The sequence below is a fragment of the Macaca fascicularis genome, chromosome 3, assembly GCF_037993035.2.
Source record: "Macaca fascicularis isolate 582-1 chromosome 3, T2T-MFA8v1.1".
Taxonomy (NCBI): domain Eukaryota; kingdom Metazoa; phylum Chordata; class Mammalia; order Primates; family Cercopithecidae; genus Macaca; species Macaca fascicularis.
Window position 1 is genome coordinate 3,899,756 of NC_088377.1, and position 231,126 is coordinate 4,130,881.

The 231,126-nt window shown below is 50.1% G+C and overlaps 4 protein-coding genes and 2 long non-coding RNA genes across 33 annotated transcripts; 4 read left to right on the top strand and 2 right to left on the bottom strand.

Moving 5' to 3' along the window:
• The first annotated feature begins 16,511 nt into the window (after nt 1-16,511).
• U2AF1 (U2 small nuclear RNA auxiliary factor 1) lies at nt 16,512-31,163 on the top strand. Of its 3 annotated transcripts, XM_065541347.2 has the most exons (9): nt 16,512-16,625; nt 19,705-19,792; nt 22,688-22,754; nt 23,602-23,668; nt 28,361-28,410; nt 28,567-28,665; nt 29,328-29,461; nt 29,552-29,644; nt 30,870-31,163. In XM_065541347.2, exons 5-9 carry the CDS (start codon nt 28,381-28,383, stop codon nt 31,015-31,017), a joined length of 504 nt encoding a protein of 167 aa, XP_065397419.1. In that variant the 5' UTR covers nt 16,512-16,625; nt 19,705-19,792; nt 22,688-22,754; nt 23,602-23,668; nt 28,361-28,380; the 3' UTR covers nt 31,018-31,163. The 3 variants fall into 3 exon arrangements, with proteins under 3 accessions (XP_065397419.1, XP_005548645.1, XP_005548644.1); XM_005548588.4 differs by lacking the exon at nt 23,602-23,668; XM_005548587.4 differs by lacking the exon at nt 22,688-22,754.
• An 18,775-nt stretch (nt 31,164-49,938) lies between these two features.
• CBS (cystathionine beta-synthase) lies at nt 49,939-78,340 on the top strand. 17 transcript variants are annotated; one of them, XM_074033944.1, is made up of 18 exons: nt 49,939-50,412; nt 52,972-53,047; nt 54,135-54,351; nt 58,559-58,665; nt 61,117-61,251; nt 61,797-61,876; nt 61,971-62,105; nt 62,220-62,289; nt 63,460-63,551; nt 64,378-64,503; nt 65,059-65,143; nt 67,326-67,431; nt 68,634-68,711; nt 68,918-69,052; nt 69,475-69,734; nt 74,166-74,250; nt 74,955-74,996; nt 77,537-78,340. In XM_074033944.1, exons 3-18 carry the CDS (start codon nt 54,143-54,145, stop codon nt 77,595-77,597), a joined length of 1,806 nt encoding a protein of 601 aa, XP_073890045.1. In that variant the 5' UTR covers nt 49,939-50,412; nt 52,972-53,047; nt 54,135-54,142; the 3' UTR covers nt 77,598-78,340. The 17 variants fall into 17 exon arrangements, 15 of the variants coding, with proteins under 15 accessions (XP_073890045.1, XP_065397413.1, XP_073890046.1 ...); XM_065541341.1 differs by having other exon boundaries at nt 69,626-69,734; XM_074033945.1 differs by having other exon boundaries at nt 49,939-49,998.
• A 1,293-nt stretch (nt 78,341-79,633) lies between these two features.
• Nucleotides 79,634-111,371, top strand: LOC141409790 (uncharacterized). Of its 2 annotated transcripts, XR_012431962.1 has the most exons (4): nt 79,634-80,009; nt 90,521-92,566; nt 109,727-109,924; nt 110,769-111,371. It is a non-coding gene; the product is annotated as an uncharacterized lncRNA (long non-coding RNA). The 2 variants fall into 2 exon arrangements; XR_012431961.1 differs by lacking the exons at nt 109,727-109,924; nt 110,769-111,371 and having other exon boundaries at nt 90,521-94,098.
• PKNOX1 (PBX/knotted 1 homeobox 1) lies at nt 96,737-168,520 on the bottom strand. Of its 9 annotated transcripts, none has more exons than XM_065541345.2 (12): nt 168,418-168,520; nt 139,929-140,046; nt 129,945-130,051; nt 127,370-127,497; nt 124,915-125,086; nt 121,902-122,072; nt 117,504-117,603; nt 116,291-116,388; nt 112,798-112,926; nt 109,083-109,159; nt 104,384-104,556; nt 96,737-100,373 (listed from the first exon to the last, which is right to left on the bottom strand). In XM_065541345.2, the coding sequence occupies exons 3-12, from the start codon at nt 129,993-129,995 to the stop codon at nt 100,162-100,164; spliced, it is 1,311 nt and encodes a 436-aa protein (XP_065397417.1). In that variant the 5' UTR covers nt 129,996-130,051; nt 139,929-140,046; nt 168,418-168,520; the 3' UTR covers nt 96,737-100,161. The 9 variants fall into 9 exon arrangements, 7 of the variants coding, with proteins under 7 accessions (XP_065397417.1, XP_073890054.1, XP_065397418.1 ...); XM_074033953.1 differs by lacking the exon at nt 168,418-168,520 and adding an exon at nt 144,971-145,141; XM_065541346.2 differs by lacking the exon at nt 139,929-140,046 and having other exon boundaries at nt 117,504-117,600.
• Nucleotides 168,521-199,997: 31,477 nt separating this feature from the next.
• Nucleotides 199,998-219,991, bottom strand: LOC135969996 (uncharacterized). The gene is made up of 3 exons (XR_010585336.2): nt 219,655-219,991; nt 210,202-212,097; nt 199,998-204,615 (listed from the first exon to the last, which is right to left on the bottom strand). It is a non-coding gene; the product is annotated as an uncharacterized lncRNA (long non-coding RNA).
• A 966-nt stretch (nt 219,992-220,957) lies between these two features.
• On the top strand, nt 220,958-225,567 carry ERVH48-1 (endogenous retrovirus group 48 member 1, envelope). Its single transcript, XM_015446808.3, has 6 exons — nt 220,958-220,993; nt 221,089-221,189; nt 222,675-222,741; nt 223,529-223,577; nt 224,435-224,507; nt 225,000-225,567. The coding sequence occupies exons 1-6, from the start codon at nt 220,958-220,960 to the stop codon at nt 225,565-225,567; spliced, it is 894 nt and encodes a 297-aa protein (XP_015302294.3).
• The last annotated feature ends 5,559 nt before the right edge of the window (nt 225,568-231,126 follow it).

The following is a 231,126-nucleotide window of genomic DNA, read 5'->3' on the forward strand; positions in this document are numbered from 1 at the left end:
ATCCGCTAACTGTGAATGAATGAATCCATGCATGAGGGCAGGGTCCAATCACTTCTCAAAGGCCCTGCCTCTCAATATGGCCACAGTGGGGAGAGTCTCAGCATGAGTGTTGGAGGGCACATTCAACATAGTACATATTATCCTCATTTTACAAATGGGAGGCCTTGAGAAATTAACTTTTGTGCCCAAGGTCTCAAGCTCTTCCCATGGCAGAGCCGGCATTAAGCCCAGGTCTGCAGGGTTCCAGAGCCCAGGCCCTAAGCCCTTGTTTGCCCTGATTCCTCACACATTGCCTATTGTTATCCTAGACTGGCTGAGAAATGGCAAATCCAACATGGAGCTGCTGGCCTCACACCCCTGACACCCCCGTTACTCACCACTGCTCTTCCTCTCTCCCTTATCCTGCATGTCCAACCCCCCAGCAAGGGCTGCACCTCCATCTCCTGCCCCCTTCCCTCCACCTCCAGCTTCCACCCTCGCCCAGCCTCCACCCTGGGCCAGCCCCCACTTTCTGTCCCCTTCCCTCCACCTCCAGCTTCCACCCTCGCCCAGCCCCCACTTTCTGTCCCCTTCCCTCGACCTCCAGCTTCCACCCTCGCCCAGCCTCTACCCTGGGCCAGCCCCCACCTCCTGTCACAAGGATCACCCCTTGCCTGCCTTCTCCCTGCTGCCTAGCCCCCAACACTCTAACCTCTAGTTTTTTTAACAGCTTTATTGAGAATTAATTCACATACAATAAAGCAGCCCTTTTAAGTGTATGATTAAGTGGTTTTTAGAATATTCATGAAATTGTATATCCAATACCACTATCAAATTCCATCTTCGAAAAAGAGACCCCAGGCCACTAGCAGTCCCTCTCATCCTCCCCTCCCCCAGGCTGAAGCAACCACTCATCTACTTTCTGTCTCTATAGATTTGCCTGTTCCTATATTTCACAGAAATGGAATCTTAACGATATATGGTCTTTTGTGTCTGGTTTCTTTCATGGAACATAATGTTTTTGTCGAAGTTGTAGGTACCAAAATGAATTTTTTTTTTTTTCCTACATGGAGTTTCGTTCTTGTTGCCCAGGCTAGAGTGCAAAGATGCAGTCTCGGCTCACTGCAACCTCCGCCTCCAGGTTCAAGCAATTCTCCTGCCTCAGCCTCCCAAGTAGCTGGGATTATAAGCATCCACCACCACGCCCCACTAATTTTCTTTTTTTTTTTTTTTGAGGCGGAGTCTGGCTCTCTTGCCTAGGCTGGAGTGCAGTGGCCGGATCTCAGCTCACTGCAAGCTCCGCCTTCTGGGTTCACGCCATTCTCCTGCCTCAGCTCCCGAGTACCTGGGACTACAGGCGCCCGCCACCTCGCCCAGCTAGTTTTTTGTATTTTTTAGTAGAGACGGGGTTTCACTGTGTTAGCCAAGATGGTCTCAATCTCCTGACCTCGTGATCCACCCGTCTCGGCCTCCCAAAGTGCTGGGATTACAGGCTTGAGCCACCACTGCGCCCCGCCACTAATTTTCATATTTTAGTAGAGATGGTGTTTCACCATGTTGGCCACGCTGGTCTCAAACTCCCGACCTCAAGTGATCCTCCTGCCTCGGCCTCCCAAAGTGCTGGGATGACAGGCGTGAGCCACTGTGCCTGGCCTGAATTCACTTTTGTCAGACCCAGACAAAATAGGTGTGGGAAAGTCGAAAGCAGTGGGGGCTCACACTCAGGTGTCTGAGATGACTGTTTCAAGGACTTTCCTAAAACCCTTTCGTGTTCTTCGCACATCTCCTGCTTTGATAAGATCATCACCAGACATCGTTGAGGACGGCAGTGACTCAGGTAAGATGCTCCTGGAAGAAAACCTGCCCAGGAACGGCATCTCCGCCAACGAACTGACAGCAGCTCTGGCTTTAGACCTCTGGGATCCACGGACTCTGTAAGCAGCTTACGTAAATCTCTTTTTGCCAATAAAAGCTCTCCTTACCCTTCCCTCACCAAACGCCCTGGGGGCTTGCCATTCCATGCATTCTGGATTATCATCCTTATTTCTCCTCCTGAGCAAACCCAATGTGTATGGAGGTAATTTTCTCTTGTGCCTTTTTTCGCGTTGACATGCTCAAGGTTCGCCACGTTGCCGCAAGCGTTGGCACACCATTACTTCTTAGGGCTGGAGGTTACTCGTCGTACGGACGGACCACACCTTGTTGATCCACTTATCAGGTGAGGGATTTCAGGCCGATTCCACATTTTGGCTGTTGTGACTAATGCTGCTGTGAAAATTCTTGTACAAGTTTGTAGGGACATATGTCATACTCTACTTCTGAGACTTTTAGAAACATGAACTGATCTCAATTCTCCCCTTGTTCAAATGCCTGGCAGTGTCCTTAGAATGGTTTCAGGATGACATCATGCTCCATGCCACAGCCCACCAGATCTGGGCCAGGAGCCCTCCCCAAACTCTGCCAGCCTCACCTGGCCCTGGGCCCCCACCAGCCTCCGGGCACAGTGGTCTGCTCGCTGCTCCTCCACATACAGCTCATTCTCCACCTCCCACCCCGCCCCTGCCGACCCCGGGCCTTCACTCACTCTCAACTCTACACCTTTTCAGGGCCACACCCTCAACACCACAACCGCAGTTGCTGCACCATCTGGGCTGCTCAGGGCCTCCGAGTGCCATGCATTCTCTCCACAGCTCTCAGCACCGTCTGAAATTAGTTCACTTCTTTTCCTATTTTTGGCTTCTCTCTTCTCCTTAACCTGGGGTCCCTGAGGGCAGGGGCCTGGTCTCATTTGCCCTGGTAACCCCAGTTCCTCAGGCGGCATCTGGTTTATGGGAGGTGCTCGAGAAATATGCAATGGATGAGTAAACAAAAGACTGAGCGACTGGAAGCCCCAGAACCCGGGCCCAGCAGAGCATCTTTCCATAAAGCACCGGCCTTTACAAAAGCCTGGCTGTTCACGGACTACCATGCCTGGTGCGTCTGGGTGGGGCTTCACTGGCCTGGTTGGTGGGCTGACACTGATTTTGGGGTTTTCTCTATATCATCAGAGCACATCTCTGCTCTCACAGAGGAAGACAAATTCCTCCTTAGGTCTGTAAGATTTTTAAGACTTTTTTTCTTTTTTTGAAACAGAGTCTCACTCTGTCACTCAGGCTGGAGTGTAGCGGTGTGATCTCAGCTCACTGCAACCTCAGCCTCCCGGGTTCAAGCGATTCTCCTGTCTCAGTCTCCCGAGTAGCTGGAATTACAGGCGTGCGCCGCCACGCCCAGCTAATTTTTGTAGTTTTAGCAGAGATGGGGTTTCACCATGTTGGCCAGACTGGTCTCAAACTGCTGACCTCAGTTGATCTGCCCATCTCAGCCTCCCAAAATACTGGGATTATAGGCGTAAGCCACCGTGCCCTGCCTGTAAGACTTTGTAATACTTAATACTAGGTTATGTGTGCCACCAACATGTACACATAGTCACCTTTTTCTTCTCCTTTAAGTAAAAAATGAGAAAGAACAGACACACAGTACGGGGTTTGAGATGGAAAACCGCTCTGGCCGGTAGCAGCATCGAAGGCACAAAGCAGCCGTTGGTTCCGCCAGGATCCGTGCCTCTGCCGCTGAGAGAGCCCATCCCCACATCCCAGCAGCTCCAGACGCCAGCTTCTGCCAGCTCTCAGGAGTGTTTTGCTCCTGATCCACTTCTGTGTCTACTTCCTGATGCGCTGGCTCCAGCCCAGCCGACACGCACGGCTGCAGAGAGATGGCTGTCACATCGGTTGCTCAAGCAGTCAGGGGCCAAGTGGGATCCTGGCACTGGGGAGAACTTTCACCACAGCGATGGAGCTAGTCTGTGATTCCGCTTGAAAAGCCACCTGCTGGGCGGTTTGTCTACTCTCAGTCAGGCACCTTCACGCACCTGCAGTGGAGACAGGTGGGCCTTGTTGATGTGGGCTGTCCCGATGCACTGGGCTCTGTGCTCCAGCGGGCTGGCCCAGGCACGCTGCAGCAGTTGGCAGAGCTGAGAGAGGAAGTGTGCAGTCCCCAGCAGCTTCAGCTCAGGGCTGGCCTACAGTCACGTCTGCCACACCACTGCTCAAAGCCGTTCTCCTAGATGTACCGCACTCAAACAGGGGAAACAGATGCCACCTCTTCAGGTGAAGAGCTGCAAAGTCATCGATTTAAAGAGCAGAAAACTCAGCATCATTTCTTTCTTTCTTTTTGGGACAGGGTCTTGCTCTGTGGCCCAGACTGGACTAGAACTCCTGAGCTCAAGTAATCCTCCTGTTAACAGACCAAAACGGAGGGTAAACCACCTATGCTCATGTGCCAGTAACAAGATGCAGATGAACTGGGAGAGAACGGAGTTTTTATTTCTGTAACCAGTTACAGAGAGAAGGCCTGGAAATTATCACCAGAACAACTCAAAATGACAGCGTTTTCCAGAACTGTATACCTGCTAAGCTCTATGCCTACGCGTCAGTGTGCGTTCATCTAAAGACGTAAGTGATTAACTTCTGATCTATAACTAAGGTCTGAGTCCTGAGGACCTTCCTCTGGAGCCTCAGTGAATTTAATTAATCTAGCTGGGTCCAGGTGCTGGGGTGATCACCCGGATCTGGCCTCCTGCTAAGTCATGGAGGTTTAGGGAGTTCCTTTAGTCTCCAATAAAGCTTGTTTGTGGAGGCCTGGGGAGCTTCTTCAGACCCCCCAGTAAAACTTGTTTAATCCTAAATGGGTCCTGTTGAGAATTCCTTTGTTATCTTGTCGTGCTTTAAAGCCCAGGAAAGGCCTGGGCAAACCTCTTGGTGGGCTTTTGTTACGTTCCAGCCTTTGTGTAAGGGCGCTGGCTCTTTCCGCTTTTAGTATTTAACTTAACCACTTGGTCAGTACTGAAACAGTTGTTATGGAGGCCTGCGTTAGTGAGACCTGGTCTGCCACACCCCCGCCTCAGCCTTGCAAGTAGTTGGGACTATAGGTGTGTATGACCACAACCAGCTGCGAAGTCCTATTTCTAAGGTGCATGGAAACAGTGAAGAGAAAATTAAGGCTATTTTTGCAAACAAAACATTCAAATGAACCATTTACAGCAGAATAAACAAATAAAAGCAAGTACTATAGATTGCATAGCCCCCATCAGGGGTCTGAGGTAGGACTCCAAAGGCAAATATACTGATATTCCTGCAGCCAAATTCATCATGCTAAGTGGAACAAATATCCCATAAACAGGATGACAGCTTGCTTCCAGCTGATTTATATGGTAATACGGTAGTTCATGAAATAGCAAGATAACCACATACCATAAATTTTCTAGTACTTCTTACTCCCAAGGACAATGTTCACTAAAGCTTCAAACACAGGTTCAAGTGAAGCTAAATGTCTGTTTAAAAAAAAAAAAGTCGTTTAAAAGCAAATAAAATTTCAGAACCCTCTAAATTTATTATACCAAAGGGGACGTTAAGCCCTGGAGACTGAGTCAATAGCATATTTGCAAATTCTGCTTCTTAGATTACAGCTTAACTCTATTCCCCAGGGTCCTTGTTCTGGACATGACTAGGAGAAACATGAAGAGCTGCAAGGTTAATGATGTTCTGAAAAGCTGCAAAGTCGTATTGTCATAGTTCTTTCTTTTTGAGATAGGATCTTGCTGTGTTGTCCAGGCTGGATTGGAAATCCTGAGCTCGACCAGGCATAGTGGCTCACACCTGTAATCCCAGCACTTTGGGAGACCGAGGCGGGTGGATCAATTGTGGTCAAGAGTTTGAGACCAGCCTGACCAATGTGGTGAAACCCCGTCTCTACTAAAAATACAAAAATTAGCTAGGCGTGGTGGCACGCACCTGTAATCCCAGCTACTCAGGAGGCTGAGGCAATGGAATCGCTTGAACCTGGGAAGTGGAGGTTGCATTGAGCCAAGATCGCGCCACTGCACTCCAGCCAGGGTGACAGAGCGAGACTCGTCTCAAAAAAAAAAGAACCCTTGAGCTCAAGTAATCCTCCTGCCTCAGTCTCCCAGAGACCAGATCTCCTCCTTCCCATCACTGATCGATCTCTGATCAGATCTCCTCCTTCCCATCACTGATCGATCTCTGATCAGATCTCCTCCTTCCCATCACTGATCGATCTCTGATCAGATCTCCTCCTTCCCATCACTGATCAATCTCTGTTACAGATTACCTGCCTCCTTCATTGTCCTGTACCCAGCTCAGACCAGATGGCGCAAAGACCTCATGACTGTTGCATTTTCAGTGTGGAAGATTAAATACACCTTTCTTCTTCTTTTTTTTTTTTTTTTTTTTTGAGACAGAGTCTGGCTCTGTTGCCCAGGCTGGAGTGCAGTGGCACGATCTTGGCTCACTGCAACCTCCGCCTCCCAGGTTCAAGCAATTCTCCTGCCTCAGCCTCCTGAGTAGCTGGGATTATAAGTGCTCGCCACCACACCTGGCTAATTTTTGCATTTTTAGTAGAGACTGGGTTTCACCATGTTGGCCAGGATGGTCTTGAACTCCTGACCTCAGGTGATCCACCCACCTTGGCCTCCCAAAGTGCTAGGGTTACAGGCATGAGTCACTGTGCCTGGCCAAATACACCTTTCGTGAAAGAAAAAGACCACCTCGACTAATCAGACCATTGAAACTACACATTAAAGTCTAAAGATGTTGAAATTCTGGTAAGCTTCCGTAAACTTTATCTATACACGTGGTCCCAAACTTCTACACTTCAGAACACTGACTTCCATTCTTTGGAATCTGTGCTTCCTGGGTGGCTGGACTTAAACTTTGCACTTGAATAAACTCTCCTTAAACTAGATTCTGGCCCTTTTGATTATTTTAGGTTGACACCTGTATGCATACATGCAATGAGTCAGGCTACGTCCGGCTGCTTGAGGGTCTTGGGAAAGGTGGCACAGCAGTGATGCATTGCTGAGATCATAGGGCTGGAGGCAGCATGGAGGATGGGTTGAAGAAGAGTCGCTGAAGTCCCAGGGCAGCACCATGTCAATGGGCTTCTCAGCACTTCCTCCCACATCAGCAGTGCCACACCTAAGCACCTCTCTAACTCAGGGGTCCTCCTGCTCACTGATAAATGTCCTTGAAGCCAGCAATTAGCAGGCCACAGATTATTGCCAGGTAGTCTGTGGGGGCTCCCCAGGGTCCACATCTCCCTCCCCTTTCCCCTCCCATTCTCACTGGTATTCAGCCTATTCCAGCAATTTCTCCATCATGCAAGGCAGGCACAGAGGTGCCCCATTTCAAGGTTCGGCATCTCTTCTCTGTGACGTTCTCCCCACTTCCCCTTTTGGTTGATAAACTGCGAGGGTCAATAATGCGGTTTGCTATCACCTTCTTCTGCCATAGATGGGCTTTATCTCCAGGTTCGGTTTCAAGAATTGTTTTAGGTCAAAGTGCTCGTGCAGCTGCGAAAGGAAAATCTCTTGGGCCCCCGAAATCAGGAAGCTAAAGGGAAAAGTCAAACTGGGAGCTGCTTATGGCAAACCTGCCTCCCTTTCTACTCCAAGTCCCCCCTCTGCTCGCTGAGATAAATGAGTATCTGGTTGCCTCCTTTGGAAGGGCTCATCAGAAACTCAATGCGACTACTTGTCTCTCATCTACCCATGACCTGGAAACCCCCTCCCCACTTTGAGTCCCACTTTTGCCTCCAGTTGTCCCACCTTTCCGGACCAAACCAATGCTCATCTTACATGTGTTAATGATGTTTCAGGTCTCCCCAAAATATCTAAAACCAAGCTGTGCTCTGACCACCTTGGACAAATGTCGTCAGGACCTCCTGAGGCCACGTCACCGGTGTGCGTCCTCAACCTCGGCAAAATAAACTTTCTAAAGTAACTGAGGCCTGTCTCAAATGTTTGGGGTTCACACAGTCAACCGAGTGCACGTTAGCAGAGCTGTCCATTCTGTCCGAGCATCTGTGACGGTGTGAACGGCAGCCTTGTGAGTGAACTTAGGAAGCCCTGCTTCTGTTAATGGCAGGATTCCCCCTTCCCCCCAAAAAAGCATTTACATTCACTCTTATTGGAGTGTAAAACTCCCTTCACAAATTGGTGAAAAGTCAATGTCAGAAATACTGCTTTTCAAAAGACATTCAGGAAGGGAATGTGTGGAGCAGCTGTGCAGAAATAACAAAATGTTCATTTTTCTTCCAGACCAGCTTATCTGCAGTGAATTCCTGGCACTGATGCAAAGGATTATTAAACCATGCAGAAAACATGGCTTGGGTTCCCAGTATATGTTCCCTTGCATACTAGCTAGCATACATCATTCACACCAGTGGCTTTTTCCAACCACAGCCAGCTTTGGCCAGCATCATCCCGTGCATTTCCTCCTGGACGCCTGTTGTGACATTCCTCAACCATCCTGTCTGCCTAGAAAAGAGCACAGGTGGAGCTGCCTGACTCATCAGCGCCACAGACTTGTTCTGACTAAGGTTTTGTTGTTTTTTGGTTTTCAGACAGGGTCTCTCTCTGTCACCCAGGCTGGAGTGCAGTGGCACCATCTTGGCTCACTGCAGCCTCAACCTCCCTGGGCTCAGTGATCCTCCTACCTCAGCCTCCAGAGTAGCTGGGACTACAGGCATGCACCACCATGACTGGCTAATTTCTGTATTTTTTGCAGAGATTGGGTTTGCCATGTTGGCCAGACTGGTCTCGAACTCCTGGGCTCAAGCAATCCACCTGCCTTGGCCTCCCAAAGTGCTGGGATTGCAGGCGTGAGCCATCATGCCTGGCTGAGACTAAGGTTTTCATAGGAAACGAACCCATCAATGTAATTTTCAGCTGTTTCCTGAGCAGAAAAGAAGCCTTTCCACCACAGCTATGCAGATTGTTTTACACCATGACACTTCTTGAATATTCATACTCACCTTTAAAGTTCAGTTCTTCCTGCTGTATTCCAGCTTCTTTCATAACCAACAAACCACTCCGTGGCATATGGTGACTTCTTCATTGCCAACTCCATTCCACCCATTCCTGGTTAAGATCTCCCTCCCTACACCACACACCACTGGCCTCATGTTTTCCATATTTCAATGGCTCTTGGTAATCACAATTATTGTAAATTTTCAACTGTTTGTCTTTTTTTTTAATAGAGAGGGGGTCTTGCTATGTTGGCCAGGTTGGTCTTGAACTCTTGACCTCAGCAATCCTCCCACCTCGGCCTCCCAAAGTGATAGGATTATAAGCATGAGCCACCATGCACAGCCCAGCTGCTTGTCTTTTGATGGCTTCCCAACATCACTGATGGTTTCTGCACTATGGACAAAGAGGGTGTTTCCATGTGTCCTTCCCACAGCGAGCACTGGGTACATGTAACCCTTTTTGTATGAATTCACAGTGTAATGAAACCCAAGGTCACAAAAAGACAAATGCATTTTAAAAATTAAAACATATACAATGTCAGCAACCAGCAGAGGTGCCTACAACAGAGGGAGTGTTGGGATGCTGCCAACACCTCGGGTCAGGTCAGATTTTGCAAATTTTGGCACCAAGTTTACAGGAAAAAAAAAAAAGCCTTTTCATTTTCCCAGCTTTTTGCTTTTTGGAATTGCTGATAAGGGCCTGCGGGTCTGTCCCACCATGGAATCAGGATGAAAAGACAGAACTGGATTCCTCAAAGCAACTACAGTCTAGTAGGACAGAGATGTCAACACTGCATTAGAGCATCATTCAACAAGGGCGGTTTCAGATGCCTCATGGGCGCCTACTAAGTGCCAAGCTTCGTCCACTCCTCGAAGGCAGGTTGGCTGATCCCATTAGCCAATGGAAACCCTAAGTCTAGAGAACTTCATAACAAAGGTCACGCAGGAGGAAGTGGCAAAGCAGGATATCAGATCCAGGTCTGTTCAACCTTTGCAGGTAAGGAGGGGAAGCTGTGAGAACCCAAAATGCATTGCACATCTGGGAGGGAGATGACTCCGAGGAGGCCTCAAGGGCCAAACTGGAATGCTGGGAAGGAGGGAGTGGGCATGGGCCCTGGAAGCACACACTGTGCACAGGTGGGAGGCTCCCAGGACCAGGAGCTGAAAGTTGCCCGCCGCATTCCGGGGACTGGGAGCCATGGAAGGCTCCCAGCAAGAAATAGCAGGATCAAATCTGTATTTCCCACAGATCCCTCTGGCAGAAGGACAAATGGTCACCTAGAAAAGGAGGAAACAGCATAGATACTGCTGTAGTGATCGAGGTACACTCAGGAATGGCCGAGAGGAGGAAAAGGAGCAGAGATGGTTGAGAGAAGCCAAGGAATTAGAATGGATGTGAGTCAGACAACTAAGGGCAACCCAGGTGGGCTCAGGCTGTGGATGACTGGCATTTACTAAATGCTTGAACAGAAGGTCAAGAGATGGGAGGAGGAGGATAAAATGAAGTCAGCTGGAGATATGTTGAGCTGAGGTGCCTGGCAGAATTCTAAGTGGAGATCTGTCTTCCAAATTTGTGTCTGTACACCTGCCACAGTATGACACATCAGACATGCCCCCCAAAATATAAGATGGATGGACGGATGGATGGATGGATGGATGGATGACTCAGTGGGATGGATAGATGGATGGATAGACGGATGGACGGACGGACGGACGGACGGATGGATGGACGGACGGACGGACGGACAAATAAATGGGTGAGTGAAAGGACAGATGGATGGATGGATGGATGACTGGGTGAGTGGATGGATGGATGGATGGATGGATGGATGGATGGATGGATGGATGGACTAACAGACAAATGGGTGGATGGATATACGGGTGGATAGGTGGGTGAAAGGACAGACATATGGATGAACAGATGAAGGGAGGAATGAATTCTCAACTTTAAATAATGAGATTTAGAAAATATGATTAAGTACAAAGTTTATTCAAGCCCAAAGCTTAAGGACGGCCACCTGGGAGCTAGATTCAAGTTCCCCTGAAAAGACACATGCTCCAATTAGCACCAGTGGGTTTTTTTTTTTTTTTTTTTTTTTTTTTTTTTTTTTTTTTGAGACAGGGTCTCACTCTGTCACCCAGTCAGGAGTGCAATGGTGTGATTACAGATCACAGCTTACTGCAGCCTCAACCTTCCAGATTCAAGCAATCCTCTGTCCTCAGTAGCTGGGTACCACAGGCACATGCCACTATGCCTGGATAATTTTTTTAAATTTTTTATAAAGACAGGGTCTCACTATGTTGTCTCAAACAAAAACAAAACAAAAAGTCCCACACTCCTGTCTCTCTGGGCCTGGTAACTTTGGCACACCTCACATAACTCAGATGGCTCTGTGCTATTTTTTTTTTCCCATTTCTCCCCTTTTCATCAAGACCTTTCAAAAAAAGCCTCATGGAAAAATGCAAATTATGTTGGCTCCCTTTATGTTCAGGAGCTTAGTCCTAAGTTGCTAGGAAGGTTAATTATCAGATGGCCTTGTCCCACATAGGGGAAGGGAGATGTATTAAGCCATTCTTGCGTTGCTATAAAGAAATAACCAGCTGGCTGCACTGGCTCGCGCCTGTAATCCCAACACTTTGGGAGGCCGAGGTGGGCAGATGGCTTGAGCCCAGGAGTTCAAAACCAGCCTGGGCAACATGGCGAAACCTCATTTTTACTAAAAATTCAAAAAAATTAGCCAGGCATGGTGGTGCACGCCTGTAGTCTCAGCCACTCGGGAGGCTGAGGTGGGAGAATCACCTGAGCCTTGGGAGGAGAAGGCTGCAGTGAGCCATGATCGTGCCACTGCACTCTAGCCTGGGTGACAGAGGAAGAACCTATCTTGCATGAAAATAAATAAATAAATAAATGAATAAATAAATAAATAAATAAAAATAAGAAATTCCTGAGATTGGGTAATGTATAAGAAAAGAAGCTTCATTGGCACATGGTTCCGCAGGCTTTACAGGAAGCATGGTCCCGGCACCTGTTCAGCTTCTAGGGAGGCCTGAGGAAGCTGACAATCAGGGCAAAAGGTAAAGGAGGAGAGGGCATGTCACAAAGGGAAAGCACGAGCGAGAGAGAGAGAGGGAGAGAGTGGCAGGTGAGGTGCCACACACTTTTAAACGACCAGATCTCACGAGAACTCACTCACTATCGTGAGGGCAGCACCAAAGGGAGGGTGCTAAGCCATTCACGAGAAATCCACCACCGTGAGCCAACCACCTCCCACTAGGCCCCACCTCCAATGTCGGGGATGATATTTCAATGTCAGATTTGGGTGAGGACAAATATCCAAATTATATCAGGGAAGGATACCTCTCAGTGAGGAATCTCTGTGAATTCCTTCAGTGAAGAAAGCCAAAAGCCAAATTGGGATGGCATCGCAGGGTGGCAAAAATGAGACCTCAGTCAAGTCATCAATTTATATAACTGCTGTTGCCTGTTGAATCATCTCTGGTCTTCAGAATACCATGAATTTGGTTTTCTTAGGAGAAGTAAAACAATGAGAGATACAGCTGGGCATGATGGCTCACGCCTGCAATCCCAGCACTTTGGGAGGCTGAGGCAGGTGGATCACTTGAGGTCAGGAATTCGAGACCAGCCTGGCCAACATGGTGAAACCTGGTCTCTGCTAAAAACACAAAAAATTAGCCAGGCAGGGTGGCAGGTGTCTGTAATCCCAGCTACTGGGAGGCTGAGGCAGGAGAATCGCTTGAACCCGGGAGGCAGAGGTTGCAAGGAGCTGAGATTGCGCCATTGCACTCTAGCCTTGGCAACAAGAACGAAACTCTGTGTCAAAAAAAAAAAAAGAAAAAAAAAAAAACTAGCCGGGCAAGGTGGGGGGCGCCTGTAATCCCAGCTCAGAAGAATCGTTTGAACCCAGGAGGCGGAGGTTGCAGTGAGCCAAGATGGCGCCAATGCACTCCAGCCTCGGTAACAGAGCCAGACTCTGTCTTAAAACAAACAAAAAATGAAATAGTTTCAGATAATCTTTTGTCTTCTTCTTGTGAAGAAATGACCATCAGAACTTCTTTTAGGAGCTTCTAAGTATTGTTGAAAAGTAGCTCTCTCAGTTTTTAAATTTTAGATGCAGCTTTTTCCTATTGAGTGCACAAACTAATTTAGGTATTTTAAAGGCACCACATTTTAGCTATTGTAGTCTGGGGTCTTCATGGGTTAAGTGAGACCATGTTTCTAGATATTGACAGAAGGTGGCACCATAAGTATTGTACATGAATCCAGCTGCCGTTTCTGCAGATGGATGTCTCCTTTAGAAGTACAAGTGCCCATAATTTAGATTTTCCTTCTGAATGACAAAAATGCCTAAGGGGAGGAATTCTGGTCACTAAAGAAGAAAGTGGCCAGGCACGGTGGCTCACTCCTGTAATCCCAGCACTTTGGGAGTCCAAGGTGGCTGGATCACAAGATCTGGAGTTCAAGACCAGCTTGGCCAAGATGGTGAAACCCCATCTCTACTAAAAATACAAAAAATTAGCAGGGCATGGTGGCAGGTGCCTCTAATCCCAGCTACCTGGGAGGCTGAGGCAGAGAACTGCCTGAACTCGGGAGGCAGAGGTTGCAGCGAGCCGAGATCATGCCACTGCACTCCAGCCTGGGTGACAGAGTGAGACTCAGTCTCAAAAAAAAAAAAAGAATGCTTAAATTTGTCAATTGAACTAAGTTTCAGAATGTGGCCAGTTTTAAAGATGACACTCTCTCCTTGACCACATTTCGAATGAGAGAAAAGGCTGCAAACTCTAAAGAGATAAGTAAAACCTCAGAGAGAAGTGAAAATCACAAATCTGCTGTCAACAGAATCTCTAGAGAATAAAAATGGAAACTTCTACCTTCCAGTAGAGCTTCAGTTCCAACCCTATCAAATTATTAGTGTGTAAGAAGTCTCAATCTTCAACTAAGCTGGAAGGATTCAGATCCCAAGACCGGCCTTACCAGAGACCCTGCCAGCCCCAGTGAGGTGGAGTAAATAACAGTCATTTGTGCTGGTACCAAGGCTCCAACTATTGATGAAGTAGTGGCAATCCCTGAAGGCCTGCTTCAGGTCCTATCTGGGTCACCAAAATGTCAACCTCAAATAATGAAATTCAGAAAATATGATTAAGTATAGAGTTTATTTGAGCCTAAAGCTTGAGGATGGCTACCTGGGCACATACCCCTAGGTTGCCCTGAACATATGTTCCTATTAGCAGCAGTTACAGTGGTTTTTTAAGGAAAAGGAAGAGGCAGTCCCTAAGTTGTCAGCAAGAATTTGCATTAAAATACAGAAGGTGCTGATTGGCTATGCATTGTTCTTAGTATCACTAATTCCATGTGAACATAAAGATAATGGGTGAGGCAGCCTGTCAGGAGCAAAAATTCCATCAAATAATTGCCCTGGACAGTTGCTTCTATGGTGGAAGGGGCGCTGAGTGAAGTCCCACGCTCCTGCCTCTCTGGGCCTGATCATTCTGCACACCTCAGAGCTCAGACTGCCGTATTTTTCTTTTCTCAGGAAAAATGGGTGGATGGTACTGGTGGCCCTGGTCTGATCATCTACCCTGGTTCTAGTAACCAGATTAATACCTTGTTATAGAGCTGTGGATTTCAGTTCAGTTCCCACGCATAGACTTTACCTCTGATTTCTCCGACCACTTCTCCCCCACCCCAGGGACTTCACAGCTGAGACCCTCTTGCCAGCTTCCAACTCTGCAGCAGTCTGTTCCCAGACCGTGTCCCGAGGCTGCATGCTCTGGACATGACCACCTGCTGGACTGGCATCTGTCTTATCACTTATCTGGCCTCACCTCTGCAAAAGGAACATAAAACTCAGGATCCCAGTTCCCTCTGCCAAAAGGAAAAGAAAGAGCTGAAAGCTGAGTGATGTAAGCAGCTGCCTTTCCTTTGGTTCCTAAGCAGATGGCTACAGATAAAAGGTTCAACAGCTGCTTCTCTTATGTAAAGTGCTGATTTGCTGAGTGTGAGCTGTACAGTCGACTGTTCTCGACCTGCTTCTTTTCTCTTGCAACGTGTGGATTACCACACTGTTCCGCTTTCCCCTCCAGCCCACTTTTCCCCTTTAAATACTGAAGCCCTCAAAGTCATCTTTGGAGAAAGGCACAGACTACAGACTGTTTCTGTGATACCGTGGTTTTCCTCCTAGGCATTGTCCTTAACCTTGGCAAAATAAACTTCTAAACTGATGGAGCCCTGTCTCAGATGCTTTTTGGTTTACACCTCCGAGGCCCTACTGTTTCTAACACAGGTTTCCAGTTGGCTCATCTTTCCCAGGTAGGAAGATGCTCTGTTGACAAGAGAAATGCAATTCTAACACGCAAATCCGCCCAAACACATGGGCTCAGCATTCAGCTCTAGCCGAGCTAAGAGGACCCCATGATCCTGCCCCACAGCCTGGGGCTCATCTTGTGGAGGAGGTAAGTGAAGCAGGCCCTGTCTCTGACTTCTTCCTAACCAGAGTTGATAGTTGCGTTGGAAATTAGGTAAATCGAAGGTGAGTTGATGAATGTGGGAAACCAGATGAAAATGGCTGCTTGACGGGGTTATAACGCAAGAGAGAGGAATAGAACCCTTCCAACGGAATGGTTCCAGCCCTGTGACCTGAGGGGACTGAAAGGGTATCCCAGAGGCAGGTCACTGGCCTTCCAGCTCCACCTGTGGGTGGCCTTGGCCAGGCAACTGCAAGAGTGCAGGGCCCCGGGGGGGCGTGGGGGGTCGCACCTGGCAGGCGCTCGGGGAGGGTGAAGAGCGGGGTGTGAGAAAAGAAAAGCAACACAGAGGTCCGAGCTGTGTGAGGTGTGCGAGGTTAAACCGGCTCTGAGAGACACGTCTATGGGGCTTCAATGGTCCCCACTCGTGCCTGGCAATTGTTTAAAGGCACTGTTGCTCCGGACCCGCTGCCTTCACCCATAAACTTCCTTTCCTGGAATCATTATACAAACAACAACGTACAGCCAATCAATAGCTTCTGTTATTTTCACGTAAATTCTTGGTGAGCAATTTAAGAACTGCCCCCCTCTTAAGCTTTATAAACCCACTCGTCACTTGCGAATCCTTCGAGTTCAGGGCAACTCGAAGCTATGCTCCCAGGCTGCAATGTTCAAACTCGGTCCAAATAACCTCTCTACTTATATCAAGTTTGCCTCAGCTTTTTTTTTTTCTTTTAGGTCGACGGTTCCCGCCCCACAAGGGTTCAGGGAGGGGGACGCCCGCACTTCCTAATGCTCCCTTAGCTGGGGTCGAGCGGAGCGCCCCGCGCCGAGCCCCAGGCGGCTCTGTGGAGAAGCCCCTCGGCCCCGGGTTCGGTCTGCACTGCTGGCCCCCAGTCCCCGGCGCGCAGGACCCAGCAGGGCCAGCGCCGGGCGGGAGGGCGGGCCAGCGCCGGGCGGGAGGGCGGGCCAGCGAGGAGAGGGGCGGGCGGGCCAGCGAGGAGAGGGCCGGGCAGGGAGGCAACCGGCAGAGGGCGCGGGTTCCCAAAACCAAAAAGGCGGAGCTTTCCACGCGCACTACGTGCTCCCTACGCGCATGCGTCCCGCCCCCGCTCAGGCAGCACCTCGCCTGATTGGGTAGCGCTGCCACGTCGGGGCGGGGAAGAGCGTCGTCGCGTCCGGGTGACGTCTCCCGCGGGCGTCGGCAGGGTCGGCGGCGTCGGCAGCAGTGTCGGCGGCGGCGGCGGCGGGTGGGAAATGGCGGAGTATCTGGCCTCCATCTTCGGCACCGAGAAAGACAAGTGAGTGGGACCCCCTGCCGGGGGTTGGGCGCGATCGGGACGCGGGGTGGCTGAGGCGGCGGGAGGGCGACCGGGGAGGCCCAGGCGGGCCGGCGCGGCGGCGGCGGGGGGAGGGGCCCGGCGGCGGGAAGGAGCGGCGGCCCTTCCGGCCCCTTGCGCGCCCTCCGGATCCGCGCGCCGCCGCTGCCGCCTCGTGGGCCGCGCGGCGGAAAAACGGAGCGGGGCGAATGAATGGGGCTTCTTTTCGGGGCGCCGCGGCGGAGCTCTCTCCCGCTTTGAGGCCTGGACTGGCTGATCGCCCGACGTCCGGGCCTCCGAGCCGCCGGCTCCCGGAAGCCGCCTCGAGCGACGCTGAAAGTTGCCTGGAGCATCCGGGCCTTTTCGATGTGGACACGTTTACTCCAACTTTGAGCTGTGAATGTCCTGTGTCGAACAAGCTCTGGTACCAGCCTTGCCAGTATTCAGTCACTTATCTAACTTAGGGTCCTAAGCGTTGGTGTTTTATCCACTTAGCCAGCCTCTTGCCTGTTTAAGCGACCACGGGGCCGGCAATAAGGACATATGACAAGGAAAAGTATGGTGGAGACTACTGGATTAACTGTCTAACCACAAGAGACGTGATCCGCTCTTAAAATGCAGGTGCTCCTCGATTTACGATGGGATTGCGTTCCGATAAACCCATCATGAATCGAAAATGCCTTTAATGCCCAGATAAACCCATCGTCTAAGTTGAAAACTTGTAAGTCGGTGACTTCTTGAAGACACAGTTCTGATTTAAGGAAAAAAATCTTTCGATTTTTTCCTTAAGGTTGCATGCCTTCCCTAATCAATCGTTAGGTTAAAAGCAAAACATTTAATTTCAGCTTTGTATAATTACCACCTTGGCACGTATTAATTTCCAGTGAGTTGGCTGTAGTTTAGACTAAAGGGAATGTTTTCAGACGTTTGAAGGATAATTGTTACTTTGAAAATCTAAAGACCCAGCATCTGGCTTAATCTCCTCTTCAAGTAGTTATCTTGGCATTCTTCAGTGCCATACAAAGTTAACATGACTTTATGTTTTTAATGATAAACCCCTAAATTTGTCGATGTTTTTAGAACCACTTTTTTCAAAAACTATTTAAAATGTTTCTCTTTTCCAGGATGGAGTCTATCTTGTAAAATGTCCTCTTCACACATGGTAGAATCTCCTGTGTTGTTTGGATGAGGAGGCTATATTTCTTTTCTGGCAAAGTTTTAAGCCAAAATCTACCAGTTATAGTCACTTCAGAAACATTGAGTGGGGGTCAACTATAGGCCAGTTTCTGGAGACTTAAACATGGGGAAAATTTGGATATTATCCTTAAGGAACTCACGGTATGATCTTGGTGAATGAATAGACCAGCTCTAGTGGAACAAGAGGCTCTTCTGAGTTTAGGATGAAGAACTAACACATATAGGATTGGGACATCCTTAATTTTGCCTTTTCGTATTTGCATGTGGCATGACTTCTGTCTTATAAAAGTCTGTCTCCCTATATTTCTGCTATAAGCAACCACATTTCAACCTATTGGGCTATACTGTAAAGATCATGGTTTTAATTCAGAAAAGTCGATTATTTAATCTAGGTGACTTGTGTTTTCTTTTCAGGGAGACGTGGGGTTTTAGCTTCCAGGAAACAGGATCAACTCCTAAAAAATGAAGCTGCTGGTTCCTATTAACTTTGTTTTAATTATTATTTAAGCTAAGAATAGAATATGGGTCTCTACCAGTTAAAAAATATTCAGCTTATGTTTGAAGTTATAGATGTTTTCTAGATTCAAGCATATCCTAATAGCTTGTCTGTGGTTTAATTGTATGGAATAATTGGATATTAATTGCTGAGGCCCAGGTCTTGCCCATTCTGAGGTAGTTTTTAAATAAGCTTTCTTTATTTTTAGATGACTTCCTAAAGATATGCTATTGTCTAATCAAGTTAGATAATCTCAAGACCGATAAGTTTACAAATATATATGATCACTTTCCTCTCCTGATAAATTCAGACTTTCCCATCTTTACTGCTACCTGATAAATCAGTGGCTAGTCAGTCGTCATGGTCCATCAAATGTCACTGAGGTTGAGGCCCTTCGATCTTAACTCTGGATTGACTGTTTAAAACATAATGGCACTTGGTAAAAAAGAAAAAAATTGAATTTGAATGGAGTCTGTCTAGTAAGATGTCCTAATTCATCAGAGATCAGCTTCCCTCCCTTACGTTGCTGGCACACCGGCATGATTGCTGGTTCCATTGGATATGGATCTGGATTGTCAGCGTATTTGAACAGTATTAAGGAAGGGTTTTGCAATAGAGACAGAAGGTGACGTTAGGTGATTCCTAAGGTGGGGTTTGGTCAGTCCCCTAATAGCTTGTTTTCAGTGTATTGAGACCAGGAGAATTGATTTACTTCAGACCTATTTTTTGAAACTCCCTGTTGGTCTGGTGTCATGGGTTTAGAGAGATTCTCAACTTCGTTTTCCATTTTCCTTAGATAATGATAGCACTTCATGAGCACCATATGTGAAGCACACATACGTTCTGACTCTCCCAACAGTGCCACATTGGCATTGTCATCATTTACAGATGACATCTGAGAGCTAGGGTGACTTGCTCAAGCCCAAGCAGCTGGTAGCAGAGTTGGGATCTTAACCCTCACTACACCAGTGTTTTCAAGAGAGAACTTCATCGTGGAGAACTAGAGAACATTTAGTTAAGTTTAGGCTAAAGTTACATTTAGTTTTAGACTAATTTAGTACTCGCTTTAAGAAAAAAACAGAACAGCTGTGCAGTTAGGAATGTGGAGGGGATTTGAATGAGGAGGAGGCAGGTTCCAGTTAGAACAGTCTTTGTTGAACGGGTACTGTGTTTGAAGAAGGGGAAGTTGAAGTTAAGTTATCCTAAAATACAGCAAGGAAGAGGAGGTGCTTAACACCACGGAAAAAAGTCTGTGTCATGTTTCGGAAAGGTTAAAAGTAATTTGATAGTGTGTGTCATGCTGCTGACATATTTGCATGTGTTTGATATCTTCCCAGCAAAATAATCAGCTCTTATTTTCCCTTACAGAGTCAACTGTTCATTTTATTTCAAAATTGGAGCATGTCGTCATGGAGACAGGTGCTCTCGGTTGCACAATAAACCGACGTTTAGCCAGGTTTGTTTGCCCTTTGGTTTTTTTTTTTTTTTTAATGTAAATTATAAAAACTTCATGTTCTTTTCAAAGACAGTTAATTTCTACATTTTTTCTCTAGTGGTTGCATTTTCCATTTGTGTTAATAAGTGTGTTCTTCTATTTAATGAGAGTGAGGCAGGTGAGCCACTTCCAGTGGAAGGCCTGAAGCCACCACTCCTTGTTTTTATCATTAGAGAAACTTTAAAAGTTAGTTTTTGATGTTCGTGTGTTGGCTGTGCCTGATATTTGCTGCCCTGCCATCTTCCCTACCCCCTGTAATGGACATGGGTCCAGAGGGGGTGGCCATGCCAGCCTTGGCTTAGCCTCTTCCAGGCACCAGTGGACACGGAGTGGGCTTTCTGCTCTTTGCTGTCTCCAGGCAATAGAGGTGATGGAGCCACCTTAAAAGCTGGCATGATTGTCACCAGGCCCATCTTGCTGCTCCAGTTTCCCTAGCTACGTCCTCACTTTCCCATCACTAGTTGAGGAAACAGCGAGTTGTGTCGTGTCATGGAAACATGAAAAATGAAACTGAAGGGTAGAAAGTGGGCCGTAAACTACTCACAGCAGGTCTGTTAAGTTAGTTGAGGAGTGCCTGTTATCTTGGGCTTGGATCTGCTCTGAGTTCAGTTCAATCAAAAGTTGTGATTTTTGATAGTTTTATTTTTGGTTAATTGAAGAAAAGGCAAAGGTTTGTACACTATAAAGGATCACTTATGGATTAAAGGGAGAAGGCACCTCTAATAGGAGCAGAAAACTTGTGCCCAAGTTGATGAGAAAACCTGAAATTTGAAAATCTGTGCCCACATCTTTCCAGATGGAGAGCTGGGGAGCTCCTTCTAACCCAGCCTTGAAGTCTAAATATGCAGCCTCTGAGCTGTTGAGTAGCTATAGTGTGTAGCCCCCGGGAGCTGCCAGCTCTGCCTCTGAGCTCACATCTGCCTCTGAGCTCACATCTGTCTGTATACGTGTTCCTGTCAGCATTTAAGAAAATCTGCCATGTTGTGGAAGTGAGCTGGGAGAAGGAAACGTGGGTTTTTTCTGGTTGAAGCCCATGGACGACCCCATAGCACACGGCGTTTTTAGAAGGGAAGAGGATGGTGTCTTTTCCTTCCATCATCCTAATTACCAAGTGGTTAGTACAACAGCAGTCTATGTTTTGATAGCTCTGAAAATGTGTTTCTTTTTATGAATTTCAAAATCTTGGAGAAGCAGTTTGAAATTTTTTGCGTATTGTAATTGGGTTTTCCTTAATGTTTTGATGTATGAACCGAGTCTCCCCTAACTAAACCAGTGGCTGTGGATTGTGCTATAACCAAGCATCTTAGGTGCTCACCCAGTTCTTTGATTCTGGGGAGTGTCCCAAGTGTTGGGCCGAGAGAAATCAACTGTTCCCTATTCTAAAAGTTTTCTTTAATCTGGCTGGAGGCACTTTCTTTATGTTTTTCTGGATCATAGATTACCTGAGCATGTGAAATGTAGTTAATTTAGGTGCTCCACATCAGAGGTGGGGAGAGCCCATTGGAGCTCGATGGGGTCAGTAGTATGTGTCAGCTTAAGCATCCTAGTTTGATGTGTGGGTTTGTTTGGGTTGGTTTTAGACAATCCTAGCCACCGCTGGCTTTCCCATTAGACTGCATTACCTCTTCACGTTAAGCTTCCTTTATTAAATAGCCACTGCCAGAATGCCTGAGTGAGACCAACTGAATTTTACTGTTGAATAATTGGGCTCAGTTTAGCTTTTCATCAGAGTTGTCATGCTACGGTCATTTCAATTCAAAGCTGAGTCGGGTCAGCTTTGGGAGGCTTCCCAGGCTTGAGTTCAGTTGACTCAGGGCAGTACTTGACGGCTTAGGGGAGAGATGGGGCCCTGATGCAGGTGCCTATTTGAGTCTGAGTGGTTCAGTGTGGACAGTTGGTCAGACCTCCCTCTTAGGTGGGCTTCCCAGCTGCACACCTTTGACTGAGGGACTCTTCATAACAACCACTCCCCTTTAAACAGGGCTAGAACTGGAGCTGGCTGGTTTTGCAAAACCACCACTTACAAAACTGCTTCACATGGATATTGTTGAGACTAAAAATTCATTTTTCTAAATCATGCGAGTGATTGCTTTAGCTTGTAAATCATAATTCAGGGTGGGTTTTTTTATAAGCTGCTTACAGTGATATGGACATTAAGATTCATGTAATATATTAGCCTACTAACTTAAACATGGTTTGTTTTTTCAGACAACTTGATTTTAAGAAGAACGGTACAGTGTAAGGTTTCAAGTCTGCCTGATCCAGTTTAAAGCACAAGGGCTAAAAGGATTTTTTTTCCTTAAAAGAAGGATCGGAAAAGAGCAAATGTTTTAAGCTATTGTATTATGTAAACAGAGATCCCACCAAGAAAGTGTAAATCAGAGCCGGGTGTCCATGACAGTTGACAAACCTGTTTGGTGTGCCTGTTTTGCTAGGAGACCAGAGAACTTGATGTACTGCAGACAGCTGAGTGACACATTTGGTTTTCAAAAATCTTGTGTGAGGAATATGATTATCATGTGAATTTTTCCACATATTGGTGTCTGCTAGCTTGAAGGACAAGAAAATGTTACTATTCTATTATTTATCTTGCATTAAACACTTTAACATTGAAAACGTGGGACTACTGAAAACGATACAGTTCCTTCTTGGTTGCTGGCTGACTTGACCCAAGTCACTGCTCAAACTCTGTTTTCATAATATGATGGTTTTGGTGTACTCTTCAGAAGACAAGTGTCTGACTTGCGGGAAAAAAACAAACGTTTAGCCATTTGCAAACAAATTGTCTCTTTGCAATTGTCTAATATATGCACAGCAGCCAGTAGAATTCCCCTTTTTATTTTTTTTTCCCCGCAGACCATCTTGATTCAAAACATCTATCGTAATCCCCAAAACAGTGCACAGACGGCTGACGGCTCACACTGTAAGTCCCACAGTTGGAGAAATTTTTTTAAAACAATGGTGTTAAAGAGCCCACTCTTAATTGAGACAAATAATGTTGGCTTCTGAGCTGCTGACATAGAGCTGTTGCAAACAGGACAAGGTGCTGGAACTCCTTGGCGCACACAGCAAGAACTTGATACTTGGCCACGTTCAGGAGGCTTTTCCCTTCTAGGGAAGGTCACTGGCCCGGCCACCTCCATTGATTGACATTTGTCATGAGAGCAGGTCCGTCCATGTGAAATGGATTTGAACATTTTGAGCCGTTCATTGGTCTTTACAGTGACTGAACCCCTGGCCTTTATTAAGTTCTTTCTGTAAAATTAAAACTCTTAGGAATATTAAGGAATCAATAAGGTAAGTTGCCCAATAAGTGTGGGTTTTATTTCACCATTATAATTTTTCCTCCAGGAAGTGGAGATTTCATGATATGTAACAATTGTATTTCTCTAATACAGTAATTTTTTCCATCAGTTTATGTAAGCATTATTCTTTCCGAGTTCATTAAAAATTTTCTGTCACATCTGAGAACATTTTGGTGCTAGCCTGGCGAACTATTTGTGCTTTTACCTGAATTGGAATTTTGGAAAGGAGAGTTTTCACGCTCTGTGAGCAGAAGTACAAGATTGGCATATCATGAGACCTCTGTGAGACCGCAGTGTCAGGGCTTTCAAGACAGCCGCCGACTAGGAAAACGCCCCTGCTTCTCAGGAAAATAACTTGCTCTTTTTTCAGCACCGAACCTCAACTGGAGCACTTGCCACAGGCAGCCGGTTAAGTGTTTACCTTTAATTTTCCATAATATAAAGTTGTTGCGTTTTGTATTTCAGACCATTGCCCTCTTGAACATTTACCGTAACCCTCAAAACTCTTCCCAGTCTGCTGACGGTTTGCGCTGTAAGTTCATACAAGTTCCTTCCCCGGTTCCCTGGGCTTGCGTGTCAGAGCTCAGCGTCCACTCCATCTGGTCTGCCGTGCTAGTGTCAAGGACCACGTTTCACTAGAGGTGGCGAGGAGCTTTTGTCCCACTGACCCCACGGAAACCTCTGTTGGAGATTTGAACTCCCACCGTGTGTTAAGGGAAAAAGTAACTAGAAAGGGTGCCCTTTAAAACAGTCTGGAGCTGGGCCAGGCGCGGTGGCTCACGCCTGTAATCCCAGCACTTTGGGAGGCCGAGGCGGGTGGATCATGAGGTCAGGAGTTCAAGACCATTCTGGCCAACATGGTGAAACCCCATCGCTACTAAAAATACAAAAATTAGCTGGGCATGGTGGCGGATGCCTGTAATCCCAGCTTCTAGGGAGGCTGAGGCAGAGAATTGCTTGAACCCGGGAGGCAGAGGTTGCAGTGAACTGAGATCGTGCCACTGCACTCCAGCCTGGGCAACAGAGCGAGACTCCGTCTCTAAAAAAAAGTCTGTAGCTGCTGCTCCCCACTCCTCCTTTACTTTGGCCGTCATCCTAGAGGGAACGTACCGGAATTAAACGTCGAGTCATATTCTTCCCTCTTAAGAGCAACAATATTTGAATGTTTCTCTCTCTTTCTGGAATTTTAAAAAGCAAACTTTTGAAGTTACTTTTTGAGATTTTATTTCTCATTAGCCTTTTTTCCCTGAACTCCATTTTGGAGTGCACCCTTTAGTTGTGAGGGCGTTGTTCTGAGAGCGTTCCCCAAATGAGGGTCTGCAGCTTGCGTTGACCCCTGAGTTCCTCACCCACCAGCCCCGTGCTGACCCATCTAACCCACGTGGGGGTGCTCCACTCACATAGGCCCTTGGCAGAAAAGATTGTCCGTTCTGCCCACACACTGCCTGGATACAGTCTCCAACTCTAGGAGATGGAATTGGTTTGCTCCATTTAGAAATAGATCGAAATTGGGCATTCAGTAGATTCTACCAGTTTCTTCCTGTGCTGGGAAATATTAAATTTAGGTTGTGAATGTTTACTTAATGATAATTTTTAGAGAAGGAGATACAGATGAGTATGATTGGAAAGTTCAGAAAACTAAAATTTGATTTTTACAGCCATCCAACTATAGAATCATTGGAATTCAGTCATTTATGGATAAATTAAAATGAACACCTGGACTCTTGTTAAAATCAAAAAGTCCAAACCAAAGACAGACACTTCCCATTCACCATTCTGTTTTAAAGCAGTATAAATCCAAGTACCCTTGGGTATCTACAAGCCTAAATTGTGCACACCCTGGAACCAGAGCCCCTCAGTTAATAGGGTAACCGACACAGGGTAGATGATCCCAGGGACATCCCCTCTCGAGCTGGCCCTGCACTGGGAGGCCTCGGGGTTGTGCTTCCTTGCGCACAGTGGTGCACATTTCTATGTGTGGATGAGATTTTCTCGTCAACTTTTCCTGCCAACACACTAAATGCTTTTCAGTGCTAATACTGACCTGATAGTAGAGATTTCTTTCCCTGAGTCGAATGGTAGCAGGATTTACTTGGTAACCCTTGGTTTAAAATACCTGTTTTTTTTTGTTTGTTTGTTTTCTTTTGTTTTTAAGGAAATAAGATCAGTAGGTGGAGGGAAATGTTTCTATATGCACTTATTAAATAATTTTTGTTAACAATCCTGCCCTGGGATAAAAATGAATGGAAGTAGATGACTAAGTAACAGTAATTAATTCTTTGCCCTGATCGTTTATTTGGGGACTGTGTATGCTTTATTGACAATAGAATGTTGTATTAGTTTTCTTTGTGTCTTTATTTGCAGTTCACAGCACTTTTGTTTTGCATATGCTACAAACTAAAAGTTTAGCAATTATATTCCAATTCTGGGGTCCAGATTGTACAAATTAGATGAAATTCTAATTCGTCATTTTAGGAAGAAATCAATTACCTAAAATTACTGGCTCTTTTTGACATACCCTTTAGTATGTAGAAAAATAAGCATCAAATGTATGGGTTAAAGTTAACTATCAATCCCAGTTTAAGAATGATATTTCTGTAAGAAAACTGCTTTATTTTCCAAGTTGTATTTAACATAAGCTGAGTCATAAATAAGTTTTTAATCATATCTTAATGCACTTGTCTCTGCCTTTCAAGTCACTTTTGATTGAAACATTTTAAGCAGAATAAATATAGCTAATAGTTTAAAATAATCACCACAAAACCGTTTCTCAAAGCTGCTAAAACTTTGAGCGTGTAGAGATTTTTTTCCTCTTCACTTTCTTTGTGATGTGGAAAAGGAAATGAATTTGAAATAGGAAAATCCACCCTTTGGAACAGGCTTCTTTGGCCGTTTATAACTTGATTTCTGCTCAGGGAGGAACGTACATTCCCAGTAGCTTTTCAATTGGGATATCCTGTGATGTGATTGGCAGGCTGTCCGAGTAGTTACACTTAATAAAATTTGGGTTTGAAAGCAAAGTAGTTTCCTGGAAGTTCAAAAATAACTAAAACAGCTCCAGATGGGTTAGAAAGTGGAGTTAAATCATTCTCAGAATTAGAAAATAAGAAGTTATTTTTTATCTTTAACGACAAAAAGGGGGCCGGGCACGGTGGCTCACACCTGTAATCCCAGCACTTTGGGAAGCCGAGGCGAGTGGATCACAAGGTCGAGAGATCAAGACCATCCTGGCCAACATGGTGAAACCCCGTCTCTACTAAAACTACAAAAATTAGCCAAGATCACGCCACTGCACTCCAGCCTGGAGACAGAGCGAGACTGCGTCTCAAAAAAAAAAAGATAAAAAGTTTTGAACAAGCTCAAAGACCCTGGTGCCAGCAGTCAGATGCCCACGTTGGGTGCACGGGCTAAGGGAGCCTACCCAATGTGGAAACCAGTCAGGGTTTTGCCAGCCCCTAGTCTAGCTGATTTGAACATGTTTGTTGATGAACCAGCTCTGTGATTTCTCAGGTTTAGAGAACTCTAGAATTTGAACATAGAATTTGATAGAATGGGCCAGGCACAGTGGCTCACCCCTGTAATCCCAGCACTGTGGGAGGCTGAAGTGGGCAGATCATGTGAGGTCAGGAGTTTGAGACCAGTCTGGCCAACATGGTGAAACCCTGTCTTTACTAAAAATACAAAAATTAGCCAGGCGTGGTGGTGCGTGCTTGTAGTCCCCACCTGCTTGGGAGGCTGAGGAAGAAGAATTGCTTGAACCCAGGAAGTGGAGGTTGCAGTGAGCCGAGAACACACCACTACACTCCAGCCTAGAGTGGACAGAGACTCCATCTCAAAAAAAAAAAAAAAATTAATTAAATTTGATAGAATGATGTTGGAGATAGAGTGTAAATTTGCAGAATCTACCCATGCAACAGACATGATTTTGCCTAATACATGTGAATTATGAGGAATAAACTGATGAAAATAGTTTGGGAATATAAAACATAAGAATGCTTGCGCCGGGCACGGTGGCTCACGCCTTAAATCTCAGCACTTTGGGAGGCTGAGGCAGGTGGATCACGAAGTCAGGAGAGTTCAAGACTAGCCTGGCCAAGATGGTGAAACCCCATCTCTACTAAAAATACAAAAATTAGCTGGGCATGGTGGCGGGTGCCTGTAATTCCACCTACTCGGGAGGCTGAGGCAGAGAATTGCTTGAACCTGGGAGGTGGAGGTTGCAGTGAGCCAAGATTGTGCTACTGCACTTAAGCCTGGGCGACAGTGAGACTGTCTCAAAAAGAAAAAAAAAGCTTTCATCAGCAAAACATTGTAACATTCCCTTTATTTGAGGGCATCCACAATACTGTAATGTTGAGTGGTAACTATCCTACCGAGTCTTCATGGTTGCTTGGGTTTTAATCACGTCAGGAAGAACTGGAGAGCATACCATGGCTGGCCATCCATAAAAGACTAGTTAGGAGCATCATAAGCTTTTAATCACTGACCCTGCTTTCAGGTTTCATTTTAAACTTATAGAAGAAGGGAAGACATCAGTGTGCTTACTTGGCCTTTACTTTAAATCTTAAAAGGAAGAAAGTTCTAATATTTCTTAGTTTGAGCCCAGGTGTGGTGTCTCACTCCTGTAATCACAGCACTTTGGAGGCCAAGACAGGCGGATCACTTGAGGTCAGGAGTTCCAAGACCAGCCTGCCAACATGGTGAAACCCTGTCTCCACTAAAAATAAAAATAAAAGTAAAATTAGCCGGGCCTGGTGGCAGGCACCTGTAGTCCCAGCAACTCTGGAGGCTGAGGCAGGAGAATCGCTTGAACCCGGGAGGTAGAGGTTGCAGTGAGCTGAGATGGTGCCACTGCACTCCAGCCTAGGCAACAGAGCAAGACTGCATCTTGTGGGGGGTAAAAAAAAATTGGTAGTTTGAGAGTCACCTTTTTCCTCACACTTTCTGAGAATGTGGCCCTTTTGATGCTGATTAAAGCTGGTTGTGATTTTAACATTTTAGTAGCCAGGATCGAGACTGTCACGGGGGCATTTACAATCTCACCACACTTGACACCATTCACAAGTAGCCATGTGGCTCAGTCTCCTGAGTGCTCCTGCAGAGTGCAGCTCTGCCAGGCTTTTCTCTAGATAATCTCATGTGTGTTACTGTAGCGGTTTGAGTTTAAGCACAAGAGTTCACTCAGTTAACATGTTCTAACCAGCAAGATTTCTGTTGTTTCCAGGTGCCGTGAGCGATGTTGAGATGCAGGAACACTATGATGAATTTTTTGAGGTGAGAGAATTGACCTCTGTAACTGATACACCTGTTGATCTTCTGTATCTGTCTGGAAGGATTTAAAATTTTCTCCGCTAGTAAACATACATGAGTTATATCTAATGACACTTTTTAATGTATAACGAGTCTTAAACCACTGTGATCTCCCTTCAGGAGGTTTTTACAGAAATGGAGGAGAAGTATGGGGAAGTTGAGGAGATGAACGTCTGTGACAACCTGGGAGACCACCTGGTGGGGAACGTGTACGTCAAGGTAGGAGCCAGGGCAAGACGGCGGCGTGGCTGCTTAGTGTGCCAGGGCCGAGGCCGACAGGCGAGAGCAAGATGGCGGTGTGGCCGCTTAGTGTGCAGGGCCAAGGCTGACAGGCGAGGATGAGGTGCCTGCCGCTGTGCACCTTGAGATCCTGGATGCTGGGGTGCACAGCAGGGCTTGGGTGCACTGGCTCGGCGCCTGCCCGCTGTGTCGTGTATGGCAGTGGCCGGCCTGCACATGCGCCCAGCCAGCAGAACTGAAGGACGGATGGTACACCACGGCCATCATTATTCCAGTGTAGAATATTTAGTACCTGTTGGTTAGAAGCTGTTTGGACTAAGGAAAAGTTAGGTTTACTCACATGTTTGGTTTCTTTTTCTTTTTCAGTGAATAAAACTTTGCTTACATAGCCATATTTGCTCCCTTAACCAGTTGAATTTGAAAATGAAAGCAACATTTGGCTAAATCTTAGACTATCTTGACGTTAATCTCATTGAAAATTTTACATTTTCCTATAATGCTATAATATTTTTAAATTATCCTATAATACTATTCCACCTTATCCCTGAGTGTGTACATCTCTCTGATACATACTTGGATCAGTAACTGAGAAAGTGTCATTAAAGCGTGCATGGCAAGCACTTTTGTTTTTGTCTTTTCAGTTTCGCCGTGAGGAAGATGCGGAAAAGGCTGTGATTGACTTGAATAACCGTTGGTTTAATGGACAGCCGATCCATGCCGAGCTGTCACCCGTGACGGACTTCAGAGAAGCCTGCTGCCGTCAGTATGAGATGGGGTGAGTGAGGAGTGACCAGTGACGTGGTGACTGAGGGCAGTCTGGGGCTGTGTGCACACAAGGTAGTAAGTGTCTCCTTCCAACCCACAGAGAATGCACACGAGGCGGCTTCTGCAACTTCATGCATTTGAAGCCCATTTCCAGAGAGCTGCGGCGGGAGCTGTATGGGCGCCGTCGCAAGAAGTGAGTATCCTGTGCCCATCGTTAAGCTCGGTGGCTTCTTTCTCCCCTCACACCCCCTCTTCCAAAAAAAAAAAAAAAATGTGACATAGGTGTCATTTCTGTTTTTCAAAAGGCATTTGCTTAGAACATAATACATATTTTAAAATATCCTCTTTGGAGAAGAATATTCACCTGCACACAGGTAACTTCATTATCCAGCTTCTCAAGTAGAGGACAGACCTTAGTAACCAAGCGAGAGGGCGGTTAGCTGGGAGGCCACAGACATGAGGCTCGTGGAGAAAGTGACATGCAGTTTATTCTCCCAGATATTACGAAGAAGACGACGACTAGATGTTGTAACCTCCTTTAGACCAGGGATGGCTTCCCTGGGACACATTGGAAGAAGAGTTGGCTTGGGCCACACATAAAATACAGTAATGATCCCTGATAACTTTTTTTTAAATCGCAAAAAAATCTCATAATGTTTTCAGCAAGTTGATGAATTTGTGTTGGGCCGCAGGTCGGAAAAGCTTTTGCTTTAAATATTTCATGTCCATTGGGGTTTCTTTTGGTTTTGTTGGTTGTTTTAGGGCGTTTCATTATGTCTTGGGATCGGCGGCATTCTCCCTTCGGGACACTGGTATAACCAGGCCTAGTGGTCACATTGGTCTGATCCTGCATTTAAATGCCCGACAGCCAGGTCACAGAGCAGAGAAAATCAAGATGTCAGAGTCGAACCGACTGAGTCCTGAGTCTAGAGAGGTTCTCATCCCTCTTCTGTTAAACCTGGATTAGGAAATAGATGGGTGGTGATTGTTTTATGGTCAGCATTAAAGAAGCATACAAGAAAAACAGCCCTGCTCTCCCCAACCCAAAAACCGGCCTGATGGACACAGTAGCTCTGAGCGCCTGCAGCGTGGGGTCAGTGAGGGTTGAAGATGGGATGTGTCCAGCTCATTTTCATTATGATTTCCTGTGATCCTTTGAGTCGGTTCTAGAAGAAGACAGAAGGTGGAGGGTATATACACCTGTTCGTTTCTAAGCTGCATGTTGTTTTCTCCTGAAACTTTTAACACCTGAAGTCAGGGCGCCTCTCGGTCACGACGTGCAGTCTCCTCAGCAGCGCTTTTCTTTATCAGTGCTGTTGACATGAGGAGATGCGTGGCATTTCGAAGTGTGAGTTGTGGTTGTGTGTTGCATGCTCTGGTTTGGATGGCATGGTTTTGTTTCTTTTCCTTGGTTGCAGGCATAGATCAAGATCCCGATCCCGGGAGCGTCGTTCTCGGTCTAGAGACCGTGGTCGTGGCGGTGGCGGTGGCGGTGGTGGAGGCGGCGGCGGACGGGAGCGTGACAGGAGGCGGTCGAGAGATCGCGAAAGATCTGGGCGATTCTGAGCCATGCCATTTTTACCTTATGTCTGCTAGAAAGTGTTGTAGTTGATTGACCAAACCAGTTCATAAGGGGAATTTTTTTTAAAAAACAACAAAAAAAAAAACATACAAAGATGGGTTTCTGAATAAAATTTGTAGTGATAACAGTATTCGTGGTGTAACTTATTTCTTGTGGAAGTTCTTTAAATTTCTCTTTATAAATCTGCTAGTCATCTTGGAGGTAAAGATTAATATTCATCTGCCACTTTGAGTCTGAATGAAATCGTATTTTTTATCTTAGGGCATGAACTAAAACACACACCAGGTGAGGGGAACATTCTTGTTATCCACATGTTAACAAATAATCCAGAATTTCTCGAAGCTGTCATAGAAAGCCTTGTGAGGTCTCTTTTGTAACTAGTTAATGAAGAAGTGCTTAGCTGCAGTCAGTAGGCACACTGTAGACTGCACTGATGTTGGGAAGAAGGCTGATCCTGTGATGAGACAGTGGGTGGGCCCAACCCATGTTACCTCCTCGTTCTTGCGAGTTTGTGTCAAGAACCCAGTGCGTTCCTGGGAGGCACGTGGGAGGGAGCGTGGATGCCCGTGCGGCACACCGAGGGCCGGTGGTCTGTGTCCATGTTTCCTTATGCGGATGGCTGTGGGGCACAGAAGCCTGCAGTGCAGATCTGCCGTTAGCCTTTAAACACTCTGGTGTTACTTTCCCCAAGCTACTCGGGTGGCGCGTGCTGGTGGTGTGACTGTGGTGACAGCCAGCTGACCGGTGTGGGGCTCCTGCCACAAGACAGTGCTGGGGGCTGAGCATTTCATTCCTAAGACCAAAATGTTCCAAGTGAGGCCATCGCAAACCGTGCCCAGGTGTCCACGTACCTCATCCTCAAAAACCTCCCGGCTCTGAGTGGGAATCGCCCAGGCTCTCCTGCCCTGCTCTGCTCCTCGTGGGGGCTCAGTGACAGAGATCCCGCTGGTGGGGAGTGGCTGGACCCTAACTGTACACCCAGTGAAGGCTGGCAGGACATACTACGTGACCAGTGTATCTCATGAAAGCCCATTTGTATGTGATGAAGTTCTAAACAGTGATGCTGTCGACGGACCTGGGAGGCTGAAGGGAGCTATGATCATGCCCCTGCACTGTAGCCTGGGCAACACAGTGAGACCTTGCCTCTTCGAAAAAAATAGTTTTGTATATTACAGTAGTGGGCAGATAATTTTAGATGGATTAGTGGCAGTGTTTGGCGACGTGGGCAGATGATAATTTTAGATGGGTTAGTGGCAGTGTTTGGCAATGTGGGTAGTGGGCAGATAATTTAAGATGGGTTAGTAGCAATGTTTGGTGATGTGGGTGGTGAGCAGATGATAATTTTAGATGGGTTAGCGGCAGTGTCTGGCGATGTGGGTCGTTTCGTTTGTTTCCTTATACTCCATGTTTCCAAGAAAAGTTGGTACAAACATTTTGTTTTTTGTTTTTTTACCTTAACTTTGGTCAGTTATGGCCATTTATTAATTTCCACTCAGTCTGAAGGCGGGAAGATGGCAAAAGTTGTACTTTATGTTTCTTAACTGATAAGAATCAGAAAGCCTATTTAAAATGTACACGATGTTGAGAGGCTGAGGCAGGAGGGATCACTCGAGTCTAGGAGTTCAAGACCTGCCTGAGCAACAAACCTAATGAGACCCCATTTCAGCCAAAAAGTAAAAAAATTAGCTGGGTGTGGGGACTCATGCCTGTGGTCTCAGCTACTTGGGAGGCTGAGATGGGAGGATCCACCTAAGCCGGTAAGCCGAGGCTGCAGTGAGGTGTGATTGCCACTGTACTCCAGCCTGGACAACAGAGTGAGACCCTGTCTCAAAAAAAAAAAAAAAAAAACAAGTAAAAGATAAAATGTGAATCAAAATGCTGTAAAAAGTGTCTTCAGACATTGTGGTAAGAGGAGCTCACAGCCACACAGCCTGTCAGCCCGGTCCCCCTTCGCCCGTGTGGGTCTGTGAGGCGGTTGAGGTGGGAATGTGAGCACGAGCCCGAGTGCCCAGGAGGCGCTGCTGCCCGTCTCGTGTGTGCAGATCTCGGCCAGTAAGATGAGTCCGTGGGGCCCGCCGGGGCAGATTGAGTAACAGCTTTTCCACGGGTGCGAGGGCCAGGCAGGTGGTTTTAAAGAAGGAAGAATATAAAAGCCACTTGAAATAATTTTGATTTGTAATGAATTCAGGTCCAAATACCACTGTAAATTGTTTCTTACCTGAATATCATATGACATTTGCTGAGACATAAAACCAAATGGCAAACAGCTTCCAGAATAAACGTTAAATACAGTATCAGCACGTCTGATTCAACGGTGGTGTTGAATTATCAGTCCCTGGGTGCTTCCTGCAGCTGTTTTTTTTTTTTTTCTGGAGACGGAGTCTCGCTCTGTCGCCCAGGCTGGAGTGCAGCGGCACGATCTCGGCTCACTGCAACTTCCGCCTCCCAGGTTCAAGCGATTCTATGCCTCAGCCTCCTGAGTAGCTGGGATTACAGGCCCACGCTGCCATGCCTGGCTAATTTTTTGTATTTTAGTAGAGACGGGGTTTCACCATGTTGCCCAGGCTGGTCTCGAACTCCTAATCCGCCTGCCTCGGCCTCCCAAAGTTTGGGGATTACACGTGTGAGCCACCGTGCCCGGCCTCCCTGCACCATTCTTTTGCTTGCTGTTGAGTCAGGAGGCCTAACAGGCTTACCAGATGCGTGTGTTTATAAGTAGATAAGAATCATTTTAAATATTTCTAAAAGCATGATGAATGGGGTCATTGCCCTGCTAATTGGAGACAATTTGTTGCCTTCAAATGAACTGAGTATGGGGAAGGGATTGGCGTCACACCCACGCCAGTGTCTACAGGGGTGAAGGTGGCCACTGCCTCTTTTCTAGTTCAGGATTGAACTAGAATTTACCAAAAGGGAACAGACCGGAGAATGATTTCTGGAAAAAGTCTCAATTCAAAGCACAGGGGAAGAAAAGCATTAAAATCCGATTCTCGATCCTGTGCGATGGAAGGTAAGACTTCTGAGTCTTGGAACACTAACAAGCCACGCGGGACGTGGCTATGGATGGCCCTAAAAAGCACTTTATTCCCAGACTGAATTTCACGTTCCCCGTAAATTTTACCAAAGACGTGATCAACATAAGATTTCTAACTTTTAATTTGCCAGGTGTGACTTTTTAGCTCACTCTCAAGTTTCACCATCATTTCATGAAAGAAAAGTTTTATTTTGGAAATATCTAAACATACGTGACAGTAGAGAATGCGGTAATGAAGCCCACAGACTTTACCCTGCGCACCCCAGTTTGCGTCCCTAACGCAGAGGACCCAGGAGAGGACAGCCCTTGAACGCGTTCCACGTTGTGACACTCCCTGCGTGGCTTGTTTTTCATGTTTCCCAGGCTCCAGGGGTTCGCAGGTGAGCAAGACACAGAGCCTGCCTGGCACGTGCTGTGCTGCTGCCCTGGAGAAGCGGGGCTCAGATCAAAGCAGCACTTCTAGGAACCGCCGCTCCGCTCCCAGAGCTCCCTTTGGTCCAGATGAGCAGCCTGGGAAGTGAGAGGCCCAGGGCGACGGCGGCGTAAGAATCTCAAGGGCTTTGAAAGTAGCAAAGCTGGACCAGGGCCTCGGGGCATGGAAGCTGAATTTTACCTGCCCTGAAAACCCAGACACCAGCAAGGGCAGTTGTGGTTGACAGGGGACAATGCAGGAAGAAAAGAACTCTTCAGAGTAGCTCTTTATCCCAGTCGATCCAACAAGCTCTTGAGAAATAAGAGCCTCGCTCTGCAGAAGAGGGAACCACTTCAGAGACCCTGAGTGGACCAGGCTGTCCCGGCGTGCTGTTCGCTGCAGGTCACAGACCATCTCACAAAACTAGCTCCAACAGCAAGATGTGTTGGGCCGGGCATGGTGGCTCACGCCTGTAATCCCAGCACTTTGGGAGGCCAAGGCAGGCGGATCACGAGGTCAGGAGATCGAGACCATCCTGGCCAACATGATCAAACACTGTCTCTGCTAAAACTACAAAAAAAAAAAAAATTAGCCGGGAGTGGTGGCACACGCCTGTAGTCTCAGCTACTCTGGAGGCTGAGGCAGGAGAATCACTTGAACTCAGGAGGCAGAGGTTGCAGTGAGCCAAGATCATGCCACTGTCCTCCAGCCTGGCTGATAAAGTGAGACTCCGTCTCAAAAGAAAAAGAAAGAAGATGTGTTGGCTTCTGGAATTAGAAAGGCCCAGTGGCCTTGTCCTGCTGAGCTCTGGTCTGTGCCACGTGGGTTCCACATAACATTAGGCGAATAGCGTGATGGCTGGCGTAGGCCACGACAGACGCCCAGCATCTCAGTCTCATAGGCCCAAGTTGGCGTCACTTATTTTTCCAACCTGAAAAAAAGGTCCGCTTCCAAATTCTATGAACTGGGTGAGTGTGATACTGATCAAAATGGCCCACAAAACTACAGGGGCCTCCCAGTTCTGAATATGGATGCAAAAACCCCACATCCAATATTAGCAAACAGTCCAGCAGCATGTTAAGGGAAATCTGCCACTAGTGGGTGCGATTCAGCCCAGGAACTCAAGGATGGATGCTATCAAATATTTCATCTGTTCTAAGTTTGCTTACTTTTTTATTTTATTTTTTTTATGAGGCAGAGTCTCACTTTGTCACCCAGGCTGGAGTGCAGTGGCATGATCTCAGCTCACTGCAACCTCTGCCTCTCTGGTTTAAGTGATTCTCGTGCCTTGGCCTCCTGAGTAGCTAGGACCACAGTCACACGCCACCACGCCTGACTCATTTTTGTATTTTTCGCCATGTTGGCCAGGCTGGTCTCAAACTCCTGACCTCAAGTGACCCACCCGCCTCAGCCTCCCAAAGTGCTAGGATTGCAGGCGTGAGCCACTGCGCCCAGCCAGCTTGTTTCTTATGGTTCTCCCAATTATGCTTACGTTGTATCTCTTAGCTGGCTTCCATGTCTGTTACATTTTTAATTAGATGCATGATACATACAGCAAAGTACCTAAAAGCTAAACCTGGTTTAAAGGACAGTTGCAAGGTGATCATCGTGGTCAAGAAGCTGCACGATGCCAGCATCCAGGCCAGCCCTCCCTGGCCATAAAATTATTCTTCCTCCTAAAAGAAACTATCTTGACATTTGCAATAATCGTTTTGCTTTTATTATTTTACAAACTACATATGGTTCACTAAACATTACAGTTTTGCCTGCTTTTAGAACTGGAGTCATGTATGATTTTGTCTGGCTCAGCTTGTCCGCAATATTCAACTGTGTTGGGTGTAACCAGCCTGAGATTTGCAGCTGGTGGGTGCATCAGTCTGGAAAAAAGCAAAGAATACAGCAGTAAGTCATGGCGTGGGTACAAGTGAGCAGCCGGGAGACAGGTGCGGAAAGAGGAGGAGGAGGGCATGTCCTGGCGCATGGAGCAGTGAGGGCTAATTCCCTGTGGCAGGAACCAGGAACACACTGAGGTTGTCAGGAAGGACTAGCACCAGGTCGCAACAGCTCTGAAATCCAGGACTCATGTCCCGCTCACCTGTGTGTCTGCCACCCGTCCTGCAGCCCAGCGCTGTCTTCACGGGGGCCAGGTTGACAGGGCAGCCCCCACCCAAAATGCTGCCAGCTTACAGGGAGGGAGAGGGAGAGAGAGAGAGAGAGAGAGAGAGAGACAGAGAGAGAGAGAGGAGTGATCAGAGAGAGGGACTCCTTGCTGGCGCTCTGGTCCCTGACCAGAATGACGTGCAAACTGCACACACCACTGGGTGAAACCAGGCCCACAGCCACTCAGGACTGAGTTCTGGGGGGCCCCAGAGGAGGGAACCCTGGGCATCCTCCCCTGGGTGTTGAAGACACGTGTGCTGGGAAGAGATCAGGAAAAGGTTGGGGAGGACGTCAGGGGGAGCTCTCACGGGGCCTCCTGGGCCATGGGAAGGCCCTGGAATCTTTTTTTTTTCCCCCTAGAAACAGGGTCTCATCATGTTGCCCAAGCTTCAAACTCCTGGGCTGAAGCCGTCCTCCCATCTCGGCCTCCCAAGTGCTGGGAGTACAGGTCTGAGTGACCACACGTGGCTTGTCCCTGGAATCCCTAAGCTGAGTCGTGGGAAGGGGTTTGAACAGGAGCATGAAGAGCTCTGATTCATACGCTTAAAGCAGCTTCTGGCTGCAGTGTGCGGGACAGACTGCAGCCGGGCAGGAGTGCAGGGGAGAACCATGCAGGCAGAAGGACCGTCCAGCCAAGAGCAGGGGGCAGCTTGGACTGTTACGGGCTTGGGGCGGTCCTCTCAGCTTGGTTTGTAAGCTGTTCTGGTGGGGACCAGTGATGGGTGACTGTGGTTTTAATTTTCATATTCCTGATGGCTAATGAGGCTGGCACCTTTTCCTGCTGTTACCATTTGCATGTCTCTCTGTGAAGCCCAGTTTAAGTCTTTTGCCTATTTTAAAATATTGAGGCTGGGCACAGTGGCTCACACCTGTAATCCCAGCACTTTGGGAGGCCGAGGTGGGTGGATCACCTGAGGTCAGGAGTTCGAGACCAGCCTGGCCAACATGGTGAAACCCCATCTCTACTAAAAATACAAAAGTTAGCCGGGCCTGGAATCCCAGCTACTCGGGATGCTGAAACAGGAGAATCACTGGAACCTGGGAGGCGGAGGTTGCAGTGAGCTGAGGTCGTGCCCATTGCACTCCAGCCTGGGCGACAAGAGTGAAACTCTGTCTCAAAAAAAAAAAATTTTGAGTAGTTTGTCATTTTCTTATTTATTTCTAGTTTTTTTTAATATATGGTGGAGATGAATCTTTTGTTGATGCGCATTGCAAATATTTTCTCCCAGTCTGTCGTTTGCCTTTTCTCTCTCTAAATAGTGTCTTGATGAAAGCCTGTTCTTAGAATTCATCTAAGTCAACTTACCCATCTTTCATCTGTGCACAGTGCTGTGTGTTCTGTGTAAGATATTTCTTGTCTCCCTGAGGTCTTGCTGATATTCTCTGTCTTTGTCGTAAGCCTTATATATATATTGTGTGTGTGTTTGCTTTTTTTTTTTTTTTTTTGAGATGAAGACTCGCTCTGTCGCCCAGGCTGGAGTGCAGTGGCACAATCTCAGCTCACTACAACCTCCACCTCCCGGGTTCAGGCAATTACCCTGCCTCAGCCTCCCAAGTACCACAGGCGCCTGCCACCACGCCTGGGTGATTTTTGTTTTTGTTTGTTTGTTTGTTTGTTTGTTTGTTTTTTGAGACAGAGTCTTGCTCTGTCTCCAGGCTAGAGTGCAGTGGCGCGATCTCGGCTCACTGCAAGCTCTGCCACCCGGGTTCACGCCATTCGCCTACCTCAGTCTCCCGAGTAGCTGGGACCACAGGTGCCTGCCACCACGCCCGGCTAGTTTTTTGTGTTTTTAGTAGAGATGTGGTTTCACTGTGTTAGCCAGGATGGTCTCGATCTCCTGACCTCGTGATCTGCCCACCTTAGCCTCACAAAGTGCTGGGATTACATGCGTGAGCCACCGCGCCAGGCGATTTTTGTATTTTTAGTCACGATGGGGTTTCACCATGTTGACCAGGCTGGTCTCAAACTCCTGACCTCAAGCCATCCACCTGCCTCAGCCTCCCAAAGTGCTGGGATTACAGGCGTGAGCCACCACACCCAGCTTGTTTGCTTGTTTTTTGTTTTGTTTTGTTTTCTTTTGTTTGAGACAGAGTCTCGCTCAGTCGCCCAGGCTGGAGTGCAGTGGCGCGATCTCAGCTCACTGCAATCTCCGCCTCCCGGGTTCAAGCGATTCTCCTGCCTCAGCCTCCCGAGTATCTGTGATTACAGACACACCACCACGCCTGGCTAATTTTTGTATTTTTAGTAGAGACTGAGTTTCACCATGTTGGCCAGGCTAGTCTTGAACTCCTGACCTCAGGTGATCCACCCACCTTGGCCTCCCAAAGTGCCGGGATTACAGGCGTGAGCTATGGCGCCTGGCCACTTGTTTGTGAGTATGTGTGTGTGTGTATGTTTTGTTTTGTTTTTTGAGAAGGAGTCTCGCTCTGTAGCCCAGGCTGGAGTGCAGTGGTGCGATCTCAGCTCACTGCAACCTCTGCCTCCTGAGTTCAAGCGATTCTCCTGCCTCAGCCTCCTGAGTAGCTTGAACTCCTGACCTCAAGTGATCTGTCCTCCTCGGCCCACTAAAGTGCTTGGATTACAGGTATGAGCCACCGCGCCCGGCCCGTTAGCTTGTTTCTGAGACAAGGTCTGGCTCTGTCTCCAGGCTGGAATGCAGTGGGTGTGATCTCAGCTCACTGTAACCTCCATCTCCCGGACCCAAGCGATCTTCACACCTCAGCCTTCCAAGTAATTGGAACTACAGGTGTGCACCACCATGACTGGCTAATTCTTTGATTTTTTTTTTTTTTTTTTTTTTTGTAGAAACGGGGTTTCGCCATATTGCCCAGGCTTGTCTCAAACTCCTGGGCTTAAGCCATCCTTCCACCTTGGCCTCCCAAAGTGCTGGGATTACAGGTGTGAGCTACCATGCCCAGCCCCTGTCATAAGCTTTAATATGTTCAGTTTCACACTTAACTCTAGGACTTATCTTCCTTTTCTTGTTGTTGAGACAGGATCTCACTTCGTCACCCAGGCTGAAGTGCAGTGGCGTAATTACAGCTGACTCTAGCCTCAAACTCCTGGGCTCGAGTGATTCTCCCACCTCAGCCTCCCGTGTAGCTGAGAATATAGGTGCAAGCCACCATGCACATCTAATTTTTATTATTATTATTTTTTTTAGAAACAGGGTTTTACCATGTTGCCAGGCTGGTCTCAAACTCCTGGCCTCAAGTGACCCACCAGCCTTGGCCTCCCAGAGTGCTGGGATTACAGGCGTGAGCCACGCACGCAGCCATGTTCCGTGTCGGTGTGAAATCAGCGCTTTCCTACATGGATATCCAGTTGCTCCAGCAGCAGTTACTGTAAAAACCACCACCTTTCCGCGCTGAGCGCAGCTCCCTCTGTGGCAGACCCGTTGTATGTGCAGACGGGTCTGTTCTTGGATCCCTTCTGTTCGTGGGTCTTTTGCACGTCCTTGTGCCTGGGGTACATTTTGAAAGAACAGGAGTCTACAGGGGCCGGGCACGGTGGCTCATGCCTGCAATCCCAGCACTTTGGGAGGCCAAGGCAAGTGGATCAGCCCAGGAGTTCAAGAGCAGCCTGGGCAACGTGGTGAAACCCTGTCTCTACAAAAAGTGTTTAAAAACCAGCCAGGTACAGTGGCACGTGCCTGTGGTCCCAGCTACTCGGGAGCCTGAGGTGGGAGGGTCACTTGGGCCCAGGAGGTTGAGGCTGCAGGGAGCCAGGATCGCACCACTGCACTCCAGCCTGGGCAACGGAGCAAGACCTGACTCAAAAAGAAAAAAAAGAGCCTATGGTATTCGCTGCTGGGTCCAGTGTGGGCTGTGAGAGAGAATTCAAGGATGCCTCTGAGGGTTTTCACCTGAGTAGATTTTGCCTTATCAACTTTATTTCTTATAAAGCGGATTGGAGAACATGGATCTAGGTTTCAAGGCCCAAAGAACTTGTAAGGCCATCCCTGTCCATGGTCTGACCCGGGACTGCCCACCTGCGGGTCAGCTTGGGCCCACACAGCATGCAGGGACGCTGGCCCTGTGCCCGCCTGGGGGCAGGAGGGGAGTGAGTCCCCAGGGCTCGTACCATTTAAACAGAGCAGCACCCTGCAGTCCAGGCATCTGCACAAGTCAGTGCCAGAGCCTCGGCCGGATGTGGTCAGACAGGTCACACCTCCTCTCCAGGGAAGGATAGAGGATGGGCGAGGAGAGAAGCCACGAGTGGCCCCTCATGGAAACATGACACTGTTCCCGTGTTCCCTCACCCCGAGTGGAGTGGGCTGGGCAAGGCATCGACCATGCCAAGGTCGTCCTTCCACACCCCAAGGGCCACTTCCTTAGTGCCCACTGCCACCCCTCAGGCTCCTCCTGGTTCCACGGACGGTTGGCTTCTTCCCCAGGAAGGTTTTGAACAAGTGAGATCCACGCAATAATCAGGTTAACTCAAGCGCCACCCAGCAGCCAAGGCTGACACCCCGCACCGCCTCCCCGGTCACGTGAGCTCCCAAGCGCTTTGCAAGAGATCAGCTGAGACCCATGGCGGCCTGAAGCTGCAGAGTCTGGAAAATATGGCTCCCCTCCCACTGCCAGGCTCCTAAGAAAACGTGGTCTAAAGCTGAACCCTCCTTTTCCTAATGCCCAAAGAAATTAAAGTCCAAGGTCTTTTCTTTCCAGCACGTCCTGTGTGACAGAACCTTCAACCAAACAGCCCCAAGACCGCCCAGGTGGCTGTCTCCCATGCCTGTGCTCCAGGGGCAGCAGGACAGGCCCGGAAACCGAGTCTGCAGATCGTGGAGCTTTCAGGAGAGAGCCGGGCCTGGGCCCACCAACCCGGCAAGTGAGGTCACCACCCAGCCTCGGCCATCTTGCCAGGGGTTTCAGCTGCATGCTGGCTCGTTAGATGGCATGGTGTGGCTCCCAGGGAGGAAGCCAGCCCTTCACACCTCTGGGACTCCGCCTCCACAGGGCACCTCCATCTCAGCAGCATTCCCAGGAGCAGCTAGTCCGTTCACACAGCGGGGATCCTTGGAGCCTACGTTCCACCTCACACAACCAAACTCGATTTGGAAAACGCCCGCCTGCAAATATTCAGGCACCTCCTCAAATCCCAGGTCTTTTTTTTAACTAAGTTGAATCAGCCAGGGCATGGTGGCTCACGCCTGTAATCCCAACACTGGGAGGCTGAGGTGGGCAGATCACCTGAGGTCAGGAGTTTGTCACCAGCCTGGCCAACATGGCAAAACCCCGTCTCTACTAAAAACATAACCGTTAGCCGGGTGTGGTGGGTGCCTGTAATCCCAGGGAGGCTGAGGCAGGAGAATCGCTTGAACCTAGGAGGCAAAGTTTGCAGTGAGCCGAGATTGTACCACTGCACTCCAGCCTGGGTGACAGAGTGAGATTGTATCTCAAAAAAAAAAACAAACGAACAAAAGTAAGTTGAATCAGCCGGACACATGGCTCACACCTATAATCCTAACACTTGGGGAGGCTGAGGCAGGTGGATCACCTGAGGTCAGGAGTTCAAGACCAGCCTCGCCAACATGGCAAAACCCCGTCTCTATTAAAAATACAAAGATTAGCCAGGCATGGTGGAACGCACCTGTAATCCCAGCTACTCGGGAGGCTGAGGCAGGAGAATAGCTTGAACCTGGGAGGCGGAGGTTGCAGTGAGCCAAGATTGCACCACTGCACTCCAGCCTGGGCGACAGAGTCGACTCAGTCTCAAAAAAAAAGAATCATATGAAATTGCCATTTTTTTGTGGGTCTGAAGGTCGCATTTCAGCAATTTCGCATGGTTCAAACTAAGACACCCCAAGCTGGGGCTGACTGTCGTGGGAGGACCACAAAGTCCTGTGGGTAAGAGCAGGCCCAGGAGTCCCGCCGCCTGGGCTCACCCAGCTCTACTTCCTGTTCCTGCACACTCATCTTTCCCTTCTGGAAAGGAATGGCCAGGTGGTGCCCCTCCTTCAGCGTTAGGAAGATCCCGTCAGGTAACACAGGTGAAGTTCCCAAAGCAGGACCTGGCACATCCGCAGGCAGTGCATGGCAGTCAGTTGTTGCCGTTGTTGGCAGCAATAGCATTAGTAACTGTTGCCAGGTGTGGTGGCTCACATCTGTGCTCCTAGCTACTTGGGAGGCTGAGGCAGGAGAATCACTTGAGCCCAGGAGGTTGAGGCTGCAGGGCACCATGAATGCACCACTGCACTCCAGCCTGGGAGACAGAGTGAGACCCTGTCTCTAGAAAAATAAAAGATACAGGCCGGGCGCGGTGGCTCAAGCCTGTAATCCCAGCACTTTGGGAGGCTGAGACGGGCGGATCACGAGGTCAGGAGATCGAGACCATCCTGGCTAACACGGTGAAACCCCGTCTCTACTAAAAAAAAAAAATACAAAAAACTAGCCGGGCGAGGTGGCAGGCGCCTGTAGTCCCAGCTACTCGGGAGGCTGAGGCAGGAGAATGGCGTAAACCCGGGAGGCGGAGCTTGCAGTGAGCTGAGATCCGGCCACTATGCTCCAGACTGGGGGACAGAGGGAGACTCCGTCTCAAAAAAAAAAAAAAAAAAAAGAAAAGAAAAAAGATACAGACTGGGCGCGGTGGCTCGCGCCTATAATCTCAGCACTTTGGGAGGCTGAGGTGGGTGGGTCACCTGAGGTTGGGAATTCAAGATCAGCCTGACCAACATGGAGAAACTCTGTCTCTACTAAAAAATACAAAATTAGCTGGGTGTGGTGGTGCATGCCTGTAATCCCAACTACTCAGGAGGCTGAGGCAGGAGAATCGCTTGAACCCAGGAGGTGGAGGTTGCAGTGAACCAAGATCATGTCACAGCACTCCGGCCTGGGTGATAGGGTGAGACTCTGTCTCAAAAAAAAAAAAAAGAAAAGATACAGTATTAGTAACTGAAGGTGGGATGTGGGAGTGGGGCAGACACGCAGAACGGGGAGCAGGAACTCTGCTTGCCCCATGAGGAGTGGAGAGATGGCGTGAAAGTGAGCGAGTGCGCACATTACTCTCGGAAAATGACACGGCGTTGCTGGAAGATGTGCAGCCGACCCTGAGACATGGACGGCCCGCATTCATGGGCAATCGGACTCCCTCCTCAAGTCAAAAGGAATGAATGTAACCAAAAAAGTGTGAGACTTACATATCCCCAAATCCCAAAACACCGCTGAAAGAAAGACCCATCCTCCTCCTGGACGCCTGGGCTCAGGACCCCTCGCCTCGGGACGATATTGGCCACAGTCCTACCCAAATCCTCCCCTCCTCTCATGCCCAAAGGGTATTGTTGCTATAGCGGCAGCCCCTTCAGCCCCTCGGAGGCTCCAGCTCCTTATTCTAGAACTCTCCATCGGCAGTTATTTCTCTCCGGTGACGCTGCCCGTGCATGGACCCACCAGCTTTTCACTGTCCCTGCCACCTGCTGCCCATCCTTCCCACCCCACCCGGTGCAGATCCTTGCAAACAAATGCAGCTCAGCCTCCCTTCTGTGCCGTCTCCCACCAACACACTCAGACAAAACTTCGCTCTCACACGTAACCCAACCAGCAAACAGCCCCAGTCCCAGTGGCTCCCTGCAAAGGGCATTTTGTTCTTGTCCTGCCAGGCTCCGCAGGGCTGGGCCCCAGGCTGCAGGTGGAGGTCAGGGCCTCTGTCCCCCAGGTCTCAGCTGCAAACAGGTCACTCCCTTCTGCCGTGTGTCCCAAGGAGTGAAGCAAACCACGGCTCAGCCCAAATACACGCCACTGCCGTGACTTGGGCAGGGAGAGAGAATCTCGTAAACACACACAACCATCTCCAGCGCTCTTCCCCTGCTCTGCCACGCAGGCCACTCACCACAGCCAGAGGAAAGCACAGCCGTGCTGCCAGGGGCCTGTGAAATTACTGAATGGAAATTCGCAGGGGCCCTCATAGCTGCCCACCTCTCCTTCGCTTCCTCTTCCTCCTCCTCCTCCAACCTCCTCCAGTTCTGAGGCCCCAGCCTTCTGGCCACCAGGGGATGGTGCAGGCCCAGGCCTCTCCCCTCTGCTCGCACCCCAGTGGGGTAGCAGTTTATCCACTGTCCACATCCACTCGTGACGTGTGCACTTTCTGCATACGTGTTATACTCTGAACAAAAGTAACAACAAAACCGTCCATCAGCTCGGCCTCTCTGTCCAACTGCTGCTGACCAGCTGTCGGGCCTATTCTTTGAGGAAACAGAGGTGATTAGAAGGAAGCTCTTCCACAGGACACCAGCATTCCTGCGTCTCTGGCTCTGAGCTCCTTCCCATTACAATGTGGCCGGCCAGGGCCTCCCGGGGACTCTGCTCCTGTGGTGCCTCCTCTCATGTAGGGAGGCACAGAAATGAGGCAGAGGCTACAAAATGATGAGGGCCGGAGAGACACGGGTTTTGTTGTTGTTGTTGTTGTTGTTTGTTTTTGTTTTTGAGACGGAGTTTCGCTCTTGTTACCCAGGCTGGAGTGCAATGGCACGATCTCAGCTCACCACAACCTCTGCCTCCTGAGTTCAGGCAATTCCCCTGCTTCAGCCTCCCAAGTAGCTGAGATTACAAGTGCCGGCCACCACACCCAGCTAATTTGTGTGTGTGTGTGTGTGTGTGTGTGTGTGTGTGTGTGTGTGTGTGTGTGTGTTTTCAATAGAGATGGGGTTTCACCATGTCGGCCAGGCTGGTCTCCAACTCCTGACCTCAGGCGATCCATCTGCCTTGGCCTTCCAAAGTGCTGGGATTACAGGCGTGAGCCACTGCACTGGGCCAATTTTTGTATTTTTAGTAGAGAGTAGAGACGGAGTTTTGCCATGTTGACTAGGCTGGTCTCAAACTCCTGACCTCAGGTGATCTGCCCACCTTGGCCTCCCAAAGTACTGGGATTACAGGTGTGAGCCACCCCATTTGGCCATTCGTGCACTTTCAGTGGTCAGGTGTAGCTTTTTCTTTTTAAAATAGGACCTATGGCTCACATTGATATAACTAAGTGAATAAATGAGGGAGAAGGAAAACTCTGATAATGGAATGCCAAATGGTATATACATATAGAAGGAGTGATGGGCTTAGAAAAACCATTATTCAGCAACCATTTTATTTTATTTTATTTTTTTAGACGGAGCCTCGCTCTGTCGCCAGGCTGGAGTGCAGTGGCACGATCCCAGCTCACTGCAACCTCCGAGTCCCTGGTTCAAGTGATTCTCCTGCCTCAGCCTCCCTAGTAGCTGGGAGTATAGGCACGCACCATCATGCCCAGCTAATTTTTGTATTTTTAGTAGAGACGAGGTTTCACCATGTTGACCAGGACGGTCTCAATCTCTTGACCTTGTGATATGCCCACCTCGGCCTCCCAAAGTGCTGGGATTACAGGCGTGAGCCACAGCTCAGCAACCATCTTAATAAAAATCAAATCAGACAAAATCATCAGTAAGTGTTCAAACTAGAGAATGGGCTGGGTGTGGTGGCTTACCCCTGTAATCCCAGCATTTTGGAGGCCGAGGCAGGTGGATCACCTGAGGTCAGGAGTTCGAGACCAGCCTGGCCAACATGGTGAAACCCTGTCTCTACTAAAAATACAAAAATGGCCGGGCACTGTGGCTCACACCTGTAATCCCAGCACTTTGGGAAGCTAAGATGGGCAGATCACCTGAGGTAGGGAGTTTGAGACCAGCATGGAGAAACCCCCCCCACTAAAAATACAAAATTAGCCAGGCGTGGTGGCGGGATCCTGTAATCCCAGCTACTGAGGGGCGAGCAGAGGCAGGAGAATCGCTTGAACCTGGGAGGCGGAGGTTGCAGTGAACTGAGATCGCACCATCGCACTCCAGCCTAGGCAATAAGAGCAAAACTCTATCTCAAATAAAAACAAAAACAAAAACAATGGCCGGGCGCGGTGGCTCAAGCCTGTAATCCCAGCACTTTGGGAGGCCGAGGCGGGCGGATCACGAGGTCAGGAGATCGAGACCATCCTGGCTAACACAATGAAACCCCGTCTCCACTAAAAATACAAAAAAATTAGCCGGGCGTGGTGGCGGCGCCTGTAGTCCCAGCTACTCGGGAGGCTGAGGCAGGAGAATGGCGGGAACCCGGGAGGCGGAGCTTGCAGTGAGCCGAGATCGCGCCACTGCACTCCAGCCTGTGCGACAGAGCGAGACTCCGCCTCAAAAAAAAAAAAAAAAAAAAATTAGCTGGGCGTGGTGGCGTCCCAGCTACTCTGGAGGCTGACGTGGAGGCTGCACACCTCTGCACTCCAGCCGAGGAAACAGAGTGAGACTCCGTCTCAAAAAAAAAAAAAAGCTGGGCATGGTGGCTCATGCCTGTAATCCAAGCACTTTGGGAGGCTCAGGCAGGCGGATCACAAGGTTAAGAGTTCAAGACCAGCCTGGCCAACATGGTGAAACCCCGTCTCTACTAAAAAAAAAAAAAATACAAAAAATAGCCAGGTGTGGTGGTGGGCACCTGTAATCCCAGCTACTCAGGAGGCTGAGGCAGAAGAATAGCTTGAACCCGGGAGGAGGAGGTTGCAGTGAGCTGAGATCACACCACTGCACTCCAGCCTGGGTGACAGAGCAAGACTCTGTCTCAAAAAGAAACAAAACAAAACAAAATAACATAAAAACTAGAGAGTGAAAGATTGAGAAGCAACAGGATACATAGAGATACAAAGTAGCTCCCTACAAGACACTTAGTAATTACATAGAGTAGGTTGGCCGCCTTAGATGCCTGTAATCCCAGTACTTTGGGAGGCTGAGGCAGGCGGATTACTTGAGACCAGGAGTTCAAGACCAGCCTGGCCAACATGGCAAAACCCTGTCTCTACTAAAAATAAAAATAAAAAAATAGCCAGGCATGGTGAGGGTAACTGTAATCCCAGCTACTCGGGAAGCTGAGGTAGGAGAATGGCGTGAACCAGGGATGCGGAGCTTGCAGTGAGCCGAGATCGCACCACTGCACTCCAGCCTAGGCGACAGAGCGAGACTCCGTCTCAAAACAAAACAAAACAAACAAATCTCCAAAATTATTTATTGAAAAAAATCTGTGTATAAATGGACCCATGCAGTTGAAACCCGTGATTCAGGGGCAGACTGCATTGGCAGACTCTGAGCAAGGACCAGGCATGAGATCACAGTTTTGTATCAATGTTAAGTTCTCAGCTTTGACAGTTCATTGTATTGTAGTCATGAAAAATATTTTTTTGTTTTTACCAAGTACACACTAAGGAATTCAAGGGTAAAGGGGCATCATGTCTGCAACTTGGTCTCCAAGTTACAGAAACCAGACAGATGGACTGAGTGACAGATGGATTCATACACCGCACCTGCGGGCACAGTGTGTGTAGAGACAGAGACAAAGGGAGCAAATGTAGTAAAAACTGAACATTTGAATTAAAAATGAGTTTCTGATAATAGAAGCAAAAAATTTTAACATTTGGAAAATCTGTATGAGGGAATATGACATTCTGTATGGTTCTTGCCACTTTTCTAATCTAAAATTACGTTAAAAATTTTAAAAAATTAAAAAGTGTTTGGGTTGTGTAACAAATTACTGCAAACTTGAGTGGTTTAAAACAACACACACTGGGCCGGGCGGGGTGGCTCACTGCTGTAACCCCAGCACTTTTGGGAGGCAGAGGCGGATGGATCACCTGATGTTAGGAGTTCGAGACTAGCCTGGTCAACACGGTGAAACCCCGTCTCTACTAAAAATACAAAAATTAGCCTAGCATGGTGGCGCGCGCCTGTAATCCCAGCTACTCGGGTGGCTGAGGCAGGAGAATCACTTGAGCCCGAGAGGCGGAGACCGCAGTGAGCCAAGATCCCGCCATTGCACTCCAGCCTGTAGGACAGGGACTCTGTCTCAAACAACAACAACAAAAACAACACCGTTTATCATCTTTCTCTCCTGCAGGCTGTCTGAAGGCTCTGGGGGAGGCCCTCCCCACCTTTCCCAGCCCTTTGGAGGCCGCCAGCGATCCCTGCCATTTCTAGTCTGGTGGCAGCACACCTCGTCTCTGCCCCATCTCCACATGGCCTTTTTCTCTCCGCGTGTCTGTGTCCACGTCTCTCTTCTTACAAAGGCTGGACAGGGGTTTTTTTGTTGTTGTTTTCTTTTTGTTTTTTTTTTTGAGACAGTCTCGCTCAATCGCACAGGCTGGAGGACAGCGGCGCGGTCTCGGCCTCCAGTGCCGCCTTCCAGAGCCTTCCTAATGTAACCCCATCCCCGTCCCCTCCCCACGTCGCCCGCTTTATTGTTCTTCGTGTCAGTTCCTGTCAGTGGACATTTAATTCTAATTCACGTCTCACTCCCTCCCGCACTGTGAACCCCACACGGCAGAGCCCCCGGCGGAGCCGCGCGGGCCGGAGGAGGCTGCGGAGCATCGCTCTGGACTGAGCCCGGGACGCCGCGGAGGCGCAGCGCGTTCCTCCGCCCAGAGCTGCTGGGCACCGTCCGTGTCTTTCGCTGCAGGACTCCAGGGAGACTCGGGGGCCTGGAGTCCCCCATTTAGCCATAGGGCGGGGGGATCACGTTCAGCCTCTGAAAGTCCAGAACACGATGTTTGGGAAACGGCCCCGCCCGCGGCCTCCGGGACCTGGCGAAGGAGAAGGGAAGGGCGCGGGGCGCCCCTGCTACCACCCTGCGCGGCGTCGGCCCAGTCCCCGCGAGCGCTCGGCTGCCCCTGCCCGTGGGCCGCACCGGAGCCGCGCAAGGCGACTGTTCAGCGCCTCGGCTCGGGGATCGGACCCGCTGCGCACGGCGTCCGGTGGCCACAGAGAGCGGCCATCGAGTCTCTCCCCGGCGCGGCGCCCGGGTCTCCCGGGTCCGCAACACACGCCCTTGGGGTCGGTCCTCGAGGACGCGCAATCCCCCGACCCATCAGGACGCATGTTTCGAGCTCATTAGTAAATGTTCCTTAAATTCCCGAAAGGCAAGAAGTTAACCAAGTAAAACAGCATCGGAACACCACGTAGGGGCGTTCGCACGGCCCCCGGGGTCCGCGGGTGGGAGCAGGGGCAGGGGAAGGCGGGGGAGGGGCGGCGACCCGGGTCTGCGGTTGAATCAACAGGGCGTGGAAATGGGGCGGGCGAACTGCGGTGGGGGCAAGCCGGAGTCCCGGGGAGGGCGGGAGTCTCAGGCCGGCGGGTCCCAGTCTGCGGTGGGGTTGGGGGAGGGGCCCGGGCTGAGTGGGGTGGAGGAGGGGCGGGTGCTCTGCCACGAGGCATTGGCGGGCGCCGGCCTCCGCCCCCGCCTCTCCGCCAATCGCAGCCCGCCCGCTCCCCTTGCGGTGGGTCCCAGTGAGGCTGCCACCCCGGGGTCGCCGTCTCCACCTCTCCGCAGTCGGGGCAGCAGCTCGCCCCTCTTTCCCACATATCCGTCCAGGTGAGATCCGGCCCCACCGAGACCCGCTCCCCGCTCTGGACGGAGGATCCCAACTGGGTCCGGGTCTCCCCCTCCGCGCCTCCGCCCGCTGTTGCATCATCTGGTTCCCAGGACCCCCGACGCACCCGCGCCCACGCCTGAGGTCTTGGCCGCCCAGAAGCTGGGAGTTCGGGCGTCCACGTGGCCCCGGGCTCCCACCCCAGCCCCCGCGCCGGCGGAGCGGACCCCACTGGCGGCGAGTCCCGGAGCGTGGAGCGGGGACGCGGGCTGGGAATCTGGGGGAGACGCACGCTTCGTGCCCAGCATTGAGTTTTCGCTGCATTGTGGATGGGAAATGACTGTTTGCAAATCGCCCTTTTCGGCGGACTGTGTGGGGTGGCGGTAAACGGTGTCGTTGCGCGGGCGGCACGCGAGGTGGGTGCCCGCTGGGGGAGGGACGCGGGGATCTGCCCAGGTTGCGTTGTGGGGATGGAGGATTTCCTGGGACCTCACTTCCCTGAGCCCCAGGCGAGACGACAGCCGAGCTGGAGGATGCAAGGGGGAGGCGGAGGGGGGGTGAGAGCGGAGCGCGAAACTCGGCTTCCCGAGGATCTTCTGGGCTCGCTTGTCCCCAGCTTTGTCCCAAAGTGTCGCTTCCGGGGTCGGAGTGGCCGGCGGTTTCCGGGTGTCAGTAGGGTCTGGATCTACCCCCGGGAAGCTTAGAGGAGTTTCCCGCTCTCCGTGCGCGTGGCCCTCCCCAGGCCCCTCCGGGAGTGCTGGCGCGCGCGTGCAGGGGTGTCCCAGGAGCGTCGTGACCCCAAGGGGGTCTTGCGGTTTAAGGAGCGGCCGGGGCGACGCCAAGTGAACCCCCCTCCCCGGGACGCACGTGCGACCGGCCGCCCGACACTGTCGCCTTGGGGAGCCCGCGGGTTTGGGTTCGGGTGCGGGTCTCCTGGAGAGCTTTCCGCCGAGCGCCTCTGGGTTCTTCAGAGCCCCGGCGGCTGGCGATCTGCGTTCCCGGCAGCCCCTTACCTTGCGGGAGGGTGCTCCAGGGCGAGGCGAGGCGCCAAAAGCAAGGCGCTGGGCCGCCTGCGTCTGCCAGGGCCGCGGGTCCAAGGCTTTCTGGAGGATTCCGCGGCGGAGCGTGCGCGCCCCAGGCCAGACAGGGCCTGTGCCAGACGGAGAGTCCCTTCCCGCAGGTGACTCCCGCGACCCGCGGAGGAAGGTGCTGCTCCGCTCACGGCGGCGGCTCCTTACAAGGTCGGGGTAGAAAGAAAAGCAGGGGCACGGATCACGAGGTCAGGAGATCGAGACCGTCCTGGATAACACGGTGAAACCCCGTCTCTACTAAAAAATACAAAAAACTAGCCGGGCGAGGTGGCGGGCGCCTGTAGTCCCAGCTACTCGGGAGGCTGAGGCAGGAGAATGGCGGGAACCCGGGAGGCGGAGCTTGCAGTGAGCTGAGATCCGGCCACTGTACTCCAGCCTGGGCGACAGAGCGAGACTCCGTCTCAAAAAATAAATAAATAAATAAAGAAAAGCAGGGGCACGCTTGGGTGACTTCAGGAGGGACACGAACCTCTGAAAGCGGGGTGCACTTTTCTCGGGAAGAGAAGATCCAGTGCCTTCGGATTTTCAGACAAGTCCGTGGTCCCATGACCTTGACAGCACCACCCTCCAGGGTTGTTTGAAGCCGCTTTGGCCACCGGCCTGGTGAATTGCAAAGGTGGAGGGGAGGCCAGGAAGTCCAGGAGGCCAAGCTGAGGCCTGGGTAAGGCCTGTGCGCAGAGACCACCTGAGCCGCATAATCCAAGGGCTTCCAAATGCAGCCGGCTTCAGCAACTTTTTTTTTTTTTTCTTTTGAGACGGAGTCTCACTCTGTCGCCCAGGCTGGAGTGCAGTGGCCGGATCTCAGCTCACTGCAATCTCCACCTCCCGGGTTTATGCCATTCTCCTGCCTCAGCCTCCCGAGTAGCTGGGACTACAGGCGCCCGCCATCTCGCCTGGCTAGTTTTTCGTATTTTTTTAGTAGAGACGGGGTTTCACCGTGTTAGCCAGGATGGTCTCGATCTCCTGACCTCGTGATCCGCCCATCTCGGCCTCCCAAAGTGCTGGGATTACAGGCTTGAGCCACCGCGCCCGGCCAACTTTTTCTTTTTTAATAGGCTTTTTTAAAAAGAACCGTTTTAGGCTGGTCGGGGTGGCTCACTCCTATAATCCCAGCAATTGAGAGGCCGAGGCCAGCAAATCACCTGAGGTCAGGTGTTCAAGACCAGCCTGGCCAACATGGTGAAATCTCCTCTCTACTAAAAATACAAAAATCTGCTGGGTGTGGTGGCACGCGTCTGTAATCCCAGCTACTCTGGAGGCTGAGGCAGGAGAATTGCTTGAACCCAGGAGGTGGAGCTTGCAGTGAGCTGAGATCACACCACTGCACTCCAGCCTGGGCAACAAGAGTGAGACTCCATCTCGAAAATTTTAAAAAGAGCAGTTTTAGATTTACAGAAAAATTGAGAAGATAGATAGTAAAGTTCCCACAGTTTCTCCTGTTAAGATCTTAAACTGATGTCGTATATTTGTTACTTTTTTTTTTTTTTTTTTGACAGAGTCTCGCTCTGTTGCCAGGCTGGAGTGCAGTGGCATGATCTCGGCTCACTGCAACCTCCACCTCCCGGGTTCAAGCAATTCTCCTGCCTCAGCTTCCCGAGTAGCTGGGACTACAGGCACGCACCACCACACTTGGCTAATTTTTGTATTTTTAGTAGAAACGGTGTTTCACCATGTTAGCCAGGATGGTCTCAAACTCTTGACCTCGTGATCCACCCACCTTGGCCTCCCAAAGTGCTGGGATTACAGGTGTGAGCCACCGCGCACGGCCTATTTGTTACAATTAATGAGCCAATTCCACGATCACATAACCTTTGTTAACATCAACCAAAGTCCATGCTTGAGTCAGATTTACAGTTTTCCCCTCACACCCCTTTTCTATTCCAGGATCCCACAACACAGTTTGCTGTCACCTCTCCTTACAGAGTCTGAACGGTGCCGAACTGTCAGCACCATCTGTCCGGTGAGTGACGGCTGTGGACTTAGTGTCCTGTTGAATGTGGAGAATCAAAGCAGGGTGAAAGGGACTGAGTCCAGTCCTGGGCCCTGTGTAGAGGGTGAGGTGGGGGGTGGTCATGCGTTCTTTGTCCCCCCAGAGGAAGGGCAGCAGATGGGGCCTCGCCTGGGTGCCCTGGTCTTTCTTTTTTCTCTCTCCTTTTTTTTTTTTTTTTTTTTGTCTTATCTATTTCAAGGTGCTTGTGTGTTTTTTTAATCCTGGGTAAAATACACGTGACACTGATCACTGTAACCATTTGTAAATGTGATGCAACCACTGTCACTATCTCCACCTAGAACATTTTCATCATCCCCAACACAACCTCTGCACCCATCAAACAATCACCCTCCCTTCGCCACTCACCCCAGCCCCTGGCAGCCTCTGTTCTACTTTCTCTCTCTATGAATTTGCCAGACAGAGAGGGGCGTTCGAGAGTCCCAGGTGCCTCATCGTGGAAGTGGAATCACACAGCATTTGTCCTTTTGTCTCTGGCTTGTTTCACTTGGCATCATGTCCTGAGGGTTCGTCCGTGTTGTAACGTGCCAGAATTCGTTTCTCTTATGGCTGAGTAAATATTCTAGTGTGTGTATGAGCCTATCGTGTGCGTCCATCCATCCGCAGACACATGGGCTGCCTGCCTCCACTTTTTGACTTGTGAATGGTGCAGCAGTGAGCATGGGTGTGCAAGCATCTGTTTTGTTGTTGTTGTTTTATTTTTTAAATAGAAACAGGGCTGGAGCCCAGGCTGGTCTTAACCTCCTGGACTCAATTGTCTTCCTACCTCAGCCTCCCAAAGTGCTGGGATGAGAGGCGTGAGCCACTGCACCCGGCCCAAGCAACTGTCTGTTTCCTTTTTTTTTTTTTTTGTATATGCCTATGGAGGAGACATGGCCAAACGGCTGCCCACAGGGCTGGTGCCTGTGTTTTTGTGTAATTCTTCCTGGGCTTCTCTGAGGGAGCAGAGCACCCCGCCCGAAGGGGACAGGGTCAGCAGGGTTCACTGGACCCCACAGCATCTGAGCCTGAACTGACGCCTCTCTCCTTGCTTTGCCAGGTCCCAGCATGCCTTCTGAGACCCCCCAGGCAGAAGTGGGGCCCACAGGCTGCCCCCACCTCTCAGGGCCACATTCGGCACAGGGGAGCCTGGAGAAGGGGCTCCCAGGGGATAAGGAAGCCAAGGAGCCCCTGTGGATCAGGCCCGATGCCCCGAGCAGGTGCACCTGGCAGCTGGGCCGGCCTGCCTCTGAGTCCCCGCATCACCACACTGTCCCGTAAGTCCTGCTTTTGATCACAAGAGGGTTGATCCATAACCTGCAGGGCAGGAGTTTGTTACCTGGATACCACACAGCCAGGAGGACATGAGGTGTGGCCCCCCTGTAGTCACTCTGGGTTGAGGAGCTGGGGGTGGGGGCATGCCGTGTAGATGAGGCTCTGAGGCCAAGGCCTCCTTACGCTGCAGCCGCAGCACCTAGGCCAGCGCCTGGCAAGACAGTGGATGCTCACAAGGTATTTCCGGAAAAAATAAATAAATAAATGTCCCCAGGTCACATGCTTTCCCCTGTCTGTGGCTGTGCACCTGCGTTCGCTGGAGGTGAGTGACCAGGATCCTGCCTGCACTCTCTTTTATTTTATTTTATTTTTTTGAGACACAAGCTGGAATGCAGTGGTGCAATCATGGCTTGCTGCAGCCTCAATCTCCCCCGATTAAGGGATCCTCCCACCTCAGCCCCCCAAGTAGCTGGGACTACGGGCGCCCACTGTCACGCCCAGCTAATTTTTGTATTTTTAGGAGAGACAGGGTTTCACCATGTTGACCGGGCTGGTCTTGAACTCCTGGGTTCAAGTGACCACCTGCCTTGGCCTCCCACAAGTGCTGGGATTACAGGCGTGAGCCACCGCGCCCGGCCCAGCCTGCACATTTCTGTTAACTCTACGTCATGGAGACTTCCCCTAGGCATTAAACATTTTTCCATAGTGGGCTGTTTTTCTGGTGGCACACACTGTTTGGTGAAGAAGCCGTCATTTTGTAAGCCCTCTACTGGGTAGATAAACGTTTGCAGTTATCTCATTTTAAATAACTGCAGTAGAAAATACTACACATTCATTTAGCCAACGAGTCTTTCCTGAGCGCCTTGTGCATTTGTGCCCTGCTCAAGGTGCAGAAGCTCTATCAGCAGAAAAGACAAATAAACAAAAATCCCTACCCCAGCACGAAACTGAAATCAAGCTCACTAAGCCTTAGGATTATATTTATTTCCTTAGTGTAATCTCCTTGGAGGAGAACAGATAGATCAAAGAATGTGCTTCTTAGATGTTTGATTCCTTTTTTTGTTTTGTTTTGTTTTGTTTTGTTTTGTTTTTTTGGAGACAGAGTCTCGCTGTCGCCAGGCTGGAGTGCTAGTCACACAATCTCAGCTCACTGCAACTTCTGCCTCCCGGGTTCAAGAATTCTCCTACCTCAGCCTCCCTAGTAGCTGGGATTACAGGCACATGCCAGCACGCCCAGCGGGTTTTTGTATTTTTAGTAGAGATGGGATTTCACCATGTTGTCCAGGCTGGTCTTGAACTCCTGACCTCCGGTGATCTGCCTGCCTCAGCCTCCCGAAGTGCAGGGATTATGATTCCTATTTTGTGTACACCACTACCTGCATTTATGGTTGTTGAGCTACAGTTCAGAACAGGTGGGGTGGCTGGGTGGAGCCACTCTCAGTGCAGCAATAGAAGAAGTGACAACTGACAAACCCAGAAGGTCTGAGAGTTGAACACACTCAGTGCTGGGAGCTCAGGAGGCCAAGCAGATGGGTGGGCAGCCAGGAGGATGGGCTCTTGCCCCCAAAACAAACCTGAGAGAGCAGTGGGTGAGAGGCCCGGTGAGGTCGGGAGTGGCTGCTGGGGGTAGGGTGGGCAGGGAAGACAGGCCGGATTCCTGAGGGCTCCGTGAGCTCTTAACTCTAGGGCGTGAGATGGAGACGATGCCCTCCAGGTTGTAAAATGGTGTTGCACCTGCACCTCACACAGGCCTCATTCATCCTCCGAAGACACCCCCATCCTGAGATGCAGAGCCTGCGCTGCTTGTCTCCAGTCAGAGGGCCCCCGAGAATAGCAGGGTTGCAGGGAGGTGCTGCAGAGGTGGGTGAGGCGCTGGGGCTTCATTCTAGGACAGTGTGGGGTGTCCTCCCAGGAGCCTCTTGGGCTGCGGAAGTGGGAGTCCTTGAGATAAGGGGCTCCAGAGCTATCCCTGCAAGTCGGATCTTTTATCTTCCTAAGTGCTCTGGGCCTGGCCCTGACCACCTCTAGAAACTTCTCAGGTAACTTCACAGCCACGGAGGCCCAGTGCTAAGTCAACACACCTGCTGCAGGGAGGCGGGCCTCTTCCTGCCTGGCTGGCCGGATGCCTGAACTGAGCTACTGAACTAACCCCCAGCGCTGTCACCCGGGGACTTGACTTTCCACCTGGCCCTGGCTCTCTGCACCCTGCCAAGCCTGGTTCCCTTCCGCCAAGAACTGCTTCCGGGGGAGGCTCCCTGGTCCCTGTACAATTTGGGCACCTGGCAGGACTGCCCTCTGCTCCCTGGGAAGGGCGCGATTGGACTCCTCTTGGCGCCTGTTTGGGCCTTCAGGGCGGCTCTCCCTGCAAATGTGGCACTCCCTCCATGCCACAGGACCTCCGGGAGCTGGGTGCACCCCAGGTCTGAGGATCGCTTCCGGGGGGGCAGGGCCCAAGGAGCCTGGCTGTTTCGCAGGTGCCTGTGCTGAGGAGGAGGCTCAGGGTCAGAGCCACGGGGTGTCACTGGAACTGCACGGGCAGGGAGGGGTTGCAGGTCTGGACACCGCTGTGAACCATGCGTGTTCCCAGATGAGTTCGTGGTTAGCTTGTGCTTGGCACAGATAGAAAGGGGGTGTCATCGGCCTCTCCCTGGGGGAGGATGGCAGGGGCATGAGGGCCGTTTAGGAAACCACCTGGACCAGGGTTTGAGGGTTTGCACAGCCAGATGCTGCAGGGCAGAGCATCACAAGCCCAGCTGACAGCGCCTCGGCCCGGGCTCTGTGTCCGCCACGTGCCTGACATTTTCTGTGCAGGGCTAGGCATCCTGCCTGCGCTTTGCAGCCGTTGTCCCTGGTCTAAGGAGTCTCTGCCCTGAGGTCAGCACTTCACTTTTTTGTCTCCTGTGGTCAGAAGCTGAGAGATGAAAGGAAATGAAATTCCCCAGTAAAGCCTTTCTGAAAAGATAGACCTAAATCTTTGTTTTGGAGTCAGTACTTGCTTATTTTAACTTTTTTATTTGGAAATAACTTACGACTCGCAAGAAGTTGCCAAAATAATAGGTCCTTTGTACCCTTCTCCCAGCTTCCCACTAACAACGTCTGCCACGACTGTAGGTTCATTTTCAAACCTGGGAAACTGACATTGGTACAAATAAACTACAGGCATTATTTGCTTTTTATAGGTTTTTAGGTCTAAGCATGTGTGTGTGTTTTTCAGGCATGTGTGTGTGGTGTGTGTGTTTCAGGCATGTGTGTGTGGTGTGTGTGTGTTTCAGGCGCGTGTGTGTGGTGTGTGTGTTTCAGGCGCGTGTGTGTGGTGTGTGTGTTTCAGGCATGTGTGTGTGGTGTGTGTGTGTTTCAGGCATATGTGTAGTGTGTGTTTCAGGCGTGTATGGTGTGTGTGTTTCAGGCATGTGTGTGTGGTGTGTGTGTGTTTCAGGCATATGTGTAGTGTGTGTTTCAGGCGTGTGTGTGTGGTGTGTTTCAGGCATGTGTGTGGGGTGTGTTTCAGGCGTGTGTGTGTGTTTCAGGCGTATGTGTGGTGTGTGTGTGTGTTTCAGGCATGTGTGGTGTGTGTGTGTGTTTCAGGTTTATGTGTTTCAGGCGTGTGTGTGTGGTGTATGTGTGTTTCAGGCATGTGTGTGTAGTGTGTGTGTGTTTCAGGTGTGTGTGTATTTCAGGCGTGTGTGTGGTGTGTGTGTTTCAGGCATGTGTGTGTGGTATGTGTGTTTCAGGCATGTGTGTGTGGTGTGTGTGTTTCAGGCATGTGTGTGTGGTGTGTGTGTTTCAGGCATGTGTGTGGGGTGTGTTTCAGGCATGTGTGTGTGTTTCAGGCATGTGTGGTGTGTGTGTGTTTCAGGTTTATGTGTTTCAGGCGTGTGTGTGGTGTGTGTGTTTCAGGCGTGTGTGTGTGGTGTATGTGTGTGTGTGTGGTATATGTGTGTGTGGTGTGTGTGTGTTTCAGGCGTGTGTGTGGTGTGTGTGTGTTTCAGGCGTGTGTGTGTGGTATATGTGTGTTTCTGGCATGTGTGTGTGGTGTGTGTGTGGTGTGTGTGTGTGGTGTGTTAGGGGTATCTGTGTAGATTTGTGTAACAACCATCCAGATAAAGCCAGTTCTTTGATTGTTGATTTGTGTCAGACAATGGCCTTGGGCTGCCAGGGCTGGGACTATTTTGTTCTTTTCCTGAATAAATGTGGACTCCTCTGTTTCAGGGAAAAATCTCCAAAAATCTTGCCAGATATTCTGAAGAAAATTGGGGACACCCCTATGATCAGAATCAACAAGATTGGGAAGAAGTTCGGCCTGAAGTGTGAGCTCCGTGAGTGCCCTGGCTTTTGAGAGGGGCTTCCTCCATCCACGCTGGGCTCCGTGGGCCTGGGGGGTCCTGGGATGGGTCCCTTAGGCAAGGCCCCGGGATCAGAAAACACACTGGTTAATGAGTGGCCGAGGTCATATCAGTTTAAGTTTGGGAAAAATACACAACAGGGCGTTGTGTCAGACGGTGACCAAAGTGGCTTCCCCGCTGATGGACCAGGGAACGAATAGGTGACCTTTGAACTGAGGCTGGAGTGGAAGGAGCGAGGGTGTGAAGAGCGGGGTGAGGGTCAAAGGCAGAAGCAAGCAGGTGGGGAGGTTCTGCGTCCTGCCTCCTAGAGAGACGCGGATGGGTCCTAGCACGAGCTGTGAGCCACCCACTGCCCAGGGAGCGGTTGCCTCTGTCTTGCCAGCTTCGTGGGGACAGACAGTTCAGCTCATCATTTATGAGACAGAGAATGGAAATTTGGAGGGTCTGTGGCTGGCCCCGTCCTGGGTACACGGGGGTCACCTGAGGTCCGGTGTGAGCCCTCCAGGGAGGGGCAGTTCTTTGTAGGACGCAGTTTCCAGGCTCAAGAGAGTGGAAGAAATTCGTAAGGGTCGCTCTTCACCAGGACCTCAGGGCCCTGGTAGACCTCAGCATCGTCACAGAGAAAGCTGTGGGTGCAGAGGCCTTGGGGACAAGGTGGGGACGGAATTTCATATTTCAGGTGACCGAGGCCAAGGGAGTTCGCAGGGCGGCAGCACAGGTGCTGTGGAGAACCCTGAGACAGGGCCAGATGGAGGGGGTGCGGTTTGAGTGGGAAGGAGAGGGAACCAGTAACATGGCTTGGGACTTTTTCATCCTGAAATGCTGTCATGTCACAGCCGGGGGACCTGTGAGAGCTGGGGCAGGCGCTCGGGGAAGGAAGTCAGGGGTCGGTGCATTGGGAACTGATGGCAGATTCACAGGAGGGGCCTGCTGGGAGCCTGGCCCTCCTCTGCCCCTCTAGGGAAGGAATTCTCAGAGCTGCATCAGAGCAGCCCCTTTTACAGAGACCCCCAAGGCAGCAGGGCCGGCCCTGTGCTCATTTGTCAGACAGTAAGGACCCTTGGACGCAGCAAGCATGGCTGCCCGCAGTGCTACGTACAGGACGGCATCTAAACTTGGCAGTTGCCCTCGAAGTAGGTTTGGGAACGCCTGTTTTACAGACAGACACACCGAGGGTCAGGTCGGTCACGTGGCTTGCCTGAGGCCACCCAGCTCTGATTTCTGCTTCGGAGCTGGCCCCCAGGCACTGGTGAGAAAGATCTCACTGAGGGCTTCACAGTATGGGACCCAGAGGGGTCCGGAAATGCAGACCTGCGGCGGGCCAGACCCCGGGAGTCCTCCCCACCACACAGCACCTCGGCCTGGCTCTAGGGGCAACACTTGTCTGGTGGTGGCTTTCAGAAGTTTTGAGGTGTTGCGGACTGGTCCCAGGTCCCTCAAATCACATTTCATGTAGCCCAGTCTCTCTCTCTCTCTCTCTCTCTCTCTCTCTTAAAAACTAAATATTTTTAAGAGCTGGAGAGGAAGGGAGGACCTGCAATAAGAAAAGAAGTGCAGACCGGGCACGGTGGCTCATGCCTGTAATCCCAGCACTTTGAGGGGCTGAGGCGGGCGGATCACGAGGTCAGCAGATCAAGACCATCCTGGCTAATACGGTGAAACCCCGTCTCTACTAAAAATACAAAACAAATTAGCCGGGCGTGGTGGTGGCGCCTGTAGTCCCAGCTACTGGGGAGGCTGAGGCAGGAGAATGGCGTGAACCCGGGAGGCGGAGCTTGCAGTGAGCCAAGATCGCACCACTGCACTCCAGCCTGGGCAATAGAGCAAGACTCCGTCTCAAAAAAAAAAAAAAAGAAGGAACGACGTGCAAGTGAAGGCCTTGGTCTTGTGCGGGGACCGCGCAGGGAACCCTTTCCAGGGCAGGTGACGCCCCACAGGGGAAGGAGGACAATGGGAGGCTGTAGGGAGAGTTTGCAAGTCCCCATCCGATGGGGCTGGGATGTGGCCAGTGCCGTGGCTTCAGGACATCAAGCTGCTTTGGCAGGGGCTGCTGGGTATGGCTGGGCATGGGCGTAGGGGACCCAAATCCAGGCGCCCGCCTGCCACACGCCCAGCTTGTGGGTGGGGGGATGGGGTTTTCTGTGGTGCCCCTCTGTGAGGGCTGCTTATGCCTCTCTGGTTCCCACAGAGTTGCTCTGTGCCCCGCAGGGCTGGTAGGATGGGCTGCAGGGGGAGAAGCTCTGATGGGCGAGCGCCCAGGTGCAGGTGTAGGGGAGGTGAGTGGAGAGGTGGCAATTTTTCAGAACCCACAGGCCCCCAAGCCCATCCCCCATCCTGGGGTGTATCAGGTAATGGGGGGTGAGCAGGAATCACTGGGGGGCGGTCAGGGAATCTTCTCCTCTGTGATTCATCTCTGCCTCCCAGTGGCCAAGTGTGAATTCTTCAACGCGGGCGGGAGCGTGAAGGACCGCATCAGCCTGCGGATGATTGAGGATGCTGAGCGCGCCGGGACGCTGAAGCCCGGGGACACGATTATCGAGCCGACATCTGGGAACACCGGTGGGTGCCCGGCCCAGTAGGGGTGGCCAGGCTGGCTGTCCCCTACCCATGCTGAGCCTGCCGGAACCTGGGGGGGATGGCTGAGCTACAGCTGCATGTGCTGGCCCACCCGGTCGCCTGCTCCCTGGCATCTCGCGCCCGCTGCCGGCGTGTGTCCCAGCCCAGCTACCTCTGACCAGCGGTTGGGGCCAGTGCCGATGCTGTTGGGGCGATGGCACCTGGCAGTGCCTGGCACATGGACGAGCACCCAGAGTCTGCTGTTCCTGTGCCCATGTACCCGGCCGGGCCTGGAAGAACCAGATCTCCCGTCCTGCACTGCTCCCTCCTCCTCCTTGGCGTGTACCTTTTATTCCCGCCTCTGGCAGCCTCTCTTCCCCTGCACTTGAAGGCAGAAGCAGCTATGTTGGGCAATTTTGGAATCCCACAGAACCCTCTTCCCTGGGCCCTAGGGGAGCCGGCATCAGGGTGTGCCCCTATGTCCCAGGCAGGGGTGGGGCGGGACTTGGAGGGGCACCGGGCCCCTCTCATCCTCTCTGTGCCTTCAGGGATTGGGCTGGCCCTGACTGCAGCTGTAAGGGGCTATCGCTGCATCATCGTGATGCCGGAGAAGATGAGCTCGGAGAAGGTGTGTGGGCACAGCCAGGGGCGGGGTCATAGGGCAGGGGATGAGGGTGCCTGGGCCAGGCAAAAGGTGCAGGCCACCGCCTTCCCTCCTGCAGGTGGATGTGCTGCGGGCCCTGGGGGCCGAGATTGTGAGGACGCCCACCAATGCCAGGTTTGACTCCCCAGAGTCACACGTGGGCGTGGCCTGGCGGCTGAAGAATGAAATCCCCAATTCTCACATCCTAGACCAGGTGAGGCGCCTGGGGCCTGGAGACGGGCATTCCCTAGGAGGGTCTCGATCAGGGATGTGGGGGTGACTGAGGTGTCAGGGGCCAGCTCACGGGCTCTGCTCTCTTTCTATGCAGTACCGCAACGCCAGCAACCCCCTGGCTCACTACGACACCACCGCTGATGAGATCCTGCGGCAGTGTGACGGTGCGTCCCTCTGTCCATCTTGATTGCATTTATCCCTGGCTGCCTGGGAGTGTACAAATCTCTTGCCCTCTCCTTGGTGAACTCCTATTCACCCTTCAAAACCCAGCTCAAATGTTCCCTCTGTGAAATGCTATCTAGAGCATTTCTCTAGAACAGTTTCCTCCCTCCCTTGTGCCCTCTTGGCCTCTGCCTGTGCCTTACCTGTAACAATCTCTGCAGGTCTGCAGGGGCTCCTCCCACAGAGAATGTAGGGAGTGAGTCTGTTCAGGGCCCAGGCTGGTGCTGGGCTCACAGCTGGGACTTCAGCTGGGATCATGCCCTGACTCGGCATCAAATTCCTCTGCAGAACAGGGCTGGTGACATCTGCGATGAGTTCACTCTGTTACAGGCATGAGGCCGGCTCCTTGGGCCCTTTTCCAGGGTCTCGGTGCCAAGGCCTGTGGGGGTTGGTACTGATGTTTTCCCAAGAGATTCCTTTAGAGAGAAGTTGCCAGGAGGTTGGCGCTCTGGCTTCCTGTTGGGAATCCGGTGTTGGCATGGGCTGGAGCACACCCTCAGTCCATGCCCAGGAGCCAGGCTGTACGGTCCAGGCATTTGCTTGTTTGGGCTTTATGTGTGAGAACTCTCTGGTTTGGCAAAAGCAGTCCTGTCTCAGCATGGGTGCCCGAGCGGCTCCCCCTCACTGAGTCTTTCCCTGCCGTGGCTTGTCTGCCAGATGCCTGTGCTGGCCGCCAGCAGTGTGAGTGCCCAGCGAGTTTCTGAGCTGAAGCCTGAACGACTGATTCCATTTCCTGTGCCAATTCAGTTAACTCACTCACACCATGCAAACATCCAACAGCTCATGGAGGTGATTAATTCGCAGCCTCCCTCTGCCCGCCCTCAGCGCCTGCACCCCCGGACAGGGCCCTGTCTTTCTGCATCCAGCCAAATGGGGGTTTTAGGGGCCGAGTGTCATTGAGCAAAGACTGGGCTGGGGTGCCCCAGGCTGCCTGTTTCTGAGGCTTTCACAGACCAAGGGCAGCAATGAGGGCTGCTCCAACTGGAGAAGAAGTCTTTCTTTTGAGCTTTTTGGTCACCCGCCGTGGTTTGGGCTGTGTGTGTTTTCAATGATTATTACTATGAGTGATGGGCTGGCCAGGTGAGGACCTGAGAATGTTATCCATCCACCAGGGAAGCTGGACATGCTGGTGGCTTCAGTGGGCACGGGTGGCACCATCACGGGCATTGCCAGGAAGCTGAAGGAGAAGTGTCCTGGATGCAGGGTGAGTGGTGTGACCGGGCCCGGGAGGGGCAGCGTGGAGTGGCCCCGACTTCTGAACTGAAAGCTCTCATTCCTCACCATCTGCTCAGCCCACTGTCTTCCGCGGTATTTCTACACTGCTTGGGAGGTGTTTGGAAAGACGGTGCTTGACAGATAAGGGACCAGCAGCTCGTGACCCGAAGGAGCTGGGGCTGGGTGCTCGCTCACTGGCCAGTGTCTTGGAGGGGCTTCCTGCGCTGAGTGGGGGGTTGGAGTTCCATCTAAGGGCTCTGAGAATCAGCCAGGAGCTCTAAGTCCTCTGGTCCTGAGTCTGCCCCTCGCCTGGGGTTTGAGGGAGCTGGGGGAGGGTTCCTGGACTCAGGGTTAAGAGCAGGTCTGAGGAGGGGTGCCTAGAAAGGTCCCACTGATGAGACAAGAGTGTTATCTCCCTGTTGCTTGCCCTTGAAAAAGATATCACTGCCCAGCAATGCCCTTTGTCCCCGAAGGCTCTGGTGCTTTGCCGCAGGGTGGTCTGTCTGGGCTGTCCTGGGGGCCCTGCTCCGAGAAGCCCCCGGGGAGGTCAGTTCCTCCCAGACACCCGCTTTCACTTCTGAGCGCCCTGCACTGAACGTTTAGTCCAGACGAGGTCATTATCGCTTTAATACGTGGGGCCTGGGTTCCTGGGTTTCTCGTCCTGCCTGGGAGGCCGGGAACCGGCCACCACCCATGGGCAGAGTGTTAACAGGCGCTTGTTCACGGCGGTATTGGCCACTCCGATGATAGAATAGTCAGGCATGTCCAGCGGGGGCTTTTGCTGGCCCTGAGCCCTGAAGCCACGCGCTCTGCAGATCATCGGGGTGGATCCCGAAGGGTCCATCCTCGCGGAGCCAGAGGAGCTGAACCAGACAGAGCAGACAACCTACGAGGTGGAAGGGATCGGCTATGACTTCATCCCCACGGTGCTGGACAGGACGGTAGGTCGAGTCCTGAGCCTGGCCACGGTGCAGCCTGTGACTCACCCTCACACTGGAGAGCCTGGCTGACCCTGGGCCCCAACCGGCTCCTCCGCTGAGGGGAACAGAAGGGCAAGCCCCGGCACGCATGGTGAGAAGCTGATCTCGCAGGTCGAGACAAAGTAGACTGGGGGACGATGTCTGCACATGTGGCCTGACCTCACCAAGGGATGCAGCCCGGGTGGCACAGGCAGGGAGCAGGGAAAACGTGGGAAAATTAAGGCCCCAGAAAACTCTGTTAAGAGGCAAAAAGGTGGATTTGGCCTGAGTGAGAGCGGAGACCAAAGGGCCCCTGCAGGTCACACGGATGCTCAGTGGGGCTGGCGGGCAGTTTTACTGTCTGCAAAACGTGTTAGAACTGGAAGGTCTGTAGACGTGCCGATCCCAGGGGGAGAGGCTGGGGCATGACCTCTGGGGTCCTGCTGCCTAGACACGGGCTCCACCACAAGGCTGTTCACCCCCTTGGCCACGTGGAAGCGGCTCCCACACTGACGGGCTGTGGGGGGTCCCGCTCAGGTGGTGGACAAATGGTTCAAGAGTAACGACGAGGAGGCGTTCACCTTTGCCCGCATGCTCATCGCGCAAGAGGGGCTGCTGTGTGGTGAGTGGGTGGCAGGCACGGGGGTACGGGGATGGCAGAGATGGATGGGGGCACCGGGGATGGCTGGGGGCGCACCCTCTGCCAGCCACCAGCCTGCATGTGTAAGACAGCAGTTCTGAGGAGTGTCACTGCTGCAGCCACGAACCTCAGGTGTTATCTGTCTGCCTGGGTCCTCACCTGCCCAGTGTGGTCGCCTGCTCAGGTGAGGGCAGGAGGCCACGGGGCAGAGCTTTGAGCTGCCTTCCAGAATGTGTTTCTAGAACAAGGCTGAAGCTCTCATGGGACTTCCTGTTTCTAATCAAGCCCATCAGGGCCCCTGGGGCAGTGGCTCTGCACTGACGGGGCCCATGGCCAGGACTGGGTGCTGCGAGCACCCTGGAACAGCTGGGGAGGGGCTCTGGAGCCTGAGGCTGTCCAGGATCGACCCCACTCACCTTCCTCCCACCCCGTGCCCCTCTGCCCACCTGCTTGGGGGCTGGCAATGCCACTGACCAGCCACACAGGCAGCAGAGGCTGTAGGGACCACAGTTGATCTGGACATCTGGGGACTCGGAGAGCACACACCAGCTTCTAAAACCCAGGCAGGGACATATGAGGTTTTTACTTGTGCGTTCCCTGTGTCATGTCACTTTGCAGGTGGTGACAGGGAAAGTGGAAGGAAACCAGCCCTCAGTGTGTGGGATAGCTGAGCTCCAAACTAGAGACTGGAAGCAAGTCGATTGAAAAGCCATTTCCTAGCCAGGCGCGGTGGCTCATGCCTATAATCCCAGCACTTTGGGAGGTTGAGGCGGGCAGATCACCTGAGGTCAGGAGTTCGAGACCAGCCTGGCCAACGTGGTGAAACCCCATCTCTACTAAAATACACACACACAAAATTAGCCGGGCGTGGTGGTGCATGCCTGTAATCCCAGCTACTCAGGAGGCTGAGGCAGGAGAATTGCTTGAACCTGGGAGGTGGAGGTTGCAGTGAGCCGAGATCGTGCCACTGCACTCCAGCCTGGGCAACAGAGCAAAAACTCCATCTCAAAAAAAAAAAAGAGGCCGGGCGCGGTGGCTCAAGCCTGTAATCCCAGCACATTGGGAGGCCGAGATGGGCGGATCACGAGGTCAGGAGATCGAGACCATCCTGGCTAACCCGGTGAAACCCCGTCTCTACTAAAAATACAAGAAAATTAGCCGGGTGAGGTGGCGGGCGCCTGTAGTCCCAGCTACTTGGGAGGCTGAGGCAGGAGAATGGCGTGAAACCGGCGGGGCGGAGCTTGCAGTGAGCCGAGATCGCGCCACTGCACTCCAGCCTGGGGCACAGCAAGACTCCGTCTCAAAAAAAAAAAAAAAAAAAAAGAAAAGAAAAGAAAACCATTTCCCAGATGTGTCTGTCATCTGTCATGAAAGGTGTCTTGGTGCCCATAAACGCTGCGCTCTCCCCATCTCAGTCTCCCTGTTCCCCGTGTTGGTGGAGAAACAAGCCCCTGCCTTTGGGGCTGGAAAGCAGGTCTGTGGGCCCCGTTACAGAGGAGCGCGCCTCTCTTCCTGCGGGTGCTCCTGGTGCAGACTTAGACCTTCCCGACTGCTGTGTGCACCCTCAAACTAAGCCCGGAGAAGACGCCTCAGACTCTGACTTCAGGGATCCTAGGCACAGCTGGTGTCACCGTGAGCCTTGGTCTCTTGTTTATAAAGCAGAGCCCAGTGTGCAGTCAGGCAGCCTGCAGGCGTGGTGCTGCAGGCGAGGTGCTGGGGACTCCGTCCTCAGAGCATCGCTGGCTCTCGGCTCAGGGCCAGGAGGTTTGCCAGGGGCCGCAGCCCCACCGCAGGCATTTTCCTGGCACCAGTGCCCACCCCAGCCTAGCAGGAGCCCCTTTTGCTCCCGGATCTTTTGTTTCCTGGGTGACGGTTTCGTTATGAAGCCCCGAGGGGACATGAAGACTCCATGGTGCACAAGGAGGAAGCCGATGCTCACGGAGAAGTGGGGTCCTCCCAGCCCCTCTCCCCGAGGCAGCCCCTCTTGACGGATCCTTCGGAGCGTGTCTGACATGCTCCCATGCATGCAGGTGCATGATTCATGCACCCGCGTGCACCCATGCGCACTCACCCTGGCGCGTCTGACTCGTGTGCACAATTCATGCACATGCGTGCACCCACACGCACGCACCTTGGTGCGTCCGACTCATGGCCCTCTCTGCAGGTGGCAGTGCTGGCAGCACGATGGCGGTGGCCGTGAAGGCCGCGCAGGAGCTGCAGGAGGGCCAGCGCTGCGTGGTCATTCTGCCCGACTCGGTGCGAAACTACATGTAAGACATGGCTTCCCTCCCAGGTCCCTGCTCCTCTCTGTCCTGCCACCCTTCCCTGGATGCCTCACCTGAGAGCCGGCAGCCAGAGCTGGGAGGGGAGGAAGCCAGTGGGGCCCTGTGAGCACTGCCTCCTCTCTCCTGCCCGGGTGCCCTCATGCTGTTGGGCTTCCCAGCCCCTTAATGCTGTGAAAATCAATGCACGTTCACAGGGACAGCCCTGATGGGAGGGGCATGGAAGGCTGTGGTTCCCTCTCTGTCCCTCCTGTCCGTCCCTCTCTGGTGTCTGACCCCTCACTGCTCTGGGGTGCGTGAGCTCCAAGGGGTAGCCCTGGCCACATGGACTGACGTCCTCTTGGGCCGGGCCCTGTGCCACCTCCTATCCACCCTGACTCCCTCTGCTGCTTCCCCCAAACTCCAGGCTGGGACCGAGTGCTGCCCGGGTGGCAAGAGCCCTGCTGCCCAGGTGGCAAGAGCCCTGCTGCCCTCGTGGCAAGAGCCCTGCTGCCCAGGTGGCCCCCTAGGACGTGCTGTGACTGTTTTGCCCAGAGGCCCCTCGGGCAGTAATGCCACAGACCTCGCTGGTCACCGGGCAGCCGGGCTGAGACTGGGGCTGCTCTGCACCTGCTCTCTGGGGGTGGCACCAGGGCGGGTGTCTAGAGACCCCCATGCCCTGCCCCCTGCACCTGAAGGGTTTCCTCCATGGCCTGCAAGCTGCAGGGGCTACACAGCTCCCGAGAGCTCAGCTGCCCTTGGGGGGCCCAGGCCTGGCTGGTGGGTGCCCCCGGTTGGGTTCCCCGGTGTGGGGTGATTCACATCTGGTGCCCAGGGCCAAGTTGCCCTGTTCAGGGCTCCTGCCCACCCCCGTCAGTGCAAGAACACCATCTCCCCACACGCTTGGCCAGCTTGCCATGCGTGCCTGTGCGTGTGTGAGTGTGCGAGGGGCAAGCATGAGAGGACGTGTTTGTTTGAATGCCTGAGCGATGGCTGTGTGCATGTTCACACATGCTCACACACGCTTGTTGGCCATGGGGGGCAGAAAGTCCAGCCCACAGGCTTCCCCCTGGGACCTCCAGCCAGCACCTGGGGGTCTCTGCTACACCAGTGAGGTCCAGGAGAGGGGCTGGGCAGGCAGTGCTGCCCCTCAGCATGGGTGGAGGCCCAGTGGGGCCCTGTGGGGCCCTGGTGACTCCCCCATTCCGCAGGACCAAGTTCCTGAGCGACAGGTGGATGCTGCAGAAGGGCTTTCTGAAGGAGGAGGACCTCATGGAGAAGAAGCCCTGGTAAGACTGCTTGGCCAGAGACCCACTGCCTGTGCTAGCCTGCCCAGTGTGACAGGCCAGAGAGCGGTCTCCATGGCCTGCACTGGCCCTGCCCAGTGTGACAGGCAGGAGAGCGGTCCCCGTGGCCTCCTGCTGAGGTGCTGCCCGGTGGGGGGACAGGAGCGTGTGTCCGTATCCTGACCCCCCCGCCTGCCCTCTTCCCTCAGGTGGTGGCATCTCCGTGTTCAGGAGCTGAGCCTGTCAGCCCCACTGACCGTGCTGCCGACCGTCTCCTGTGAGCACACCATTGAGATCCTCCGGGAGAAGGGCTTCGACCAGGCGCCCGTGGTGGACGAGGCGGGGTCAGTCTCAGTCCCTGCCCAGAGCTCAGTCCCGGGTTCTGTCTGTCCAGCTCCACCATGTCAGTGTCCCCGGACAGGGCAGCCGTGCAGACCCCGCAGCTCAGCCAACAGGCCTGCCTGGGCCGCCTCATGCGGATGTTCAGGGTGTTGGAGGCCCCCTGTCAGTCCCTGAGCAGCCTGGGACAGGGCTGCCGTGCTCACTCCTCAGACCTCGGCCCACCCACCCTTTGTGTGTGTGCAGCCCATCCTGGGCCCACCTCGGGGGCAAGGGAGAGATATCCTTGACATGTCTGACAGCAGAAGGCCTGGGCACACATGCCCAGTGACCACTGAGAGCCCCATGTCGTGGAAACCTGACGGCTGGTCACCCTCGACCCTGGCTGAAAGGGTCCAAGGACTCTTGGTTTCTTTCTCCCCGTCAGGGCCCGGCCTGGTTCCTGCCGTGTGTGGGCTCGTGGCAGAGACTTCCATGTGTGGCCAGAGAGTGCCCCTCCCGGGGCAGCTGAGGGTGTGCCCCGCCGTCCTGGGAGGCGTGAGGTGCCAGCGCTGACCCCTGCCTGCCCCCCCCAACAGGGTGATCCTGGGAATGGTGACGCTTGGGAACATGCTGTCGTCCCTGCTTGCCGGGAAGGTGCAGCCATCAGACCAAGTTGGCAAAGTCATCTACACGCAGTTCAAACAGGTACTCAGTCACCTACGGGCAGTTCAAACAGGCACCTACGGGCAGTTCAAACAGGCACCTACGGGCAGTTCAAACAGGTGCGCAGTCACCTACGGGCAGTTCAAACAGGTACCTACGGGCAGTTCAAACAGGTGCGCAGTCACCTACGGGCAGTTCAAACAGGTACGCAGGTGCTTCGGGACGGCAGAGGGTGCCCGAGTCCCCCCGGCCTCGAAGGCAGGATGCGGCACTTCCTGTGTGGGGGTGCTGGGTCCTCGACCCTCCACACCACTTAGGCCGAAGCTGGCTGCACCCCTCAAACCATGAAGCTGAGAAGCACCCACTTTACAGGTGCAGCAGCCGGAGAGGAGGCTCTCATCAGTGCAGGCGCATCCGTACCAGCCGTGTCTTAGGGACTTGAGGAGGTCGTTTGCTCTGAGACGCTGTCCCCGGCACCATGTGGCATCTGCCGGGATCTTTCTCATGCCCAGCCTCATTTGCCTGTGCATGCATTTGGTTATCCAACAAGAGCTAGAACATTCTGAGAGAAGCCCATGGTGGCTCCTTGCCGGGCTGGTTAGACCCCATGCTTGTCCTGAGACACCCACCCTCTGCTGTTCTGAGGGTGGCCCAGGCAAGTTCGTGTGACTTTCCACATGCATCCCCTGGGACACGGAGGTGTGGCTCTTGACACTGGAAAGGGTAAGGGTTCTGCCCAAACGTAGGAGCGAAGTTGACTTTTTTTTTTTGAGACAGAGTCTCGCTCTGTCGCCTAGGCTGGAGTGCAGTGGCACCATTTCGGCTCGCTGCAAGCTCCGCATCCCGGGTTCACACCATTCTCCTGCCTCAGCCTCCCCAGTAGCTGGCACTACAGGCGCCTGCCACCACGCCCGGCTAATTTTTTGTATTTTTTTGTTTGTTTGTTTTTTCTTGAGATGGAGTCTCTGTCACTCAGGCTGGAGTGCAGTGGCGAAATCTCGGCTCATTGCAAGCTCTGCCTCCTGGGTTCACGCCATTCTCCCGCCTCAGCCTCCTGAGTAGCTGAGACTACGGGTGCCCACCACGACGCCTGGCTAATTTTTTTTTTTTTTTTTTTTTTGTATTTTTAGTAGAGATGGGGTTTCACTGTGTTAGCCAGGATGGTCTCAATCTCCTGACCTTGTGATCCACCCGCCTCTGCCTCCCAAAGTGCTGGGATTACAGGCGTCAGCCACCGTGTCCGGCGCACATTTGACTTCTTTCCCATCTCATACACACACCTGAAACGTCACCCGAATCCACGCATTTCTCACATTCAGCTGCCACCGCCTCCCGAGTGGGCCTTGCAGGACCCCCATCACGTCTCCTCTCCACAGAAAACTTGCGGGGCCGTGACGCCCCCTGCCAAGCCCACTGGGGGCAAAGCCCCCATGCCCACCTAGAGGGTGTTCCTTCCCGGCTTCGTGCTGGCTGTCCCGGCCCCAGAGCACCTGTGCTGCGAGGGTGCTTCCTGTGCTTTCTGGAGCCGCCATCGCCTCCCGCTCTGTGGGGAGCTCCTGGAGACTGTCCAGCCCCTGGTGATCACCGAGTGGGGTCATGGTGCCCAGCACCACGTGAGAGCACTACCCACCAGTGCTAGAAGTTTCTCTCCTTCCTCCCCACTCTCCCTTCCATTCTTGACTGCGGTATTATAGGATACAATGAACATATTTAATACACACAGCTTAGTGATTTGTTTTTTTGTTTTTTGTTTTTTTTTTGAGACGGAGTCTGGCTCTGTCACCCAGGCTGGAGTGCAGTGGCGCAATCTCTGCTCACTGCAACCTCCGCCTCCCGGGTTCAAGTGATTCTCCTGCCTCAGCCTCCCGTGTAGCTGAGATTACAGGCATGTGCCACCATGCCCAGCCAATTTTTGTATTTTTAGTAGAGATAGAGTTTTACCATGTTGGCCAGGCGGGTCTTGAACTCCTGACCTCGTGATCCACCCACCTCAGGCTACCGAAGTGCTGCGATTACAGGCATGAGCCACCGTGCCTGGCCTAGCTTAGTGATTTTGACATAAATATACACCCACAATGCTGTCACCCGTGACACATCTGTTGTCCCCAAAGGCTTCTTGTGCCCCCTTGAGTCCCCACCCCACCCCCAGGCAGCCACCCCAGGCTGGGGGTCCACCTCAGCCACACCCTCCAGGGCTGTGTGGGTGAAGACGCCTAGGGGGTGCTCACCGTTTCTACCTCCTTCCCACAGACCTGGTGGTCGTCCTGCGACCCGCTGCACAATGTCGCATGCCTGTCTGCCCCTCTCCGTTCTGAGTCCTGAGTTCTATTCCATGGTGTCTGTGGCCTTTGGTATTGATTCTCGGGCTGCGCTCCGGCCCCTGCACAAATGGGACAGATTAGGTGCCCTTGCCTGGCGAGGTGCTGAGCCGGCTCTCTGGTGGTTGCATTGAGACTCTCTGGTTGGTGCTTTGGTTTTCTGACTTTGATCTTCAAGCTGGCAGGATCTGAGACAGCTAAAGGGCAGGGCTGGTGGCCGCTGGCCTCATTCCCAAGGGCGTGGGGGTTCGGAGGCTTGGTCATCATCCAGTGATGCCCGGGCACAGCTGAGCTCCCAGCCGCACTTGCCCTGCTTGCCCCACTGGGCTCTAGCAGACCTGCCGCCAAGGCCTGAGGCTCTCACCATGGCCCACACGAGGGGCCTGGCCAGCAGGGACAGAGCACCTCTGGGGCCTCCCTGTGTCCCACTCTGCTCCGGACCCCAAGGGGAAGGGATGCGGGGATAGGATGGCCTTCAGCAGGAGTAGAAGCTACCTCGTTTCAGACCCTGTCCCAACGCAAAGGCCGGGCACCACCACAGAAAACAGTGGCTCCCATCCCCTGGGCACATGTTCTACCCGGCGCTGGCCCTTCCTGTGGTCCCCAGGCCGAGGGTCTGTCCCACAGTGAGGGGGGCGGGGCAGGTCCCGGCCTTCACGGCTCCCCAGGGTGTTACTCCTGGTTCTTTTGTCCGACGGGAAAACGCTGCCTCCTTGGTCTTCCGACACATGCAGGGTCTGCCTTCGTAAGAACGCGCGCCAGGGGGTTGGGCTTTCCATAAATCACACTCTTGCTTCTGGATGCACGGGGCACCAGCGTGGGGCACATCGCGGTGCTTTGCCTCCTGAGCATTCGGTACAGGATCAGGCAGTGCCCCCTCCGAGCCCCGGGAGCTCACGGCTTACCTGGGGAGCCACCTCTACTGCCAGATCGAAACGGGAAGGACACCTGCCGCGCAGACCTGAGGGTGGTTCAGTGTGAGGTGCGCCCCACCTCTGGGTTTGCCTGCCCGTTGCTGATAAGCAAGTGTCCTCACTGTGTCCCAGGAGAGGCTTGTGCAGCCCTGGTGGCATTTCCCCAGGAAATCGATGGCAGCGAAGGCCACAGTGAGTGGAGGTTTGAGCTCCCCTCAGATGGGAGTCACAGGACCCTCCAGAGGAACGCTCGCACCCTAAAACGCCCCTGCACTCCGGCTGTTCAGCCCACCCCCAACCCCGGAGTCCACGGCTCTTTTTTACTAGTTTTGCCTTAAATAGGACATCATAGGGTTGGAATCATACAGCACAGAGCCCTCTCACACTGGCTTTTTGACGTAACAGTGCATTCGAGGCCTCTCCACGTCCCTTCCTGTTTTTTATTTCCCCTCAAGACTGAGTCTCGCTCTGCCGCCCAGGCTGGAGTTGAGTGGCGTGATCATGGCTCACTGCAGCCTTGAACTCCCAGGCTCAATCAATGCACCTGCCTCAGCCTCCAAGTGGCCGGGACTACAGGCACACGCCACCGTGCTTGGCTAGGTTTTTGTATTTTTGATGAGGTCTTGCTATGTTGTCCAGGCTGGTTTCAAACTCCTGGGCTCAAGCTATCCTCCTGCCTTGGGCTCCCAAGGTGCTGGGATTATAGGCAACAGCCACCACTCCCAGCCCCTTTCTTAATTTGATAGTTCCTCAAAGGGTATTTTTTATTTTATTTTATTTTTTTATTTTATTTTATTTTATTTTATTTTAATTTTAATTTTTTGAGACTGAGTCACCCTCTGTTGCCCAGGCTGGAGTGCAGTGGCCGGATCTCAGCTCACTGTAACCTCTGCCTCCCAGGTTCAAGCGATTCTCCTGCCTCAGCCTCCTGAGTAGCTGGGATTGCAGGCACTCACCACCACGCCCTGTTAATTTTTGTATTTTTAATAGAGACAGGGTTTCACCATGTTGGCCGGGCTGGTCTCGAACTCGTGACCTCAAGTGATCTGCCCTCCTCGGCCTCCCAAAGTGCTGGGATTACAGGTGTGAGCCGTCGTGCCTGGCCTCCTCAAAGGGTATTTCTCAGTGTGTCCTGTCACCCTCTGATTCCTAGGTCAGGATCCTTTTGCGCGATGCTTTCCTGTCACCCGTGTTCTTTTTCCTGGGACCGGTGGGGCCCACTGACCGCGCTTCCCTTGCAGATCCGCCTGACGGACACGCTGGGCAGGCTCTCGCACATCCTGGAGATGGACCACTTCGCCCTGGTGGTGCACGAGCAGATCCAGTGTGAGTGGAGACCTGCTCTGTGCACGGGATTCTCACTGGGGTCAGGCCACCAAGCCTGGCCTCTGCCATGGGCAGCAGCTGGGCCCCCGTCCCCCGCGGGGTGTTAGGGGAGTGGGTGGTGCCGACCTTCAGTGACACCCAGTCTTTATGCCCAGGCCTCCCACATGCCCCCGGCTGGTGGGCTGCACCTGTGATTCCTGCAGGGACCCCTCAGGCCACACAGGGTAGGGCCCTTTGCCTCCTGGGAGGCCAGCAGTCTTGGGGACTCTCAGGGACAAGCCCAGAAACATCTGGAAGAGTTTCAAGTCCTGACCCTGGCCATGTCCTGCAGCCCTGGAGAGGCAGGTGTTTGCCCCAACAGCCTCGTGGCCTTCGGGGGGCTGCTCTGAACGGAAACCCCCACGTGGGTCTCAGAGGAGCCACTCGTGGGCTGTCCTCGGAGCCCTGCTCCCAGCGAGCTCGTGAGGTTTGGCGACTCCTGAGCACATCCCCGGGCGTCCCCACAGGCCAGGAGAGTCGCTTGCAGGTTTTGGGTTATAGATGGCAGCCCTCGGCCCAGGGCCCACAGGAAGAGTTGGGAGGGGGCCTGGAGCCCGGAGCCTGCCCACCCACCAGGCCTGTGTGCAGTGGGTGAGCACTGGGCGGCTGAGGCTGGTCCGTGAGGGCCCTGAGTCTAACCCCATCTCCCATCCTTGGCTCTGCAGCGCGGGACCAGGCCTGGGCAGGTGTGGTGGGGGGGCCTGCAGGTAGGTAACACCCACCCCTCAGAATGGCTCTCAGGCTCAGAATCACAGCCTCCCCATGGCAAATGAAGGCTTTCCAGGGCCCTGGACCCACCCCCGAGCTTGGGTAGGAGGGTTCCCCTCTTCATCTCACATTTACTTGTGTTTGAACATCTCAGAAAAAAAAAAAAAAAAGATGCAAATGCCAATGTCAGGGTCCCCAACTCAAGTCTTCCTGGAGCATGTCCACGCTTGTCACCACTGCCTGTGGCTGCTTTCGAGCAGGTCAGGGCTGTGTGGTCACAACAGAGATGGCACAGCCCCCAAAACCTAACATACCACCACCTGGCCGTCGTCGGAAAGCCCACCGGCCAGCCCTGGTTCACTGCCTCAGGGCCACAGAAGCCTGCGGCACTCAGGGCTCCCTTCTCCAACACTGTCACTGTGCCTCAGTGTCCCCGAAACGCAAGGAGCTGATCTCATCTGGGTTCCCTGGTTTTCCTGGGGTGCTAAGTAGGGACCTCTGCCTACAGATAGGAGTGACAGCCGTGGCAGAGTGGGGATGGGCTCCGAGGGCTCTGCCTTGATGTTCCTTACCCCACCCTGCTCACCCCTCTGTGCCTCATGACAGCTGGCATAGGGTCCCGCGGAGACGGAGACGCAGGGCCGAGACGATGTGTGGGGAGGGGAGAGAGGGAGGGAATGAGATCTGTGTTAAGGAACTGGCTCATGAGATCACAGAGGCTGACAGACCCTGAGATCTGCAGGGTGAGGCGGCAAGCTGGAGACTGGAGAGCCAGCGGTTCAAGCCCCAAGGCAGGAAATTCCACCTTTGGTTCTATTCAGGCCTCAGCTGCTTGGGTGAGGCCCTCCACAGTAGCACGCGTGTTGACTCTTGTGCTAATCGAGAAATCCCCTCACACACACCCAGAATGATGTGTGACCAATGCCTGGGCTCCCCACGGCCCCGTTAATCTGTATTCAAATTAACCATCATGGGAACCTGGGCCAGCATTAACACCGAGCCCACGCTTGCCAGGAGAAGGCAGTAGGGGTGAAGACAGAATCAGGCCAGAGATGGGAGCTGTGTGCTGCCCGTGGTGGCAAGGGGTTTTTGTCTGTTTTTAGAGACAGGGTCTTGCTCTGTTGCCCAGACTGGAGTGCAGTGGTGCCATCACAGCTCGCTGCAGGCTCGACTTCCTGTGCTTAACTGATCCTTCTGCCTCAGTCTCCCAAGTAGCCGAGACCACAAGCATATGCCACCATGCTCAACTAATTTATTTTAAAAAATATTCTGGCCGGGCGCAGTGGCTCAAGCCTGTAATCCCAGCACTTTGGGAGGCCGAGGTGGGCGGATCACGAGGTCAGGAGATCGAGACCATCCTGGCTAACACAGTGAAACCCCGTCTCTACTAAAAATACAAAAAACTAGCCGGGCGAGGTGGCGGGCGCCTGTAGTCCCAGCTACTCGGGAGGCTGAGGCAGGAGAATGGCGTGAACCCGGGAGGCGGAGCTTGCAGTGAGCTGAGATCCGGCCACTGCACTCCAGCCTGGGCAACACAGTGAGACTCCGTTTCAAAAAAAAAAAAAAAAAATATTCTGTAGAGATGGGGGTCTCGATATGTTGCCTAGGCTGGTCCCAGACTTCTGGGCTTAAATGATCCTCCCACCTTGGCCTTTCACAGCGCTGGGATCACAGGTGTGAGCCACTGTGCCGGCCTTGTGAGCAGGCTTGAATTTCAGGCTCACACCAGCTCTGAAGTCCTGAGCACCTCAGGAGCCTTATGGTGGGCCGGGGAAGGGTGCGTCCTGACATGCACTGGGTGGAGCCTGGCCTGGGGCTCAGGGAACTCATGGGGTGGAGGGGCTGGGTAGAGCCTGGCCTGGGGCCTAGGGGACTCATACAGTGGGTGGAGCCTGGCCTGGAGCCCAGGGGGCTCATGCGGTGGGTGGAGCCTGGCCTGGGGCCCAGGGGACTCATGCGGTGGGTGGAGCCTGGCCTGGGGCCCATGAGACTCATGGGGTGGGTGGAGCCTGGCCTGGGGCCCATGAGACTCATGGGGTGGGGGTAGAGCCTGGCCTGGGACCCCATGGGGCTCATATCAGAAGAGGCTTGGCCAGGCCCAGTGGCTCAAGCCTGTGATCCCAGCACTTTGGGAGGCTGAGGCAGGTGGATCACTTGAGGTCAGGAGTCCGAGGCCAGCCTGGCCAGTATGGCAAAACCCCATCTCTACTAAAAATACAAAAATTAGCTGGGTGTGGTGATGTGCACCTGAAGTCCCAGCTCCTTGGGAGTCTGAGGCACGAGAATCACTTGAACCCAGGAGGTGGAGGTTGCAGTGAGCCAAGACTGCACCACTGCACTCCAGCCTGGGTGACAGTGAGGCTCTGTCTCGGGAAAAAAAAAAAAAACCACAGCCTTGGCTGCTGGGCTCCAGCAGGCCGCCCTGGGGCCCCCACGGTGCACAGGTAGGTCCCCTAGGCCCCCAGGAGCCTCCTGCCCCGCAGCAGCCCGCCCAGCCTCCCGTGGCACCTGCAGACGCGCTGCCTCGTTCTCCCCTCAGACCACAGCACCGGGAAGTCCAGTCAGCGGCAGATGGTGTTCGGGGTGGTCACCGCCATTGACTTGCTGAACTTCGTGGCCGCCCAGGAGCGGGACCAGAAGTGAAGTCTGGAGCGCTGGGCACTGTGGAGCGGCCCCACCACCCTGGCCCGCTTCTCCTTTGCTTTCCTGAGCCCTAAACACACATGGGATTGGTAACTGCCTCGCCTGGTACCCGTTATCCCTGCAGACGGCAAGGAGCATCCGTCTCCTCTCATTAACACATGGCTTCCTAAATGGCCCTATTTACGGCCTGTGAGATGAAATGCGCTTTTCTCTAATGTAACTTCCTCTTAGGATGTTTCACTAAGGAAATACTGAGAGAAGTCGGCCAGGTAGGAAGAACACGAGCAATGACTGGGCAGAGTGGATTAAAGGCAAAAGAGAGAAGAGTCCAGGACGGGCACAGGGAAGCGGGCAGGGAGAAGCCCGGGTGGCTGGGCATCCTCCACGGGTAGCGCCGTCTGCTCGGGACTGAGCTGGTGGGAGCAGTTTGTGTGTTTGGGGTTTTTTAATCGAGGTGAAATTCAACTTACCTAAAAATCAATCACCTTAAAGTAAATGATCAGCGGCATTTAGTACATCCAGAAAGTTGTGTAGACACCACCTCTGTCACGTTCCGGAACACTCTCTCATCACCGCAGGAAGCAATCATTTCCCCACCCGTCTTCCTCCTCCCCTGGCAACTGCTAATCGCCTTTCTGTCTCTATTGTCTAAAATAGGTTCTCCCTATTCTGGACGTTTCATATAAATGGAATCACACAATCGTGGCCTCGTGTCTTATTTCACTTTGCATAGTATTTTCACCCATGTCAGAACACGTGTACTTGGTTTCTTTTTGTGACGGAATAAGCAGCTATCTCGTGGATAGAGCACATTTTGGTTCCTCATTTGTCGGACTTGGGTTGTTTCTGCTTTTCAGCCCTTGTGAGTAATCTGTTGTGCACATTCAGGGCTATTTTGGACACCTCTTTTCATTTTTCTTGGGTGTGTACCCAGGAGTGGCATTACTGGGTAATGTGGTAACTCCACGTTTAATTTTTATTTTTTTATTTTTTTATTTTTGGAGACAGAGTCTGGCTCTGTCACCCAGGCTGGAGTGCAGTAGTGCAATCTCGGCTCACTGCAACTTCCGCCTCCCAGGTTCATGCCATTCTCCTGCCTCAGCCTCCGGAGTAGCTGGGACTACAGGTGCCCGCCACCACACCTGGCTAATTTTTGTATTTTGTAGATATGGGGTTTCACCATGTTGGCCAGGATGCTCTCAATCTCCTGACCTCGTGATCCACCTGCCTCGGCCTCCCAAAGTACTGGGATGACAGGCGTGAGCCACTGCACCTGGACTTTATTTATTTATTTTTTTTTTGAGATGGAGTCTCACTCTGTTGCCAGGCTGGAGTGCAATGGCACAATCTCAGCTCACTGCAACCTCCGCTTCCTGGGTTCAAGCAATTCTCCTGCCTTAGCCTCCCAAGTAGCTGGTATTACAGGCATGCACCACTCTGCCTGGCTAATTTTTATATTTTGTAGAGATGGGGGTTTCACCATGTTGGCCAAGCTGGTCTCGAACTCCTGACCTCAGGTGATCTGCCTGCCTGGGCCTCCCAAAGTGCTGGGATGACAGGCGTGCACCCCCATGCCCGGCCTCCATGTTTTGTTTTTGAGGAATCATCAAGCTGTGTTCCACAGCGGTCTCACCCATTTCCATTCTCACCAACAGTGCACGAGGGTTCCAGTTTCTCCAGGTCCTTATCAACACTTGTTATTTTCTTGTTTTAAATTATTATAGCCATGCTAGTGTGTATCAAGAGGTGTCTCACTGAGGAGAGAAGCCATTTCTCTTACTGTGTCCTGTCTCTGAGGAGGAGGAGGAAGTAAAAGTTGAAAAACAACAGGAATGAAGTCCGTGGCAAGACCAGCTGGTGCCACTGATGACCAGGCCTGAGGTTAAAAGGTTAACCCCCACTCTAACCACATGTGCTCTCAATCTAGCATCACCCTTTCACGTGGAACCTCTTAGCGCTGTAAGCCCTTAAAGGGGCCAGGAACTCTCTTCAGGGAGCTCAGTTCTTAAGTCGCGAGTCTGCTGACGCTCCCGGCCAAACGAAAAACCTCTTCCTTCTTTAATCCGGTGTCTGAGGAGTTTTGTCTGCGGCTCGTCCTGCTACATTTCTTGGTTCCCTGACCGGGAAGCGAGGTGATTAACAGACAGTCGAGGCAGCCCCTTAGGTCGCTTAGGCCTGCCCTGTGGAACATCCCTGTGGGGCCTCAGGCCAGCTGGAGCCACGCGGATCCTGAGAGCGCTCCCGGGTAGGCATTTGCCCCGGTGGAACGTCTCGTCAGAGCAGTGCACAGCAGACACCCCCGGAGAATCCACGCAGAGGCTGAACACCGGGAAGGAACTGGCACTTTAAGTCCGGACATCTGAAACTCGGTAAGACTGGTCTTGGGAACTTGCCCACTGCATTTGAGTAGAAGCGTGGCCTGATCACCCACGGCGTGCCTGTACTGGCACTTTGGTTTTTGACTTAACCTGAATTGCCTGATACTTTGGATTTGGTTTTGACCTGGCTTGGATTTCTGGATACTCTGATTTTGGTTTTTATTCTGGTTTGGGGTAAACTGAAAAAGTGCATGTGTGCCCTTCTTACCCATTCTTCGTTCTATGGTGTGTGTGTGGTGTGAGCGTGGTGTTTTATTTCGAAGAAACATGGGTCAGACACAAAGTGAGCCCACTTCGCTAGGAACTATGTTGAAAAATTTTAAGAAGGGATTTAGTGGAGACTGTGGGGTTACTGTGACACCAGGAAAACTTAGAACTTTGTGTGAAATAGATGGGCCAACATTAGAAGTGGCCTGGCCATCAGAAGGAAGCCTGGACAGGTCCCTTGTTTCTAAGGTGTGGCACAAGGTAACTGGTAAGGGATACCTAGACTAGTTCCCATACATAGACACTTGGTTACAGCTGGTGCTAGACCCTCCACAGTGGCTAAACAGGCAGGCAGCAGCAGTGCTAGTAGCAAAGGGCCAGCCAGCCAAGAATCCCGCTCCACCCGCTGAGGGAAATCAACTCCTGAAGTTCTGTTCAACCCAACACCAGAAGACCCATTGCAGGAGATGGCACCAGTGATCCCAGTGGTGCCCTCCCCTTACCAGGGAGAGAGGCTCCCCCCTCTTGAGCCCACAATGCTTGCGCCTCCGCAAACATATCCTACCCAGAGTAGACAAGAGAGGAGGTGAAGCCTCGGGAGAAACCCCTCCCTTGGCAGCTCATTTACGACCCAAAACTGGGTACAAATGCCCCTGAGAGAGCAGCGGTATCCTGGGACAGATGAGGACGGGCACATGGTGGAGAGGTGTGTTTTTGTGTACCAGCCCTTCACCTCTGCCGACCAACAATACCCCGTCCTATACGAAAAGCCACAAGCTCTAACTGATTTGCTCCAAACTTATCCGGACCCATAGCCCCACCTGGGCTGATTGCCACCAGCTGCTCATGTTCCTCTCTAACACAGACGAAAGGCGGAGAGTGCTCCATGCAGCGCCTGAGTGGCTAGAGGAACATGTACCGGCTGGTTACCAAAACCCCCAAGAGTATGTGAGGACCCAGTTCCCAGGAACCGACCCCCAGTGGGACCCAGATGAAAGAGAGGGTGTGCAAAGGCTGAACCGACACAGGGAAGCTCTCATGGAAGGATTAAAAAGGGAGCCCAGAAGGCCCCAAACGTTAACAAGGTCTCTGAGGTCATTCAGGGAAAAGAGCGTCCAGCACAATTCTACAAGAGACTGTGCGAGGCCTATCATCTGTATACTCCCTTTGATCCCCATAGCCCTGAAAATCAGCGCATGATCAACGTGGCTTTAGTTAGTCAAAGCACAGAAGACATTAGAAGAAAACCGCAGAAACACGCTGGGTCTGCAGGGATGAATACATCAGTTATTAGAAATAGCTCACCGAGTGTTTGTAAACAGGGACGCAGTAAGCCATAAGGAAAACTGCAAAGAGAGTGAACGTCAGGCCCGGCGAAACGCCGACCTGCTAGCTGCAGCCATCAGAGGAGTCCCCCCAAAGAGGCAAGGGAAGTGAAGTTGGGGGGCCCTGGGAAAGAAACTCAGCCTGGTTGTCAGAGTCTGCAGCGTAACCAGTGTGCTTATTGTAAAGAAATAGGACATTAGAAGAACAAATGCCCTCAGCTAAAAAGAAAACAAGGTGTTTTTAGCAGAGACGGGGTTTCACAATTCCAGCTACTCGGGAGGCTGAGGCAGGAGAATGGCGTGAACCCGGGAGGCGGAGCTTGCAGTGAGCCGAGATCGCGCCACTGCAGTCCAGCCTGGGTGACAGAGCAAGACCCTGTCTCAAAAAATAAAAAATAAAAAAAAATAAGGTGACTCAGAGCAGGAGGCCCCAGACAAGGAGGAAGGGGCCCTGCTCAACCTGGCAGAAGGGTTATTGGACCGAGGGGGACCGGGCTCAAGTGCCCCCAAAGAGCCTATGGTCAGGATGACAGTCGGGGGTATTTTCTTGTCGATCCTGGTGCTGAACTTTTGGTAGTAACTGCCCCAGTTGCCGGCTTATCCAAAAAGACTATTGACACATTGTTGGGGTTGCTGCCAGCTGAGGACACCTGGTTCTCCTGTTTGGACCTAAAAGACGCAGATTAGCCCCTGTTGGAAAACAGAGTATGTAACTCTAGGAGTCAGTGGAACTGAACTGGCAGGAAGACCTGGGTAGTGAAGATGAGAGTGAGAACTCCCACTGGTGAGTGAGGTTCTCAAAGTGGGGAGTGAGGAGAGAAGCCATTTCTCTTACTATCTCCTGTCTCTGAGGAGGAGGAAGTAAAAGTTGAAAAACAACAGGAATGCAGTGGCAAGACCAGCCGGTGCCACTGATGACCAGGCCTGAGGTTAAAAGATTAACCCCCCCACTCTAACCACATGTGCAGGACCCTTTCACGTGGAACCCCGTAGAGTTGTAAGCCCTTAAAAGGGCCAGGAACTCTGTCTTCGGGGAGCTCGGCTCTTAAGATGCGAGTCTGCTGACGCTCCCGGCCAAATGAAAAACCTCTTCTTTAATCCGGTGTCTGAGGAGTTTTGTCTGTGGCTTGTCCTGCTACATCATTATGGTTTTGATTTGCCTTTCTCTAATGATTGGTGATGTTAAGTGAACATCTTTTCATGTTCCCGTTGGTTATTTTTTGGGAGAAGATGTTCAAGATACTAAACCCTTATCATAAGACTTGCAAATATTTTCTCCCATTCTGTAGGTTATCTTTTATTTTATTTTATTTTTCTTTGTTTTTGAGATGGAGTCTCACTCTGTCACCCAGGCTGGAGTGCAATGGTGCGATCTTGGCTCACTGCAACCTTCACCTCCTGGGTTCAAGTGATTCTCCTGCCTCAGCTTCCCAAGTAGCTGGGATTACAGGTTCCCAACACCACGCCCAGCTAATTTTTTTTTTTAAAGACAGAGTATTGCTCTGTCTCCCAGGCTGGAATGCAGTGGCACGATCTCAGCTCACTGCAACCTCCGCCTCCCAGGTTCAAGCAGTTCTCCTGCCTCAGCCTCCCCAGGAACTGGGATTACAGGCGCACACCACCACACCCGGCTAATTTTTGTATTTTTGGCAGAGATGGGGTTTCACAGTGTTGGCCAGGCTGGTCTCAAACTGCTGACCTTGTGATCCACCTGCCTCGCCCTCCCAAAAGTGCTGGGATTACAGGTGTGAGCCACTGTGCCTGGCCTAATTTTTTATATTTTTAGGAGAGACAGGGTTTCACTATGTTGGCCAGGCTGGTCTTAAATTCCTGACCTCAAGTGATCTGCCCACCTCGGCCTCCCAAATTGCTGGGATTACAGGCATGAGCCACTGGTCCCGGTCTCTTTACTTTCTTAATGTTCTTTGATGCACAGCTGTTTCTAGTTTTGGTGGAGTCTAAATTTATTTATTTTTTTGCAGTTGCTCATGCTTTGGGTGTCATATCCATTGGCAAATCCAAGGTTCATGGAAATATACCCCTATGTTTTCTTCTGAGATCTGCATAGATTTAACTCATTGATTGATTTTTGGTCAATTTTTGTAGACGGTTTAACATGGGAGTTTGTGGATGTCTGTCTGTCTCAGCATCTTTTGTCAAACAGACAATTCTTCCCCCATGGAATGGCTTGGCACCCTTGCTCAGCCACGTGGGCTCATTTCTAGACTCAGTGTTATTCCATTGATCTGCGTGGCCTTATGGTGGTACCACACTGTTTTGATTACTGTAGTTCTGTAGTAAGTTTTGAAATTGAAAGTATGGGTCCTACAGCTTTGTTCTTTTACAACATTGTTTTGGAAATTATGATGTGCCCAGCTTCATGTTCTTGGTCTGTGGGCATCTCAGCAATGGCTTGAATTATGCCCTGGCATCGAGCCACCTAAAGGATGGAGAGAGAGTCACTGTGGACACTAATAAGGGCTTTTCTCCGCAGGTTGGTGGCATCCGTGTTGGGCTGTGGTGTTGGCCTGGGAGGTCCCCGACACTCAGGCCCCCATGGCGGCATTGTTCCTGCAGGTCTGCTGCACGAGGACACTGGCAGGGAGGCAGGTGGGAGGAGGAAGGGGCAGGGCTTCCCAGAGCGACCGGAAGGCACTCCTTCTACGGGGCCTCAGGGGAGCCTCCGGCTTTCCCTCCACCCAGCTCTCCCCAGGCACTTGATTTTCTGCCAGTCTCTGGAGAGCAGGCTCTGCTTAGGGCCGGTGGAAAAGTTCCCTTTTCCCACTATGCAGCCAAGTAAACAGGGCAGGCCAGCGGGTAGAGGAAGGGGATGGGCATGACCTCTCCTGAACGGACTTCAAAAGCGAGTCAGTCAATCATAGGCCAGAGATGTGGAAACTTCTCTTGACAGAAAATGGCACTCACTCTTCCAGGAAACGGCACTTGGTGTTCTTGGGATGCTAGGGGGCCAGCATGCTACCTGGGGCTGGGGGAGGGAGGGCTTGGAGTTGAGGTAATCACAGAGCCTTCCTGAACCAGAAGCCCCTGTGGGCCTCGGAGGCTGGCAGGGCCCTGTACATAGCACCTACAGAGGGCAGGGGTGTGCATCACGAACTGGAGAAGGGGGAGCTTGTGCGGGATGCACAGGAGAGCGCCAAGCAGGGAGCTGTGGGAGTCTCTGCGGCTCCAGGGAGTGACAATATTCGGGGAGCCTCTAGGAGCTTGTTGAGCAGGGAGGCAGGAGAGAAGCCAGGAGAGGGGCACAGTGAGTGAGCTTCGGGGAGGGCAGGGCACAGGCCTATCCACCCGTGTGGGGTGGCACACACAACTTCTCAGCTCTGGAGCTGTAGCACTGACAATCTATTTGAGGCCATACTAAAAACCCCAAACACCCAAATTCTCACAAACGATCTTCAAGAGTGACGTTAAATGCCAACTGTCCCCACTGCAGCAATCTCAAACTGCCCCCTCCCCTGGCTCTCTGCGAGGGTCTCACACAGTCACAACGGGAGTGAGCCGGGCCCTGGGCTCTACGCAAAATGCAGGGGAAGTGGCCGAGGCTAGTCATTCTCGATGCAGTCAAAATAGTCAGTTATGGAAGTGTCCTAAGAGTCACAATTCCGCACAGTCAGCAGGTGCACACCTGTGCCTGGCGCCGCGCACCCATCAGGGGCACTATAACGTCTGTCTGCTGAGCCTGGCAGGCTCTGGAGCCGCTGGTGAGCACCCAGACACAGCCCCTCTCCGGGGCAGACGCTCACAGCAGCCACAAGCGCCACCACCTCGTGGCCTGTGAGTGCTCCCCGGAGGCCAAGCTGTGGTTCAGCTGGTGCTGTCTCCTGCAGGAGAACCTGGCTGGCTCAGGACTTCCTAGCTGGGCACACATGCCCATGACATAGGGTCTCGGTCAGCCCCTGGGTCGGGGCGCTAATGCTCTTGACCCAGTGAGCCCACAGTTGTGGAGGTCTTCACTGTCTCCTGACAGGTGTTCTTACAGCAGAGGCCACAACATCGTGAGGACAGAGGAGCTTTCCAGGCCAGGAGGACTTGCTCAGAGCTGCGTCACCAAACCCTTGACCATAAGAAAGTCTGGGGGGTTTGCCGTGGATGGGACAGGGACTGCAGAGAGGCTGGCTCAGGTGTGCAGATTGGTCCCCGTTAGGGTCAAAATCGCAGGCTCCCTGGGTCCCCGCCCAGGAGTGCACACCTGGCCCTCATAAGGCCAGCATCAGTGGTCAAGATGGACCAGGAGTGGTGTGTGGGCTATCTCCTCAGGATTTTTAAAGGTTCCCTACATTTTTAAAATTTATTTAACATTATTATTATTTTCAGACAGTCTTGCTGTCACCCAGGCTGGAGTGCAGTGGCGCGATCTCAGCTCACTGCAACCTCCACCTCCTGGGTTCAGGCGATTCTCCTGCCTCAGCCTCCTGAATAGCTGGGACTACAGGCGCTCACCACCAGGCCTGGCTAATTTTGTATTTTTAGTAAAGATGGGGTTTCACCATGCTGGCCAGGCTGGTCTCGAACCCCAGACCTTGTGATCCGCCTGCCTCAGCCTCCCAAAGTGCTGGGATTACAGGCGTGAGCCACCGTGCCCAGCTACATCATTTTTTTTGGTTTAGAAATATGTAGAATGTATGTAATGTGGAATAACAACAGACATGTCAGCTAGTCTTAATTTAGTGAACACAATAGAGAATTGCATCCCACCAGACATGTATTGACTTAACTAAAGGTTTAAGACTTCACAGACACAGGAGGATGATGGGAGCGTGTGAACAGACAACAGACAGGCTCGAACAGACGCTGAGCTGCAAGCAGACATCACAGCACCAAGAGAGGGGAAGTGCTGCAAACTGGGAGAGTCGTGTTATGGGATCTTCAGGGTGTCGTTTTTCCGGCCAAAACCTCTGTGGCTGGGGGGCCTTTGCCCGAGTTTTGCTCAGGCTTGCTGGGCTCATTTCACCCACTTGGGCTGGCAGGCTGCCCTCGGCTCACACTACAGGCCTGGGTCCCATGCCTGCCAAGGGCGAGTCAGGCATGGAATGGTGAGGCGTGTGTGAGCGCGTGGGGTCTGGCCACGGTGCACTGGCAGACATGCCAGCTGCTTCAGCCAGGCGAGCAGCTCTAGGTGCTGGCTCCCTGTGAGGCGTCAGCCAGAGCGAGCACACGGCAAGCAGCTTCCACAGCGTGGCACTGGGGAACACGGTGGTGCCCAAAAGTTTAGACACACCAGGAACCACAGGGTCCCAAAGAGGGAATCACAGCCCTGGCTTGGGGAGCTCCCAGGTCTGGGTTCCCCAAAGGGCCGCAGCTCCTCTCTCCTTTGCTTCACCTGTAATGTGGCAAGCAAAGGGCACATCTCAGCCCTGTTTGTGCTACAGCTCTTTTAGCCTTGCCATTTGGCAGGTCCTGAGTTCTTGTCCTGCATCCGAGAACGAGGTACGCAGACAAGTGGAGAGTGAGCAAGATGAAGAGAAGCTTTATTGAGTGATAGATAGAACAGCTTTGAGGAAACCCACAGGGGGACAGCTGCTTTCTGCAGCCAGGGTGTCCCAGCGTCTGTTCAGCTCCGAGCAGAAAGGGTAGCTCCTCTCTGTGAGGCAAGTCATCCCAACCAGTGCTCAGCTGTCAGCAGAGAGGGCAGCTCTTCTCTGCAGCTGGTCGTCCCATCGTCTCCCTGTCATCGCTCCATCGTCTCTGCAGCTCTCAGCAAAGAGGGGGTCCTGGAGTAGGTTGCTCCTGTCTGCAGGTGGTCGTCCCAACATTTGCTCAGCTCTGGCTGAGCCTGGGGCTTTTATGGGCCTCAATGGGGAGGAAGTGCATGCTGTGCCAATTGGTCCAAGGGAGGCCATGGGCAGGCCTGAAAAAGGCACCATAAGTTCCCACTCCAGTTCACAGGACTGGCAGCCTTGCCCCCAGCCTTCAAGCCCTTCCTGGCCTGAAGGGGGTGCCTCACCAAGGACCTGCCCCCTTCCACCCAGGAACCGGTCTGCCTCCTGCTGCCATTCATGGTGCCAAGGGTGCCTTCAGGCCAGCACCAAGCTGCCCTCAGTCCCCACTTGGCTTTCCTCCTACGCTTATCAGTGCCCAAAGTCCAGAGGGGGCCGAGGTGGCAAGGGGCTGGCATATCAGCATTGCCCCAAGTGTGTGCACACCCAGTCAGGCTGTGACAGCACCTTAACTCAGCTCCAACTTTGCTCCAAAGATGGCCTGCTGCTGCCATCAGCAGGACCAATCAGTCCCCTACCCACCAGAGGCAAGGAATTAGCAGGCACCACTGTGCCAGGCCTGTGAGGCCGCAGGGTCATGAGCCCAGGCTGGATTCCGTGCAGAGTCTCTGCCATGTGGGGCCATGGGGTTTACCTGGATCCCATTCAAATCATTCAGGCCCTGACTGCTCAGCTTCAGGGAAGCCAGGCCCACTCCTCCTCCTCACATACTTGCCTAATCTTGCCAAAGCCCTCGAGGTAGGGGAAGGAGGAAACCCAGGGTCATGGATGTCAATCTATTCAGCATCCATCCCCTTCCTCATTCCTGACAGTTCAGGTCTCCTTGCCTCTTCCCACAGCCATGATGATGGGAGGGCGGGAATGGGGACTAGGGACTGGCCTCAGTAGACAGTAGCCAACGGGTACATGCCATTCCCTGCCAGTCACTAGTCTGGGTGGGCCTGTGACCTCAGCAGTCCACACAGCATGGGTCCCAGGGCTCTGCTGAGAGGGCCGGGAGCAACAGCATCCCCTGGTGGGGCCCCGATAAGCAGTGTGTGGCCCTGGCTGCTACGGTGGCACCCCATGGCCACAGAGATGCCAGAGAACCAACACCCTCCTGGGGCGGAAGCCGGGTGCTGGGGCCTCTTGTTCGCTGCCGAAAGCATCTGGGCTGATTCAAACGACCCCCTCCAATCTTGGAGAAACACACCTTGGCAAAGGGAGCAGGAAGAATCGCTGAAAAGTGGTGGAAACAGATACATTCCTGAAAGCTCAGGCAGGGGCTGGTTTCCAGAAGGGATCATTGAAAAGTACCAATGCTAGGCCGGGCGCGGTGGCTCAAGCCTGTAATCCCAGCACTTTGGGAGGCCGAGACGGGCGGATCACAAGGTCAGGAGATCGAGACCATCCTGGCTAACACGGCGAAACCCCGTCTCTACTAAAAACACAAAAAATTAGCCGGGCGAGGTGGCGGCGCCTGTGGTCCCAGCTACTCGGGAGGCTGAGGCAGGAGAATGGCGTGAACCCGGGAGGCGGAGCTTGCAGTGAGCTGAGATCTGGCCACTGCACTCCAGCCTGGGCAACAGAGCCAGACTCCGTCTCAAAAAAAAAAAAAAAAGTACCAATGCTTACAAAACCCACCAGCAAGGGAGTGACAGCAGGAGCCAGATGAAAGATGATGTCAAATAGAAGCACAGGCTGTCAGCAAGAGACTGCCGTGCCCAGTGACTTCACCCTAGTGCTGTGAGTTTCACTAAGCTCGGAACTACTGTCTTGGTCCAAGCCCAAGTTCATATTTGTGCTATTTGTTTAAAAATATAAAAAAGGATGTGAGCAAATGTCTAGCAAAAAGAGCAGTGCAAGAAGACATGCCACCCGCCTAAGACAACACATGGCTTCCAAGGCTTGGCAGGTGCCCGCACAGGGACACAGATGCAGCTAATTACCAGCCACTGTTCAAGTCCTAAAGACTGCATTTGAGGAACGCTGGGTTTATAATCCTTTTAGTACTTTAATGACAGAATCAGTCTATTAGTGTGCTTTATAATTCAGGATTTTGTGGGGTTTTGTGCGATAAAGTCTGGCTCTGTCGCCCAGGCTGGGGTACAGTGGCACCATCTTGGGTCACTGCAGCCTCCGCCTCCTGGGCTTGAGTGATCCTCCCATCTCGGCCTCCCAAGTATCTGGGACTACAGGTGTGCACCACCATGCTCAGCTAATTTCTGTATTTTTGCTAGAGATGGAGTTTTGCCATGTTGGCCAGGCTGGTGATCCACCTGCCTTGGCCTCCCAAAGTGCTGGGATTACAGGAGTGAGCCACTGCGCCCGGCCACGATTCAGTCTTATTAAATCAACCAAGTGTCTGTGATGTGGCCCAAAGGTCAGGCTTTTCCTTTCCCGTGCAGATAGCTGCCCTGTGTCTGGGCGTCTTCCTCACCAGGAGAGTGGCTCAGGCACCGCTGGGCCTTTTGCAACCTGTAGCACAGCCCTGGTGGTGCTGGGCCCTGAGTAGGTGGTGAGCCTGCTGCTTACCCACCAGGACAGGCACTGGACAGGCCCTGTGGAGTGGCAGGCACCCCTGTCCAGTATTCAGCCTCTTCCTCTGCAGGGGCTGTCCCTGCCTGGCAGGCAGTGAGTCCAGGGATGCCTTGGACCACCAAATCCTCAACAGCCCTCAGCTCAGGGGCATATCAGCTGGCTTCTCCTGCCAGTAGGGGCAATGAGGCCTCGGTGGGGCTCAGCTGGAGGTGGACCTCAAAGAGCCCAGGCCAGAACCCACTGTCAGGCGGTGGGCAGAGGTAGTATCAGTGACATTCTTTTTAACCAATGAGTGCTTAACTGAAGCAACTACTGGCACTGAAATAATATTTTAAAAGTGTTCTCTTAAGATTTAGTTTGGCCAGGAACAGTGGCTCACACCTGTAATCCCAGCACTTTGGGAGGCCGAGGCGGGCGGATCACTTGAGGTCAGGAGTTTGAGACCAGCCTGGCCAATATGGTGAAACCCCATCTCTACTAAAAATATAAAACTTAGCTGGGTGTGGTGGCACACGGGTGTAATCCCAGCTACTTGGGAGGCTGAGGCAGGAGAACTGCTTGAACCCAGGAGGCGGAGGTTGCAGTGAACTGAGATCGTGCCACTATACTTCAGCCTGGGTGACAGAGCAAGACTCTGTTTCAAAAAAAAAAAAAAAGATTTAACTTAACGTATTTGATTAAAGCATCATTTTAAAAATGTGAACCACGTGCTCAGTGTCTCCTCAGGCTGCAGCTAGCAAGGATGTGCACATGACTCAGGACAGCTCCATCAAAGCTTTGGGAAGCTGTCGGAGGGAAGTCTGAACTGGGAGAGAACGACTCAAAGGCCTCAGAGAGCCTGAGTGGGCAGCTCCTGCCCACAGTGCCACACCTGGGCACAGCCCTCTCCGCTGGCTCACACCCAGGTGGCGTCAGCATCAGGTGAAGACGCCCGGGATGGCCCACTCCCTTCCAAGCTCCCCCAAACTTTGCTGCTTTATGGATCTAACACCCCCGCTCAGTGACTGGATCCAGAGCCGGCATCACCGGCAGGCAGCGTGGGTCCACGGCAGGCCTCAGGAAGGCTGGTGCACGGCTGACATGGCCCAGCGCATGCCTGGCACACGACGGGCACGGCCCATGCCAAGGCCCCACGTGACATGACAGAGAAGCGGCCACAGAGTCCCGCCTCAGGCACTAAGCCAGTTTAACAACAACCAGAAAAGTGGCTTCAGACAGTGGCAACATTTATTTTGCTCACACATCTGTATCTGGAGCGGGGCTCACGGGCGGCTGGGCTCTGCTCTGCTCATCAGCTGGAGTGGCTTGAGGTGCCTGTAGGCTCACCTGTGTGTAGCTGGTCAGCACGGGCTGGCAGACAGGACACATGCATGGCCTGTCCCCACGGCCTGGGCTTCCTTCCAACATGGCACCCGGGCCAAGCCTGAGCCCTCTCAACCTGTCAGTCACATGGCAGTTACCTCCCCAGCAGGCCGCAGAGACCCTCCCCAGGATCAAGAGCGGGGAACTCCCTTCCAGAGGAGCACAGGGGACTGGAGATGTCATTCCTGCCATCAGACCCTGGACACTGCCTGAGAGAATCCTTCCGTACAGAGAATCAGGAATCAGAACGGCTTTACGTTGCTCAAGGTAAAAGGCAATGCCTTCAGCTCTGAGTGAAAACCATTTCCAAAGCCGAATGTTCCCCCTTCCTCATTCCCATTTCTGTTGAACTCTGACTGTGCACAGAGCTCTGGAGCGCAGGGCAAAGGCCTTCCTGCCCGCCCCGATTGGCAGCTGCCAGAGGGCAGGAAAGGAGAAAACAGTGAGGGGACGGGGAACCTGCAGCCCCTTCCCTCCTTCCACCAGGTAAAGAGCCACCGGGGAGAGGCAGGAAACATTTTCAACTCAAGGTCTCCCCTGGCTCAGACACTCTCCCGCCCAAGCCACTGTCCAGAGATAAGGCAGAGTTTGGCAGCAGAGGCAGGAGTGGGCATGAGCCCTGTACCCCAAGGGTATAGGACCCACCTGCGACGGCGGAGCCAGGAGCAGGCAGCAGCAGCCCTCTGCGAGGGAGGGCAGGAACAGACACCAGGCACAGCGCAGCATCCAAGGCCTGCTGGCACCTAAGGAGGGGCAGGGCCACTCTGGCACCCACACCATGCGCAGGGTGGCCGTGGCCACTGCTGGAAGAATTGGAAGCCTGTGGTGCCCGCAGGGACAAAGGCAGCCCCAAGCCCACAGCCAGCTCACCTGGTGACCACACCCACCCAGGTCCTGTCCCAAGGGGAGTGCCTGTTTCTGGGCGTGAGGACTATTCATCTAGGTCTCCACTGTTCTACAAAAAGACCCCCGGCATTCAGTAAACTGAGATAAACACCAGACAATCCACGGCCACGAAATAAAGCTACTGACAGAAGCAGACCCAAGAATGTCCGGCGCCAACTGTCACACAGCCACACCCCCACGACACGCCCAGCAGCGCACCCCGCTCCCCTCCATGTGGGTGTCCACGCTGCCTCTGTAACCCCTGCCGCCACAGACGAGGCTGCAGTGAGCGTCTCTGCGCAGGTCTGTGCCATCCACGATGTTTCGGCCAACAACAGACCTAGCAGACCAAGGAGGTCCCGTGAGGTTACAGCGGAGTGGAGAAGTCCCTGTCGTCAGAACGTGGAGCACAGCGTATCTCCCGTGTCTGGTGCTGCCAGCGCACATAAGTGCACACAGTAACATCCTAGGCTTCCGTGCCCACTCATACTCCCTGACGCACTGACAGCTCCTGGTAAGTGCCCTGTGCTATTTTTAACACTTTAGACTGTATTTTTACTGTATCTTTCTTTGTTTAGCACATTTTTTTTCAGACGGGGTCTGGCTCTGTCGCCCAGGCTGGCATGCAGTGGTGTCATCACAGCTCACTGAAACCTTTCCCTCCTGAGTCCGAGACATCTTCCCACCTCAGCCTCCGAGGAGCTGAGCTACAGGAGTCAGCCACCGTGCTAGGCTAATTTTTACATTTTTTTGTAGAGATGAAGTCTTACTCTATCGCCCAGGCTGCTCTCGAGCAGCTCAGTGCAAGTGATCTGCCTGCCCCAGCCTCCCAGAGTGCTGGGATTACATGCGTGAGCCACGGTACCCGGCCAATTTAGCTGTTTAGACACACAAATCCTTACGATATGTTAGGACTGCCCCGGGTATACAGCAGGGTCACGTGCCGCGCTGGTCTTTGGCCGGGAGCAACGGGCTAAGCCACACAGGGTGGATGTGTCGTGAGCTGTGTGAGCGCACTGTGGTGTTCCTACGGTGACAGAGTCCCCTAAAGAGGCGTTTCTCAGAGCACAGCCTGTTGTTACATGACATGTGACTGTACTGTCAGGTTCATTCCAAAATGGCTAGCCCTGTGATATTCCTGCTAGCACCACACAAGTGGTCCCGTTTCTGCAGATCCCCAATCCCAGCTTCCTCACTGCAGCCCGCCGACAAGGCGGCACGCCCCTGGGCTCCAGCTCACACTCCCTGGGCGTGCCGACGCCTGCAGTCTTCACGTGCTGCTTGGTCCTCTGGTCTCCTTTCAATGAACTATTAACATTCGCTGTCATGGTTCTAGAGACTTCTAGAATCCCCCTAAACACTGGCTCCTTGCTGGCTTTATGCATTGAAAAGAAGGAACAAGGAAAGTGCTGCTGTCAGTCACCACCTGTTAACAGTCCTCTGTGTCCTCCACTGCACAGAAAAACTGAATTTTGATCTGGCCAGATCACCCATGTTTTGCCCTCGGATGTATGCCTTTGGGGTCTCAAAATAAGGGCTTCTTCCCCAGCAGAGCAAAGACAAGCTCCCATATCATCTTCCAGTGGCTCACGGCCATGCCCAGAACCCACGGCGCCTGCCTCTGCCCTCCCCTCTCCTCTGCACTGCTGTCTCCCAGGCCACCAGTCCCTCCTGGCTGCCCAGCCCCCTGTCCTTCTCCCATCTACCCTCCCACAGCAACCCACACTCTCACAGCTTCTGCTGCGGGAAGCGCTCCTTCCTGGGACTCCCTGGCACAGTTCAGCTGAGCGTTTCTCCACCTTCGCTGGCTGCTCTCCTCTAGCTCCACGGTCTCTACAACTCAGTCGACACTCACACACAAGACAATGTAAACTGTCAAGGGCTTCACAACTTATTTCTGACATGGATTGCTGTGTTAAGATAATGTGAAAGAAAACAGTGAATATAAAGTGAAATATTTTTAAATATACCTTATTTTTCTACAGGCCATTTTCTAAAAATGTCTAAGCAACTAAAGCCATCATTAAAATGTTTTTTCTTTTTTTTATTTTTGGAGAAGGAGTCTCACTCTGTCGCCCAGGCTAGAGTGCAGTGGCGCAATCTCAGCTCACCGCAACCTCCCTCTCCTGGGTTCATGGAATTCTCTTGCTTCAGCCTCCCAAGTAGCTGGGACTACAGGCACACGCCACCATGCCTGGCTAATTTTTTATATTTTCAGTAGAGACAGGGTTTCACCATACTGGCCAGGCTGGTCTGGAACTCCTGACCTTGTGACCCACTCGCCTTGGCCTCCCAAAGTGCTGGGATTATAGGCATGAGCCACTGTGCCCAGCCTAAAATGTTTCTTTTGAAAGATTCTGGAATAAAAGAATTCCTGATTTTTTTGGGGGGTGAGGAGGGGGGACAGAGTCTCGCTCTGTTACACAGGCTGCACTGCAGTGGCATGGTCTCGGCTCACTACAACCTCTGCCTCCCGGGTTCAAGCGATTCTCCTGCCTCAGCTTCCCGAGTAGCTGGGATTTCAGGCACCCACCATCATGCCCGACTAATTTTTGTATTTTTAGTACAGACCAGGTTTCTCCACGTCAGCCAGGCTGGTCTCAAACTCCTGACCTCAGGTGATCCGCCCGCCTCGGCCTCCCAAAGTGCTGGGATTAAAGGTGTGAGCCACCGCGCCCGGCCTAGAATTCCTGATTTATATTAAAACCATTCTTGCTTTTTACAGGGTTGAAATCCTGATTCACATAACGAGATAAAGAATGGAAACATCTGTATAAGACGATACCTTCTAAATACTATTTTTATACAGAATATTTACAAATTATCCAAGTAAGCAACCCTAACTAGTCCTTTATAGACTACAAAAGCCAGACCTGAGGAGGCCTGGCAGAGAGGAGCCTGCAGGTGCCAACTCGAGCTGGGCCGCGTGGTGAGGATGTGGCATTGGGGAAAGCTGGCCCAGGCCCAGATGCCACACTGGGAGCAGCATTCACTGCTTTCAGTCGCACGTGCTTAGATGCTATATAGTCACTCGTCTCGCAGATTTTATGAACAACGATAGTTAAACAGTGATCCTAGGTCTTAGTGAAGGTAAAAAGATCTTACTGTACAAGGGCAAAAATAATTTGTACTAAGTTTTTTTTTTTTTTTTTTTTTTTTTGAGATAGAGTCTCGCTTTATGCCCCAGGCTGTAGAGCAGTGGGGGCAATCTCAGCTCACTGCAACCTCCGCCTCCCAGATTCAAGAGATTCTCCTGCCTCAGTTTCCTGAGTAGCTGGGATTACAGGCATGAGCCACCACGCCTGGCTAATTTTTGCGTTTTTAGTAGAGACGGGGTTTCATCATGTTGGCCAGCCAGGCTGATCTCAAACTCCTGACCTCAGGTGGTCCACCCAGCTTGGCCTCACTAAGTGCTGGGATTACAGGCGTGAGCCACCAAGCCTGGCCTTGTACTAAGAATTTCTTCTGAGAGTATATATAATAGAATGGGATGAAAGCTAAAAGTAGACATTATTTATGACATTCGTATAATTCAGAAAGTGTGCAACACTAAATATTTAATACAAATATTTCTTATTTTCTGGATTTGCTAGACCATTACTCACTTCCTCATCTCTCTTTAGATGGAGAGAGTCTATATTAGTCATAAACATCATTGTAGAGCTAGAATAAACCTTATAAGCCAGTTCTTTTTTTTTTTTTTGAGGCGGAGTCTTGCTCTGTCGCCCAGGCTGGAGTGCAGTGGCTGGATCTCAGCTCACTGCAAGCTCCGCCTCCTGGGTTTATGCCATTCTCCTGCCTCAGCCTCCCGAGTAGCTGGGACTACAGGCGCCCGCCACCTCGCCTGGATAGTTTTTTTTTTTTTTTTTTTAAAGTAGAGACGGGGTTTCACTGTGTTAGCGAGGATGGTCTCGATCTCCTGACCTCATGATCTGCCCATCTCGGCCTCCAAAAGTGCTGGGATTACAGGCTGGAGCCACCGTGCCCGGCCCAGTTCTTCCTTTTCACAAAGGAAGCCCTGAAAGTCTAGAGACGCCGGGACTGCCTGAGACCCCACACTAATCAAGCTCATGTCCGTCCTCTCACCTCCGACCTGAGGGAACTTGAGACACAACACAGTGCCTCGGTTTTCTGTAAATCAATGAAAAACATTTCCTGAAACAATGCAGTCACCTGTCACTACTAATCACCAACAAGACTCACAATTTTGGATGTGGTTTTTAAAATACATAAGTCTGCTGACTTTACCCTCTAAGCATGAACAGTTGTTGGGAGTTATAACACTTTGGATAACAAAGATTAAAAACCCTCTGAAATTGTTTTAATGTACCTTTTAAATCTTCAGGAACTTTCTTGTCATGAAAATTTATAATATGAACTATCAGAATAATTAGATTTATGGAAAACTATAAGAAAAAACCTAAAAGCTACCTGTTTCCATTTTCTGCCTGGACAACCAATGAATGAACAAAGTAAGGAATTGAAGAAAAGATTCTTGGACATGTGAATGGACCTGAAGAGTCCGATGTAGTGTGGTCCTGGTTTCCCAATATGCAGGGGTCACTACAGACCCTACATGTCACCAGAAAACCTGAAAACACTCTCAATGTTTTACCTAAAATGGAAAAGCAGCTTTCGGTGACATGAGCTTTATAAAATAAAACATTCATAAAGCAAGTTTCTATTTTTAATTTTTTTGCTTTGATAAATCAATTGCTTCACAAAAATCCTTTTTAAAGACAACAATCCAAGAAAACATATTGTTACAGTATTCACATTTCAAAGATTGTCAGTTTCAAAGACCGAACATAACTAGAACGAAAGAAGATTGCTGAGTTCTAAGTGCCAGGAATGGGCTTTCGCAGGGGGCAGAACCCCAGCTGGGCACCCTGATTCCTCACACAGGCAGGAGACGGATCACTCTCAGGTCACGCAGACACAACTCCCGGAGCACTTAGCCGTGAGGGTTTCCTTTGCATACTGGATAAACACTTCCACTCATCTTACTATCTGGAATCAAAGCGCAAAGGCCAAGCTAGTCCCTCGCAGGAGCGTGCAGGAACCCAGCACAGCCAGCCCTGCCACTCCTCAACAGGTGCAGAGCAGCAACAACAGCAACATGCTCAATTTGGGTCTCGAGACACATTCAAAGGGAGCCTTCATAGGGAAAAATTCAACAAGAATAAAACTGGGATCAAATCTGATCATTTAAAATGAAATCTTAAAGGGGTCACACTTTTACAGATTCTTTCCACTGTCCGAGGGCTGGGGAACAGGTGTTTTAAGGTGCCAACTGACCTCAAACATGCTGGGCAGTGATTTTACAAACTGAAACGGCTTGCCATGTAGAAGCTAGTTAAAAGCACCCAGTGGAGAGAGGTTAAAGGAAACTCAGGCTATGTCCATAAACACCCTCTCTCTACATGATCTTTATCCTATTCCTCTGAATTTAGTAAGAATTTAGGAAAGTTGAAAGTTTTCAGCTGGAGAATGCACACTGTACCATTCAGCATGGGTGTTTAACTCTCAGGCCAGAGCTTCCCAGTGCCACCGAGGTTCACACAGTGCCCTCTTTTTATAGATGGGTTCTCACTGTGTTGCCCAAGATGGAGTGCAGTGGCTATTCACAGGTGCAGGCACAGTGCACTGCAGCCTCAAACTCCTGGCACATGCCATCCTCTGCCTCAGACTCCCGAGTAGCTGGAACGAGAGGCACGTTCTACTGTGCTGGGCAAGGGCAGTGTTTAAATTCCATCCACTGCTCAGTGAATGTGATTTCTAATGCGGGAAAGAAACCGTGACCTATACATGAGTCTACATTCTGTGAATGGCTTCCACCAATCTACACTAAAGAGCAGGCAGCCCAAGAGACGGAGGGTGGTGAGGGAAGGAGGAAGGGCGGGCTGGCTGGCTTTCATGGGTGCTTATTTTAAAAAGTCAACAAAGTTGGAACTTAGGTTAAAATGATCTTGTAGACTTGACTTAAAATATGAGAAAACAGTTCACAAATGAGGAATGCAATGGTGGCTTCATTCTCGGCCAGGCATGGTGGCTCACGCCTGTAATCCCAGCACTTTGGGAGGCCGAGGCAGGTGGATCACCTGAGGTCGGGAGTTTGAGACCAGACTGACCAACATGGAGAAACCCATCTCTACTAAAAATACAAAATTAGCCAGGCGTGGTGGCGCATGTCTGTAATCCTAGCAACTCGGGAGGCTGAGGAAGGAGAATCGTTTGAACCAGGGAGGTAGAGGTTGCAGTGAGCTGAGATCGCACCATTGCCCTCCAGCCTGGGCAACAAGAGCAAAACTCTGCCTCAAAAAAAAAAAAAAAAAAAGTCATTCTCTCCCCAAAAGAGCTGATAATCAAGTCTTTCAGTTAAAGCTCCTGAAAGATTTTAAAATACATTTCTGTATGTTTCCCGCTGACTTCTAAGTTATCTAGAAGTACTCCCCTATGATTAACTTCAATTAATATATTCTTTTGGGAAAAATCAGTTCCAGAAAAAACACTTCACTCGCTTAAAATGTCCCTTGGCTTACAACCAATCATTACTGTTGAATCTCAAGAATTAAAGACATTCCTGACCCTATAAACAAATGAACTTGGGCCATACCATTTCAGATGATATAAAGACATTCTGTATGAAACACTGTGGCCTGTTTTCTGAGAAAAAGCACCACTCCTAAGTAAACAAATGAAAACAAATCAAAACCGAAGAAAACAGAACCCAGCCCACTCTTTCAGTTCATCTTGTTACCAGGAAACATTAGTCCTACAGTTACTCCAAATCTCATACGGTCAAGTGAGCAGGAGGGCTCTGGAAAGTCAAAAGCAACAACGTACAACAAAAGAACACTGACACCAGGAGACCAGCCACAAATGCAAACGTGGGAGCCAACCCGTGGGGGCTGCCACTGCGCCCTCGCCAGACCAACTCGCTGCTGGGACTCCAGGGATGTCAGCTAGTTAAGTAATAAAGTCTGAATATCTGCTGCTTGCCCTAGCTCTGAGCCAATGGGGTAGAGCACATTTTATATTAGTTTATAATAAACATTCTGTGCATAACATATTTTGAATTTAAAACTTCTAAAACAATACACAGCTAACATGGTAAAGCAACCATGGAACTGTGGTCAGATTTAAATTAGACTGGAGTATGTATGGTAAGAGCTCCTAACGGATCACTGGCTACCATTTCGCCTCACTTACCTGAAGTCCTACTTAGCAAATACATTTCGATACATGTTTAGATCAAGTGTAAAATGCAATCCGAGCATTACATATCAACAAAAATCTGCAGATATCAAAATTTCATTAAATAGCTGTTTCTTTTATAGTAGTAAATGCTCATCACTACCCTGGGAGAGCAAAGAACCATGGAACAGTAGCTAACTTTGGGCAGGTTCATTAAATTTGGTCAATTCAGAACATTCCAAATTGAAATATTAATAGCAAGCATGTATTGTTTCTTTCTCTAGAAATTTTATCCTCAATATAGTCATCATCCAATTCATAACGAATTTATAAAAATAGCTTTTTTATCCAATAATTCCAGCAAGGTAAAAATAGGAGTTTCTTTTTATATATAGCAAATGAAACAGGCTCACTGAACATGAGGGGACTTAGGCTTGCTAAGCTTGCCATCCATCCACTCACGATGAAACCACACTCAGTCTAGGCGTGTGCCGTTGTCACCGCACACTGGCAGTTTCGGGTGCAGCAGCTTCTTTCAAATCCATGGGCCACACAAATAAGCCAGCCCACTGAGATCTGCTGGAACCACAGAACCAAGTGAAAACTGCATCACGGTTTAGAAAATGGCAGCGCTATTTCTTAATCTAATTAGGGATTCAAGGTGGGGAGGGAGTGGTGTGTCATTCCTCACAATCTAGCGTTAAACCTTTAAAGAATTTCTTTAAAAAAACACACACACACACACACACACTCTTGAAAGAAGTCGCTGCACCGGCAAAGACGCGCTTTAAGCTTACTATGAAATACAAAAGTGCACTCTTCTATATCTACATATAAAACATATTAGAAATAAAACTGTGTAAAATGTTTGCTGTGCAAACTCTAAAAAGTCAGGTGCATCTGCTCCTGCCCCTACTGTAGGGAGTCACTGTTCTCCAAGACAAGCCCACTGATGTGGGCAGGGGCCAGAGCACCCGCGTCCTCCTCTGTGCTGTCCGCAGACTCGTCCTCGCTCTGCCCTGCCATCATGACCTGCTGCACCGCCAGGGTGGCCCCGTCCGAGGACAGAGACTGAAGGCTGTCCACGTTCATGTTCACGGGCGTGGTGATGGTGACAACAGCTCCTGCAGCAGGATGAAGGTGTGTCATTATTTAAATTAGTACTCTCAGAAAAACACTTTATTACTCAATTGGGTACTGTTTGCTTGTTTGACCTGAAGTTAAAAAAAAAAAAAAAAAAAAAACCTATATATGTTTAGGGAATGTTCAATAGGGATTTAAGAAACTTTCTGGGCTGGGCGCGGTGGCTCACGGCTGTAATTTCAGCACTTTGGGAGGCCGAGGCGGGCAGATCACGAGGTCAGGAGATCGAGACCATCCTGGCTAACACGGTGGAACCCCGTCTCTACTAAAAATACAAAAATGAACTGGGCGTGGTGGTGGCGCCTGTAGTCCCAGCTACTCGGGAGGCTGAGGCAGGAGAATGGTGTGAACCCGGGAGGCGGAGCTCACGGTGAGCGGAGATCACACCACTGCACTCCAGCCTGGGCAACAGGGCGAGACTCTGCCTCAGAAAAACAACAACCACCAAAAAGGAAACTCTTTCTGAAATCAGCCTCAGACCACGCTTAGCTCATAAGGCCTTGGCCTAAGAACAGCCTCAGTGGAGATCAGGACTATACAGAACACAGATTCATGGAGCAAAAAGTACTGTAGAAACAAAAAACCCAAAAACACCGAAGAAAGACACAAGAAGAATATAGTGGAGAAACAAAGTAAAGAGGAGAAGACAGAAAGAGGAAGGAAGATTCGTGTGAAAGAAGAGAAACCTTGTCATATGCCAGAGCCTGTTGTAAAACCTAACAGCAGAAGATGGAAACGGCCCAAATATCCACGAGCAAGGCCCAAATTAAAAACTCAACAATGGAGAGGACGGGCACAGTGGCTCACAACTGTAATCCCAGCACTGTGGGAGGCCAAGGAGGGAGGATCCCTTGAGCCCAGGAGTTCCAGACCAGCCAGCCTGGACAACATAGGCAGACCCTATCTTTTTTTTTTTTTGAGACGGAGTCTCGCTCTGTCGCCCAAGCTGGAGTGCAGTGGCGCGATCTCAGCTCACTGCAAGCTCCGCCTCCCGAGCCCACGCCATTCTCCTGCCTCAGCCTCCCAAGTAGCTGGGACCACAGGTGCCCGCCACTGCACCCGGCTAATTTTTTGTATTTTTAGTAGAGACGGGGTTTCACCGTGTTAGCCAGGATGGTCTCGATCTCCTGACCTTGTGATCCGCCCGCCTCAGCCTCCCAAAGTGCTGGGATTACAGGTGTGAGCCACTGCGCCTGGCCAGCAGACCCTATCTCTACAAAAAGTTTAAAAATTAGCTGGGCATGGTGGTGCATGCCTGTAGTCCTAGCTATTCAGGAGGCTGAGGTGGGAGGATCACTTGAGCCCAGGAGGTTCAGGCTGCAGTGAACCAAGCTTGCCCCACTGCACTCCAACCTGGGTGACAGAGCAAGACCCTGTCTCAAAAAAATAAAATAAAACAAAACACTGAACAATGGAATGCTATGGTGCTACTAAACAATACAGTGGACCAACATTTACTCATCTGTAAAACTCTGCAAGATGTATTAATAAGTAATGAAAGAAAGTAGAGACAGTGTTATGTGATATGCTAACATCTGGGTAAAATTTTAAAAGAGGCCCAGGAGCAGTGGCTCACGCCTGTAATCCCAGCACTTTGGGAGGCCAAGGTGGGTGGATCATGAGGTCAGGAGTTTGAGACCAGCCTGGCCAATATGGTGAAACCCCGTCTCTACAAAAGATACAAAAATTAGCTGGGTGTAGTGGTATGTGCCTGTAGTCCCAGCTACTCGGGAGGCTGAGGCAGGAGAATTGCTTGAACCCAGGAAGCGGAAGTTGCAGTGAGCTGAGATTGCACCACTGCACTCCAGCCTGGTGACAGCCAGAGACTCTGTCAAAAAAAAAAAAAAAATTTTTTTTAAAGATACACTTTCATTCATTCATGTCTGTGCATACAATATTATATCATGTATGCACTGGAGCTTGTACAGGAAACTGGTAACAATGGTTGTCCCTGGAGAAGTAGAAGCCAGGATGGAAGACAGATTTACTTTTCACTGAATGTTCTTGTTTGAATGTCTTTCCTCAATAGATAGGTATTGCCTTTTCTGACAGAGGGAGACAGAGAAAGAGGGAGAAAGAAACAGAGTAACTTTCTAGCTGTACATTCTTTAAAGAGAAGACCACCACACATCCAAACCTAAAGGATGCAGTCACAGCAGTACTTGAGGACGCTCTGGTTTAAATGCATATAACACAACTCAAGAAAGGCTAAATGGAGACAAAATAAGTGTGATTCACAGCCCATCCTAACCAGGGGGCCAGCACCCCCCGCGCAAAGTCACCTGCGCATTCAGTGGAGAACCCATCAGCGCCTGCCACAGGGAACTGACTTGAGGTCGAGGGAAGAACCGTCTGAAAAGACCACAGAGAACACAGCCCAGTGCTCACACAGGTAGCCTGGAAAACTCATTGTCTTCAGGCACTGGATGGAGAACTCAGGAAGGTCTGGCCTCAGCTGGGATAATCTGCGCTAGCCTGAGCACTGCTGGGGACCACCCACAAGGATCACACTGCTCCCAAGTGACCTAACTGCGCTTCAGAGCAAAGCTCAAGAAGACTTACGGGAATACAAAAACATCCAGCACCTCAAAAGGCCAAATTCCCAATGCCTGGCATCCAGTGAGATGACTAGGCATGAAAAGAGGCAGGAAAACCTGTCATAAGGAGGAAAATCAATCAGCTGAAACTGACCCAGAGCTGACAGATGTTAGAATTCGCAGAGAAGGACATCAAAACAGTGGCAGCAACTGTATTCTGTGTGTTCAAAATTTAAGTAGACTCAGGAAAGACAGGAAAGACTCAAACAGAACCTCTGGAGAGATGAAAACTACAAGGTCTCAGATGAAAACCACACTGGATGGGATGAGCGTAAGATGAACCGTACAGAAGCAAAGATTAGTGCAGCGGAAGGAGAGTCACAGAAATCACCCAAAATTAAACACAGAGAATCTAATAAACTGGAAGGAACAGCAGGAACTGTGTGAAACTTTTCACCACCTAATACACAGGCACTGAAGTCCCTAAAAAGGGCTGCAGGAGGAAGGTGAGAAAATACGGTTGAAGAAATAATGGCCCCAAACTTTCCTAACTGAATAAGGTTCTATCGCTGCCAGAAAAAAGAAAGAAGAGGAAATACCACCATTTACATATACTTAAAAACCCATGCACACAGGCCGGGCGCGGTGGCTCACGCCTGTAATCCCAGCACTTTGGGAGGCCGAGGCAGGCGGATCATGAGGTCAGGAGATCGAGACCATCCTGGCCAACATGGTGAAACCCTGTCTCTACTAAAATACAAAAAATTAGCCAGGTGTGGTGGTGGGCACCTATAATCCCAGCTACTCGGGAGGCTGAGGTAGGAGAATGGCGAGAACCTGGTAGGCAGGGGTTGCAGTGAGCCGAGATCGCGCCACTGAACTCCAGCCTGGGCGACAGAGTGAGACTCCATCTCAAAAAAAAAAAAAAAAAACGCATGCACACAAAACCATCAAAAATATGAAGACCTCACACGAACAGACAGATGCCTATAAAACACATCAGAATGGCTGCCTGTGTCAGGGGATGGAGCGCAGAGGCCACAGGGAATAAGCAAAAACAAGAGAAGGGCATGGAGGATGAAGAGAAAGAAGACACATGCTGAGAACGGGGTAAGTCCCTCCTCCGCACCTGGAGTCGGAGGGAAAAGGAGAACAAACACAGAAGCAAAGGAGCAGATCCACTGTCCGTGACCGTGTCTTGGAGGCAGAATTAATGATTTCATTATCTCTATCATGTGTTTTACATTCTCTACTACTGGTGCTCCTAACTCTCACTGAGAGCTCCCATGCACCCAGAATGCAGCTTCCTCATGTTTTAGTTGCAGAGAAAGAGAACCACATGTACTTTCGTTCACCGCATGACCTGAGGCTCACAGCTAACAGGCCCAATCCAGGCCTCTTCAAAATCCCCACCCCACGGGCCACTATGTCTGGCCTTGGCCAGCCACCTATACCTTCTGACATGGTGAGCTCGCTCGGCGGTGGCTGTGCAACTCCTGATGCAATAGAGTCAGGCCAAAACCTCTGAACTGGCCGGTTCTGAGCTGTCTTTTTCTTTGTTTTGGGGGTCTCTGAACAACTTGAATCCAACATTGGCTGAAGAATTCGTCTTCTGGCATTGATGAACCTGGGGTCGACAAAGAGAAGCTTCCATGAAAACAGACTTCATAAAGACCCTATACAGGATTAACAAATCCCAACAAACACGCTGCTCTATGAACCACGCTACAAAGAATAACTCACGTTCTCCACTATGAGAACTACTTAAGAGGACTCAACACTATTCTAAATTATCTAAATGCCCAGAAACACAGAGCCTGTTGTTTTAAAAATCATGTAAATAAGGACCAACTTGTCCATGGCACTTTTTTTTTTTGCCTTAACTCCTTTAGTGCGTGTTTGTGAACTAGACACTCATAGCAACATAAATGATACTGTTGAATTTGTGAATCTGACACTATTTTCCCTAAGGAAGAAAAATGTTAAAGAAGCAAGACTTTCTGTAGTGTCATCATGCCTGAGGCGATCGGGCAGTCTGCACTCGTCTGGACGTCACCAGATGACCAACGTGGCAGAGCCACGTTGTCTGAGCCATCAGGGAATGGGACTGCCACCTCCTCTTGTTTCACCACAAAGCACGATCTAAGGCAAGAGCTGCATCTTTTCAAAAACTATTCCCAATGATGAGCTGTTTCTTAGATGATTGAAGGCGTAAGTCATCCAGTAGCCCTAGACATGTGGCTAGCACGGCACATATGCACCAGCAGTGATGAAATCCCCAACAGACGTTAGTGGCTCTGTCAAACTAGGAACTCACACCTGTGATAAGACCCCATAGAGAACGAGACCAGCAACAATCACAGGTTGGCAAGGCAGGCTGGACACTGTTTTTGTTTTTTTGAGATGGAGTCTCTCCCTGTTGTACAGGCTGGAGTGCAGTGGCACGATCTCAGCTCACTGCAACCTCTGCCTCCCGGGTTCAAGTGATTCTCCTGCCTCAGCCTCCCGAGTAGCTGGGACTACAGGCGCCCGCCACCACGCCCAGCTAATTTTTGTACTTTTAGTAGACAGGGGGTTTCACCATGTTGGCCAGGATGGTCTCGATCTCTTGACCTTGTAATCTGACCGCCTTGGTCTCCCAAAGTGCTGGAATTACAGGCGTGGGCCACCGCATCCGGCCCAACAGTCACAGGTTGGCAAGGCAGGGTAGACATTGTTTCATATCAAATGAGTATGACAGCAATCTCAAAATACATTAAGATTAAGGGCTGCTGTCTTCAGTTCCCATTCTTATGCTCTGAGCTGTTGCCTTTAAATCTGAGCAAGTGCAAGGAGACGCAAATTCCCAGGCCGGCTCTTCCTCCTGCAGTGACTGGAGGACAAAGATAGCGACCCAGACATGCGTTCTGCTGCACCTGCCACCCTATGCCACCGACTGAGCCACTTTGCTACAAAAGAAGCTGCAATGGGAAGAAACGGAAAGAAAAACAACATCCGTCCCATGAAAGTACCTGTGAAACCAGAACCCGTCCAGATTCACGCATTACCCCAACCTAATGCAGAAGTGGCAATACCAAGCATGCTTAAGGCCTCATTTCTGCCTTCTTTGTTCAGTAACACGAGTGATAAAGTCGTTGACCTCCTATTAGAGTTACACATTGCTCGTCTAGTAAAAGCCAGACTTCTCTGTCTGGATAGCTGAGTAGCCACATTCACGGTATCAGGGAAATAAAAGCATTACTTTTAGACTCAGATTCTACTCTGGTGTGTCACTGTGACAACTTCTCTCTTTTTTTAGTGCCCCCCTCTGCAAAACAACAGAACTAGAACTGGATCAGCTCTAATGTTGCCTAATTTTAAAAGTCCACGGTTTTTAAAATATCTACAATCATATTAGGACATGGTCTTAATAATAATGAAGCAGATCGGATCCCACCATGCTTCATTTAGAGGAACCTGGTGATCCCTGCAGCACAAGCTCCATGGCTACCCACAACCCCAACAAGACCTGGGAGGGAAGGTCCCACTGCTATTGGAATGTGTTGGTTTTTTTTTTTTTTTGAGATGGAGTCTCACCCTGTCGCCCAGGCTGGAGTGCAATGGTGCGATCTTGGCTCACTGCAACCTCTGCCTCCCAGGTTCAAGCCATTCTCCTACCTCAGCCTCCTGAGTAGCTGGGATTACAGGTGCATGCCACCACACCCAGCTGATTTTTCTATTTTTAGTAGAGACAGGGTTTCACCATGTTGGTCAGGCTGGTCTCGAATTCCTTACCTCATGATGTGCCTGCCTCGGCCTCCCAAAGTGCTGGGATTATAGGTGTGAGCCACTGTGCCTGGCCTGTAATGTGTTATTTATTTATTTTTATTTATTTATTTATTTTTGAGATGGAGTCTCGCTCTGTCGCCTAGGTTGGAGTGCAGTGGTGCGATCTCAGCTCGCTGCAAGCTCCACCTCCCGGGTTCACGCCATTCTCCTGCTTCAGCCTCCCAAGTAGCTGGGACTACAGGCGCCCACTACCACGCCCGGCTAATTTTTTGTATTTTTAATAGAGACGGGGTTTCACTGTGTTAGCCAGTATGGTCTCGATCTCCTGACCTCATGATCCACCCTCGGCCTCCCAAAGTGCTGGGATTATAGGCGTGAGCCACTGCGCCCGGCCTGTAATGTGTTTTTAAATCCTTCTTATTCAAAGCTGCTACCAGCAGAGGCATGAGCTAATGATGGGTGTGTACATCTCACTCCAAGATGCAATGTTTGTAAATATAAAAGAAAAGAAAGTCAGAAAAAGTAAAAATAGCTACAAATATTACAGAGTTCAGAAATTTAGAATTTTTAAAAGTTACATTATTAAACTGTTAATAATACTAAAAATCAAAAGTTGATACTAAACCTAGATAAGACAATTTGTTAATGCAACATAGTAGCAAGTCAGGGAACACTGGGAAATCATGAACGGAGGAAAGCGGGAGGGTGCTGAGCAGTGAAGGGGCACCAGCACATCCAGAGAAGCATCCCTCCCCCTTCAGCCCACCCACCACGGGTGTGCCCCAGCCAAAGCATGTGGTTTCCACATAGACTCCAGGAAAACCACCAAGAACACGAGCAGTAGCTAACAACCATCGCAGCAACAACCTACTCAGAATCTTTAAAGTTTTGTTAATATTCTATTTAAAAGGTTTAACAGGAAATAACGCAAACAGTACAGTCTGTTGTGACTACCCAAATCTAAAAGAATGGCAAGAGTGCAGGATCGCGGAAGTGCTTACGCAACCCCGAGGCGTGCCTCCTGCACACACAACTGCACAAAGACGAAGACTTTCCTGCTGGAACTTCAACAAGTTCACATTTTAGCACAGTTAAGATAAAGATAATAATGTTTACAACTGGAAGAATTTGTGCTTTCTTCTTTTATGCATGCCAGTTTTATTAAGCTGAAATTGTTTCCTACATCTGAACAATAAGTAAATTTAAAAAATGAGACAAGTGACTAATAACCAAAATGGAAGACCACCCCCCACTTCAGTGCCACTTAGGAACACGGGCTTGTGGCCACAGTCTAAGTGTCCACAGCAACGTTTGACAGCAGGACTAGAAGGGGACGTTTTATGAAATGTCCTCCTGGGCGTTTCTCTCCTAGGAATGGCTCCCAGCCTCTGCCATGGAGCAGGACCTCCACAAGAAAAAGCAGCAGAGGGTCCCCCCATGGGGCAGGACCTCTCACTTTTGGCCTCCCACCATCCCAAGGTTCATCCACTAACAACACATCACAGTTCTGTTATACCTTTTTTTCTTCTTCTTCCTTTTTGTGGAGAATGAGGTCTCGCTATATTGCTCAGGCAGGTCTTGAACTCCTGGTCTTAAGCTATCTCCCACCTCTGCCTCCCCGAGAGCTGGGATTACAGGCGTGAGCCACCGCACCCGGCCTCACATCACCGTTTTGTATGAGTGTGGGGCTTAGGGGACAGCAGCACCCTAGAGAAATAGTTATTTTTTTTTTCTTCTTTTAAGACGGAGTCTCGCTCTGTTGCCCAGGCTGGAGTGCAGCAGCACCATCTCAGCTCACTGCAAGGTCTACCTCCTGAGTTCACGCTGTTATCCTGCCTCGGCCTCCCAAGTAACTGGGACTACAGGCGCCCATCACCACGCCCAGCTAATTTTTTGTATTTTTAGTAGAGACGGGGTTTCACTGTGTTAGCCAGGATGGTCTCGATCTCCTGACCTTGTGATCTACCTGCCTTGGCCTCCCAAAGTGCTGGGATTACAGGTGTGAGCTACCACGCCTGACCGAAAAACAGCTCTAAAGAGGCAGGCAGGATGCAGTCCATAATGAGGTATTGATATGAAAACTTAGGTTGAATCTGGTTTATTCCTAAGTCTCCTGCTCCCACTGCCCATTAAAAGAACTCATATTTTTAGTCAGGTGCAGTGACTCACACCCATGATCCCAGGACTTTGAGAGGCTAAGGTGGGAGGATCACTTGAGGCCAGGAGTTTGAGACCAGCCTGGGCAACACAGCAAGACCTGTCTCAGTTAGGAAAAAAGAAAACGAGGGATCTATTTTCAGCAAGATTTCACTATATATTGGTGCCAGCATTTCCAAGTGCTCTTCCGTGCTGACAGGCATGATTTCGGGAAGCAGGGCACCTTACCAGTTGTTGACTTGGAGTAGTGTCAAATTTGTCTGAGCAGCAATCTGTTTTTTCTCATCCTCTGTTGGGTAGGGATGCTGAAAATAAAAAGGAGGGTTACCACGGCCTTCGAGTTTACAAAGGAAATCAAGATGATCTAGGCAAAATGTGAGCATTACATAATCATCAGAAAATAATGGTAACATCAACAGTGCTTCTAGCCAAAACCTAACTGGAGTCTCACAGAACAAAGTGTTTCTCCTAGTACCAGGAACGTCCTAGTGCCTCAGTGGCTGGTTAGTGCACAGGTCAAGGTGGGCCGCCCCCATGTCTAGGTTCAGCGCTTGGCTGCCCCCATGTCTAACGGTTCAGCGGTGACAATAACAGCAGTGACATCACCAGGAGCAGCTATGCCGTCCAGCGGTGAGTCTACGTCAGGCTTGATACAATCTACAGACTTTGTATCAACTTTATTGAGCTTTAACTTACGAACAATAAACTACATCCATGTATACAGGATGGATGGATGGATGGATTCTGGCCCAGGAGCCTCTGCCACAAGCAACACGCAGCACATTTCAATTACCTTGTCCATTCTATAATAATTCACTGATTCCTCAGAAGCACCTGCTGAGATGGTCACTGTCACTGTCTTTATTTTACAGAAAAGGAGACTGAGGCATGAAGTGTTTACAAACTGCCCCCATCCCACAGCTGGTGAAACGGATGGAGTAGGAAATGGCCAGGCAGGCTGGGGGACACGTTGCCATCATGGGTACAAGAATCAACTGACACTGGGATGAGCTGATGCCATCAACGGCTTTCCTGGGATGAGATCTCTGCTGGATTCACCTGTGCTGTCAGTAAGGAACTGAACCCAGGGCTGGCACCAGGAGTGCCCGCTATGCTATTCTTTTATGTATGATTGAAACATTTCACATACAAAAAATCCAACCAGAGGGCTGGGCAGGGTGCCTCACGCTGTAATCTCAGCACTTTGGGAGGCCAAGGCAGGTGGATCACTTGAGGTCAGGAGTTTGAGACCAGCCTGACCAATATGGTGAAACCCCATCTCTACTAAAAATACAAAAAATGAGCTGGGTGTGGAGGCGGGTGCCTATATGCCCAGCTACTTGGGAGGCTGAGGCAGGAGAATTGCTTGAACCTGGGAGGCGGAGGCTGTAGTGAGCTGAGATCACCCCACTGCACTCCAGCCTGGGCAACAAGAGCAAAACTCCATCTAAAAAAAAAAAAAAATCTGGCAGGGTGCAGTGGCTCACGCCTGTAATCCCAGTATTTTGGGAGGCCAAGGTGGGTGGATCACGAAGTCAGGAGATCAAGACCATCCTGGCTAACATGGTGAAACTGCGTCTCTACTAAAAATACAAAAAATTAGCCGGGCCTGGTGGTACGCACCTGTAGTCCCAGCTACTTGGGAGGCTGAGGCAGGAGAATTGCTTGAACCCAGGAAACAGAGGTTGCAGTGAGCCGAGATCGCGCCACAGCACTCCAGCCTGGGAGTGCAGGAAAAAAAAAAAAAAATCCAACCAGAACTAAATAGCAAAACTCACAGAAGTACCAACCGTAAATGATTTCTAGCTATGCTAAATAATTTCTCCAAGACTGATGACTGTCTATATGTGGAAACCAACGCGACATTTACTCTAAAACCTGAATGCACTAAAGTCCCTGATTTTGGATCAACAGGGATGCAGGAGAATGAACGGCACCAACTGAGTCAGCAGAGGGAGTTTACTCGGCTTTGATGTGAAAGGGACGTTGAGAGTGGCGTGGAGACACCCCTGCTTATCGCAGGCGGATGGAGCAGCCTCGGATGTGCCTCAGCAGTGATGCGCTTGTTTCCTCAAACTAACTGGCAGTGTGACTCAACTTGATTCCATCAATGAGCGTGTGGCTCTGAGCTCAAAGTCATGGAAACAGAAATACTGTTCTCCCCCTTTAAAAAGCTCATAAAATCGAAACAGAGCAGGAAACACCAGCACACAAGCAGAAAACACCAAACGGCCAGAGATGCTGCCCCAGAGTGTGCGGGAAGCACGGGGGGACGGCGCTGCCAAGAAACGAGGGCAAGGAGGGACTGAGGATGCCTCACGGGAAGAAAAGCAGCATCTTCACTGGACATGATGAGCGGGTTTATTGTTTCAGAAATTATTAAAACATTCAAGGAAAGCTGAAAGGAGAGTACTCACCCAATCCCACCACTTGGTGTGGTTCTATGATTATATTATACATATACTGATTGGCTGTAATAATCACGCTGTGTGTAAATATAGCGACATGCTGCCTTGTGACTTCCTATCCTTCACTAAACCTCCCGACTGCTTAGAGCCCTCATTCCTTATGTTAACTATCCATGTGATACTCCATCAAACCGGTACGTCCTCATCTACATGCCGGCCCGCTTTCCATTATTATACTGAACAACACTAACATTCTTACACAAATCTTTCCGTTTCCTTGTGACTGATCTCTTTGGGCCAATTTCTCAGAGCGGCCCGGCTGCTCACAGGTGGCACTTCTTTCTCCTGACATGTGCTGCTCACTACCTTACGTCCGTGGAAGCAGCTCGGTGGAGACCAAGAGGCCAGGGCAGGCAAGCGGAAGAGGCACAGCCAAGGCTCCTGCCAGGCCTTCCGCCCAGGGGAGGGCCCTTCCCCTCCCGGGACCACCCAGTAACACCACCTGTCAGTTTCAAGCCCTCGGGCCAGTCACTCCCATGGACCCCTTCCTCAACCGAGGAGCCCGAGGCAGCCAGAGAAAAGTGGGCCACGAGATGGCGAGATGACCATGGGCTCAGGGTCCCATGGTCAGGGGAGGATAAGGACAGAGTGCTGAGGAGAAACAGGCCTCAGCCCCAGTGGAGGTGCCCTGGAGAGGAGACAGCAGGAGGGAAGGGCAGATGCCGCGCAGAAGGCCGAGGAGGAGGAGGCTGAGAAGACGGGCGGATATGGCCACAGTCTCACACCAATCAGCGGTGACAGCGGGAGAGAAGGGCAAACACTTAGGGCCAAGCCAAACTGGCGTCTGCCTTCCTGCCTCGGCCTCCCTGTGCTTGCCCCAGGAGAGCCCCGCCTGCTCTCTTCTGCCCTGGATCAGCAGGCCGGCAGCAATGGTGACACACAGCCTGCGGAGCAGGTCCCCCCAAGCAACTCAGCAAGCAGGCCCACCACCGCACTTCCTAAGATGTCCTGGGGACGAGGAGAACCCGCGGCCATGCCCTAGCGGAGGAAGCCGGGTGCACATGCGCTGGGTAAACCGACGCTCCCCCTGGGACAGACTCGCTTCCAGCAAAAGGCACCCACCCGGTGGCCCGCCCGTAGGTGCACCCGGCACTGAGATGTCTCTAACCGGTCTCGGCTTCCTTGTCAACCCAACACACAGAAACACAGCAACTTCCCCTGTGCGGCCCCAGAACACCCCTTCTCTGCCCACTTTTCTGGCTCACCTGATCCCATCGCCCTTCGTGGTGGGCTGTCTCGCACACACGTGCACAGCTCACATGCGCCCGGGTGCTCCTTCACGGCGGCCCTCACTGCCCTTCAAGTTTCCTGCAGCAGTGCCCCACGCTCCCCCCATTATGGACATGCCATGAAGTCCTGAAAGTCAGGCCTTTGACTTTCTGAGCCCAGAGAAGTAACCCTTTTCCATGACACATAAGCCAGACAGCAAGTGTCGCAGAGAGCTGCAAGGCAAGGGCCGGCCCAGCCGTCCTTACCCCGATGTGCTGGAAGAGCCAGGACCGCATCACGTTTGTGGCGTGCTTCGGCAGGACGCCCCTCTTGTTCTTAGATGAACCATCATCTTGATGCAAGATGCTGAGATCTTGGTTTAACTGTAACTGAAGCTTTTAAACAGTTGAAAAATAACATTAGAAAGCATAGGAAATTCTCACATATTGAAGTACTTACAACTGCAGGTGGAGAAAACAGCGAAGGATCGGACAGGGAAAGGACTAGTAGTCAAGGCCCATGCACAGGAACCCTGTGTAGACTGATGTTTCAGGACGTGGTTCCCTCCACATTACTGGGCTTTTATTTTTTTTTTTGAGACAGGATCTTGCTCTGTCGCTCAGGCTGGAGTGCAGTGGTGCAATCACGGCTCACTGCAGCCTTGAACTCCTGGGCTCAAGCGATTCTTCCAGCTCAGCCTCCTGGGTAGCTGGGACCAGACTCACATGTCACCACACCCATCTAATTTCGTCTACTTTTTGTAGAGGCAGGGTCTCGCCCTCTTGCCCAGGCTGGCACGTGATAAGTCTTTGCACTAGTGACTTGGCTCTGCAGAGGCCTCTCAGGCAGGGAGGCTCAGAGCCTATCCTCTGTAGGCAGGAATGCCGTGCTCCTCTCACCCACCACCTGTTCCCACCTGTGTCTCCTGCAGTGAGGTCAGTGAGAACATGTGACTTCCTAGCCAAAAAGGGACGTCAAGAACCAATGAGAATGAACAGGGACACCAGAAAATCCAACTCTCAAGAGTAGGATATGCCAGGGGAGCAGAGGGGAAAGAAACAGAAACAGCACAAAGGCAGAAAGAGGGGCCACAGAACAGGAGAGCACAGGCTGACTCCTTGTTCCAAATGCCTCTGCAGGCACTGGAGACATGGACCTTCCCTCCTGTCACCCAGGAAAGAGTAGGCTACTCTGCCAACTCGATTTTAAAAGAAAAAGATGTGAATGGCATTTCTTTGTTAAATTCTTTCTCACAAAACACGAGAGAAGATCTGCTCGTTACAAGGCCGTGCTCCAGGCCCTGGCACGGCCTCCCTCACATGTCATCTCCCTCCCCAGGTGCCTGCTGAGATGACGCTGCCACTGTGCACTGCACAGACCAGGGAAGGAAGAAGGCAAAATCACTCTGTAGGGTCCGCAGCATGGATAGGTCAGCCTATTTAAGAACTCACATATAGGGCCGGGCGCGGTGGCTCAAGCCTGTAATCCCAGCACTTTGGGAGGCCAAGACGGGTGGATCACTAGGTCAGGAGATCGAGACCGTCCTGGATAACACGGTGAAACCCCGTCTCTACTAAAAAATACAAAAAACTAGCCGGGCGAGGTGGCGGCGCCTGTAGTCCCAGCTACTCGGGAGGCTGAGGCAGGAGAATGGCGTAAACCCGGGGGGCGGAGCTTGCAGTGAGCTGAGATCCGGCCACTCCAGCCCGGGCGACAGAGCCAGACTCCGTCTCAAAAAAAAAAAAAAAAGAACTCACATATAAACCTAACTTCAGTCCGGGCACGGTGGCTCACACCTGTAATCCCGGCACTTTGGGAGGCCAAGGCAGGAGGACTATTTGAGCCCAAGAGTTCAAGACCAGCCTGGGCAACATAGGGAGACCTTGTCTTTACAAAAATATTTAAAAATTAACTGGGCAAGGTGGTACATGCCTGTAGTCCCAGCTACTCAGGAGGCGGAGGCGGGAGGATTGCTTGAGCCTGGGAGGTCAAGGCTGCAGGGAGCTGTGTTTGTGCCACTGTACTCCAGCCTGGGTAACAGAGCGAGACCTTGTCTCTTGGGAAAAAAAAAAAACGAAAAAAGAACAGGGAGATACCCACAAAAAAAAAAAAAAATCAGAGCACCTGCAAAAAAAGAGAAGCCTCTAAAAGATGAGAAAAACACAAAAGATTGGAAAAAACAACACCAACCTTCTTGAGACCCAGGTGCGGCAGCTCACACCTGTAATCCCAGCACTTTGGGAGGCCGAGGCAGGCGGATTGCTTGAGCCCAGGATTTCGAGACCAGACTGGCCAACATGGTGAAACCCATTTCTACTAAAAATACAAAAATTAGCTGGGCATAGTGACACACACATGAATTTGGGAGGTAGAGGTTGCAGTGAGCCGAGATCACACCACTACACCCCAGCTTGGGCGACAGAGTGAGACTTCATCTCAGAAAAACAAAACACAAAAGTAATGCTTTCTCAATGTGGGTTAGAAAGGATTTTCAACCCGGAATTCTACAAGTAAACAGAGCATATCAAATATGAGATCAAAATAAACTCATTTTTAGGTTTGCAAAGTCTAAAAAAAAATGTGGGTTTTTTGTTTATTTTATTTTACTTTATTTGAGATGGAGTTTTTCTCTTGTTGCCCAGGCTGAAGTGCAGTGGCATGATTTTGGCTCACTGCAACCTCCGCCTCCCAGGTCAAGTGATTCTCCTGCCTCAGCCTCCCGAGTAGCTGGGATTATAGACATGCACCCGACGTCCAGCTAATTTTTGCATTTTTAGTAGAGACGGGGTTTCACTACGTTGGACAAGCTAGTCTCAAACTCCTAACCTCAAGAGATACAACCATCTTGGCCTCCCAAAGTGCTGGGATTATAGGCGTGGGCCACCGTACCCGGCCAGAATCAATGTTTTTTTTTGTTTGTTTGTTTGTTTGTTTGTTTTTGAGATGGAGTCTCACTCTGTCGCCCAGGCAGGAGTGCAGTAGCACGATATCGGCTCACTGCAACCTCTGCTTCCTGGGTTCAAGCAATTCTCCTGCCTCAGCCTCCCAAGTAGCTGGGATTACAGGCATGCACCACTGCGCCCAGCTAATTTTTGTATTTTTAAGGATGGGCTTTCACCATATTGGCCAGGCTAATCTCGAACTCCTGACCTCGTGACCTGCCCACCTTGGCCTTTACTGGGAATTCAGGCGTCACCGTGCCCGGTCCAGAATCAATGTTCTTAAAGTAAGAACTGATAACACACACCAAAGACTGGCAAGGTTCGGCAGCCACAGAGATCGCGGCACTGCGCTCCAGCCTGGGTGACAGAGAGGCCTGAAAGCCCGGACCCGACGACACTGTCATGATGGAGGTGTGGGCCAGGCTCTCTGGTCTGAAAAGTTTGCCTGGCAGTTCTGCTGTGCCCTCTGTGGGGACCGCGAGGGAGTGTGTGCCTACAAGACCTCTGCCCCTGGTGGACGCACACATGATCCAACGCTAGCACTGGATAACTGTGCGGGGGGGCGGGGGCTGGGGGGTGGTGATTATGAGTGACTTTTTTCCTGTTCCTTCAGAATTTTCTGAACTTTGCAAATTCTCTACAATGAGAGAGATAAGAGTACAAAGAAACAAAACACTGACATTCAGAGAAACCAGAAATTGCTACACAAGAGAAAGGCTCTTCAGGCAGAGGGAAGAGCTCATGCTTGTTCTACCTGTGCCCCTCCCTGTGTGGGCAGCACTCGCCCCCAAAGCCTTCCATAAAATGGCGCACGCACCTGGGAGTTCTGGATCCTAATTGTCCCGGGCGACAATGTCTGTGTGACCACTTGGCCTTGGGGAGTGACGACCGTGACAGGCTGATACACTGTGCCACCTCAAAAGGGAGAATAAAAAATATGAGGCTGCTTTTAAGTCTCAATGATTTAAGCCATTCTTCTTTTTTCTGTTTCTGTAGAGACAGGGATCTTGCTTTGTTGCCCAGGATGGTCTCTAACCCCTGGTCTCAACTCATCCTCTCGCCTTGGCCTCCCAAAGTGCTAGGATTACAGATGTGAGGCACTGTAACCAGCCCTCTTCTTGATATACTTACAAAAGGAATAAAATCCCTAGTTTGATGAGCTTTTTAATCATTTCAAATGATCAACAATCCTTTGCCAGTTGACTTGTCACTATAAAGTATCACAAACTCCCTGGGTAGGCTACTTGGGCACCTGCAGCAGTGGGTGGGCAGGTGGGTGAGCACTAGGTGCCCGGCAGCCCACACAGTCCGCCTCACACACCACCAACCGACCTGGGGTGTGAGGGCTCCCTTCCTTCTGCAAGCCTCTGTTGTCTACTTTTTCCTAAAATTAGCACATGTTAAGGATTTGGGCAAGGGTACTAAATAATAACTATTTTATTCTAGTTATATTTTTGGATAAATGGTGCTTTCTTTTTCCCACTGAGGTTTCCCTTTGTGCTATTATGTGAGGTCTTTGGTGTAAATTTCTACCCCTCCCTCCCTGCCTGTCCCATTTCCATGATGCTTTGTGTTTTCAATGTTCTCTACGCACCAGGAAACTCTGGAGTCTGTCCCCTTCCTGTAACAGTTTTTGTTCTACAAGTAATACTAACGCTAAGACTGCATTTTTATTTGATTATCATCAATTAATGATAAAACTTAAGATTTTCAGGGTGCTATTAAAAGCACAACAAAAAACTATGTTATTTGAAAATGACAACTGGTTTTTGGTGTTATTTTCAACTCCTATATAAAACCTTTTTTCTTTCCAATATATTTTTGGTAGAGAAATAAAGAAACATAATCTACATAAAATATTTGTTATTGAGTATTAACAAGAAAGAGGCATTCAGAGACCTCTAGCTTCTAACATTGCTATATTAGAAAATGGCATTAACTTAAAATTATATTTATACTGTCAATCTAACACACAGGACCATTTTCTGCAAAACCTCATGGAGAGCGTGTCCATTTTTCCGTCATCGTACCTGCCACAGTCGCCATGGCTACGTTTCCCTGCTGCAGCGCAGACGCCGGCACCACAATTCCTTGAGGGCTGATGGTGCCTGTAATGGCACTTTGAATCTGCTGCAAGTCAGAACACACACGTTGAAAGAATTACTAGAAAACAGAAAACCCATGTTTAAAACTTTAAAATAAGTAGCATAATGACACCATTAAAAAGGGAAGGAGAAGCTTGAGGGAAAGAATACCCTCAGATGACGCGGCTTCGGAACGCACGCACCACCCACGGAAAGCAAGAGATGCACAACGGTGTATTAAACACAACAAGCCAGCCTGCAACGTCAGCCCGCACTGTGACTCCCAAAAGATTTCCGTCATCTCACTGCCATATTCCACGTGCCTTACAGCCCAGGAGGATGACGAGGAAGGCCCTGCATTCTGATCACACACCTTTTTCGATAGACTTGGCTTGGTGGACTCTTGAGTGTTCCATGAACCAAGCTCTCCCTGACCGATAAGAACATTCAAGAGATTATAGCACGGGCCTGGGAGGCACTGGAAGTGAGCAGGGCTGAGGTATTTCAAGTTGTGCTGAGGAGTCAGCCTCTGGCACCCACCTTGACTCTTGACCCCAACACAAGTGTGATCATGGCTTTCCCCGGTGCTCTTGCTTGTACAGTGCTTGGAACTGTGCCCGGCCCACAGCGAGCTCCATGCAAATGTTCGTCCATGCGCCATGGAGGACTCTAGGCATCTGGGGTTAGATCCACATGGGCCACTTTATCCACTGACTGTGAAGCCTGGGTGGGCAGCTGGCAGGGGAGAGGAGCCTACGGTGCCGGGCCCGGCACACTCACATGCCCCGACATGTGAGCAGTTAAATAGCATAAGGGGACACCACCCCAAAGCGTTGACTCTGTGGGCCACCACTGAGCGAAACGTGTAAGCTTAGCGGCTACGCTTCAAGCCTGCCACATTAATTTGGTTGTAATAAAAGTTAAGCTAGTCAAATCAATCATCCCAGCTCCCACCTTAAGATCTTAGAAAAACAGGAACATCACAAACCCAAAGCAGAAGAAAGGAAATAATAAAGATCAAAGTGAAATCAATGAAACTGAAAACAGAAAAACAACCAAAAAAAAAAAATCATTAAAACAAAATACTGTTCTTTGAAAATTACACAAACCTCTAGAAAGACCAAAAAAAAAAAAAAGAGAGAGACACAAAAGACCAATATCAGAAATAAAACCAGGAGAGATCACTACAGACCCTGCTAACACCAAAAGGCTATGAAGAGGCTGGGCATGGTGGCTCAAGCCTGTAATCCCAGCACTTTGGGAGGCCGAGACGGGCGGATCATGAGGTCAGGAGATCAAGACCATCCTGGCTAACACAGTGAAACCCCGTCTCTACTAAAAAATACAAAAAAATTAGCCGGGCGTGGTGGTGGGCGCCTGTAGTCCCAGCTACTTGGGAGGCCTGAGGCAGGAGAATGGCATGAACCTGGGAGGTGGAGCTTGCAGTGAGCTGAGATCCAGCCACTGCACTCCAGCCTGGGCGACAGAGCCAGACTCCATCTCAAAAAAAAAAAAAAGGCTATGAAGAGAATACTAGACCAACTCTAAACTCCTAAATTTAACATCTTAGGTGAAATAGACCAATTCTCTTTATCAAAGATTTAAGAACTAACACCAAGTCTACATAATCTCCAGAAAAAATAAGAGGAGGGAATACTTCCCAATCCATTTTATGTAAGTTTGTGTATCTTGATCCCAAAACGAAACACTGTATGAAAAATAAAACTATACACCAATATCCCTTATAAATATAGACAAAAATGCTGAACAAAATATTAGGCAAGAGAATTCAAGAATATATATGAAAAGAATTATGTGCCATGGCCAAGCAGAGTTTGTTCCAAGAATAGAAGGCTTGTTCAATATTGAAAAAATCAATCCATGTAATGTTCATTATTGACAGGCTAAAGAAGAAAAATCACATAATCATATCAATCAATGCCAGAAAGCATTTAACAAAATTGAACAAAATAAAATCTCTCAGATAAAAAGCAATATAGGAGAACCTCCTCAACTTGGTAAAGAGCATCTAGAAAAAAACCTGCACCAACATCATCAACAGTGAGTGACTGCAAGGTGTCCCCTAAGGCGGTGACAAGGCAAGAATGTCTGCTCTTGCCACTCTTATTCAAGATGGCACAGGCCAGGAAAGGAAATGCTTGGGTATAATTCTAAAAACACATGTATACAACTTATGTGTCAAAAACTACAAAACACTGATGAAAGAAATCAGAGTTGTCAATCAATGGAGAGACATGCCATAGCTGTGGATTGGAAGACTCAACACAGTAAAGATCTCAATTCTAGCTGGGCGCGGCGGCTCAAGCCTGTAATCCCAGCACTTTGGGAGGCTGAGACGGCCGGATCACAAGGTCAGGAGATCGAGACCATCCTGGCTAACACGGTGAAACCCCGTCTCTACTAAAAAATACAAAAAACTAGCCGGGAGAGGTGGCGGGCGCCTGTGGTCCCAGCTACTCGGGAGGCTGAGGCAGGAGAATGGCGTAAACCCGGGAGGTGGAGCTTGCAGTGAGCTGAGATCCGGCCACTGCACTCCAGCCTGGGCGACAGAGCCAGACTCAGTCTCAAAAAAAAAAAAAGATCTCAATTCTTCCCAGATTGATATACAGGTATAATGCAATTCCTATCAAAATCTCAGTAAGATTTTTTCGTAGCTCTAGACAAGAGCATTCTAAAATTTATGTGGACAGGCAAAGGAACCAGAATAGCTAAAACAATTTTGAAACGGAATAACAGGGTGGGAGGAAACAATCTACACAGTTTTGAGACTTATTCTATACAAAAATCAACTCAAAATGGATCATGGATTTAAATGTAAAATGTAAAACTATAAAACTTTTGAGGCCGGGCATGGTGGTTCACGCTTGAGCCCAGGAGTTTGGGACCAGCCTGGGCAACATAGAGACCTTGTCTCTAAAAACTTCTAGAAAAAAACTTAAGACAAAATCTTTGGGACCTAGGGTTAGGCAAAGAGTTCTTAGACTTGACACCAAAAGAAAGATCCATAAAAGGAAAACCTAATAAATTGAACTTTATTAATATTAAAAAGGTTGGCTCTGAAAAAGGCCTGTTGGCCGGGCGCGGTGGCTCAAGCCTGTAATCCCAGCACTTTGGGAGGCCGAGACGGGCGGATCACAAGGTCAGGAGATCGAGACCATCCTGGCTAACACGGTGAAACCCCGTCTCTACTAAAAATACAAAAAAAAAAAAAACTAGCCGGGCGAGGTGGCGGGCGCCTGTAGTCCCAGCTACTCGGGAGGCTGAGGCAGGAGAATGGCGTAAACCCGGGAGGCGGAGCTTGCAGTGAGCTGAGATCCGGCCACTGCACTCCAGCCTGGGCGACAGAGCGAGACTCCGTCTCAAAAAAAAAAAAAAAAAAAAAAGAAAAAGGCCTGTTAAGAGGTTGAAAAAAAATACTTAGCTACTATAGACTTGGAGAAAATGTTTGCAAACCATATATCCAACAGAGAACCAGTATCTACAGTAAACAAAGAACTCTAAACACTCAGAAGTTAAAAAAAAAAAAAATCCAATTAAAAAATGGGCAAAAGACATAAGCAGCAGACATTTTATCAAAGAAAATACACAGAGGGCATAATAATGTTCAACATCATTAGTCATCAGGGAAATGAAAATTAAAACCACAAAGAAATATTAATATCACTACGGATCATCAGAATGGCTAAAACACAGTAGTGCTTCCTCATGGATGAACCTTACAGGCATTCTGCACAAAGAAACAAGCAAAGGACCCAGAAGGAAAACACTGTATGATTCCGCTTAACATGAGAGACCCAGAGTAGTGGAATTCACAGAGACAGACAGCAGAATGGTGGGTGCCAGGGGCTAGGGGAGGGGGAATCCGGAATGAGTGTTTAATAGGGTCAGAGTTGGAGTTTGAGAAGATGAGAAAGTTCTGGAGATGGATGGTGTTGATGGCTGCCCAACAATGTGAATAAACACCACCATTGAACTGTACATTTTAAAATAGCTAACATGGTAAATTTTATATTATGTATATTTTACACAATTTTTTTAAAAGAAAAAATAAAATATTTTAAGAAGAAATAAAAGAAAGAAATGAAATGGAATTGTGCCTTCCATAAACATGGCACCGGTGGCCCATTATGCAGATTGAGGACTCACTTCATACCCTGAGGGAGTTCATTCCCAAACCAGGCTAGGGTCAGAGAGCTAGAGGGTCCTTCTTGTAGCAAGTCATTAAAATGACCCAGTGAATTCTGAAAGAGCTGCTGGTCTCATGACTCAAGGCAGATGTTCACAGTGGCAGAGAGGGAAAGCGAGACCCCCAAACATAAGTACCTGGGACTGCACCGGTGAGTACGGGCTTCCAGGCTCTCCACTCAATAGGGTTTCACTGTTCATTTTCGTTTTCAGACAAGCAATGTATCGACTGCAGAAGTCTTTGCAGAGTTCGTTAACCTTTTCCAGCTCAAGAAGATGAATGCGCAAAACCTGGATTGCTTTTACCATCTAGAGCAGAGAAAATGAAGACTTTCAGAGAAAAAGGTGGCATTACTGTAAGTTATCATGATCCTACATACCAGTTCTTAGTTATTAGATGGAACCATCTCTACTGCCAATAACCAAAGTGGAATGACATCAGAAATCCTCTAAACTGATGAGTTGTTCCAGTGCCACTGCCCTGGGCTTTGGTATCTGGCTGCATCTGGTGTGCAGGGAAGACAAAGGCGCACGGTGGTGACCTCGGCGCATCCCAGTGCTAGGTGTGTGCGTTGTGAGCCGAAGCCCTTCCACTGACTCGCTCTGTGGCAGGCAGGACAAGTGACTCACCCTCATCTACTTCTGTTTCTGCATCCACAAAGAGGGACACATCCATACTCACCCTAGGTGGTGCGACATTTTCATAAAGTTCCATTTTGGTGTCAAGTCTAAGAACTCTTTGCCTAGTCCTAGATCCTCAAGATTTTCTCTTGTGATTTTTCTAAAAGTTATATCATTTTTTTGTTTTTGTTTTTGTTTGGAGACAGAGTTTCACTCTTGTTGCCCAGGCTGGAGGCTGGAGTGCAATGGTGCGATCTCAGCTCACTACAACCTCCGCCTCCTGGGTTCAAGTGATTCTCCTGCCTCAGCCTCCTGAGTAGCTGGGATTACAGGCATGCACCACCACGCCTGGCTAATTTTTGTATTTTTAGTAGGGAAGGGGTTTCACCATGTTGGTCAGGCTGTTCATGAACTCCTGACCTCAGGTGATCCACCTGCCTCGGCCTCCCAAAGTGCTGGGATTACAGGTGTGAGCCGCCGAGCCTGGCCAAAGTTGTATAGTTTTATCTTAAGTAACTACATTCTGGGGTAATTTGTCCCACAGCAATAGATAACTAATACAATAATGCAGTCATTATCATAAGTACCCGTTGCCTATGAATCAGCAACTCCGAAGCCCATGTCCTTCACCAGTAAATCTGGTGGTAGTAATTCACAGGTATCTATGCAGTGAATAAATGAATCAATTAACAAAAATGATGGAGTGCCAAGCTCTGCTAGGCCCTGTGCTAAACACTCACCGGTCAGGAGAACCTTGGTCCCTGCCAGCCTGGTGAGGTGCAGAGAACACCTGTGCTCTGCTCACTGGGCCAAGCCAGGTGTGGGCCAATGGGAAGATGGATGCAGACCACAGACTCAGGGGTGGAGAGAGCATCGGATCCTCACCCCCAAAGAGCGTGCACTGTTAGTCTCATCTCAGAGAGGAGGAGACAGATCCAAGTCAGATAACTCACCCACAAAATCTATTTGGTGGTAAGCATTGAGTATATAATCAGAATTTTCTTAAAAACTAAGACCTCTGCAATTTATTCAGGAAAAATTAGTTTTCCGAAAACCTTTTCTGTTGAAGGCCCTAACCAGGGTTTTGATATGGGACCAAGATGGCTCGAAGGGAATCCAGTGAAGGTTCCCTGACGCCGGATCTTTATGTACCCAGCTCTGAGAAGCAAACACGGTGGTTACGCTCTGGCAGGAGAGCAGACCCAGAGAGTGTGGCCTGCCCAGACCAAGCTGGCAGCGCTGCACAGGTGCCTCAGGCGCAGCTCGCTCAGAGCGATCCAGTGATGACGGAACCAAGGAGTTCTCCATTGCCTCCGGAGGGCACAGAAAATGCTGGATCTTGGAGCCCTGGCCCTGGGAGGAAGGCACCACAAATCACTGTCAGCCTCTAGACAGAGCTGTCTTGGAGAATACAACTCAAGTCTGTGTCCATGTCTATGATAAACCAAGGACAGACGCAGGTCACAGACATGTTGCCCGAACACCCCAGCCCTACGGACCTTTACAAACGCTGTGCAGAGAGAACCGAATCCCCGTGTCCATCTGGCATGGCGACTCAAATTATTTGATTTGATTTTTTTTTTTTTTGAGACACGGTCTCACTCTGTCACCCAGGCTGGAGTGCAGTGGTACAATCTTGGCTCACTGCAACCTCTGCCTCCTGGGTTCAAGTGCTTCTCCTGCCTCAGCCTCCTGAGTAACTGGGACTATAGGCGTGTGCCACCACGCCCAGCTAATTTTGTATTTTTAGTAAGGACGGGGATTTGCCATGTTGGCCAAGCTGGTGTCAAACTCCTGACCTTGTGATCCACCCATTTCGGCCTCCCAAAGTGCTGGGATTACAAGAGTGAGCCACCCCACCCGGCCTGTTTTATTTGATTTTTTTTTTTTTTTTTTTTTTTTGAGATGGAGTCTCGCTCTGTCGCCCAGGATGGAGTGTAGTGGCGTGTAGTGGTGCGATCTCAGCTCACTGCAAGCTCCGCCTCCCAGGTTCATGCCATTCTCCTGCCTCAGCCTCCTGAGTAGCTGGGACTACAGGTGCCCGCCACCACGCCCGGCTAATTTTTTGAATTTTTAGTAGAGTCAGGGTTTCACCGTGTTAGCCAGGATGGTCTCAATCTCCTGACTTCGTGATCTGCCCGCCTTGGCCTCCCAAAGTGCTGGGATTACAGGCGTGAGCCACTGCACCCAGTCTTTATTTGATTTTTAAAGGAAAGGGTAGGTTTGGCCTTGGGAGGCCAAGGAGGGAGGATTGCTTGAGGCCAGGAGTTTGAGGCCATCCTGGGGAACACAGTAAGATGTGTCTACACAAATAAAATAAATTAAAAATAAAAACTAACTAAATAAAAGATACCTAGAGAAGGCTGGAAGACGGGCATATCCACATTACACACACCATAAAAATTAGTTCTTTTAGAGTTGTATGAGTCTGTCCTTTAGCAGAACTACAAGCAGTCTACAGTTCTACTTAGAAGCCTAAAATTTCATAAACATATTTCACATTTTGAAAAATAAAATTTATTTCACTTACCAAATTGTCAGTTTCTGGATCTTCACAAAAGAAAGGTTTCCCTTCCTTCTCTTGCTTCCTTACAAAATTTTCGATGTCTACATCAAAACTGGCAGAAGTTGTGCCTTCGGAGCCCTGTGTAGATTGTTCACATTTTTCAAACAACAAAGCTAATAATGGAAATAGTGGATGCCTGAGGAGAAAAGACAAAAATAATCCATTTACGTTCTACATCTCCATGAGAATGTCTTTGCACGTACGCCTGCACTATTTCACCTAACACCTCTGCTGGTTGAAAATTCACATACCACACAGTTCATCCATTTAAAGTATGCAATTCAACGGTTTTTAGAGTTGCACAGTCATTGCCACCGTCAACTTTAGAACATTTCCATCATCCCTGCAAAGAAACCCTGTATCTAATAGCAGTCATTCTCCATTGTTTCCCAAACCCCAGCCGACTAGAACCTATTTGCTATCTCTATACATTTGCCTCTTCTAGACATTTCGTATGAATGGGAATCTTATAACATGTGACCGTGGTGTCTGGCTTGTTTCCCTCAGCATAATGTGTCCAAGGCTCACCAGTGTTGTGACAGGTATCAGTCCTTTTTTTTTTTTTTTTTTTTTTTTTTAGACGGAGTCTTGCTCTGTGGCCCAAGCTGGAGTGCAGTGGCCGGATCTCGGGTCACTACAACCTCTGCCTCCCGGGTTTAAGCGATTCTTCTACTTAGCCCCTCAAGTAGCTGGGACTACAGGCACCTGCCATGACGCCTGGCTAATTTGTTTTATTTTTTGAGACAGAGTTTCGCTCTTGTTGCCCAGGCTGGAGTGCAATGGCGTGATCTCAGTTCACCGCAACTTCTGCCTCCTGGGTTCAAGTGATTCTCCTGCCACAGCCTCCCGAGTAGCTGGGACTACAGGCACGCACCACCAGGACTCAGCTAATTTTGTACTTTTAGTAGAGATGGGGTTTCTCCATGTTGGTCAGGCTGGTCTCAAACTCCTGACCTCAGATGATCTGCCCACCTCAGCCTCCCAAAGTGCCAGGATTACAGGCGTGAGCCACCGCACCTGGCCTAATTTTTGTATTTTTAGTACAGATAAGATTTCGCCATTTTTGGCCAGGCTGGTCTCGAACTCCTGACCTAAAGTGATCTGCCCAACTCGGCCTCCCAGAGTCCTGGGATTACAGGCATGAGCCACTGCACCTGCCACTTCATTCCTTTTACTGCTAAATATTATTGCATTGCATGGAGATGCCATAATATGTCTGTTCATTCATTAGTTGATGGGCACGGGCACTGTTTCCAGCTTTTGGCCATGACAGGCAGTGCTGCTATGAAGATTCATGTACACGTTTTTGTGTGGACTTTTTTCATTTGTCTTAGGTATATATATGCATAGAAGTAGAACTGCTGACTTGTATGTAATTCTACGCTGAACTTTAAAAAAAAATTTTTTATTTTTTTTTTTTGAGATAGGGTCTCACTCTCTGTCACCCAGACTGGAGTGTAGTGGCACGATCTCAGCTGACTGCAACCTCAGCCTACCAGGTTCAAGTGATTCTTCCACCTCGGCCTCCAGAGTAGCTGGGACTACAGGAATGCGCCACCACACCCGGCTAATATTTATATTTTTTGGTAAAGACAGGGTTTCGCCATGTTGGCCAGTCTGGTCTAGAACTCCTGACCTCAGGTGATCCACCCACCTCGGCCTCCCAAAGTGCTGGGATTACAGGGGTGAACCACCGCGCCCGGCCTGATCGACTTTTAAATACTAAACCAGTCTGGCGTTCCCAGGAAAAACTTGACTTGGTCGCTATGTATTATTCTTTTCACATATTGCTAGAATTGATTTGTTAATATTGCACTGATGATTTTTACATCGAAGTTCGTGAAGGATACTGGCCTGTATTTTCCTGGTATTGTCTTTGGTCTTAGTGTCAGAGTGATGTCAATAAATTTATAGATTTATTTTCTAAAACTTTTTTAGGTATTAGAAATAACATCTTTGTGTGTGTATGTGTGAGACAGAGTTTCATTCTTGTTGCCCAGGCTGGAGTGAAATGGCACGATCTCAGCTCAAAGCAATCTCCGCCTCCCCGGTTCAAGCGATTCTCCTGCCTCAGCCTCCCAAGTAGCTGAGATTACAGACATATGTCACCATGTCTGGCTAATTTTTGTATTTTTAGTAGAGACGGGGTTTCACCATGTTGGCCAGGCTGGTCTCAAACTCTTAACCTCAAGTGATCTGCCGGCCTCAGCCTCCCAAAGTGCTGGGATTACAGGCATGAGCCACCATGCCTGGCCAGAAATAACATCTTAATCTGAGACAATTTTCAGCTGAGCAGTTATCACATCATAATGGCACCTCACAACTCTGCCTCGCTACTAGTTCTAGTGTTCCTTTTAACAAACTTGTCGACGCTCCTCACTCCTCTGAGTGCCCCCACAGCCGGCACCCCCGGCACTACCTATAAATGGCCTGCTTGTCCACATCCATTGGGGTCTGAGACTCCACAGGGGGAGGGCTCACTCCTTCTGCATCGGGTTCAGAGCAGTTTGGATCTTGTTCTGTCTTTAACTCTGTCACTACTTGCATCTGTAAAAGGAGGAAAACAATTCTTATTAGCAAACACAAACCACTACTAGGTATTCCATGCTGCAACAGGAATGCAGTTGGAGTGGGGAATTGCCAGACAGTGGTATGACTGCAATCATATGTAAGGAATACTACCAACACGTTTGAATTTAACGTGCTTTAAAACAGATAAAGGTAAAATTTTCAAACTGCTTAAGAACTGAAATAACCGGCCGGGCGCGGTGGCTCAAGCCTGTAATCCCAGCACTTTGGGAGGCCGAGGCGGGCGGATCACGAGGTCAGGAGATCGAGACCATCCTGGCTAACACAATGAAACCCCGTCTCCACTAAAAATACAAAAAAATTAGCCGGGCGTGGTGGCAGCGCCTGTAGTCCCAGCTACTCGGGAGGCTGAGGCAGGAGAATGGTGGGAACCCGGGAGGCGGAGCTTGCAGTGAGCCGAGATCGCGCCACTGCACTCCAGCCTGGGCGACAGAGAGAGACTCCGTCTCAAAAAAAAAAAAAAAAAAAGAACTGAAATAACCAATGTCTGTGAAATGCTCGTGATTTTAAAATAACACTGGCGATACCCTACTGAAGAGAACAGCGCACATGCAATCTTCCTCCTCTGTCTATTGCTATATCTCCTAATATGTAGTAATATTGCAGTCAGAGAAGCAAAAACAAATAGTCCAAGGTCTTCTTACCATGTCACAGACACAACCTAACCCCATACGCTACATATTTGTGGCAGGGCTGAACTTCTCCCATATCTACCCTCAAACCTTAGCAATACATAGCCATAAAAATGTCATTGCATTCAGAAGGAAAAGGCCAGCTGTGTTTAAAGCCTTAAAAGATACTACCATTTAAACTGCTTTAAATAAGCGATGTCTTTGTCATTTAGGGAAAAAATATGTAAATCACTAAAAAAGAAATCAGTTTACAAAAACAAAATGTTGCGACAGTAAACTTCTAGTTATCCATGAGCAGATTAGACTGTCCTGACCTCAGCTTCCTCAGGACCAGGACCGGCTATCTCTCCCTCGGTGGGTTTGGCCATGCTTCTGTTCCTTGAGGAAGCAGCGTGGGGCAGCGGGGGTGGGGAGATCTCATGGGGGCGGGGCCATCCCCACTGGCCAGACAGCCTGGGGGCCAGCCATGAATGCCCACCCCCACAGGATGCCTCTCACATCCTCCAGCCCTGTGCTCTCTTCCCTCCAACGTCTTGTTTTTGGAATAAGATGACTTCTATTCTGCTGCCTTTAAATGGTACACAACATATTAGGAAAACTGTTTTTGTTTCTCTTAAAAAAAAAAAAAGCAATAAAGCCTAAGTGGACACAGTATTTCTGTAAGGCCATCTGCCAGCATGTATAAAAAGCCTTAAAAAGGCCGGGCGTGGTGGCTCATGCCTGTAATCCCAGCACAGTGACCACCTCCGACACAGCCTGGGACAGCAGTGCTTGCTACCAGCCACCTCCTCCCAGACAGCTGTGCCAGGTGCAGATGACACCTGGAGCGCTGCCCCATTCATACCTGAGTGCTTCCCAGGGCCTGGGAAGTGTTTTATCAGCTCCTAACCCCTCCTCAGACCTCACCAGCATGGCTCCAGTGAGTCATCTGGAGCCTGACCCTTGCCACCGAAGTACTCGAGGTGGGGAGGAGAGCCGAGGGGGGCCACTGCACTGCCCCTGCCTGCTGGGGAGGAAAGTAAAGGGCAGGGCCAAATCCCTTCACTGACTCCAGAGTCAGTAGGATGACGAGCCAAATGCCAGTGGGTTCAGAACACAGTGTTTAACAAGATCGCAGGCCAAGAAAGACGGCAAGGGCCTCCGCCAAGCCTCGATCCTCCTGCTCCTCAATTCATTCAGGTCACAGAACACAAAACACTCAGGTACTCAAAAGCACAAAACACCACAGCTTCCAGGAAAACAAAGTCTCATCTATGGTGGTAGGGCAATGGAGAGCTGCCCAAGTATGGCACAACTATCCAAGCACGAGCAAGGTACAAAGATGGAGCACTGGGGCCCTGCAAATTCATTACTGGGACAGCCCCTCTCATGCCTACAACTGGGGAGATGAGGCCACAAGACTCCCATTCAAAAGCTGATCCAGTGAGACACTCAGAAGAGCCACCAGTCAACATGGGAATCTGTCATCATGAAAATCAACCGGGTTTTCTTTCAAAGTAACAGTGCTAATGAACACTGACATTAAAAAGGTAAATTCCCAAGAAACTTCATATGACTTAGGAAAGTCAAGATTCCTGGCAATCTTGGTATCCGTTAAGGAAATAATATTATTCTATGGCTTATTTTTCTGAACACAAATGTACAATAAATGCATAATACACTTACATTGAGCATGCAACCTCATGGCAATTGAATTGTAAGCATACAAAGCAATGTCCATGCTTGAGTGCCAGGTTATTTGTAATTCGAATGCAGAATCAAGTTCAAGCTCACCTGTTGCCCATCTTGATAGCTGTCTATACTTAATGTCTGTGTAGCCATCATGGTTCATCAGAGTTTTATAAGACATCAAATCATCTTGAGTGAAAAGCAAATGGTGTCTGGAGAACAAAACCAGAAAAGCATCAGTTAATAGTTGTAGAGCATTTTTTTGTCTCCCTCATTCTGTAACATCCAATTTTTTTTTTTTTTTTTTTTTTTTGAGACTGAGTTTCGCTCTCATTGCCCAGGCTGGAGTGCAATGGCGCGATCTCGGCTCACTACAACCTCTGCCTCCCAGGGTTCGAGCGATTCTCCTGCCTCAGCCTCCCTAGTAGCTGGGATTACAGGCATGCACCACCACACCCAGCTAATTTTGTATTTTTAGTAGAGACGGGGTTTCTCCATGTTGGTCAGGCTGGTCTCGAACTCCCGACCTCAGGTGATCTGCCTGCCTCGGCCTCCCAAAGTGCTGGGATTACAGGCATGAGCTACCCGCACCCGGCCCATAACATCCAATTTTTAAAAATACATATTTTTACATGGAGAGAAAAAAAAATTATCCTTAATAGTATGTTATGACCCAAATCCTACTAAGAAACCCTTCACTTAAGTAGCAATCTCTTATTTTCCTGTGCTGGGCCCTGACTTGCTATTACATTTTCAGCCACTGCCACTCATTGCCCAGCTAATGTCAAGTCAATGCCTGCCCATGCCAAGCAGCGTGCTGGGCCTGGGGTACGACAGTGAGCAGGACGGGCAGGGCCTCTGCCTTCCCGGCACAAACCAGGCAAGGGGGAGACACAACACACAGGGTCAAGAATGGGCCCAGAGTGAAGTGAGAGGGGCCTGGGCTGCTCTCCCGGGCCGTGTGGCTGGAGCAGGCCTCGCTGGGAAGATGCTGTTACACCAAGCCTGGAGAGACATGCTGAGATCAGGGAGTCCGGTGTTTCAAGGAGAGGGAACGGCTAACAGAGGGGCCTAAGACGGGGCGGAAAAGAGTAGACTGAGACGTGCATGCTTGTAAACACACGCACATAAGACAGGCGCACTTGCTTCGTAACAGAAAACCGCAAAATGCCACCTCTGTGCTGGAAGGCTGGAGCAGGAACGCGACCAGCACCTGCAGTGTTGGTGTGGAAAAGCACTGCAGAGTCGGGGAGAGCAGCCGGGCTGGACCACGGCCGTCACAGCCTCGCCACTGCTGGTGCGGCTCACAGACATTCAGAGTCTGGGCTGCCCTGAGAAGGTCATGTGGAGGTCAAGGGCAGTCGTGCCACTTGTTCTGCACTAGCAAGAACACCAAAGTTCCCCAGGGAAAGCAGCACTTTAGGAGACAGTGTTAAATGGAAAGAAATCCTGTCCAGGCCTTGCAGGATGCGGAAGGACTACCATCTTGTCCTGAGCGAGACAGTTCAAAGGAACAAGGAGCCGAGCGGCGGCTCACACCTGTAATCCCAGCACTTTGGGAGGCTGAGGCAGGTGGATCACAAGGTCAAGAGTTTGAGACCAGCCTAGTCAACACTGTGAAACTCTGTCTCTGCTAAAAATACAAAAATTAGCTGGGCATGGTGGCATGCGCCTACAGTCCCAGCTACTCGGGAGGCTGAGGTAGTAGAATCACGTGAACCCGGGAGGCAGAGGTTGCAGTGAGCCAAGATCATGCCACTGCACTCCAGCATGGGTGACAGAGCGAGACTCCGTTTCAAAAAACAAACAAATGAAAGAAAAAGGAACAAGGAGTCTGGTGTTAACAGCAGCAGCAGTGGCAGCAGCCAGGTCACCTCCTGAGCACATTGAGCCATCTTAGTGCAACCTGCCCTCACAACACCCAGGGGAGGCACTGCTGTGATGCCACTTCCACCTAAGAAACCTGAGCAATGTGGCCTCAGCCACCGAGATGGCCAGAGGATGAGCTGGGACTCACCCTCAGCAGCAACATTCTGGAGCCATTAAAGGGGTATAGTCAAAGGGCACAGGAGGCACAGTCAATGGGGTAAAAGGGAGGGGGCACAGTCAATGGGTACAAGAGTGGGGCCACAGTCAACGGCAGCAGCTTCTGTGGCCTGGGAGGGGAGGGCATGTTGGGACATTTTAGGTTTGAGATGCTTCTCAGACACCCACATTAAAACTCTGAGCAAGGGAGTCTGGCCTAGAAACACAGATTTGGCCATCATCAAAGTATAGTTAGTACATGTAGTGGGTAACTGTGTCCTCCAAAAAGATATGTCTAACTGGACACAGTGGTTCACGCCTGTAATCCCAGCCCTTTGAGAGGCTGATGTGGGAAGACCGCTTGAGTCCAGGAGTTCAAGACCAGCCTGGGCAACATAGCAAGATCCTGTCCCTACAATAATAAAAATAAATTTGCCAGGGTGGGTGGCTAAAACTTTATTTTTAGATATTTAATGTGTTTAAATATCTATGAGACCATCCAGGAAGAGAGAGGATGGCCTGTGCTAGAAGCCAGTCTGGAGTTCAGGGAGACAGGAGGACACAGCACAGGATGAAGAGCTGCCATGGGACAACAAAAGAACCAGGTGGTGTCCCCAAAGCCACATGGAGAAGGAGAACCAAGGATGTAGGAGTGCTAGCCACGGCAAGGGCAGCTGAGTGCCAAGGAAGAGCAGGGCGGAGGGTGCTTCCGACGAGCAGGAGAGCCTGCAGGGAGAAGGCTGACTGAGCAATCTCACAGCCCAGGGCAAGCCTATCCACACAGGTACCAGGCACGGGAGCCACTGGTAACAGAAAAGGTTGGAAACCACTTTCAACAGAAGCCTGGTATAACGGGTAACAGCCACCCATGAAATGGAATATGTGCAATTAAATATGAGGAAAACACTTCACAAACTCTTCCCCAAGACCCCTGTTCTACAGAGACCCTACACATCTGCAAACTTGTCACTGAGCCTCTCCTAACAGGTCTCTGCCTTGACCATAACCTGGCTCTCCTTCAAATCTCTGCTTTCTCTCCAATTTCACTTCCATCTGCTCCCCTGCACCCCAGTGCAGTGGCTCCAATTCAGCGCCATCACCTCGCACCTTGATGGTGGTAGTAGGCCCCTACCTGGTTGTATGAGCCTCTAGTCTTGCCCTCTTCCAGTTCATTCTCCAAGCTTTATTTTTTTCTCCCTTTTTTAGAAACAGGGTCTTGTTCTGTCACCTAGGCTGGACTGCAGTGGTGCAATCATAGCTCACTGTGGCACCGACTTCCTGAACTCAAGAGATGCTCCCACCACAGCCCCCCAAGTAGCAGTAACTGCAGGCCCACACCACCATGCTGGCTAACTTTAATTTTTTGTAGAGATGAAGTCTTGCTATGTTGCTCAGGCTGGTCTTGAATTCCTGGGTTCAAGCAATTCTCCTGCCTCAGCCTCCCAAAATGCTGGATTACAGGCGTGATATGGTTTAGCTGTGTCCCCACCCAAATCTCATCTTGAATTCCCACGTGTTGTGGGAGGCACCCAGTGGGAGGTAATTATGGGGGCAGTTCTTTCCCATGTTGTTCTCGTGATAGTCTCACATGAGATCTGATGGTTTTAAAAAGAGGAATTCCTCTGTACGTGTGCTCCTCTCTTTGCCTGCTGCCATCCCTGTAAGACATAATTTGCTCTTCCTTGCCTTCTGCCATGATTGTGAGGCTTCCCCAGCCATATGGAACTGTAACTCCATTAAATCTCTTTCTTTTGAAAATTGCCCAGTCTTAGGTATGTCTTTATCAGCAACATGAAAATGGACTAACACTGTAAATTGATACCAGGAGTGGGGTGTTGCTGAAAAGATACCCAAAAATGTAGAAGTGACTTTGGAACTGGGTAACAGGCAGAGGGTGGAACAGTTTGGAGGGCTCAGAAGAAGACAGGAAAATGTGGGAAAGTTTGGAACTTCCTAGAGACTTGTTGAATGGCTTTGACCAAAATGCTGATAATGATAAGAGCCGTAAAGTCCAGGCTGAGGAGATCTCAGATGGAGATGAGGAACTTGTTGGGAACTGGAGCAAAGGTGACTCTTGTTATGTTTTAGCAAAGAGACTGGCAGCATTTTGCCCCTAGAGATTTGTGGAACTCTGAACTTGAGAGATGATTTAGGGTATCTGGTGGAAGAAATTTCTAAGCAGCAAAGCATTCAAGAGGTGGCTTGGGTGCTGCTGAAAGCATTCGGTTTTATAAAGGAAGCAGAGCATGAAAGTCTGGAAAATTTGCAGGCTGACAATGTGATAGAAAAGAAAGTCTCAGCTAGGAGTGGTGGCTCACGCCTGTAAATCCCATCACTTTGGGAGTCTGAGGCAGGAGGATCACGAGGTCAGGAGTTTGAGACCAGCCTGACCAACATGGAGAAACCTCAACTCTACTAAAAATACAAAAGTAGCCAGGCAAGGTGGTGTACGCCTGTAATCCCAGCTACTCAGGAGGCTGAGGCAGGAGAATTGTTTGAACCTGGGAGGCAGAGGTTGCAGTAAGCCAAGATCGTGCCACTGTACTCCAGCCTGGGCAATAAAGTGAGACTCGTTTCAAAAAAAAAGAGAAGAAAAAGAAAAGAAAATCCCATTTTCTGAGGAAAAATTCAAGCTGGCTGCAGAAATTTGCATAAGTAATGAAGAGCCTAACGTTAATCCCCAAGACAATGGAGAAAATGTCTCCAGGGCATGTCAGAAGTCCTCATGGCAGCCCCTCCCATCACAGGTCCAGAGGCCTAGAAGGAAAAACTGGGTTTGTGGGCCAGACCCAGGGTCCTGCTACTGTGTGCAGCCTAGGGACTTGGTGCCCTGCATCCCAGCCGCTCCGGCTGCGGCTGAAAGTGGCCAATGTAGAGCTTGGGCCATGGCTTCAGACGATGCAAGCCTCAAGCCTTGGCAGCTCCATGTAGTATTGGGCCTGTGAGTGCACAGAAATCAAGAATTAGGGTTTGGGAACCTCCGCCTAGATTTCAGAAAATGGACAGAAATGCCTGGATGTCCAGGCAGACATTGGCTGCAAGGGCAGGGCTCTCACGGAGAACCTCTGCTAGGACAGTATGAAAGGGAAATGTGGCACTGGAGCCCCCACACTGAGTCCCTACTGGGGCACTGCCTAGTGGAGCTGTGAGAAGAGGGTCACTCTCCTCCAGACTCCAGAATGGTAGATCCACTGACAGCTTGCACCATGCACCTGGAAAAGCTGCAGACACTAAATGTCAGCCCGTGAACAGCCGGGGGGGAGGCTGTACCCTGCAAAGCCACAGGGGCAGAGATGCCCAGGACCATGGGAACCCATCTCTTGCATCAGCGTGACCTGGATGTGAGACATGGAGCCAAAGGAAATCATTTTGGAGCTTTAAGATTTGACTGCCCTGCTGGATTTCAGACTTGCATGGGGGCTGTAGCCCCTTTGTTTTGGCCAATTTCTCTGATTTGAAATGGCTGTATTTACCCAATGCCTGTACCCCCACTGTATTTAGGAAGTAACTAGTCTGCTTTTGATTTTAGATGCTATATGTGGAAGGGGCTTGCCTAGTCTCAGATGAGACTTTGGACTGTAGACTTTTGAGTTAATGCTGAAATGAGTTAAGACTTTGGGGGACTGTTGGGAAGGCATGATTGGTTTTGAAATGTGATTGTGAGATTTGGGAGGGGGCAGGGGTGCAATGATATGGTTGGCTGTGTCCCCACCCAAATCTCATCTTGAATTCCCTCGTGTTATAGGAGGGAGCTGGTGGGAGGTAGTTGAATCATGGGGGTAAGTCTTTTCTGTGCTGTTCTCATGACAGTGAATAAGTCTCACGAGATCTGATGGTTTTAAAAAGAGGAGTTCCCCTGCACACATGCTCCTCTCTTTACCTGCTGCCATCCATGTAAGACATGACTTGCTCTTCCTTGCCTTTCACCGTGATTGTGAGGCTTCCCCAGCCATGTGGAACTGTAAGTCCAATTAAACCTCTTTCTTTTGTAAATTGCCCAGTCTTGGGTACGTCTTTATCAGCAGTGTGAAAACAGACTAACACAAGGTGTCAGCCACCCGAGTAGGCCCATTCTCCAAGCTTTCTAAAATGGAAATCTGATCATGTGACTCACATGCTTAAAACTGCCTCTGCCCAACCCTCACCCTCAGGCATCAGCATCCCCTCACTGACCCCCTTCCACACTCCAAGTTGCATAAACAAACCAATCACCACATTTAGTTTCCCCAGCATGCCAGGTTCTACCCTGCCCCTGGGTCCTCCCCAGCCTGACAGCTCTGCCCAGACACACTCCCCTCTCAGCATGGCTAGGTGGGGAACATGCATCACCCACATCACCTTCTCTAGAAAGCCTTCCTGATGAATCTCGCCCACACTGGGGTTAAGTTTGTCCCTGCTGGGTCCTCACACAGCACCCTCTGCTCAGCCCCGCTGTATCTCAGTTGTTTATTTGGACTACAGGTTCCTTAAGGGCCATGGGCCCATCGTGTTGCATCCCCAACTACCAGCACTGTCTCTGATGTCAATACACACTAAATAAAAATGCTTCCTGAAGCTAATCACTGACATGACACGTTTTTGGACATATAATTTGCTTGACTTCATTGTGCCTGTACCTCCTTGTTCCACTTAAGGCAATTTTAATTTATTTTTGTTTGGTTGATGCACAGTTGACAAAATATTTTGCAATTTTAATTTTTATGATTGTTAGTCAAGTGGTTGCTGGAACATAAGGCTCCCGAGGCCAGGCTCTGTGTCTGAGTCAACCTCCATCCCCACAGAGGTGGTGTCTGCTGGAAGACAGCACTAGTCCTGTGGAGAGATGCTGAAAATGAGTCAGCAGGGCTTTGGGAAACCATCTCTAAGTCCTAGTTTGCTTGGGAAAAATGAAATAAACAGCATATGGGGCCAGGCGTTATGACTCATGCCTGTAATCCCAGCACTTTGGGAGGCTGAGGCAGGAGGATCACTTGAGGTCAGGAATTCGAGACCAGCCTGACCAAAATGGCAAAACCCCATCTCTACTAAAAATACAAAAATTAGCTGGGCATGGTGGCGCATGCCTGTAGTCCCAGCTACTTGGGAGGCTGAGGCAAGAAAATCGCTTGAACCCAGCAGGCAATGGTTGCAGAGAGCCAAGATCACGCCACTGCACTCCAGCTGGGATGACAGAGATTCTGTCTCTTAAAAAAAAAAAAAAAAGGACCGGGTGCAGTGGCTGAAGCCTGTAATCCCAGCACTTTGGAAGGCCGAGACGGGTGGATCACGAGGTCAGGAGATCGAGACCATCCTGGCTAACACGGTGAAACCCTGTCTCTACCAAAAAACTAGCCAAGCGAGGTGGCGGGCACCTGTAGTCCCAGCTACTCTGGAGGCTGACGCAGGAGAATGGCATAAACCCGGGAGGTGAAGCTTGCAGTGAGCTGAGATCCGGCCACTGCACTCCAGCCTGGGTGACAGAGCGAGACTCCGTCTCAAAAAAAAAAAAAAAAAAAAAAAAATCAAATACAAAAACTAGCTAAATTAGCTGAGTATGGAGGCTCACACCTATAATTCTAGTACTTTGGGAGGCCGAGGTGGGAGGATCACTTGGGCCCAGAAGTTCAAGACCAGCCTGGGCAACAGAACGAGACCCCATCTCTACAAAAACATTTTTTTAAAAATTAGCTGGGCATGGTAGCTAACTTATATGGCTTTCTATGTAGTTGCACTAGCTTCCACAGAGTTCCAACTAAACAAAACTTGCAGCATACACATCTGGGAAGGGCTATAACAATATAGCCACAACATAGTCAGCCACTTTGTTGGGAGACAATTCTCCATGACAATTTTAAGTCTCACCATCTAGGCTTTCTAAGCAAACTTGGTTAAAGGATGATGGACTTTACACACACATCTGGAAAGCTGGCGCCAGTGCACTGTTCAGGAGAGATCGGGACTCCCCAAGTGTTTATGGTCCAGAGGAGGGATGCTACGGGCCTTCCCTGGCCTGCCTTCCACAAGAATCCTGTTAGGTCAGTTCAGCGGGAGCCCCCTTCAACCTGATGTTTCCTCTTAGTAATTTTCCGTCCATGGCCCCCACCCCTGCTCCTAGGTCTCCCCCACTACACAATTCCATTGCAGCAGGCCCTACACCTATCATGATCATCCTGAACAGCCTGCCCTTTGTTTTGCTTTTCTGAGACAAGGTCTTGCTCTGTCACCTAGGCTGGAGTTCAGTGGTGCAATCATGGTGCACTGACTGCAGCCTCAAACCCCTGGACTCAAGTGATCCTCCTGCCTCAGCCTCCCACGGAGCTAGGACTACAGGCTTACACCACCACACTTGGCTAATTTTTAAAATTTTCTGTAGACATGAGGTTTCGCTATGTTGCCCAGGCTGGTCTCAAGCTCCTGGCCTCAAGCTATCATCCTGCCTTCCCTTCCAAAGCACTAAGTGCCTTGACATCTTTAATAAGGTTCAGAATAAGTTTTCCTTTAAAAATATAAACACATAAATGAATAGATGGAGAGAAGAAAAAGCTCTAAAATATAAGAGTTCTCTAGTGAGTAGAGGATGACGACAGCTTTCAAACATCACCATCTGGCAACCAGCACAGTAAGCCATTTCAGACAGGAATCATCAATGGATGCTAACACTAGTTTGTGGAAGTATGAGAAACAGGAAATGTACATAATCTCAAAGTACCTGCCACAAGATACATTTCATTTTTTATTTTTTTGAGATGGATTCTTGCTCTATTTCCCAGACTGGAATGCAGTGGCAAGACTCTGGCTCACTGCAACCTCGACCTCCCGGGTTCAAGCGAACCTCATACTTCAGTCTCCTGAGTAGCTAGAACTACAGGCACACACCACCATACCTGGCTAATTTTTACATTTTTTTGTAGACAGGGGTCTCACTGTGTTGCCCAGGCTGGTCTTTAACTCCTGGGCTTAAGCCGTCCTCCCACCTCTGCCTCCCAAAGTGCTGGCATTACAGGCAAGCGCCACAGCACCAGTCTCAAGATACTTATTAATTACAAAGGGAAAACAATGATGCACTGAAAAAGATACACTGTACTGACTTCTGTGCAGTCCTTCCTGAAATGAAAGCTGTGAGTCCAATCCTCAGGACACACCCACGAACCCAAACTGAGAGGCACTCTATAAAGAAACTGTCAAAAATAAAAGTAAACGGCCAGGTGCAGTGGTTCACACCTGTAATCCCAGCACTTTGGGAGGCTGAGGCAGGTGGATGACCTGAGGTCAGGAGTTCGAGACCAGCCTGGTCAACATGATGAAACCCCGTCTCTACTAAAAATACAAAAATCAGCCGGCTGTGGTGGCAAGCACCTGTAATCCCAGCTACTGGGGAGGCTGAGGCAGAAGAATTGCTTGAACCCGGGAGGCTGAGGTTGCAGTGAGTCAAGATCGCACCACTGCACTCCAGCCTGGGCAACACAGCAAGACTCCGTCTCAAAAAAAAAAAAAAAAGAAAAGAAAAGAAAAGAAACAACAACCAAATGTGGTATGTGATCTTGGTTTCAAAAACAAATGCTGTAAAAGACAACTTAAGGAAATTTGAGATGTGAATATATAGTATTAGATATTATTAGAGATTGTTATTTTGATGGTGTGATAAAGCTATACGCTCATAGCATAAATATCATCATTTTGAGAAGTACGTGCTACAATGTTTAGTTGCATGACCATGATATCCAAAACTTAATTTCAAATGGGTCAACAAAAATACAAACCTAAATAAACCGGGTCCAGATATCAACAACTGTTTAATCTAGGTGGCAGATAATTACGATTCTACTCTTAGATTGTCTTTCAAAATGTTCATAATATGAGGAAAAAGTCAGAATTTCAAAATGTATAGATTGGTAGTCCTTCTCTCTAACAAAACTGGTTAAAATGGTCAGGTACAATGGTACACGCCTGTAATCCTAGCATTTTGGGAAGCCAATGCGGGTGGATCGCTTCAGGCCAGGAGTTCAAGACCAGTCTGGCCAACATGGTGAAACCCCGTCTCTATTAAAAATACAAAAAAAATTAGCTGGGCGAGGTGGTGTGTACCTGTAATCCCAGCTACTCAGGAGGCTGAAGCAGGAGTGTAGCTTGAACCCGGGAGGCGGGGGCTGCAGTGAGCCGAGATCACAGCACTGCACTCCAGGCTAGGCAACACAGCAAGACTCTGTCTCAAAAAAATAAATAAAATAAAAAAATAAAAACTTCTATATCTGATATATAGGTATAATCACTCTAAAGAAAAACCTTCACATTTGCCTCAAAAGCTTTGAAAACGTGTTTTCCCTTCAACAGATCAGAGAAATTCTAAGCAGGGAATTAAAAGAGAAAAAGGCAACTCTTTAGGACTAACGTATGTTGTTGAGTAAAAATAGGTGACCAGCCCTCCTACCAGACACCGGAGGCTGGAGAGGAGCTGCCATAGATGGCTCTGCCTGCTCCAGAAGGCACTGTTCACGTGGAAGAGCCATTGGTAAATTCATTACTATAATTTGTGGAGCTCCTTGCTAAATTCCACTCTCCAGCAAAAGGATAAACCACATTTTGGTAGTAAAACCAACTGGTTCCTGCAATCAGGCAAATGGTTTCCAGCAGAATTTACAAGGTTTATCCCAGCACAACGCCTGAGGCTCCGGGTGACAATCTTGTGCTGAGGGCAGGACCTCTGTCAACCAGCTCAGATACAAGCAGGCCCAGGACAGCATCTGACTAAGTGAAAACTGTCGTTCATGGGGAAAGAACTAGAAACATCCAACTGAAGGATGAGGGCTCAGCAGGTTCATCTTGATCAAAAACCGCTTCTCTCAGCATTACATAAAAACCAGAGGCTGACCTGAGATTTAGAGAAAATCGATTGATCTCTATTTCTTTCCCCACTTCCACACAAAAAATAAGTTTCTCTGATCTTCAAACTCAAACAACAGTGTCTTAACTTCTTAACATAAAATGGGATTCTAAATTCCCAAAGAATTACCAATCCAATGTACTATAATACCACAGTGTTTAAGCATCAGACACAGTTATTTTATTTCTACAGTTTATTTCAATAGTTTACTTTATTTCTACAGTTCCACCCAATTAAAAAAAGACACATTATTTATTAAAGTTCCTTGTCACCTTAAGAGCTCTGTCCATACTAAAATGAGGAAGACACAACTTTCCAACCTTCACGTACAGAAATAGAACTCGCTAGTAATTCAAGAAATTAAAAAATTAAAATAATATATCCTTTTCCATGTAGCAATTATTAAATTTAAAACAAAAGCAATGCTCTTTGCTAGCAAAGATGAAGTCAAATCTGGAACTCCACAGGAGTCAGTGCTATGAGTCACATGGCGGTGTAACAGCTTTGGAAAGCAGTCTGACCATATGTGCCTCAGCCATAAAAAAACTTATGCTCATCTCAAAACCACCCGAAGAATATAAGCTTTAGTGTTGTGACTTTAAAGGCCAACAAAAACATGAAAAATGGACAGAACTTAACAAGCTGGCATCTTAATACTTTTAAGTATTCTGGAGGAACAGGGCAAGTTTTTCGGAAAGGAAGCTGATGTTAACAGACTGGCAGAATCCCACCAGGTGGTGGTGTTTTCCTTTGCTCAGATCAGAGGGATGAGCGCGAAGGGAAGTCAGCGGCCAAGCAGTCCAGGGAGACTAAGAAAGGAGGTACAGTAGAAGGGCTGGCGGAGGCCCCAGAAAGGAACCCCTACTCATCAGAGACAATTTCATTATTGCTTTAGTGTCTTTAGCCCCTATGAATGGTTTAGGTTTTAATATTTTAGTGTTTAGCTTCAAAATAATCTATGTATTTGGCATTTAGAGGTGTTGGCAGTATTTAAGAAAATGGCCAATTAATCTTAGATTCTGACCTTGATTGCAATTTATGTGTAATTAAGTTACTAATTATTTATTTACTAAGACATTTCTTTTTTAGTTAAAAAGTACCAGAGAGAAATTTACTAAGATGGTGAATACTCCCTCATGTATTCGAGTTTACAGATTGCAAACTTCTTAGCACTCTGGGAACACAGCAGTGACAAGAACCAGGTAGTGTCCCCAGGTCTGAGAGCAAAGTCTGAGAACTTGAGATGCACTATGTAAATACTTTTTTTTGTTTTGTTTTTTTGTTTTCAGGCAGAGTCTCATTCTGTCACCCAGACTGGAGTACAGTAACATGATCTCAGCTCACTGCAACCTCCGCCTCCTGGGTTCAAGTGATTCTCCTGCCTCAGCCTCCTGAGTAGCTGGGGTTACTGGCACTCACCACTACGCCTGGCTAATTTTTGTGGGTGTTTTTTTGTTTGTTTGAGACAGTCTCACTCTGTTCCCCATGCTGGAGTGCAACGGCGTGATCTTGGCTCACTGCAACCTCCGCCTCCTGGGTTCAAGCAATTCTCCTGCCTCAGCTTCCCGAGTAGCTGGGATTACAGGCGCCTGCCACCACGCCCAGCTAATTTTTGTATTTTTAGTAGAGATGGGGTTTCACCATGCTGGCCAGGCTGGTCTTGAACTCCTGACCTCGTGACCCACCTGCCTTGGCCTCCCAAAGTGCTGGGATTACAGGTGTGAGCCACCACGCCCGGCCTAATTTTTGTGTTTTTAGTAGAGCTGGGGTTTCATCATATTGGCCAGGCTGGTCTCAAACTCCTGACCTAAAGTGATCCGCCCGCCTCAGTCTCCCAAAGTGCTAGGATGACAGGCGTGAGCCACTGCTCCTGGCCAATAATCTTAAATCATCATATTTACTTAAGAAGGTTTTATTTAGGCCGGGCGCAGTGGCTCACGCCTGTATCCCAGCACTTTGGGAGGCCAAGGTGGGCAGATCACGAGGTCAGGAAATCGAGACCATCTTGGCTGACACGGTGAAACCCCGTCTCTACTAAAAATACAAAAAGTTAGCCAGACGTGGTGGCAGGCACCTGTAGTCCCAGCTACTTGGGAGGCTGAGGCAGGAGAATGGCGGGAACCCAGGAGGCGGAGGTTGTAGTGAGCCAAGATTGTGCCACTGCACTTCAGCCTGGGAGACAGCAAGACTCCATCTTAAAAAAAAAAAAAAAAAAAGGAAGGTTTTACTTGTATGGTCAGATACATACAGTGCTTATAATGTATAAGGGTATTTAAGTTGTAAATGGAAGTATCATTAAAAATTTTATATTTGGGCTGGGCGTGGTGGCTCACGCCTGTAATCCCAGCACTTTGGGAGGCCAAGGCAGGTGGATCACTTGAGGTCAGGAGTTCAAGACCAGCCTGGCCAACATGGTGAAACTCCGTCTCTACTAAAAATACAAAAACTGGCTGGGCGCAGTGGCTCACGCCTGTAATCCCAGCACTTTGGGAAGCTGAGGTGGGCGGATCACAAGGTCAGGAGTTAGAGACCAACCTGGCCAACGTGGTGAAACCCTGTCTCTACTAAAAAAAACAAAAATACAAAAATCAGCAGGGGATGGTGGTTTGGGTCTGTAATCCCAGCTACTTAGGAGGCTGAGGCAAGAGAATTGCTTCAACCCTGGAGGCGGAGGCTGCAGTGAGCTGAGATTGCGTCACTGCACTCCAGCCTAGGCAACAGAGCAAGACTCCGTCTCAATAAAAAAAAATAAATAAATAAATAAATAAAAAGATATATTTGGTCTGATCAATTTAAGTTGTTCAAAGACTGTCTTAAGGCCGGACGCGGTGGCTCAAGCCTGTAATCCCAGCACTTTGGGAGGCCGAGGCGGGCGGATCACAAGGTCAGGAGATCGAGACCACAGTGAAACCCCGTCTCTACTAAAAATACAAAAAATTAGCCGGGCGCGGTGGCGGGCGCCTGTAGTCCTAGCTACTCAGGAGGCTGAGGCAGGAGAATGGCGTGAACCCAGGAGGCGGAGCTTGCAGTGAGCCGAGATCGCACCACTGCACTCCAGCCTGGGCAACAGCGTGAGACTCCGTCTCAAAAAAAAAAAAAAAAAAAAAAAAAAGACTGTCTTAAAGGTGAAAGTTAAAACTTACTAAATTTGGCTGGGCACGGTGGCTCACACATGTAATCCAGCATTTTGGGAGGCTGAGGCAGGCAGATCACTTGGGGCCAGGAGTTTGAGACCAGCCTGGCCACCACGGTGAGACCCCATTGCTATTAAAATACAAAAATTAGCCAGGTGTGGTATTGTGCCTGTCGTCCCAGCTACTTGGGGGGCTGAGGAGGGAGGAAGGCTTGAGCCAGGGAGGCGGAAGTTGCGGTGAGCTGAGATCAGGCCACTGCACACCAGTGTGGGTGACAGAGAAAGGCTCTGCCTCAAAAAAGCTTTTCTAAACTTTATAAAGAGAATAAAATTAGCAACTTCCATATAAAATAGAGGAAAACCAAGCCTGTAACTCTCTACATTAATAAATGTTGATTTTAAAATAACCTTAAATAATCTTTTCTGTGTCAAAGCCTCATTTTAAAGGGCATTAAAAACTTTTAGCAAGAAAATCTAGATGCTAAAGATTTTTCAAATTCACAATAACAAAAAATGGAAACAAAACTACCCATCCATCGACAGGGAACAGGGAAGTCAACTGCACTCATCCATCGTGCGATCACAAGACACGAGGCAGAGTGGGAAAGAGTCTGAGGTCACCGTCCAGTGAGAAGGCAGAGCACGCAACTCTACACATGCTTCACAGAGCCCTTCACTCATTTCACAGATATTTACTGAATGTCTTCTTTATGCCTGGCTGTTCTAACTGCTGAGGATAGAGCAGCAAACAAAACAATGTCTCTGCTATCAAGAAACAATTTATTTTATTCTGAGACAGAGTCTCACTCTGTCACCCATGCAGGAATGGAGTGGCACATTCATGGCTCACTGTGGCCACAACCTCCCAGGCTCAAGTGATCCTCCCACCTCAGCCTCCTTAGTAGCTAGGACTACAGGCATGTGTCACCAAGCCCAGCTAATTTTTGTATTTTTTACAGAGACAGTGTCTCACTATGTTGCCCAGGCTGGCCTCAAACTCCTGGGCTCAAGCGATCCTCATGCCTCGGCTTCCCAAAGTGCTGGGATCACAGGCATGAGCCGCCATGCTTGACCAACTTTATAACAACTTTTTATATGTATTTATGGACTCACCTGGGGAAAAGAGCCATCATTATAATAACAGATCATCCCTTCTATGAGCATGGATCTTCTTCATTTACTGAGACCCGTACCTTCGTCCATGATTAAATCTGATGGTCTTCTTTCTGGAGGTCTTCTTAGATTAATTCCTAAACACTTTATGGGTTTTCTGGTTACTGTCTCAAGAGCAGTTACAGTTTCTGGTGGGTTGCCAGTAGAAGTATCACTGGTTTGTGTAGACTGACCTTGTATCTGGCAACTGTTCTGGATCCTCCTGTGGTTCTAACAGTTTACGGAGATTCCACTGGTTTTCTCAGTAAACGTTATCATCTATAAATCACGCAGATATGGTCGGGCGCAGTGGCTCACACCTGTAATCCTAACACTTTGGGAGGCTGAGGCAGGTGGATCACTTGAGGTCCGGAATTTGAAACCAGCCTGGCCAACATAGCGAAACCCTATCTCTACTAAAAAATACAAAAAAATTAGCCGGGCGTGGAGGCGCATGCCTGCAATCACAGCTACTCGGGAGGCTGAGGCAGGAGAATGGCGTGAATCTGGGAGGTGGAGGTTGCAGTGAGCCAAGATCATGCCACTGCCTTCCAGTCTGGGCGACAGAACAAGACTCTGTCTCAAATAAATAAATAAATAATAAACAATGCAGATATAATTTTTTTTTTTTTTTTTTTTTTGAGACTGAGTCTGGCTCTGTCGCTCAGGCTGGAGTGCAGTGGCCGGATCTCAGCTCACTGCAAGCTCCGCCTCCCGGGTTTACGCCATTCTCCTGCCTCAGCCTCCGGAGTAGCTGGGACCACAGGCGCCCACCACCTCGCCCGGCTAGTTTTTTGTATTTTTTAGTAGAGACGGGGTTTCACCGTGTTAGCCAGGATGGTCTCGATCTCCTGACCTTGTGATCCGCCCGTCTCAGCCTCCCAAAGTGCTGGGATTACAGGCTTGAGCCACCGCGCCCGGCTGCAGATATAATCTCAATCAAACTTCCTCAAAAATAAATAAAATAAAATAAAATAAAATAAAATAAAACAAAACAAAACTGCTCTCAAATGTAAATGGAGAAATAAAGGTCTGTGAGTAGCTAGGTTACCCTTGAAAGAGCTAAGAGGCCGGATGCAGTGGCTCCCGACTGTAATCCTAGCACGGTGGGAGGATTGTTTGAGTTCAGGAGTTCAAGACCAACCTGGGCAACATAGTGAGACCTTATCTCTACTAAAAATCAAAAAATTTAGCTGGGCGTGGTGGCACGTGTCTATAGTCCCAGCTGCTTGAGAGGCTGAGGCAGGGGGATCACTTGAGTCCAGGAGGTCGAGACTGCAGTGAGCCATGATCATACCACTGTACTCCAGCCTGGGAGACAAAGGGAGACCCTGCCTTACCTTTAAAAAAAAAAAAAAAAAAAAAGGCTGGGCGCAGTGGCTCTCACCTGTAATCCCAGCACTTTGAGTGGCTGAGTTGGGCAGATCACCTGAGGTCAGGAGTCTGAGACCAGCCTGGCCAACATGGTGAAACCCCGTGTCTACTAAAAATACAAAAATTAGCCAGGCATGGTTGCGCGCACCTGTAATCCCAGCTACTCTGGAGGCTGAGGCAGGAGAATCACTTGAACCCAGGAAGCAGAGACTGCAGTGAGCCCAGATTGCACCATTGCACTCCAGCCTGGGCAACAGAACAAGACTCCGTCTCAAAAAGGAAAAAAAAAAAGAGTTAACGAATACCAAATTTTAAAATATACTACAAGGCCACAGTAACAGCAAAAAAAAAAAGTGGGTATCCACACAGGTACGGACCTACAGGCCAAGGGAGCAGGAGAATTAAGGCAGTAGACTTGCCAGGGCTTTTTAAATGCCAAAAATGCATAAAGTTTTAGAATTGTGATGTTTTTACAAAAATCTCTTTGAACACAACCACTTCCACAAACCAAAGGTGCTGGTGGAATAGTCAACAGGAGTGGGGCCAGTCTCGCTTCCTCCCGCCTAACCCCGCAGCAGGGCCGCGTGGAGGCCCGGCACAGCCACTCAAGGTGCCTGGAAGCTCGGCCTGCGAGTCCTGTTGACCAAGGCCATGCAGAGGCGAGACGCACATTCGCTCAGTCAGCGTTTTGAGTGTCAGGAGAATGGGGCTTCGTGAGGGGAGGAAAGGGGCAGTCAGGGCAGACAGAGCCGCATCCACTACACGCCAAGGCCAGTGTGTCCCCCAACTCTCTGGCATTTCTCCCATCGAGACACGAGGTCTTTGTCCCTTCCTCTGCAATCTAGGCTGACCTGAGTGACTCATCTGAGAACAAGAGAACGCAGTGGAAATGATGCTGTGCGACTCCAGGAGAGCTGGGTCAGAAAAGGCGAGGAGGCTTCCATCTTGTTCATAGTGACACTCCCTTCTGGAGCCCTGAGCACCCACGTGAGAAGTCCGACTACCAGGAAGCCCCAGGCAGTGAGGAAGCCCCCTCATGATACAAAGGAGCCCCCAACGCTGTGAGGAAGCCACTGTTATGAGAAAGTCCTGAATGCTGTGAGGAAGCCCCCAGTGCTATTCGGGAACCCCCAATACTGTGAGGGAGCCCCCCTGTGATATAAAGGAAGCCCCTCAATGCTTGAGGAAGCCCTCCCCAATGACATAAAGGAAGCCCCAGTGCTATGAGGAACCCCCCAGTGCTGTGATGAGCCCCCAGTGCTGTGAGTGACGCCCCCAGTGCTGTGAGGAACCCTCCCAGAGCTGTGAGAGACTCCCCAGTGCTGTGAGTGACCCCCCCAGTGCTGTGAGTGACCCCCCCAGTGCTGAGGGACCCCCAGTGCTGTGAGGAGCCCCCAGTGCTGTGAGGAACCCCCAGTGCTGTGAGGAACTCCCAGTGCTGTGAGTGACCCCCCCCAGTGCTGTGAGGGACCCCCCCAGTGCTGTGAGGAGCCCCCAGTGCTGAGTGACCCCCCCAGTGCTGTGAGTGACCCCCCCAGTGCTGTGAGTGACCCCCCCAGTGCTGTGAGGAGCCCCCAGTGCTGTGAGGAACTCCCAGTGCTGTGAGTGACCCCCCCAGTACTGTGAGGAACTCCCAGTGCTGTGAGGAACCCCCAGTGCTGTGAGGAGCCCCCAGTGCTGTGAGTGACCCCCCCAGTGCTGTGAGTGACCCCCCCAGTGCTGTGAGGAGCCCCCAGTGCTGTGAGGAACTCCCAGTGCTGTGAGTGACCCCCCCAGTGCTGTGAGGAACCCCCAGTGCTGTGAGGAACTCCCAGTGCTGTGAGGAACCCCCAGTGCTGTGAGGAACTCCCAGTGCTGTGAGTGACCCCCCCAGTGCTGTGAGGGACCCCCCCAGTGCTGTGAGGAGCCCCCCAGTGCTGTGAGGGACCCCCTCAGTGCTGTGAGGAACCCCCAGTGCTGTGAGGAACCCCCAGTGCTGTGAGGAACTCCCAGTGCTGTGAGTGACCCCCCCCAGTGCTGTGAGGAACCCCCAGTGCTGTGAGTGACCCCCCCAGTGCTGTGAGGAACCCCCAGTGCTGTGAGTGACCCCCCCCCAGTGCTGTGAGGGACCCCCAGTGCTGTGAAGAACTCCCAGTGCTGTGAGTGACCCCCCCAGTGCTGTGAGGAGCCCCCAGTGCTGTGAGTGACCCCCCCAGTGCTGCGAGGAACTCCCAGTGCTGTGAGTGACCCCCCCAGTGCTGTGAGGGACCCCCTCAGTGCTCTGAGGAACCCCCAGTGCTGTGAGGAACCCCCAGTGCTGTGAGTGACCCCCCCAGTGCTGTGAGGAACTCCCAGTGCTGTGAGGAACCCCCAGTGCTGTGAGTGACCCCCCAGTGCTGTGAGGAACTCCCAGTGCTGTGAGGAACCCCCAGTGCTGTGAGTGACCCCCCCAGTGCTGTGAGGAACCCCCAGTGCTGTGAGGGACCCCCTCAGTGCTCTGAGGAACCCCCAGTGCTGTGAGGGACCCCCAGTGCTGTGAGGAACCCCCAGTGCTGTGAGGAACCCCCAGTGCTGAGGGATCCCCTCAGTGCTGTGAGGAACCCCCAGTGCTGTGAAGAACCCCCAGTGCTGTGAGGAACCCCCAGTGCTGTGAAGAACCCCCAGTGCTATGAGGAACCCCCAGTGCTGTGAAGAACCCCCAGTGCTGTGAGGAACCCCCAGTGCTGTGAAGAACCCCCAGTGCTATGAGGAACCCCCAGTGCTGTGAGGAACCCCCAGTGCTGTGAGGAACCCCCAGTGCTGTGAAGACCTCCTCTATCTGTGAGGAAGCCCAGGTCCTATGATGGCTGCACACGGGTGCTCTGGTCCAACATCTCCAGCTCGTGTTCCAGCTGACAGATTTCAGAAAGCGCCTCCAGAAGACACCATTCCTCAGTCATGACATCACCCCCAGCCGCTGAGTCGTCCCAGCTGAGGACACAGACCTCCTGGAGGAGAGACGGCCACTTCCTGTTCCCTCTCCATATTCCTGGTTCACAGAATTTGTCCACATAATAAAATGGTTTTTTGCTACTAATAGTGTGACCGGGGGTTCACACTAGTCATAACCAGACTACTCCAGAAGGCGCAGATAGGTTCACTGTCCTTGTTTCGCTGGTGAGGAGACAGATGGATCACAGGCTGGAGAACTTCAGTCTGTCCAGCTCAAAGCCCTGACATTTCTTCTACACAACCTGACCTCTGATGATAAAATAATTGTGCTTCTAAGATAAGGTCGAACTCACAAGCACAGGACACTTGTCAACAATCTGTACAACTCTGGTGCCAGCAACAGTGAATTACATCAATTCAACCTATGAATTATGGCATTATTCAAAATGGGAAACACAGAGTGAGCTGAGGAAGCAGGCGGTCCATGAGGCAAGCACCAGAAAGACGCTCAGCTATGACCAGGATGCAGCTTCCAAAGCCACACATGTGTCACATGCTCTGCAAACATTAACCAGGGTCTGAAGAAAGCAACGTCCTGTGGCTTACTTGTGTAGTGCATCTCCCAGCAATAGCGACGGTTTGGAAGCTGAGTGCAGTGGCATGATCCAGCTTGGGGGACAGAGCAAGATCCCATCTCAAAAAGGAAGTGTAAGTCAGTAAATAACATAAATAAGTAAAAATGTTATTACTAACAATTCACGCACTAAAAACTGCCCAGGGTTTCTTTTTAGTTATTTTGTCTTTAGGATTTACCCTGCTAGGATGTACAATACAATTTGGTTTTTTGGGGTTTTTTTTGTGAGACGGAGTCTTGCTCTGTCGCCCAGGCTGGAGTGCAGTGGCACCATCTCGGCTCACTGCAAGCTCCGCCTCCTGCCTCAGCCTCCCGAGTAGCTGGGATTACAGGCGACTGCCACCAAGCCCGGCTAATTTTTTTTTTGTATTTTTAGTGGAGACAGGGTTTCACCGTGTTAGCCAGCATGGTCTCAATCTCCTGACCTCGTGATCCGCCTGCCTCGATCTCCCAAAAGTGCTGGGATTACAGGCTTGAGCCACCGCGCCCGGCCAATACAATTTGTTTTGAAGTCACCTGAAATAATTCCTTTCTGTATAGTTAAGCTACCAACTCAATTTGTGGTTTGATTATTTTTATTCATTTTGCTTTCAGTTTTTTGTTTTTTTCTTTTTTTGTAGAGACGGGGTCTGGCTGTTTCCCAGGCTGGTCTCGAACTCTTGGCTTCAAGCAATCCTCCCACCTTGGCCTCCCAAAATGCTGGGATTACAGGTGTGAGTCACAGAACCCGGCTGCTTTCAATTTTTAGAGACTACTTCTCCCCAACTTTTGACTTCATTTTATTTTAAAACTGTATTAAAACAGCCATATAGGTTTTTTTCTTTTGTTTTGTTTTGTTTTGTTTTTTTGAGACAGGGTCTGGCTCTGTCGCCCAGGCTGGAGTGCAGTGGCACCATCTGGCTCACTGCAGCCTCAACGTTCCTCATTCAAGCGATCCTCCCACCTCAGCCCCAGAGTAGCTGGAACCACAGGCATACACCACCACACCCAGCTTATTTTTGTATTTTTTGTAGAGACAGGGCTTTGCCATGTTGCCCAGGCTAGACTCAAACTCTTGAGCTCAAGCAATCTGCCCTCCTCAGCCTCCCAAAGTGCTAGGATTACAGGTGTGAGCCACCATGCCTACCCATGATTATTAACTATACCTGTAAATGATATGTTAATATCCCTCTATCTAATGCTTCCGCCTTGTCTAACATTTTAAATCTCCCTTTTGGCCAGGGGCAGTGGCTCACGACTATAATCCTAGCATTTTGGGAGGCTAAGGCAGGCGGATTACTTGAGTTCAGGAGTTCGAGACCAGCCTGGCCAATGTGGTGAAACCCCATCTCTACTAAAAACGCAAAAATTAGCCAGGCATCATGGCATGCGCCTGTAATCCCAGCTACTCAGGAGGCTGAGGCTTGAGAGAATCGCTTGAACCCGGGAGGTGGAGGTCACAGTGCATCAAGATCACAACACCATTGCAGTCCAGCCAGGGTGACAGAGTGAGACTGACTCAAAAAAAAAAAAAAAACTGAAACAGAAACATAAATTTAAGTAATCAAGTAAATACATCCCCAGGCAATGTTATCCTGACCAGTCAAAAGGTCCATGAGAAAACTGTCACAAAAGCACTGAAAAAAAGAGGTTGGGGATAGGCCGGGCCCAGTGGCCTACACCTGTAAGCCCAGCACTTTGGAAGCCCAAGGTGGGAATACTGCTTGAGTCCAGGAGTTCAAAACCAGCAACATAGTGAGACTCTTTATCAAAAAAAAAAACAAACCCAAAATTTGGAAATTATTCAGTCCCTTTTTTTATTCCATTTACAGAGGAAATGAGGAAAGAGACATCAAACAGAAAAAGGAAGAGATGAGGGAGATTCTACAAAGAAGTCCTGAGAAGCTAAAGACCAGTGAGGGGGTTCTCATCCAGCCCGCAGGGTCCCCAGCCTGTAGACCCTGACCAGTGTCCCAGAGACCAGGCCCCCTCTCATCAACCCACTCTGCTCCCGGGCCAGCCCTGACCAAGGAGCCTGCCCTGCTGTCCCAGCGGCCGGGGGGGCTCAGCACAATTGCTCTCAGTGAAGCACGGGAGCCACCGGAAAGAATCTGACCCTCCATGGTGACACTCAGCAAAGCGTGTCCCAGCGCTCAATGGGAACTGGTCACTGAAGCAGAGTTCTAGACTTCAGCTGTTAGAACTACTCACATAGATTCCTTTATAATTCTCATGGTGAGTTAAGAGCTATTTCTTTAGGCTCGACTTTTACACAGACAACACTGTATGCCAATCACAGCGAGGAGTGAGTCAGCTGCAGGAGAGTAGCTCACCAAATCCCCACGTGTTTTTCGTATCTCCCAACAGTTTTGCTATTTGATTCCATTTAGATCCAGACCAACTTTGATTTGGTTCAAGTAAGAACTGAGGGCTGGCCGGGCACGATGGCTCACACCTGTAATCCCAGCACTTTGGGAGGCTGAGGCGGGTGGATCACGAGGTCAGGAGATCGAGACCAGCATAGTTAACATAGTGAAACCCTGTCTCTACTAAAAATACAAAAATTAGCTGGGTGTGGTGGCAGGTGCCTGTAGTCTCAGCTACTTAAGAGGCTGAGGCAGGAGAATCACTTGAACCTGGGAGGCAAAGGTTGCAGTGAGCTGAGACTAGGCCACTGCACTCCAGCCTGGGTGACAGAGTGAGACTCCATCTCAAAAAAAAAAAAAAAAAGAACTGAAGGGGTGGGAGGTGTGACCAGCAAAAATTTTCTGTAAAGGGCCAGAAGGTAAATATTTCAGGTTTGTGGGTCACATACTGTCTGTATTACATATGCTTTCTTTACAGCTCTTTAAAAATGTAGAAACCATTCTCAGTCCTAGGGCCATACAAAAAAGGTCAGTGGGCTCTGGCCCATAGGCCTGTGGTTTGCCAATCCCTGACCAAAATTATAGCTGTTCAAAGAGATGTGATACTTTTTAAAAAATCTGACTACACTTTCTTTTCCTCTTTCTAGTACCCAGAGGAGTCAGAAAATCTGAGTATACTTTTTTTTGAGATGGAGTTTAGCTTTTGTTGCCCAGGCTGGAGTGTACTGCCACAATCTTGGCTCACTGCAACCTCCACCTCCCAGGTTCAAGTGATTCTCCTGCCTCAGCCTCCTGAGTAGCTGGAATTATATGCGCCACCACAGCCAGCTGATTTTGTATTTTTAGTAGAGACAGGGTTTCTCCATATTGGTTAGGCTGGTCTTGAACTCCCGACCTCAGGTGATCCGCCCACTTTGGCCTCCCAAACTGCTGGGATTGCAGGCGTTAGCCACCGCACCTGGCCCGAGTATACTTCCTTTAAATCCACCTGAAATGTGCTCTCCGACTCAGTTTGGTGACACTATCCTGTGTAATGTAATATACTAGACACTGCCATGCTGGAGGAGTCCGCACAGCCCCATCCCCCTTGCCAGGTGCTGCGCCTAGCAGAGGACCATCCCCCACAGTGCCACCTCCTAGCTGCTACCCAGAGCAGTGTTGACTAATGAGCAGCCACAATTCCACTGGAAATTCTAGGGTAATTCCAGTTCTAGCAAACAGTAACACTGAGGCATTTATAAAACCAGAAAACGACTGAAGACAACACAACAGTCAGATCCAGAGACTGCATCTCTAGGTGCTGTGTTTGTTACCAGTCCTCCCAAAATACCTTCTCCAGGACACCTTTTAGGACACTAACTATACATCACGACAGTTGAGTGAGTTTTCATTTTGTGTGTGAGAAGTTTTAGGCACCTGTGGTTCAGAAACCACAAGCCAGTTGTCCATCTGTCTTCCACCCTGGCTTCCACGGCTCCTATTCCAAAGAGGTGTTCAGTCAATAAATGACTCATTCTGAGGAAAACATTTGTCAAGAAATCACTTTTTTTTTTTTTTTTGAGATGGAGTCTCACTCTGTTGCCCAGGCTGGAGTGCAGTGGCACAATCTCGGCTCACTGCAATCTTCGTCTCCCGGGCTCAAGGGATTCTCCTACCTCAGCTTCCCAAGTAGCTGGGATTACAGGCACCTGCCACTGTGCCTGGCTATTTTTTGTATTTTTAGTAGAGACGGAGTTTCACCATCTTAGCCAGGAAGGTCTTGAACTCCTGACCTTGTGACCCACCCACCTCAGCCTCCCAAACTGCTGGGATTACAGGCATGAGCCACCGCACCTGGCACAAACAAGGTTTGAGGAGGTATCATTTGAAGTGTAATATTCAAATACAATCATAGATCATAAATCCTGTTAAAATCTGTATCAAAAAGTATTTCTAACCCAAAGGTCCACATATGTCCCCTAAAGACATGACAAAATTCTAGTATCAAAGGCATTTTACATTTTAATGGTTTTGCAAATTTTAATTTTTTTTTTTTTCCCCTGAGACAGAGCCTCACCTGTTGCCCAGGCTGGACTGCAATGGCACGATTTCGGCTCACTGCAATCTACACCTCCTGGGTTCAAGCAATTCTCTTGCCTCAGTCTCCTGAGTAGCTGGAATTACAGGCACCCGCCACCACGCCCGGCTAATTTTTTGTATTTTTAGGAGAGATGGGGTTTTGCCATGTTGACCAGGCTGGTCTCAAACTCTTGGTCTCAAGTCATCCACCTGCCTCAGTCTCCCAAAGTGCTAGGATTACAGGTGTGAGCCACCACGCCCAGCCTGCAATTTGTTTTAATAGACTCTGAGCTGGATGGTCTGTCACAACTGGTAAATTTAAATTCACATCAAAGCTTTAAGACCCCAGCCGGACACAGTGGCTCACTCCTGTAATCCCAGCATTGTGGGAAGCCGAGGTAGGCAGCTTTTTTGAGATCAGGAGTTCGAGACCAGCCTGGCCAATGTGGCAAAACCCCGTCTCTACTAAAAATACAAAAATGAGCCGGGTGTGGTGCCTCGCACCTGTAATCCCAGCTACTCCGGAGGCTGAGGTTGGAGAATCACTTGAACCCAGGAGGTGGAGATTGCAGTGAGCTGAGATCACACCCCTGCACTCCAACCTGGGTGACAGAGTGAGATTCCATCTCAAAAAAAAAAAGAAAAGAAAAGAAAAGAAGGGGCCGGGCCCAGTGGCTCACACCTGTAATCCCAGCACTTTGGGAGGCTGAGGCGGGTGGATCACCTGAGGTGAGGAGTTCGAGATCAGCCTGGCCAACATGGTGAAACCCATCTCTACTGAAAGTACAAAAATCAGCCGGGCGTGGTGGTGCACGCCTGTAATCCCAGCTACTCAGGAAGCTTAGGCAGGAGAATTGCTCGAACCCAGGAGGCAGAGGTTGCAGTTAGCCGAGATCGCACCATTGCACTCCAGCCTGGGCGACAGAGCGAGTGAGACTCCATCTCAAAAAAAAAGAAAGAAAGAAAAAGAAAATGAGGAACCCTGATCCTTGGAGGCAAGGACCCCTTTTCCACAGACAGCCTCTCTCTCAGGCACTGCCTGCACTGGGCACACAGCACTGTGGAAATGCACCTGCACTCCCTGCACAGCAGCCACCCCTTTCCTCCACTCTCCGTCAGCACTAAGCTTGGTAGGTCAGAGGGACTCCAGCTTTCAGATGGCAAAACACAGAAAGCAGCAAAACCTAAATACTCAAAAGGCTCCACAACATCAGGCATGGCCGTAAAATAATACAAAAAACTGAAATTGGCCGGGCGCGGTGGCTCACGCCTATAATCCCAGCACTTTGGGAGGCTGAGGCAAACAGATCACCTGAGGTCAGGAGTTTGAGACCAGCCTGACCAACATGGAGAGACCCTGTCTCTACTAAAAATACAAAATTAGCCAGGCGGGGTGGCGCATGCCTGTAATCCCAGCTACTCGGGAAGCTGAGGCAGGAGAATTGCTTGAATCCGGGAGGTGGAGGTTGTGGTGAGCCAAGATCGTGCCATTGCACTCTAGCCTGAGCAACAAGAGCGAAACTCCGTCTCAAAAAACAAAACAAAACAAACAAACAAACAAAACTGGAATCAAAAAAGTGTATGAGATCTTAAATTTTTAAAACAAGAAATGTGTGGATTATATAAATGTTTTTTCACTCTGTCGCGGCCCAGGCTGGAGCGCAGTGGCCGGATCTCAGCTCACTGCAAGCTCCGCCTCCCGGGTTCACGCCATTCTCCGGCCTCGGCCTCCCAAGTAGCTGGGACTACAGGCGCTCACCACCCCGCCCGGCTAGTTTTTTGCATTTTTTAGTAGAGACGGGGTTTCACCATGTTAGCCAGGATGGTCTTGATCTCCTGACCTCATAATCCACCCGTTTCGGCCTCCCAAAGTGCTGGGATTACAGGCTTGAGCCACCGCACCCAGCAATAAATGTTTTAAAAATAAATTAAAATGCCAACTAAAAACATAACACAAAATAGCTTAATAAATATGTAAAAATGTATGAACAGAGCCAGGCACAGGGGCACATGTCTTTAAGTCCCAGCTCCTTGGGAGGCTGAGGCAGGAGGATTACTGGATTACTTACTTGAGCCCAGGAGTTGGAGATCAGCCTGGACAACATAGTGGGACCGTCTCTTTAAAACACATATACATACACACACACACACACACACACACACACGTATGCATGTGAGAAACCCAATTCAAAAATGGGCAAAGGACTTGAAGAGATATTTCTCCAAAGACACATAAATGGCTGACGAACATGTGAAAAGATGCTCAACATCACTAACTATTAGAGAAAGGCAAATCAAAATGACAGTAAGATACCACCTCATATCCATTAGGATGACTACTATTAAAAAAAGCAACAACAAATAAGAAAATAAGTGTTGGCGAAGATGTGGAGAAACCGGAACCTTAGTACTGTTGGTAGGAATGTAAACTGATACTCCTTCCTTACTGGGTCCTTAGAAAAATAAAAAATAAGGCCGGGCGCGGTGGCTCAAGCCTGTAATCCCAGCACTTTGGGAGGCCAAGACGGGCGGATCACGAGGTCAGGAGATCGAGACCATCCTGGCTAACACCGTGAAACCCCGTCTCTACTAAAAAAATACAAAAAACTAGCCGGGCGAGGTGGCGGGCGCCTGTAGTCCCAGCTATTCCGGAGGCTGAGGCAGGAGAATGGCGTAAACCCGGGAGGCGGAGCTTGCAGTGAGCTGAGATCCGGCCACTGTACTCCAGCCTGGGCGACAGAGCAAGACTCCGTCTCAAAAAAAAAAAAAAAAAAAGAAAAAGAAAAAATAAATTAAAAGCAATAGAAAACAGTACAGCTGTTGTGAAAAATCAGACGGAGGTTCCCTAAAAAATTAAAAACAGAATTCTAGTATGATCCAGCAATCCCACTTCTAGATCTATATCCAAAAAAATTTAAAGTAGGATCTTGGAGAAGTATTTACACATTCATGTTCACAGTTTTATTATTCAAAATAGCCAAAAGGTGGAAGGAACTCAAGTGTCCATTGAGGGGTGGATAAACAAAATTCAGTATATCCATACAATGGAGTATTATTCAGCCTTAAAAAGGAAGGAAATTGACATATGCTACAACATGGATGAACCTTAAGGACATTAGGTAAATGAGCTAAGCTGGTCACAAAAACACAAATACTACATAATTCCACTTATATGAAGTCCCTGCAGTAGTGAAATTCAGAGACAGGAAATACAATGGTGCTTGCCAGGGGCTTTAGGGAGGGGAAATGGGGAGGCAGTGTTTAAAGGGTATAGAATTTCAGTTTTACAAGATGAAGGGTTCTGGAGACATGGTGGTGATGGCTGTACAACAGTATGAATGAACTTACTACCACTGAACTGCACACTGAAAATGGTTAAGATGGTAAATTTTGTTATGTGTATTTTACCACAACAAAAATTGGGAAAAAAGGGCCAGGCACAGTGGTTCATGCCTGTAATCCCAGAACTTTGAAAGGCAAAGGCGGGCAGATCATCTGTGGTCAGGAGTTCGAGACCAGCCTGGCCAACATGGTTAAAATTCCATCTCTACTAAAAATACAAAAATTAGCCAGGGTGGTGGTGGGCACCTGTAATCCCAGCTACTCAGTAGGCTGAGGCAGGAGAATTGCTTGAACCCAGGAGGCAGAGGTTGCAGGGAGCTGAGATTGCGCCACTGCACTCCAGCCTGAGTGACAGAGCAAGCTGCTGTTTCGGGGGGAAAAAATAGTACATATGCTCAAATACGTAACAAAAATTAGAAGAAGGTAAAGTTTAGCAATCTAATGTTTATTATACTTTTTTTTCCCCCCCTGAGATGGAGTTTTGCTCTTGTTGCCCAGGCTGGAGTGCAATGGTGCAATCTCAGCTCACTGTAACCTCCACCTCCCAGGTTCAAGTGCTTCTCCTGCCTCAGCCTCCCGAATAGCTGGGATTACAGGCATGCACCACCACACCCAGCTAATTTTTTGAATTTTTAGTAGAGACAGGGTTTCTCCATGCTGTTCAGGCTGTACTCAAACTCCTGACCTCAGGTGATCCACCCACCTTGGCCTCCCAAAGTGTTGGGATTACAGGCATGAGCCACCACACCCGGCCTTATACTCCTTTTACTTGTCAAGTTAAATTCTTAACATTTTTAATACAAAAAAATGTACAAACCTTCATAAAATGTCTGAGAGAACATGTAACAAAACACATGCTCTCACTCAAGCATTATGTTTTGGAAACTGCGATCATAGTACCTACCAATCCACAGCCCCTTCTGAGTGATCCAACCCCACTGGCAGGCCCTGCCCAAAGGGGGCCTTCCTTGTGCAGGTGGTAGAAGCTCACTCCTCCCAAGCACCACTCCCTGGACCAGGCAGCCCCGCAACACCCAAGGCCAGCCCCCAGCCCAAAGGTCAGTGTCTGGGAGGTGGTGTGAAGGGAAAGAGCTCAGGCACTCTCTCTGAGGCGGGTGCTGGGAAAGGGAGAGTACAGGGCAGGTAAGACTGGGTGGGCCTCCGCTGTAGGGGAGTGTACAGACGGAACAGACAGTGGAGGGCAACCACCTAATTGAAGCGGAAGGCCAAGAGCCCTGGTGCACAACTGGATCCTGCCAGAGTGCAAACCATGGTTCCATTTGCCCAGAGGCCCTGCAACAATACAGTGATCCCAAGGATCCCACAGATTCCTGTTTTCTTTATGCCTGCATGATCCTGAACCACCTGTTCCACCGCCCACCCAACTTGAAGTCAGCCTGCTCCCTGCCACCCTGAGAATCCGACTAAAACAGCCAATCACTCCAGTGTCAATCACAGCTGGGTGTGGTGGCATGTGCCTGTAGTCCCAGCTACTTTGGGGGCTGTGGCGGGAAGATCACTTGAGCCCAGAAGCTCCCGGCTGCAGTGAGCAGAGATCGCACCACTGCACTCCAGCCTGGGTGAAAAAGTGAGGTTCTATCTCAAAATAAAATAAAATTAATATTAAATAAAATAAATAATAAAATAAAGTAAGCTGCTCTGTCCCCTTCTCCAGTCCCTGAGGCATAGCCTCAGAACCAGAGCTTTAAACAGGAGTTTTATACCACACGCCAGACAACACACTGACTGAATTACCACACTGCCTTCGATGTGAATTTTCCAGAAACAGTAACTAAACTGGCAGGGGCTAACAATCCAAAACAAGGAGCTACCATCTGCCAAGGCCAGGAACAGGCCAGACTCCAGACTTGCACACTCTCATGAGCAGGGCACTGCCAGCAGCGGGCCTGCTGGCTCTTTCCACCAAGGACCGTGCCTCTCAGCCCTCGAGTGCTTCTGCTAACAATTTCCAGACTGACCTTTTTCTATGTGATATGTCCACTCTACATGTCCTCCTGAACAGTGTACACAAGACAGAACCATCAGGTATCCACTCAGTGCTGCACATGGATGCAAGATGCAACTTTCCAGGGCTTGCGGCCACTTCCTTCACCCTCACCCCTAAGGACGCACAGTTAGGCTTTGGGTTCCCCTCTCTCTGCTGTTTTTTTTTTTTTTTTTTTTTTTTTTTTTTTTTTTTTGAGACGGAGTCTCGCTCTGTCGCCCAGGCTGGAGTGCAGTGGCCGGATCTCAGCTCACTGCAAGCTCTGCCTCCCGGGTTTACGCCATTCTCCTGCCTCAGCCTCCCGAGTAGCCGGGACTACAGGCGCCCGCCACCTCGCCCGGCTAGTTTTTTGTATTTTTTAGTAGAGACGGGGTTTCACCGTGTTCGCCAGGATGGTCTCGAACTCCTGACCTCGTGATCCGCCCGTCTCGGCCTCCCAAAGTGCTGGGATTACAGGCTTGAGCCACTGCGCCCGGCCTCTCTGCTGTTTTTATTTCCTTGTCTCTTTTGTCATCAATATAACCATTTGAGGAAGTAAAGAAAGGATACACATATATTCCTACAAATGGATAGGCTGAGAGTAAATCAACTTGGTATTTGTGAACATGAATGATAAAAGGCAAAAACTTCTAGCTGAAATTTAGCACTCCTTCAATTATAAAGGCAGACAATAAGCCCTGGAGTCTTAACAGAAACAGCAACAGGTATTTTCCAAAGCATTAGAGTGTCACAGAAATCTCATCACTACTCCCAAAGGAATTACCAGAGCCACTGCTCAATCCGGTTACTTAACTAATAAATGGGACTATCACCAATTTGGTTCAATATAATATTTTGATAACTGTATTTCAAAATGGTTTGTTCTCTTCTTAATCTATTTATTTCCTTTAAAATGCTGTTAAGAGGCCCCCAGAGGCCAAGCAGACATGAAAATTTAAGACACCCCCTCCCCCCACCAGAGTCTACACTTTGCATCACTTTAGCAGTTTCAGGCTGTCCTTCTAAACAGTTTCAGACAGTTTTAACAATTTGCAACAAAAGTGTAAACTGCAAATAGAATGTTACTTCTCATAAGTAGCACCTTTCTATTTCAGCTATTTACAAGTAGTAATTTTTTTTTCTTTTTTCCGACATGGAGTCTTGCTCTGTCGCCCAGCCTGAAGTGCACTGGCGTGATCTCAGCTCACTGTAACCTCCACCTCCTGGGTTCAAGCGATTCTCCTGCCTCAGCCTCCTGAGTAGCTGGGAATACAGGCACCCGCCATCACACCCAGCTAATTCTGTATTTTTAGTAGAGACGGGTTGCACCATGCTGGCCAGGCTGGTCTCGAACTCCTGACTTCAGGCAATCCACCCACCTCAGCCTCCCAAAGTACTAGGATTACAGGTGTGAGCCACCGCACCTGGCCTTACAAGTAGTGCTTTTCTAAAGTTACCACCTGAGAAACGTTAACTACATCTAAAATAGAGTACAGGAATCCTAACAAAATGCGTTGTACTCAGTATCATTACCACAGAACCTGCTGACACTCAGATCATAAGCACAAATGTTAATCTTTGAAACAAGTCCTACTTCACTGACCATGTTTCATCAATTCTAAGGCACACTTTTAAATGTCTGAAGTGAAAAGCATCCTTCACTGACGGGGTAAGAAAGCACCGTGCCAGGAGGCATCGGGAGCATCTTTAGCGGTAACACACTGCTGTATTTTAGATTCAACAGACTATAAGCACCTCGTTTTACATTTTATTGTGTTTTGCTTTATTGCACTCAGCAGACATTATGTTTTTCACAAGTTGAAGTGTGGCAACCCTGTATGGAGAAAGCAAGCCTAATGGTGCCAATTTTCCAAAAACAGGAGCTCCCTTTGTGTCTGTTACATTTTGGTAATTCTTCAGTATTTCAAACTTTTGTCATTTTTATGTGTGTTACGGGGATCTGTGATCAGTGATCTTTGATGTTCCCACTGTAATTTTATTGGCGTGTCACGAACCCCTATTAGCGAACTTAATGGATAAATGCTGTGTGTTCTGACTGCTCTGCTGACGGGCTGTTCTGCCCATCTCTCTCCCTCTCCGTGGGCCCCCCATTCTGTCAGACACCACAATATTGAAATTAGGCCAATTAATAACCTTACAATGGCCTCTAAGTGTTCAGGTGAAAGGAAGAGAAACACCATCTCCCACTTAAAATCAAAACCCAGCTTGGTTAGACAGTCATGTCGCCAGGCAGGGTGCAGTGGCTCATGCCTGTAATCCCAGGACTTTGGGAGGTCGAGGCGGGTGGATCACGTAATGTCAGGAGTTCGAGACCAGCCAGGTCAACATGGTGAAACCCTGTCTCTATTAAAAAAAAAAAACCCAAAAGTTAGCTGGGCATGGTGGCGCGTGCCTGTAGTCCCAGCTACTCAGGAGGCTGAGGCAGGAGAATCGCTTGAACCTGGGAGGCGAAGGTTGCAGTGAGCCGAGATCATGCAACTCCACTCCAGCCTGGGCGACAGAGTGAGACTCTCACTCAAAAAAAAAAAAAAAAGGGGTCAGTCATGTCACCAGACACAGTGGCTCACACCTGTAATCCCAGCACTTTGGGAGGCTGAGGCAGGCGGCTCACCTGAGGTCCAGTGTTTGAGACCAGCCTGACCAACATGGAGAAATCCCGCTCTACTAAAAATACAAAAAAATTAGTCTGGCATGGTGGCACATGCCTATAATCCCAGGTACTCGGGAGGCTGAGGCAGGAGAATCGTTTGAACCCGGGAGACAGAGGTTACGGTGAGCTGAGATCATGCCATTGAACTCCAGCCTGGGCAGCAAGAGCAAAACTTCATCTAGAAAAAAAAAAGAAGGCCGGGCGCGGTGGCTCACGCCTGTAATCCCAGCACTTTGGAAGGCCGAGGCAGGCGGATCACAAGGTCAGGAGATCGAGACCATGGTGAAACTCCGTCTCTACTAAAAATAGAAAAAATTAGCCGGGCGCAGTGGCGGGCGCCTGTAGTCCCAACTACTCGGGAGGCTGAGGCCGGAGAATGGCGTGAACCCAGGAGGCGGAGCTTGCAGTGAGCCGAGATTGCGCCACTGCACTCCAGCCTGGGCGACAGAGCGAGACTCCGTCTCAAAAAAAAAAAAAGAAAAAAGAAAAAAAAAAGAAAAGCCATGCCAAAAACCAAGATGGGCCAAAAGCTAGGCCTCTTGAATCAAAAAGTTAGCCAGGTCAGGAACAGTGGTTCATACGGGTAATCCCAACACTCTGGAAGGACAAGGCAGGAAGGCTGCTTGAAAGGATTCACCATTCTGGAAAGGAACTTAAGAGATACCCGAGACAACATAATGAGACCTCACTTCTACAGAAATTTTTCAAAATTAGCTGGGCATGGTGACACATCCCTGCAGTCCCAGTTATTCAGCAGGCTGAGGTGGGAGAACCACTTTAGCCCAAGAGGTCAAGAGTGCAGTGAGTTATGATCTCACCACTGCATCCCAGCCTGAGCAATAGAATGAGACCCTATCTCTCAAAACCATAGTTAGCCAAGGCCAGGCACAGTGGATCATCCCTGAGGCTGAGGCAGAAGGACCACTTGAGGCCAGGAGTTTGAGACCCGCCTGGACAACCTAGGGAGATTTCATCTCTTTAAAAAAAACAAAAAAGGGCTGGGTGCGGTGGCTCATGCCTGTAATCCCAGCACTCTGGGAGGCCAAGGCAGGTGGATCATTTGAGGTCAGAAGTTCAAGACCAGCCTGGCCAATACAGTGAAACCCTGTCTCTACTAAAAATACAAAAATTAGCCAGACGTGGTGGCTCACGCCTGTAGTCCCAACTACTTGGTAGACTAAGGCAGAGGAATCTCTTGAACCAAGGAGGCAGAGGTTGCAGTGAGTCAGTATCGCGCCACTGTACTCCAGCCTGGGCGACAGAGCAAGACTCCATCTCAAAAAAAAAAAAAAAAAAAAAAAAAAAAAAGGAAAGAAAAGAGAAGAAAAACAAAGGCTAGCCACGCTGTAAATGCAAAGTACAAGTTTCTTTTCAATTTTTGAAATTAAAAATATATATATACACAAATTTCTGAAATTTTAAATCACCTCTCAGAACAAAGGAAAAGTTCTTAAAGGCCATTAAAAGTGCTACTCCAGTGAACACATGAATAAGAAAACGGTTGGGTCCAGTGGCTCACACCTGTAATCCCAACACTTTGGGAGGCCAAGGCGGGCGGATCACTTGAGGTTAGGAGTTTGAGACCAGCCTGGCCACATGGTGAAACCGTACCTCTAATAACACAAACATCAGCTGGACACATGCTGCACACCTGTTATCCCAGCTACTCAGGAGGCTGAGGCAGCAGAATTGCTTGCACCCAGGAGGCAGAGGTTGCAGTGAGCCATGATCATACCACTGCACTCCAACCTAGGCAACAGCCTCAAAGAAAGAAAGAGAGGGAGGGAGGGAAAGAAAGTGAAACAGGCCGGGCGCGGTGGCTCAAGCCTGTAATCCCAGCACTTTGGGAGGCCGAGGCGGGTGGATCACAAGGTGAGAAGATCGAGACTATCCTGGCTAACATGGTGAAACCCCGTCTCTACTAAAAATACAAAAAATTAGCCGGGCACGGTGGCGGGCGCCTGTAGTCCCAGCTACTTGGGAGGCTGAGGCGGGAGAATGGCGTGAACCCGGGAGGCGGAGCTTGCAGTGAGCCGAGATCACGCCACTGCACTCCAGCCTGGGAGACACAGCGAGACTCTGTCTCAAAAAAAAAAAAAAAAAAAAAAAGAAAGTGAAACAGCCTTATTGGTGATATGGGGAAAGTATGAGTGGTCTGGATAGATCAAACCAGCCACAACATTCCCTTAAACTGAAGCCTAATCCAGAACCAAGCCCAAATTTTCTTCAATTTTATGAAGGCTGACAGAGGTGAGGAAGATGCAGAAGAAAAGTTGGAGCCAGGCACCGTGGCTCACCCCTGTAATCCCAGCACTTCGGAAGGCTGAGGCAGGTGGATCACCTGAGGTCAGGAGTTCGAACCTAGCCTAACATAGTGAAACCCCATCTCTATTAAAAATACAAAAAATTAGCTGGATGTGGTGGTGGCCGCCTGTACTCCCAGCTACTACAGAGGCTGAGGCAGCAGAATCGCTTGAACCCGGAAGGCGGAGGTTGCAGTGAGCCGAGATCACACCATTGCACTCCAGCTTGGGCTACAAGAGTAAAACTCCATCTCAAAAAAAAAAAAAAAAAGAAAAGAAAAGAAAACTTGGAAGCAGCAGAGGCTGGTTCATGAGGTTTAAGGAAAGTTGTCCCTGTAACACAAATGTACCAGGTAAAGCAGCAAGTGCTAACTAACAGAAAAGCAACACCAGGTTATCCAGGTCTAGCTAAGATCACTGATGAACGCAGCTAGACGGAAAAGCAGATTTTCTTTTTTTTTTTTTTTTGAGACGGAGTCTCACGCTGTTGCCCAGGCTGGAGTGCAGTGGCGCTATCTCGGCTCACTGCAAGCTCCGCCTCCCGGGTTCCCGCCATTCTCCTGCCTCAGCCTCCTGAGTAGCTGGGACTACAGGCGCCCGCCACTGCGCCCGGCTAATTTTTTTTTTGTATTTTTAGTAGAGACAGGGTTTCACTGTGGTCTCGATCTCCTGACCTTGTGATCCGCCCGCCTCGGCCTCCCAAAGTGCTGGGATTACAGGCTTGAGCCACCGCGCCCGGCCTCAGATTTTCAATAGAGACAAAACAGTCTTCCGTTGGAAGAAGATGACACCTAGGACTTTCATACCTAGAGAGAACTCAATGCTTAGCTTCAAAGGGCAAACTGGTTCTCTTGTTAGGGGCAAATGTCACTGGTGACTTTAAGCTGAAGCCAACGGTCTTTGACCATTCTGAAAATCCTAGGGTCCTGAAGAATTATGTTAAATCTACTCTTGCCTGTGCTCTAGAAATGGAATAACACATTACTGAATATTTTAAGCCCACTGTTGAGATCCACTGCTCAGAAAAAGATTTCTTTCAAAATATTACTGCTCACTGACAATGTACCTAGTCACCCAAGGGCTCTGATGGAGATGTACGCAAGGAAATGAACGCCGTCTTCATGTCTGCTAACACCACATCCATTCTGCAGCTATGGATCCAAGGAGTAATCTCGACTTTCAAGTCTTAATTATTTAAGAAATACATTTTGTCCTGGCCGGGCGCGGTGGCTCACGCCTGTAATCCCAGCACTTTGGGAGGCCGAGGCGGGCGGATCACAAGGTCAGGAGATCGAGACCACGGTGAAACCCCGTCTCTACTAAAAATACAAAAAATTAGCCGGGCGCGGTGGCGGGCGCCTGTAGTCCCAGCTACTCAGGAGGCTGAGGCAGGAGAATGGCGTAAACCCAGGAGGCGGAGCTTGCAGTGAGCCGAGATCGCGCCACTGCACTCCAGCCTGGGCGACAGAGCGAGACTCCGTCTCAAAAAACAAACAAAAAAAAAAAAAAAAAAAAAAAAAGAAATACATTTTGTAAGGCTATAGCTGTGGTAGTGATTCCTCTGATGAATCTGGGCAAAGTAAACTGAAAACCTTCTGGAAAGAATCCGCCATTCTAGATGCCATTCAAGATTCATGGAAGGAGGTTAAATATCAACACTAACAGGAGTTTGGAAGAAGCTGATTCTAACCCTTGTAATGACTTGGAGGAGTTCAAGACTTCAGTGGAGGAAGGAACTGCAGATGTGGTAGAAATAATGAAGAGTTGCTTCTTATGGATGAGCAAAGAAAGTGGTTTCTTGAGATGGAAGCTATTTCTAGTGAAGATGCTGTGCACATTGTGGAAATGACAACAAAACGTGGAATATCACATCAACTTAGTGGATAGCAGTGGCAGAGTCTGACAATAGCCTCCAACTTTGAAAGAATTTCCACTGTGGTTAAAAAGCTATCAAAACAGCATCACATGCTACAAAGAAGTCTTTCATGAAAGGAAGAGTCCATCAATGCAGCAAGCTTCACTGCTGCCTTATTTTAAGTAACTGACACAGCCACCACCACCCTGATCAGTCAGCAGCCATCCACAATGAGGCAAGATTGTCCAAGTACAAAACGAGCAGGACTCACTGAAGGCTCAGATGATCATTAGTATTTTTAGTACTAAAGTATTTTTTAATTAAGGTAAGCACATTTTTATAGATATAATGCTTGCTATTGCACACTTTAAATAGTATAGCATAATTACAACTTTTATATGCACTGAAAAACTTAAAACTGTGTTGTGTCACTTGCTTTACCGCAGTACTTGCTTTACTGCGGTGGTCTGGATTAGAACTCGAATTATCTGAGGTATGCCTGTATACAAAGAAAGGATTCCCAAATCACTCTAAGTAAATTAAGCCTCATTTCCGTCAGCCTGCCATCTTCCAAATTAATCTATGACTAAATGCAAGAGCATCACCAATAACTACACTGGCAAAGAGGTTCACATTTCACCTCGATTCTTCTTTCTGTTTAGAGAAAGCCTATTGTTCACTATGCCAGGAAAAATCATGAAAGTAGACCTAACTAAAGCAGGGAGCTTCTTTCATCCTGAAGAGGAAAGTACTCACTTCCTAAGGAAAAAGCATCTACTGTTTTGAAAAGCAAACTCTTTCTAAAGAGTTGGAGGAGAACCCCTCACACAGGTGGAGCACCCCCCAGGGCTGCAGCGCCCCCGTCGCACTCAGCCCGGCCTGCCCCGGCCCGACCTCAGGGGGCCGCCATTCCCGGACCCTCGGGCCTCCCGTCAGGAATCCGCCATCGGAACGGAGGCCCTAACTGGTCCGGTCGCAGAGCCGCTGTCCAAATAAGGCATTTCGAGAGCCACTAGGATGACATAAAGCAGACTCCGCATTTCTTCATTCTTCGTTCAGTGACACGATTTCCCTCACAAGGAAGGTGCAAACCCACAGGGCGCCCAGCCCCTGCCGGGCACTTTCTGTCATCTATTTCCACGACCCGTGTGACAGAAGCGGCTCTTCCCACCGATTCCCGGGATGCCAGAACCGCTTCCCCAGCACCCGGCCCCAAACACTGCCCTCAGCGCGCGGACCTGGGCTGCTCCCGCGCCGGTGCCCCGCTGAGGGCGCGAGCCCCATCGCGCCCACAGCCCCCAGGACCCCGACCCACGCGTTCGCCACAGCTGAGGCCGGGGCCGGGGTCGCGGCCGCCATCTTCCCGCCTGCGCCGCCGCGCACCCCACACCCTTCGAGCAGCCCCGCCGGCCCGGAAGACCCCCCGAGGCCGCGGACCCGACCGGCCCCACGCGCGCCGCCCGCCCCGGCCCCGCCCCGCCGCGCGCCCCCGGCCCTCACGCCCGCCGCCCCGCCCGCGCCGGGCTCCGCGCGCCCCCGCCCCCGCCCCGCGCCGGGGCGCGCGCCGCACTCCGAAAGGGACGGTTAGGAGCGCGCGCTTCGATCGGGCCCAGCGCGGCGGCGGCGGCGCCTTCCAGAAATTTCCGCGTCCCTCAACCCACACTGAAAAACCAACTGGGCGCGTCCCCGCGCCGGTTGGGCGGAAGGCGCCCCCTCCCCCGCGGGTGCCCGCTCCCCTCCCCCACCCGCGCCCCCTCCCCGCCCCCTGCCCCGGACGGCGGGTCAAGTGCGGGCCCTCCGGGGCAGCGCCGACCCTCCAGACCCGGGCGGCAGCGGCGGCGGCGGGCGGCGGCCGCGGGCCGGTGTGATTGATAGGGATGGCGGCGGCGAGAGCGGCGGCGGCGGCGGCGGAGCGGTTGAGTGACAGCTTACCTGGGTGCCAATCTTCATCACACTGACAAGCGGCTGCAGCAATCGGGACCCGCAGTGCCGCGCCCGCGTCCAACCGTCACGCCGACGCTGGGCCACGCGATACAGCCTCGCTCAATGGGAGGAGGGCGACGCCGACGCGCGCCGCATCAATATTCAGAGAGGGGGCGGGGCCCGCCGGAGACGGGCCCCGCCCCTCCCTGCGCGGCGGCGGGCGCGGGGCGGGGCCTAAGCCCTGAGGGAGGAGAGCGAGGGCGGGGACCGGGTCGTGGCCGGCCCCGCCTCCATCCCCGCCCGCACCCGGAGCTAGGCCCTGCCCCCAACCTGCCGCGCCCGAGCGCGAGGAGCTGTCTGCCCCGCCCCGAAGGCAGAGCCTCCCGCCTTATGACTATGCAGTAGGGGCGTGGCCTCAGCGCGCGTCACGCCTCCTCCGCGCGTTTGGTTGCTGCCCAGAAGAGGTGTGTGGAGCCGGGCGAAACCATCTGCCTCGAGCAGACGGGGAGGGAGGGCTGTACCATCCGTAGCCCCGGGCGTCCCGGCGCCGAAGGCCCCCATTCTGTGTGTGCCCCGTTTGAATGTAAGCCCGCGGGAGCCTCGCAGCCTTTCTCCTCAGGCTCCAGAGCCCGGGTGGGCAAGGGCCTGGGCGGCACAGTGGATGTTCACCTGCCTCCCAGCCTGCGGCAGCGCGAGTGCTTAGCACCTGAAGCTTTACCCTGGGCGCTGGCTTCCCTCGGTGTAAGGACCCCAGCAAGGACTCATGATGTCCACAGGTGCTTCGGGGTGGCCTCTGGGCTACTTGTCCTCACTTGAACACACCTTCCGGCCCAGGCGAGCCTTGCTGGTCTAGGTGACCAACGCAGCCACCAGATAAAGGGCACCTGCCTTAGGGGATGCCCACAAGTGTCTGCATTTCAAACTGTGCTTTGAAAGACCACCTTGGGCCGGGCGCGGTGGCTCAAGCCTGTAATCCCAGCACTTTGGGAGGCCGAGACGGGCGGATCACGAGGTCAGGAGATCGAGACCATCCTGGCTAATATGGTGAAACCCCGTCTCTACTAAAAATACAAAAAAAACTAGCCGGGCGAGGTGGTGGGCGCCTGTAGTCCCAGCTACTCGGGAGGCTGAGGCAGGAGAATGGCGTAAACCCGGGAGGCGGAGCTTGCAGTGAGCTGAGATCCGGCCACGGCACTCCAGCCTGGGCGACAAAGCGAGACTCCGTCTCAAAAAAAAAAAAAAAAAAAAAAAACCACCTTAACTGATCACTGCCACAATGAACCCACAAGTGCCGATGGTGGCTTTGGTCTCCAAGATGTAAGGACAGGGCGACACATTCCCCAGTGCGTAGGAAAGCACACGGTTTGCCTGACCAGCCTTCAATACTCATAAACATCCATTTATGCAGTGGCCCACCTAGTGCCGTCAGTGCCTTGAGTCCATACACAGCGGGGGAAGGGCAGCTCTGTGGGCCCCCACTCCTCCCGGAAGGAAGGCAGGCCCAGGACAGAAGCTGATTGCTGGAGGGAGCCAGGGGTAGGTCTAGGCATGAACAGCTCGGAGGACATCCCTCCTGTGTCTTCAGAGCTCCACACCGCCAAGAGCCCTTGGCCAAGTGCTGTGCAGCTGCAGAGCCGTCTCTTTCAGAAAGATGGAGGGCAGCAGGGTGGGCAAGAGGGAGGCTCTAAGATACTTGCCTCAGGAGGGAAGTTAAAGGGGACAGAAAAAGCTCAGTATTGAAGACTGAGCATAATCTGCAGAGCCTAGTGCAAGATGCAGATGCAAGTGTCAAGAGGTGTTGGAGCAGAGAGACTCCATAGGGGCTGGGTAAACTGAAGCTGAGACCTGCTGGGCTGCACCCCCAGGAGGTTAAGGCATTCTTACTAATAGGATGAGATAGGAGGTCGGAACAAGACACAGGTCACAAGGATCCTGCGGGTAAAACAGGATGCAGTAAAGAAGCCGGCCAAATAGCACCAAAACCAAGATGGCGGGGAAATTAACTTGTGGCCTTCCTCACTGCTGATTATACACTAATTATCATATATTAGCTTGGTAAAACACACTCCCGCCAGCGCCATGACCGTTAACAAATGCCCTGGCAACGTTTGGAAGATACCCTAAATGGTCTAAAAGGGGCCGGGCACAGTGGCTCATGCCAGTAATCCCAGCACTTTGGGGAGGCCAAGGCGGGCGGATCACTTGAGGTCAGCAGTCGAGACCAGCCTGGCCAATATGGTGAAACCCCATCTCTACTAAAAATACCAAAACGCTAGGCAGGCGTGGTAGTGTACGCCTGTAGTCCCAGCTACTTGGGTGGCTGAGGCAGGAGAATCGCTTGAACCCGGGAAGGAGAGGTTGCAGTGAGCCGAGATCATGTCATTGCACTCCAGCCTGGGTGACAGAGCGAGACTCCATCTCAAATAAATAAATAAATAAATAAATAAATAAATAAATAAATAAATGGAAGAGGAATCCTAAGTTCTGGGAATTCCCCACCACTTTCCCAGAAAACTCATGAATAATCCACCCCTTGTTTAGCACATGATCGGGAAATAACCAATGTAATTCAGGAACGGATTCTAGGGGAAAAAAAAAAAAGGACCATAAAAATAGCCACTAGCAGCCCTTGGGGCTGCTCTGTCTATGGAGTAGCCATTCTTTTGTTTATTTACTTCTGTAATAAACTCACTTTCACTTCACTCTGTGGGTTCTCCCTGAATTCTTTCTTGTGTGAGCGCCAAGAACCCTCCTTTGGGATCTGGATTGAGACCCCATTCCGGTAAGACAAGGTCCCTGGATCAGATATTACAGTGAAGAATTTCAAGGCAGTGACAGCAGAACCTTACCCTAAGCCTGGGCCCTTCTCAGCAGGGGCCCTGTGACCTGCTGTTCAGGCCCCAGGAAGCAGCCCTGGGCTCACTGGATACACCTAGACCTGCCCCCGGTCTGCAGCTTTAATTTCTCTGCATCCAGCCTGTGAGACAGCAGGAGCTCCACAAGAGGACCCGGGAAGCAGCTGCAGCAAGTTTAGGGCAGACAGAAGCCCAGGCCCTGCCACCCGCCTCTGGGCCCAGAAGGCTCTGGGGTCATCAGCTAGGTGCCTTCTCTGCCAGCTGCTTTGCCCTTTCACCCACCATGAGCAGCCGCCCTTCTTTTTTTTTTCATTTCTGAAGTCTGTCTTCAGAAAAAGGGGAAAGGATGGGATGTGTTGCCAGAAAGGGGGTCCTGATCCAAACCCCAAGAAGGGGTTCTTGGATCTTGAGCAAGAAAGAACTCAGGGCGAGTCCATAAAGTGAAAGCAAGTTTATTAAGAAAGCGAAGGAATAAAAGAACGGCTACTCCATAGGCAGACCAGTGGTGTGGCTGCTCAGATGCTTATACTCTTTTGTTTGTTTGTTTGTTTTTCTTTCCTGCCCTGCCTTCCTCGCCAAGCACCTTATACGTATTGTTAGCTCTTGATTATATGCTAAACACAGGGTGGGTTATTCATGAGGTTTCCTGAACAGGGGTGGGAACTGAGGGTTCCTCCCCTTTTTAGACCACATAGGGTAACTTCCTGCCATTGCCATGGCATTTGTAAACTGTCCTAGCACTGGTGGGAATGTCTTTTAGCATGCTAATGCATTATAATTAATGCATTATAATTAGTGTATAATGAGCAGTGAGGACCACCAGCAGTCACTTCCATCACCATCTTGGTTTTGGTGGGATTTGGCCGGCTGCTTTGGTGGGATTTGGCCAGCTCATTTACCTGTTTTATGAGCAAGGTCTTTGTGACCTGTGTTTTGTGCTGACCTCCTACCTCACCCTGTGACTAAGAATGCCTTAACCTCCCGCAAATGCAGCCCTTAGGTCTCAGTCTTATTTTACCCAGTCCGTATTCAAGATGGAGTTGCTTTGGTTCAAATGCCTCTGACAGATGCACCATCAGTAGTCTCCTCCTCCGGGGATGGGCCAGGGTTTCTGGGCCCTGAAACTTGCATACTGTAGGGAGTCCTTAGGAAAATAATTCAAAGTTAAGTAGGTGTGGGGCTTTAGAGGGGGCGAAGACTCATTTGCTTCCCTGTGAATCCACCTTTGCCTCCATCCACACCTGTGAGGCCACAGGCGGCCTCCTCCAGGTGTTGAGACCAAAGCGGCTTCTAAAGAAAAAAAAACGGACTGGGCTCAGTGGCTCACACCTGTAATCCCAGCACTTTGGGAAGCCGAGGTGGGTGGATCACGAGGTCAGGAGATCGAGACCATCCTGGCTAACAGTGTGAAACCCCTTCTCTATACTAAAAATACAAAAAATTAGCGGGGCGTGGTGGCGGACGCCTGTAGTCCCAGCTACTCGGGAGGCTGAGGCAGGAGAATGGAGTGAACCCGGGAGGCAGGGCTTGCAGTGAGCAGAGATCATGCCACTGCACTCCAGCCTGGGCAAAAGAGCAAGACTCCGTCTCAAAAAAAAAAAAAGAAAAAGAAAAAAAACAGGTACATTTTAATTCAAACAACCAGCCATTCTGTCTATTCTCTTTACAACAAGTTTTCAATATATTTGTTAATTTTTTTTTTTTGAGACGGAGTCTTTCTCTATTGCACAGGCTGAAGTGCACTGGCATGATCTTGGCTCACTGCAGCCTCTGCCTTCTGGGTTCAAGCGATTCTTCTACCTCAGCCTCCCAAGTAGCTCAGATTACAGGTGCCTGCCACCATGCCTAGCTAATTTTTGTATTTTTAGTACAGACGGGATTTCTCCTTGCTGGCCAGGCTAGTCTCAAAGTCCTGACCTCAGGTGACCTGCCCGCTTTGGCCTCTCAAAGTGCTGGGATTACAGGCATGAGCCACCATACCCAGCCAGATTTATTAATAATTTTCTTGGGAAAATAGATATATGAAGTAAAAAGGCACGTATAATTGTTTATAGAAATACATGACTAGGCTGGGCGCAGTGGCTCACACCTGTAATCCCAGCATGTTGGGAGGCCAAGGCGGGCAAATCATCTGAGGTCAGGAGTTCAAGACCAGCCTGGGCAACATGGTGAAACCCTGACTCTACTAAAAATACAAAAATTGCCAGGTGCAGTGGCTCACGCCTGTAATCCCAACACTTTGGGAGGCTGAGGTGGGTGGATCACCAGGTCAGCAATTCAAGACCACATGGTGAAACCCCGTCTCTACTAAAAATACAAAAAAATTAGCTGGGCATGGTGGCGGGTACCTGTAATCCCAGCTACTTGGGAGGCTGAGGCAGGAGAATTGCTTGAAACCAGAAGGTGGAGGTTGCAGTGAGCTGAGATTGTGCCATTGCACTCTAGCCTGGGCAACAAGAGCAAAACTCCGTCTCAAAAAAAAAAAAAAATTTAAAAAATTAGCTGAGTGTGGTGGCAGGCGCCTGTAATCCCAGCTACTTGGGAGACTGAGGCAGGAGAATTGTTTGAACCCAGGAGGCAGAGATTGCAGTGAGCCGAGATCATGCAGCTGCACTCAGCCCGGGGTATAGAGCAAGACTCTGCCTCAAAAAAAGAAAAAGAAAGACATGACTAGACTGAGTGTGGTGGCTCATTTCTGCAATCCCAGCACTTCAGGAGGCTTAAGGCCAGGAGTTTGAGACCAGTGTGGGCATTATACTGAGACCCCCAACTGCCCCCTGCACATCCCTACCCCAGTCTCTACAAAAGAAGAAAAAAAAAATTTTTTTTTTTGAGATGGAGTCTTGCTCTATCGCCCAGGCTGGAGTGCAGTGGCGCAGTCTTGTCTCACTGCAACCTCCGCCTCCTGTGTTCAAACGATTCTCCTGCCTCAGCCTCCCGGGTAGCTGGGACTACAGGCGCCCGCCACCACGCCCAGCTAATTTTTTGTATTTTTAATAGAGATGGGGTTTCACCGTGTTAGCCAGGATGGTCTCGATCTCCTGACTTCGTGATCTGCCCGCCTCGGCCTCCCAAAGTGCTGGGATTACAGGCGTGAGCCACTGTGCCCGGGCGAAAAAAAATTTTTTTAACTAGTCAGGTGTGATGGTGCACACCAGTAGTCCCAGCTACTTGGAAGGCTGAAGTGGGAGGATCGCTTGAACCCAGGAATTCGAGGTTGCAGTAGGCTGAGACCATGCCACTGCACTGTAGCCTGGGCAACAGAGTAAGACCCTGTCTCAAGAAAAAAAAAAGGAGAAATATTTGAGGCGTATGAAGAATAGCGACTCCATCTTGAATTGGAGCTGGGTGAAATGAGGCTGAAACCTACTGGGCTGCATTCCCAGACGGTTAAGGCCTTCTAAGTAACAGGATGAGATAGGAGGTCAGGGCGAGATACAGGTCGTAAGGACCTTGCTGATAAAAGAGGTTGCAGTAGGCTGGGTGCAGTGGCTCACGCCTGTAATCCCAGCACTTTGGGAGGCAGAGGCAGGTGGATCACAAGGTCAGGAGTTCAAGACCAGCCTGGCCAAGATGGTGAAACCCCATCTCTACTAAAAATACAAAAAATTAGCTGGGGGTGGTGGCACATGCCTGTAATCCCAGCTACTCAGAAGGCTGAGGCAGAGAACTGCTTAAACCTGGAGGGACGGAGGTTGTAGTGAGCCGAGATCGCGCCACTGCACTCCAGCCTGGGTGACAGAGCGGGACTCCATCTCAAAAAAATAAATAAATAAATAAACAGGTTGCAGGTTAAAACCCACCAAAACCAGATGGCGATGTGAGTGACCACTGGTCGTCCTCACTGCTACACTCCCACCTAATCCCATAGCAACATCAGGAAATTACCCTATATGGTCTAAAAGGGGGAGCATGAATAATCCACCCCTTGTTTAGCATATCATCAAGAAATAACCATGCTGGGCGCGGTGACTCATGCCTGCAATCCCAGCACTTTGGGAGGCTGAGGCTGGCAGATCACCTGAGGTCAGGAGTTGGAGACCAGCTTGGCAAAACCCTGTCTCTACAAAACATACAAAAATTAACTGGGCAGGCTAGGCACAGTGACTCACATCTGTAATCCCAGCACTTTGGGAGGCTGAGGTGGCTGGATCACCTGAGGTCAGGAGTTCGAGACCAGCCTGACCAACATAGAGAAACTCTGTGTCTACTAAAAATACAAAATTAGCCGGGCATGGTGGTCCATCCCTGTAATCCCAGCTACTTGGGAGACTGAGGCAGGAAAATCGCTTGAACCCGGGAGGTGGAGGTTGCAGTGAGCCAAGATCGCGCTATTGCACTCCAGCCTATGCAACAAGAGCGAAACTCTGTCTCAAAAAAAAAAAAAAAATTAACCGGTTGGTGGCGTGTGCCTATAATCCCAGCTACTAGGGAGGCTGAAGCAGGAAAATCAGTTGAACCTGGGAAGCATAGATTGCAGTGAGCTGAGATCGCGCCACTGCACTCCAGCTTGGGCAACAGAGCAAGACTCTGTCTAACAAAAAAAAAAAAAAAAGCAAGGCAGGATATAGACGGTTTGGACTTTCAGTACCGCATCAGTCCCCAGGGAGTGGGGAGAGAGAGTAAAATTGATCACTGATGGTCAGTGGTTTAACTAATCATGCCTAGGTAACAAAGCCCCCATAAAACCCCAGAAATAAAGGGTTTGAAGAGCTTCTGGATAGGTGAACACGTGGAGGATCCTGGGAGAGGGCCTTGAAGCCACACGCCCCTTCTCACATGGCTTCCCATTCGAGTTTCTCTGTATCCTTCGTATTACCCTTTTTTTTTTTTTTTTTTTTTGAGACAGAGTGTCACTCCATTACCCAGGCTAGAGTGCAGTGGCACAATCTTAGCTCACTGCATCTTCTGCCTCCTGGGTTCAAGCAATTCTCATGCCTCCGCCTTTCAAGTATCATTACAGGCATGTGCCACCACACCCAGCTAATGTTTTTTTCTTTTTTTTTTTTGAGACGGAGTCTCCCTCTTGTTGCCCAGCCTGGAATGAAATGGCGCGATCTCGGCTCACTGCAGCCTCTATCTCCTGGGTTCAAGTGATTCTCCTACCTCAGCCTCCCAAGCAGCTGGGATTACAGGCATACCCCACCACGCCCAGCTAATTTTTGTATTTTTAGTAGAGATGGGGTATGTTGGCCAGGCTGGTCTCAAACTCCCAACCTCAGGTGATCTGCCCGCCTCAGCCTCCCAAAGTGCTGGGATCACAGGGGTGAGCCACCACACCCGGCCTCTGTAATAGCATTTGTAATAAACTGGTGAACGTGTTTTCCTGAGTTCTGTGAGCTGCTCCAGCAAATGTATGGGATCCACAGTGTGGGGCCTGGGAACTCGGGGTGATAGCTGGCTGGTCAGAAACTCCGGAGGCCTGGACTTGTGATTAGTTCGGGGAGGCAGTTTTGGGGACTGAGTCCTCCACATATAGAATCTGACACCATCCCCAGGGAGACGTGACAGAATTAAGCTGGAGGACCCCACTTGGTGTCTGCCACTGCAGAACTGACCACGTGCTTGGTGGAGGGGAGAAATGCCCTCAACATTTGGTCACAGAACGTCTTGAACCTACAGAAGTTTTCTGTGTTCACTGTTGTGGTGTGAGAGGAGGCCAGGGGTGGTGGCTCACACCTGTAATCCCAACACTTTGGAAGGCTGAGGCAGGCAGATCACCTGAGGTCAGGAGTTTGAGACCAGCCTGACCAACAGGGTGAAACCTCAACTCTACTAAAAAAATAGAAAAATTAGCCACATGTGGTGGCGTGTGCCTGTAGTAATCCCAGCTACTCGGGAGGCTGAGGCAGGAGAATCACTTAAACCTGGGAGGCAGAGGCTGCAGTGAGCTGAGATCACACCACTGCACTCCAGCCTGGGTGACAGAACGAGACCCTGTCTAAAAAAAAAAAAAAAAAGAAAAGAAAAAAAGAGGAGAGGGAAAACACAGTAAATGCTTTTTGCACTCACAAAAACACAGCACATGAACCCCACAGGTGACACAGAGAAGGTGAGTGAGGGATGGCCATGAACATTTCGTGTGGCCTGGACTCAGTGGGGACAAGGAGCAGCAGGGGGAGGTGGGTGGGCGGGGCAGGGCACTCTGAGGGGAGCTATGGTGCCAGCCAGACTGACCAGCACTCACTGTGCGCCTGGCTTGGGCCCAGGCTGGTGGAGTATAGGAAAGAAAGGGGGCAGTAACCCAGGTGGGGCACAGCACATGCCAGAGCTACGGCACATGGGCAAGAATTGGAAAATGACACTGGAGGAAGTGGAGAAGGCAGGGCTCGGGTTGTTCTTAAAGGATGGTTAGGATCTGAGAGGCTTCACTGAGAAAAATGAACCAGAAGCTACTGAAAACTAGGGAGCTGATCTCAGCTCACTGTAGCCTCTGCCTTCTGCTTCAAGCAATTCTCCTGACTCCGCCTCCCGAGTAGCTGGGATTACAGATGCTCACCACCACACCCAGCTAATTTTTGCATTTTTAGTAGAGACGGGGTTTCGCCGTGTTAGCCTGGCTGATCTTGAACTCCTGACTGACCTCAGGTGATCCACCTGCTTCGGCCTCCCAAATTGCGGGGATTACAGGCCTGAGCCACCATGCCCGGCCCTCACCTGCTTTTGATTTTGCATGGAGTTCATTCTCACATACTGCTCCAATGTCTCATACGTCGCATGCCAGGAGCTGTTCAATTTCTTTTTTCTTTTTTGAAACGGAGTTTCCCTCTTATTGTCCAGGCTGGAGTGCAATGTCGCCATCTTAGCTCACCACAACCTCCACCTCCTGGGTTCAAGCAATTCTCCTGCCTCAGCCTCCCAAGTAGCTGGGAATACAAGCGTGTGCTACTACACTCTGGTAATCTTGTATTTTTAGTAGAGATGGGAGTTTTCCATGTTGGTCAGGCTGGTCTTGAACTCCCCACCTCAGGTGATCCGCCCACCTCAGCCTCCCAAATACGCATAAGCCACCATGCCCAGCCGGAACTGTTCAAATATTATATTAGTGTGCACTCTAATTAGTCTCCAAATCACTCCAGTTTATTAACTGATAAAAGCCAATTCTAGGGCTGGGGCCAGTGGCTCACTCCTGTAATCCCAGCACTTTGGGAGGCTGAGCCAGGTGGATCACCTGAGAAGATGCGTTTGAGACCAGCCTGGCCAACATGGTGAAACCCTGTCTTTACTAAAATTACAAAAAGTAGTTGGTGTGGCCCGGGCACGGTGGCTCACTCCTGTAATCCCAGCACTTTGGGAGGCTGAGGTAGGTGGATCACCTGAGGTTGGAAGTTCGAGACCAGCCTGGCCAACAAGGTGAAACCCCATCTCTACTAAAAATACAAAAATTGGCCGGGTGCGGTGGCTGACACCTGTAATCCCAGCACTTTGGGAAGCTGAGGCGGGCAGATCATGAGGTCAGGAGTGAAACCCCATGTTTGTAAAAATATAAAAATTAGTTGGGCGTGGTGGCACGTGCCTGTAATCCCCGCTACTCAGGAGGCTGAGGCAGGAGAATCGCTTGACCCCGGGAGACAGAGGCTGCAGTGAGCCAAGATCATGCCACTGCACTCTAGCCTGGGCAACAGAGTGAGACTCTGTCTCAAAAAAACAAAAACAAAAACAAAAATTAGCTGGGCATGTTGGTGCACACCTGTAATCCCAGCTACTTGGAAGGCTGAGGCAGGACTATCACTTGAACCCGGAAGGTGGAGGTCGTAGTGAACCGAGATCATGCCATTGCACTCCAGCCTAGGCAACAAAGCAAGACTCCATCTCAAAAAAAAAAAAAAAAAAAAAATTAGTCAGGTATGGTAGCACGTGCCTGTATTCCCAGCTACTGGAGAGGCCAAGGCAGAAAAATTACTTGAACCCAGGAGGCAGAGGTTGCAGTGAGCCAAGATCTCACCACTGCACTCCAGCCTGGGTTACAGAGAGACACACTGTCTCAAAACAAAACAAAATTAAATAAAAAAAAAAAAGCTGGGTGAGGCCGGGCGCGGTGGCTCAAGCCTGTAATCCCAGCACTTTGGGAGGCCAAGACGGACGGATCACGAGGTCAGGAGATCGAGACCATCCTGGCTAACACGGTGAAACCCCGTCTCTACTAAAAAAATACAAAAAACTAGCCGGGCGTGATGGTGGGCACCTGTGGTCCCAGCTACTTGGGAGGCTGAGGCAGGAGAATGGCGTAAACTCGGGAGGCGGAGCTTGCAGTGAGCTGAGATCCGGCCACTGCACTCCAGCCTGTACAACAGAGCCAGACTCCGTCTCAAAACAAACAAACAAACAAACAAAAATAGCTGGGTGTAGTGGTGCATACCTGTGGTCCCAGCTACTTGGGAGGCTAAGATGGAAGGATTGCTTGAGCCTCGGGGGGCACAGGTTATAGTGAACCCAGATCACATCACTGCACTCCTGCCGGGGTGACAGACTGAAAAGCTGAGACCCTGTCTCAAAAAAAACAAAACCAAGGCCGGGTGCGGTGGCTCAAGCCTGTAATCCCAGCACTTTGGGAGGCCGAGACGGGCGGATCACGAGGTCAGGAGATCGAGACCATCCTGGCTAACACGGTGAAACCCCGTCTCTACTACAAAATACAAAAAAACTAGCCGGGCGAGGTGGCGGGCGCCTGTAGTCCCAGCTACTCGGGAGGCTGAGGCAGGAGAATGGCATAAACCTGGGAGACAGAGCTTGCAGTGAGCTGAGATCCGGCCACTGTACTCCAGCCTGGGTGACAGAGCGAGACTCCGTCTCAAAAAAAAAAAACAAAAAACAAAAAAAAAACAAAACAAAACCAGTTCTTCAAAGATGTAATATTTTTTTTTTTTTTTTTTTTTTTTTTTTTGAGACGGAGTCTCTGTCGCCCAGGCTGGAGTACAGTGGACGGATCTCAGCTCACTGCAAGCTCCACCTCCCGGGTTTACGCCATTCTCCTGCCTCAGCCTCCAGAGTAGCTGGGACTACAGGCGCCCGCCACCTGGCCCGGCTAGTTTTTTGTATTTTTTAGTAGAGACGGGGTTTCACCGTGCTAGCCAGGATAGTCTCGATCTCCTAACCTCGTGATCCGCCCGTCTCGGCCTCCCAAAGTGCTGGGATTACAGGCTTGAGCCACCGCGCCCGGCCCAAAGATGTAATTTACTTTTCTTTTCTTTTCTTTTTCTTGTTTTGAAATAGGGCCTCACTCTGTCACCCAGAATGGAGTGCAGTGGCATAATCTCAGCTCACCTCAACCTCTGCCTCCCAGGCTCAAATGATTCTCCTGCCTCAGCCTCCCGAGCACCTGGGATTATAGGCATATGCCACTACACTGGGCTAATTGTTGTATTTTTAGTAGAGATGGGGTTTCACCATGTTGGCCAGGCTGGTCTTGAACTCCTGACCTCAAATGATCCACCTGCCTCAGCTTCCCAAAGTGCTGGGATTACAAGCATGAGCCATCGAGCCTGGCCTTCTTTTTAATTTTATTTTAATTGAAATTATATATTTTTTTCTTTTTTGAGACAGTGTCTCACTTTGTTGCCCAGACTACAGTGCAGTGGCATCATCCTCCCTACGCTCGGGTGATCCTCCCACCTTAGCCTCCAGAGTAGCTGGGACTACAGGTGTGTGCCACCATGCCCAGATAATTTTTGTATTTTTTTGTAGAGACAGGATTTCACCATGTTGCCCAGGTGGGTCTTGAACTCCTGGGTTCAGGGGACCCTCCTACCTTGGCCTCCCAAAGTGTAGGGATTACAGGCATGAGCCACCGCACCCAGCCCAAATATCTAATTTCTCAATGAGGTCAATGAACAGTTGAAACACAATTAACTGGTTGGGCTCCATGGCTCACACCTGTAGTCCTAGCACTTCGGGAGGCCAAGGCAGGAGGACTGCTTGAAGCCAGGAGTTTGGGACCAGCCTGGACAACATAGTAAGACCTGGCTCTACAAAAATAAAAACAAAAAAATTCCATGCACAAAAACTACAGCAACAATAGAGAAATATGCTGCCAGGCATGGTGGCTCATGCCTGTAATCCCAGCACTTCGGGAGGCCAAGATGGGTGGATCACCTGAGGTCAGGAGTTTGAGACCAAATAGTGAAACCCTATCTCTACTAAAAACACAAAAATTAGCCGGGCGTGGTGGCAGGCGCCTCTAATCCCAGCTACTCGGTAGGCTGAGGCAGGAGAATCGCCTGAACCCAGGAGGTGGAGGTTGTGGTGAGCCAAGATCGCACCATTGCACTCCAGCCTAGGCAACAAGAGTGAAACCCCGTCTCAAAAAATTTAAAAAAAAAATTTAAAATGGAGAAATATGATGAGCCCCAGCTCAACAGGGCAAGTGACCAATGGAAGAGAACAAAGCCTTGGGGAGCCTGGATGGGGAGAGCAAGAGAAGGCTCTGGGTCCCTGACGGACAACGACTGTACCTGAGCCAGGTGTGCTCAGACAGGCGAGGAAGCTCGATGAGCAGGAACTCCAATACCACGGTGTGTGCGGGTGGCACTGGACATGGGGTTACCTGCCCTGGGACAAGATGATACTTTCTGAGCTTTGGGACCTGGGCTGGTTAATTGTATGTGTCAATGTGGCTAGGCTATGGTGCCCGGCTCAGTGGTCACAGAGCACCCTAGATGTCTCTGTGAAGATGTTTTTATGGGATTAACATTTTACTAAGTAGATTTGAGTGAAGCAGGTTACCCTCCATAATGTGCGTGGGCCTCATGCATCCATTTAAGGCCTTCAGAGAAAAGACTGAGGTTTCCTAAGAAGGAAGGAATTCTGCCTCCAGACTGCCTTTGAATTGAGACTCGCCGCAACATCATCTCTTGCTAGAATTTCCAGCCTGCCCTGCAAATTTCAGACTTGCCAGTCTCAATTCTTAAAATAAATCTCTCCCTCTCTCACTATCTATGTACATCTATCTCCATCCTATCGGTTCGGTTTCTCTGGAGGACCCTGACTAATGCAGGACGCATTCTTGTCTTGGGGCCCTCACAATGGCATATGATTTAGTGACATTTACCCACACATGGCACCATTGCCTGCTTTCCCACTGTGGACACCAAGGCTGCTGTAGGACGATCCTGGAGGGCCCATGCTCCCAGTGACCTCTCACCCTTGGCCCTTCCTAGCGGGACTGTGCAGCTAAAATCAGGCACAGAGAAGGTGCTTCCTAATCCCCGCGGTCCTTCTTCCTACCTGCCCACAGCCGTTCTATGTGGGCAGGTTGCCTTCCTGCCTGCACAGGCCCCCGGGCCTGGACACTCACTGGAGGGAATGTGCCCCATCTCAGCCTGGATGAGGAGTGGGGTAGGGGAGAGAAGAGGGAGGGACTGGAGGGATGGTGGGCCCCTCTCCAGGCTACAGACGAATGCCCAGAGGGAAGGGAGGCGAGTTGGTGCCCTGTATCCTGTGCCCGGGCAGCGCACAGTTAGCACAAAAAGGAGCATCAAGCTGAAAATATTCCTTTCTCTTCTTGCCCTCTCATTCTTGGCTGTTTTCCTAATCGTGCGAAATGAACGTTTACCATCTTGTGATGTATTTGAGAACACAGTTACTGTTCCTTTTTTTTCTTTCTTTTCTTTTTTTTTTTTTTTTGAGACGGAATCTCCCTTAGTCACCCAGGTTGGAGTACAGGGCGTGGTCTCAGCTCACTGCAACCTCCGCCTCCTGGGTTCAAGCGATTCTTCTGTCTCAGCCTCCTGAGTAGCTGGGATTACAGGTACATGCCACCACACCCAGATAATTTTTGTATTTTTTTTTTTTTTTTTGAGACGGAGTCTTGCTCTGTCGCCCAGGCTGGAGTGCAGTGGCCAGATCTCAGCTCACTGCAAGCTCCGCCTCCTGGGTTCACGCCATTCTCCTGTCTCAGCCTCCCAAGTAGCTGGGACTACAGGCGCCCGCCACCTCGCCCGGCTAGTTTTTCGTATTTTTTAGTAGAGACGGGGTTTCACCATGTTAGCCAGGATGGTCTCGATCTCCTGACCTCGCGATCCGCCCATCTCGGCCTCCCAAAGTGCTGGGATTACAGGCTTGAGCCACCGCGCCCGGCCAATTTTTGTATTTTAATAGAGATGGGGTTTCACCATGTTGCTTAGGCTGGTCTTTCCTTTCTATTTTCAAAAGAGACAGTTTCTGCCATGTTGCCCAGGCTAGTCTCTAACTCCTGAGCTCAGGCAATCGGCCTGCCTCAGCCTCCCAAAGTGCTAGGATTACAGGTGTGTGCCACTGTGTCGAGCCAACACGGTTGGTGTTTCTACTACATATTTTCTTTTCTTTCTTTCTTTCTTTTTTTTCTTTTTTTAAGACGGAGTTTTGATCGTGTAACCCAGGGAGGAAGGCAGTGTCCTGATCTCTGCTCACTACAACCTCCACCTCCCGGGTTCAAGCCAATCTCCTGCTGTAGCATCCCAAAGAGCTGGGATTACAGGCATGCACCATCACACCTGGCTAATTTTTTTTTTTTTTTTTTTTTTTTTTTGAGACGGAGTCTTGCTCTGTTGCCCAGGCTGGAGTGCAGTGGCCGGATCTCAGCTCACTGCAAGCTCCGCCTCCCGGGTTCACGCCATTCTCCTGCCTCAGCCTCCCGAGTAGCTGGGACTATAGGCGCCCACCACCTCGCCCGGCTAGTTTTTTGTATTTTTTAGTAGAGACGGGGTTTCACCGTGTTAGCCAGGATGGTCTCGATCTCCTGACCTCGTGATCCGCCCGTCTCGGCCTCCCAAAGTGCTGGGATTACAGGCGTGAGCCACCAAGCCCGGCCACACCTGGCTAATTTTTGTATTTTTAGTAGAGACGGGGTTTCACCATGTTGGCCAGGCTGTTCTTTTTTTTTTTTTTTTTTTTTTTTTTTTGAGACGGAGTCTCGCTCTGTCACCCAGGCTGGAGTACAGTGGCCGGATCTCAGCTCACTGCAAGCTCCGCCTCCCGGGTTTACGCCATTCTCCTGCCTCAGCCTCCCGAGTAGCTGGGACTACAGGCGCCCGCCACCACGCCCGGCTAATTTTTTTTGTATTTTTAGTAGAGACGGGGTTTCACCGTGTTAGCCCGGATGGTCTTGAACTCCTGACCTCATGATCCGCCTGTCTCGGCCTCCCAAAGTGCTGGGATTACAGGCTTGAGCCACCGCGCCCGGCCGCCAGGCTGTTCTTGAACTCCTGACCTAAGGTGATCCGCCCACCTCGGCCTCCCAAAGTGCTGGGATTACAGGTGTGAGCCATTGCAAACAGCCCTCTTACAACGTATTTTCTTTTTTTTTTTTTTTTTTTTTGAGACGGAGTCTCACGCTGTTGCCCAGGCTGGAGTGCAGTGGTGCGATCTTGGCTCACTGCAAGCTCCGCCTCCTGGGTTCACGCCATTCTCCTGCCTCAGCCTCCTGAGTAGCTAGGACTACAGGCGCCCGCCACCGCGCCCGGCTAATTTTTTGTATTTTTAGTAGAGACGGGGTTTCACTGTGGTCTCGATCTCCTGACCTTGTGATCCGCCCGCCTCGGCCTCCCAAAGTGCTGGGATTACAGGCTTGAGCCACCGCGCCCGGCCTACAACGTATTTTCAATGAGGATAGAAAGAAGCTTGCAGGGCCAAGCACGGTGGCTCACACCTGTAATCCCAGCACCTTGGGAGGCCGAGGCAGGCGGATCATGAGGTCAGGAGTTCGAGACCAGCCTGGCCAAGATGGTAAAACCCCGTCTCTACTAAAAATACAAAAATTAGTTGGGCGTGGTGGCGAGCACCAGTAATCCCAGCTACTCGGGAGGCTGAGGCTGAGAATTGCTTGAAACCTGGAGGCGGAGGCTGCAGTGAGCCGAGATCGTGCCACTGTACTCCAGCCTGGGAGAGTGAGACTCCATCGGAAAAAAAAAAAAAAAAGGAAGGAAGGAAAGAAGGAAGGAAGAAAGGAAGGAAGGAGAAAGAAAGCAAGCCTGTGGGCTTGGTCTGGACGGGGCCCTCTTGTTTCCCGCCTGTGTAACTAGACTGCACCTTTCTTACATATACGAGTAATACTGTCCCTACCTCCACATATCGTAGCATCTACAAGTACATTTTTGTGTATGTGTAATTATCAGTCAGGATCAGTGGAAAAGGAACAGAATGTGTTCACAGAATTCTAGAGATGGGAGAAATCTCTCCAGCTCCTTTTACATGGGAGAAAACCACTGGGCATGTTGAAGACGGGCTCCAGGCCCGGGTCTTCATCCTGCCAGAGCTCTTCTCTTTTAACTGTGTAGGGGAGGGAAAATCGCTCATTTTCTTCTACCTTCCGGGTTCTCACTGGGGACCCTGCTACAAAAGACAAATTAGTCGGACGCGGTGGCTCACGCCTGTAATCCCAGCACTTTGGGAGGCTGAGGCGGGTGGATCACTAGGTCAGGAGATTGAGACCATCCTGGCGAACACGGTGAAACCCCGTCTCTACTAAAAAATACAAAAAACTAGCCTGGCGAGGTGGTCAGGAAATCAAGACCATCCTGGTTAACACAGTGAAACCCCATCTCTACTAAAAATACAAAAAAAAATTAGCCGAGCGTGTTGGTGGGCGCCTGTAGTCCCAGCTACTCGGGAGGCTGAGGCAGGAGAATGGCGTGAAACTGGGAGGCGGAGCTTGCAGTGAGCCGGGATCGCGCCACTGCACTCCAGCCTGGGTAACTGAGCAAGACTCCATCTCAAAAACAACAACCACAAAAAGACAAATTAACGGGGAAAGATGGATGTTTACTAACATGTATCTTTCAGGCATATGTGGAGAAACTCGGGGATGAGTCAATTTAAAGAGGTGACATAGAATTTGGGCTTCTGCTGGAAGTGTTGGCTCACACCTGTCATCCCAGCCCTTTTGAAAACACCTTTGCAAAAATTGTAAGTGAGTCAATCATTACAGTGAAAGACATCTGGCCTAAGTCCATCTTGCTTCTAACCTCCAAGCTGTCCTTGTTTGTTCCTGGGTGAAGGCCGAACTAACTCTGGGAGGAACTTAGTTTATGGTTTCGCTTTGAAACAAAGAGGATAGGGCCGGGCGCGGTGGCTCAAGCCTGTAATCCCAGCACTTTGGGAGGCTGAGACGGGCGGATCACTAGGTCAGGAGATTGAGACCATCCTGGCGAACACGGTGAAACCCCGTCTCTACTAAAAAATACAAAAAACTAGCCTGGCGAGGTGGTGGGCGCCTGTAGTCCCAGCTACTCGGGAGGCTGAGGCAGGAGAATGGCGTAAACCCGGGGGGCGGAGCTTGCAGTGAGCTGAGATCCGGCCACTGCACTCCAGCCCGGGCGACAGAGCCAGACTCCGTCTCAAAAAAAAAAAAAAGAGGATAGAACCCTTTCCCAAAACAAACCCCCTTCCTACCTGGGGACTAGATTGCCTTTGCAGGACTAACAAATTAGCCACAAGATTATAAATTATTGTTCAGGAGTCTTGCAGCTAGAGGCTGCAAGATTCTAAATCTCCCAGATTGCTCCTGGGAATAATATCACTACTGTCAAACCTAAGGTCAGTGCTTGAGATATTTTGCAGACCCTGCACTCGATGGGTTAGCTGGCACCACCCATACCAAAAAACTGCCTCATGGGGTCTTCTGACCTCCTCCCAGGAACCAACTCAGCCCAAGAGGAAGCCTCAACTTCCTGTAATTTCATCTCCGACCCGACAAATCAGCACTCCTGACCCATGGCTCCCTACCCACCAAATTATCCTTAAAAACTCTGATCCCCAGCCAGGCGCAGTGGCTCACGCCTGTAATCCCAACACTTTGGGAGGCCGAGGTGGGTAGATCACTTGAGGTCAGGAGTTCAAGACTAGCCTGGCCAACATGGTGAAACCCCGTCTCAACTAAAAATACAAAAATTATCAGCCTGTCTAACATGGCGAAACTCTGTGTCTACTAAAAATACAAAAATTAGCTGGGCATGGTGGTGGGCACCTGTAATCCCAACTACTCGGGAGGCTGAGGCAGGAGGATCGCTTGAAGCTGGATGGCGGAGGTTGCAGTGAGCCGAGATCACGCCACTGCACTCCAGCCTCAGGGACAGAATGAGACTCTGTCTCAAAAAAAAAAAAAAAAAAAGGCCAGGCGCGGTGGCTCACACCTGTAATCCCAACACTTTGGGAGGCAGAGGCAGGTGGATCACCTGAGATCAGGAGTTCGAGACCAGCCTGATCAACATGGAGAAACCCTGTCTCTACTAAAAATGCAAAATAGCCAGGCGTGGTGGTGCATGCCTATAATCCCAGCTACTGGGGAGGCTGAGACAGGAGAATCACTTGAACCCAGGAGGTGGAGATTGTGGTGAGCCGAGATCGTGCGTGCACTCCAGCCTAGGCACACAGAGCAAGACTCTATCTCAAAAAATAAATAAATAAAATAATAATAATCATCCTATGCCAAGAGGTGCATTTGAAGTGCATATTCTGGCCGGCTACAGAGGGGTGTACCCTTGCACTACTTTCAGTATGAACCAGGACAATGAAGTCTTGCCTGAGAAAGATATTTAGAGGCTTAATAGCTTGACAGAAATAACACCATTCGCTCAACTTTTGCTGGTGTGACCTTAACAGGTCTGTTGCCTGATGCCCAAGTCCAAACACCGATCGAGGGTTGCAGCAGAGAGAGAAAGGCGTGGTCCTAAGGCTGTGGAATGCAGAGAGGAGAGGACACCTTAAAGCTGCTTCTCTCAGGAGTCTGGGGCTGGGGATCTTAAGCGGTTTGAAGTGGACCAAGGTGTGGACATCACTGATTGGTTGAGAAATGCAGGTTGGAGACGGAGAGACACCTGGATTCTCACGTTGACTTGGTTCCTCTGTGAAGGGCTTTAAACCGGTTAGTTAGTGTCAGCCATTCTGCTGGAATTCAGAATCTGAAAAACATCTTCTTAAGCAATTCTTTTTTTTTTTTTTTTTGAGACGGGTTTTGCTCTTGTTGCCCAGGCTGGAGTGCAGTGGTGCAATCTCAGCTCACTGCAACCTCTGCCTCCCAGGTTCAATCGATTCTCCTGCCTCAGCCTCCAGAGTAGCTAGGATTACGTGCACGCACCACCACGCCCGGCTAATTTTGTATTTTCAGTAGAGACAGGGTTTCTCCATGTTGGTCAGCTGGTCTTGAACTCCTGACCTCAGGTGATCCGCCCACCTCAGCCTCTCAAAGTGCTGGGATTACCGGCGTGAGCAACTGCGCCCGACCTTGCATTTTTAGTAGAGACAAGGTTTCACCATATTGGCCAGGCTGGTCTCAAACTCCACCTCAAGTGACCTGCCTGCCTCATTCTCCCAAAGTGCTGGGATTACAGGCATGAGCCACCACGCCCGGCCTACATCTTAAGCAATTCTTAAACAAAGCTTTATGATTCTAACGTCAGAGATCCTATCTATGGGAACAATGGGGGTGCAAATGGTCAGTATCTATGGCTACAGGACTTTCAGCTACAAGGAAGTGGGCTAAAGTGCAGCCTGATTAATGCTTAGTTACAAGAACCCGAAAGTATCTGAGTCAGGTCTCAACTAATTTAGAAAGTTTATTTTGCCAAGGTTTGCTGTTTTGTATTTTTAAGATGGAGCGTCTCTCTGTCGCCCAGGCTGGAGTGCAGTGGCGCCGTCTCAGCTCACTGCAAACTCCTTCTCTCGAGTTCAAGCGATTCTCCAGCCTCAGCCTCCTGAGTAGGCAGGATTACAGGTGTGCACCACCATGCCCAGCTAATGTTTGTATGTTTGTATTTTTAGTAGAAACGAGGTTTCACCATGTTGTCCAGGCTGGATGTTTTGCCAAGATTCAAGGACATGCCTGAGACCCAGCCTCACGAGGTCCTGAGTATATGTGCCCCACGCGATCATGGCATAGGTTGGTGTTTACATTTTAGAGAGACATGATATGAATACTGAGGGTTAGAAACAATAGAAAAGAAACAAAAAAGAAAAAGAAAGACGTGAAACGTCAATCAATGTGTGTAAGATGTACATTGGCTGGGTCTAGAAAGGCAGGACAACTCGAAGTGGGGGCTTCCAGGTCATAGGAAACGAGACACAAGGTTGTATTCTTTTTTTTTTTTTTTTTTTTTTTTTTTTAAGATGGAGTCTCTCTCTGTTGCCCAGGCTGGAGTGCAGTGGCACCACCTTGGCTCACTGTAACCTCGGCCTCCTGGGTTCAAGGGATTCTCCTGCCTCAGTCTCCCCAGTGGCTGGGATTACAGGCGCCCGCCACCACACCCGGCTAATTTTGCATTTTTAGTAGAGACAGGGTTTCACCGTGTTGGCCAGGCTGGTCTTGACCTCCTGGCCTGAAGGGATCCACCCACCTGGGCCTCCCAAATTGCTGGGATTGCAGACAGGAACTACTGTGCCTGGTCAAAAGTTTGCATTTTCTTCAGTCCTTGATCGGCCTTTCCCTGAATACACAATTTACATGTGAGAGGTGGGTAGAGGAATAGTCGCTTGTGCCTTAGTCTGGCTCAGTGAATCTACATTTTTGCATAAACAATAGGGCATTTGTGTTGGAGAGATAAGCCAAAAATAATAAATAATAAATAAATAAACAAACAATCGGGCAGAGGAAGCAATCAGATAGATGTTTGTCACAGGTCACCAGAGGGCTGACTTTGAATTCTGTCCTTTGTCCCACACCTGTGAAGATGAGCTACCAACTTACCTCGCCAGGTAAAATTCAAAAGAACCATTTTAAAGTAAACATCTTGAGGTCCCCAAGGAACATCCCTGTGGGGGAAATGGTGAGGAAGGTAAGTAGCTTCCAGTTATCTTCCTAGCAATCTTGCTTAGGAATAAAGGGGGAGGCAGGTTTGCCGGAGGCAGCGTGGGGTCCTGAGATGGACTTTCTTTTCACAGTTATAACTATATTTCTGTCCAGAACCAGGTGTGAATTCTTGTTAACCCTGGGGGACAGTTTCACTAGTTATATTAAAAAAAAAAAAATTTCAATGAGGAAAGATAATTCTAAAAGCAATATAAAATTTAGAAAAAAAAGTTTTCAAAGTCCTCTGAAAATCATTTTTTCTGTTTATACAAAGATTCTTTTTAAATTTTCTACCCTTTTTCTGTTTTTGAAGTTCATCACACGGAAGTATTTTTTAAATGTTCTTTTTCTTTTTCTTTTTTGAGATGGAGTCTCAGTCTGTCGCCCAGGCTGGAGTGCAGTGGAGAAATCTCATCTCACTGCAACCTCTGCCTCCCGGGTACAAGCAATTCTCCTGCCTCAGGCTCCCGAGTACCTGGGATTACAGGGGCCTGCCATCATACCCGGCTAATTTTTGTATTTTTAGCAGAGATGGGGTTTCATCATGTTGGTCAGGCTGATCTAAATCTCCTGACCTCGTGATCTGCCAGCCTTGGCCTCCCAAAGTGCTGGAATTACAGGCATGAGGCACCACACCCAGCCTGCATTTTTTTGTTTAGTAGAGACGTGGTTTCACTGTGGTGGCCAGGCTGTTCTCAAACTCCTGACCTCGTGATCCGCCTGCCTTGGCCTCCCAAAATGCTGGGACTGCAGGCGTGAGCCACCGCACCCAGCCATACATTTTATTTTTCATTTCCTTGTTTTGCTTTGTTTTTGAAATGATTCTCCTTTAAGCCATACTTACATCATCTTGTTATCCCAAGACCGAATGGTTTTTTAAACAAAGATAAGCTTCAGCTGCGCTCTTGTTTTAAACATCAGTGCTCCTGAATTACCAAAGACTTCTGTATATCCATGTTTTATGTTGTTTAAAAAAGAGAGGACCAGACTGAGAGAAGAGAGACAGACCCTCTCATGTTGTTTTATATTGTTTTATACTCAAAAAAGGAAAGGAAAGCAAAACAAAAGGCAGGTAGCTGGGCACCTAGGAACCAGACCTGAAGCCAAGGAACCAGACCGGAAACCAGGCCTGGGCCTGCTTGATCTAAGCCTGGTAGTTAAAGATCGACCCCTGACCTAACCGGTTATGTTATCTATAGATTCCAGACATTGTATGGAAGGACATTGTGAAACCTCCCGTTCTGTTCTGTTTCACTCTGACCACCAGTGCTCGCAGCCCCCGTCACGTACCCCCTGGCTTGCTCAATCGATCAGGACCCTCTCATGCGGACCCCCTTAGAGTTGTGAGCCCTTAAAAGGGACAGAAGTTAAGCACCTGACGAGCTCGGATTTGAAGACGCTAGCAGGCCGATGCTCCCAGCGGATTAAAGCCACTCCCTTCACTATCTCGGTGTCTGAGGGGTTTTGTCTGCGGCTGGTCCTGCTACATTTCTTGGTTCCCTGATCGGGAAGCGAGGTGATGAACAGACAGTCGAGGCAGCTCCTTAGGCGGCTTTAGCCTGCCCTTTGGAACATCCCTGCGGGGGACTGCAACCAGCCCGAGCGACGCGGATCCTGAGAGCGCTCCTGGGTAGGCATTTGTCCTGGTGGGACGCCTCCCCAGAGCAGTGTGTGGCAGGCCCCCGTGGAGGATCAACGCAGTGGCTGAACACTGGCAAGGAACTTGCACTTACAGTTCAGACATCTAAAACTTGGTAAGACTAGTCTTTGTAACTTGCCCACTCCATTTGAGTGGAAGCGTGGCCTGATCACCCACGGCATGCCACGGCGTGCCTTTATTGGCACTTTGGTTTTGGTTTTGACTTGGTTTGAATTGCTTGACAGGACTGGTCTTGGGAACTTGCCTATTCCACTTGAGTGGAAGCGTGGCCTGATCACCCAGTGTGCCTGTACCGGCACTTTGGTTTTTGTTTTTGACTTGACTTGGATTGCTTGATACTTTGGTTTTGGTTTTGACCTGGCTTGGATTTCTTGATACTCTGATTTTGGTTTTGATTCTGGTTTGGCGTAAACTGTAAAAGTGTGTGTGTGTACCCTTTTCACCCGTTCTTTGTTTTGTGGTGTGCGTGTGGTGTAAGCATGGTGTTTTGTCTCAAGGAGACATGGGTCAGGCACAAAGTAAGCCCACCCCACTAGGAACTATGTCGAAAATTTTCAAGAAAGGATTTAAGGGAGATTGTGGTGTTACTATGACACCAGGAGAACTTAGAACTTTGTGTGAAATAGACTGGCCAGCGTTAGAGGTGGGTTGGCCATCAGAAGGAAGCCTGGACAGGTCCCTTGTTTCAAAGGTATGGCACAAGGTAACCTGTAAGCCAGGGCACCCAGAACAGTTTCCATACATAGAAACTTAGTTACAGCTGGTTTTAGAATGCCTTCTCCTGCACAGTAGTTAAGAGAAGAGCAGCATAAGCGGCTGGCAGAGGCAAGGAAAGACCAACAGAGAGAAAGACAGGAAGAGACAGAGGCAAAAGGAAAGTCAAAGAGAGAAAGGAAAAGAAAGAGAGAAATATACAAGTAGTTAAGAAAAAAACAGTATACCCTATTCCTTTAAAAGCCAAGGTAAATTAAAAAACCTATAATTGATAATTAAAGGTATTCTCTGTAACCCTGTAACATTCTAATACCACTTTGTTGTCAGTGTAAACAAGGGCGTATCCCAAAAGCACTGAGGCCTTCCTATTAAAAATCCTTAACCCAGTAACCCATGGATGGCCCAGATGCGTTCAATCTGTAGCGGCAGCTGCTTTGCTAACAGGAAAAAAAAAAAAAAAAAAAGGCCATCTATACCAATTCTAAGTTAATTTAGACTAAACAAGGTCTTATTAATAGCAAAGGATAATTGAAATCTCAAACTTACAAGGTTTTCAACAAAAGTAAAGTTTGCTAAAAGTTAACAGTATAACATGTATTATAGTAACTTCTAATCTTGTGGTCTTAGACAGTCTAGTCCACAGACATAAAGAAAGTTCACTTTAAAAAAAAAATGATTGTCTTCAAAAAAAAAAAGAAAAAAAATAACTGGTTGTTTAAAGAAAGAAATGTTTTGGCCGGGCGCGGTGGCTCAAGCCTGTAATCCCAGCACTTTGGGAGGCCGAGACGGGAGGATCACAAGGTCAGGAGATCGAGACCATCCTGGCTAACACCGTGAAACCCCGTCTCTACTAAAAAAAAATACAAAAAATTAGCGGGGCGTGGTGGCGGGCGCCTGTAGTCCCAGCTACTCGGGAGGCTGAGGCAGGAGAATGGCATGAACCCGGGAGGCGGAGCTTGCAGTGAGCCGAGATCACGCCACTGCACTCCAGCCTGGGCGACAGAGCAGACTCCATCTCAAAAAAAAAAAAAAAAAAAGAAATAAATGTTTGTAATAAGTCAGAAAATTAAGACATGTCAAAGAATTGTCTGTGAAAGTCGTGAAAGAAAAAATGTTATAAAAAAATTTTATGCAAAAAATATTATACAATTTAAAAGTAATAAGGCCTCCTTGGCCGGCTGTGGTGGCTCAAGCCTGTAATCCCAGCACTTTGGGAGGCCGAGACGGGCGGATCACGAGGTCAGGAGATCGAGACCATCCTGGCTAACACGGTGAAACCCCATCTCTACAAAAAAAAAACAAAAAATTAGCTGGGCGAGGTGGCGGGCACCTGTAGTCCCAGCTACTTGGGAGGCTGAGGCAGGAGAATGGCGTAAACCCAGGAGGCGGAGCTTGCAGTGAGCTGAGATCCGGCCACTGCACTCCAGCCTGGGCGACAGAGTGAGACTCTGTCTCAAAAAAAAAAATAAAATAAAATAAGGTCTCCTGGGTACTATCGAAGAAACAGTTTATGTGCAAGGTGTATAAGAAAAGTAAAATATATCTTTGGTAAAAGGATTATAAAGAGGCATAAGAATGTGGATTTTTACCTACATTAAAAGTTTAAAAGAATTATTGTTTTAAAAGTTTAAGCAAGTTTTAATACATTAATTGTAAAAAAAAAAATTCTGTGTATAAACATATTAGCTAAAGTTAAAAAGGTATCATCCAGGCCGGGCGCGGTGGCTCAAGCCTGTAATCCCAGCACTTTGGGAGGCCGAGACGGGCGGATCACGAGGTCGGGAGATCGAGACCATCCTGGTTAACACGGTGAAACCCCGTCTCTACTAAAAAATACAAAAAACTAGCCGGGCGAGGTGGCGGGCGCCTGTAGTCCCAGCTACTCGGGAGGCTGAGGCAGGAGAATGGTGTGAACCCGGGAGGCGGAGCTTGCAGTGAGCTGAGATCCGGCCACTGCACTCCAGCCTGGGTGACAGCGTGAGACTCCGTCTCAAAAAAAAAAAAAAAAAAAAAAAGGTATCATCCAGTTTTTCTGTGAACTGGACATTAAAGTAAAAATACAGCAGGTTTTTCTTAAAGCACTAACCTGCTCTTTTTTTTTTTTTTTTTTTTGAGACGGAGTCTCGCTCTGTCGCCCAGGCTGGAGTGCAGTGGCTGGATCTCAGCTCACTGCAAGCTCCGCCTCCCGGGTTCGGGCCACTCTCCTGTCTCAGCCTCCTGAGTAGCTGGGACTACAGGTGCCCGCCACCTCGCCCGGCTAGTTTTTTGTATTTTTTAGTAGAGACGGGGTTTCACCGTGTTAGCCAGGATGGTCTCGATCTCCTGACCTCGTGATCCGCCCGTCTTGGCCTCCCAAAGTGCTGGGATTACAGGCTTGAGCCACCGCGCCCAGCCAGGAGGCTTTAAAACTCTTATCCTAGGAGTTATAAAAGTAATAGGAACTTGCTTACGGCTCCCTTGTTTGCTACCTGTACTTCTTCAAATGATAAAAAACTTAATCGTTACATTAGCTCACCAAAATGCTTCAGCACAAGTGTACTAGATGAATCACTATCAATCTATTGCACAAGAAGACATAAGTAGCGAAAATATGAGTGAGAACTCCCACTAATAAAAACTGAAAGTCTCAAAGGGGGGAAATGAGAGAAGAGAGGCAGACCCTCTCATATTGTTTTATACCCAATAAAGGAAAGGAAAGCAAAACAAAAGGTAGGTAGCCCAGCACCTAGGAACCAGACCTGAAACCAGGCCTGGGCCTGCCTGATCTAAGCCTGGTAGTTAAAGATCGACCCCTGACCTAACCGGTTATGTTATCTATAGATTCCAGACATTGTATGGAAGGACATTGTGAAACCTCCCGTTCTGTTCTGTTTCACTCTGACCACGGGTGCTCGCAGCCCCTGTCACGTACCCCCTGCTTGCTCAATCGATCACAACCCTCTCACGCGGACCCCCTTAGAGTTGTGAGACCTTAAAAGGGACAGAAGTTAAGCACCTGATGAGCTTGAATTTGAAGACGCTAGCCTGCCGATGCTCCCAGCTGATTAAAGCCACTCCCTTCACTATCTCAGTGCCTGAGGGATTTTGTCTGCGACTCGTCCTGCTACAAGACGATTCCATACTTTATTTATTATTTATTTATTTATTTTTTAAGTGGAGTCTTGCTCTTTTTGCCCAGGTCAGAGCTCAGTGGCACGATCTTGGTTCACTGCAACCTCCACCACCCAGGTTCAAGTGATTCTCCTACCTCAGCCTCCCAAGTAGCTGGGATCACAGGCGTGCACCTCATTGTCACCCAGGCTGGAGTGCAGTGGCGCAATCTCGGCTCACTGCAACCTCCACCTCCCAGGTTCAAGTGATTAGTAAAGACAGGATTTCTTTTTTGTTTTTTGTTTTTTTTTTGTTTTTTTTTTTTTGAGGCGGGGTCTCGCTCTGCCGCCCAGGCTGGAGTGCAGTGGCCAGATCTCGGCTCACTGCAAGCTCCACATCCCGGGTTCACGCCATTCTCCTGCCTCAGCCTCCCGAGTATCTGGGACTACAGGCGCCCGCCACCTCGCCCGGCTAGTTTTTTGTATTTTTTAGTAGAGACGGGGTTTCACCGTGTCAGCCAGGATGGTCTCGATCTCCTGACCTCATGATCCGCCCGTCTCGGCCTCCCAAAGTGCTGGGATTACAGGCTTGAGCCACCGCGCCTGGCCTCTTTTTTGTTTTTTTTAAACAGAGTCTCACTCTTGTTGCCCAGGCTGGAGTGCAGTGGCTCAATCTCGGCTCACTGCAAGCTCCACCTCCCAGGTTCAAGCAATTCTTCTGCCTCAGCTTCCTGAGTAGTTGGGATTACAGGCCCCTGCCGCCATACCCTTCTAATTTTTGTAATTTTAGTAGAGATGGGGTTTCGCCATGTTGGCCAGGCTGGTCTCGAACTCCTGACCTCAGGTGATCTGCCCACCTCGGCCTCCCAAAGTGCTATGATTACAGTCATGAGCTACTGTACCCAGCCTTATTTATTGTTTTTAAAGACAGAGTCTCTCTCTTTGCCTGGGCTGGAGGGCAGTGGCTCCATCTCAGCTCACTGCAACCTCCACCTCCTGGGTTCAGGTGATTTTCTTGCCTCAGCCTCCCAAGAAGCTGGGATTATAGGCATGCACCACCACGCCCAGCTAATTTTTGTATTTTTAGTAGAGACAGGGTTTTACCATGTTGACCAGGCTGGTCTCCAACTCTTGACCTCAGGTGATCTGCCTGCCTTGGCCTCCCAAAATGCTGGGATTATAGGCTTGAGCTACCAGGTCTGGCCTATCCCAGTATGTTAGCTGGGCATCGTGGCACATGCTTGTAATCCCAGTTACTTGGGAGGCTGAGACAGGAGAATTACTTGAACCCAGGAGGCGGAGGTTGCAGTGAGCTGAGATCGTGCCATTGCACTCCAGCCTGGGCAACAGAGCGAGACTCTGTCTCAAAAAAAAAAAAAAAAAAAAAAGACTAGTAATGTATCTACTGTAAAACACTCAGACTTGGGACTACAGGCACCCGCTACCATGCCCAGCTAATTTGTGTATTTTTAGTAGAGATGAGGTTTCACTATGTTGGCCAGGCTGGTCTCCACCTCCGGACCATGTGATCCTCCCACCTCAGCCTCCTGAGTAGCTGGGACTACAGACGCCCACCACCACACCCTGCTAATTTTTGTATTTTTAGTAGAGACCAGCTTTCACTATGTTGGCCAGGCTGGTCTTCAACTCCTGACCTTGTGATCCCCCGGCCTCAGCCTCCCAAAATGCTAGGATTACAGGCATGAGCCACTGAGCCTGGCACTGCATTACTACTCTTCAGATAATTCTCTTTATACTATTATAGAGAGATCAGGGGATTCAAAGAAGCCAGCAATAATTTATTCTTTAACATACTTCTTGAAAGTAGGAACAAGGTTGTTGTTTCTGTTTTTTTTTTTTTTTTTTTTCAGAGAGGGTCTTGCTCTGTCGCCCAGGTTGAGTGCAGTGGCGTGACCTCAGCTACTGCACCCTCTGCCTCCTGGGTTCAAGTGATTCTCTTGTCTCAGCCTCCCAAATAGCTGGGATGACAGACGTGCACCACTACAACCGGCTAATTTTTGTAATTTTAGTAGAGACGGGGTTTCACCAAGTTGGCCAGGCTGGTCTCGAACTCCTGATCTCTGGTGATCCACCTGCCTTGGCCTACAAAACTGTTGGGATTACAGGCGTGAGCCAGCGCGCCTGGGCATTGTTTCTAATATTTAATAGCATGCACTCCATTACAAAACATATTTCAATGCTCTACCCTTCTATATAGCTCACACTGCACTTTTCACAACACACAGTCCGAGCTGTGGAAGCACAGTCTCCTACATTTATTGGATTCTCTTCTTGGCTCACTAATTCCCTAAACTCAACAAACCACAATAGGTTAACATGAGTCAGTCTGGTGGAAATTAACCAGCTTCTGCATGAGCTTCTTTGTATTCAGTGTGCTCATCTGCCTCTGGGAACCAATGATTTATAAATATGAATTTATTATTTATCATTTATGAGACTGGAAATGTTACACCTATGGAACTCCGCAAATAAATTGCCAGCTACCGGGCAACATATTTTTGATATATTGGAAACGTATTTCCTATGTCTCCAATTTGATCGATGGGCTTCCCATTTTTCATACTAAGATTGAATCCCCAGGTAGCATCCCAGGCTTTGGAAGGTTTATCTTCATCTTTCGCAGCCATTCTTCCCCTGGGTTCTCATCTATTTCCGGGCTCCTTGTCAACAATGCCTCAAGGTATGATGCAATACTTCAGGGCCACAGAGGAATAACTGCATCTCATATTGATGCAGTACCCTTCTGCAGGGAGCAAAAGGTGTCCTAAGGACAGTGCTTAAAGTCACAGCATTTCTTGCACTGCAGGCAGGGCATGGCATTTCTTTTACTTTATATTGTGGAAAATTTCATATACATTGTGTTTGGGTGTTCTTGCATTGCCATAAAGGAATACCTGGGACTGGGTCATTTATAAAGAGCAGAGGTTTCATTGGCTCATGGTTCTGTTGGCTGAACAGGAAGCTTGGCACTGGCACCTGCTCGGCTTCTGGTTAAAGCCTCTGGGAGTTTTTACTCATGGCGGACGGCAATAAAGTGGGAGCAGGCACATCACATGGTGAGAGAGGGAGCAAGCAAGAGAGTGGGGAGGTGCCACACACCTTTCTTTTTTTTTTTTTTGGAGACAGAGTCTCGCTCTGTCACTCAGGCTGGAGTTCAGTGGTGTGATCTTGGCTCACTGCAAGCTCCGCCTCCCGGGTTCACGCCATTCTTTTGCCTCGGCCTCCCGAGTAGCTGGGACTATAGGCGCCCGCCACCATGCCCAGCTAATTTTTTGTATTTTTAGTAGAGACGGGGTTTCACTGTGTTAGCCAGGATGGTCTCGATCTCCTGACCTCGTCTCGGCCTCCTGCTCGGATTACAGGCGTGGGCCACCACGCCCAGCCACAACTGGCTGATTTTGTATTTTTAGTAGAGAGGAGGTTTCACCATGTTGGCCAGGCTGGTCTTGATTTCCTGACCTGGTGATCTGCCTGCCTTGGCCTCCCAAAGTGCTGGGATTACGGGCGTGAGTCATTGGGCCCGGTCACCTTGTTCTTTTTTATGGCTGCATCGTGGCCTTTTATTAGTCTTACAAAGGCAGATTCAGCCCCAAACAAGGAGTGGTTTAAATTTAAGGAAGGACTATTATCGTCCTTGCTTCAAAGTTAAACTGTACATTCCTCCCATGGTTAGCCTGGTCCAGGAATGAGGGAGGACAGCCAGCCAGCCCATGAGGCAGGAAGCAAGATGGAGTTAGCCATGCTAGACTTTCTTGAACCTCCTCATTTTTACAAAGTCAGTTTCATGACATTGGGTCAGCCGCAACTCTGAAAACACATTTTGTCATTGCTGCTATTCTGTTGGCAATACTAACATTCCTGTGAGGAGAATTTTTAGCAAACACCGTCTCCCACGAAGACACCTTGGATGTCTGGGGTTTTCTCCCGACCAGCCTGCGCGTGGGGCACCTTGGGCAGTTGGGGGAGTATTGGGAGATACCTCAGCACCCTCAGGCTCCCTCAGGGGTGAGGCTTTCCGAGTGGCTCCTAGAGGAGACAAGACTGATTTGGGGGTGTCTTGGGTCCTCTGTAGTGCTACTGGCAAGCTGCTGTATAACAAAGCATTTCGCTGGTCTTTGTCCTGGTTCCTGGAAGGAAGCCTCTAAATACTTGGAATCTGTGGTGTGATCAGTGTCCTTGTTACTCAGCATTGATGCTAAGGAGGTGACTCATGGTGGACCCTCGGTTCCGGGGTTCATGATGGGCCCGTCATGCAGGAAAGAACCACTGTGTCAGTGGAGGACTGATGTTTTCAGCCGCAAGACATCAGCGGACTTCCTGACCTCCCGGGAGAGGAGGGGCTGGAGACTGAGTTCACCCAGGTGGCCAGTGATTCCATTCATCATGTTGTGGTATGAGCCCCGATAAACTACAGCTCATAGATGAGCTTCCTGGTTGGTGACTGTATTAGTCTGTTTTCATGATGCTGATTAAGACATACCAAGACCGAGCAATTTACAAAACAAAAAGGTTTAATGGACTCACAGTTCCACATGGCTGAGAGGCCTCACAATCATGGTGGAAGGGGGAAGACATGTCCCACAGGGCGGCAAACAAGAGAAGAGAGCTTGTACAGGGAAACTCCCCTTTACAAAACCTTCAGATCTTATGAGACTTATTCATTATCAGGAAAATAACATGGGAAAGAACCACTCCCACGATTCAATTACCTCCCACAATACATGAGAGGTATTAAATTGTAACTCCCATGTATTGTGGGATTCAAGGTCCCTCCCACAATACATGGGAGTTACAATTTAAGATGAGATTTGGGTGAGGTCACAGCTAAACCATATCAGTGACTGTTACTCCTACAGCCACCCTCAGCTCCCATCACGGTGTCCAGGGGTCCTCGGGTCCTCTCTCTGTGGCCACACAGGCTGTGTGAATTCCCAAGCCAGTCTTTAAGCAGAGACAGGAGGCTCTTCCCTGTGCCAGGGATGGGCTGTTAGCCCAAGTGTATCTCCTTGTGTTAGCACTGTTATTGATTTATGTTTAAAACAGTCGTACTACATTTTATTAAATAACACACACTGTTAAAAGTTCAGCTATAGAAGCTGTTAAAATAGGCCGGGCGCGGTGGCTCAAGCCTGTAATCCCAGCACTTTGGGAGGCCGAGATGGGCGGATCACAAGGTCAGGAGATCGAGACCATCCTGGCTAACCCGGTGAAACCCCGTCTCTACTAAAAAATACAAAAAACTAGCCGGGCGACGTGGCGGGCGCCTGTAGTCCCAGCTACTCCGGAGGCTGAGGCAGGAGAATGGCGTGAACCCGGGAGGCGGAGCTTGCAGTGAGCTGAAATCCGGCCACTGCACTCCAGCCTGGGTGACAGAGCGAGACTCCGTCTCAAAAAAAAAAAAAAAAAAAAAAGAAGCTGTTAAAATAAAATCCTTAGGCCAGACTCGGTGGCTCATGCCTGTAATTCCAGTAACTTGGGAGGCCAAGGTGGTTGGATCATTTGTGGTCCAGAGTTCAAGACCAGCACAGCCAACATGGTGAAACTCTGTCTCTACTAAAAATACAAAAAAAAGAAAAAAAAATGGCCAGGCGCAGTGACTCACACCTGAAATCCCAGCACTTTGAGAGGCCAAGGCAGGTGGATCACCTGAGGTCGGGAGTTTGAGACCAGTTTGGCCAACATGGAGAAGCCCTGTCTCTACTAAGAAATACAAAATTAGCTGGGCATGGTGGTGCATGCCTGTAACCCCAACTACTCGGAGGGCTGAGGCAGGAGAATCACTTGAACCCAGGAGGCAGGAGTTGCGGTCAGCCGAGATTGCGCCATTCACTCCAGCCTGGGCAAAAAGAGTGAAATTCTGTCGCCAAAAAAAAAAAAAAAAAAAGAGGGGGCGTGGTGCCATACGCTTGTAGTCCCAGCTACTTGGGAGGCTGATATAGAAGAATCAGTTGAACCTGGGGGCAGATGTTGCAGTGAGCTGAGATCGCGCCACTGCACTCCAGCCTGGGTGACAGAGTGAGACCCTGTCTCAAAAAAAAAAAAAAAAAAAAAAAGTTAAATGTAACAGAATTTAGTTTGAGTTAAGAATCGGGGGCACCCAGAACTGGACATGTTCAGAGTGACTCCAGGGCTGCCGTGTGGTCAGGCAAGATTTGTGGACGAGAGAAGGAAAGTGGAAGGAAAGTGGCACACAGGAAACAGAAGTGAGGCACAGAACCAGCCAGTAGGCCAGGCGCGGTGGCTCATGCCTGGAATCCCAACACTATGGGAGGCTGAGCCTGGACAACACAGTGAGACCCCCACCTCTTAGAAAAAAAAAAAAAGAGAGGCCGGGCGCGGTGGCTCAAGCCTGTAATCCCAGCACTTTGGGAGGCCGAGACGGGCGGATCACAAGGTCAGGAGATCGAGACCATCCTGGCTAACATGGTGAAACCCCGTCTCTACTAAAAATACAAAAAACTAGCCGGGCGAGGTGGCGGGCGCCTGTAGTCCCAGCTACTCGGGAGGCTGAGGCAGGAGAATGGCGTAAACCCGGGAGGCGGAGCTTGCAGTGAGCTGAGATCCGGCCACTGCACTCCAGCCTGGGCGACAGAGCGAGACTCCATCTCAAAAAAAAAAAAAAAAAAAAGAAAAAAAAAAAGAGCCAAATTGGTTAGAGCTACAACTGGCATCTGCCTTATTGAAATACGGTTTGAACAGCTGAGGGCTGAGGGCTGAACAGCTGAGGGCTGAGGGCTGAGGCTTGGTAATCAGGGCAAGAGTAGGTTGTAGTCTGCACACTCATCAGGTAGGTAACGGTTCACTGTGTGTGGAGAAACCTTTAGTTAGAACTAAAAATATGTAGCTGGGCATGGTGGCTCATGCCTGTAATCCCAGGACTTTGCGAGGCTGAGGCAGGCGGATCAGGAGGTCAAGAGTTCGAGACCAGCCTGACCAACATAGTGAAACCACATCTCTATTAAAAATACAAACATTAGCTTGGTGTGGTGGCAGGCGCCTGTAATCCCAGCTACTTGGGAGGCTGGGGCAGGAGCATCGCTTGAACCTGGGAGGCGGAGGTTGCAGTGAGCCGAGATCACACCACTACATTTCAGCCTGGGTGACAGGGCGAGACTCCATCTCAAAAAAAAAAAAAAGAAAGAGAATTTAAAATATGTAAGAATGCAGCTGGCTGGACGTGATGGCTCATGCCTGTAATGCCAGCACTTTCGGAGGCTGAGGCAGGTGGATTATCAGCCTGACCAACATGGAGAAATCCCATCTCTACTAAAAATACAAAATTAGACTGGGCGCCATGGCTCAAAAAAATTAGCCAGGTGTGGTGGCACATGCCTGTAATCCCAGCTGCTCTGGAGGCTGAGGCAGGAGAATCGCTTGAACCTGGGAGGTGGAGGTTGCAGTGAGCCGAGATTGCACCATTGCACTCCAGCCTGGGCAACAAGAGCAAAACTCAGTCTCAAAAAAAAAAAAAAAAAAAAAAGAATTCAGCATTAGGTTAACCTAATTTAACAAAGCAAATAAAGAAAAAAACAAAGAAGCAGCCGGGAATGGTGGCTCATGTCTATAAACCCAGCACTTTGGGAGGCCAAGGCAGGTGGATCACCTGAGGTCAGGAGTTCGAGACCAGCCTGGCCAATATGGTGAAACCCCATCTCTACTAAAAATACAAAAAAATTAGCCAGGTGTGGTGATACATGCTTGTAATCCCAGCTACTCGGGAGGCTGAGGCAGGAGAACTGCTTGAACCCGGAGGCAGATGTTGCGGTGAGCTGAGAATACACCACTGCACTCCAGCCTGGGCAACAGAGTGAGACTCCCTCTCAAAAAAAAAAAACACACACACACACAAAAACAGAGAAGCTAATAAATGAAAATACCCTTAGTGTCCTCAGAGGCAACACAACAGCTGCCCCTAGAAAGGGGGTGCAGTCCACTCTCTTTTTTTTAAGATGGAGTCTCACTCAGTCATGCAGGCTGGAGTGAAGTAGCATGATCTTGGCTCACTGCAACCTCTGCCTCCCAGTTCAAGTGATTCTCCTGCCTCAGCATCCCAAGTAGCTGGAACTACAGACATGTGTCACCACACCCAGCTAATTTTTCTGTATTTTTAATAGAGACAGGTTTTGCCATGTTGGTCAGGCAGGTCTTGAACTCCTGACCTCAAATGATCCGCCTGCCTCAGCCTCCCAAAGTTTGGGATTACAAGTATGAGCCACCGCACCCGCCTCTGCCCACTTCTTAGAGGAGAGCCCCCTGTTTTGTGGAGGAGTTCACAGAGCTCTCCTGGTTCCCAGAGAAGCTGAAGCAATGCCGGTGCTTTCTATGTCTGCCTCCCCCTCCTGCCTCCTGGCGGAGGCTCCCAGGAAAGTGAGGCCAGGGATTTATGCTGGGCCTACCTGGGTGCAGCTCCCTTCATTCACCTACCATCCTGGGTTGGGGTAACTGCTCCCCTGGTCCTGCATTTTGTGGGCTCCCAGCTGCTGCTAACCCCAGGGACCCGGCAAGATCCCTTGGCCCTGGCTTGGAGACAGTGCCTTGCTAAAGTGCCCTCCGAGGGACCGGTCTGCAGGTACATTCAGTATCCCATTGGCCCCTCAACCCACAGTAATGGGGAGGGGGCAGGAGGCAGCCCCACCCCTGCCCAGCATTGACACTTGTCACAGAGATGACTAATGCCAGGTGGATGGGGACAGGGCGAGTGGAAGTCTCCTAGGAGAGAAGGCAGAGGCGAGGTTCCCTTGGCCAGGCAGGCCATCTGCGCCATGGGCCCTTGGCATGACGTACATCCTGGGGAACACAGAGGCCCGAGGTCTCCAAAGTTTAAAAATCAATCTTGCCAGGCATGATGGCTCACGCCTGTAATCCCAGCACTTTTGGGAGGCCCAGGCAGGTGGATCACCTGAGGTCAGGTGTTCGAGACCAGCCTGACCAACATGGAGAACCCCTATCTCTACTAAAAATGCAAAACTTACCCAGGTGTGGTGGCACAAGCCTGTAATCCCAGCTACTCAGGAGGCTGAGGCAGGAAAATCGCTTGAACTTGGGAGGTGGAGATTGCAATGAGCCGAGATCGCGCCACTGCACTCCAGCCTGGGCAACAAGAGCGAAACTCTGTCTCAAAAAAAAAAAAAAAAAAAAAAATATATATATATATATATATCAACCTTATACCCAAAGGATTATACATAAATCATTTTACTATAAAGACACATGAACACATATGTTTATTGCAACACTAGTCACAATAGCAAAGACTTGGAACCAACCCAAATGCCCATCAATGATAGACTGGATAAAGAAAATGTGGCATACATACACCGTAGAATACTATGCAGCCATAAAAAACAATGAGTTCATGTCCTTTGCAGGGACATGGATGAAGCTGGAAACCATCATTCTCAGCAAACTAACACAGGAACAGAAAACCAAACACCGCATGTTCTCACTCATAAGTGGGAGCTGAACAACGAGAACATATGGGCACAGGCAGGGGAACATCATATACTGGGTCCTATCAGGGTTGGGGGGCAAGAAGAGGGATAGCATTAGGAGAAATATCTAATTTTTGGTGGGTGCAGCGGACCACCATGGCACCTGTATACCTATGTAACAAACCTGCACGTTCTGCACATGTAGCCCAGAACTTAAAGTATAATAATAATAATAATAATAATAATAATAATAATAATAAATCAACCTCCTGAACCATGTGCGGTGGCTCATGCCTGTAACGAGAGCACTTTGGGAGGCTGAGGTGGGCAGATTGTGTGAGTCCAGGAGTTCAAGACCAGCCTGGGCAACATAGCGAAACCCTGTCTCTAGAAAAAATAAAAAAATGCCTGGCGCAGTGGCTCCTGCCTGTAATCCCAGCACTTTGGGAGGCCGAGGCGGGCGGATCACAAGGTCAGGAGATCGAGACCACGGTGAAACCCCGTCTCTACTAAAAATACAAAAAATTAGCCGGTCGCGGTGGTGGGCGCCTGTAGTCCCAGCTACCTGGGAGGCTGAGGCAGGAGAATGGCGTGAACCCGGGAGGCGGAGCTTGCAGTGAGCCGAGATCGCGCCACTGCACTCCAGCCTGGGCGACAGAGCGAGACTCCGTCTCAAAAAAAAAAAAAAGAAAAAAAAGAAAAAATAAAAAAATAGGCTGGGTGCGGTGGCTCAAGCCTGTAATCCCAGCACTTTGGGAGGCCGAGACGGGTGGATCACGAGGTCAGGAGATTGAGACCATCCTGGCTAACATGGTGAAACCCTGTCTCTACTAAAAATACAAAAAAAAAAAAAAAAAAAAAACTAGCCGGGCGAGGTGGCGGGCGCCTGTAGTCCCAGCTGCTCGGGAGGCTGAGGCAGGAGAATGTGTAAACCCGGGAGGCGGAGCTTGCAGTGAGCTGAGATCCGGCCGCCGCACTCCAGGCTGGGCGACAGAGCGAGACTCCGTCTCAAAAAATAAATAAATAAAAATAAAAATAAAAAAATAGAAAAATAAAAAAAATTAGCCGGGCGTAATGGCGCATGCCTGTGGTCCCAGCTACTCTGGAGGCTGATGTGGGCAGATCATTTGAGCCCAGGAGGCAGAGGTTGCAGTGAGTCATGATCTTGCCACTGCACTGCAGCCCGGGCAACAGAATGAGACCTTGTCTTAAAAAAAAAAAAAAAAAGAAAAAATCACCTTTGTGATGGGACATCATGGCAAGCATTGGAGAGAAGCCAGGCGGTTCCCTATGTCCTGACCTGGCCTGAAGATAACCTGAAGAGAACGGGGTTTCACCGTGTTAGCCAGGATGGTCTCGATCTCCTGACCTCATGATCCGCTCGCCTTGGCCTCCCAAAGTGCTGGGATTACAGGCGTCAGCCACCGCGCCCGGCAGCATCGTTCTCTCACACTCTCAGCACCCTGAGGGTTTCCACTTCTCTTCTGTCCCTTCGGTGAATGCTCTATTGATGATTCTTCTTGTAAAACTGAACACCTTGGGTGGCTCTTCCACTCAGTCCAGCTTGAGCCACACTGCCTAGAGGTCAGGGTGATCCTGGGACGCCACAAGGGTGGTGAAGGGACCCTTATGTTACAGGAAAGGGGTCCAGATCCAGACCCCAAGAAAGGGTTCTTAGATCTCGCGCAAAAAATTCAGGGCCAGTCAGTAAAGTGAAACCAAGTTTATTAAGAAAGTGAAGGAATAAGGGAATGAATGGCTACTCCAAAGATGGAATAGGAATAGGACTAGGAAATGGCACGTAGTGCTACTAGATAGTCAAAGTTTCAGATTTTTGAATTTATTGTTGGAGTTGGGGTATCATTAGAAAAAAATACCAAAAGAGACGGTTAGCAGTGCAGTTGCAGACATGTTAGGTTAATATATAATGTATGAGTCTGTGTAATGGATAGTTTTTATTCATCATAAAATTTTCAAATGACTCGCAGATGTGCGGCCCTTGCAGCTGTTCTTCCCTCGCTAACGGCGTTAGGCTCTGACTCAGAGAGGAGTTTTGTGCCAAGGAATTCTGGCAGCGTCTACAGTCCTTGTGATATTCCCAGTGAGGAAATCGTTCATTGTGAGCAGGGGCGATGGTGACAAGAGGATCCAGGCGGATTGGGAAGGAGTCCAGGAAGAAAGAAGACTGGGCCCTGGGCACGTGAAATCTATCAGCCTCAAAATTCTTACCTTTCTTTAAATCTTTCTATTTACAAAGTCTTGTTTTTGTTTTTGTTTGAGATGGAGTTTCATTCTGTCGCCCAGGCTGGAGTGCAATGGCACCATCTTGGCTCACCACAACCTCCGCCTCCCGGCTTCAAGTGATTCTCCTGCCTCAGGCTCCCGAGTAGCTGAGATTACAGGCGTGCGCCACTACACCTGGCTAATTTTGTATTTTTAGTAGAGATGGGGTTTCTCCATGTTGGTCAGGCTGGTCTCGAACTCCCGACCTCAGGCGATCTGCCAGCCTTGGCCTCCCAAAGTGCTGGGATTACGGGCGTGAGCTGCCACGCCCAACCCTGTTTTTGTTTTTTGACACGGAGTCTCCCTCTGTCACCCAGGCTGGAGTACAGTGGCATGATCCCTGCTCACTGCAGCTTCCACCTCCCAGGTTCAAGGGATTCTCCTGCCTCAGCCTCCCGAGTAGCTGGGATTACAGGTGCCCACTACAACCTTTAGTAGAGATGGGATTCCACCATGTTGGCCAGGCTGGTCTCAGGCTCCTGACCTGAGATGATCCACCTGCCTTGGCCTCCCAAGGTGCTGATATGACATGTGTGAGCCACCGCACCCAGCCCAAAGTCTGTTTTCCTTGGTGGGGGTTGGGGGTCGGGGAGCAAATCAGAGTGGCCTCTGCACAAAAGGCTGAGAACAGAACTGTGATTTGGAGAGGGAATTCTCCAGCCAGGGTGTCATAAAGCCGCTCACCTGCTCGTGTGAGAGTGTTTGAGTGTCAGAGGCGTGTGAACCAGAGCACCTCAATCTTGAACAGGGGCTGGGTAAAGTGAGGCTGAGACTTCCCGGGGCTGCATTCCCAGACGGTTAAGGCATTCTAAATCACAAGATAAGATAGGAGGCTGGCACAAGATATAGGTCATAAAGACCTTGCTGATAAAACAGGTTGCAGTAAAGAAGCCAGCTAAGGCTGGGCGCGGTGGCTCATGCCTGTAATCCCAGCACTTTGGGAGGCCGAGGCAGGCGGATCATCTGAGGTCAGGAGTTCGAGACCAGCCTGACCAACATGGAGAAACCCCATCTGTACTAAAAAATACAAAATTAGCCGAATGTGGTGGCACATGCCTGTAGTCCCAGCTACTCGGGAGACTGAAGCAGGAGAATCACTTGACCCCAGGAGGTGGAGGTTGTGGTGGGCCGAGGTCCCACCATTGCACTCTAGCCTGGGTATCAAGAGCGAAACTCCATCACACACAGACACACACACACACAGAGTTATAGGTAGGACAATTTCCAGGTATGGTTGTTTTGCAATCAGGGCATCTCAGCGGGTCTGCCAAACAGGAGGTTTGTCTCTGTGCCTGGATGGTTTCACTACTCATTCATGAGACAAAGAGCAAGAAGGTAGAGGGTCTGGGTGTGGCTTTGCCACAGGTAAACACTGGCACCGGACAGGCACAGGCACGGTGGCTCATGCTTATAATCCTAGCACTGTGGAAGGTCGAGGCAGGAGGATCTGTTGAGCCCAGGCATTTGAGACCAGCCTGTACAACATGGTGAGACCCCATCTCTACAAAAATTTAAAAATTAACCAGGCATGGTGGTGCCTGCCTGTAATTCCAGCTACTCTGGAGGCTGAGGTGGGAGAATCGACCGAGTCCAGGAGGCGGAACTTGCAGTGAGCCATGATTGCACTACTGCACTCCAGCCTGGGCAACAGGGCAAGACCTTGTCTCAAAAACAAAAACAAAACATAGTATATAATGAATTCCTCTTCAAAGGTGTTAGCCTGTAAGTTGTTAAGTACAATGAGTTCTGAGACCCTCTCTAAAGAACCATTGTGGCCGGGCGCGGTGGCTCAAGCCTGTAATCCCAGCACTTTGGGAGGCCGAGACGGGCGGATCACGAGCTCAGGAGATCGAGACCAGCCTGGCTAACATGGTGAAACCCCGTCTCTACTAAAAATACAAAAAACTAGCCGGGCGAGGTGGCGGGCGCCTGTAGTCCCAGCTATTTGGGAGGCTGAGGCAGGAGAATGGCGTAAACCTGGGAGGCAGAGCTTGTAGTGAGCTGAGATCCGGCCACTGCACTCCAGCCTGGGTGATAGAGCGAGACTCTGTCTCAAAAAAAAAAAAAAAAAAAAAAAAAGAACCATTGTATCAGTATGTTCAGCTCCCCCATTCTTTGTTCTTCATTTTAAAATTTAACTTCATCTTTCCCTTCCTCTCCTTGCCCTACTTTCAGTAAACAATCCCCTCCTATCCTCTATCACCTGCTCCGTCCTGAGTCACCCCTGGTCACCAGCTCTGACCTGAGTCATCCTAAGTCACCTGTTCTGCAACCGTCCCTCCCGCCAAACTACTCACCCCCCCCACTCCAGCTAGTACCCCTGCTCTCTTTAAAAGAGCCAATTGGAATTCGCTTAGACGGTGAGGTCCAACCCTAGCCAATAGGGGAACGACACAGCAGTAGGGGCTGCCTGCTTCAGGGATAAGAACCTCTTCCCAGGCTGGGCTCAGTGGCTCACGCCTGTAATCCCAGCACTTTGGGAGGCCGAGGCGGGCGGATTAGGAAATCAGGGGATCCAGACCATGGTGAAATCTCATCTCTACTAAAAAAAAAAAAAATACAAAAAATTAGCCAGGTGCGGTGGCAGGGGCCTGTAGTCCCAGCTACTCAGGAGGCTGAGGCAGGAGAATGGCGTGAACCCAGGAGGCGGAGCTTGCAGTGAGGCGAGATCGCAGCATTGCACTCCAGCCTGGGAGATGGAGTGAGACCCCGTCTCAAAAAAAAAAAAAAGAAAAAAGAGAATGATGCACTTAACTAACTGAAAGATTGAAGAAAGTATGAAGAGCATCAAAAGATGCTGCAAAATACACCTTAAAAATACTTCGACCGGGCACGGTGATCACGCCTGCAATCCCAGTACTTTGGGAGGCCGAGGTGGGTGGATCACCTGAGGTTGGGAGTTCGACACCAGCCTGATGAACATGGAGAAATCCCGTCTCTACTAAAAATACTAAAACAATTAGCTGGGCGTGGTGGCACATACCTGTAATCCCAGCTACTCGGGAGGCTGAGGCAGGAGAATTGATTGAACTCGGGAGGCAGAGGTTGCAGTGAGCGCCATTGTACTCCAACCTGGGCAACAAGAGCAAAATTTCGTCTCAAAAAACAAAAAACAAAAAGCAAAAAAACTTCAAGCCCCATGAGCTGGCTTAGGCTGACCTCTGCAAGTAGATGCCTTAGTTTGCAACTCTGGTGACACAATCAGGATTTTTAAAGTGCTCGGTGGCACAAGGAAAAGGGAGGAAGGGTGGAAACTAAAGCCATGAGAAAGACAAGGGCCTTGGCCGGGCGCGGTGGCTCACGCCTGAAATCTCAGCACTTTGGGAAGCTGAGTTGGGAAGATCACTTGTGGTCAAGAGTTTGTGACCAGTCTGGCCAACATGGTGAAACCCCGTCTCTACCAACAAATACAAAAATGAGCTGGGCGTGGTGGTGCACGCCTGTGGTCCCATCTACTTGGGAGGCTGAGGTGGGAGAATCGCTTGAACCTGGGAGGTGGAGGTTGCAGTGAGCCAAGGTCATGCCACTGTACTCCAGCCTGGGGGACAGAGTGAGAGACCCTGTCTCAAAAAAAAAAAAAAAAAAAGAAAGACAAGGGCCTGCTTCTAAGTACCACTCAGGCCAAGGAAGGGCTCCTCCATGCAGAGGAGCCTCGCTGAGAGCAGCAGGTTAACATTGCACTTGTGTCCTGCAGAGACCCCTGGACTCCCCCTTCCCTTTCCTCAGATGGGAACGTTCAGATTCCCAGGGCTTAGGTCAGTTTGCAGAAACGTTTTTTCCCCCTTTCTTTTTTCCATAAACTCCATAAAGATTTTTTTCCTGGAAAATAGCTGTTGGTGCCATGAAACTTTGCCTGCTGCACTAGAACGTCCTTTCCAGAATTTCTCCCTTACTCTGGCAGCAGCGACTTTCCATATGTCCCAGAGAAGACAGTGTTTTACCTTGGCTTCCTCTCATTGGCTCAGAGCCGAGGATGATATATTTTAAGCCGTACATTTAAAAATAAATGTCTTGGCAAGGGTTCTGATGAACTAAAACCATCAAGACATACTTGTGAGCCTAGGCTCCCATCCGTTTGGATTTCATAAGACTTCAAAGCCAGTGCTGGAAAGAGAAAAAGAAGGCCGGGCGTGGTGGCTCGTGATTGTAATCCCAGCACTTCGGGAGGCAGAGGCGGGAAGATCGCTCGAGCCCAGCAGTTGGAGACCAGCCTGGGCAATATAGCTAGACTCTGTCTCAGCAACAACAAAATTAGTCGGGCATGATGGCACGGGCCTATGGTCCCAGTTACTCGGGAGGCTAAGGCATGTGAACCCTGAAAATTTGAGGCAGGTTTCAGTTAATTTAGAAAGTTTATTTTTCCAAGGTTGAGGACTCACCCGCGACACAGCTTCAGGAGGTCCTGACGGCACGTGCCCAGGGTGGTCGGGGCACAGTTTGGTTTTAGACATTTTGGGGGGCCATGAGACATCAATCAATATAGGTAAGAAGTACACTGGTTTGGTCTGGAAGGCAGGACAACTTGAAGCAAAGGCAGGAAGACTGGAAGCAGGAGGGGGCTTGCAGGTCGCAGGTAGGTGAGAGGGGGAGGCTGCATTCCTCTGAGTTTCTGATTAGCCTTTCCAAAGGAGGCCATCAGATACGCATCTATCTCAGTGAGCAGAGGGGTGACTTTGAATAGAATGGGAGGCAGATTGGCCCTAAGCAGTTCCCAGCTTGACTTTTCCTTTTAGCTTAGTGCTTTGGGGTGGGGGGAGGGGCAAGATGTATCTTCCCTTCACAGGCAGGAGGATCCCTGGAGCTCAGGAGTCTGAGACTGTAAGTGAGCTGTGATCCTGCGACTGTACTCCAGCCGGGACGACACGGTGAGACCTCATTTCTAAAAACATAGAAGAAAAAGACTAGTGGGTGCCAGTGTGGAGCAGTAGGCCCTCATCCCTCAGAGCAGTGGGCCTGCTCCCCGCTGGGCTGGCATCATGGGAACAGACAACCCGGTGGCACAGGAAGCTGCTCTGTGACCCTGGGGAGCCTCCAGAAGGATCCCGCCATGCGGATCTGCGGGTCGGGCCTTGACTGACTCAGAAGTACAAAGACGCTTCCCTCTGGTCAGCCACTCTCCCCACGTTTCCAGCAAGACTATGATCCCCTGATGTGTTCTTCCTGCCTGCCGCATAGATAACATCAGGTCACTGAGACTGACTGTGGTATTGCAGTAAGGAAAGAGTTTAACTAACGTGAGGCCAGCCCCATGGGAGGTGGAGTTCCTACTCAAAGCAGTCTCCCCAAAGGCTTGCAGGTTAGCGTTTTTATGGACAATCTGGTAGGCATGGAGCTAGGGAATGGGTGCAGATAAATGGTTGGAGATGAAATGACAGAGGTATCACCTGGGCACTGTGGCTCATGCCTGCAATCCCAGCTCTTTGGGAGGCTGAGGTGGGAGGATCATTTGAGACCAGGCGTTGGAGACCAGTCTGGGCAACATAGTGAAATCCTTGTCTACAAAAATTAGCCAGGATGGTGGCTCATGCCTGTAACCCCAGCACTTTGGGAGGCTGAAGTGGGTGGATCAACTGAGGTCAAGAGTTTGAGACCAGCCTGGCCAACATGGTGAAACCCCATCTCTACTAAAAATATAAAAATTAGCGGGGCATGTTGGTGCATGCCTGTAAATCCCAGCTACTGGGGGTGCTGAGGCACAAGAATCGCTTGAACCCAGGAGGCAGAGGTTGCAGTGAGCCGAGATCATGCCAGTGCACTCCAACCTGGGCAACAGAGCGAGACTCAATCTCAAAAACAACAACAACAACAACAAAAACACAACAACAGCCGAGCACAGTGGCTCACACCTGTAATTCCAGCAGTTTGGGAGGCCGGGGTGGATCACCTGAGGTTGGGAGTTCTAGACCAGGCTGACCAACATAGAGAAACCCTGTCTCTACTTAAAATACAAAATTAGCCGGGTGTGGTGGCACATGCCTGTAATCCCAGCTATTTGGGAGGCTGAGGCAGGAGAATTGCTTGAACCCGGGAGGTGGAGGTTGCAGTGAGCCGAGATCACGCCACTGCACTCCAACCTGGGCAACAAGAGTGAAACTCCGTCTCAAAAACAACCACCACCACCACAACAACAAAGCAATTAGCCAGGCATGGTGGCACATGCCTGTAGTTCTAGCTACTTGGGAGGCTGAGGTGGGAGGATCACTTGAACCGCAGAGCTGGAGGCTGCTATGAACTGTGATAGTGCCACTGCACTCCAGCACTCCAGCCTGGGGAACAGAGCCAGCCCCTGTCTCAAAAAAAAAAAAAAAAAAAAAAAAAAAAAAAGAGAAAAAGAAAAATGTCAGGCCTCTGAGCCCAAGCCAAGCCATCGCATCCCCTGACTGCACGTATACAACCAGATGGCCTGAAGTAACTGAATAATCACAAAAGAAGTGAAAATGCCCTGCCCCGCCTTAACCGATGACATTCCACCACAAAAGAAGTGAAAATGGCCGGCCCTTGCCTTAAGTGATGACATTATCTTGTGCCTGGCTCATCCTGGCTCAAAAAGCTCCCCCACTGAGCACCTTGTGACCCCCACTCCTGCCCGCCAGAGAACAACCCCCCTTTGACTGTAATTTTCCTTTACCTACCCAAATACTATAAAATGGCCCCACCCTTATCTCCCTTCCCTGACTGTCTTTGCTGACTCTCTTTCCGGACTCAGCCCACTTGCACCCAGGTGATTAAAAAGCTTTATTGCTCACACAAAGCCTGTTTGGTGGTCTCTTCACACGGACGTGCATGACATTAGGTTCTACAACAGTGATGTTATCTATTGGAGCAACTGAGGAAGTCACAAATCCAGCCGCCTCTGGTTCCTGGGCAACAAAGCATTACAGGCCCAGTGTAGTGGCTCACGCCTGCAATCCCAACATTTTGGGAGGCCAAGGTGGGAGGATCCTTTGAGCCTAGGAGTTCCAGACCAGCCTGAGCAACACGGCGAAATCCCCATCCTATAAAAAATACAAAAACTTAGCTGGGCGTGGTGGCACACGCCTGTGGTCCCAGCTACTTAGGAGGCTGAGGCAGGAGGATCGCCTGAGCTCAGGCGATGGAGGTTGCAAGTGAGCTAAGTTTATACCATTGCACTCCAGCCTAAGCAACAGAGTGAGACGCTGTCTGAAAAAAATTTAAAAAAAAGAAAAGAAAAGGAAAGAAACTACATTCCTGGGCACAGTGGCTCACGTCTGTAATTCCAGTACTTTGGGAGGCAGAGACGGGCAAGTCTCGACGTCCGGAGTTCAAGACCAGCCTGGCCAACATAATGAAACCCCGTTACTACTAAAAATACAAAAATTAGCCGGGCACGGTGGCATGCGCCTGTAGTCCCAGCTACTTGGGAGGCTGAGGCAGGAGAATAGCTTGAACCTGGGAGGCGGAGATTGTGGTGAACCAAGATAGTGCCACTGTGCTCCAGCCTGGGTGACAGAGCGAGACTTTGTCTCAAAAGGAAAAAAAGAAAGAAAGAAAGAAAGAAAGAAAGAAATTACACCTACATTTATTCAGGCCTGTCCCATAATATTATTCTTGTGGCCTTTCATTAGTCTTTGAAAGGCAACTTTTGGTCCCTGAGCAAGGAGGGTGTTAGTGTCAGGAAGGGACTATTAACATCCTTGATTTCAAGTTGAATTACAAACGAAATTCCTCCATGGTTAGCTTGGCCTACGCCCAGGAATGAGCAAGAACCGCTAGAGATTCAGAAGCAAGGTGGAGTCTACTCTGTCAGATTTCTCCAACTGTCACCATTTTTCAAAGGCAGTTTCAAGACACCTGTGAAAGGAAAATAAATCTCGGGACCCCCAAATCACTAAGCCAAGGGAAGAGTCAAGCTGGGAACCATGTTAGGAAAACTGCCTTCCATTCTACTCCTAAATAAAATAGGTACAAAGATAAGAAAATATGTATCTCCTTCACAATTTGCTCATAAGGAAATTCCTGTGGACAACCGACAGACAACTCAGTCATCCCTCTGAGGTTCCCCTGAGACAAATGCACATCTGATGGCTTCCTCTGCCCTATTGTTTATGTAAAAATGCAGATTCACTGAACCAGACTCAATTGTGTATTCAGTGGAAGGCTGATCAAGGACTCAAAAGAATGCAACCTTTTGTCTTTTTTTTTTTTTTTTTTTTTGAGATGGAGTCTCACTCTGTTGTCCAGGCTGGAGTGCAGTGGCGCCATCTCGGCTCACCGCAACCTCCACCTCCCGGGTTCAAGCGATTCACCTGCCTTGGCCTCCCAAGTAGCTGGGACTACAGGCACCCGACACCACACCTGGCTAATTTTTTATTTTTAGTAGAGATGGGGTTTCACTATGTTGGCCAGGCTGGTCTCAAACTCCTGACCTCAGGTGATCCGCCTACCTCGGCCTCCCAAAGTGCTGGGATTACAGGCGTGAGCCACCATGGCTGGCCTCACACATATTAATTGATGTCTCATGTCTCCCTAACATGTATGAAAGCAAGTGTACCCGACCACCTTGGGCACATGTCCTCAGGTCCTCCTGAGGCTGTCACAGGTTCATCTGTAAACTTGGCAAAATAAACTTTCCACATTGGCTGAGAGGTGTCTGGGATGCTTTGGGCTCACACACTGGCTGCCTGTGTCAGTCACTCGACGAGGTGCAGCCGTCCCCAGCTTGTCTATGCCCCTAGATTTGTCCTGCCCCCTGTATTCCCTGGGTGAAAAGATAGCCCAGAACGTTCTGTGCTCTGCTAGGCTTGCACAGAGAGACCTCATCTGGGGACTTCACTCGTGCCCTCCACCCATGCCTAGCGCAATTGTTTAGTCATTTAGTCCCTGAATACCTGCTTCACTCATTACAATCATGTTTCTAAATTTGTAGACTTTGTGATACAAAGAACAAGCCAATAAATCGCTTTTGTATTTTAATGTAAATTGTTGGCGAGCAATTTAGTAAGTGCCTCTTTTTTCCTTTACAAACCCACTTGTGGGCGGGCGGGCGTGGTGGCTCATGCCTATAATCCCAGCACTTTGGGAGGCCAAGGCAGGCCGGATCATTTGAGGTCATTTGAGGTCAGGAGTTTGAGACCAGCCTGGCCAACATGGCGAAACCCCATCTCTACAAAAAAAAAAATAATAATAATAATTAGCTAGGCGTAATGGTGTGCACATGTAGTCCCAGGTACTTGGGAGGCCCAGGTACTTGAACCCGGGAGATGGAGGTTGCACTGAGCCAAGATTTCACCACTGCACTCCAGCCTGGGCAATAGAGTTAGACTCTCTCTCAGAATTAAAAAAAAAAAAAAAAAAAATCCCACTTGAGGCCAGGTACAATGGCCCACACCTGTAATCCCAGCACTTTGGGAGGCCAAGGCAGATAGATTACTTGAGGCCAGAAGTTTGAGATCATTTTGGGAGTGAACCTGGAAAATCTGAGACAGGTCTCTGTTACATTTAGAAAGTTTATTTTGCCAAGGTTGGGCACGCACCCGTGACAAGTTTATTTTGCCAAGGTCGGCACGCTCCCGGAACACCGCCTCAGGAAGTCCTGATTGAAAGATTATCCCTGGGGCCTGAAAGCTTGAGGGAATGAATAACTGCTCCTCCTCAGGCCAGTCCTAAGGCACAAACCTGCGCCAGTAGCAAGATAGCAGAGGCAGGAAGAGAGCTGGCTGGAAGATGCACACACTCTGAAGATCAAGAGGGAGGCTGTCCCGGTACTACATAGCAGTCACGTGAGGTTGGGACAATTCCTGTTTACATAGGACTATAAAACCCCTGCTCCTTGGCCGGGCGCGGTGGCTCAAGCCTGTAATCCCAGCACTTTGGGAGGCCGAGACGGGCGGATCACGAGGTCAGGAGATCGAGACCATCCTGGCGAACACGGTGAAACCCCGTCTCTACTAAAAAATACAAAAAACTAGCTGGGCGAGGCGGCGGGCGCCTGTAGTCCTAGCTACTCGGGAGGCTGAGGCAGGAGAATGGCGTAAACCCGGGGGGCGGAGCTTGCAGTGAGCTGATATCCGGCCACTGCACTCTAGCCCGGGCGACAGAGCCAGACTCCGTCTCAAAAAAAAAAAAAAAAAAAAAAAAGAAAAAAAAAAAGAAATTGATCCCATTTGAGGCCGGGCGCGGTGGCTCACGCCTGTAATCCCAGCTCTCAGGGAGGCAGAGGCGGGAGGATAGCTTGAGCCCAGGAGTTCGAGACCTGCCTGGGTAATATAGCGAGACCCCGTTCTCCACAAAAAGGAAAAAAAAAAAAAAAAACAAAAAAAAAAAACCCCTGCTCCGTCCTCACTTGGGGCTGATGCCATTTTTGGCCTCAGGCTGTCTGCACCCAGGCGCTCATTAAAACAGAGTGTTGCCGGGCGCGGTGGCTCACGCCTGTAATCCCTGCACTTTGGGAGGCTGAGGCGGGCGGATCACGAGGTCAGGAGATGGAGACCATCCTGGCTAACACGGTGAAACCCCGTCTCTACTAAAAATACAAAATATTAGCCGGGCGCGGTGGCAGGCGTCTGTAGTCCCAGCTACTCAGGAGGCTGAGGCAGGAGAATGACGTAAACCCGGGAAGCGGAGCTTGCAGTGAGCCGAGATTGCGCCACTGCACTCCAGCCTGGGCCACAGAGTGAGAGACTCCGTCTCAAAAAAACAAAAAAGACAAAAACAAAAAAACAAACAAAAAAAAAAACAGCGTGTTGAGGCCGGGCGCGGTGGCTCAAGCCTGTAATCCCAGCACTTTGGGAGGCTGAGACGGGTGGATCACGAGGTCAGGAGATCGAGACCATCCTGGCTAACATGGTGAAACTCCATCTCTACTAAAAAATACAAAAAATCTAGCCCGGCAAGGTGGCAGGCGCCTGTAGTCCCAGCTACTCAGGAGGCTGAGGCAGGAGAATGGCGTAAACCCAGGAGGCGGAGCTTGCAGTGAGCTGAGATCCAGCCACTGCACTCCAGCCTGGGCGACAGAGCGAGACTCCGACTCAAAAAAAAAAAAAAAAAAAAACAGCGTGTTGCTCCACACCGCCTCGTGTTGTCTGTTGGCGCGTTCTCGGGGTTCCAACCAATGCAAGAGCCTTGCATCCAGTGCTGAGACCCGCGAGGGGCTTCGTTCCACGTCCGCCATGGACCTACCACCCCTCCATCCCGGAGAGCAGGCCACAGCAGCCGGACACAGGAAGCTCCTCAGCCTCTAGTTGCCTCTCTGGGCCTGCACATCGGTCACTGATCTCGCCTACTAGTAAGTTTCCTGGGAGCCCAGTTAACAGGGAAAAATCCGCACGGCCTCTCTTGGTTTCTTCGGCCCCAAAATCCAATGTTGGTCCAAGAAGGCTACAGCATGACCGTGCGTGGTGGCTCTCGCCTGTAATCCCAGCACTTTGGGAGGCTGAGGCTGTTGGATCACAGGTCAGGAATTCGAGACCAGCCTGGCCAAGATGGTGAAATCTCGTCTCTACTAAAAATACAAAAACTAGCTGGGCGCAGTGGCAGGCCCCTGTAATCCCAGCTACTTGGGAGGCTGAGGCAGGAGAACAGCTTGAACCCAGGAGATGGAGGTTGCAGTGAGCCAAGATCGCGCCACTGCACCCTAGCCTGGGTGACAGAGTAAGACTCTGTCTCAAAAAAAAAAAAAAAAAGGCTACAGCATGTGCCAGGCACTCGCTGATCATCTGGTCTTAGGGGGACGCCTCTAAGCCATTTGATCCCGTTCTGCGAATTAAAAAGGCAGTGGTGACAATTGCCCCTTTTATCGTCTCCCTCCGGCTGTCCAGGAAGGTCTGCTTTTCCCTGTTCTCTTTTTTTTTTTTTTTTTTTTTTGAGACGGAGTCTCGCTCTGTCACCCAGGCTGGAGTGCAGTGGCTGGATCTCAGCTCACTGCAAGCTCCGCCTCCCGGGTTCACGCCATTCTCCTGCCGCAGCCTCCCGAGTAGCTGGGACTACAGGCGCCTGCCACCTCGCCCGGCTAAGTTTTTGTATTTTTAGTAGACACGGGGTTTCACTGTGTTACCCAGGCTGGTCTCGATCTCCTGACCTCGTGATCCGCCCGTCTCGGCCTCCCAAAGTGCTGGGATTACAGGCTTGAGCCACCGCGCCCGGCCCCCTGTTCTCTTGAGCCTACCCTCCGTTATGGGAAATTCCTAGTCTTGCATTCCAAAGGACAGCCCTTTAGGTTGCCTCATGAAAAACCTGCAAACCTTAGGCCTCAGATAAGATACTCCTCTCAGCACCTTGTTCTTTTTTTGCAATTCAGTCTGGCCACAGTACGAATTGAAAAATGGGTTCAAATGGGTCGCAAATAGAACATACGACTTTACAATTTTGACTGACTTAAGGACTTATTGCTGACGATTGGAAAAATGGGGAGAAATTTCTTATATCCAGGCCTTTTTCGCACTCAGATTACAACCCGACCTCTCCAATTCTTGCTCACCTGTTCAAATCCTCCTCCTCCATTCTCGCTGCCCTGATCACCTTTCTCCTCCCAACCCTACCTCTTTTTCCCTGTTACATCCAGCAGACTGCTGTCCACCCGTCCCTGCTCCTACCTCTTCCTCTCAACCGTCTTCTTTAACCCCCCAAGCCTCCTCTTTGTCTTCCCAGCCAGCACCGTCTCCAAGAGTATCCACTTCTTTTCCTACACCATCCTCTCCTCAGGACAATTCTAGCACTGCCTGTACCCATTCTCCTCCCTCGCCGCCCTCTCCTGAGGCCTGCAAACCCACCCCGGCACCTTAGGCTCCTATCTGTCCTCTGCTGCCTATTAACTCAACCCCCCTTCCCCCTTCAAACCCTCAGCAGGAACCACTTCCGGTTTTTCTTTCTCTCCCGCCCTTACTGGTTCAGGCATCATTTTTGGCCCAAGCCCCACCCTTACTTCAGCGTCTGTGCTAGCATGCCCCCTTGGGGAAGTCGCAGGAACTGAAAGTATTGTTAGAGTTCGTGTTCCCTTCTCCCTCACTGATCTCTCTGGAATTCACAAAAGACTTGGTTCATTTCTAGAAGACCCTGCCATAAAATTTTTTGCCATAAAATTTTTATAATATAAAAATTATAGAGTTTCAGTACCTCACCCAGGCTTATGAACTAACTTGGCATGACCTCTATGTTATCCTCTCTTCCACCCTCACCCCGGAAGACTGGGACGTATCTGGACCCTAGCTCAGACACAGGCTGATACAATTATCACCAAGCTCCTGCCCAGCCTACTGGTGCAGAGGTAGTCCCCAGCCAGGACCCCCACTGGGATTATCAAGGTGGGGCCTTTGGACGCTGCCACCGAGACCACGATTGTCTCCTTGCAGGACTCAAAAAGGGTGCCCACAAAGCGGTAAACTATGAAAAACTTTCAGAAATCACCCAGGGTCCTGACAAACACCCAGCCCTTTTTCCTCTCTTGTTTTACTGAAGCCACGAGAAAATATACCAACCTAGACCCAGCTAGCCCAGAAGGAACCACTCTCTTAAATGTTCGGTTCATCTCCCAACCCATCCCTGATATCCGGCACAAGCTTCAGAAGCTTGACATGACCCTCAATTGAATCCCACAATGAGGCCTTCTAAATTTAGCCTTCAAAGTCTTTAACAGTCATTATCAGGAAAGTAAAAGGCAAAAACAGGCAGAGTTTCAAATGGTTGCCTCCGCCATCGGGGCCCTGCAGGCCTGTGGGGCCGCAGCTCCACACGGGAGCTTCCTAGCAATCCACCTCCACCTGGCGCCTGTTTCAAGTGCGGCAATGAAGGCCACTGGTCCAGACAATGCCCAAACCCAGGTAAGCCCACCAGGCTGTGCCCCCTCTGCGGAGGACACCACTGGAAGTTGGACTGTGAGCGGCCCCTGCAAGGACCGCCCCCATCCCTTCCTGAGCTGGCCAACACCTACTCAAGCTCATCAGCCTTGCTGCTGAAGACTGACGGTGCCCTGGAACGGACACCCCGGCAACTACCATCGCTTCATCTGAGCCAAGGGTAACCCTGATGGTGGCAGGAAGCCCAGTATGTTTTTAAAATTAATATCAAATCAATCTACTCTGCTTTACCTAATTTTTCAGGACCCACTGAGTCCTCCCAGGTCTCTGTTGTGGGAATTGAAGGACAAGTCTCCAAACCCCGAGCACCGCCTCCACTTTTCTTCTCCCTTCACACCTTTCCCTTCACTCACTCTTAGTCCTGCCCTCATGCCCAACTCCGCTTCTAGGCAGAGACAGCCTTTCAAAACTCTACACCACCTTCCACTTCCATGTTCCCCATAGTACCCAACACATCCACCCAGACCCCTCCAGGCCATCTAACTTTCTTCTACTCCTCCAACCTCCCACCTTAAAACATGTCACCTTTCCTAATCCCCCATCGGTAGTTAACCCCGCTGTTTGAGATACTTCCACACCCTCAGTCGCAAAACACCATACCCCCTTCCGCATTACCCTCAAAAACCCCACCCAGTTCCTATCACAGAAGCAGTATCTGATCCCCCATGCAGCTCTTACAGGCCTAAAGCCTATCATTTCTCGCCTCCTCGCCTGTCAACTACTCTGCCCAACAAACTCCCCTTTTCACACACCAATTCTACCTGTTAAAAAGCCAGATGGAACTTACTGCTTACTCCAGGACCTCAGGCTCATTAACCAAGCTGTACTCCCGGTATGTCCAGTATTTCCTAACCCATACACTTTACTTTCTGCAATTCCCTCCAATATCACCCATTTTTCTGTCCCAGACCTAAAGGATGCTTTTTTCCCACAATTTCTTTGTACCCTGATTCTCAAGACCTCTTTGCTGTTATGTGGGAAGACCCCAACACCCACCTTTCACATCAGCTCACCTGGTGCATATACTATCTCAAGGTTTTAGAGATGGCACCCACATTTTTGGACAGGCCCTTGCTCGTGACCTCTGTGCCTTAGCCCTAAAACTGTCCACTCTCCTTGATGATGGGCTCCTGTGTAGCCCCTCTCAGAGACTGCAGCGCCCACACTCTCTCTCTTTTAAACGTACTGGCAGAGCGGGGGTATCGGGTCTCCTCTAAAAAAGCACAAGTATGTACCCCCTCAGTCACCTATCTAGGCCTAGCTCTTACCCCATGAACCTGAGGCCTCACAATTGACCACATATCCCTCCTCCAGTCCCTCCCGCCTCCGCAAACTAAGGAAGAAATTCTCTTTTCTAGGACTAGCAGGATATTTTAGGCTCTGGGTTCCCTCCTTCGCTCTACTTGCCGAACTGTTATACCAAGCTGCTAAAGGCCCTCTCCATGAGCCTTCAAACCCTGCACAGCCTATTACCCAGCCTTTCTGTCTACTCCAGAAGGCTCTCACCTCAGCCCCCGTCCTCACCTTCCCAGACCTCACCAAACCTTTCTTCCTCTATACCGATGAACGGCGTGGAGTTGTGCTACATGTTCTAACCCAGTCTAAGGGATCCACCCTCCAGGTTGTTGTCTACCTCTCTAAACAGCTGGAAACCACAGTTCTCGGATGGCCTGCCTGCGTCCAAGCACTGGTGGCAGCTGCTGCCCTCACCCGTGAGAGCCTAAAACTATCTCTCCATGCCAACCTAACAGTTTATTCAACCCATAACACCAAAGACTCGCTAGCTCACCACAGTGTACTAAGTCTTATCTCTGCCCCACGGCTCCTCCAACTGTACGCTTTATTCACAGAAACCCCCCAAATCATCGTGCTAACCAGCTCCCATCTAAATCCGGCCACGCTCTTACCTGAAGCAACTACCTTCCAAGACCGTGCACATTTGTGTGTGGACACTATTCAAACCTTTCTTATACCTTTTCCAAACCTAACAGACCAGCCCCTTCCAGATGCCTCCTGTACTTGGTTTGTAGTTGGCAGCTCCTTCCTACATCAAGGACGCCGACATGCTGGCTATGCTATAGTGTCACCCGCCCACACTGTTGAAATCAATCCGCTCCCCTAGGCGCCACCTCCCAAAAGGCTGAACTCATCGTCCTCACTTGAGCTCTCACTTGAGCAGCCGGACAACAGATCAATGTATATTCAGATTCTCATTATGCGTCCACGTAGCGCACTCATACTGGTCCATCTGGAAAGAACGGGGTTTCCTAACTGCAAACACCACCCGTGTCATACATGGCTCTGTCATCAGCAAGCTCCTTCGGGCTGCCAGGCCCCCGCAGAAACACGCCATCATTCACTGCAGGGGCCACCAAACTCCAGACAATCCTACATTGGCCGGAAATGCTTTAGCAGATAGAGTAGCCAAACAAATAGCCCTACAACCTGTGCAAAGCCAGTTTCTGTCTCTGCCCTCCTTCTCTCCTCTTTACTCCCCAGAAGAAAAGGAGGACTACCGAGCCCAAAACCTTCAAAAACAAGGACCACGGTGTGTCAAGGAAGGGCACTTCGCTCTTCCTCACTCTCAAACAATCCCTGTCCTCCAAAGCCTCCACGACTCTTTCCATGTCGGACACACACCTCTCCTGCAACTTCTCCGCCCTGTCCTCACTTGTCCTCATCTTTCTAGCCGTGTTCGAGAGATTACCCAGTCCTGCTCTATCTGCTGCTCAGTGTCACCCCAGGTTGCCTCTGGCAGCTGCCTTTTCCTACCCGCCAAGCCCAGGGCCAGGTATCTGGGCAAGATTGGCAGGTAGACTTCGCTCACATGCCGCCTGATAAACGGCTCCGCTACCTTCTGGTCTTTGTACTTTCTCCGGGTGGGCAGAAGAATTCCCAACAACTTCAGAAGGTGCAGATGTCATCACACAAACTCTCATCATGCATATAATTCCCCGTTTTGGACTCCCAATATCCATCCAGTCCGATAACAGGCCTGCCTTTATCAGCCAAATTACCCAAGGCGTCTCTACATCCTTGGGAATAAAATGGGTTCTCCACACACCCTACAGGCCTCAATCTTCAGGCAAAGTTGAAAAGGTCAACTCTGTCCTTAAAACCCAACTCACCAAGCTCACTCTAGAAACCTGCCAGTCGTGGCCGAGAAATCTCCCTTTCGCCCTCATGAGACGCTGGCAACACCAAAGGCAGCCTCTTTTTATAGTCCCTTTGAGATTGTGTATGGCTGAACTTTTGTCTTAGGGCCTCCACCCTTACCAGACTCTGAGCCACTTGGGAATTACCTCCCCTCCTTAATCCAGACACGGTCTTTCATTCGTGAAGCAGTGAATGAGGCCATGCCTCTCCCTGCCGACACCTTGTTCTCTCAACATAATTGTCTTGCAGGCACTGACGTGTTTATCGGCCAACCGGACCCTCACAAAAGCTACAACCGAAGTGGACAGGCCCCTACACTGTGGTACTTGGCATGCCAACTGCAGTGAGAGTCCAAGGACTCCCCCACTGGATCCATCGTACCAGGGTCAAGCTCACCCCCAAGGCTGCTTCTTCCTCCAAAACATTAACAGCTAAGTGTTGCCTAGGTCAATTTCTCCTACCAAGCTTAAATTAACCAACATTTTTTTTCCTAAAAATCAAAACACAAGGAATATTAACCACCTGCTTCCAGGAATGGCCTGTACCTACCCAACCGCTTGCTATACCTCTCTTCCACCCAAAAGTCTTTTTTTTTTTTTTTTGAGACGGAGTCTCGCTCTGTCGCCCAGGCTGGAGTGCAGTGGCGCGATCTCGGCTCACTGCAAGCTCCGCCTCCCGGGTTCACGCCATTCTCCTGCCTCAGCCTCCCGAGTAGCTGGGACTACAGGCGCCCACAACCGCGCCCGGCTAATTTTTTGTATTTTTAGTAGAGACGGGGTTTCACCGTGGTCTCCATCTCCTGACCTTGTGATCCGCCCGCCTCGGCCTCCCAAAGTGCTGGGATTACAGGCGTGAGCCACCGCGCCCGGCCCAAAAGTCTTAATACAGGAATATCCCTCACCCCGATCCTAATACTGTCAGTAGCTGTCCTGCTGTCTCCAGCAGCCCCTCCCAGCTGCCGTGAGTGTTATCAGTCTTTCCACTACAGAGGAAAGATTCAACAATCCTTTACTTACCATACTCACATAGAAAGATCCTGTTATGGAACCTTAATTGAAGAATGTGCTGAATCAGGAAAGAGTTATTATAAAGTAAAGAATCTAGGAGTATCTGGCAGTCGTAATGGGGCTATATGCCCCCAAGGGAAGCAGTGGCTTTGCTTCACCAAAATTGGACAATGGGGAGTAAACACTCAAGTACTTGAGGACATAAAGAGAGAACAGATTATAGCCAAAGCCAAAGCCTCAAAACCAACAACTCCCCCTGAAAATCACCTGCGGTATTTCCATTCCTTTATACGAAAACTACAAGCAGATGCATCCCTTCCCAAGCAAGGAAAATACCTGTTTGTAGATCTAGGAGAACCATCGCGCTTACCATGAATGTGTCCAATTGCTGGGTATGCCAGGAAGCTCGTGTGAGGGAACAGGGGCTGTGGGACGGGCTAGACATTCCCCCTTACTTACCAGCATCCCAAAACCCCAGCCTCGCTTTCACTCCTCAGGAACGCCCGCAGTCCTGGACACTTACCAACCCAGTAAGAATATCCTGCAAGTGGACCAATAAAACCTATCGCTCTGTAGGTGAAAGCCCGTCACCAACCCCTAACAGTCAACACCTCCACAGCTGAGTGGTGGCCAAGCTTATCCCCTGGAGCCTGGTCTCCTTCTAACTTAAGCTCCCTCAATTGTGTCTTGTCCACAAAGGCCTAGTACTGTACAAACACCACTAACCCTTCGGCCACACACCCCTGCCTAGGTGCACTATGCGGCAGTCCCATGAACACCAGCCTACAATGGACTGCCCCGATGGATTCCTTTGGATATGTGGAACCCAGGCTTACTCATGGCTACCTATCACTAGCAAGGTACTTGCTTCCTAGGCACAATTAAACCTGGATTCTTTTTACTTCCAAAGCAGGCGGGCAACACCCTCAGAATCCCTGTGTATGATTAACCAGAGGAAAACGATCCTTGGAGGTAGGAGGGAGCCAAAGATGGCGAGAGGACGAGAAACAGGCCTTACAGTCCTGCCACTTGGGTGGAGGATGGTTCGTGGGGTTATCGCACTTTCATATATATGCCAAATAGAACAATTAGACTACAGGCTATTCTAGAGATAATCACCAACCAAACCACCTGAGCCCTAGAAATGCTCGCACAACAACAAACCCAAATGTGCGCGGCAATTTATCAAAACAGGCTGGCACTAGGCTACTTAGTAGCAGAAGAGGGTGGGGCCTGTGGTAGGTTTAATATCTCCAATTGCTGTCTTAACATAGGCGATAATGGAAAAGCGGTTCTAAAAATCACTTCAGGGCCGGGCGCGGTGGCTCAAGCCTGTAATCCCAGCACTTTGGGAGGCCGAGACGGGTGGATCACGAGGTCAGGAGATCGAGACCATCCTGGCTAACCCGGTGAAACCCCATCTCTACTAAAAAACACAAAAAATTAGCCGGGCGAGGTGGTGGGCGCCTGTAGTCCCAGCTACTCAGGAGGCTGAGGCAGGAGAATGGCATGAACCTGGGAGGCGGAGCTTGCAGTGAGCTGAGATCCAGCCACTGCACTCCAGCCTGGGCGACAGAGCAAGACTCCGTCTCAAAAAAAAAAAAAAAAAAAAAAAAAAAAATCACTTAAAACATCAGAAAAGTAGCCCATGGACCAGGCCAAACCTGAAGGGAGGGGACCCAACAAAACTTCTAGGAGGTGGTTCTCTAATTTAGGAGGATTGAAAATGCTATAGGGACGGTCATCTTCATCGTTGGGTTCCTCCTGTGTCTCCCCTGTTATCCCACTGATAATGAAAGCCATTAAAACTCTTGTTGAAACTACAGTTAGCCGCCAGACAGTCCAGACGATGCTCCTGCTACAATGGCACGATGGATGCCCACCCATCTCTCAAGAATCCCCCAAAATTAAGTTTTTCTTTTTCCAAGGTGCCCACGCCACCCCTATGTCACACCTGAAGTAGTTATTGAGAAAGTCGTCCCTTTTCCCTCTTTTATAACCAAATAGACAGGAATGAAAGATTCTCTCCGGGGCGTGAAAGCTTGAGGAATGAATAACTCCTCCTCCTCAGGCCCAGTCCTAACTTGCGCCAGCAGCCTGCATCAGCAAGATAGCAGAGGCAGGAAGAGAGCTGGCTGGAAGACACATACCCTCCGCAGATCAAGAGGGAGGCCGTCCCAGTGCTACATAGCAGTCACGTCAGGCTGGGACAATTCCTGTTTACAGAGGACTATAAAACCCCTGCTCTGTCCTCACTTGGGGCTGATGCCATTTTCAGTCTCAGGCTGTCTGCACTCAGGCACTCTTTAACACAGCGTGTTGCTCCACACCGCCTCGTGTTGTCTGTTGGCGCGTTCTCTGGATTCCAACCAATGCAAGAGCCTTGCATCCGGTGCTGAGACCCGCGAGGGGCTTCGGTCCACGTCCGCCGTGCACCTACCACCCCTCCATCCTGGAGAGCAGGCCACAGCAGCCGGACATAGGAAGCTTCTCAGCCTCTAGTCGCCTCTCTGGGCCTGCACATTGGTCACTGATCTCGCCTACTGATAAGTTTCCTGGAAACCCAGTTAACAGGGAAAAATCCACACGGCCTCTCTTGGTTTCTCCAGCCCCAAAATCCAACATTGGTCCAAGAAGGCTATGGCATGGCTGGGTGTGGTGGTTCACGCCTGTAATCCCAGCACTTTGGGAGGCCGAGGCTGTTAGATCACGAGGTCGGGAATTTGAGACCAGCCTGGCTGGTGCACTCTCAGGGTTCCAACCAATGCAAGAGCCTTGCACTGATGACATGTCCCCAGGGTGGTTGGGGCACAGCTTGGTTTTATACATTTTAGGGAGACATGAGACACCAATCAATACATGTAAGAAGTACCCTGGTTCTTCTGGAAAGGTGGGACAACTTGAAGCAAGGCAGGAACACTCCAAACAGGGAGGGAGCTTGCTGGGCACAGATAGGTAAGAGACTGGAGGCTGCATTCTTTTGAGTTTCTGATTAGCCTTTCCGAAGGAGGCAATGAGATACACATTTATGGCAGTGAGCAGAGGGATGACTTTGAATAGAATGGGAGGCAGATTTCCCTTAAGCAGTTTCCAGCTTGACTTTTCCTTAGTGATTTTGGGGCCCAAAATATTTTTCTTTCACACGGGCAGCATGGGAGGATCACTTAAGCTCAGGAGCCACAGGTTGCAGTGAGCAGAGATCACACCACTGCATTCCAGTCTGGGTGACAGAGTGAGATGCTGTCTCAAGAAACCAAAACTAGGCTGGGCACGGTGGCTCACGCCTGTAATCCCAGTACTTTGGGAGGCTAAGGTGGGTGGATCACAAGGTCAGGAGTTTGAGACCAGCCTGACCAACATGGTGAAACCCTGTCTCTACTAAAAATACAAAACTTGCCGGGCGCGGTGGCTCACGCCTATAATCCCAGCACTTTGGGAGGCCGAGGCGGGTGGATCACAAGGTCAGGAGATCGAGACCACGGTGAAACCCCGTCTCTACTAAAAATACAAAAAATTAGCTGGGCGCGGTTGTGGGCGCCTGTAGTCCCAGCTACTTGGGAGGCTGAGGCAGGAGAATGGCGTGAACCCGGGAGGCGGAGCTTGCAGTGAGCCGAGATCGCGGCACTGCACTCCAGCCTGGGCGACAGAGCGAGACTCCGTCTCAAAAAAAAAAAAAAAAAAAAAATACAAAACTTAGCCAGGGAGGCGGAGGTTGCAGTGAGCCAAGATCGAGCCACTGCACTCCAGCCTGTGCGACAGAGCGAGACTCTGTTTCAAAAAACAAACAAAATAAACTAAACCCACCTGTAGGCCTGGAGTAATCATGCTTGTAATCTCAGCACTTTGGGAGTCTGAGGCAGGCGGATTGCTTGAGTCCAGGAGTTCGAGACCAGCCTGAGTAGCATGGTGAAACCCCATGTCTACAAACATTTTTTTTTTAAAGCTGGGCATGGTGGTGCAGACCTGAAGTCCTAGCTACTCTGGAGGCTGAGGTGCGAGAATCCCCTGAACCCAGGAGGCGGAGCTTGCAATGAGAGGAGATTGAGCCACTGCACTCCGGCCTGGGCGACAAAGTGAAACCACTTCTCAAAAAAATAAAAACAACAAAATACCACTGAACTCCCGCCTGGGTGACAGAGTGAGACCCCTTCTCAAAACAAAAACAAAAACAAAACAACAAAATAGCACTTGTAACTGCAGCTAATCAGAGCATGGATATTCGGGGCCACTTGAGTCAGTGCTCCTGGCTTGCAATCTCTAAACTTGGCCCAGAGAAGCTCTTCTCACGTGAGTTTTGCCCCTGCTTCTTTCTTTAGGTCGACACCTGCTAGGCTTAGGACACTGTGGGCGGGGACAACAGAAGGGATATTTTCAACCTTTTTTGGTAACAAGAGTTGTTTCTTTTTTCTTTTTTTTCCTCTGCCCTGTCTTATAATGATAAAAGAGTTGCCTCTTTATTTTTATTTTTTTATTTTATTATTATTTTTTTGAGACGGAGTCTTGCTCTGTTGCCCAGGCTGGAGTGCAATAGCGCGATCCCGGCTCATTGCAAGCTCTGCCTCCCAGGTTCACGCCATTCTCCTGCCTCAGCCTCCCAAGTGGCTGGGACTACAGGCGCCCGCCACCATGCCTGGCTAATTTTTTGTATTTTTAGTAGAGACGGGGTTTCACCGTGTTAGCCAGGATGGTCTCGATCTCCTGACCTCGTGATCTGCCCACCTCGGCCTCCCAAAGTGCTGAGATTACAGGCATGAGCCCCCGCACCCGGCCTATGTTTATTTTTTATCTATTTTTTTGAGACAGGGTCTCACTATGTTGCCCAGGTGGGTCTCGAACATCTGAGCTCAAGTGACCCTCCCATGTCAGCCTCCCAGAGTGCTGTGATTCCAGGCATGAGCCAATATGCCTAGTCAAGAGTTGCTTTTTATTTTATTTATTTATTTATTCAGAGACGGCGTCTCACTCTGTTGCCCAGGCTGGAGTACAGTGGCGTGATCTCGGCTCACTGCAACCTCCGCCTCTCAGGTTCCAGCAATTCTCCTGCCACAGTCTCCCGAGTAACTGAGATTATAGGCCAGCGCTATGATGCTCGGCTAATTTTTGGGTTTTTAGTAGAGACGGGGTTTCGCCATGTTCGCCAGGCTGGTCTCGAACGTCTGACCGCAGGTGATCTGCCCACCTGGGCCTCCCACAGTGCTGGGATTACCAGTGTGAGCCACCACGTCCGGCCTCCAAGTTTCTATTTCACATTTCTCATCTCCATCCTGCCAAGTGTCTATTCCGCACAGTATCGACTCATTTGCTCTGAAGGATGAGCTGAGTTCTCCTGGGCTACCTCCCAAGCTCCTGTTTGTGTCCTCCAGGTTCCTGGTTTATCTTTTGCTTACTTGTTAGGGTTTATAACACTCTCATTCTGTCTTGCAATCTCCATAGTTGTTTAGCTTTAATTCACAGGCAAATAGGTTCTAAGGTCTCCTCCAGTACTACTGTAGCCTTCAATTCTTGATTTTTTTTTTTTTTTTTTTTTTTTTGAGATGGACTTTCGCTTTTGTTGCCCAGGCTGGAGTGCAATGGTGTGGTCTTGGCTCACCGCAGCTTCTGCGTCCCAGGTTCAAGCGATTTTACTGCCACAGCCTCCCAAGTAGCTGGGATTACAAAAGCCCGCCATCATGACCAGCTAATTTTTGTATTTTTAGTAGAGACCTGACCTCAGGTGATCCGCCCATCGCGGCTTCCTGAAGTGCTGGAATTACAAACGTGAGCCACCGAGCCTGGCCGAGCTTTGAATGTTGAATGTTAGTTCATCTCTTGTTTGGCTGGATTTCATTGTCTAGTTTTCCTCCCACAAAGGGCTTGGGGAGGTGACAGTCTCTGAATACAGGCAGTTGAAAGATGGCATCTATGGGCCAGCACAGCGGCTCCTGCCCTGATCCC

Excerpts from the sequence above, each read along its gene's own strand:
- U2AF1 (XM_005548588.4), top strand. The coding sequence starts at position 16,582 with ATGGCGGAGTATCTGGCCTCCATCTTCGGCACCGAGAAAGACAA. Across the intron at positions 19,793-22,687 it reads ATAAACCGACGTTTAGCCAG|ACCATCTTGATTCAAAACAT; the intron begins GTTTGTTTGCCC and ends TTTTCCCCGCAG. Across the intron at positions 28,411-28,566 it reads ACTATGATGAATTTTTTGAG|GAGGTTTTTACAGAAATGGA; the intron begins GTGAGAGAATTG and ends ATCTCCCTTCAG.
- CBS (XM_074033944.1), top strand. The coding sequence starts at position 54,143 with ATGCCTTCTGAGACCCCCCAGGCAGAAGTGGGGCCCACAGGCTGCCCC. Across the intron at positions 58,666-61,116 it reads CGGCCTGAAGTGTGAGCTCC|TGGCCAAGTGTGAATTCTTC; the intron begins GTGAGTGCCCTG and ends TCTGCCTCCCAG. Across the intron at positions 69,053-69,474 it reads CCCGTGGTGGACGAGGCGGG|GGCCCGGCCTGGTTCCTGCC; the intron begins GTCAGTCTCAGT and ends TCTCCCCGTCAG.
- PKNOX1 (XM_065541344.2), bottom strand. The coding sequence starts at position 129,995 with ATGATGGCTACACAGACATTAAGTATAGACAGCTATCAAGATGGGCAA. Across the intron at positions 122,073-124,914 it reads ATCCAGAAACTGACAATTTG|ATGGTAAAAGCAATCCAGGT; the intron begins GTAAGTGAAATA and ends TCTCTGCTCTAG. Across the intron at positions 109,160-112,797 it reads GGCTCTTCCAGCACATCGGG|CATCCCTACCCAACAGAGGA; the intron begins GTAAGGACGGCT and ends TTTTATTTTCAG.
- ERVH48-1 (XM_015446808.3), top strand. The coding sequence starts at position 220,958 with ATGAAGGCCACTGGTCCAGACAATGCCCAAACCCAG. Across the intron at positions 221,190-222,674 it reads TCGCTTCATCTGAGCCAAGG|CTGGAAACCACAGTTCTCGG; the intron begins GTAACCCTGATG and ends CTCTCTAAACAG. Across the intron at positions 223,578-224,434 it reads CTTCAAAAACAAGGACCACG|GCACTGACGTGTTTATCGGC; the intron begins GTGTGTCAAGGA and ends ATTGTCTTGCAG.